We start from the raw sequence: 288,358 nt of genomic DNA, 5'->3' as shown, positions 1-288,358 counted from the left end.
AACCAAGTCCTAAACCAACTGCTCTATCTAGTCTGTGTTTGCTAAATTTGTTTTTCCCAACTTCCTTATGCATTGCACATTGCTAATTTTCTAATAGGTAGTAAAAAATACCATGATGAGAACTGTAACAGAAATTCATAAACAGAATTTATTTCAAATGCACTGAGCAAAAACCATGTCTTGTGCAAAGACTCATAGTCATTGCTGCTGTGTAGAGTTCCTCTGCTGGCAATTTTCTTTTCTGGAAGAGAGTAACTATGGGAGGAATTAATTCAACACACTTGAAAAAGTGAGATTCCATGGAGACTCATTTCAGTGCCTTAAATTAGTCTGCCCATTCCCCTTATCTACTCCCACTGACTTCACTGCCATTTGCTCCCTGCCTAACTTGTGTGTTTTCTATGTGTTTGGAGAAGAGGTACACAACAATTAAGGAGGTGTGCAAATGCAAGCTCATAAAGTAATCTGAATACCTTGTTCTTTGAAAGCTGCTGATGATGATAGTGTCAGCAAACCACAACATGGACATCTGGAAAATAGAGTAAATAGCATTGACAAAAGCCTCCAGATGTCATATAGCCCTGTCTTCTGTAACCTTTGGGCAGTGCCTAATGATAACAAATGGTTAAACATCTCTGAAGAAGATGTTTGTACCAAAGGAAGCTATAGCAGCTCCTTCTTTGGAGATAAAATGATGGAGTGAGTTTGGTTAGGCCAACTTCTCAAGATCCAGATGGTTCTTTCTTGTACAATGGAATGCTCCCTTAGATGTCAGGAAAGCAAAACATCAATGTCTTTTCAGAGTCATTTGTGAGAAGATACATGATCTGGCTTGCACACGAGTTATTTAAGAAGAGAAGAACCAGAGTAAAGGAAAAGTGGGGGAGAGAGGTTTTGCTTGGTCAAGCATTCATTCTCCCATGATGTCAACATTTAAAGACTAGGTGCCCTTGCTTTGTTCAGCTAACTCTATTGGAAGGCACCTGGGTAAAATAAACACAAAAGTTTACCTTTAAGCAGAGAAACTGCATCTGAAAGATGATGAATCACAACCAAAATCTCTTACCTTCTGGCCACACACTGTTAAACCATAAGATGTATGATGAATCAGAACTATCACTGTTCATACTAATAGATTTCATCTACATAAAGTTTTGAGGGTTTAGCCAATATGTAGTCTAAACATTAAAGAGTAAATGTCTAATTTTTAGTAAATGTGGCAATGAGAGTAGCTTCCTCAATGGAAAATAGATCAATATACATATAATTATGTAATAAATTACTATTCATTTTTTACTACAAGGAAGAAAAATATTTATTGCATCATTTATTTTTTCCCTGTACAATTCTATGAGGAAGGTATTATTATCTGTACTTTCATATAAGGGGAAATTACACAATGGCTTAAGGTAACAGAAATAAGAAATATTTCCAGGTTCAAATTCAGGTGTTTCAGAAAAAGCACTTGGTCTTCTTTTTAGGCCACATGGAAAAAAAGCAATATTACCTTCTTATTTCTCATGCAAACAAGAACAGAGTTGTTTTCTACTGAGAAATAAGTCTTACACATTTTGGTTAGTAGAAATTTTCTTTTCAAAAAATGTATCAAATAAAGAAACCAGGGTTTAGATTTACTTACTTTGATAGTGAAGTACATTACCTATTTCTCAAGGATGGAGGCTGCCTTATTCATTCCTTTATGTCTATGCTGCCAGATTAGCTCTGGAAAGGGGATAGGGGTTCCGTGACATGAGGAGAAACCAAGAACATTTTAAATACAGTGTATTTCAAATCTTTACACCAAAATAAAGTATTGACAGTCAGAAATCTTTTCCTGCCAAGATTTTAGTTTGTTGGCAGGTTCATCTTTTTGACCTATGTATAATTAATTAATCTTTGTCAACTCAAAATAAGTTGGCAATCTCCTTGACATCCCTTGAAGCAGCCCAACCAAAGTAGTACAGCATTGTATGCTGTGACATCGTGTGTCAGGGCATTGTGGTTTCGAATTACCTATAAGTTTGTCTTTCCTTTCTACATGTTCAATTCTCTATTTTCTTATTAAAGAAACAGAGGGATATGAATAAAATGAAATTAATGTTAAGTTAATCTGATCTGGAAGGAGAAGTGAATGGAAGCAAAAATTTCCCCACAAGAATTCCAACTGGATGTGAAGTGGGGTGGTTAGTAGCACTTAAAACTCTACCATATATTGATTGTGTTTTAAAACTTCAACTTCTGTGTGAGACCAAAGGAAGAGATATTTATTTGGTGCAAAAATCTATATTTTCTGTAGCATACTATATAATTTAACTTGTATGGTCAGTTTATTCAAACACCATAATTACATGGAAACTTGAATAGGGAGTGAGATCTGGTTGGTTTCTACAGGTTAGTGTGAAGCCCTGACACATCCCAGAGTAATTTTGACAGAAAATGAAAAAGTATTTGCAAAGCCCCCTTGAGGGACTGGGGAAAAATGTGGAAATATTAAACTTCCCCACCTGGGGAATTCCTGATATTCTTGCAACCATTGGAGACTACTGATTTAGAAGGCCAAGCCTTCAATCTTGGGGCTTGCCCTTATGAAGCCTGTTACTGCAAAGGAGAGGAGACACTTGTTACTTATAATTGTGCATAAGAGCCACTCCCAGAGAACCTCTTTTGTTGCTCAGATGTGGCCTCTCTAAGCCCACTCAGCAGGTGGCCTCACTGCCCACCCCCCTTCATGGGACATGACTCCTAAGGACATGATTCCCAGGGATGAGCCTGGACCCAGCATCATAGGATTGAGAAAGCCTTCTTGACCAAAAGGGGGAAGGGGAGAGAAATGAAGCAAAATAAAGTTTCGGTGGCTGAGAGATTCCAAATGGCATCAAGAGGTCATTCTGAAGGTTATTCTTATGCATTATATAGATATCACTTTTTAATTTTTAGTGTATTAGAATAGCTAGAAGGAAATACCTGAAACTGTTGAACTGCAATCCAGTATCCTTGATTCTTGCAGATGATTGTATAACTAAGTAGCTTATATGGTATGACTGTGTGATTGTGAAAACCTTGTGGCTTTATCCAGTACATGGACAGAGGTGTAGAAAAATGGGGACAAAAAGTAGACAAATAATAGGGGGTTAGGGGATAAGGGATGTTTTGGGTGTTCTTTTTTACTTTTATTTTTATTTTTATTCTTTTTTGGGGGGAGTAATATAACTGTTCACAAATTAATTGTGGTGATGAATGTACAACTATATGATGATACTACAAACAACTGATTGTACACTTTGGATGATGGTATGGTATGTGAGTATACCTCAATAAAATTTCATTTAAAAAACTCTATCATATATTATAGTTATTCAGATAAATATCTTATATCTCCTACTCTTCTATATGCCTATTAATAGGCAAGAACCAAATCTTAGTTATTTATGGATTCCCATAGTAGGCATAAATAACTATTTTTTGAATGAATTCATTTTGACAGATATCTCTATAAATATAGGTTGAATATTGAAGGATGGAATTCTTATTTAACCAAATCTGTATTTGTTGAATCTACTCAAATGTATTATTATTCAATACTCCATTATTACAGAACTCCTGGTACCCAGGCATACAGGCATAAAAATATATGTTTTTGGAACCAGCTACTTTAATACCTTCCTGGAACAAGGCATGCAATAACCAAACAGTTGCAGATTTTCAGCAATGAACAAATCCTTAAGGAATCATCAGCTACAGCAGTATATTTTACTAATGAAGAAACCTTTGTCTAAAGAGGTTAAATAATTTGCCTAATGGTGTATAGGACTGTGGCAAGCCAACTGAAACCCAGGCCTCCCATTTAGTAATGAAGTACACTTTCTCTCCTGTGACTTGGAGGATCATCCTTTAATTCATATTTCTGAATGAATAAATAAACGGACAAGTGTTACCAAATACAGGAAGTGATTGGACTAATACCATACTACGGCCTAACCATATCAGAGCCAGCCTTTATGGGACATGATTCTTGCCTTCCCAAAGGATGTAATTTGACATCCATCACATAAATAAACATTTGTAAAAAGTTATAACAATATTTCACTGTATTTCTAAGTTACCTTCTTTTGCCTCAGTTACACCTTGAGGTTCACTGGAGCAGTAACCTTTCTCTTATTTTGAGTTCTGTGCTCTTGCTAATATTTTCAAAAATGCTGTGATGATATGTCAAATAATTTCAGTGAAGTTCTTGAAATGCCTTAGAACCCAAGTCTAAAAATTACAAACCCAAAAATGTGTTTCTCCTGCCTTCTCTCCTTTCCTTCCCCCATCTTGCAGGTTAGTTTACAATAAAGGGGATTCATGAATCATGATTTTGGGTGGAAAACATGCTATCTCAAGACATTCTCAGGATTTTGTGGCCACTAGGGAGAGCATGCAACAAACCCTGGGGGAGTGGAAGACTGAGGAAAAGAGACTCCGCTTATGTGCTTATGGCTCTGTTTATTTCTTAGCAAGAAAAAAGAAGAAAACCACAAAAACCTTAATTTGCAGGTCTCCTTTGCCAGGGACACTCCTGAAGACAGCATATCCCACTACAGTCTTAATCTTGTGACTCCTTACTCAATTCTCTTGAAAGAATGGCTCTTAGAGCACCATTTTGAGTGTCTCTGCTCCACCCAGATCTTCTGCTCTCATCTTTTTCTTTTAACACTTTGTTGCTTCTCTTTTAATGATGACTTTTCCTTTAGCTCTTCTACCTCTTTACTGGTTCCCACCAGATCACGTACAGGGAAAACAAACCTTCACTCCTTCCTGCTTAAGGGCATAATCTCATTTCATAATCCAAGTGAAATAATTGATAAAAAGATTCTTCAATATGCCAGAAACAAAAAGACAAACATTATAATGCCTCACCAATATGGACTAACTACAAAGTATAAACTCAGAATAGAATCTTAGAGCACAGCTTATCAGGGGAATGCTTATTGTAATGGTCCCTAGATTGTAAGCTCTTACAGCAGTCACATCTATTCCTGAATTGTAATAGCTATCTCCAAATTCTGAGATGCTGATCCCATTGTGTATAACCTGGTCAGTCTTTGTAACTTTAGGTATCCCTGTGTGACACCTGAAACTCAGAGCTAGAGCTCGGCAGATATGAATGTCAGTATTAGCGCATACAACACCTGTAAAAAAAAAAAGCCGAAAAAGAGTCCAGACATCAATTAGGCATATGAATGAAGCAGATCTGGTTAGGGCTAAGGCAAATCAGGCCAAAGGGTAAAGGACGATACTGACTGTGTTTTAAAACTTCAACTTCTGTGTGAGACCAAGGGAAGAGAGGTTTATTTGGTGCAGGATATATGTCTTTTAAAGCACACTAAATAATTTAATGCATCTGGTCAGTTTATTAAAACACCATGGAACTTTGAATAGAAAGTGAGATCTGGTAGGGTTGTACAGGTTAGTGTGAAATAGCAATACATCCCAAAGTAATTTGGGCAGAGAATATAAATATATACACAAGGCCACCCTGAGGAACTGGGGGAAAATGCAGAAATGTTGGACATCCCCACCTGGGTTATTACTGATAATTTGGTATGTCAAGCTGTCGATCTCGGGTCTTGCTCTTATCAAGCTTGTTACCGCAAAGGAGAGGCTAAGCCTCCTTATAAATGTGCCTAAAAGTCTCCCCCAGAGAACCTCTTTGCTGCTCAGATGTAGCCCTCCCTCTCTACCTAAGTCAACTTGGCAGGTGAATTCACTGCCCTCCCCTCTACGTGGGACCTGACTCCCAGGGGTGTAAATCTCCCTGGTAAAGCAGGGTATGACTCCCAGGAATGAGCCTGGACCCAGCATCATGGAATTGACCAAAAGGGGGAAGCAAAATGAAACAAAATAGTTTCAGTGGCTGAGAGATTTCAAATAGAGTCAAGGGGTCACTCTGGAGGGCATTCTTATGCACTATATAGATATCCCTTTTTAGATTTCAGTGTATTGTAATAGCCAGAAGTACATACCTGAAACTATCAAGCTGCAACCCAGTAGTCTTGATTCTTGAAGACGAATGCATGACTATGTAGCTTACATGGGGTGACGGTATGATTGTGAAAACCTTGTGGCTCACACTCTCTTTATCCAGTGTATGAGTGATGAGTAGAAAAATGGGGAAGAAAACTAAATGAAGGAAGAAACATTTTCTTTCTGGCTCACACTCTCTTTATCCAGTGTATGAGTGATGAGTAGAAAAATGGGGAAGAAAACTAAATGAAGGAAGAAACATTTTCTTTCTGGCGTAAGGAAAATGTTCAAAAATTGATTGGGATGATGATGGCACTGTGAACAGTTGGTTGTACACCACGGATGATTGTATGGTATGTGAATATATCTCAATAAAACTGAATTTTTTAAAAAAAGATTCTTCAAGAGAAGCAACAGCTGTTAATACAAATTATGGAACAGATGGAAAGAGGATTTATAGAACAAAGTTAGTAAAATAAGAAACAATAGGCCAACTGACAATCTGGAAGAAACAAGGCAATCTTCACAAAGATAGAGAAAATTGTTCTTGTGTATGACACTTCTATTCTAAGGCAAAGAGTACTAATAATGTGTTAAAATCCATGCACTCTTCTTTTTCCTGGGCACAAAACTATATTTTATAGCTTTCCAGATATTTGTGGGGGTGGGGGGATATGAGATTGAGTTCTACCAAATGCAATATGAGTGGAAGTGATGTGAGCCGTTTCCAGCCGTAACTTATATTAACCTGAATATTTTCCTCTATATTCTTTTAGCCTTCTGATCATTAGGGATGGTGATAACCACAATGACCTTGAGAGTCATGTGTTGGAAATTCCAGAGCCTCTGTCAATCCGAGTTCTGGAATGACTGAGTAAAGGAGAGCTAACCTGAAATAAATTATTTTTGAGCTTTGTACATTGTTGGGTCTATTTGTCACAATAGCTACTGTTACCCTAACTAATGTACCTTCCCTTCTAGAGAATTGATTAAAAAAAAAAAAAAAAAAACAGGAATCCAGAGACCTATTTATCACTCCAATTCTGCACTAAATACAAATTTTTGCCTTAGATGAATTCCCTCATTTTTTTCTATCTTCTAATGTTTGTTGGGGATGAAGTCAATAGAGGCTAATCAAAAAGCCATAGAACCTCAGGGTTAAAAGGCCTAGCTGTAACCTAGCCCAGCTCCATTTTTACACACATGAGAAAACTGCCTCCCACAAAAAAGTAGCATGTGTGAGCCATATCTCACAAGCAGTTAGAGGCAAAGTGAGCGATCAGAATCCAGAGCTATTATTTCAAGCCTAGGGTCCTTTTCTCTAAAGGCTTATGGTGGAATGATTCCCCAAAGGGAATATTTTGATTAGCAGGCAAAAAGAATTCACACATACATTAATTGGGATTCTATTTCTAGTTCTAGCATTTAAAAAGTCATTTCATTTTGTCAGACTCTATACCTTGATTATATTGTGTCTATTTCCTTTAACTAGAAGGAAAACCTCTTCTTCCTAGAAAATGAAAACACATTATTAATCACAGGTTAATAATAATGACTCAAAATAAATTTTTAAGTTATGTATAATGGAAAATAGCACAGATGCATCAAATACCAAGGTTTGTTTGTTGTATCAATCTTTGCTAATCAAATACAAAATATTTAAGGACAAATAAACAAGTCTTTGAGCTATCCACAATTTCTTGAAACTAACACTCTGTTTTGCTGATGCTTTATCCCCAAAATCTAGCAAACTGCTTGACACAGAAAAACTTTGATAAATATTCAGTAAATGAGTGAATGAACTCATTATATTTACTGCACAGCATTTTTATGCTGTAGTTCTTTACATCATGATTATTAGTTAAACTATCCATTAGATATCCTTTGATATGTAATACCCTGCATTGCAAGCTTTTTGTAGAAAACCCAACATATTCTTAACCTAGAGGCAGAACAGTGCAGTAACTAAAAGCATGGACTTTAGCCAGACTTCCTGGGTTTTAATCCCAATTCTATCAACTAATTCTTGGGCCCTTTAGTTAACTTCTTCATGCCTTATCAGTCAAATAGGGATAATGATAGTAACAGAATGTACCTTGTGTAGCAGAAAGCAATGGTATATTTAAATGGAGTGTGTGAGTAGACTTTAATGAAGGGACTATTTATAAAGTTATGGGCAGGAGATCAGAACATCCCTGAGCTAGCAACAGCAGAGATACTTTATCACTCCAAAGCTTAATGGGCAAAGAGAGAAAGCTGTTACCAGAACTCGAAAAGAATGACTATTGGAGAAGTCCAAATGAACAGGAGCCGTGGTCTTTGGTAGAGGGTGCACCAAACCATAGTGACCCAAAAGGAAGGAAACTAGGGTAATTAGTACCCTGAACTCAATTTTCTCCTACCTTCTGATCTCATGTTTGGGTCTCCCATTGATCAAACCCAACCAGAAACCATAAAGCAAAATATTCTGTCCCAAAGGTCAGCTGTCACAGAGCAATATATGAAAGGGTGAAGAGTGACTGGCAGGGCAAATAGAAAATGACCACATAGGCTTTCTCTGAAGATTAAAAGAGCTAATTTATGTGAAGTATTTAGACCATTATCTAGCACTATGAAATTGCTTCCTAATAGTAAATTATTTTTGAGTAGCGCGGAATTATAGCAAAATAACCTGGATCCAAACTGCCTAGGTTCAAATTCCAGCTTTTCCCTACTTACTATTTATACGACTTTGAGCTAGATTCTTAATTTCTTTGCCCTTATTTCTTTTTCTGTAAAATGCAGATGAAAATAAACTCTCGTGGGATTTTGTGATAAAGTGAATAATACATGTGAAACACTTGGTGCCCCACACATGTAAGTATGCAAAAAATGTCATTACTGTCTTTACACAAGAAGTTTGTTGCCCTAAATAGGATTTTGGTTCTTCCTGGTGCAACAAGACCTGTAAAGTAACTATTTTCAAACTGGCATAATCCCTATTTAACCCAAAGAAACGTACAGAAGGTTTCTCAAGATACCCAGTGCTGCATTATACATCTGGTCAACTAAGCATATGCTTAGGGCACCTTCAAAACAAGAAAAGAGCAAACAAGAGAGGGAAAGAGATTTAGAGAGAGGAAAAAGTAGTTGAGCTTTGATGGATTTATCAAAAAATCTAGAAAAAGACATTTTAATTTCATCATACCATTAAATTCCAGGAGGATTAGCATTGGTTTACTTTGAATAATCTACTGAGGGTGGGAGAGGTGAGAGAAATTATCTCCCCAGTACTTGGAGCCTTTGAGGTCTTACTCTAACCAGAGAGCACCACCATTTGGCTGTTTTGGGGTGTCAGTCTTAGAAATGATGCACTCTCTACCCAGTATGCAATGAGGAAAAAGGGAAGCCTAGATAGAAAATGGAACATAATTGGACACCTTCTATATAAGAGGCATTGTGTTGGCTCTGTATAATATGCAGGCCTTTTATAACATGCAGAATTTTTCACTTACTGAGGGCTCTAAACAGAGACTTTCAGAGCCCCTCACCTTCAAAAGCAACTTGAAAAATGGCTTCCCAAGAAAAGACTTCAAACACTTCCATCTTTCAGGATTCTCTATAGCCCCACTCCTTTATATTAGACGGAATAATTCTACACAAAATATTTTTGAAACGCTTTGCATATGTGACAACTCAACAAACTAAGCATTTCAAAACTGGAAGTTCTGCAGGTGTTTCTACTGAAAGGGAAAATACACTTAAAAAAGCAATAACTGGGCACTGGCATTCCCAGATGCCACAGAATTTTCTGGTGAGAGTTAGAGAGTACACCTTTTAATAGCACAAATATTCCTCTGTGACCACTCTGCTTAGTTAAGTTCCTGTTGTTGGCTAAGATTGTGAGAAAGACACAGGATTAGGTGGGAGGGAATGAATATTTAGAAAAGGCAACCAACTGAACCAAACCAAGTCCAAGCTGCAGTTTACTTACCCAGTTTGCCTGGATCCCTGCCTTCAGCCTGGTCAAACACAGAACCCCAGAAGATTCCTACTTCTCTTTCTTATTCTTTGATACCCCCAAGGAAGACTCTTAGAACATTTACAACTCAACAGTCACATACCATTTCCAAAGGAGGAAAAGAAAACAGTCAGGTCCACACATCTCCTAGATATGAAAAATTTTTTAATACGTATTTTTAGTTCTTAAAAAAAGTTTAGTTCTCAAAAACACTGTTTATAATAAATCATATGTCTCTGTTTTTAAATTGTAATCAACTATACAGTGAGAGCAGCTCTTTTATAAAAACTCTGAAATTAAAACAACCACTTAACACTCCAACCTAATGCCTGCAATAAATCAAATGTCTTTGTTGTTTAGATTTTAGCTGAACAGGTCCATATTTTTTAAAAAAGAGTTTTAACACTATTTGTAAGAAGAATTGTCTCTCCTAACCCATCCAGCAATTTTTTCATTCTTTAGGTAAAAATTTCAACAGAAATTTAAGTGGGGTATAGGCAGGCAACCAATAACTTTTTCTGCCAGACATTACATAACAAGGTCAAATTTTAATGTACAAACAAATGTACAGCAGCTTAAAACAAGCAGTTCAAAAAAGTATCAAATAAATCATTGCCATGGGGATGGGAGGGCTGGGAGGAATCTGGGTTAAAACTGCCCATCTGTCACTAGCACACTATGTGACCTTGGACATATCACTTAACCCCTCTGCATGTGTGCTCTCTGTACTACTCACCCTATGTTTTTCCAGGTCAAACTCTCTATAGACAGTGCATGTGGCAAAATGTCCCTTTACATTCTTCCTTAAGGCATTTGCCTCATGATCCTTACCACAAATCTGTTCTGAGGAAAGCAAATTTTTTCTCTAGACAAAGCCAGACCTCCCCTGTAACTAGATTTTCCACTCTCTCCAAAGACAATAAAAGAGAAAGATGAAAGCAGCACAGCATAGAAGAAAATGCATTGTGTTCTAAGTCAGGAAAATCAGTTTCCAACCCTGGCTCTGCTACTTCCCAGTTTGGGAAAAGACACTTGACCTTCTGTGTCACTGTTCCTTCATCTGTATAAGCTGGGGTTAAAATATGCTCTTCCAGTAACTAAAACACTATAGTACTGACACATGAATAGACAAACAGATCAACGGAAGAGAAGATAAAGTTCAAAAACAGACACAACCACTTATGGAAATCTAGTATGGGATAGAGGTGGTATCTCAGATGACTGGGACAAAAGGGTCTTTTTAATAAATGGTATTGGGACAACTGCATAGCTATTTGTGATGAATGTGAATTTTGATCCATTCTTCACACATGCCATATGAAGAAAAGACTCCAATTGGATCAAGATTCTAAATATAAAAACTAAAGTCACATAAGAAGAAAACATGAGTGAATTTCTCTATAACCTGGGTTAAGATTATGTTTCTGTGATTCAAAATCTATATGTGATAAAGGAAAGAATAGCAAATTTGAAAGTTTTGAGTGACAAAAAAAATATAATCAAAGACAAGAAACAAACGGCAAATTGCAATGTCGTTCACAAATAAAGGGCTAATTTTTCCTAACACCGTATCAAAAAAAAAGAAACTTTAAAAATTGAGAAAAAAATCCAACAGAAAAAATGGGTGAAAGACATGAACAGAAAATTCAGCAAAAAAGATATTTTAAAGTAGTTCTTAATCATTTGGCAAGGTGTTCAAGTTCACTTACAATAAGAAAAATATAAATTAAAACTACATTGAGATATTATTTTCTCCTTCTTTATTAATTGCTGGAGAACAGCCCAATGATCACTAATTCCATAAACTGTGTGGATGTTGGCAATATAAAGGTAGCTAGTGATACAATGAACAAAGGGAATAATGTCTTTCCCAATTTAGGAGGAAGTGAATAGTGATGGAATTAAGAATGAAACTAGTGGCCACTCAGATAAAAGGTATGGAAAATTAAGTTTCACCCAAATGACTCAGAACACTATTCTCCTCAAAAGCTGAGAGTGGGACAGGACAGCTACCAGAAGTCAGTCTGGCATTACCACAGACTTCAGGTCCTTGGGACAGGAAAATTACTTTGCCCCCCTTAATGACCTGAGTGACCCAGGAGGCTATTCCAAGGCAAGATTCTGTAGCACTCTCGATTTCCATAAGTACTCCATTTACTTAATTTTAGGAATGGAAGAGGGGAGGGAAGGACTTTCTGCTGGCTTATAAAGCAATATGTTTGGAGTATTTATAGGACTAAAGCACTAGATTTTCTTGTTAGGTGGATTTTTCCCAGATGTGTTGTGTGGGGATGTGGCCAATAATGTGTGATTCACCCAACCCCTAGAGTCTACTACTCTGAAGATAAAACTGATTAAGTTAAGAAAGTTTACAAAGCAGAAGTTGCAGATAGAATTCCACATAGCATTGAAATTCCATGAGTGTATATGGCAAAACCACCAATTATATAATTATAGGCTCAAAACAACTAAAGAAATCAATTAATTGAAACTGGACCCCAGAATCTTCAAAAGATCACATCTGGAGATGTCACTCATATTAATGCAGACAGTAGCACCATGATGAAGCAAGCCAAGGGTGATGTGGAATCCAACATGGACATTAAAAAAGTACATTCACTTTCCATATGTCGCTATAAACATCCACTCTTCTAACCCACCCTTACGGTGGACCCAACCCATTAGACAGACTTCCTGGACTGCTCAATCTCAGGAGGAAAACCTTTACCTTTTCTTACTCTATAGTTTCTATCAGTCAGAGATGCCAAATAGAAGAACTGAATATATATATTCAGTTAATGATTTGTTATCTTCTAAATCTTGGCCAGTCATCAGGAGAAGCAAGAGGTCTCTAGCACCAAAGAATTTCCCAATCATGTAGGCTTGAGTTTATATATTTCTATAAAACCATCTCCCCTTCCTTCTTTACTCTCCTTTGACTCAATCGAGATTCTCTCCTTATACTTCCTTTAGGAAGGTTATACAGGGCTACTCACTTTGGACATAATTAGGCATAATTAAGTCAGTTCTTCTAATTACTTCTTTATATTATCATTATAATATAGGGAAAAAATTTCAAGTCCCATATAGTCAGACATATGCATAGACCTTTTTGGTGGCAACCCTTAATAATCTTAACTCCAATTTTTCATGTCCACATATTTTACTTCTTTGATCAAAACTATGTGAGAGTTATATAGTCCTTGCATTATATCTTGAGATGGCAATTGTACTGAAGCTGTTTCTCACTGTCCTGTACTTTTGTTTTAGCTTCTTGACAAAGGTCTCTTAGATTATTCTTTATTACAGTGAACTTGTTCTAATATGCTATGAGTCTTGCTTTTATATTTTATCTTACTCTCTTTCAAATGGGACTTTCCATCTGGTTCTAATTTGTCAAATATTTTCTTATGGTTTTTTGAGGGAAGATCATCACTATGCATGTTTTTCAAGTATATTTTTCTTTTAAAAATGGTTCTGAATGCATTTTTGGTTAAACATACTCCTTTTTTTAATAGGGATCTTTTCTAACCAAGATTTTCACCTTACCTTCCTATTCTACAGGTTCTCCTTATCCTTCTGGAGCTTACTATTCATCTTTCTAAAACCTAAAGTACAGAAACGAATGAACATGAAAAAAATGTGAAAAGCAAAAACTACATTTGTACCTAAGCCATTTCCTGAGATGTAGATCATAGGAACTCCTAGCCTTCTTCATGCCCAAACCTTCCCTAGATGATTCCTTATTTTTAATCAATTGTCTTTGCCAAACATATCTTGTTATACCTAGGATCTTATTTTATCTCTCCATCACTAACTATATAACAGTATAAAGATCCATTCAATGTTGGCCCACAAACTAAAGAAAACAGAAGAAATGTCTGGAACCAGGCAAAACATTACTGTTGAGTAGAACATCATTTGCTGTAGAAAGGAATGAGTAGCTGTCTCTAGAAAACTGTTTTTCATCTCTCAAACTCTATCCCTAAACCATAGATCTCTCTTTATTATTCAAAAAACATACCAGGTGGCAAGGCTTACCAAGGTCCCTCATGATTCACCCCACTTCCCAAATCTCCTTGTTTGAGTTGCACCTTTTTAAGCACGGTTATATCCCACCAATGAAGGATCATGCAAGAGGAAGCAGGAGTTCACCTCAAGGGTAGTCCTGGAGAATCCTTTCTCCCTGGCAAGCATAGGGGTCGATACCAGAAGATGAGCTTTGGGCATGTGTAACAAACCCATTCTTCTCCCAACACCCCCACCTTGCTCAAGCAGCAACTTTTCATGGACAAATTGCAGCAACCCATCCTCTCTATTCCTCTTTTCCCTTGTATAGAAAAAAAAAAGAAATTACTAAAACCATAAGGCCCTAAGACGGGACTTAGTTGAGATCACTTCAATAAATGTTTTAAAAAACAACAATAGGCAGCTTGATCAGAAACCTGTCTTGCTGTCGTTCTTCGTGTCTCTTGTCCCATACCATTCCTCCCTCACAGGACTCGGAGCCTCCGTTGATCGTCCCGCGGGCCGGGACAACTGGCGCCCAACGTGGGGCTCGGAGTTCTGTGAGAGACGGAACGCCGCACTCAAGGAGAGAGGCCTCTCACCCTCACCGCACCCGGGATCGCCGCGAGGAAGCGCGCTCGCGAGACAGATCCGTTCACCAGTCGATCAGTGCCGGCGAAAGGAAGAAACGGAAAGAAGAAAAGAAAGCAACAAAAGTTACTCCTCCAGGAAAGTAGGTAAAAAGCCAGGAACTGCGTGGACTGGACACCACAGAGCAATCTGTCTTTGGGCATACTTCATACAACACTCATGAAAACGTGGAACTGCTGAGATCAGCGAAATCTGTAAGTTTTTGCGGCCAGGGGACCCGCGCCCCTCCCTGCCAGGCTCAGTCCCGGGGGAGGAGGGGCTGTCAGCTCCAGGAAGGAGAAGGGAGAATTGCAGTGGCTGCTCTTATCGGAAACTCATTCTACTGATTCAAACTCCAACCATAGATAGACTGAGACCAGACACCAGAGACTCAGAGCAGCCAGCCCAGCAGAGAGGAGACAGGCATAGAAAAAAAACAACACGAAAAACTCCAAAATAAAAGCAGAGGATTTTTGGAGTTCTGGTGAACACAGAAAGGGGAAGGGCGGAGATCAGGCCTTGAGGCGCATATGCAAATCCCGAAGCAAGGCTGATCTCTCTGCCCTGTGCACCTTTCCTTAATGGCCCTGGTTGCTTTGTCTATTAGCATTTCAATAACCCATTAGATCTCTGAGGAGGGCCTTTTTTTTTTTTTTTTTTTTTTTTTTTAAATCCTTTTTGCTTTTTCTAAAACAATTACTCTAAGAAGCTCAATACAGAAAGCTTCAAAGAATTGAAATTTGGGCACGTCAAGTCAAGAGCAGAACTAAGAGAGCTCTGAGACAAAAGGCAATAATCCAGTGGCTGAGAAAATTCACTAAACAACACAACTTCCCAAGAAAAGGGGGGTGTCCGCTCACAGCCACCATCCTGGTGGACAGGAAACACTCCTGCCCATCGCCAGCCCCATAGCCCAGAGCTGCCCCAGACAACCCAGTGTGACGGAAGTGCTTCAAATAACAGGCACACACCACAAAACTGGGCGTGGACATTAGCCTTCCCTGCAACCTCAGCTGAATGTCCCAGAGCTGGGAAGGGGGAGCAGTATGAATTAACAGAGCACCATTCAGCCATCATTTGAGCAGACTGGGAGCCTCCCAACACAGCCCAGCAGCCCAGAACTGCCCTGGGGGGACGGCACTCACCTGTGACATAGCACAGTCATCCCTCAACAGAGGACCCGGGGTGCACAGCCTGGAAGAGGGGCCCACTTGCAAGTCTCAGGAGCCATACGCCAATACCAAAGACTTGTGGGTCAGTGGCAGAGACAAACTGTGGCAGGACTGAACTGAAGGATTAGACTATTGCAGTAGCTTTAAAACTCTAGGATCATCAGGGAGATTTGATTGTTAGGGCCACCCCCCCTCCCCGACTGCCCAGAAACACGCCCCACATACAGGGCAGGCAACACCAACTACACACGCAAGCTTGGGACACCAATTGGGCCCCACAAGACTCACTCCCCCACTCACCAAAAAGGCTAAGCAGGGGAGATCTGGCTTGTGGAGAACAGGTGGCTCGTGGACGCCACCTGCTGGTTAGTTAGAGAAAGTGTACTCCACGAAGCTGTAGATCTGATAAATTAGAGATAAGGACTTCAACTGGTCTACAAACCCTAAAAGAACCCTATCAAGTTCAGCAAATGCCACGAGGCCAAAAACAACAGAAAATTATAAAGCATATGAAAAAACCAGACGATATGGATAACCCAAGCCCAAGCACCCAAATCAAAAGACCAGAAGAGACACACCTAGAGCAGCTACTCAAAGAACTAAAGATGAACAATGAGACCATAGTACGGGATATGAAGGAAATCAAGAAGACCCTAGAAGAGCATAAAGAAGACATTGCAAGACTAAATAAAAAAATGGATGATCTTATGGAAATTAAAGAAACTGTTGACCAAATTAAAAATATTCTGGACACTCATAGTACAAGACTAGAGGAAGTTGAACAACGAATCAGTGACCTGGAAGATGACAGAATGGAAAATGAAAGCATAAAAGAAAGAATGGGGAAAAAAATTGAAAAACTCGAAATGGACCTCAGGGATATGATAGATAATATGAAACGTCCGAATATAAGACTCATTGGTGTCCCAGAAGGGGAAGAAAAGGGTAAAGGTCTAGGAAGAGTATTCAAAGAAATTGTTGGGGAAAACTTCCCAAATCTTCTAAACAACATAAATACACAAATCATAAATGCTCAGCGAACTCCAAATAGAATAAATCCAAAAAAACCCACTCCGAGACATATACTGATCACACTGTCAAACATAGAAGAGAAGGAGCAAGTTCTGAAAGCAGCAAGAGAAAAGCAATTCACCACATACAAAGGAAACAGCATAAGACTAAGTAGTGACTACTCAGCAGCCACCATGGAGGCAAGAAGGCAGTGGCACGATATATTTAAAATTCTGAGTGAGAGGAATTTCCAGCCAAGAATACTTTATCCAGCAAAGCTCTCCTTCAAATTTGAGGGAGAGCTTAAATTTTTCACAGACAAAGAAATGCTGAGAGAATTTGCTAACAAGAGACCTGCCCTACTGGAGATACTAAAGGGAGCCCTACAGACAGAGAAACAAAGACAGGACAGAGAGACTTGGAGAAAGGTTCAGTACTAAAGAGATTCGGTATGGGTACAATAAAGGATATTAATAGAGAGAGGGAAAAATATGGCAAACATAATCCAAAGGATAAGATGGCCAATTCAAGAAATGCCTTCACGGTTTTAACGTTGAATGTAAATGGATTAAACTCCCCAATTAAAAGATATAGATTCGCAGAATGGATCAAAAAAAATGAACCATCAATATGTTGCATACAAGAGACTCATCTTAGACACAGGGACACAAAGAAACTGAAAGTGAAAGGATGGAAACAAATATTTCATGCAAGCTACAGCCAAAAGAAAGCAGGTGTAGCAATATTAATCTCAGATAAAATAGACTTCAAATGCAGGGATGTTTTGAGAGACAAAGAAGGCCACTACATACTAATAAAAGGGGCAATTCAGCAAGAAGAAATAACAATCGTAAATGTCTATGCACCCAATCAAGGTGCCACAAAATACATGAGAGAAACATTGGCAAAACTAAAGGAAGCAATTGATGTTTCCACAATAATTGTGGGAGACTTCAACACATCACTCTCTCCTATAGATAGATCAACCAGACAGAAGACCAATAAGGAAATTGAAAACCTAAACAATCTGATAAATGAATTAGATTTAACAGACATCTACAGGACATTACATCCCAAATCACCAGGATACACATACTTTTCTAGTGCTCACGGAACTTTCTCCAGAATAGATCATATGCTGGGACATAAAACAAGCCTCAATAAATTTAAAAAGATTGAAATTATTCAAAGCACATTCTCTGACCACAATGGAATACAATTAGAAGTCAATAACCATCAGAGACTTAGAAAATTCACAAATACCTGGAGGTTAAACAACACACTCCTAAACAATCAGTGGGTTAAAGAAGAAATAGCAAGAGAAATTGCTAAATATATAGAGACGAATGAAAATGAGAACACAACATACCAAAACCTATGGGACGCAGCAAAAGCAGTGCTAAGGGGGAAATTTATAGCACTAAACGCATATATTAAAAAGGAAGAAAGAGCCAAAATCAAAGAACTAATGGATCAACTGAAGAAGCTAGAAAATGAACAGCAAACCAATCCTAAACCAAGTACAAGAAAAGAAATAACAAGGATTAAAGCAGAAATAAATGACATAGAGAACAAAAAAACAATAGAAAGGATAAATATCACCAAAAGTTGGTTCTTTGAGAAGATCAACAAGATTGACAAGCCCCTAGCTAGACTGACAAAATCAAAAGAGAGAAGACCCATATAAACAAAATAATGAATGAAAAAGGTGACATAACTGCAGATCCTGAAGAAATTAAAAAAATTATAAGAGGATATTATGAACAACTGTATGGCAACAAACTGGATAATGTAGAAGAAATGGACAATTTCCTGGAAACATATGAACAACCTAGACTGACCAGAGAAGAAATAGAAGACCTCAACCAACCCATCACAAGCAAAGAGATCCAATCAGTCATCAAAATCTTCCCACAAATAAATGCCCAGGGCCAGATGGCTTCACAGGGGAATTCTACCAAACTTTCCAGAAAGAACTGACACCAATCTTACTCAAACTCTTTCAAAACATTGAAAAAAATGGAACACTACCTAACTCATTTTATGAAGCTAACATCAATCTAATACCAAAACCAGGCAAAGATGCTACAAAAAAGGAAAACTACCGGCCAATCTCCCTAATGAATATAGATGCAAAAATCCTCAACAAAATACTTGCAAATCGAATCCAAAGACACATTAAAAAAATCATACACCATGACCAAGTGGGGTCCATTCCAGGCATGCAAGGATGGTTCAACATAAGAAAAACAATCAATGTATTACAACACATTAAAAACTCGAAAGGGAAAAATCAATTGATCATCTCAATAGATGCTGAAAAAGCATTTGACAAAATCCAACATCCCTTTTTGATAAAAACACTTCAAAAGGTAGGAATTGAAGGAAACTTCCTCAACATGATAAAGAGCATATATGAAAAACCCACAGCCAGCATAGTACTCAATGGTGAGAGACTGAAAGCCTTCCCTCTAAGATCAGGAACAAGACAAGGATGCCCGCTGTCACCACTGTTATTCAACATTGTGCTGGAAGTGCTAGCCAGGGCAATCCGGCAAGACAAAGAAATAAAAGGCATCCAAATTGGAAAAGAAGAAGGAAAACTGTCATTGTTTGCAGATGATATGATCTTATATCTAGAAAACCCTGAGAAATCAACGATACACCTACTAGAGCTAATAAACAAATTTAGCAAAGTAGCGGGATACAAGATTAATGCACATAAGTCAGTAATGTTTCTATATGCTAGAAATGAACAAACTGAAGAGACACTCAAGAAAAAGATACCATTTTCAATAGCAACTAAAAAAATCAAGTACCTAGGAATAAACTTAACCAAAGATGTAAAATACCTATACAAAGAAAACTACATAACTCTACTAAAAGAAATAGAAGGGGACCTTAAAAGATGGAAAAATATTCCATGTTCATGGATAGGAAGGCTAAATGTCATTAAGATGTCAATTCTACCCAAACTCATCTACAGATTCAATGCAATCCCAATCAAAATTCCAACAACCTACTTTGCAGAAAAAAAAAAAAAAAAAAAAAAAAAAAAAACAACAATAGAAAGATTGTCCCTGTCCTCAAATTAACCTGATACTGGATGATCCCCTCTCCCCTAAATGTTCCGAGTTTGAAGAAACCGTCCTCATCTCCTGGGTACTCTATTTTTCCTTATGCTTGACTAATGACCAAAGTTACCATCTTTATTCTTTCCTATACCCATTTGCCTCATTAGACCTTTTTACTAAACCTTATCTGGGATCACTGAATACAAGTGTTTCCTCCATTCCACCAGGCTGTCTCAGACAATGAATTACTTACTATTGGTACCCTGTAACCATGGATTCGTGTATAACTTCTGCTCAGTTTGCACCTCAAATATCCACCCCAACGAACTCCCTTGTCAAAAACCAAAATCCAGTTTGGCCTAACTCCTGAGGCTCTAATTAGTCACTCTACCCACAGCCTTGTCTTCTGTGGCCCTCCTCCCTCCTTCTAACATCTGTTGACTGCCTACAACAAAGCCCAGATGTCAGATACAAGGCATCAAGGAACTCTTCAACATACTGAAGAAATGACCAGAGACATAAAAATAGTTTCTATCAATTCCACCATCAAGCAGGGAAAAAGGATCTTAACTTATCATTTCGAATGAGAGTTAAAGTCACTTGAGGAGGAAATTTACTGAAACTACATTTCTTAGTAAACGATTCTATTGTTTATAAAATGGTTGGTTTTTGTTGCTGTTTTTAAATGATTCAAGGAGAGTAGCCCAGTCATATGTGTGGAAATACATTTGTTGGAGTGGTTTTAACAGCTGTGGCATTATGAAGGATAGCTTTCACAAGAAAAAAAAATGTTAATCCTTTTGGGGAATTGGCATTACATGACCATCAGATACTTCACCCTCATAGACATTTTAAGACAGTTTCAAAATCGTGCTACATTCTTTACAAAGGCTTCTTCATTCCAATCTTAACTTCAAAGGTGAAATTCCTGAATGTGTAAGACTTAGGTCTTTACATTAAGTTTTTGTAATACTCCTACACAACATCTCTAAATCATTTCTGCCTCCAGGTTTACCACTGGTCATTTGCCTCGTGTATAGTGAAATATGCAGCGTTTTTGCAAATGGGTCAATATTCCAATAGAAGATACAGCACCCGGGCCTCTCATTCTGTCTGCCTCTGGTTTGTTTCAAGCTGACACTCTGTAGTTCAGTTCACTCATCCTTAAACATTGTTTAAATATCCAGTAAAAGCAATACTCATACAGTGGTATAAATATCATGCCCCAAATTACAATAGCTTTGTTTAAATACTTCCATCTTCTACAGAACTCATGGGGATTTCAGTGTTTCAGCAACTTAAGATTTAAACAGACGAAAAGAAATGCTCTGAGATGGATGATACAAAAAGCAAAATATGACAAGGGACATTGCTTTTTTGTAAGTTTCCTTTTCAAGCATCATTGCTTTGCAACTACTGCAAGAGTACTAGGGAACATATGGATCATTCTAAAGGAAAAAGATCTGCTCTATAAAATACTTCTATTTGTAAGACCCTTTCTCCACCCCCATTGAGAAAGTCAACATGATGAAAAGAATAGATGTTGGTGTCAGCAACATCAGACTACTTTCATCATTAAGGCAACAAGACTAAGAATTACATCTCCCCATGCAGAGTGAAACCCCTGAGATTGTTAATTTCACTGTACTAATTTCACACAGAGGTGAGTTAGTATGACATACAACCTGAGAGTGATCTATATTATTAACCACTCGCTGATAAAAAGAGCTCCCTAACTGTTTTGATTTCCCTATAGTCTGATTTTGCTAGTATCTAAACAGTATACAGTTTACCTTGGGTCTAGAAAGCACTCTGAAAGAGAAAAAAATATTCATTTTCCCTAAGTAAATCCCAAATAATTGTATGATGTAGCCTAGAAATCAGAGAACAATTTAAGACTCTTCTGTTGAATATTTATCAAAACCTGCCCCACCAAATCCAAAAGCACTAAAACATTTCCTTAGGACATGAGAATTTCTAAAGCCAATACTTACAATTCTATTTTTAAAACTGTTAAGACATTTATTATTATACATAAAGAAAGGGTAAATTTCATTTGGAAAGAAATACTTGTTTCAAAATAAATGCTTGTCATCTTAATATTTCATTTAGTTTAGTCATTAGTAGTAAATACATTATCCTCCTTCTTGTGAGGATTCTAATAAAAATGGTAAAATGAATACAAATGAACAAACTTGGGTGAAACAAGGCATGTTAAAATAATTTTTCTTTTGAAATGAATGCATGGCATATCTTAAATAGTTTCAGTAGATGAAGAGATTTGTGACATAAAAGATGGCAACAGATAGATAATAACATAAGGTATCACTGAGTCATAAACCAAAACTTTAGTTGAAAGCTTCAAAGACCCAAAGAATTACTAGTGAATAACATTTAAATCCATTGATATGAGAAGAATTTTAAGCATTTTTCAAATGCAGATGTCTGTGGAATAATGAATTTGGGGAAACCTTGACTTGGATTTTATTGAGAACTCTTAAAGCTAATCCACCTCCTGATGCTGGTTAACAGAAAAACTTATTGAAATCCAATTTTCAAGTGGGGCCCACTCCCTCTGCTTTTCATAATTGTGGCAATCACTAGTCACAATAGTTTCCCAAAGCACAAGCCAAAACCCCAGATGCCTGCCCACGTTCCATCCTTTCCAATTTACTTTGACACGCTTACTTCCTTCTATCGGAAATAAACATTAGCCTCTTGGGCTTCCAGCCTCCTGAGTGTTGTCCCGTCCAAAAGACCATTTAGTCAGAAACCAGCCAGTTCTTACCTGACCCAGATACATAATTGAAATGCAACTCTACAGATGTTTGGCAGATGAACTAAGAGAGAAGCCCTTGCAATTTCCATTTTCAGGCTACAGCCCCATTGCACGGTGCTTAAATCATTTTTCCTTTTCTCTTACTGAATTTAAGTGAATGTTAAAATAGTTAATAAAGTAAGACCACATTGTAATTTCTACCATTCGCTGAAATCTGCTAAATTGGTGTATTGTTTTCATCATTTTCCACCCATTCTACATTCTGGCAAAGGCCTGCTTACAACATGACATAATGAGCTGTGGCATCATTCATGGAAGGGTGATAGAGCTTGCCCAGGAGCCAACTCCCAGCTCCATAAAAGTGGCCATGGCCTCCGCCCATAGGGTTCTGAAAAGCCAGAAGAAAAAAACAGAGTTACATTTCTGTTCCTTATACACAAGTTATCCTTGATACAATTTCCTTATGAGCTTGCTAGTAATTCTAGAAGCAGATGGACTATTTGTTCCTTCATGGGAATTTTCAAAGCCACAGGATAATGGTTTCAAAGAAAGAAAGGGAGAATGATGAAATAACAATGCTATTACCCTTTCAAGGAGAACAATTACCAGTGTATTTCAACTGGGTGGTCCAATTATTACAAATGAATAATAGTTTCTATTTGTTTGTTGGTAGTGTGACTTATTCCGGAGAGGATTTAAGGCAGCTTCAAAAGAAACTTATAATACATCAAGATAAAGTAACTAATACACATAAAGAAAAAAATCAAAGAAAGAAAAACTAAGGAGAAGAAAAATAAGAGGGAGACAGGAATTTAGTAAATAAAATGCATATTATTAAGTCCTTTGCCTTGCTAAAGGTATGCTCCAGATTTACTATTGATTATTAACTATAAATTAATCCATAAAAAAGTCATTATAACAAACACACTGCTTCTAGAATAAGCAAGTAAGATCCAAGGCTTAAATGAAGATTGTAGAATACCTTGTGGGACAGCCATAGGTGTCACTAACAAATGGACTTATTTTATATGGGAGGCAAACATGCATATGCTATGACTGAGGTGGTATGCTGCAGTTTTAGTTCCCAGATTCCTAAACATTAAAGCTATCCTAAAAGAATAGCTTTATTGTGAGTTTGTATTTATTATTTATGGATCAAAGAATGAAAATTTTCCATACATAGAAGCCTTCGTGATCTGCTTCCTGAAAGATGACATTATAGTTTTCCATGCCAATGACAGACAAGATGTAGCATCATCAAATAATGCTTGTAGTCTGGAGCCAGTTCTCTCACTATTGACTGGAGAGCAGTTTTTTGCATTCCTGTGGAAGAAAGTCCACCATAGGATTAGGCCATGGGAAAAAATCATTCCCTTTGCCACAAGAGCAGGCAACATCCCTCTGTGGTTTTTGGATGATTAATTACTGTGCACTATGAAGTTGGCAACTAGGAAACCAACTCACTATTCGTAGAACTATTCTATTCAAGAATACTGTGCTTGAAGTGTTCTGCCATGTCAGGGTGATTTTTCAAAATCACTAGTAGCTGTCTTTTACTTTTTGCAGAAGTGGCAAATATTTGAGAATTGCACTGGCTCCTCCCCTATCACTACATTTTCCTATCAGCAGACTGGACTTGCAGAAAACTGGACATAAAGAGAGGTTCAACTGATTTAAAATGTCTCCTGAGGTTTCTTTATGTTACTCTATCTTTAAATGACAACAATAGAGAAAAAGGATCACAGAGCTTTCTACATGGGCCAAAACACTGGTAACATTTTAAGCCAATGTTAAAAAAATTCCTTTTAAGGTGAAGGTGGTATGAACATCAAACATACTTAGTATTGGCCTTGGAAACATAGTGCTTCATTTCACAGTACAGACTTGAGATTTCCGAAACTTCCTCAAGATTGGTTCCAGTGCAAAATCAGAATATGTCACTAGAAATTCACAAGATGGTCAAACTCTCCCTGCCAGTATTGAAATACCCTGGTCATTGGGAGGTTAAGAAGTTTGGAAGCATACCTCCAGAACCTCTCACTTTCATTTCCAGAGCTCTCCTTGATGTATAAAGGACCAGGATAGCAACCTACATGTGTGCTCTTTCAGATAGACTCACTTGTTCCCTGTATCTATGGAAGTGGAAATAACCAACATCTTCCTAACTGAAGGTAATCATAACATCAATAATAATAGCAGCAGCTCCTATTTTACAGAATGTCTACTTAGTGTCTGGCACTGGATTATATGTTGTGTAATTTCATTTGACCCTTGCAACAGCTTTATGAAACTGATATGATAACCCTCCTTTAACAGAGCAGGAAACAAAAACTCAGAGAAGTGAAGTAATTTGTCCAAGATCACCAATCAGCAAGTGGTTAGGTTTAAAAAGTTAAGTGTGAGGCTCTTGAAAATTTCTTTCAACTCCTTGGAGAAAGACACCATACAAACCATAAATTATTTGAAACTTCTGAAAACTTTTTCCACACCATTTATAGACCAACCATGAAATTTTTAGGGAACATAGTCAATGAACCATAGAAGGCCACATGGAAGACACAAAATCTGCCTCCAATCCAGAAAGGATGGATAGCCTGGCATCATGTTTCAGAATCTGTTCCAAGTTGCTATGTGTCGAGCCTATACAAATTAAATAATTGCCAACTCCATCTCGGTAGCCTTCCAGTCTCCCTAGCAAGGTGGGCATAGTCTTGTCGTTCGTACACTCCTACTTCCCTGGAGATTCAAGTTAGCGCAAGCTTTCTGAAAACAACCTATTTTTTCCAAGGAATCCAGCAAAACTCTATCCAATTCAGGGCTTAGCAAAATGCCTACAACTAATGCACATGCCCTGACATTTTGACCTGTGTGTTCATTGGGAGCTAGTCTGGCAGGTCAATGCTTACACACAAGAGAAAACAAAACGTGTACAAATGTAGTTGAATCTTTCCTCCCAAAGCAATGCTGGAAAACTTATGTAAATATACAAATATGCTGAACTGTACTGTGAAAGGAGCCATTTGTTTCACTAATACAAGTTGGTATGGTGCAAGATTTTTCTTGGCAAATAAACAGAACACAATGGAAAAATTTGTAAACAATGGGTTTTCTGAAAGTTTTTTAAAACCTGAATGAACAGTCTTTCCAAAAGGTGAAAAAAAGAAAAGAAAATTCTTCCTTTTCCTTAATTCCCCATGAAATACTACTGACATACAATCATTTTAAAAGTCAAAGCAGGTTAAGAAATAGAAATCAACGATCAGCTTGTTAAAAGGAACATTTGGTCACTAGTGAGCTACACTGCCAAATGCTCAAGTTGGGGAAATATGTAGGCCAAGCTTTGCTATCCAGAATGAGAAGTCTCTCAACGATGGTAGCATGCTAGAGTTCAGGAGGTTAAGAAACCACTCCTCTTCCCAGAATTCCTTTGAATATAGTCATCATCACAATGACGGAGGTTCAGATTCAGTAACTGCTTTAATTACCAAATGTTACTACAGAGACCAAATGTTTTTGCTTAAACACAGGTTTCACAGGGAAGGAGTTGGTTGGGTATCAAAAATACAGAGGAGAAAAGCTCCCCAAAAAGAAGGTGTATGATGCTAGTTTAAGAAATCTGAGCCTAGCGTGGCCACACCTCTGTCTTGGGCAGACCCCAGACCAAATGGGTGAAGTCTGTCCATAGCAACTTGTACGTCTCTTTTTCTACTTGGTCATTCAAAATGGCTGAAGTTGCACACAAACACATACCAACACGCACACACACACTCACACACCATTCCAGCTGTAGCTTTAAAACACCTGAGTGCCTGATTCATTTCACTCTTTCACATGCTCAGAAGTACATCTGAAACAGTTTTTAAGTAAGAACTTTGTACTATACACCTTAACATATATAATTGTATAAAAGTATATATAAAGAATATATAGCAGGTTTGGTATCCAACTCCAATTCTTCCTTTCTAAGAAAGTAGTAATGCCCTTAAGTATCGAGGCTAAGCACTAATTCTATATCTGCTTCTGTGTCCCACACTAGACTTATTCCACTAGATTTATAATGGGATCTTTTCTCCTTACTCGAGTTCCTCCCATCAAAGTTCACAGATGTTACTTAAGTACTTAAAAGTCTGTCTGATCTCAACCCAAATAAGTAAAAGCAACAATTTGTTAACATATTTTATACCATTCTCCATGCTAATATATCTGCATAAAAACACATATATATGTGTATATACCTAGTTATTTATATATATTAATATAGGAATTAAGAATTTTCTTTGAAAATGAGGCTGTTTTATATATATACTTAAATCTGGCTTTTCTCACTTTGGAGTATATCACAGGAATCTACCCAAGTATTAATTTAACTCATTTCCTTTTCATGGTTGTGTAAGAGCCCAAGGTAAGGATTTTCCAGAATTTAATCAGCCATTCCTCTGTTGATGGGATTCATTTAGTTTCCTATCTTTTGCTACTTAAAAGAATACTATCCTTGTGGATGGATGAGTGGAAAGGTGGGGGAAGGAAACAAACAAACAGACAGACAGACAAGGGCGCCCAGTGTTCTTTTTTACTTTAGTTGCTCCTTTTCACTTTAATTATTATTCTGGTTATTTTTGTGTGTGTGGTAATGAGGGTGTCAGGAATTGATTTTGGTAATGAATGTACAACTACATAATGGTACTGTGAACAATCAAATGTACGATTTGTTTTGTATGACTGCGTGGTATGTGAATATATCTCAATAAAATGAATAATAAAAAAAAAGAATACTATCCAATTAGATGCAAAGCACCAATGAGAATATATGTAAATGCTTGATCTTTAAGATAAGGGTAAATGAGGCTTATTCCAGATAGAACACCAAAGAGAGTTTATATCTACATACTTGCTATACCTTTGTCCCTCTTCTGATCCAATATCATCACACAAACTGTGCAGTAGCCCCCAACTGGTCTCTCTACTTCCACTCTTGTCCTTCTACATTCCATTCTTCACAAAGCAGCCAATGAATGAGCTATTGAAATAATAAGGCACCTTACTTCATTCAGTCTTCAAACTGCTTTCATACACATTGAGGATGAAATCCACCACCAACCAAGACCAACACAATCTAGCCCCTGACCACATTCCCCCCATCCCCTGCCACTGTCCCATCACCTACTCACCCCACTATTCACATTCATTTTTTTGCTGTTCTTCAACTGCACCAAGAACTCTCCACCTATAGAAACTTGCATTTGCTGTTCTGTCTGCCTGAATCATCTTCTCTCTGAAGTCACTTGGCTCACTCCTTCACTTTATTCAGGCCTCCACGTAAGCCTTCCCTTATCATCATATTTAAAATAGACCCTTACCTTTCTATATTTGTCTTCAAATCACTTATCAGTACCTAGCATTATATTATATAATTATTTCTTTCCCCCCATTAAAATGTAAGCACCATGCTTTGTTCTCCATAGTATAATCAAGTCCCTAGAACAAGGCCTGGCACATAGTAGGTGCTAAATAAATATTTGTTGAATAAATGAATGAAAAAATGACTTGAAGAAAAGGATTATAAATAAAAGGACAGTACAATATAGATACAATATATGTAGATTTTGAATCTTTTAGAAGAATTGCTCTTGGAAGTATTTTGCCTGAATTGGTTTGGAGCCAAAACTTCATTTAGCATTAATACTTTATGTTACTAAATCTTCTCTGCCAGCATGGATAGTTAAAATTTTCTACAAAAGTAGATAATTGTTCAGGGGCCCTAAGGATTCATTAGCTGTTTTTTCTATTGCACATCATTGCATGAGTTTCCATTTAATTTTACCCTTTGTTGTTTCCTTGAGCATGAACAGCAGACTTGTTAGTGGCATATGACAACAATGGAGAGAAGGGTATCTTTATATCTGAGGAGTGTGCTGTTTCACTGCAGGGGGTAGTATCAAGAAGAATCCTGGAAAATGATGCTGAGCTGTATTGTCTGATCTTTTCTCATTTTCCTGTGAATCCAATATTATTAGAAAGACAGTCCTCTCATATTCTCCTGTTTAAAAATATGTGTAGGTTGCATATGGATTTGAGCTTCAGTAAATAGAGAAATTTAATTAGCTTGGGACAAGCATTCTATGAAATAAGACATGATTGAGGATTCCATTAAACAGAATATGAGTAGATGGAGCAAACACTAAATATTAATAGAACAGCCTATCTGATGACTTGTCATGATTTTATTATGGTTTCTGATCCCAGTGTTTCCCTTAAGGGGCAGCAAATTGAATTGAGCTGATTGCCTCCACCTCAAGCTTCGTGGGGTCCTATTTCTTATACTGGGCTGACTCAGAGAAACTTCCCAAGGGAAGGAAGGAGGTAGTTTCACCAGAGTAGAGAGACCTGGGATTTGTATGAGAACACTCAGTCGTGAATCCCTCCACCATTACACTAATGGAGTGTAGTGGAGCCATGCCTTTCCTTAGCTGGCTTTTTCCTTGCTTCCTCCCTGCCCTAATCTGATTATGACTTGACTTCATCTGAATCATGGTTCTGATGACATCAATGAAGGGGAGTACATACTCTTTTGTAACTTATCGAACAGCCATATAGCTTACTATTTTTCAGACATTGCTCTAAGCACTACCTCATTTAGTCCTCACATGAGTACTTTAAGATTGGAGCTAAGATTATTATCTGAAGCAAACAGGTTAATTGATTGCCGAAGTCACATAGCTAGAGAGCAGCTGAGGCAAGATCTGAACCCCAGCAATCTGACTCCTGTAACCTGTAACCCTGATTATGCTGCCCTATAACGTCACTTGTGCCTGACGGTGAGAAGAGTGGAAAGCAAAATCCTATCCACAACATTTTCTTTTTAATTAAAAGAGCTATTTACAAAATTTTTCAATTAGAAAATGAAAGAACAACAAAAATTAACCACTGTTTCTTTTAAAGCATATCTGCTGCCTGACCAAAACCCAATTTGAGGATGAAACTTTGCGTTTGAAGAAGAACTGGGTAAAATATTAATACATTTTAATGTCTTGGATTTGGGTTACACCACAAATACTTGCCTACAATAAGTTCACTTGCATTGCTAGTTTTAAAACCTTCTGTTCCAGAAAATGGTCTACTTCAGAGAAGCACCATTTATAAGCCTTCTAATCTGTGGTTAATTCCTATAGGATTTCATTTACCCAAATTTGTCCAAACAAAATTAGGCTAGGTTTGTGTTTTATATGCATTTAATTGCATGTAATTAAGAATACAAGAGCTCAATTTTCCTGCTGGTATCTAATATTATTTTATAGTAATTTCTCAGATGTTCTGTACTGTGGGGAATTTGTTTCATGCAATGTAATATGAGGCAAAAATTGAAAGAGGTTTGTGCTTGGAGAGAGGAAAATGTTAAGGAGAAACTGTTTATAAAATATGTAAACTAAAAATGATGAGTAGAAGACTATCATCCCACTAGCTTGCATTTTATAGTTCCTCCCATCCCACAATCTGAGTTCTCAAACAAGATCTGCTTTCCAAAAGGGAAAATTCAGTCACAGATTAATGGGTGGACAGCCTGGAGAGTGGTGGCCAGTCTGCAATAGAGTAAGGACTGGAACCTAAGATGGTGGCTAGGTGAGACAGGGCAAAAAAACACCTCTGTGAAAAATACTAGATAAAAACCAGAAGGTGACCCAGAATACCAGTTTCAGTGATGCACCAGCTGGACAAGGTCTGCTAGAACCACAGGGGCCATGCACTTAGTGAAACCGGGAGCCTGCATTCTGAAATGAGTGAGTAAGCCAGCTGAAAGTCCCACAGCCGCGCTGCAGTGTGGGGAAGCTGGGGGTTGGTGTTTGGAGATGGACTGGTTCTTTTAAAAAAAAAAGGGGGGGCGCTGCAGTTGCGACTGTGGGAACTGCGCAGTGAAGCATGGCAGGAGCGGGCTGAGCCAACCTCTCAGTGTCTGGCGTGAAGGATAGCCCGCTGCAGATTCCCTCAGGGCCAGGGGAGCAGAGGGGAGAGCCAAAAGGAGAAAGAAACACCACTGCTTGCAGCTGGCTCCCTGGTGGGCTGGAGACACTCCTGCCCAGGGCCGTGCCCACAGCCCAGAGCCACGCCAGTTGTCCCAGAGCTGGGAAGGAGGAACTGTGCAAAAGGGGGGGGGGGGTTGAGATGCCCCATTCAGCCATCTTTGCATCAGGCTGAGAGTGCCCCTGCACAGCCCGGTGGCCTGGGGCTTCCCTTGAGGGACGGTGCACAATTATGACGTAGCACAGCCTTCCCTCAGCAGAGGTCCTGGAAGATCACAGCTGAGAAGGGGGGCCCGCTCGGAAAACCCGGGACACTACATCAATGCCGGTGGTTTGTGGGACAGTGAGAGAGAGGGTCTGGGATTGACATGAAATGAAGGCTTAGACTCTTGTGGCAGCCTTGAATCTCCGGGAACCCGGGGGATTTGAATATTAAAGCGGCCCTGCCTTCCTAACCACCCAGACACACACCCCACATTCAGGGCAGACAGCTCCAACAACACACTCAAACTGAGTTCACCAACTGAACCCCACAAGAATCATTTCCCCACACACCAAAAAGACAAAGTTGAAGAGAACTGATTTGAGGGGTATAGGTGACTCACAGATGCCATCTGCTGGTTAGTTAGAGAAATTGTATGCCACCAACTTGTATTTCTGAAAAATTAGAGTGGTATTTTTTTTACAACCTGAAAGAACCCTATAAAGCAAAGCAAATGCCAAGAGGCCAAAAACAACAGAAAATCTTAATGCATATGATAAAACCAGACAATATGGAGAAACCAATCCCAAACACCCAAATCAAAATATCGGAAGAGACACAGTACTTGCCATAATTAATCAAAGAACTACAATCAAGGAATGAAAACATGGCACAGGATATAAAGGACATGAAGAAGAGCATGGCATAGGATATAAGGGACATAAAGAAGACCCTAGAAGAGCATAAAGAAGAAATTGCAAGAGTAAATAAAAAAAATAGAAGATCTTATGGAAATAAAAGAAAATGTTGGACAAATTAAAAAGTCTCTGGATACTCATAATACAAGATTAGAGGAAGTTGAACAATGCCTCAGTGTCCTAGAGGTCCACAGAACAGAAAATGAAAGAACAAAAGGAAGAATGGAGAAAAAAATCAAAAAAATCGAAATGGATCTCAGGGATACAATGGATAAAATAAAACGTCCAAATTTAAGACTCATTGGTGTCCCAGAAGGGGAAGAGAAGGGTAGAGGTCTAGAAAGAGTATTCAAAGAAATTGTTGGGGAATACTTCCCAAACCTTCTACACAATATAAATACACAAAGCATAAATGCCCAGCGAACTCCAAATAGAATAAATCCAAATAAACACACTCCAAGACATATTCTGATCAGACTCTCAAATATTGAAGAGAAGGAGCAAGTTCTGAAAGCAGCAAGAGAAAAGCAATTCACCACATACAAAGGAAACAACATAAGACTAAGTTGTGACTAACTTGTGACTAATCAGTGGCCACCATGGAGGCGAGAAGGCAGTGGTATGACATATTTAAATTTCTAAGAAAGAAAAATTTCCAACCAAGAATACTTTATGCAGCAAAACTCTCCTTTAAATTTGAGGGAGAGCTTAAATTTTTCACAGACAAACAAATGCTGAGAGAGTTTGCTAATAGAAGACCTGCCCTACTTCAGATACTAAAGGGAACCCTACCAACAGAGAAACAAAGAAAGGAGAAAGAGATATAGAGACTTTTAACAGACGTATATAGAACCTTACATCCCAATCACCAGGACACTCATGGGGGAAAGGGCAATGGGGAGTTAAGAAATGAGTGTAGGGTTGCTGTTTGAGGTGAAGGGAAATTTCTAGTAATGGATGTTGTGAAGGTGAAGGTGATAGCATTACAACATTCTAAATGTGATTAATCCCACTAATGGAATGCTAGGGAGGAGGTGGAATGGGAAGATTTAGGCCATATATATGTTTCCACAATTGAGGAAAAAAAAGTCAAAATAGATGACAATGGAATGCCAAGGATGATCCTGGATGGGATCTGAGGATGGAGGACAGCAGGCTCAAAGGGACACAGTTGAGACATAAGGGGGAAAAAAAAAAGAAATACAGAATGTAAGCTTTGTATCAGTGTTGAATCTCTTGTACTTCTTAGCTGCTCTTAATGGGGTTGCATAAAAGAATGTTCTTGTTCATGGGAATTGTATATGTGAATTACAGTGTTTGCTCAAGGATGTGTGCAGCTAGCTCTCATATGTTCAGAAGACAGAGTAATAGATGATGGATGATAGGGAGGGAGGGAGGGAAAGAAATAGCCGTGTGACAGCATGTTAAAGTTGGTGGATTGGAGAATTGGGGGAGGGGGTTCAGGGTATGCTGGAGTTCTGTGTATGGGGTTTGTATTGTTTTTGCAACTGTTCCTATAATTTTGAACTTATTTCAAAATAAAATTTTAAAAAATAGAGTAAGGGCTCAGATTTTCCACAATTAAAACAAAAACAAAAACAAAAAATAAGAAATAATTCCTGCCTATTCAAAACAGCAATAACCCAAAGCATAATTTTAAAATAGGTTGGAATAAATGCCCAAAACTCATGATAAAAAATATTAAATTACCTGAAACTCAAGAAATAGAACAAATGGAAAGACATATGTTCTTGAAGAAGACCCAACATCATACAGGTGTCATTTCTCCCTAAATTTATTTATAAATTTAAGAAAATCCAAATAAAAATACTCTCAGATTTTTTTCAGAAGCAAGACAAGTTGCTTGTAAAGTCTGGAAGAAGAGACAAACAATAACAGTCATAAAATATCTAAAAATAAGAGCAATGAGAAGGGGTAGCCCTACCATATACTAAATATACTTTAAAGCCTCCATAATTAAAATAGTGTGCTATTAGCTTATGAATAAACAAACAGACCAATGAAATAGAAAAATCCAGAAATAGACAAAAGTGCCTGTAGAAATTTAATATATAACAAACAGCATCACAAATAATTGAGGTAAATGAGTTTTAAATAAATGGTTTTGAAACAACTGAAGAATCTTATGGAAAAAAAAATTTCCAAGATAAATATGACCATACACCAAGATAAATTCCAAGTGAATTAGGGATCTAAATATAAACAAGTAAATCATAAAAGTACTAGAAAAAGACATGACTGATCTCTGAATAATCCGGGAGTAGAAGAAACTTTCCTAACCATAACTCAAAACCCAGAAGCATTAAAAGAAAAGACCAATATATTTAGCTACCAGTAATAATAACAATAGCAACATGCAAAGGAGAGGCTAGGCCTCCCTATAATTGTGCCTAAGAGCCTCCTCCCGAATGCCTCTTTGTTTCTCAGATGTAGCCCTCTCTCTCTCTAGCTAAGCCAACTTGAAAGGTGAAATCACTGCCCTCCCCACTATGTGGGATCAGGCACCCAGGGGAGTAAATGTCCCTGGCAACGTGAAATATGACTCCCGGGGAGGAATGTAGACCAGGCATCGTGGGATGGAGAACATCTTGACAAAAAGGGGGATGTGAAAGGAAATGAAATAAGCCTCAGTGGCAGAGAGATTCCAAAAGGAGCCGAGAGGTCACTCTGGTGGGCACTCTTATACACAATTTAGACAACCCTTTTTAAGTTCTAAAGAATTGGGGTAGCTGGTGGTGGATACCTGAAACTATCAAACTACAACCCAGAACCCATGAATCTCGAAGACAATTGTATAAAAATGTAGCTTATGAGGGGTGACAATGGGATTGGGAAAGCCATAAGGACCATGCTCCCCTTTGTCTAGTTTATGGATGGATGAGTAGAAAAATAGGGGAAGGAAACAAACAACAAACAGACAAAGGCACCCAGTGTTCTTTTTTACTTTAATTGCTCTTTTTCACTTTAATTATTATTCTTGTTATTTTTGTGTGTGTGCTAATGAAGGTGTCAGGGATTGGTTCAGGTGATGAATGTACAACTATGTAATGGTACTATGAACAATCAAATGTACGATTTGTTTTGTATGACTGCGTGGTATGTGAATATATCTCAATAAAATGAAGATTTAAAAAAAAAACATTCGCCAGTCAAAAAAATAAAATAAAATGCTCTAATATTGTAAAATGCTTCTTATTCAGAATATAAAAAGCAAGCTCCCCTAAAGAATTAGCATATAAATAAAAACAAGCAAATGGAATTTTCACTTATTTTAAAGGCCAAGCACTAAACATTTGAAATCTCGAAAAAAAATAAAATAAAATAACAATAGCAACAATAAAACAATAATAAAAACTTTTGCAGGGGTAAAAAACTCCATAAGCAAAGAAAAAAAAACAAATGACAAACTGGAAAAAAATATTTGGACTTTATATCACAGACAAAGAGTTAATATCCTTAACATTAAAAGACCAAATCCATCAAAATAGGTTTGCTTTTGCTCTGGTAACACACAACCTGAAAAATCTCAGCAGCTTAAAACATTTTTTTCTCACTCACACTACATGTCCACGACTGGTCAGCAGGGAACTTTATAATTGTAATCTCTCAGGGGCTCAGGCTGATGGAGGCTCCAGCACATGCTTCCACAATGTCAGAAGCAGGGAAAAGAGAGCATAGCGAACCATGAGCTGGTTCTTAAAGCATCTGCTGAGAGGTGAAGCATGTCACTGCAGTTCCCATTTTATTAGCCAAAGCAAGTTGCATGGATATGCTGAGTTCTACAGTTAGAAGTATGTAACTTTGTGAACAGTATTAACAAACTCCACAGAGTTTCTAGCAATGAAAAAAAAAAAAAAAAACATAAATAAAACCCTACTCGAGAGATGATCAAAGGATATGTTTAAGAGCAGAGTTTTTCAACCTTGACAATACACTTTGGGCCAAATAAATCACTGCTGTGGGAGGCGGGGGGAGCTGTCATTATAAAATGTGTATCAGGATATCGGCCGTCTATTTTCAAAACCCCTCAGTTTTGTCTCCAAAAATGTCTCCATATATTGCCAAATGTCCCCCAGAAGACAAAAAAACCACTTGCTGTTGAGAATTGCTGGTTTATAGAAAATGAAATTGAGATGACCCTTAAATTTATGGATATATGCTCAACTTCACTTACAATAAGAGAAATGCAAATCAAAACTATGAGATACTGTTTATCACCTATTAGATGAGATAAAATCTAAAAGTTGCAAGGCTATGGGGAAACAGGCACTTTCATGTGTTGCTAGTAGAAATGCAAAATGGTAAATACTCATGGAGGGAAATTTGACAATATCTAGAAAAACTGCATATGCATTTACCCTTTGACCAGCAATTCTACTTCTAGGAATCTCTCCCAAAGAAATACTGACAAAAATAATAAATAACATATGCATAAGGCTTTTCATGGCAGTATTATTTGTAATAAAAAGATTGGAGACAAAGCCAAATGTCCATCAATAGTACTGGTTGAATAAATGATGGTACATCCACACAACAGAGTCCTGTGCAGCCTGGAAAAGGAGTAAGGAAGATCTCTCTACACTCCTACATGTGATCTCCAAAATATAACAAGTGGAAAAAGCAAGGTACAGAAAAGTTTTCAGAGTATGCTACCTTTTATTCAGAAAAGGAGAGAATAGAATTATGCATTTGTATGTGTCCAGTCTGCTATGACAAATACCACAAACTGATTTGGCTTAAACAATAGGAATCTGTTGACTCACAGTTTTGAGGCTAGAAAATGTCCCAAATTGGGACGTCAACAGGGTGATGTCTTCTCCCCCCAAAGTCTGTGGCATTCTGATACTGACTGTTTTCTCTCCTTGGGTTCTTTGGCTTTCCCATCACATGGCAGTCTTCTGTCCTTTCTCTTCCAGGTTCCCACTGACTTCCAGCTTCTGGTTCTTCCCTGTGACTTTCTCTTCTGCCTGTAAAGGACCCCAGTAATCCAGCGTAAGGCCCACCCTCACTCAGCTGGGCCATAACTCAACTAAAATAACATCTTCAAGAGATCCTATTTACAGTGGGTTCACACCCACAGGAATGCAGTTCAAGACCAAGAGCATGTCTAAATCGGGGTACATAATTCAATCCACCAAGGTATTAACTTCTATTTTTTAACAGAAACAATAGAGACACAAACTAAAAACTAAAGAAATTATTACCTATAGATGGAGGAAAGAAACAGAGGAAAAATACAAGGATGGAAGTCAGACTTATCTAAATGTTTGTTTGGAGGTTTTGATTTTGAAATCATGTATATGTTTAACATAATTAAGAAAAATAGTTTTTTAAGAAATCCCCCAAATTTAAAAACAAGTAAACCTAACTGAATATCAGCTTGATTGTGTGACCACAGAGAGAAGAATTATTTCAAATAATCTTAAAATACAATGTTTTATTACAAATCAGTAGTGGAATATATCCTAAGGACAAAAAGAACCACAATATAATTTAAACTGCATTCAAATGTCTTATTATTAGTAGCAAATCTGCAGTTTTGTTTTGAAATTTATATATATATATATATATATATATATATATATATATTTGGGTAAAGTAAATAAAAATATATTAATATCATTAGGAATCAAGATTTAGTGTAAGAGAAAAGAGGTACATATATAAAGTCAAGGTAATTAAGTAAAAGCCCCATAGTCTTACATTTGAATTGTCAACCTCACAATGAATCCATGATTTACTTTTTTCTTTCTACTAAACAAATATTTATTAAGAAGCTCTGACCACTGAAAAGGCCTAGAAGCAAATGACAGGTAAGTAATAAAGAGCACACCTGAAACCCAGATCTCTAAACACCATTTCTCAGTTGGGTAAGTAATGTACAAGATGAACCTGGGAGCTTGCCATGCCAGAAATAAAGAAAGCTGTCAGACACTGGCAGAGTCATACTGTAAGAACACACAAACCAATTCAAATGAGCTCAGTGAAGAGGGCTCTCACAGGACAAAGAAAGTTTGTGCATCAGAAAAATAATAACACATCAAATATACAAAAATCCCTGAGCTTATACACATTTTTTTTTTTTAACTGACAACAATCACCTCTTTGGTCACCATTGAATTTCTAGGGCACCGTGCCAGTTTGAATGTATTATGTCCCCCAGAATGCCATTATCTTTGATGCAATTTTGTGGGGGTAGACGTATTAGTGTTGATTAGACCAGAATCTTTGATTGAGTGTTTCCATGGAGATGTTACTCAATCAACTGTGGGTGAGACATTCATTGGATTATTTCTATGGAGGTGTTGCCCCACCCTTTCAAGGTGGGTCTTTATTGGATCACTGGAGTACTTTAAAAAGAGCCACACGGGCCCAGACGCAGAGCAGCTGTGAGTGACATTTTGAAGAGGAGCTGCAACTGAGAGACACATTTTGAAGACGGCCATTGGAAGCTCACCCTGACATTTTAGAGAATGCCATTTTGAAACGCATCCTGGGAGCAAGCAGATGCCAGCCACGTGCCTTCCCGGCTAATAAAGTTTTTTGGATGCCATCGGCCATCCTTCAGCAAAGGTACCCTGTTATTGATGCCTTACCTCGGACACTTTATAGCCTTCAGACTATAACTTTGTAACCAAATAAACCCCCTTTATAAAAACTTATCTATTTCTGGTGTTTTGCAAAATGGCAGCATTAGCAAACTGGAACAGGCACCAATGCATAATTCTGAAATAATAAACTGATAATAAAGGGAGATAATTATTTATCCTGTCTTCCCAGTACAAAGTTTACTTAGGGTAACCAAATTGTTGATAGGGGAGAATTCTTTATAGCAGTATTCCAATGCTAAAAGCAGAAGGAATAATAAGTTCTATTATTCCTAGTTCAGGCAGTGATTATTGATGGCCGCTAAAACCATTAGGTGAAAGGTTTAGGAGAAACTTTTAAAAGGGGGTAACACTAACAACACTTGAATCCACTAATCAATTTTAACAACGTAAGAGTGGGACAATCTGACATTATATATGCATCCTGATGTGATACTGTAAGTCCACAACACCTCCTATGAAGTAGGCACACACACACACACACACACACACACACACACACACAAAAGCTTGAAAATAATTAAGTCTCTAGATCTAACAACCAGTTTTCAGGAAGTTTGTCAGATAAAGGAACAAATTCAATGACACCATGATGATGCAATCAGCCAAATCCAGAGTAACAGACATTGAAGAGCCCATGACCTCTTCTCTAGACTTATCAACTAAATATAAATGTAGGCCTTATTTAAATTCTGATTGTAATAAACTAACAAAAAAAGACATTTGGGGGAAATTTTTTAATGGGCTTGGATTTTAGATGATATTAAGAAAATTGTGTTGGTTTTGTCAGTAGTATTTTTATTATATTTTAAGTCCTTATCTGTTAGCAATACCCACTGAAGTAATTACAGACAAAATGATATAAAGTCTATGATTTTCCCCTAGTTTTAGTAGAGGAAGAGGGGAAGGAAGCAAATCAAGGGAAGGGGGAAGAGATAAAATAGGCAAATTGTGAATAACTGTTGAAGCTGAGTGATGGATTTATTGGAGTTTGGTACACTGATTCTATCTACTTTTATGGTGTTTCAAAAGTTCCGTAATTCAAAGATTTTTAAAACATCCTGTTGGATTAAGTGGTGGCATTATCAATCATCAACTCTACCCAAAACCTGTCCTAATTGATCTTCCCTGTTTAAGAAGAATAATATCTCATATACTGGACACACTCGCCTGAAGCTCTGTTCTTCTTCTGTCCTCCTAACTCACTGAGTATCCCAATTCTAGACTGCCCCCAGAACAAGGAAATAAGAGATTGAACACAGTCCTAAAAATTAATAGACAATGTGCATCAGCTGGTTCCAAAAACTAGTGACATCACAAAAGCATTTGATATGAGAGTCAGCCCAGTTTAAGGTAATATGATTCGGTTTATTTATGTCAGCAAGGAAGTGTGTCAGAGCCCTTAAAAAAGGATGTTCCAGAACAATGGCAATATTTAGATATCAAAGTGAATGAAAAATGAGACATTTCCAAGATTCATAAACTATGTTTACAACCCTTTTCTGGCACCACCACTTTTTCTATGGACCACATCACAGAAGGATCTCATTAAAAGCGTAAGACACAGGCATGATATGTGAGGATTGTACAATCTTCTGATGCCTCAGGGCTAGTGGCTGGATACGCAAATACCAATACTATTGAATGATCCCCCAACAACATCTTAGCCCCTTTAAGAAACATTTGGTGCTATGGAAAAAAGAAAATTGTCACACAAAAAACAGTTATAAGAATACTGTCATGCCGTTTTTAAATGACAAAAATTAAACTTCTGAAAAACTATTGTTGGAATCATAGAAAGCATGCAGATTTTGGAGTCAAACACCCTGCACAATTCCCAGTTGTGTATCCCTTGGGCAGGCTGTTTAACTTCTCTGAGCCTCACTTTCTTCTTCTATCAAGTGAATATGAAAATACCTATTTCACAAAGCTTATGAAAGGATTAAAGAACATTTTACACACATATACACATGTAAGTGCTTAGTAAAACACTTAATGGATACTAAATAGTGCTATAACAGTTATCTGAGTTGGACTGGCAAAATGTTCTAGCCAATTAAGATGGGGGCCTCCAAAACTACTTTGCTACAATACTGGATAAAAGGAATTCAATAACTCATTTGAAAGACTATCACAGATGCCTAACAAAACTTGAACATGTTATGGGTCATTTATCAATGCTGAATACTCATCTCTTAAGTGGTGGAACCACTATCTAACTCGACAAGCAAAAACCAAAGTTACATTAATGAAAAACCCTTGGGTGAAGAGAGAAATTGTTTGGTCAGTGAATTTTTCAGTTCTCTATTTCCTACTACAACTTAATGAAATTTCCCTTGGTCCACAGGCTATGTCACTTTGATTATTCTTGTCAACTCCTGCACAGCCCAGTGTACAATTCCCATGGTGATGCCTGCCTTGCATGCTCATCCTTTATCTCACCTATAAAATATATTTACCTTTTTCTTTGTGCCATGAAAACACTTTATTGTCCATTTTTCTTGTATAGTATAATTTCATAAATTATTCATATGATAATTCCTAATGTGTGATAATTTAAGTAGACTGACTCTTTCCTATTGCTTTGAAAACTTACCATTTATGGAACAAACTAATACCATAGACAACGCCTTCTTAAGTTAATTGCTCTGCCTTTGGCATTCCCAAAACACTTTGTATACACTTGTATTTAGAATGACAATAATAACTAACATTTAGTGAGCACTCATCATGTGCCATTCACTCTATTAAATGTTTAATATGTATTAAACAGGATGATTCTAATAACCCTACAAAGGAAATACTATTAATATCTCTATTGTATAGATATGGAAATTGAGGCTTAGAAAAGTTCATTACTGTCTGGAGTTCACATAGCTCGTGCATGGAAGAAGGGGAATAAGAGTCTAATCAGTCAAATTCCAGAGCCCTTCCTTTTTTAAAAATTATTCTCTTTCACCAATTAGTCTTTAGGATTTTGTATTATAATTTCTGTATAAGCTCTGAATATTATTTAGCAAATAATAAAAACACAAACTCCAAATTAGCAAAGATCATCCCTCATTCATTTGTGTGTCTTCAATGCTTATCTTAGAGCCTGGCACATACTTAGATAATCAATCTTTGATGAATTAATAAATTAATTGCTATCATATAGGGCATGTAAAATCTTCAGTAATATTTTATTTTATTTTGCTGTGTTTGTTAATCAAATATGAAGAACTTGATATTACCCATATACCAACAGAATAATAGATTAATTTTAAAACATTGTGACCTATTAACTTAATGCAAAATCCTTGAGAATCTTTCATGAGCAATATATTAGCAACCCAGGTTAGTAGCCTAATACCCCAGTATTTTTTTATTTACTTTGAAGTCACAAAACCAAATTATATTTTTCTAAAATATTCTGTGTTTTTTTTCTACTAGGGAAGCTGTGTGTTTACAAAGAAACCATGCATAAAATACAGGATTCCCATATACTACCCCATCACCAACACTTTGCATTTGTGTGGAACATTTGTTACAATTGGTGACAGCACATTTTTATAATTGTACTATAAACTACTGCCCATGGTTTAACTTAGGTTCACTGTTTGTGTAATGTAGTTCCATGGGTTTTTTAAATTTTTATTGTTACCATATATACAATCTAACATTTCCTTTTTTAATCATATTCAGATATATATTTCAGTGCTGTTAACTGTGTTCACATGTTGTGCTACCATCACCACTATCCATTACCAAAATATTTCCATCATTCTAAATAGAAGTCCTTTACAATTTAAGCCTTAACTTCCCACGACCATCCCCACCTCATCTCCTCATAACCTATATTCTAGATTCTGACTCTATGAGTGTTTTTATTCTAATTGTTTCAAATCAGTGAAATCACACAATATTTGTTCTTCTCCATCTGGATTATTTCATTCAGCATGATGTCTTCAAAGTCCATACATGCTGTCACATCTATCAAGATGTCATTCCTTTTTATAGCTGAATAATATTTCATTATATGCACATCAGCGTGCAAATATCTGTTTGAGACCCTGCTTTCAATTCTTTGGGGTATAAATGAAGTAGTGAGATTGCCAGGACATATAGTGGTTCTACAGTTAGATTGCTGAAGAACAGCCACAGGGGAAAAACCATTTTACATTGCCACCAGCTATGAATGAGTGTTCCTATTTCTCTTGTTATTTTCCATTTTTTTTTTTAAATAGCAATCATCCTAATGGTTGAGAAATAGTATCTCATCATGGTTTCAATGACTAATGATGTTGAGCATCTTTTCCTGTACTGTCTGTTCAAGTCTTTTGCCCATTTTTTAATTGGGTTGTTTGTCTTTTTGTTGTTAAGTTGAAAGATTTTTTTATATATTGAGGATATTAATCCTTTATCAGATATGTGGTTTCCAAATATTTTCTCCAACTGGGTAGGTTGTCATTTTACTTTCATGATAAGTCCTTTGATACACAAAAAGTTTTTAATTTTGATAAGGTCCTATTTATCTGCTTTTTCTTTTATTGTCTGTGCTTTGGGTATAAAGTCCAAAAAACCATTGCCTAACACAAGGTTCTGAAGGTTCCTTATGTTTTCTTCTAGGAGTTTGATAGTTCTAGCTCTTACATCAAGGTCTTTGATCCACATTGAGTTGACTTTTGTATATGGTGTGAGGTAGGAGTCCTCCTACTTTTTTTTGCAAATGGAGAGCCAGTTTTCCCAGCATCATTTATTGAAGAGACTATTCTTTCCCAATTGAGTGGCTTTGCCACTCTTTCAAAAATCAATTGGCCATAAATGTGATGGTTGATTTCTGAGCTTTCAATTCTATTCCATATGTCTATCCTTGTGCTAGTACATACTGTTTGATTATTGTGGCTTTGTAATAAGTTTTAAGATCAGAAAGTGTGACTCCTCCAACTTCATCCTTCCATTACAAGATGGCTTTAGCTATTCAGGGCCCCTTATCCTTCCATATAAATTTGATGATTGGCTTTTCCATTTCTGTTAAAATGAGTATTAGAATTTAAATTGGGATTGCATTGAATCTATAGATTGCTTTGCCCAGGGAAAATGCTGGGTTTCATGTCTTAGCTTAGCATCTCCAAATGTCTTTCTGTCTGCATGTCCAAGTGTCTGGGTCTGTGTTGGCTCTTAGCTTCTCCTGGGGGCAAACTCTGGATTACACATCTTAGCTTCTCTCCAAAATGTCTCTCTCAGCTTCTCTGAACTCCTTCTCTCCATGAGCTCTCATAAAGGACTCCAGTAAACTAACCAAGATCCATCCTGAATGGGCAGGTTCACACCTCCATGGAAACAATATAATCAGAGTTCCCACAACTGGATGGGTCTCATCTTCATGGAAACAATCTAATAAAAAGGTCCACCCAAAAAGACTGAATTAAAAGATCATGGGTCTTTTGGGGTCCCTAACAGCTTCAAAATGGCAAAATGGGGTTAAAATTTAACATCCCAAATAATATATAACTATAATATTTGGTTTGAGATTAACTTAACTTCAATAGCATGCATGTATACTTTTCCTATATTTCTTTATCACCCCACTATTTTTTGTACTTGTTACCACTTATACCTTTGTATACTGTACATTCAAAACCCTAGACTTTGTCATTACTTTTTATGTATTTGCATTTTAGTACCTGTAAGAAGTAAGAAGTGGAGTTACATACCAAACAATACACTACAATAATACTGGCATTTATCATTACCCAAATGGTTACCTTTACCAAAGTTATTTATGCTGCTTTTTCCAGTGTCCTTTCCTTTCAGTCTGAAGAATGCCCTTTAGAGTTGCTTGAAGGGCAAGAGTAGTGCTGATGAACTCCCTCAGCTTTGGTTTATCTGAGAATGTATTAGTTTCTCCCTCATTTTTGAAAAAGAGTCTCACTGGATATAAAATTCTTGACTGGCAGTTGTTTTACTTCAGCTCTTTAAATATTTCAACATACTGCCTTATCTCCATGATTTCTGATGAGAAATCAGCACTCAATCTAATTGATACTCTGTACATAACACATTGCTTTTCTCTTGCAGCTTTCAGAACTCTCTCCTTGTCCTTTCCATATGATACTGTAATCAATATATGATAGGGTGTATTTTTCTTTATGTTTATTCTCTTTGATGTTCTCTGAGCTTCTTGGATGTGTATATTCATGTCTTGTGCTACGTTTGGGACATTCTCTGTCACTATTTCTTTGACTATTCCTTCTGTCATTTTCTCTCTTTCTTCTCCTTCTGGGACTCCCATAACGCATATGTTGGTGTATGTGATGGTGTCCCAGAGGTGTCTTAGGCTATTTTTGCTTTTAATATTTCTTTTTTCTTTCTGCTTCTCTGCCTGATTCACTTCAAGTTCACTTATTCTTTCTTCTGTCAGCTCCAATCTGCTCTTGAGACCCTCTTGAGCTTTTGTCATTTCAGTAATTGTGGTCTTCAACTCCAGTAGTTCTGTTTGGTTCCTTTTTAAAATTTCTGTCTCTTTGCTTAGACTCGCATATTGCATAGTCATTGTTTTCCTTCTGTCCTTTAGTTCTTTCTCTTTATTGTCCTCCATCTCCTTGAGTATGTTTAAGATCATTTTTAAAAAAATTTTGTTTTGTATGTCTACTTTCTCACCTTTTTTTGTTGGTGTTTTCTATATTTTTATCCTCTTCCTTTGGATGGGCCAACATTTCCCATTTCTTTGCCTTGTACTCTGTTGCACACTATACATTTTAATATTTTCAAATGCTAAGTCTGGTATTTACTCCCTGGGAGGTCTGTTTCTTGGTTTTGTAACCAGCTGATGATAAGACAGAGATTTTCTTGAACTTCAGCCCTCTTCTCAGAAAGGTCTGCCCAAGGTGAGTGCAGTGTGCAGGGTTTTCCCTGTCTTTCTGGACCTCTGTATCTTCCTGGGCTTTTGCTTGTTAGTTGTTTTGGAGTTCCCCTGTTTACAGGAGTTTGGTTTCCCCTCTGTTTCTCAGGAGAAATACCTCCCTCTCCTAGGTATCTGAAGTCAGCAGAACTTTGTCCCAGACCGTCTGGTTCTACAGTTTTTTACACTCCTTTTGTTGTCTCATGCTGCTTTTGCCTGGAGGGTAAATTCAGGGAGGAGTAGAGAGGACTTTCCCAAGTCAGTTTTTCCCAGCCAAAAGGGCTTAGGACCCAAAATGGGGTGCAAACAAACTCCAAAGTACCCTGGGAAGAGGATCAGGAAGGGTACCAAAAGCTTCTCTGATGGCTCCCCAAAGCTAAGCTTTCCTGGCCTGCCCAGCAAATACAGCCCTTCAGCTAACTGCCCCCTGCAGCTCTGAGGAAGTACTGCATCTTTAAATCTCCACTGTCTCCACTCCTATCTGGGGAATGTTGAAACAATGGCTGCCACTGCCTTTGTCCAGGGTGGGTTGACACAATAGCTGCCCTCACAGCTGGGATTCAGCAATACAAACTCACTAAACAAAAGCCATGATCAGTGATCAGCCATGCCCACACCTGTTCTTGGGGAAAAGGATTTTTGTGTTCCTTTCTGTCACCAACAGCTAACCCAGGACTGGGCCTCACAGCAGCCTGTTGGGGAGTGGGGGTGGGCACTGGTAGCTGCAGCACAGAGAGCGCAATTTACAGTTTTTGTCATAATTTATCAGTGTCTTCCCACCACTCTTGCCTGGATGCTGTAGTGTTCTTCTGGCTTCTGGAGTTTTAAAATACTTGTTTCAGACTGTTCCTGCCTGTTTAATAGTTGTTTTGGTGGAAGGACTGAGTCCTGGAACTCCGTACACTGCCATCTTCCCTGTGTGAGTTTCTGGTTGTGTTTTTATAAATCCAAACAGAACTTCCTCTTCCTATATGAATTAGTCCAAATTAATGAGCTTTTTGTGTGTTAAGTTTGCATTTTGATTCTACTGTTTACAGTATATTATAGGCCCTATAATTCTACATGTGTGTGTGTGTGTGTATGTATATATATATATATATATGAATAGCTGTATACACTCTATGTTTCATTCAATAAAATTAATATTGTCAAGAATTTGGAAAGAACATCTGTATTTAGGCAACCAGCAAATTCTTTTTTCGTAATAATGATGATCACAGACTCACTGAAAAACAGTAATCACCAAATAACTCAAAACTGTAATTCCTTCTATTTGGGTTTTCATCATCATTAAACATCGCCATCAAAAATTAAAATTTATTGAGCACCTCCTCCGTGTAAGGCACTGCACTAGCAGCCAAAAAAAGCGGAGTGTAGTCACAACAGAATGCAAACCCTTGTTCAGTATCCTTGGGTTGGTAACACTTTGTGAAGTTGTCTCTTCATCTCTCAATGGAGATGGCCATTTCTGACTCTTCCTATTTCATACACATGCAAGATCTAGAAAAATCATAAGTGAAAAGTCTGTTAAAATGCTCTATGTAAATTCAAGATGTCTTTATCTCTAGGCTTACTATTAAACTCACATGGAGCAAGCAAGACTGAATAGCATAATGAGAGAGGTATGGGATTCAAAATCAAGAAGCCCAGATCATTGATGCTACCTGGCAATTCTACCCTGTTTCCCTAAACCATTCACTATCGTGCCCTCCTTAAAAATCAATTTCACACTAGTCTCTTCAAATTGCAAACACTGCCTCTGCCTCCTCCATCTCAGCTCTGGGCTTACATCCAATTTCATTGAAAAAATAGAAGCCATCAAAAGAGTAAATTCCACATGTCCCTCTCTTCACATCTTCCTCCCTTTATGTCCTGCTTTCCCTCCTATTAAAGAAGCTGAACCTCCCATGGTCATCCACTTGTACATGGATCACATCTTCTCACTTACTCAAAGACCTGTCTCCTTTAGTTGCCCCTACTCTCTTTTGCATGACCAAATTTTCCTCTCTACTGAGTCTGCAGCATTATTTCCTTCTTCTTGAAATGCTTCCTTCTCTGGGGTTATGAGACACCACTCTCTCTTGGTTCTTCTTCTACTTCAAGGGCTGCTCTTATTCAGGGTCCTTTACAAATTGTTCCTTTATCTTCCCAAACTTCAAATGTTGTAGTACCAAGATATCTTCTATTCTCTCTATATATTCACTCCCAAGTAAGCTCATGTCTTTAAATTCCATCTATACCTTCATGACCCCAAAACCCAATTTCTCTCCTGAACACTTGTCTCTTATTTACAAAATTTTCACTTGGATGTTTAATGGCATCTCAAATTTAATATGCCCTACTTGACTCTTTAATTCCAACCCCCAAACCTATACCTCTCCTATTTGTCACCATTCCAATAAATGACAACTCCATCTTTCTTCTTTCTCAGGCCAAAAACCTTGGAGTCATCTTTAAATCCTTTCTTTTCACTCCACACCCAGTCTATTAGAAAATTCTGTTGTCATTATCTTAAAAATAAGTATATAATATAACCACTTCTCACCTCCACTGCTACCATATTATACACATTTTTACCAGAAACCATTAACTATAGCCTTCTAAATGATGTATCCCTGCTTCTGCCCTTGATCACTTTTGGTGTGTTCCCAGTGGAACAGCCAGAGTGATCTTTTAAAACTATAAGTCTGCTCTTCCTCTTCTCTTTCCCTTTCCTTCCCTGATTTTTCTTCCTTCCTTAATAATTGGGTTCTAAAGCCATTAGGTGAGTCTTTAGCTTCAAGGTGTATATCCTTGCCTGGTTGGAGAATTGTGGTGACTCAGAGTAGGGTATCAGGACCCTGAGTGGATTAAATAGAGTATCCACATAGGAGAGCTTCCTGACCTAGCAGTCAGGGCTCTATTGAGGAGAGGAGGATTATGGTAAGGAGGATATCCATTCATAGGGGTGGCCTGGGATAGGAATCATGGCCTAGGCAGGGTAAAGAAAGCATCAACATTGGAGAGCCATCTGGTATGGGGTGTCAGAGCCCAAGCAAGGTAAGGAGGGCATCCATGCTATAGGGTGGTCTAACAGGAGGTGTCTGAGCACAAGCAGGGTGAAGGGGTTATCCAACAAAGTGGTGTTCAGAAGGAAGAAGTCCACACAGAATGTGGGGATGGTTAGAGATCAAATAGGGAGAGGCAGACCTTCACAAGGAGGCATGGCCAGGCATAGGGCATCAGAGCCCGAATGAGATAGGAAGGTGTCCATACAGGTGAGAGAACAGGTGCAGGGGTCAAGCCCTAAGTGAGATGAGGAGGGTGTCCATGCTTGGGGGCAACCTAGCATGAAGAAATAAGAATCTGAGTAGAGTAATATCCATGCAGTCAGGCAGCCAAGTGTAGGTGTTAATCCCCAAGCAAGGAGAGGAGAGAGTATCCATGTAAGAGAGGCAGATGGGCATGGTGTATTGAAGACCCAGGGCAGTAACAAGGGCATCTCTCAGGGGGAGGAACAGCAGCAGTGATAGGAATTGTATATCTACAGGGAGACTGAGCAATAAGTAGCCATATCAAGGATAACGGGGACCAGATTTCTTACTGTTGGAGAAAAGAATTACAAATATTAAAAGGAAGAAAACTAGAATCTCACTAGAATGGGGTTGTCTATTAGTCAGAGTTCTCTATGAAACAGAACCAACAGTATCCATCCATGAATATGAGATTTATAGAAGTGTCTCATGCAACTGCAGAGATACACAAGTCCAAATTCTGTGTGACAGGATGAATGAGTCCAAATTCCATAGGGCAGGCCATGAGCTGACAACTCTGATGAAGGTCTTTGATGAACTCCCCAGGAGAGGCTGGCTGGCTGGCTGAGGAAGAAAATTCTCTCTTCTCCCTTAAAAATCTTCAACAATTGGACTAAATCCAACTGATTATATTCTCTCATTGTGCAACATACTCCCTTAGTGCATCGTAGATGTAATTGGCCATAGATGCAACCAACTGACTGATGAATTAATAAACCAACCTTCCAGTTTATTAACCAACAACGAAATGTCCTTGCAGTAACAGTTAGGCCAATGTTTGCTTGACCAGACAACATGGCACCATCACCTGGCCAGCTTGACACATGACCCTAACAATCACAGGTTGGAATTGGAAATATTTGATAAGAACTCATAGTTTTCAATGTATATAGATATAGGAATAATATAATTGTAATATGTGTACATTTATACATGTATATAAATGTGCATGTGGTTGCATTTGTACTTGTGTGTGTGTGACTGGATTTTTTAAAAAATTAAACCAAACAGCCGTTTACAAGAAACATATCAAAAATATAGGGACATAGAAAGATTGAAAGTAAAATTATTGAAAAAGATATACTGTGCAAATACTAAACTGAAAAGGAAGTCAGGAACCAAATCTTGAAGAACTTTGACATGCTGTGGACCCTGGATGTAACCAGGGTGGTGTTTTGGATGGTAGAGGTGAAATCCAGTTCACAAGCAGGATAAGTTCAAGGGCAAGAAGTCCAGTCACTGGGGAACTGATGAATGAAAGAGTGCTAGGCTGGGGTATTTATTTATTTATTTATTTATTTATTTATTTATTTATTTATTGTCTTGAGGAAGGCCAGTTGACTGCTCATGCAATCTAGCACAAGGTGGCATTTACTTTGGTAAACTCACCAAATCCAGAATCTTTTTCATCTCAGAAACACTACCTCAATGGTATCCCAGAGTGTATCAGACTCAGAGAAAATTACTCTGGCAAGACTCACAAATACCTGGTTTATAAAACCAACATGCTGATTAATTAATATTTATATTTAATAAGAATAAAAATGCTAAGGCAATTTAGAGGTTTGGGTCAGGCTTACCAATCTATTCTCTCCCTTAGCTACAGTAAATGCCATACTAGGAGATTATTTACTATGCTTGAAATGTATCTCTACTCCCCACCCTCACCCCAGATCCATTCTCCATCCTTCCTTCCCTTCCACCATGTCCAGAGGCTGACTCCAACAGCTTGTACACTATTAGAGGGTGGGAGAAGAGAAAAGTTGGGTTGTCTCTTTCTTGCTCCTTCCTCACTTCTCTGCCAGGAACTGCATCCCTCAGGACTCCAGCTCCAGCTCTCACTGGGCTCTGGATTTGGTAAAACCATTTTCTCCCTGCTTGCCTCTTCAGCTCCAAGGTGGCTAATAGTTTCCTACAGTTGCTAGTCTCTGCAGACTATCTCAGTGTCCCTCAACCTGCCCACACCACTATGAATCTCTTGATTAGAATTATCTGGGTTGAATTATGTCTCCAGTGATTTGAATGTGTAATACCATGTTTCTGAAACACCAAGCATTTTCCTACCCTACTTAGGGAGGGAGTTCCTAGGATGCAGGAACGAGGATGACTTGGTCATGCTAACCGTACATGACTTCAATATACATATTTACCATGCTTATATTGTTAGTTACTTAATATTTTTCTTAAAATCAATTTGTTACTTATTACTTTTAAAGGAAACTTTTAATCACTACCTTAAATGGAAAACCAATATAACATGCCTTTGATCAATTCATAAAGTATACTATAGAAATAAAAATAAAGAAAACTCAGCAATAAAATTAAATTTAGCTAGATATTGTTATTCCCAAGGAACCTGAGCCTGGGCCTGCTTTCTCTTTGTGTAAAGGGGAAATTAATGAGTGTTAGGCATTAAAGACATACTAACACCAAAAAGAAACTTTCTGCTTGATGTATCAGAAGGTCTGGAAGAAAATCATAAATGGTTAATGTGCTCAACATGTAAATCCACATTACTTGATGAGGTGCATGCATCACCTACATCATCTTATTTATGGCCCTTGTTATGTGTTCCATCCTTTGGGAAACAATGGTTTGATGGAATAGGGCTCTACTAACCTGATGCCCAATCTCTGCAGCGGGGACATAACCTGCAGGCTAGCTGGATGCTTGCATTGGCCTGGCAGGACCCTCTTCACCCCTGGACAGCGTTGAGGTGGACATCATCAACAGTGGTTTCTGACTCTACACTCTATTCTAAAGGACTCATTTTTTGTTTGAATACAGTAATCCTTTTCTCAAGAAGTAGTCAAATCTTTCAAACCAAATCCTTCCAACTACTCAGTCTCTTTAAAGTAATTTTGTAAATCTCCAGTATGATATAGTGCATATTTATTAGAATTTTAACTCAGAGTACAACCTTATTTCTTTCGATTTCATGCTTTTAGAACATTATGTATATATCTATGTCCTACCAGTAAGTCTGAAATACTATGGCAGCTTGTTGGGATGGGAGTGGGTAGGTAAACAAGCAGTGACGAGGTCTAGTGTCATAGCAGATGTGACATCAAAGCTCAGGCCATAAGGATTCACTTGCTCTAGAGAGACAGAAGGAACAGCATGTGCAAAGGCATAGAATCATGAAAGAATACAATATATTCAGGGATTGAAAGTGATTAAATAAGGTCTGGAAGGAGATTATTTCAATTTATACATGAATGATCAGAACACATGCTTCCTGGATAAATCAGAGAACCCAAAATTCATCTTGTAGTAGTGAGCATGGCATAATGGGTAAGAAATCAGGATCTGGAGTCAGATTTGTGCTATAATGTCAGCTTGAGAAATTACTCTGTGTATGACTCTGGGAAAATTACTTAACATTGCTAAGCCTCTATTTCCTCACCTGTAAAATGGGAAATAATTTTACCTTTTTCATAAGGTGATTATAAAGTTTAAATTAGATATTATGCTTGGACCGCTTGTTCTCAACCAAGGTCAATTTTGCCACTCTCAGCCCCACCATCACCCTGCCAAGGGACACTGAGTAATGTCCGGAGAATTTTAGTTGTCATGAATGGGGAAAGAATGCTACTGGCATCTAGTGGGTAAAGACCAGGGATGATACTCAACATCATACAATGCAGAGGATAGCCTCTCACATCAAAGACTTATTTGAATAAAAATGTCAAAAGTGCTGGAGTTGAAAACCCTGAATTAGACTGTGGTCATTTGAAGCTGAACGGACCCCAGAGTATCAAGTTCTTAAAGCTAATCCACTCCCGTGGGTGTGAACCCATTGTAAGCAGGATCTTTTGGGGAGTAAGATCTTGATGTGACCCACCTCATTCAGGGTAGGACTTAAACCTCTTACTGGAGTCCTTCATAAGAAGATGAAATTCAGAGAGAAAGACACAGAAGCTAAAAGAGAAAGACACAGAAGCATAGAGAGAAAGTCACAGAAACTGAAAGAAAAAGCCATAGAAGCCAGAAGCTGAAAGCACAAAACCCAGAGGAGAAGGGAGAGACCAGCACACTGCCATGTGCCTTGCCGTGTGACTGAGGAGTCCAGGATTGCCACAGCCTGTCTTCAGGAAGAAGGTATCATCTTGACAATGCTTTGATTTGGACAATTTCACAGCCTTAGAACTGTAAGCTTGTAAACGAATAAATTCCCACTGTTAAAAGCCAGCCCATTTCTGGTATATTGCATTTTGACAGCCTCGCAGAATAAAACATAGACTAATGCCTAGCTTATTGCATGAAGTCAATAAATGTTATCCAGAAAGAGCCAGAGGAAAAGGAAGGAGAGGAGAAGGAAAAAAGTGGGGGAGGAGCAAGAGGAGGACTGAAAATGTACAAAGATAAGTTCACTGAAGCTGCTTTCTGTTATGGTGGATACCAAGACATCATGACCTGCTGTCATCAAGCTGCCAACTGCCTTTCCATGTGTACAACTGGTCATGGGTGACTGGATAAGAATTACAAACTGTTGGGCCGTGGAAAAGTAGTCAAGTACCTAGCATCTAACCAAAATGAAGTTTTATGAAACAGGGAAAGTAGCCAAAGCCCCTATAACCCTAATGTTTAACCACCATCTTCAGTCCATGAACAATTACCTCAGGCCCGAAAACAATAAATGACAAGACCCGATATCCAACCATGAAGGCCGGCAGTTCATTTGGTCCACTAGCCTAGAAATAGCAAATCATCATAACTGAGGTCTAGTGGGCCAGGCATCTATTTAAAATGGACCAGAGCACACTATGTAAACAGGTTTTGCATATGCCAAAAGACCTCTGATGATCATTCAATCTAAAGGACAGTGTCTCGGCTAGAAGTGGCTGGAGACAAGGACAGAGGAGGCTATAATGACTGTACAGCATGAGTGATAATGTAGCCTTCTTCAAACTAAGCTTCAGCTAACCACATTTTTGCAGAAAAAAAAAAAAAGAATTGAGTCTCTGCCAAAAGAGGCTTGAGCCACAAACCGAAAAGCAATCTGCAACTATATATGATGTGGAAAGAACTGCTTGTCAGATGTTGGTTTTTCTCAGCCACAGCCTCATATACACTGGTATCATCTTCAAATTATGAAGGACAGTTTGATTCTTTAACTACCCAGGCATGCAAGGAACTAATGAAGGATAATACCCTATGATGACAACTTAATGTCTCAGCAGGGAAGACCAATTCGGAAATGTGTCATTTAGGGTGCTGCCTATACTTTGAGAAACAACTCAAACAATGCCTTTGTTTGAACTGACATCTCAGGATAATGGTTAAACGCTGAAGCTCTGAAGAATTGGTTTGAATGTTAGCTCTACCATTTACAGACTGTAATCTAGGAAAAGTTATTTAACTTCTCCAAACCCCAATTTCCTCATCTCTAGAATGGGGGGGATAATAACAGTTACTCTGTGGAGTTGTCATGAGGATTAAAAGTGATAAGTCAGGTAGATTCTTAGCAAATACCCGTTGCTGTGTGGTCATTGGTGACCAAAGAAATCACTTGTTTTGTTTTCAAATATCATCTCCCATTTTCGAGAGCAAAGGACACAGGTCCAGTCAATCATACCAAGTTGATAACTATGAATTGGGGCACAGGAGTCCACTGCACTAAAAACAGAAGTGTAAACAAAATCTGTGACTCATCTATTTGTTCATGATTCTTTCCAGATGTGGATATAGCTTCTCTTGAGTTTTGATACATCTATATCTACTCAAATGTTTGTCCTTCTTCTATGTTCTTTTTCACATCCATATTGCCGCCATTTTGAGAAGAAAAAAATTAAAATAAAAATATTTTTTCTGAATCATTTCCCTCTCATACACTTTTCATTCTCTGCTATGAAACTACCAACCACTGTGTAACCTTCAGAAGTCTGTCAGCAACAGAAGTTCCACTGGGAGAAGTTTGCTATTAGTCACTGCAGTAGCTCAGTCTCGGAAACTGTAATAGGAAAACAAAACCATCTCTTCCTGGATTTGTGAAGAAGCTGAGTTATCTCAAACACCAGACATTAGATCATAACTCCTCTATTGAACTTTAAGGGACAGTTTGCTCCCTGAAGAAATACTTAGTAAAACATAAAATCAGTTTCATAGATAGAGAGCAAATATGTTAGAATCCTGGGATGAGAGAAAGGAAGGAAAGAAGCACAAACTAGATTAAATTGGTTATTTCCCCAATTGTTTTGTGGCTTGGATGAATCAGCCTTCATTAGTAAGTGAAACATGATGAGAAACATCATGATAGCTAAATTTTTTTGGCACTTACTAGGTGTCAGGCACTTTTCTAAGTCTTTTACAGCTATTAATTCACAACACTCTTCTCAGGTAGGTACTACAATACCCTGATTTTGCAAGATGAGGAAAAGGAGGATTACAGAGGTAAAGTACCAAGCTTACACTGTTAGTAAGCAGCAGATATGCGGTTTAAACTCAGGAAGTTTGGCTCCAAAGCCTTCCCTTTCAACCTCTACACTTTAAAGCCCCTGAATGAAAGTAAAGGAAATCCGGACCACAAACCATTTCACAAAATAACGTTATGAAATGAAGCTATGCTCTCACCACAGTAACAATTTAAATGATTTTACTTCTAGCCAAAGATTAATGTTGTACTTTAACAAGAGTAAAGAGTAAAAAGAATTTTTTTAATTCACTGCTCTTGGAGAGTTTAACCCATAAAACATTAAGATTTGATGGTTGCAATGGTCTTAATGGGTATTTTTTTTCCTCCAAGAGTTTAACATTATTACCAGAAAGGAAGATGAGGTTTTTCTCCAAGTAGTTTAACTATAAATGGCTGTCTTAAATTATTCTAATTTTTCATTGCCTTATTCTGTTTAATTCACAAATTTCCGTTGTTTCCACTAAAGTGAATAAACCATAAACTTGATCTTTCTTCTCATTGGCTCAGAAGCACCATCTAGTGAGGAAAAAAAATAATTACAGAATGGTTCCTGACGATGGATCATGATTTAATCTGTACTAATAAAGCCTGATATAACACAAGTTTGTGATTGTTTTAAAACAGAATGGAATTTGATAAATGTAAAAGTTACGGCTAAGGTTAAAAATTATGTATTTCAAATTCCATTGTTTTGAGTTTGAGGAATTTGGGAATTAGCTTGCATTCTACTTTGAACCCCCAGTTGGCCCTTCTACTACCAAAAATCCTGGCTTCTCAGACAGTATTTTAAGTGGCATATTCCACTGTACCAATATCCCAGGATGGAATTTTGAAATTTCGTGTTCCATATCAGCCCATGCTCTGTTCTTTCCTCCTCTTTTTCATATATCACACTATGTTGGTTTGGGTGTTGTTGTTTTTTCTTTTTTTAATATTCACCTAACATTTATTGAGCACAATCCCTGCCTTTAAGAAGCTCAGAGTCCAATAGATTTAGACTTTAGGGAAATACAATATTAGATGCATTATGATGGCATATAGGATAGAGTAGAACTAATCAGTTCTAGTCAGAAGTATTAGATGGAATTGGCTATTTTGCCATTTCCTCAGAGGGCAATGAGCACATCTTATTCTACAGTAGAAGCTCCCTTACCCAATCTTCATTTAACCAACTCACCACATTAATCAAAATTCTCCACTGCTTCTGTAAAACATATTGGCCCTTGCTCACTGCACACTAAATGCTTAGGGCTCAAAGGCTACTCTAAAACACTCATGCCTTCTGTTCTTACCAGCTGAGTTGCATTCTTACCGAGAGACTACTGGGTTTGTTCCCAAACATGCTTATGCCAGTTTTACTTGTAGTTACATAACATTAATTACACAATTTAATTAAATATCACATCAATCAGGCAAATATAAATTCAAAACTTGGTGTCAAGTTAGGTGGGCATGAAACAGCTGTAGGAGATGGAGGAAATCACAAAAATCTAGGATTCTGCAAATTGCTTTAAAAATGTTTTTAAGTTCTTGCTCTAATTAACAACAAAAACACCTTTAAATCTTTCCTGATGATTACAGGTATGGTTTGTGCAAGAAAGATAATGCATGGCTTTCATTGATTCTCAGACTTTAAAGGAAGTGGAGAAAGTATAATAAAATATGGACAACGTAAAGTGGCACAGAAATCTAAGAATAGTGTCAAAGAAAGCAAAAGCACAAAATGAGCTCAGAACTATGGGAAAATAAGGAAAATGAATTAGGCTCTGTGAGTTGTATTTACAGAAAAATGAGGGACTATGGAATATGGTGTAATAACAAGAGGCTGAGAGAAAGTTGATTTCATCAAATCTGATTTTCCTTTCTTCTTTTTAAAGTAGAATAAATTTTAGACAAAAAGGTAGAAGACAGGACTTTATAAAGAACCACCTAACTCTTCTAAAATGTATCCAAATGAGTTTTGTATATGCTGTGTTCAAAGGTAACTTGAGAATACACCTTGAGATTGCCTAATCTGTTGTCAGCCATCTTGGAGAAATTAAGACAAACAGAAGAATGCTGTAAACTTGGTGGTGGGCAAATAGATTCCTGACCTTCCAAAAATAGCAAGATGTAGATACTGCAAACAATGGACTGGAAATTTGCTAATAATTCTCAGTTACATTCTAAAACAAATTATTAAAATCTTAGACTATGAGCACTTAAAAGGGGAACAGTTTTGAATGTGAGTCAGAGTTGGTGTATAAAGAACAAGTCCCACCAGAATTAGCACATTACTGTTTTTGATATATTTATTAGGTTAGTCAATTACCTATTTTGTGTGTGTGTGTGTGTGTGTGTGTTTAGAAGATATCTGACAAAGTTGATAAAGATATCTGTATTAGTCAGGGTTCTCTAGGGAAAAAGAACCAACAGGAGATATCTGTAAATAGTATGAAATTTTATGAAGGTGTCTAACGCAACTATGGGGATGTACAAGTCCAAATTCTGTAGGGCAGGTTGCAAGTTGGCACTCCAATGAAGGTCTTGGATGAATTCCCCAGGAAAGGCTAGCCAGCCGAAGTAGACGCGAAGGTTCTCTCTTCTGTCTGCTGAAGCTATCACCTACCCCTTAAAAGTCTTCCATTGATTAGATTAAATGTCTCTCACTCCGGAAGACACTCCCCTTGGCTGACTACAGACATAACTAGCCACAGACGCAAAAAACTGACTGATGATTTAAGTCCACGTAATATCCTCGGAGCAACAGATAGGCCAGTGTTTGCTTGACCAGACCATCACCTGGCCAAGGTGACACACGAACCTAACCATCACAGTATCTTTCTGGACAAAAAGTGAAGAAATGTGAATCTAATAGATTTATTGCTGTCCTGATTAACAGATCTAAGTCAGTCTGGAGTAGAGTCTATAGTACATGTTTTCCAGTTTCATCCTAAGCCCTAAGAAATTTGGAAATCTTTTTCTCCTCCACGAATTTAATTAGAAAATGTATGCCATGCTGGTGAGATTGGAAGGTGACACAAAGTTAGAAGACACAATCAACTCATTGGATAGAAATGGGCACAAATGGGTTTTAAAAAAAAGCCCTACAGAAGGATACAATGGGAGAGAAATGAATTATAAGCAACATGTGTGGGAAAGAGTTAATGAATTAAGTTGTTCAATTTAAGAAAAAACTGTCAAAAGAGTTAATATGATCTTAGACTACATTAATTAAAGTAGTACTACTCAAGAAATGAGACATTTTCCATAGTGGCTGGTCAACATTTGAGTTCTGAGATTTACATTTGATAATGACAAGGTCGTTGTTGACTTCTTCAAGAGTGATTTTGGCCAAATAATTAGGGTAGAAACCCACGACAAAGGTTTTGGAGGAGTGAAGAAAATAGGAGTAAAAGTAAAATGACTATTTGAAAGCTTTGATTGGTAAAGGAAAGAAAATAACTTTTAAGAAAAGAAGAGCAATTAATACTGTATTAATGTTAAATTCTTCTGTTTTTAAGAAAACTTTTATAATTTTATTCAAAATAGAGCAAAAAATGTGTAATTAAAACTCAAGAGCTATATGTTCAATGTCCCTAGATTATTGGCCATTTAGCTGTTCTCTGCCTCTAATAATCGGTCATTTATTTTGTATTTTATTTTAACTGCATATTTATTTTAAAAATAAGCTTATCAGAAAGAGTAGCTCTGGGGTAATACAGAAGAACTAGAATATGGTTTAGCAGAATTTTTGTGTCAGTAAAAAGAAGAGTCTAAACTATAAGCAACTGTAGAGAGAAAGACAATTTTCTACAAAAACTCTATTGTCTCTAATGTAAAGAAGTAAGCTCTTTAGTGGACATTGACCAGGATGGGGCAAAGAAGAGGGGCAGAATATGAGAAAGAAAAACAGATAACAACAAAGAGGGACCAGGTCAGATCACAGGTATCTTAATTTTCTAATGAGGAAGGAATGCTAGTTAACACCAGAACCACAAAGTGGCTTTGTAATTGAAATACCTGTAGCTTGTTGTGTGGATATTTATGCTTATGTACATAATAAGCTCTCAGCTACCCCAGGAAACAAAGAGCAGAGCGAGGGAGTGCGAAGGAGAGGCAATAGAAAGAATGAAAGAGGGAAAGAGAGCAAGAGAGAAAGAGAAAGAAGAAAGGAAGGGAAGCAGGGTAAGGGGAAAGGAAGGGGAGGGGGAGGGGAGGGAAAAGGAGGGAAAACTCAAGAGCAGCCTACACTTAAAAAATCAGTAGTTCAGATCCTATGAGTGAAGCATATGACCTTCTCATGATGCCACACAAAAATGCCAAAATAATAGATTTTCAGTTTCTAAAAGGTGAAGAAATCTTTTGGAAAAAATTGACTCTGCCAAACACATGCATGAAGTTAAACAAATGTCAAATTGGTACATTAAACTGCATTTCTTTGCTTCTTTGCTTAGTATCCCAAAGAGTTCACAAATTACAAGTAGTTCCCAACTTACCAAGAAGTTATTTTCTAAGTTAGTTGGCAAATCAGCTCCATGACAGCATAGTATTGTGGTTCAGAGAGTGGAGCCGGACCACCCAGGTTCAAATCCTCACTCTGCCCCTACCTAGCTTCCCCATCTATAAAATGGGATGCCTACTTAAAGGGTTGTTGTGTTGCGATTAAATGAGATATTACATCATAAGTTTTTAGAACCTTACCTGGTATTAGGGAGTATTCAGCAAATGTTAGCTATTATTATAATTAGCAGTTGAAACAGGAACACAGCAAATGATTCCTAGAATAGGAGGATCATACGTTGTGGGCACAGGCAGGGACAGGATAGAAATACCCCGTCACTGGGGATTTGGGAAAAATCTATACCTCTCCATATGCATAAGAGGAGGCTTCTCTTCAGGTTCCATCTCCCGAAGTGTTTAGAAGAGCACATTTAAAGTCCAAAGATACACTAAGAAAAATAATTAATTAATTAAATTTAAAAATTCAGTGAGAAAAAAATAATTAATTAAATTTAAAAATTCAGTGATGAGATGACAATGGAAAACGCTGTGTTTCTTCCCTCTTAGAAATTTGCCATGCATATCATTAACAGTCCTGTCTTTAAAAAAAAGAAAAACACTATGTAGTTTTGTTTAATCCAGGATTTCCCAATCTTCTGTGATCACAGAACCCATTTTTTGCTTACCTATTAGCATCACACTTTGGGAAATACTTCTCCAGATCAATTACTTCCCAGCTATTCTGAATTGAGGAATAAATAACAGTTATCCCTAGGAAAATAAAAGTGGAGGCTTTTGACTCACAACCCTCTAAGAACTATGAAAACACTATTCATAAGTTGAATATTGGTTAAACCAGGATTGCTGTTCTTGCACAACCAATTCAAAGGCAGAACGGCAATGTTAAAATAAAACCTAAAGCTCTACCACTTTCTTCTTCTGTTCATATTAGAAAACCCACTACAAATAATTCTAAGTTAATAATTAAAGACTTTAATGAAGATAAATCTGAGAACTGCAAAATGTATTAAAACATTATAGCTCTTCATTAACAAACCTGCAATTGTGTAATTATAAAAGAAAGGGAGTCTTTTAACTATTATTACACAGAAAAACAGGAATAATATTTGTGGCAGTCCAGTGATGTTTTTACAATGCATGCTAGTGCCCATGTTTGCTCTTATTAGTTTCTTGTTTCTGGGAATATTTTTATTCATGGGCTAGAATTTAAATGGATCAAGCATTATAAGGGAGCCCACATTGCTCTAATGATTCTTAGTTTCAGCATAGCATTCTTAGCTTTAATTTCCTTCTTGAAACATCTCACAGAGCTTTCAGAATGCCAAGTCCCTGCTTCCTTACCCACAACAGTAAAAAAACACCAAGCCCAGGCACAACAAATTCTAAAGTAAGAAGGAAAGAGAGAATTTAATTGTTCAGAATCTCAGCTTATTCATTCATTCATTCATTCAACAAATATTTATTGAGTACATTCCATGTGTCAGTGTATGCTAAGTACTGAGAATACTATAGTGGGCAAAAAATAGACATAATCTCTATCTGCTTGGGGCTTATAGTCCTGGGGTTTAGATATAATATAATTAGATATTAAGTAGGTTGAATTGCAATAAGTGCTCTGAAGAAGAGTGGTTTCGTTTGTGAACCTATAATGGGAGAATTGACTTAATTAGTGAGGTCAAGGAATGTTTCCCTAAGAAAGTACTAATGGCGAAGAACTGAAGGAAGAGCAGGAGGTAAGTGGATGAAGAAATACGACAAGAGTCTCACAAGCAGAAGTAAATGTGTGGGCAAGCAAAGTCCTTCTCAACCAGATGTTTCCAAGGAAAGCAAACCAACAAACGAATCCTAGCTCAACAGTGAATGACAGAATAGTGTTATGTGTCCAGGGATAGTTGCTTGTTAAATCTTCAAGATGGAAAGTCTTAGCCTAGAGAAAAAACTCATTATTTGCATAAGGCTGACATTTGAAGTACCTAGACAGGCTGATAAGGAAGTTATTCTGGAGTAAACAGAACCTCCCAGTGTCTTCCAACTCACACCGCCTGGAGGATCAACCATCTATAATTCTATGGGAAAAGGGAAAGTGGGCATAATGGGAAGATATAAGGAGAAAATTAAAGAAGGAGTAAGAAAGGGGAATACTCAGAACTGTTAATGGATAGTTTAAAAAAAGAAAGGAAAAGAAACAGTTTGTTATTAACGCTCTGTCGAAGCTGGTTTCAGTAATGTATTGCTGTATAACAAACTATCCCCAAACAACAAATTATTATCTCTCAGAATTCTATTAGGAATTCTGGAATAGTTCAGCTACATGTGATATTGGCTGGGATCACTTATAGCTGCCTTTAGCTGGTAAATCCAAGGTGGCCCCTAACCCCCCAGGGTTCTCTTCACATTGCCTCTCATCATTCAGCTCAAGCTTCTTTACAGCATGGCAGCTGGCTCCCAAGAGAGATCTTTCCAAGAAGCCAAGCCCCAGTCACAAGTACTTATCAAGGTTCTGTTTACATGTCACTTTTTAATGTCCCATTGGCCAAAAAGCTCAGATTGATCCATATATGTAGGGACATATGCTCTGGGAATTTCTGAAAATGGGGTCACATTTTCTTTATATATGTGCGTATATTACCTTCAAAACTTCACTAAAAACATTTACCTCCTTTTCTTCTACCTGCAAACATTCTCCACACTCCACCTCATAAGGAAGATAGATTTTACAAGTTTTTAAGTCCCCCATAGTATTAAGTTGGACCTTGGAAAATATCAGAGAGATTTATATCAGAGAGATTTATATCAGAGAGAACTACTAACAGAATTCATCATTCAATCCATTTGTAAAACGTGGTGAAATGTGAATTACCTAATTTGGTATTTGTTAGGAGAGTGTTTGTGCTGGTTTGAATCTATTATGCACCCCATAAAAAACTATGTTCTTTTAATCCACTCTTGTGGGGGCAGACCTATTGTGGGTGGGATCTTTGATTGGGTTGTTTCCATGGAGTTGTGACCCACCCAATTGTAGGTGGGACATTTTGATTAGCTTATTTCCACGGAGATATGGCCCCACCCATTCAAGGTGGGTCTTAATTAGTTTACTGACGTTCTTAAGAGAGCTCAGGGGGACAGAGAGCTCAGAGCCCACACAGACCCAGATGCTTGGAGAAGCTGAGAGAGAGAGTTTGGAGAAAAGCTAAGATATGTAATCCAGAGATTGCCCCAGGAGAAGCAAGCAAGGAGCCACAGGAGCTGAAACAGAAGCCAGGAACATTTTGGAGAAAACCACTGAAACCAGAAGCTAAACGTAGAAGACAAGGATCAGCAGAGCCAGCCATATGCCTTCCCACGTGACAGAGGAACCTTGGATGCCATTGACCTTTCCTCGGAGAAGGTACCTACCTCTTGATGCCTTAATCTGGACATTTCCATGGCCTTAAAACTGTAAATTTGTGAACTAATAAACTCCCATTGTAAAAGCCAATCCATTCCTGGTATATTGCATTTTGGCCACTTTAGCAAACTGGAACAGTATTGAAATTATTAAATGAGATGTTTTGATCATCTGCAATGACTACTGCCATCCCAGCACCTTCAATAACCACAAATTGGCTACACTCACCTCACAGTATGTTTTAAGGGACCTGTACCAGTTAGGTACGATCAGGGAAGCAGAACCTTTATGAATGTTAGGAAAAAAAGGAATTTACTAAGAATTAGATACACAATTGTGGATGCCGGTGAAATCTATGAAAGGCTTTGGGCTCTGTTTCTGGTGTTAGGCCTACAGTGACTATAGGTGAGTAGGGCTGACCATTGGGACGAAAAGCTGGTCATGAAGTGGGGGAGAGCAAGTACAAAGTGGAGCCCTGAAGACAAACTGGAACCCTTGCCTCACTGTCACCAACACAGGTGACCTGCAGAAGCTGGTGCTCTTTGCCACAGAGGTGTACATGTGCCTTGCCCAGGATACAGGGAAATTGAAGAACAAGAGCCAGGAAGAGCTATGGGAGCTGTGGTCCCAGTTGCTGCCCCAGGCCAACAAGTGAACCAGGAGATCAGCAGTAAAGTGCATGCAGCGGCAACTATGCCTGGCCTCTGCACAAACATTGAGAGCAAGTGGCTGCTGCTTTACTTGTCTTCTGGAGTTCATGCTGTTTCTCTTGGGACTACTCTTTGGGGTTAACCTAGTATCAAAAGGGGGAAGAAATTCTGGGAAAAGTGCTTCCAGCTTAGTTAAGTGGACACAAAAGCACAACAGTAACTATGCCTATCACCCTTCAGGAACAAGGCTGCTTCTTGCCTGGTAAACGTGTCTTCTGAGATGGACCTAGAAGGCAAATGACTCAAGACTGCACAAAAAGGTAAAGAACTGGTACCATTGAAATGTCAATGCCTGGTTTCAATTGACTAAATATTTTCTTGGTAACTTAAGCCATCTGTAATTCAAAGAACAGCGAGTTCTTCCTTCACTCAAACTCTAAAAGATTGGGTAAGGAAGAAATTTTGAAAAATGCTGGGAATGTTCTTTTTTTAATTTAATTTTTGCTTGAGAACTATATAGGGAAAGGGAGATTAGTCAGTATCAAAATTGTCAAGTGACTGAAAGGCAGGGAAAACAAATCAGTGACTATTCCAAGAGTCAAGATTCCAAGCCTCCTCCTCACAAAAATTTGAAAAATGATTAATTTTATTTAAAACATTAATAACTTTTAACTTAAAATCTATATTGTATTACCTATTTGAAAAGAATTACTTCCTTCCAAATTCCTTGATTCAGCAATTTTTCATGTGCTTTCTCCTCCCTTTAAAATGCCTGCTGCTTCCTTGTCTTCCTAATCACCTCTTATTCATCTTCCAAAACCTTTCCTCTACAAAGCCTCTCCAGCATCTCCTACTCAGATTCCACTTCCTACCGCAGGCAAAGTAATCAATTCCTTCTGAGCTAACTCCATAACTTGTAAATCACTTAATTTTTGCACTTACACCAAATTATAATATGTGTTGTCTTTATATGCATCCCATATTACACTGCAAGCTTTCCGAGAGCAAAGACCATGTCATAGATATCTGATACTTGGCATGGCAAATGGCACACAATAAGTAACAATGGTAGGACTTGTCACTGCCACTTGATCATATATAGATGGGAGACCAAATCAAATCTATAGTGAAGGGAACAGAATTCAAACATCACCTTAAAATCTAGAAAATGTCAATTACTGCTACCATTTTATGACCTCTTCTACTTTAAATTACAACTCCTTATTCCACATTCCTTCCAAAAATCTCATGTCATAAATGCCAATGATCTCTCTAATTCTTTTCCCCTTTGACATCTCCTGCTTCCATTCTGAATATCAAAGAACTATCCTAGCTTGGGTTTCACCTCATCTCATCAGTGTCCCATGTTCTCCTTGCAGTCTATTCTAGTTTCATGGTCAGGTGGTGGCATGAAAATATTAAGCCATTTTTATAAACTTCCTTTTTACTCTGGGGGAAAAAAAAACATTATTCCAGAGGAACAAAATGCTTATGAATAAAACAGGAACCACGACATTTACTGAAATGTCCAAGCACTTGTAATTTAAAAGAAAAATGTAGTTATTGGCAGAAGATATGACTCTGCCACAGGGTAATTATGGGAAGGCTATGATGTTTATGCTCCAATTTCTCCAGTGAAAATTACAATTAATAACATACAAAGAAATCACTATTTAAAAAAAATATTTCATGAGTAATACATCAGACAAAAAATTAGATGTGCTAGAAAGGCTAACTTGTATTCTTAAAAAGATTATAATAATTATCAAAGAGCTGTGCTTTAACCTTTCTGGCTTGGTTTCACATGTACTCCAACTTTGAATTAATGGTTCTTTTCAACTGTTAGTTATAGATTTAATACCAAAGCACTGCTGATAAATAGAAACTAGATGCTAGGGTACTTGATGTTCATCATGTTGCAGGGAAGAAAAAAATCTTCCCCAAAATAGCCCAACATCTCACTAAACACCTCACTAAATTTTTAAAACTACAGATTTCTGAAGCAATTTAGTTAACCTCAGGAGATGAATTAAATGACTCTTCCTTAAAATTTCTTTGAAGTATTTGGTCTAATTCCATTTCAATTACTTAAATAATATGGCACCTACTATATTCTTTGCAGAAATAACACTAATTATTTCTTTCTCATACAGAGGCTTTGAAAGTGTGATCCCAAATATAATTTGTAATAACAGAAATTTACCAGAATATGTTGAGATTATCATACCCTTCACTTTGTTATTTCTTCCTCTTCATTCCATATTGCTTAAACATCTTGTAACTCTTTTCTTTCATTTGGACCAAAGAAGAACCAAAGAATGCCAGCGTGAAAGGACATTAGTGACCATGGCTAGATAGGATGATACACGTCTCAGTGGCAGCCAGACTAGACAGATGAAGAATGTAGTGGATTGAATTATGTACCCAGCATAGATGTGTTTTTCATTTTAATTCACATTCCTTTGAGTGTGAGCCCATTGTCAAGTGGACCTCTTGAAGACGTTCTTAGTTAATGTGTGACCCAACTGAATGAGGGTGGTCTTAATCCATATACTAGGGGCTTTATTAAAGAGAAGAAACCAGAAGTTAGAGGTAGGAGAAAGCCACGGGAAGGAGTCAGAAATCGGAAGTCGGTGGAAACTGGAAGAGCAGACACAGGAGAGAGAGATCACCCTGTGATGGGAGGCAGAGATGCAAGCCTAAGAATCACAAGGATTGCAGCAAGCCAGCACCAGGACCTACAGGTTTTAGGGAGAAAGACTGGTCTTGCCAGTGCCTCCAAAACCGTGAGACAATAAGTGCTTACTGTTTAAGCCAACCCATTGTGTGGTATGTCATAGCAGCCTGGCAAACTAACACAAAGACACACACTTTCACTTCATGCAAGTCACCATACTCCCCCCTCCACTTTGCCTTTGAAGTTGGATCCTTAGGAGTTGGAGAAAGAGGAACATCCTGAATTACGTTTCCATCGCCAGAGGAAATGGAGGTTCAAGAGTTATTAAGTTCAGTTAAATAAAAACAAATTCATATTTTTGCACAACTGAGCTTGTGTCCTGTGAGATGTAAATTCACAACAAAAAGCTTTTGCCTGACTGGCTGAGAGGGGGGAAGGTGTTGGAGGTTTCAGCAAGCAAGGGGCTTCAGCAAGCATGGCCTTGGAAAGCAAAACCCAGAAAAGTCAAGTAGCTGCTCCAAAGCCTCCTTTATTCTGCTTCTTAAATAGGAAGCGTTCTCAGGATTTAGGCTTTTTGTATGAGGCAAAAATGGCAGTGGCTGCTTAATGAGAGAATGGGTAGAAGTGCAAATCAGTTGGCAGTGTAATAGACTACACTCATAGCATTACGTACATACAGCAAGCAATTGTTTTCCCCAGGAAATTGTTAACATTTCTTCCTGCCATTTTGTAAATGGTTGGCATCTTCTTACTGAAAATTTAGCTGGGTTTTTAAAAAATAAATATTTTTAAAGTTTAACACAAAAGAAAAAAATACTTTTAAGTTTAATATGATATGGTTCTTCCCTTTCATGAGTGCTATCTTTTCCTCTAGTTTTTTTTTGTTTATTTGTTTAACAGAAGGCAACAGACATGTTAAGATTATGGATCTTGCTAACCGCCAGATCTAGCTTCAAGTCCCACTCTGCCATTTTCTATCGTAGGACACACTGCAAAACCATAGGATGTTACCAGGCACAAAATGAGTAGCTCTCTATTGTAGCTCTCTATTACTATTACCCTTCCTTTGAGCCACTAAAATGAATGAGGGCACAGAGTCTTTCCATCTAGAATTTAAAAAAAAAATAAAATAGAACTCATACACTCTAAGGAGCATCCATATAACCATGGGGAGTTTGGAAAAAGTAGAGATAAACTTCCAGACAATGAGTTCTTAACACAGGTCAATGTGGAATGTGTGTAACACTATACTCCTAGTGACTTAAGTCCTTGGTGCCTTTAGGATAGGTGAGCTCTCTGCTTATACGGTCCCTCATGATCTCTTAAAAAGTCACCAAGTAGCAGTGATTCTGCACACCCAATGCTGCTTTAATATATAAAAGCATTCAGTGCCATGCAGAAGCAGGCTTGTCATTGCCCAGCTCTTCCCGGTGTGTGTGGACAGACCTGCCTACTGCTGTGGTTTGGTTAGGCATCTCTTTGTTTCCACATACCAAGACCATGTCAGCCAACATCTCTGACAATAAAAATTCTGATATCCATTAAAAAAAAAAACTTTACCCTTATCTCTGACACACACCCCCACATAGTGATATATTTATTAAAATGTCTTTGTGCTTATTAAGAGGCAAGACACTCTAAAAAGGTAAGCATGGCCAAAAATGAATCATTATATGAAAAGCAGTAACTTCTTTGGTACTTATGCAACTATCCAACTACTCATCCTGAGTTTATTACGAAAATCCATCCTTTGGTATTGCTTGTACAGACAGAATTCTAGATAAGATAAACTACAAGGAGGACCAAAGCCTGTATAGGTACTCTGAAACTCTTAGGTGTACAATATCCCCTAAGAGTTTCCGTTCTCGTCGTTGAATGTACTATTGGTCTCAGACCATGTTTCCAAGTTACTATAATTATTCCCAATACTAATGAAGCAGCTATTTCCAATCAGACAAAAGGGTGTGGATCTGAAGTATGTCTAAGCTTCCATACCCATAAATATCCCAATAAGACAAAACCACAGAGCTAGCTATAATTTGCAAACACTCAGGCTAGACAAAGCTCATGGAAAAAAAATTTCCATAAATCGGTGGTGGTTTGAAAGCCTTACAAGGCCCTTTCTAAAGCATGAGTTCTGAAAAACAGCATTTCCAGTAAACTTGGCAAGTAGTGACAAAACATTCTAAAGATAAAGCCATGACATTCTGCTTCAGCCCTGTGCAGAAATCATCTTTCTCCTAACATAAAATACAAAGGGGTTATTTATCACACTTTTGCCCAATACTCTGTAAAGTCTTGGATGTGACCTTTCAGTTCTAACCCACTGATGTTGTTGCTTCTATGTGTATAGATGAGACTAGAATCACAAGGTCTGAAGAAAATTAACAAAGCACAGGACCCTACTGTATTAGTATGAAGCAAGACATTCTTGTGAAAAGTGCACTCCCTAACTGGAAGAAAGGTTAAAAATAATAGTAATAATAAAATAAAAATAAAAACAAAAAAAGACTAGACTGATAGCACCTTTGGGGACAATCAGCTCCAGAAACGGACTAGCCTAAATAGAAGTTCACTGATTGAATCTAGTTCTATACCTTAGTGTAGATATTTCCAAGTTCTGCTTTTCCTACGAAAGCCAAAAAAGAAGTACGTATTTTTTTTAAATGGCCTTATTTCAATTTCTAAGTGGTTTATTTTCATGTGTTTTACTATTCCCTATATCATAACACATTATTGCTTCCCATTTTTCACCTTCCCCAAATGCAATAGGATGGAGGACAAGAAAAAATTCATTACATCTTCATATTCCACCTTTACAATAGGGGAAATCTGAGTTCCCCTGATTTCCTACTCTGGGTTCTCACTTCCCTTTTCACTTGTCTCCATTGTGAGGGACCAGAACTAGCCATCATCATCCATGTGTCACTTGCAGACCCCAAATCCACACCCCCTCCTCAATTCTTCTCAAAGTCATGACAACCACTTTTACTCCCTACCACACTACTGTTGCCATGTGTAGTTCCCCTCTGAACCCATAGTCACCTTAGGTGACCAGGATCACTTTTCCTCTCCATCTCTCCATTCCAAGGCCATCATATCTTTGTAATTCACAAGGATGCAAACAATGCAGCCCAAGAATCCAGCTCTCTGAAAGCCTGGTTTGGTATGGGTAAAATCTGAGATATGTAGGGCAAACTAGACTCCACATCCTTCAGGCAATCTTTCAATCAGTAGTAGTATTCCTCACAAATAAGCTTTTAGTAATAACTGGAAGGCAGAGTTCAGGGTTGTAATCTTTGGCATGAATATAAAGTGTAAATATTTTATACAGAATGAGGCAGTCGTATGTTTTGACAATCAATATTTCAGAGATGTAATATCTACCCCCTGCTTAGTGTTCAAACTTTTAAGATTCTCCATAAACATAAATTGACCTTTTCTCCAATAAATTTCTCCAGTAAATTATCTACTATGATCTAGCCATTTTTTCTACCACTATTTTAATCATATTTATGAGTTGAAAATATTGGTCACTGTAATCACTGTCCTAACATTTACATCACTATTTTACCAATATCCCAAAGATTCCATTCAGCATTACAATATGCACCATGCTAGATTTCCAGAATCATTTAAATAGTGAAAACAGTTCAATTCCTTAGCCCAATCCGTAACTTTCCTTCATAAAATGGTTAATCATTCCGTTACTTAAAGGAGAAGTGTTTAAGACTGGCAATCCTGAGTGCTTTGAAATTCAAATGCGACCATTTCTGTTGCTTAACTAAATCAATACTTCAAAAGTTTTACTTTCTCTCCTTGTTAATTAACCTAATTCTTCATTCCTCTAAAAATCTAAAGGGCAGATGGATCATGAAAATTGCTGCCACAGAAGTGGAGGGTTTTTTTGTTTTGTTTGGTTTGGTTTACCATTCTGACCCAATGGTATCTGTTGGCAAAGACTCGCAAAACCTGGCAAGTGCTACAAATTAGATAGTTGAACCATTCTCCCCAGCTATGCAAAAGAGCTGTCCAACTTTCCAGCACTAAAATGCTTTAATGCATAGGATTTTTGCCTTAGGGGACCAGATAATTTGCCTCTAAATTAGGTGAACATATGGGTTGTGAGTTATTAATTATACAGAATAAAGCTTTGGGATCATACAAATTGAGCTAAAACTTAATGCTGACTGATATATAATATATCCCATATTTGTGCTGGATGAAAGAACATAGCAAAATCTTAAAGTTAGGGTCATGACTTGGATGGGATCAGAAAGGCCAAGACCGTTTTTCCAGATTCATTACCAAGATACACAGCTGATATTCCCTGACCCATTTTTCTCTTCTGCTGCCTGCTCTCTATTCTAATCTCTAGGGAAAAAGTACATAGAATAATAAGATAAAGATATTCTATGTACTAGAAATTTGTCACACACACACACACACACACACATACACACATGTATACTTATATTGGGGTCATTCTTAGCTTAAATGAGTAATTTAAACACAAACTCCCAATTTAAGATAAACATTAGAAAATAAAGGATGGTTAATAAGACCTAAAAGATAAATCATCATTACATTAGCATTTCATTACCTATGCATAATTTTTTGGTACCAGATTGTAGGGTACAATGGATTAAAAAATGATCTATAACTGCATAGCAAAAAGATATAGTGTGCTTTCTCATGAAGATGGCACTGAAAGGGAAGGAAGCCCCTTCCCTTCCTGTGCCAGTTTGGATGTATTATGTCCCCCAAGAAAAAGCCATGACCTTTTAATCCAATCTTGTGGGATACTGGGATAAGGTTGTTTCCATGGAGATGTGACCCACCCAACTGTGAGTGACACCTTTGGTTAAGGTGTGACCTCTGATTTAATGTTTCCATGGAGGTGTGGCCCCGCCCATTCAGCCCTGGGTCTTGTTTAGTTCACTGGAGCCTTATAAAAGCTCACCAACAGAAGAACCTCAGAGTAGCTGCAGCTAAGAGAGGACAAAACTCCCCAAGAGCAACATTTAGGAGAATGCCATTTTGAAACCAACCTGTGAGCAAGTGGATGCCAGCCACATGCCTTCCCAGCTAACAGAGGTTTTCTGGATGCCAATGGCCATCTTTCAGTGAAGGTATCCTGTTTTTGATGCCTTACTTTGGACACTTTATGACCTTAAGACTGTAAATTTGTGACCAAATAAACTCCCTTTATAAAAGTCAATCCATCTCTGGTATTTTGCTTAAATGGCAGTATTAGCAAACTGGTACACCTCCCAAAACTGAAATCAAAGCAAAGGCTTTGAAAGCCAAGAAGGCAGTATTGAAAGGCATCCACAGCCACAAAAAAAAAGATCTGCACTTCACCCACATTCTGGCTGCCCAAGACGCTGTGTCTCAGAAGACAGCCCAAAATATCCTTGGAAGAGTGCCCCCAGGAGAAACAAGCTTGACCACTATGCCATCATCAAGTTCCCCTGACCCCTGAGTCAGCCATGACGAAGACTGAAGACAACAACACACTTGTGTTCATTGTGGATGTCAAGGCCAACAAGCAGCAGATCAAACAGGATGTGAAGAAGCTCTATGACATTGACGTGGCAAAGGTCAACACCCTGATCAGGCCTGATGGAGAGAAGAAGGCATGTGTTCAACTGGCTCCTGACTATGATGCTTTGGATGTTGCCAACAAAATTTGGATCATCTTAACTGAGTCCAGCTGGCATATTCTAAATACAAATTTTTTTACCATAAAAAAAAAGATAGTGTACAATACAAGAATAAAAATAAGTCCTATCTACCAGTTATATGAGTTATCAGAAAAGGAGGAATAATAAAATAGGATGGAGGAAAATGATTTTTGCTGTTTTTAAAGTGGCATAATTAATAATCCAAGACCATCAACTTTTTGAAGACTTAATTTAAGAAACTATGTATCCTCAGGGACTGACGGGATTGTATCGGTCCTCTCTCCCAACTAGAAAGCCACTGCTGCCTCCGGACAACCTCAAGACAGTGACCTCTCTGGGTTCCAATACCTGTAGCAGGCAGAACTGGGAGAACATGGACTTCCCCAAACTGGGCCAGACCTGTCTTGGAGAAAACCCATATATCCAAATGACCAAAGAAAAGTATGAGAAGGAATTCAAAATCTGTGCCAAGCCATTCACAGTGTTTCACTGGTGCCCCGGGGTTCACATGCATCTCAAGGAGACCAAAATATGCCAAACCTGCAGCAAATTGAAGAATGTCTGCCAGACCCACCTCTTGGACCTAGAATATGGCCTGCCCATCAGGATGCAGGATTGTCTTTTAAGGATGACATGCCAAAGTCAGATGTCAACAAAGAGTACTACATGCAGAATATGGAGAGAGAGATTTCTAACTCTGATGGAACACAGCCAGTTGGTGTGGTGGGGAAAGCCACAACTACCAATGACTTGCTGCTCAAACTGGCTCAGACCACACCCTACTATAAACGGAATTGAATTCACATTTGCTCCTTCTGGGTGAAAGGAGAATGTAAGAGAGGAAGAGGAGTGTCCATACAGACATGAGAAGCCTACAGATCCAGATGATCCCCTTGCTGATCAGATTATCAATGACCAATATTATGGAATCAATAACCCTGTAGCAGATAAGCTTCTGAAGCGGGCTTCAACAATGCCTTGTGTGGACCCTCCAAAGGACAAGACTATCACCACTCTGTATGTCAGTGGTCTAGGAGATACCATAACAGAGACAGATCTACGAAACCATTTCTACCAGTTTGGAACAATTCGGACAATAACTTGTGCAGAGACAGCAGTATGCTTTCATCCAGTTTGCCACAAGGCAAGCTGCAGAAGTGGCTGCCGAAAAATCCTTTAATAAGTTGATTGTCAATGGCCGCAGGCTCAAAGTGAAATGGGAAAGATCCCAAGCAGCCAGAGGAAAAGAAAAAGAGAAGGATGGAAGCACAGGCTCCGAAATCAAGATAGAGCCTGTTCCAGGGCTATCAGGAGCTCTTCCTCCTCCTTCTGCAGCAGCAGAAGCCTCTGCTAACTACCTTAACCAACCTCCAAGTGTGGTCCTCCAGCCACGGTGAACATCGCCCTGCCACCACCGCCTGGTACGGCTCCACTCCTACTCCCAGGTTTTGGGCCACACATGTTCCACTCAATGAGACCACCCCCTCCTTTCAAGAGGGCTCCAGGACCAGTCCACTATCCTTCTCAGGACCTTCAGAGGATGGGAGCTCATGCTGGGAAACACAGCACCCCCAGCACATTATCACCATGCTTGGGCTGTATGGAAGAAAGGGCCCTTAAAAATCCCAGTAAATGAATCTTGGAATAAATGTATTTTTTCTTCCTTTTTAGTTTTCACAGTAGCTGAATGTGTTCTCTGATGTGGGCGGTCAGAGAACTATGGCCAAGCTTTCCTACATGTATTCAAAGGACTAATGGACCTCAAATAAGCTGCCATTAACACATCTGGTTACTATTATAACATTACTAATAAAACCTAATGCCTGTTCCCCTTTCTTATATGGGGGACAAGTTACTGGATGAATTGGAATGTCCAACAGAGTTACCATCCCAGTTATATGTTCAATTTGTATCTTTATTTTGGAAAAAAAAAAATTGATCTGCCATATAAAACAAAAACAAAAACAAAAACCTTTGACCATATTTATGCCCATTGAGTATTTTCCTTTTTATCATCTAAAAAAAAAAAGATTACTAATTTGAAACATTGTAGTAGCTTGAGTGTGACTGAACTCTTCTGAAGTCACACCCTTAGAAAGACAAATAGAAACCAGCATCCAGCACAGCCCAGACCTTTTTTTTATCCTCTTCTTTTCCACATTTCTTACTAAAGGAATCTAGCTGATAGTTTTACTTCTCTATGCCACCAAAAAGACAAAAATAAAAATTACTTTTTATTCCTGTCAATCAGACGGAAAACAAAAATTTTATAGAGCTGTATATCATCGTAGAAGCCTGGTATCTGGAATGAAATTATTTTAAAGAACTTCCTGTAAAACACTTTAACAACCTGAAACAAAAAGCACTGGAGAGTATTTGAATAGAAGCGTGTGACTTACAGCAGGAACTTTCATCTCCAGCATTCACTTTCCTGTGTCTTCAGTGTCTCATTTTAATTCCTTGCTCCTGGGTAGGGGGGTTATTTGTTGGTCTTAGAATGTCTGGATATAACTGAATTACAGATGGTAAAGGAAATGTGGTGTTGTATTGTGTTGTGTTTTTAAATTATTAAAAATGGGTCAATTTAAAAAAAGAAACTAAGTATCAAAAAATCCTTTAAATAAAATCCTTTAAATACCCTAACTAATAAAACCAATTTGAGCAGAATTCTCAATTCAGTTACTGTGGCAACCCATGGCCTGAGCAACACAGGCCTGCAGATCTTTGGTGCACAGCAGTCTGCATGACCTAGGCAGCTAAATGTTTAACCTATTGTCTTTCTAAGCCAGTAAAGAGAAAAAGGGTAAATTGACCTTAAAATGTAACTTTATGCAAGCAGGCAGGAAGTGAGAGGCTCTTAGTCTCACAAAAAGAGCAAAATGTAATTGCTCAAGTGTTATTCTAGTCCTTCCTGCACCACCCCCCAGGTCAGAGTGACCTGTTCCTGCATCTATGCTCCCCCTACCCTTAGGAGGGCCTTTGTCATTAAACCCATATAAAAGGCTTTCTGCCCTTTTTGCATCCCTCGGACTTTCTTGTGAACACCATTGGTGCCCGGCCTGAGAGAGCCGTCATAATCTCTCCACAACTTCTCACCCTGTAAGTAAGCCCTGAATAAAAGTTCATGTATCAGAAAATGCTCGTCGTCCTCTTTGGCCTCTGGACTGGCACGGCCCTCTTGGGCTGCGACAGTTACCAAAATTGGATGACAAAGGATTGGCAAGTGTCAAAGAATGAGACCATCCTAAATAGAGAAATCCAGAGAAAAAATATTTACTATAAGTGATAAAAACAAACTATTAATTCCAAGGTTTAGTTCAATTTGAATGCAGCAGCTATCAAAAAACAACAAAATTCAAATTGCTGCCTTCCAGCTATACTTACAACTACTTTGAGAGAATGTGAATAAAAACACTTATTTTGTTCCAATAGAATGTACATGAAAAAACTCAAGACCTGAAGTTACTAGTGACCTGAGATCCATTAGCAAATTGCATTTACCATTTAAAAATGAGGAGTCTTTCCTACCTTAAAACACATACACACATACACACTGATGTTAATCTCAGGCATAGTAAAATAAAAAGTGACTACCAAACCAGTGGATACTGTGAGCTGAAAACTCAGCATACATGAGCATAACAGTAAAAAATGCTGCAACAGTTATTTCTTTTTCTGGTTTAGCGATAGTTGGTATCTGTTATTGTTCAATTCTTTTGAGAAAATTAGTACCAAATTAATTATACAGAGAGACAGATACTCTAAGTATTCATTACACAGTCGACCACTATAGAGCTTTTGGCACAGTAGCAAAATCACAAAGAAAATCTAGACCACTACTGAAAAAAACACTTGATCTTTACAAAGAGGTATCTATCAAAGTGCTGACATTTCTCTCAAATGTCATCAATTACACTAGACCTCAAGATGTACTCTCATTTTAAAAATCCATTCTTATATACAGTTAAGACCGATCAATTCATCTATTTCTTAATAGCAGGTTTTCCCCAATATTAATAACAGGCAGAGCTATTTGATTTCAGCTTTTTGTCACCAGACACAATTGCTACATCACTGTGTGAACATGATGAAGTCATTTTATTAAATATTTTAATTCCATTTAAGTGCAATTAATGAAACAGCACATCACAAATTGATTGAAATTAAAAAGATCTCCTAATGGAAATGGAGTTTTCTAAAATATAACTAACACTGATTGCCAATTATATATTTCATTGGTATGGCAATGTAACATACAAAGAGAGTGATTTGTTTCCAGCATCTCTGAAAGATTATTTAGCCTTTTAATGTATTAAAATAGAAATGATAAAATTTATCCCAAAATCTAGAATCTGAAGTACAGTTTGAAAAATTGAAACCAATTTGATATGGTTAATTCAAACTATGGTGAAATTGCAAAGGGACAGGCCAGGAGTTGATAAAATTAGTCACATTTGGTGATAAAACATAAACAAATGCAGGTGCACGTAATGTTTAATTGTGTCCGATTTTTCAGACTCAAGTTGCAAGCCCTGAAATTCTAAAAACTTAATTTCTTTAAAAGTAGCTGGATGCTGAGGAAGAATTAAAAAACCCAAATGGATTACATCTAAAATAAGACTGTTCTTTTCTCCTTTTATAAAATATTTTTGATTCCTGGCATAAAAAATTATGCTCAAAAAGATATTCAGAATTTTCGATCCTTTCTTAAAATTGGGGGATCACTTCTATTGAAAAATCTCCCTGTATTTGTTTGGCTTTCTTCAAAGTCTTCCTTTTCTTCCAAGAGCTTTAGTACAAATGTATACAGCATGGATATTGAATAGTTTGCCTGTTCACACAACTGAAGAGGAGGCATTGTTAGATAACAGCTTGCTCTTTAATATTTACTTCTGATAGGATTCTCTAACTTTCGCCTGCAGCGCGTCACATGTCTTCTTGGCATCGCCTAGAAGCATGGCAGTGTTGGGTTTGTAGAAGATGGGATTGTCCACTGCAGCATAGCCAACACCCAAAGTCCTCTTCATAACAATGACCTAAGAACCAAAGATTAATTAAGAGACTTTTAGAATACACAGGAGTATTTAAAAATACATGTTAATACTGTTTTAAATTTAATTTTCTATTGTATCCATATCCTCATATCCATTAGAGAAAAAGACATGTTTAAAAATAGTTTATCTCTGAGTGATTTGATTACAAGTGATTACATTCATCATACTGCTTTTGTCTATAAATTTTGTCTAACATTTTCTAATCAGAAAATAAGTACCTTTCTATGAATGGGCTAAGGAGAGCAAACTGGGTTTATATGCATCCACTAAAAATCCTAAGATAACTGAGTGGGAAAACAGGTCATGATTTCTACTCCGTTGCTTTTGACAGAGTATGAGAAAGTTCTGGGACAAAAGCCCACTGGGGACAAAGAGCAATTCAGCTTCTCACAAGGGTGGAGCTAATAACTAATAGTATGCTCCTACAAATTAAATGGAAGGGGAAAGTTAATCTATAATATTGATGTGACATAGATATTTAGTTATACACATTACAAATGTTGCTGTCATGTTGAATATCAATGACGTCAGTCTTCAATGAAAATGAAATGAAAAACCTTTCTATGGTCTTTTAGGGCATTTAATCTAGTCAAAAGTGGGGGCAGTATAAATTTACTCAAGCTTCACGTAGCATTAGTAGAGTAATGTTCTTTGTAAACTTTCAAGTACTGGCTAAAGATGCAACTTTTTTTTTCATTTATACATGAATAACAAGTATATTTCATATCTACTCACTGTCTAAGTTTTAAGCCTACCATATTAATAATAAAGAGAAACAAAATTAAAGACAAAGTGTACACTGTGATGTTAGGACTCTAAAAATGCAGCTATAACTCAGGAGCAGTAAAGAGCTGTGCCCACCACTGGGGCAGAGGAAAATTTAGAAGCCTTTGAGCTCTCTGAAATCTAATAATTAGCTTATTTCAGAAGTAATGTGCATGAGCAAAGCTTGCTTCCCTATCTCACAAGTTATTATTTGGATTTCTAAACCACCTTTCTGCTAGACACCCCATAACAGCATACAAATTCCCTTTCAAAAAAATCAAATGAAAAAATTGTGCTCATCTTCGTACATGAAGGTGATGTTAGTGACTCACTGTCCCAGAAGGAAGCCATCTGCTTTACAGGACTGGACCTAGAATTCAACCAGACTCATTCCAAAAGCTCACAGTTTGCTTTTTTTTTTCCCAGCTGTGGTTTCAGATTTTGTTAATTTACCCACATAATCTCATTTGGTTCTACTCATGATCGGGGTATTTACTACATTCACTCCGATGGCCGTGGAACAGAGGAGCTGGACATAGGGACATGGGGAACTGGACATAGGGAACATGCTTTAACTCCCTGAGCCTCCTAAAAGGCATAGTCATCTCTCATCACGTAATCAGGGGAAGTTCCATGTGCATATTTAAGTGACATTTGACTATCAGAATGAAATTCAAGACTGAAACCTCTTACCTGCTTTGATTTCCAGACCTCAAGGACTGGCATGCCTGCAATAATAGAGTTGGGGTCTTCTTGAGCTGCTGAATTAACAGTATCATTAGCTCCAATTACAAGGACCAAATCAGTGTCTGCATAATAAAAGAAAAAAGAAACTGTAAAACTTGAAGGGGTCACTTTGGCTTCTTTCAGGCAAATTATAGTGATCTGACTTTAATTTTAAACAACAACAACAACAAAACTTTATATATAGGACTCTCACTTGTGCCGGGCACTGTATGAAAAGCTTTATCAGAGAGGTTAGGCAACTTAGCCAATGTCACACAGCGAACTTGGGCATCCTGACTGGAGTTTGCATTACTATGCTTTCCCCCTGCCAACACTCTGCCTAATCCAAAATTCTTTTATTATTCCAAAATGATCTTGCCTGTCACATTACTTTCTAAGATTCACATTCCACTTTCAAGTTTTAAAACGGTTACTTAAGATGCAATTGGATGTCTAAAAGACAATGGTCTAAGAGTCTGTACTGTATTAAAGCTGTGTCTGTAATTCCTGGAACTGGCTGGTTTCACACATAATTTAGCAACAGAGAAATCTGAAAAGAGGCATAAAATTAAAATGTTCTAAATTCTCTCCTTCGGGACTTTAATATGAACTACCTGAGAACTTTGCCAAAAATGCCATGTGAATCTAGACATATACACGATTTCATTATTTTTCTGTAATAAACAGTATTTTTTAAGTTTACAGTGGATACATGCCAGAGGGAACTCATTTAATTTTAACAAACATGATCTTGGGCCAAATGTCATTAGCATTCAACCTCTACCCAATGATGGTCACAAATTATAGCACCTTATCTAGTGAAGCCCTAGCACTTAAAAAAGAAAAAAAAACTACCTCACTGAACATGAACTGATATAACTGGAAACCAGTAAAAATTTAGACCCTGGCAAGAATCAGATACTAAATTACCAATAGAAGCAATTTTATAAATAGAAAACAGAGGTTGAGTACCTAGCTCAAGGCCACAGGCTAGTAAGAGTCAGGACTGGGTTTCAAAAGCCAGGACTGTTCAGAGCCGGAGTCCTCACACTACACTATACTGTATAGCCTCCCACGTACAGCCTCCCAGGATTTTCCCCCATCCTTCAGAACTTCTTATAGAAATAAAATTTAGCCAGTTTGTCCACAAGTCTTTGGCACCTTATTTAATACTGTCTTTTTCACTTATTTAATTGCAACTGCATATTTACTACATGCAGGTTATCTTCATGTGACTATGTCTTCACTGATCCCACAGTTTAGCATTGCTTTGCTCACACTAATAATATTTAAACTTCACTATTGCCCCCATCACTTACCTGGGAAATCATGATTGATCTCATCCATTTCCAACACAATATCATATGGCACCCCAGCCTCAGCCAGCAGCACATTAAGCTGACCAGGCATCCGGCCGGCAACTGGGTGAATTCCAAACCTAGACATGAAACAAATGAACAGCTGGCCTTACTTGACTGGCCAAAATGTGCAGAGACCCCAATATCACCTCCAAATCTGTACACACTGTTCTTGGAAACTGCTTCTCCTGGTAGTATCTGATCTCTAGACAGAAACAGAATTAATCCAGATATACCGTCAATCTACAAATACTGAGGTTGGAGACTCAATACCTAAGTATACACAAACTATAACTTCCCTCAGAAAAATAAAAGTGTAACTTTAGAAGCTGATTCTTCCATATACATTTTAAGTGCAGTGAATTTCCAATAACATAAATAAATAATATCAACTTACATTTAATAAACGTGTTCTTTCATGATACTTTCTGATAAATCTTGAATCTTTCAAAATGTATGTAAGTCAATCTGGAATTAAACACTTCCCATGAAAAATCAACATTATTCTATCAAAAGCTGACTCCATATTCAACTTTGACCTCTATGTTCAAAGGTAAGGAAATAAAATATTGCATACACATGATGTCAAAGGCCTGCAATCTTTCAGAGTGATATGAAGTATTATTTCACTTCATAGAAGAAATGTGATAGTAACACACTGGAGATTTTAAAAGGCAAAACTATTAATACAAAGATCAGGGCACCACACTTTTATTAAGGCAAGTTCCAAGCCTTAATGAAGTTTCAAGCAATTTCTTTCAACCATAGACATCTTGATCTCTGTCTCCTCAGAACTGGGCACAGTGCCTGGCACATATAAAGGATTCAACAAAAACTGAATGAATGAATGAATTTAATGAGAAAATGTACTTTGTAGTATCTCTTGGCAATGATCCATCTAATCTTAGCTTACTTTCAGTGACCAGGAACTCCTTTCCCTGAGGCCTATTCCCTTAATAGACAATCTCAAAAATTAAACACACACACACACACACACACACACACACACACACACACACATTTGTTATATTATGTTGAAGAGAAACCCCACCGCATTGCTTTCCAAAGTCTGTAGTTTCATCATCTGGAGCCATGTCTTAGTTTCTAGGACTGCTGTAACAAAGTAGCCCAAACTGGGTGCCTTAAAATAACTAAAATTTACTATCTCACAGTTCTGAAGGCTAGAAGTCCAAAAACAAGGTGTTGGCAGATTTTGTGAAAAACTCTTTATTTTCAGGAAAAAATGAATTAACAAGTTTCATTTAGCAAAATATACCCAAAAGGCAATCATAGTACAAAGAAAGGTTTAACGCCTCACCAATTCCTACAGTATTAGTGTAATATCTCAATTTTCAAACATTAACTTTTTCTAAAAGCTTAAACTTCACCCAAAAGATTTTAAATGAAAATAAACTAAAATGAACAAACATGAGAAATGTTTCTTTTTGAATTAGAGATCTAGCACCTTTGAGTTTTCAAACAAAGCATGTCTCCCGAATCTGTTCACTGTAACATGGCATAAAAGACCCACATTTAATAAATTTGAAACTACTTTAACTCAGATAACAACACTCTGAAGCATACCACCAAAATACTAATTGAAAAAAGCTGAAAATAGTTTTAAGTTATTGTTTATTCAATAAGACATGGCTCTCTCCTGGACGCTGGTGATGGCCTGCCAGCAATCCATGGCATTTCCCCCCTTATCTGTAGCCAATTCTCCCCTTTTTATAAGGATACCAGTCACACTGGATTAGGGCCCACCCTAATCCAGTTTGGCCTCATTTTAACTAATAGTATCTTTAAAGACCCTATTTCCAAATAAGGTCACATTCACAGAATCAGGAGTTAGGACCTGAACATGTCTTTGGGGGACACAAGCCAATCCATAGCAGGCCATAATGAGTCTGCTCCCTCTTTCATAATTAACTCCTTTCAGCTGTCTTTAGAATGCCTGCTATATCCTACCTACTAAGCAAAATACTCTGAATCCTCTCAACTGTTCATCATATGACAGGACTTCCAGACCCACTACTATTCCAGTCTCCTGTTCCTTAGTTGTCAGTTCCCAAAGCAAATACAACATGCCAGATGGGATCTAGATGTATAATCACAGCAAGACATCAATCTTTCATTGATGAAGCCTAAGTCTGCATTAGCACTTAGGTGGCCACAACACACTGCCGGATCACACAAAACTTTTGGTAATTTAAGATGCCCCATTACTTTTCACATGAACTGCTGCCAAGCCAGACCTTCCCTACTCTTAACACAGGCCCTGTCAGAAGTGGACTAAAACGCATGGCAACTGATCCCTTCCCAGAAAAAGCAGACCTGAAAACTATAAAATGGCCACTTATATTACCCATTTAACTGAGAAATGGTTTTCAACATTTTTAAAACTGTTAATGAAGAGTCTGAATCATTAGGGGGATTGTATTTGGGGGAAAAAAGGCATCAAGTGACAGATTCTCTTTATCAAACTCCCTTTATATCATCTTTCACCTGGGATCATTGAATGTTTTTAAATAATCAATTTATATTAAAAAATGGAAAGAAATTCTAGGTCTATAGGAAACAAAACAGTTATCTCTAGGTAGTGGTCTAATAGATAATCATTTTATTTCTTCTCTTTTTTAATATATTTTCCAAATTTCTGTGACAACTTACAGTTGTTATGGTAGAAAAATTCAACTTTTTATTTGAAGAAAATTAACACTTTATGCTTTTATAGTGTAATATAGCATACCAAGTGATTTCTCATACATCTGATCTCTAATAATCTTTAACATTCTCCATCTGGAATTAGAAGTTAGGGCAGCTGATTCACAACCAGTGTTTAAATAATATGAGCTTTAGAGCTGCATTCCCATGTCAGGAAAAAAAAAAAAAAGTTAAAATTTTAAAATGTATATAAGAAGGGCTGCTGGCATATGCTTCGGCATTAACAGCTGATACTAAGTCTTTAAGCTGTGCTATGCAATTTGCACAACTATTTTAGTAAACAGTAAGCCTAGGATTCAAACTCTGATCTTTCTTGAGTTTAAACATTGTTTAACTATTAACCAATATAGTCAGTATAATCTAGTTATTTAAGAGATTTTTTTTTTTTTTTTTTTTTTTAGTTAACACCTGAGTTCAACTGGTTTTGTGCTATTGGGCAAGCTTCTTAATGATTCTCTCTGGCTTAATTTCCTCATAGAATAGTTGTGCATTTCCTCATAGAGCAGTTGTGATATTAAACAAGTTATCACTTTAAGGTACTTAGAATAGTGCATGGCACATGATAAGTATTCAATAAACACTAGCCGATATTATTCACGCACATCATGCCAAGGGCTATATAACTCTGTGTAGAAAACGTTTGAGAAATGCCTACTTATCTCTGATGAACAAGTTAAATAAAACAAATTAAATAACAAAAAAGGATGTTCTATTTCAAGAATCCAGTTTACAGTGTTATCATAACTGAGAGCCCCAGAAAATGTGAATGGTACAAACTGTAAAATCAGAAAAATATTATAACTTGTTCTTAGTATAACATAGGAAATAGACAATGGAAAAACAGACATAGAGTAAAATGCCTTAGTATATACTCTAGCTGCAAGAAAGCAAAATACAAGAACCTCTTAAATGCAAAGTAAGTAGATTCTGAAAAATTATTACGGATGGTAAATGAAAATGAATAGTATAGAATGAATTTTTAATAAACTAAGATTCTTTCAAAAAGAATTCATAATCTCTTCCCTCAGTGGGCTGTCTGCATTTTTATTTTAGTGAGAATAAATAGTAAGGGTTTACTCCAGACAGCAGTCATCCAACCTCACCATCTCATAAGGTTGTTAAGTTCTTCAACCACAAATTCTATCATTTCGGGGAATGTAACAGATAGTTCAACACTTAAGTAAAAATTTTAAAACCCATTCTCTAGTTACAAGATTTTTATTTTAATGAAGCATTGCTGTCCTAATGTAAAAGTCTGTACCAAAACAAAGTTTTCAATCACTTTTAATACAAAAGAAATGAGGCAAAATACTGACAAATTATTTTCACACTCTTCAAATAGTAATATAAGTTACATTCAACAGCTGTTTTTAAACTGCCCCAAAGAAAGCATTTCCAAAATGGACTCTCTGATTGAAGTGACTATTTAAGCATCATGAATATTTTTACAGTGGGGGTAAGATAAAAGAGTTAGAAAAATTTTTCTGTACCAAAATACATGCTCATTAAATGGGAGTTATTACTAAACATCAAATCTGAAAATAAGTATCTTTTTAAGATTCATTTTAAGCATGAATACTAAAACAGAAAGCAAACGTATTATATTGAAATAACCAAAATATACTCTTAATCCTGCTGATTGTGATGAATTTAGGAAAATAAAAAATATGACAAGTGGAAGTTTCAAAGGTGCTTGATTTTGTGAACAAGCATCACAGTCTTCAGTTCAGGACTTTTAAACTTTTCTTCTGTGACCAGGATAACAGAATAATCCTTTAAGCTCATGGATAAAACAAAGTAAATAAGAAAAAGATAGTAACAGACCAGCCAGCTAAAACGTAATGAAAAATTCAAATATAAAAGCAGAAAGGACTGAATTTGTGTAATCCTTGCATAAAGTGAAAAGGAGGGCAGAGGGCAAGCAAAATACACAGAGAGAGCAACACGGGCATGTGCCTTTAAAGACAAGCAGGACACTTCAGTGTGTTAAAACAAGAAAGTGATTTGAACATCAAAATAAGTAAGGAATAGTAATAGATGATAACCCACTGGGAAAAATGGGACTCAATGAGTCGATACTGATAATAGGTTCATAAGTAAATAAATAAGCAAATAAAGGAGAATGAAGTTCTCTTTCTTACAGTGGACCATATCTGATAATATGGATGGGTTAGAAAAGCGCCATTTTGCTACCATCATAATAAAATTGGTTCTGATATAAATCATCAGCAGATGTTCAATCTAGGGTAAAGTCTGATAAGGAATGGGATATTTGCATGGTCTTGAAGAGTACTCAAAGTAGTTTGCCTTTGTTCCCTCTGATCTCAACAGAGAAAGAAAACAAAAATTAAGTCCTTTAGTGCTTTCTCTGACTGCTACTTCAATGAATATTAATCAATAATCAGAGAGCAGCTGTTGGAAATAGTAACCACCTATATACTTTGCTTAATGGGCATTTGATTCAATGTATGGAGTCCATATTTCTCTGCCTCCATCTAATAATTTCTTGTAAATAGCTAAAGAAATAGATACCTGATGCTGACATGCCAAGAAGAACTTAAACTGAAACTTATTTATTATGTATTTTAATACACTTGAGTATACACAAGTATTGACAAAACATTATAACTCAGTGTGCTTCTAACTACTGTGTGGGAGAACTAAAGGTACAAAGTTTGTGCCCCAACAAAGGCAGAGATCCTATATTTAAACTTTTGGGCCCTGATGTATGGATTATTTTTTAAATAATGAGAACAAAATAATTTCTAAGAGAACATATCTTACAGTCTAAAATTTTAGTTTCAAAAGATCATTTCACTTTACACAGGTTCTTAATATATCTAAGGTAACAAATTGCATTATTAATTAGCTAATGTTCTTCCATAGTTAATGCCAATTTTTATTTCAACCATATCAATTTCAAATCAACATTCCAAATTAATGCAGGGCTTTTTTTCCCCATTCACCCAAAGGTGCTTTTACTCCCATCACCGACTAGACCCAATGATAAAACTAATTAACTAGATTTAATTCAGGAAGCAATATCTTAAAAGTATCAGAGGGTACTTGGATGTGCTTCAAGAGAAACACAAGATACCTAAAGTCTCAGCAAATACTAAGTAAAAAAATATAGATATGGATATAGATAGATAGAAGAATAAACACTAGAAAGAAAGCAGAACAGTGATTTTCAGACAGAGCAAAAAAAAAAAAAAAAAAAAAAGGAAGCTGTCTAGATACTCCTCATTTTCACAGAAGAAAAGAAAGTGGTCTTCAAAGGCAAAAGTAAGAATTGGAATTTTTAAGACTTTTTTTTCCATTAACACTTGAAAACAAATGCCCTAACTAGGGCAAGTTTCAGATGTCTTTCCTGTGGGTCAAGGAGAGAGAGGCTTATTAATCTGAGCTGATATAATAACCACCAGTTCAGTCCAAAATGGTTTCAACAGTATTTTACAGGCCTTGCAGACGCTGCCACCCACTGCCATGGTCAGTCCCACCATGTTCTTCAAAATCGCCATCAGACCTTGGGCCACATCTCCTTTGAGCTGTTTGCAGACAAAGTTCCAAAGACAGCAGAAAACTTTCATGCTCTCAGCACTAGGGAGAAAGGATTTGGTTATAAGGGTTCCTGATTTCACAGAATTATTCCCGGGTTTATTTGCCAGGGTGGCAACTTCACATGCCGTAACGGCACTGGTGGCTAGTCCATCTGTGGGGAGAAGTTTGATGATGAGAACTTCATCCTGAAGCATACAGGTCCTGGCATCTTGTCCATGGCCAATGCCAGACCCAACACAAATGGTTCCCAGTTTTTCATCTGCACTGCTAAGACTGAGTGGTTGGATGGCAAGCACGTGGTCTACGGTAAGGTGAAAGAGGGCATGAAGATCGTGGAAGCCATGGAGCGCTTTGGGTCCAGGAATGGCAAGACCAGCAAGAATATCACCATTGCTGACTGTGGACAAATTTGGTTTGTGTTTTGTCTTAACCACCAGACCATTCCTTCTGTAGCTCACGAAAGCATCCTACCTCCCTGGTCTGCTCTCAGTATCCTATCATTGTGCCCTCACTGCAGTTCTTTGGGTTCTACAGTATCCTCCCCCTTCCAAGTCTAGCCTGATTGCAGAGTTTTAAGTTTATGATTATGAAAGAAAAAGTTAAACAACCAAGGAAAAAAAAGTATTTTACATTTAACTGCAAAGGATGGCTGGCAGTGGACATGATCAAGAAGGTTGCAGCCTCTGAGACAGACATTTATTAACTGAAGGTGAAGTGGTCTTACCCACTAGTACAAGGGACAAGCAGCTCAGGTGGAACCCAGAATTACCAGAACAAGTACAAAGCATTCTCCACCTCAATACTATAGTACTAACTGCCATGAATTACTCATAAGTGCTTTTTGAGATTTTAACAGTAGTGTTAGACAATGTCTTAGTTTTCCAAGACTGCTATAACAAATAGCACAAACTGGTTGGCTTACACAACAGGAGCTTCTCATCTCATCATCTTGGAGGTTAGAAGTCCAAAATCAAGGTCCTGGCAGACCATGCTTTCTCTGAACTCTGTAGTGTTCTGGTGGTGGCCTGCTGGCACTCATTCCCAGCCTGTCACATGGCAATCTGTCTCCTCAGTCTCCTCCTGTGGCTTCTACTTCCATGTCCAAATTTCCTTTGCTTATAAGAACTCCAGACACATTGGATTAAGGCCCACCCTGTCTGTTTGGCCTCATCTTAACGGGATCTTCAAAGATCCCATTTACAAGTGAGTTTACACCCACAGGACTAGGGGTTAGGACTTGAACGTGTCTTTTGGAATACATGATTCTATCCCCAACAGACATTAAAAAAATCTCTCCTCAACTCCCACCATTAAGTGTTTCCTGCTTTCCCCCAGACGCCTTCCTCTTCCCAAAACCCAAGTGGAGAGACTCAAGAAAGACTGAAGTTACTGCATTACATGATACTTAAGGTCTGTATTAGTTTTCTTTTGCTGCTATAACAAATAACCACAAACTTAGTGGCTTAGAACAACAATTTACTATCTTACAGTTTTAGAATCAGAAATTCAAAATTGGTTTCACTGGGCTAAAATCAAGGTGTCAGCAGGGCTGCATTCTTTCTGGAGGCTCTATGGGGAATCTGTTCCTTCCTTTTCGAGCTCCTAGAGTCTGCCCACATCCCTTAGCTTAGGACTTCATCACTCTGACCACTGTTTCCATCACAGCTCCTTCTCTTACTAGAATGAACCCCAACACATATCTTTTATAAAAACCCCTGTTCTTACACTGGGCCCAATCCAGTATAATCTACCCATCTCAAAATTCTTAACTTAATCATATGTGCAAAGTCCCCTTTGCCATGTAAAGTAACATATTCACAGGTTACAGAGATTAGATAAACATCTTTGGGGAGGGGGTCATTATTCAGCCTATCATACACTCCCTTTCCACTTCTAAAATTCCAGAAACTAGAATATTCCAGAGGGCTCTATTTTAGTTAAATAACAAAATATATACTTTGTGATTTATTTTGGATTTCAATTTTTGAATCACTCCTTGATTCCAGTATTTTTTTGTTCAATTTTAATTTATTTATTTGTTTTTAATACTGCCTTTATCTATGTTTAAATTAATCCATCTGGCTATCATTTTATGCTTTAATTGAAGTGTCTTGGACCAAATCAGAAATCACAGATCTCTAAATGCATTAGTTATTATTGTAAATATCTTGATTAATTACAGACCACATAAAAACAATATTTCTGTTGGGCTAGTTGCGAGGGATAATCAATCACCAAGCTAACCAACATATTATGCCAAATATCCCAGAGGACAGATTGCTTTATGCCTGTTTGCATAATAATTCATTAAACTGATCTTAAGACTCTAAAGTTGGAGAAAAACACATGCAAGACAATTACAAGAGAATGCCAATGCTTTGAGAGAAATAACAGAACACACTCATATTTGTAGAGATATATATGTGCATGATGAGTCAGTATGAGTTCATAATAATTCTGGCCTGTGTAACTGGCTAATCTCCAAAGTAGGTATTAAAATTAATTATATCAGACATTGGTTGACCATGACTGGCAATTTCCAGTAACTGACAGTCAAAGCTCATCAATGTTCCATCATCACATGAAGAATATCCAGGATATTCCCTTTGAACCACAAAAATTATCTTTATTATGAACATGCTTAACAAAACAAAGTCAACTGTCCCTGACCATGACAAGACTCTATATACATGAAGAAAATAACTGCTAAAATGCAATCGTGGTTTTCACACTATAAAAAGCACGTTCACCAGTTGCAGAAAAGGGTGGGGCCTTGATACCACTTTGAAAAGAAAAGTGAAAAGAAAGAGAAGACATGAGGGGAAATGAAATGTTTAGGACCTGTGGATGATGGGGGGAAGAAAATGAGATCATGGAAAGATGTTCCATCCTCCCAGAACCCTTAGTTTACACATCTCCTCCTTACCATACTGCACAGTGATAACTGATTATCATGACTATGCTCCCCAACCTGGGAACTCCTTGAGTTCAGGAACCATGTCTTATTTATCAGTTCCCACAGTTCCAAGCATGTGATTACAGGGACTCAGTTAAAGGCAGGAAGGGAGGGGAGGAGTTTTAAACAACATAGTGTGCCCCTGAAGTACACTGCCTCAAAAACTTTCTATGCCTCTTTTTTAGAGAAAGAATTTAGGAAAGTAGTATAGCAGTTAAAAGCTCTAGAGTGACACCACCTGGTTCAAAATATTTAAATAATTTACTTCTGTGTGCTCCCATTTCCTCACAGGTACAATGAGGTTAATAATAAAACCTCTTCAGAGAGTTACTGTGAGATATAAGTGAGATGCTTCATGTAAAAGGCTTTTTAAAATAAAGGGCTTTAGACCAGCACCAGGCCCAAAAAAGTCCTTAATAAAAGTAAACTACAAGTATAATATTATTTTCAAATATATTTTTGTAATATAGATGCTAGATTGTAGTTTTCAAATAAATGCACATTTTTAAATGATCATTTATATACAAAGGAACATACATTTTCATATCAAAACAAATGTTGATTTAAAGTCATTGTTTTCTATGTTGATTTCCTAATTTTTACCTTGAAGTCCCAGTAAATACCAATACCACCCAGAAATTCTTTGTACTTGCAACTACACGAAAAGGCTAGATAAGTTATACAGTCAATGTACACTGAGGCCAATAATTATGAACACTGGACTCATTGGGAACTAATATTCAAATACACATTTACTTCAAAAGAATCAAATTTCAAAAGGCAATCAATACTTTTAACCCATCAACAGATACCACTAGGCAAAAAGTATTGTTTCCTCCATTGAAAGATACAGAAAATGTCATAATCCAGTCAGGATAATGTCTTCAATACCTTGAAGCAAGAAAATTTAACCTTTTTGCTATTTTCCTCTCTTGAAAATGAAAATGATCAAGTCTTACATGGAACAATATGAAAATAAAAATGCTAAGGCCTTGGTCACTAGTTAAAAATAGACTCAAGCACAGTTCAAGAAAAGTGAAATAATCTACTCAAATGTAACAACCTGATCTTGAGAGCTTTATAAATTAACCGGGAAAGAATAAAAATAAGTAAGAGTATATACAAGAACTATTCGTGAATATCAAGTGAACTGGGTAAAATTTGAGAAAGGAGCAATTCAAAAAAACCTCTTTTACAATATATGATGATATACCCTATTCTTACAGTTTTTTACAACCTCACATTAGATTTCAGATACCAAATGTTTTAGAAGAGAACATAACAATACGAATTCCCATCATCATGGACCATGGAGACAATATATCCTGACCAGGGTTCATCACCAAAGTTATTCTTGGACATGCAGGGCCATTAAGGAGTACAAAACATTCAGCCATGAATACTACCACAACTGTTCAAATAAACTACATTTTCCTTCTTACATTATGGAAATACCCAGATTTAGTTCAGTAATATCATAAGAAAGAGCCATGCATCCCAATTCAGCAATAACACAAAGAAACTACAAGTACTGGATTACTTTCTAAAGCAGACTATTTTACCATTCTGTAGCCTCTTCCTACTATTAATTGTGAAAAGGAAATCAGATTTGTTTTAAAAGAAGCCCTTGGGAGAACCCAAGATGGCGGCTAGGTGAGACAGGGCAAAAAAACACCTCCGTGAAAAATACGACATAAAAACCAGAAAATGACCCAGAACACCACTTTCAGAGTAGCACCAGCCAGACAAAGTCTGATAAATCCACAGGGAACATGCATTTGGTGAAACCAGGAGTCCACATTCTGAAATGAGTGAGTCAGCTGAGAGTCCCTCGGCCACACTGAGGTGTGGGAAAACGGTGGGTTGGCGTTTAGAGACAGACTAGTTCTTTAAAAAAAAAAAAGAAGCCCGGGAGTAGCAGCAGATATGACAGGAGCGGGCTGGGCTAACACCTCGGTGTCTGGCATGGAGGATACCCCTTCCTACACCCACTGCTGATTGTCTCGGGTCCAGGGGAGCGAAGGGGAGCCAAAAGGAGAAAAAAAAAAAGCACTACTTGCAGCCATCTCCCTGGCGGGCGGGGGCACTCCTGCCAGAGGCCGAACCCACAGCACAGAGCCATGCCAAAAACCCAGCGTGACAGGGAGTCTTTCCCGCAGCACCGCTCACATGCCACAAGATCAGCCGTGGACAGTGGCCTTTAATACACCCACGGCTGATTGTCCCGGAGCTGGGAGGGGGGAGCTGTGTGGAAAGGGAGAAGTTAATGCGCTCCATTCAACCATCTCTGAAGCGGGCTGGGAACGCCCCTGCACAGCCTGGCATCCCAGGGCTTCCCTGGAGACCGGCATGCACTTGTGATGTGGCACAGCCCTCCCTCCCTCAGCAGAGGTCCTGGAAGAGCACAGCTGGGAAGGGGGAACCACTCGGAAATCCCAGGGAACCTACGCCAATACCAAGGACTTTGGGTGAGCGGCAGAGAACAGCCTTAAATCTCCAGGAACACGTGTAATGATAAATCAGTGGTTTTAGACTCAATGTAAGACATGTAATTTTTGATAAGAACTACATAAAGGTGGGGGAATGAGGGAGTATAAGAACATAGTTTATGTGTCACATGGAAGTTAAGTTGGTATCAAAGAAAAACGAGATTGTTATAGATTTAAGATGTTAAATTTAAGCCCCACGATAAACACAAAGAAATTATCAAAGAATATTGCGGGACACTGTTATCGAGTTCTGACTTGGCGGGCCTGGGCCAGGGGAACTGATCAGCCCCTAGGAAAGGTAGTGGGGCACGGGTGGTTGCGCCCTCCACGGCCCCCCAGGCCTGAGAAAGTGGAGCCGAATGCAGGCCCCATTTCCTCACCCCAAAGTAAAAACCATTGGGGAGGGCTTGCCGGAGAAAACCGCCCCCTTTGCCTTGCCCGCCCACTCCCCGTTGCCAGAGCGGCTCCCCCACCGCCAGTGCGCATGCACCGTTGCCAGAGCAACTCCTGCCCGTGACAAACAGCTTCCGCGTCCTCTCAGAACCAATCCAAGCCTTTAACCCTTACAGCTACCCCGCCCTCTAAACCGCCCGATATAAACTTGTACTCTCCCCTAATAAAACTCTCTCTCTCTTGGTTTTCATCATCCTAAAAGAAACGTGTCCTGCCTGTTCCTTTCTCGCCGCCCTCCATACTTGCACGCCTCCCGCCGGGGACCTGGCCAAGTCCCCCGCCTCGCCCTCGCCTCCGGGAAAGAGCCCCCGCCGCCGGTACCCTCGGAGCAATCCTGGGAGCCTAGGATTTAGCAACCGGCCGCCACCCTCCCCCAGACGAATCAACTGCGACCGCAACTGGCGCCCAACGTGGGGCCCCTGGAATTAAAAGTCCTCTCCACGCAGCGGTCCAGTGAAACCACCCGCTCGCCCGGACGCCTCTCCAGCTCCCCTTCTCCTCGCCTGCAAAGTAAGGGCCGCCTCTCCCTCGCCGCCCCGCGGAGCCGCCCCTCCCACGCCGCTCCGCGCCCGGGCCGCTCTTCCTTTCCCGCGTTAACCTAACTCTTACCCCCGACTACCTTTCGTCTTCTCTTCCTATATCCCCACATTCCTCCTAACACTCTTCCTCCAGTAGCTTTCCCTCTTCCCCTCCATTACTTTGCTGTGGTCCTCTGTGTCTTTGTTTCTTTGTTTCGCGCGGTGTGCCTCTTTGCAACCGCCCCCCCCCCCCCAAACTGCTCTCGCTACTAGAGGCTCCTGCCTTCCATTCTCACCATCTCCTTCGGCCTCGCTGCCACAGTTTACCTCATTTTCTTTACTCAATAATCAACCCCCCTTTTTTCTCTTTTCTCACTCCGCTATGGGTAATCGTCTATCTGCACGCCAAGCACCCCAAGTTCGCGCTCTGGCGGGTCTCCTAGACACACATCGCTGTAAAGTGTCTGTCCGGCAGCTGCAGGTATACTGGGACCTCCTGCTGCCCTTTAACCCATGGCTCACCACTTGCCATCTTTGGGACCCTGTTACTTATGATCGCCTTATTGATCGGGTCACCAACGCCATGGAACATGAGAGCAAGCGCTTCCCTCCCGGCTTGCTCCCCACCTTAATAACCGTCCGCTCCTGCCTTCAAGGCTCCCTTCCCCCTGATCGAGGCCCCATTAAATCCAAGGAGGCCCTATCAACCCAGCCTACAGATTCAGACAGCGATACTAATGTAGACCATGATTCGGACACAGAATCCTTAGTCGAGCAAATTAACAACGCGCTCGAAGTCGCCCCCCAAAAACAAAGCAATACTAAGCCTCGCCAAGATGGCGAACTTCCTCCTTCTTCTTCCATCGAGGGGAGGAAGTGCTCCGGCGATGACGTCAGCCCTAAGCTGGGCCGGAAACCGCATGCGCTTTACCCCGCCCTTTCACAGGGCGGAGTTAGTCCGCCATCTTATGCCTTGGGCCCCACCCTTTCACAGGGCGGAGCTAGTCCACCATCCTATGCCTTAGCCACTCCCACCGCGCCGCCGTCTTGCGACGCTTGGGGCCTCCCACTTCCGCCTCCCCCTCCGGCGAGCTCCCCCTCGGAGCCGCTACCGGCAGCTGCCGCCGCTCCTCCCACCCTGCCGACTAACAACCCCTGGCTGCCTTCTACACCTCAAGGCAACCCTTGGGGCAACGCTCCCCCTACCCCCACTCCCGCGCCAAGCCCTCTGCAAGCGCGTCCTCCTTTCTCTCGTGCCTTTCACTGCTTTCCTCTTAACCTTACCCCCACACCACAGAAACCGTATGACTGGTATCCCATTGACTCTAATACTATTAAGCAGCTTCGCAGGGCCGTCAAGGAGGACGGGTTGGGTAGCCCATACGCTTCCCAAATACTGCAGGATCTCGGCATGGACTTTTGCATCCCCCAAGACTGGGCCTCGCTTGCCCGTTCCATTCTTAACCCCGGCCAGTTTACTGATTGGCGTGCTCACTTCCAGGCGGAAGCAGCTAAGCAAAGTGAGCAAGACGCAGCCACTGGAGTCTATCATCCCCCCGAAGCCTATCTAGGCACGGGAGCGTTTCTAAATGCGTCTGCTTATATTAATGCACCTGCCACCTTTTGGCCTATCCTTCGGGGAATCGCCTTGCGAGCTTTTGCCAACTGTTCCGCCTGTCGGCCTACTAAATTCACCAAGCTCCTCCAGAAGCCAAATGAGCCTTTTGCCACCTTTGTCTCCAGAGTCGAAGAAACCTGCGCTCGAAAGCTCTCACCCTAGGGCCCTGCATTATCCGCAAAATTGTTCAGCTTGCTAAGAACCAAGCCAATGCTGTCTTTTCATCATTTGTGCAAGTCCAGTATCAACAACTTGCCTCCACTGAAGAAGCTGACCCTCCGCAGCGTCGCCACCCTCGTCCATCCCGCAAGCAGCGAGGCCCCTCTCGAACGCCCGGGCGCCACACCAACGTCGAGCTCCAGCCTCTCTAACTACCATCTACCCCTATCCCTTCCCCCACCTCCCCTTTCCCTCATCCCTTGGCGGATCTCTCCGGTAAGCTTCTTCCTCTAATTAGAAAAGAAGGGGGAAATGCGGGACACTGTTATCGAGTTCTGACTTGGCGGGCCTGGGCCAGGGGAACTGATCAGCCCCTAGGAAAGGTAGTGGGGCACGGGTGGTTGCGCCCTCCACGGCCCCCCGGGCCTGAGAAAGTGGAGCCGAATGCAGGCCCCATTTCCTCACCCCAAAGTAAAAACCATTGGGGAGGGCTTGCCGGAGAAAACCGCCCCCTTTGCCTTGCCCGCCCACTCCCCGTTGCCAGAGCGGCTCCCCCACCGCCAGTGCGCATGCACCGTTGCCAGAGCAACTCCTGCCCGTGACAAACAGCTTCCGCGTCCTCTCAGAACCAATCCAAGCCTTTAACCCTTACAGCTACCCCGCCCTCTAAACCGCCCGATATAAACTTGTACTCTCCCCTAATAAAACTCTCTCTCTCTTGGTTTTCATCATCCTAAAAGAAACGTGTCCTGCCTGTTCCTTTCTCGCCGCCCTCCATACTTGCACGCCTCCCGCCGGGGACCTGGCCAAGTCCCCCGCCTCGCCCTCGCCTCCGGGAAAGAGCCCCCGCCGCCGGTACCCTCGGAGCAATCCTGGGAGCCTAGGATTTAGCAACCGGCCGCCACCCTCCCCCAGACGAATCAACTGCGACCGCAGAATATGACCACAGAGATGAAAAGTAGAGTAGGGGTTCCGAGGGGTGGAAGAAGGGGCAATGGGGAGTTAAGAAATGAAAGTAGGGTTTCTGTTTGGGGTGAAGGGAAACTTCTAGAAATGGGATGGTGGGAAGGTAATAGCATTGCAACATTCTAAATGTGATTTATCCCACTAATGGAATGCTAGGGAGGGGGTGGAATGGGAAGATTTAGGCTATATATATGTTTCCACAATTGAAAAAAAAAAAAAGTCTAAATAGATGACAATTAAATGCCAAGGATGATCCTGGATGGGATCTGAGGATGGAGGAGAGGAGGCCCAAAGGGACACAGATGGGACACAAGAAAAAAAAAAGGAAATATAGAATGTAAGCTTTATATCAATGTTGAATTTCTTGAACTTCTTAGCTGCGCTTAATGAGACTGCATAAAAGAATGTTCTTGTCCATGGGAAAGGTATATGTGAATTATATTGTTTGTTCAAAGATATGTGCAGCTTGCTCTCATATGTTCAGAGGACAGAGCAATAGATGATGGATGATAGATAGGGAGGGAGGAAAAGAAAGAGACAGTGGTGTTGACAGGATCTTAAAGGTGATGGATCGGGGTATCGGGGGAGAGGGGTCGGGGTATGATGGAGTTCTATGTATGGGGTTTGTAATGTTTTTGCAACTGTTCCTGTAAGACTGAATTTATTTCAAAATAAAATTTATTAAAATAAATAAAAAAATTAATAAATAGATCAGCCCTTTATAACCTCCAACTATTTTGTTATATGTTTTGGGAGTCACTGTGCAAAATGTATTTCTATACCCAAGAGAGTCAAAAGGCTAATCTCCCTTCTTGTACTGTATTTTGAATTTTAAAATGAAACGGTATACAAGACAATGCACATAGTATGCTGGAATTCTGCCTTCCTTATACCAACATTCCACAATTAGAATATGTCCTTCTAAGCTCCTAGGAAGTTGACAAATTAACTAGGAAAAAAACATAACACAAAATTAAAATAGATCTCAGTTGTTAAAAGCTCATTTATTCTTCCTCTTTTGAAATCACAAATATTTATAAATCAATAGAACCTAAGGATTAAAATGGAGTTTAAAGATCCTCCAGTAAAATTTGCTTCCCTAAACAGGAATCCCTTATTTAGAATTATACCAAATACGTGTGTACAGTATTCACAAAACAGGATGAGGATTCCACTGTATATGTGATAGAGTGTGTGGTGCAGGCCATCCCTCAAGGACATCTGTATTCCATATATGCTTATGAGAATGCTTCAGTGTGAGCAGGGTCCATGGAGGCAAAGAATTATTTGTTACAATACTTAATATTTATAAAAATTTAATTGAACATTTACCCGTGAAAAATACGACAGGATAACTGAAAAGGCAGGTTTCTTTGGTTTATCACATACTGAGAAGTTGTTCTGATTGACAGTTTCAGGTCACTTATTAGAAGCACAAGGAAACTTTCTTTTAAAAAAAGGTAACAATTTTAATAAGCGCCGTTTAGAATAAAACCTTTGAAAGCATGGGGCCAGCAGGGCTAATCTTAAATAACTTATCTTTGATGGTGAAAAGGCTGCAGATCAGCTAGGTGGAGCTAGCATATCCATCTGTAGAGAAACATGGAGATGATGTGGGGAAAAAATTTTGATAAGACAGTTCCTGTCCATAGAACCTGATTAATGAGAAAGGCTGTGGCATGAATTTCTCTGGCCAGGCTTGTTAGGCAAAAGGATAGACACCAGCTTTCTAAAACTGTGGAAGTCCTTCATAGAAGCATCAGTTTAGACAAACTTACACAATTCTGAATGAAAAAAAAATAAAAAAGTTCATATAATTTTTTAGAATTTTCCAACAGCCAGAATTGGAGAATATCATTATGCACCTTTTTTCTTTCTTTCTTTCTTTCTTTCTTTCTTTCTTTCTTTCTTTCTTTTTTTCCTAAGGCAAATAAGGGCTGTTTGAACTGCCACTCTGATTCTGAAATCTGGTGTTTATCCTTGACCTTCCCTTCTTCAGAAAAAGATTTTATGAAAGTTAAAGAGCTTACCAAAATGTCTCAGGGGCACAATTTTTTGAATACAGAATAATAGAACCTGTTCTATGAATGTGAATGAGGAAATGTTTGACAGAATACTACTGCCACATTTTCCATCTGTTTGCATGGCCCGTAACATTGGGTCCACCCAAAGAGAAGAGAAGTCATCTAAAAAGGATCAAGCCAGATTATCTTGACCAAACATCAATTAAATTCTTTAGAAAACCCATCATAGGCTTCCACCACAGCTTCATGGTGGCTGCCACGTGCTGTGCAGCTGCCTTGGTCACCCGTGGTTCGTGTCCATTCAGCAGCAGCGGACCAAGGTCCACACCGCGAGGTTACCAAAAACTGCTAAAAACACACCAACAAAACTGTACGACTTCTGGGAAGATGGCAGAAGAGGAGAGGCAGAGCAATCTTCCCCTGAATGAAAAAAAAAACTAGAAAAAGGGCAGAAGGCACCTAGAAGAGCAGTTCCAGAATGCAACTGGCTGGAAAGGGACCTCTATAACCATAGTGAGGACTTGAATAAAAAGGCTGAGAAATTGCATCTGAAAGGACAGGGTGAGTTTATTCAACCAGGACTGACACTGTGGGCTGGCAGCTGGAGTTGGATGCCAAGCTGGGGAGAGACCAGCTATCTACTCCCCGTTCACCCATCTCAGCAGTTGGCTGGAGTGATAACCTTCACAGTCCCATGACCAGGAGCTCCCGTGATGGAACTCGGGATTCAGCAGACTTATGGTGACTGCATTTAGTCTTCCTCCATGGAAGCATTTAGTCTTCCTCCACTTGTTTGGTATACAAAATCAAGGGCACAGTACAGAAGTGATAGGAGCCCCTCCCCAACCTCAGAGCCTCATAGGCTCTGGTGGACAGGGACTGCAGCACGTTTGAAATGGAGAGTGAGACGCACAGCCCCACAGCCAAAGATGGTCTACGCAGAGGCCTGGGAACCACTGGACCTACTGCGCCCTTGAGCGGACTTCATGCCAAATTGCACAGGGCCTACCCTTACCTACAGGGCTGGCAGTCCCCAGTGCACATGGATAACTGGTGCACTGACTGGATTTCCACCTGGTTTGGAGCTCGTACAGTGCACAGGTGTAGTTGGGGAAAAACTGGCATGGAGGGTAAAAGGTGGCTCAAGAGTACTATCTACTCGGAAGGCAGGGGAAGTGCACTCCAGCTATCTATAGCTCTGCCAAATTATAGATAAAGGTCAAATAATTCTACATATCCTAAAATAACCTTATCAAGATAAGCAAATGCCCCAAAGCCAAAAGAAAAATCACAAAGCACACGAAGAGCCAAGAAGATATGAATAAGCCAAACAACCAAGTTAAAAAGCCAGAAGAGACACAGAATCTGGAGCAATTAATCACAGCAGTACATACAAATCTCCAAAACAACTTCAGTGGGTTGCCTAAGGACATAAAAGACATCAAGAAAACTTCAGAAGAGCAAAAAGAATTTGAGAAAGTAAATGAAAAAACATCAGATCTTATGGAAATAAAAGATACTGTAGATCAAATTAAAAATATACTAGAGACACACAACAGCAGATTTGAAAGGGCAAAAGAATGAATAAGTGAGTCAGTGGACACAGCAATTGAATACGAACACATAAAAGAACAAATGGAAAAATTTGAAACCGATCTCACGGAAATGAAGGACAACATGAAATACACAAATATAAAAATCATTGGTGTCCCAGAAGGAAAAGAGAGGAGGGTAAAGGGCTACGAAGAGTATTTGAGGACATAGTTAGGGAAAACTTCCCAACCCTTCTAAATGACATAAATATGCAAATCAAAGAAGCCCAAGGAACAGCAAACAGAATAAATCCAAATAGACACACTCCAAGATATATACTAATCAGATTGTCAAATGCTGAAGAGAAGGAGAAAGTCCTGAGGGCAACAAGTGAGAACTGATTCACCACATACAAGGGAAACCACATAAGACTTAACTACTGACGACTCAGTGGGCGCTATGGAGGTGAGAAGACAGTGGTATGACATTTGAGATTCTGAAAGAGAAAAATGCCAGCCTAAAATTCCTTATCCAGCAAAGCTCTCCATCAAAATTGAGGGAGGGTTTAAAATTTTCAGAGACAAACAACTGCTGGGAGAACTTGTTAACAAGAGACCTGCCTGGCAAGAAATACTAAAGGGAGCTCTACCAACTGAGAAAAAAAAAGAAAGAAAGAAAGGAGAGAGAGGTCTGGAGAAGGGCACAGAACTGAAGAGTATTAGTAAGGGTAACTTAAAGGAAAAATAGAAAGAGGGAAAAAATAGATATGACAACTGAAAACCAATGGATAAGATGGCTGGCTCTAACTTCCTAGACTTTACACCCAAAGCACAAGCAACAAAAGAGAAAATAGATAAATGGGAACTCCTCAAGCTTAGAAGTTTCTGCACCTCAAAGGAATTTCTCAAAAAGGTAAAGAGGCAGCCAACTCAATGGGAAAAAATTTTTGGAAACCATGTATCTGACAAAAGACTGATATCTTGCATATATAAAGAAATCCTACAACTCAATGACAATAGTACAGACAGCCCAATTATAAAATGGGCAAAAGATATGAAAAGACAGTTCTCTGAAGAGGAAATACAAATGGCCAAGAAACACATGAAAAAATGTTCAGCTTCACTAGCTATTAGAGAGATGCAAATTAAGCAAACAATGAGATACCATCTAACACCGGTTAGAATGGCTGCCATTAAACAAACAGGAAACTACAAATGCTGGAGGGGATGTGGAGAAATTGGAACTCTTATTCATTGTTGGTGGGACTGTATAATGGTTCAGCCACTCTGGAAGTCAGTCTGGCAGTTCCTTAGAAAACTAGATATAGAGTTACCATTCGATCCAGCGATTGCACTTCTCGGTATATACCCGGAAGATCGGAAAGCAGTGACACGAACAGATATCTGCACGCCAATGTTCATAGCAGCATTATTCACAATTGCCAAGAGATGGAAACAACCCAAATGTCCTTCAACAGATGAGTGGATAAATAAAATGTGGTATATACACACTATGGAATACTATGCGGCAGTAAGAAGGAACGATCTGGTGAAACATATGACAACATGGATGAACCTTGAAGACATAATGCTGAGTGAAATAAGCCAGGCACAAAAAGAGAAATATTATATGCTACCACTAATGTGAACTTTGAAAAATGTAAAACAAATGGTTTATAATGTAGAATGTAGGGGAACTAGCAGTAGAGAGCAATTAAGGAAGGGGGAACAATAATCCAAGAAGAACAGATAAGCTATTTAACGTTCTGGGGATGCCCAGAAATGACTATGGTCTGTTAATTTCTGATGGATATAGTAGGAACAAGTCCACAGAAATGTTGCTATATTATGTAACTTTCTTGGGGTAAAGTAGGAACATGTTGGAAGTTAAGCAGTTATCTTAGGTTAGTTGTCTTTTTCTTACTCCCTTGTTATGGTCTCTTTGAAATGTTCTTTTATTGTATGTTTGTTTTCTTTTTAACTTTTTTTTTTCATACAGTTGATTTAAAAAAGAAGGGAAAGTTAAAAAAAAAAAAAAAAAATAAACAAAAAAGAAAAACAAGGAAAAAAAAAATGATGTAGTGCCCCCTTGAGGAGCCTGTGGAGAATGCAGGGGTATTTGCCTACCCCACCTCCATGGTTGCTAACATGACCACAGACATAGGGGACTGGTGGTTTGATGGGTTGAGCCCTCTACCATAAGTTTTACCCTTGGGAAGACGGTTGCTGCAAAGGAGAGGCTAGGCCTCCCTATATTTGTGCCTAAGAGTCTCCTCCTGAATGCCTCTTTGTTGCTCAGATGTGGCCCTCTCTCTCTGGCTAAGCCAACTTGAAAGGAGAAATCACTGCCCTCCCCACTACGTGGGATCAGACACCCAGGGGAGTGAATCTCCCTGGCAACGTGGAATATGACTCCCGTAGAGGAATGTAGACCCGGCATCGTGGGACGGAGAACATCTTCTTGACCAAAAGGGGGATGTGAAAGGAAATGAAATAAGCTTCAGTGGCAGAGAGATTCCAAAACGAGCCGAGAGATCACTCTGGTGGGCACTCTTACGCACACTTTAGACAACCCTTTTTAGGTTCTAAAGAATTGGGGTAGCTGGTGGTGGATACCTGAAACTATCAAACTACAACCCAGAACCCATGAATCTCAAAGACAGTTGTATAAAAATGTAGCTTATGAGGGGTGACAATGGGATTGGGAATGCCATAAGGACCAAACTCCACTTTGTCTAGTTTATGGATGGATGTGTAGAAAAGTAGGGGAAGGTAACAAACAGACAAAGGTACCCAGTGTTCTTTTTTACTTCAATTGCTCTTTTTCACTCTAATTATTATTCTTGTTATTTTTGTGTGTGTGCTAATGAAGGTGTCAGGGATTGATTTAGGTGATGAATGTACAACTATGTAATGGTACTGTAAACAATCGAAAGTACAATTTGTTTTGTATGACTGCGTGGTATGTGAATATATCTCAATAAAATGATGATTAAAAAAAATAAATAAATAAAAGATGGCTGGCTCTAGAACTGTCTTTGCAGTAATAACTGAATGGGAATGGGTTAAATTCCCAAATTAAAAGACAAAGACTGGCAGAATGGATTAAAAAGTATGTCCCTTTGATATGCTGTTTACAAGACACTCATCTAAGACCCAGAAACACAAACAGATTGAAAGTGATAGGATGGAAAAAAAATGTTCTATGCAAGCTGCAACCAAAAGTAAGCAGGGGTAGCTATACAAATATCAGACAAATAGACTTTAAATGCAAAGACGTCATAAGAGACAAAGAAGGACACTATATAGTAATAAAAGAGACAATTCACCAAGAAGAAATAACAATCATAAATGTTTACACACTCAATCAAGGAGCTCCAGAGTACGAGACAAACATTGGCAAAACCCAAGGGAGCAATAGAAATTTCTACAATAATATAGGAGACTTCAATCGCCATTCTCTTCTATAGATAGAAAAAGTAGGCAGAGGACCAATAACAAAACTAAGAGCCTAAACAATGTGATAAATGAATTAGACTTAACAGACATATATATATAGATCATTACATCCCAAATTACCAGTATATACATTCTTCTCTAGTGCTCGTGGAACATTCTCCAGGATAGAGCATACACTGGGGCACAAAACAAGTCTTAATAAATTAAAAAATATTGAAATTATTCAAAGCACATTCCCTGACCATAATGGAATGCAACTAGAAATCAAAAACCACAAAAGAAACAGATCTTTCACAAATATACAGAGGTTAAACAACACACTTCTAAACAACCAGTGGGTCAAAGAAGAAATTGCAAGGGAAATCAGTAAACATTTAGAAACAAATGAAAATGAGAACACAACATATCAAAACCTATGGGATGTAGTGAGAGCGGTGTTGAGAGAGAAATTTATAGCTCTAATGCATATTTCAAAAAGCAAGAGCAAGCTAAAACTAAAGACCTAACTGAACAACTGAAGAGGTTAGAGAATGATCAGCAAACTAACCCTAAACAAGTAAAAGAAAAGAAATAACAAAGATTAAAGCAGAAATAAATGACCTGGAGAACAAAAAAAAATACACAATAAAATAAAACTAAAAGCTGGTTCTTTGAGAAGATCAACAAGATTGACAAATCCTTAGCTAGACTGACAAAGTCAAAAAGAGAGAAGACTCAACTAAATCAGAAATGAGAGCAGAGTCATTACTATGGATCTTGAAGAAATTTAAAAAATCATTAAAAGGATACTATGAACAACTGTACGCCAACAAACTAGGCAACTCAGAGGAAATAGACCATTTCCTGGAAACACGTGAACAACCTAGACTGACCCAAGAAGAACAGAAAACCCCAACAAACCAAGCACAAGTAAAGAGATCCAATCAGTCATCAAAAATCTTCCTACAAATAAAAGCCTAGGGCCAGATGGCTTCACAGGGGAATTCTGTCAAATTTTCCAAAAAGAACTTACACCCTTCCTGCTCAAACTCTTTCAAAAAACTGGAAAAAAAGGAACACTGCCTAATTAATTTTAAGCAGTTAATGTCACTCTAATACCAAAACCAGATAAAGACACTAGAAGAAAAGAAAACTGTAGGCCAATCTCCCTAATGAATATAGATGCAAAATTCTCAACAAAATACTTGCAAATCAAATCCAAAGGTATAATGGTACAGCCGCTGTGGAAGACAATTTGGGGGTTCCTCAGAAAATGAGATACGAGTTACCCTATCAACAGGTAATTCCACTTCTCAGCATACACACAGAAGATCTGAAAGCAGTGACACAGCCTAGATCCCCAAAGATCGAGAAAGTTATTAAATGAGAGGAAGGGGTAGCAAAAGACAAGATAGGCTGTAACAAAGGATTATGAATATTGAATCTTTATGTAAATGTGCCTTTTTTTTTTTACTCTTTTAGCTGCTAGGGTATTAGAATAGCTAGAAGGAAATAACTGAAATGGTGGAAGTGTAACCCACAAAATTCTTTGAAATTTCCTATGTAACTACCTGCTAAATCATACTTTGAAAGTTATCACTTTTCTGTGTATCTGTATATTTCACAATAAAAAAATGTAAAAAAAAAGAAACACTACTGATTCTTTTAAAATACAATAGTTTAGAAAACATCTTTGGACTGTCCAAGGTAAAACAGATTCTTTAAAATATTAAACACACACACACACACACATATCACAACACTATCTTTTCCACTCCAAAGAGATCATAGATTGTGTCCAAATTCAGCTACCTTCAGAATAGAAACTGTATGACTACTGACCCTACTTTTATTTCAAAATAAACAATAAAACTATGAAGAATGATATCAGAGAAAACACTCAAATTCTATTTGCCACTAATGTTCTAGAACATTGTATTTGGCATATTGCAGAGACTTAGTAAAACTTAAAACTAATTTCATCTTTCAGTTCAAATAACTTCAATGACAGTGTCAAACGGCTCTTAAAATGCAAACGCTAGTGGATGCCATAAAATGAAAATTACTATAACCGAGATACTGAAGAATTTGAACATGAATTGGAAAGAGGGCTTTTATTTATTAAGCAGCCATGTTTACACAAACCTCGCTGAAGAAACTCAGATAAAAGAGTTTATTGTAACTAGCACTAGAACTAGAAACCAAAAATCACTCCGATGATAAGAGGCACCTGTTTCATCAACATCAAGTTCCCTCAGACCACTGGAATGCCTGTGACAGGAGTTTTCCAAATCTTAGAAATATATGGCTGGAAGAGACTTTACAAAGAACCTAATATACTGGCTTTTGGCATAGCCCTGTGTTCTTTCCACCACAATTTGCTGCCCAAAGTGGACAGTATAAAGCAAAAGGTATTCTGGTCAACAGTCAGAATCTGGGATGAGGGTAGCTGCTTTCTAGACGCATAACAGGTATCTTTGATTTGGGGGGTTACTGGCAATTCAATACAATAGGTTGAATGTAAAGGTACATAATGCACATCCTTTCTTCATTTCTTCTCTCTTCCACTAAAAGTTTCATTCATCTGACCAACCACACAAATAACCCCCATCACACTCACCCACTTGCCACCATGTTTTTCAAGAAACTATGCTCAGTGTAAAGGGCAGAGAAAAACACCATATTCTTTCAGAAAACCGGAAATACTGGCTAATTCACTGCCAAATAGTACCGGTTGTAACTCTGAAATTCTGCTACAATAACCTATGCTATAGTTCTTCTTCAACAAGCATTTGAATTGGAGACACAACTGGATTATATGTATCTCCAGTTAAGAAGATTCTGAAGGAGATTAATAATCTCAGTGAATATAGGCTGCCCAGGGTCAGATATGTTTCATCTGTTATATTTGTTGATGTATCCCCAGGACCTAGAACAGTGCCTGGCACAAATAAGGCATTATATAAATTTTCGTTCAATGAATGAACAGGAATGTCTAAAGAGCAACTATTACAAAGCTGACATGACACCACTAAATAATATCTATTTGTTTACTCAAATAGTATACTAGATGTTTTATCTGACCTAATTTCTATTCTCCTTAGAAGCATGTGCCTTTATTTCTTTGTATATCTGCATACCTTGGCTTTTCTTCAAGAACATAACAAACCCTAGAAGGATGAACTCTTTGTTTACTGGAATTACATTTAATATTGGAAAAACAGGAAAATCTGAGTTAGATAAACAAAATACGTCATCTTCAAGTATCTCCAACGAGTGGCGTTCTCAGCAAAAATAACATATATTTAAACTCATAGCCATATTGCACAAGATTTTAAAATAGTACTAAGCTGCAAATATCATAAGTAACTAGATGGGTTTAGCCAGAGGAGATATACATATATATATATATACATATGTATATATATGCACACACATATATATGTATGTGTGTGTGTATATATATATATATACACACACACACACACACATATACACATACACATTGTTTTAAAATCTGTGAAAAAATACTCATGTTATGGGTAGTATAAAAAGTTTAAAATGTTTCCTGGCAGTTAACTATTCCTTTGTATTCCTATACTTCTTCAACTCTACTTGTCATACCATACCATCACATTAAGTGGAATTCATTCACACATTCATTCATTCATTTACAGATTTCTCTTCTTCATAACTATAAATTCTTGAGAGTAGGAAGTAGGCTTACGCATCCTTGTTATTCTCAGTACCTAGTAATACATTTCTATTAATAAACTACTAATAAAAGTTATAGTTGAACATTAACATGAAAGCAATCCATAACAACAGTCAATCAAAGTTGAAAGTGGTTTCATTAATTCAAAAATCCTTTCTGAGAATCCAAGTAGTAATGCTTTATAGGAAGAAAATCAAGCAGTGATTAATTGCAAAAAGAAAAAAAAATACATTCCTTCCAAAGAATTACTCATTGGGAGCCCCATTTCTGCTTTACAATGAAAAGCCTATAATATAATCAATCCAAAAATTGAAAAGTAAAGAGAAACAATGTCTCTGCTCTTATATTAGAAAAACTTTGTAATGAAATGCTTTCAGACACTTAGCATTAAGTTAGCTAAGTTGCACAGGCATTCTGGGCAACTGGGAAGCAATGCTACTTTGGCCACTAAAGAAAATCTAAGTCAGGAACTTTCATGACATTCTAAAAGGAGCTCTTGTCATGAAATATCATGTGCTTCATTATATAATCTCAGCTCTTTGCAAACATGTTATGACTATGGCCAAAGTAAAGGAAAACAGGAGTGTCTCTAAATCAATCACGGGCCATGAAGCTAGACAGACTGTATGACAGATGTAATTTTTCTTGGCACCACATGGGCATAACTAATTGACGACAATCGTATGTCCACACTGGCACATTTCCAAGGAGGATGTGTGCAAATATGTCACCACATCTGGATGCTAGGCATGCTGGGGTCCTGAGGCGCAAAGACCTACTAGAAACAGAGGGCCAGCAGCTGCACTCAATGAACACCGTGGGCGTGCCACAGAGTGATGAAAGGACTAAATTACCACCAACTGTAAATACAGATTTATTTCATTAAAATACGAGGTAGCCACTACAGCCATCTCTTGTTCGAAGAGAAATTCGCCTCTGAAAATAAAGTGCTAGCAACTACGTATACAAGTATTCCTAACTTCATAAAGAAAATTTGCATTTCTCCCATGAAAAGATGATGCACACATAAAGCAAAATCAATGAAGTTTCTATGATTCCCTTTAAATAAAAACAAAAATCCCACACAGAAGCTAGAAAGAAAATAGGAACAAAATGATATCTACTGTCATCATGTTAGCAAGAAAAGTCTTCTATTTAATTCAACTGTGAGATTTACATAACTCTGTTACAAAGCCTTTACTGAAAATTCAACATACTACAGGAAAAAATTTACAATATATTTAATATGCTATTTCTCCTTCAATATGAAATAAACAGATATAAATGGCTAACTTTTCCTAACTCACAAATAAAAAAACCAGACTGAACAATAATTGCATTCTGATCCTACCTAATAAAATATTTTGAACAAACTATGTCAGCAATTATATGAAATGATGAAAAGCTCTCAGGAGAAACCCTGATGTTCTATTCCCAAAACTGCCTCAATAAAAAACAAGTCATAATTGAGAAACTATTCACATATGTACAATTAAATAGCCCCTATAAACCTTAAGTCAAATAATTACTTTCTTCATGCAGTATGACAGAAACCATCCTACCACAGCAGTTTATATTATGTCCTCATGTACAAAACTCAAATTTTAATCAGGTCAGAAGCTAAAGATTCATTTGTCTTAACACTTTTCTTTTCAGAACATGTTTCTTCATCCCTCTTAAACCTTTCTTCTCATTATATAGTTGTAGAACGTGCTCCAATTTTGCATTCACCCATCTAATACTGCACTTTCTGCCTTCACCTTGTCTGATCAATGGGATATAAGCGAGGTATGTCAAATTAATCATTCCCTCCCCTAAGGATAACTAAGACATGAAAGCCACCTTTCTCTATTTTATTTTGTTTGCCACTCATCTCCTAAACATTTATACGGTAATGGAAGGCATTACTAATACATTAGACTTTTTCACATCTGGATTGAATAAAGAAATACAATTTCTTTTCAGAAAAATCAAAAAAAGTTTCTTTAACACATCCTTTCCTATAGGTCTGTGAATGCTCTACATGGCAAGCTATAACTAAAAGGGAAGCCCAGTTTAATACACTATATGAAAATAGGAATAAACAACTAATTTATTTTAAAAATAAATTTAATGACTTTTCTCATCTTCTATCTTTAATTCATCTAAGAATATCTAACCTGCCTACCAAGAACAGAGTTCAGTGCCCAAATGACAAGGGACAGGAACAGTTGCTTCTCTAATTTGTATATCAAAACGTGTATAGCTTTAGAATATGGAAAATTTCAGCTGTCTTTTCCCGTATGAGAGCTAAATCAGCAAAAAAAAGTAACCATACCACAGGTTTATTGATATCTCACTCTTAAAAGACCTCTCATTTGAGATCTTTGTTTTTTTCTTCAGTCAGTGTTAACAACAGAAACCAAGAAGACACAATTTGATATCATTCAAATACTCTGCTTGACCCCCTTCTTCCCCAAATCAAACCATAGAGAAGAAAACTTCTATTTTATTGCCCCTTTAATAAATATCCTGGAATTTGGTATATAAAATTTCCCTTCATAAAATAAGCCTATATTTAGAATTGATTTTATTAGAAAAAGACATGGAAAACTAGGTACTAAGAATAAGACTACAGTTTTTGGAAACAATTTGGTTTCTCTTTCTAGGATTACATATGTAAAATTGTACTTAAAAATAGTCATCTAAAAAAAGGTTATCTATTTTCCTTTTCAATCACACACACATCTTTACACATATTCCAAGCCTCTCTCTGCAAGCACTTACCTGACTTTTTTGCCTTGTTCATTGAGCATCTTAACCAAATCAGCAATGGGGTACTGAGCTTTGGCTGCACAGAGACCATAGCCTACAAGAAACATTAAAAACACAAAAGAAAACATTTTCTTATTTTGAAATTTTATACAACCTTTCTCCTGATCAGAACATATTTTTATGCTAACATGGGCGATCAGTCAGCAGATTAGAAATGAAAGCAAGCTTAGGGCCTGGACTTTTTCAAGTAGTGGCCTAAATTGCAAATTCACAATCCAATGATCCTTCCTTAGTCTTTCGTACTGTCTCTTACTGCACACCCACTCCCCAACACATACACACACACAATCCCTCACATTCATGTATGTCTTTAAACTATCTTCATACTTGGCTTCGATGATACTGCCGGTCCCTCATTCCCCTCCTAACGGTTCCCCTCCTAACTCTTCTTCCATTTCCTGGAAGAGCTGTTCTTCAGTCTTCAGAATTCCCAGGACTTTAACTTTGCCCATCATGCTCTCCGTTGAAAATTTCAGTGAGTTCAGTGGCTTCAACAACTATCTTGTAAGTCCCAATCTGCTTCTAGCCCTGACCTGTCATTTGAACTCAGGTACAGCATGCCCACTTTCTCACCTCTTATCTCAAACTTAACGTTTCCAAAACAGAACTTAAAAATTTCCTCCTCCACCAAAAAATGTTCTTCTGATATTCCTGATCTCATTATGACCAAATGCTTTAGTTGTCTTCCTTCTGTAATTCCTACCTTCTGTCCCTTCTACCTGAACAAGGCACAGCTGTCCCCACTTTTCTTCTCCCATTTTTTTTTGCAAATGCCACATCTCTGCTCATGCTATTCCTTCTGCCTTCCCTTACCACCATCCATCCTCCAAGGCTCAAAACAAATCCTTGCTTCCCTACAAACCTTCTTAAGTTCTGCACAGTTAAAAGTAGTCCTATCACAAAACACCTTGTATTACTTATCAATCTATCTGACTTCTTTTCAAGATGGACAACTCCTGGAGGGAACAGATCACGTCCCTACTTCTTTCCACCTTTACACTCCGCATAGTGTTTCTTAACAGGTCGTATCGATGCCACTTAGGGAGGGACAATTCATTCTGCAGAGTGTCCCATGTATCACAATATATTTAGTTTACTTGCTCCCACCTACTCAGTAGCAGCCCCTTCTTTCTGACAGCCAAAATCTCAAACCCACACATTTCAGATTCCCTCAGAAACTGATATTACCCAAAGTTGAAAAGGCTTGTGCCTTAACATTCAATTCTGCCAACGTTTGTTATTTATATTGCAGTACACAGTCAACTAGCAAACTATACATGTAACACATCAGTAGAAAATCTTTATAAAAACCTCATATGATAGCATAATCATTAAAAATATTAATCTGAAAGCAATGTCTGCAATGCCACAGCTTTCTATGGTAAGTGGAAAAGAGCTGGACTCATACTCAGAAAATTAGGAAATTGAGGACTAGGGAGATTAAATGATTTCACCAAGGCCATGGAGATTGTTAGAGGCCAAGTTAAGGACAAAAGTAAAGTGTTAAAAAAAGAAAAAAAAAAAAAAAAAAAAAGGCAATATTAACCTCACCTTGCAGGAAACCATGTGATTTTGGATGTTTTTTAAAATATTTATTTTTGAACAAAAAGAGAAGTTAACATTTACTGAGTGCCTAATAAGTAAGCTAAACAATTTCATATATTACAGATTCAAAATTTTTGAAAATAGGCTCAAAAATTACTGAAGAGAAACATGTCTAGAATTACAGAAAGACATGGCCAGAAACTATTACATCAATTTGTGGAATCTCTATGTGATCCCCAACACCAAGAATTCTCAATATTTTCATTTAATAATCATATTTTAAATCTCCACTATGTTTTAAAAAATGAACTAAGTTGTTCCTATTCTATTTTAAAAAATTACTTTTAATATAATCAATTACAACAGCTATTATAAGTTGTTTTTTACCTGGAGTAATAATAATATTATTAGCTTCTCGAATCATGTCAATTGCATTGTCAAGGTTGATTTCTGTATGTGTGCCAGAAATTTCCATGGGTTTCCCACCAGCTGTTGAAGTGGTGCCATAGCCTCCAAGAATCACATTAGCCAGGGAACGATTCATTGCCTAGAGAGCAAAGTTATCAGCTGTGAGAGTTTAATCTATATAATTTTTGAGAATGGTATTATCTTGCATACACGACATTCAAATCATTTAAATAGGTTTATTTGATTTCTTAAAATATTTCAACCAGATAAGTTTGGGCTAGCTTCTGAAAATTTCAAAAATTTAAATTTTAGAAGATGTCTAGGAAGCCACATATTTTTTTTCTATCAAATCAACTGCACACTGGTATATTTTCAGTAAGAGTAAATACAAAAATAATTTAACAGAAAACTATCAATAAAATTAAGAAAGTAATGAAAAATTCAGATCTACTTATCTGAATACTTATTGAGCCAGTTCTGTGTCCACATTTATATATATTGCACCAGAGTAAAAGAGTACCAGAGGAAATGACAGAAATAAGAAACTTTACAGATGCTCAGGTGAATTCCGCTACCAGCCACAAAGCTATCAAAAGGCAAATGGAAGTTATAAAAATGACAGGGGTCTATTTCGTTAGTACTCTGCTGCCCTCTGTCGTCAAGAATACAAAAGTGGGGAGTGATTATTGTCATGTCTTTCAAATCAATTACAAGCTACATGCATAACCTGTAATAGAGGTAGCTGGATTCATCATTAGGCTCCTAAAGTATTTCACTTCCAAAGAGGTAGACGAATAAGTTTTACTGTTTCTTTAAAATCTATACCTACCCCTTTAACTCGAAAAATAACCTTGGGAGAAAAATAAGAGGAAGACATTTCTCATTGAATGCTCATTTTTTTTTTATTTTTATTTATTTATTTATTTATTTATTTTAATCATCATTTTATTGAGATATATTCACATACCACGCAGTCATACAAAACAAATTGTACTTTCGATTGTTTACAGTACCATTACATAGTTGTACATTCATCACCTAAATCAATCCCTGACACCTTCATTAGCACACACACAAAAATAACAAGAATAATAATTAGAGTGAAAAAGAGCAATTGAAGTAAAAAAGAACACTGGGTACCTTTGTCTGTTTGTTACCTTCCCCTACTTTTCTACACATCCATCCATAAACTAGACAAAGTGGAGTGTGGTCCTTATGGCTTTCCCAATCCCATTGTCACCCCTCATAAGCTACATTTTTATACAACTGTCTTCGAGATTCATGGGTTCTGGGTTGTAGTTTGATAGTTTCAGGTATCCACCACCAGCTACCCCAATTCTTTAGAACCTAAAAAGGGTTGTCTAAAGTGTGCGTAAGAGTGCCCACCAGAGTGATCTCTCGGCTCGTTTTGGAATCTCTCTGCCACTGAAGCTTATTTCATTTCCTTTCACATCCCCCTTTTGGTCAAGAAGATGTTCTCCGTCCCACGATGCCGGGTCTACATTCCTCCACGGGAGTCATATTCCGCGTTGCCCGGGAGATTCACTCCCCTGGGTGTCTGATCCCACGTAGGGGGGAGGGCAGTGATTTCACCTTTCAAGTTGGCTTAGCCAGAGAGAGAGGGCCACATCTGAGCAACAAAGAGGCATTCAGGAGGAGACTCTTAGGCACAAATATAGGGAGGCCTAGCCTCTCCTTTGCAGCAACCGTCTTCCCAAGGGTAAAACTTATGGTAGAGGGCTCAACCCATCAAACCACCAGTCCCCTATGTCTGTGGTCATGTTAGCAACCATGGAGGTGGGGTAGGCGAATACCCCTGCTGAATGCTCATTTACAATCATCCAACAATGTACCAAATAAATGCCAAAACTGAAATACATAACAATAAATGATCTGGCTTTGAAAACAGTGCATTTGTAGAACTAAGGGATGGGCTGGTAGAAGAAACGGATGTTCTGAGTAATCAAAGACATAGTGAGAATTAAAATCACTGACCTATGTGATTAGAGAAGTCATTCTATGGGGTCATAGCTGAATTTATCACTTCAGAAAGAATTCCAAAAATTATTAAGCCCTATATTCAGGACCAACTGAAAGCCACATGTCGATCTGTTATTACAAAAAAATTAACAGAAGACCAAAAAGCACTTGGTGATCTTCAATGATAAGCACCACATCAGGAAAAGAAACACAGTCACCCATAGAAGATGGCCCAGAATGTTATCTCCTTGGGGGAGACACATTTACTGCTAAAGTGGGAGAAAGGTAATGGCAGAGAGGAAAAGAAGCACAGAAGATGAACAAAAAGCAACACTTTACTAAAGGCAGCATACAGATAACATAAGTTTCAAAGACAATGGACCAAAATGTTGTCAGAATTATTTGTAATTGTTTCTTCTGCCTAACCTACATTTATCAGATAACAACATTCACAGTTTATAGAACCCAAAGTCTGATAAATTTGTCCAAGATTGTTACATATAGAGTAAAGCTAGAATATCTTTACATATATATACACATACATACATATAGATATACATAATGTTAACAGATAAGAAGGTCATAAAAAAAAATAAAGTAGTGCTTTTAAATAAATAGACCCTGTGCTGGTTTGTATATATTCTGTCCTCCAGAAAAAAAGCCATATTCTTTAATGCAATCTTGTGGGGGCAAACTGATTAATCGTTTTGATTAGGGTGTGACATTTTGATTGAATGTTTCCACAGAGATTTGACCCCACCCATTCAGGTTAGGTCTTGATTAGTTGAGTCCTTTAAAAAGAGGTGACACAGGCCCAGGCACTGAGGATGCTTAGAGATGCTTAGAGTTGCTGACAGAAGGATGTTTGGAGATGCTAAGCTAAGGACACACAGGAGCTAAGAGAGGACAAAACACCCCCAAGAGCAGGTGAGAGAGACTTCTGGAGAGATGCCTGGGGGGGTGATGCTTAGAGATGCTCGGAGACATTTGGAGATGCAAGACCAGAGTTTGCTCCAGAGAAACTAAGACAGACAAGCCCAGGGACATTTTGGAGAACACCATTTTGAAACACAACCTGGGAGCAAAGTAACAGCAGACACCAACCACGTGCCATCCCAGCTGACAGAGGTGTTCTGGACACCCTCGGTCATTCTTCAGTGAAGGCATCCTTTTGTTGATGTCTTAATCTGGACACTTTAATGGTCTTAGGACTGTAAATTTGTAACTTAATAAATCCCCTTTATAAAAACCAATCCATTTCTGGTATTTTGCATAATGGCAGCATTAACAAACCAGAACAGTCCCTATCTGACACGGAGTTTTAAATTCTTGACTCATCCTCCATACTTAAATCCAAAGTTTAATGAAAATTCAAACATTCATACCTGAGGCCTCTCAAGCACTCAACATTTGTTGATTTTGGTAAACCCCTTCTAGTTTTTGAATTACAGGATTCTGAAATTAAGTTACCAAAAATATGTCCCACCTAATTTTTGCACTTGAAAATTAATGCACAACACTGTTTTGGCTAATGACGTATTTCCGTACAGACAATTTACAAAAAAAAAGAAAAAAGTCAACCATCCAAAGAGGATCCATCACTTGCATCACACAATACTCTACAGGGATATAGTCACTCTATTCCAACTTGGATTAAAAGGAATCATTCTTTTCTTGCTCTAAAACTGAATGGAGAGAAGAAAGAATTTCTGAGGATCTTAATTAACATGTACCACTTCTGATGGCATCTTAGGGAGAAAAGAAGGGAACCACACAGTAGTTTAACAAAGTTAAACCATTAAACACCTATCCACAATTATATCACCATTAAGCACATTTCTATGTGGTCTGTTAAAATTATTTTTCATCTCTGAATTTACCATTACATCATCATATTTTCAACTGAAGTTTAAGGTTTTGTTCTCTCTCTCTCTCTCTCTCTCTCTCTCTCCCCCCACACCCTCTTTTTCTTTCTTAAGTGATGACACTATGACACTACCCTGTGACTGCTGATCATTGGCATTGAAGTTGCCAGCTTCCAAGACAAAGTATTTGCAAAACTTTCAGACGGTTCCTTTTGAGCTATTATGCCCTATTATGAAAATTGCAGGCAACAGAGAGATTCCTTACTTCACATAATTCCAGAAACACTTGTAAGAAATAAATCTAAAAACAAAAGAAAGGTCATACAACAGACAAAGCTAAAGCAATAACATATACACCATTTACTAGCATACCTCATTTCAATCTTTGTAGGTGCTAATTAATCACAAAGCAGAAAAAAATATATTTGGTCTGGCTTTTGAGCCAGTTCATTGTGTTCTATTTTCAGTTGGGAACAAACTGCAAAGTACAAAAATTAGAAAATCTAGTCTGAAAACACTGCTCCATTTTTACAAGCCCTCTGTTTCCTAGACAGTCCAAACACTGTCTCAAGTACAAGAATTGTAAAATTTTAAAGAGGTTAATGTCTATATGATATCTGGATATAAGCAAATCATTCAATTGAGCTGACTGGACGCTGCTGATATTTCCCTGTGTTATAATATTAAGAGTTGCATAACCACAGCATTAGGCTCAGAGGACACCCAAAGGAATTCTTCATCAGAACAAAAAATCCAATTTTAAGGATTACCAGTTAGCCACTTGGGGTGCATTCCATTCCCGCTCAAGCAATAAAATCATTCTGTCCTGGTTTGGAGTTGCAAGTATCCTTCAATAAATAAAAAAATAATAACAGTCGACACAGTAGTACCATACTAACTCTAGTTTATCTGCTACCGTAACCTAGCCAGAGAATATTCCAAACTATGGAATGAGCTAACAAATTAAAGGCACAGCCAATATTAATTTAATGAATATTATATCATTTGAATGTACCAGCTGCTGGGTCAGGATCCATAAAAACAAAGGTGAATAGTAGATGCCTTAAATACCTTCTCTGTAAAATGAGAATAAGATTTCCTATCTCTAGAATTAACAAGAGGATTAAATGAAAAGCACCCAGCAAAACACCTTTGTAAAGAACCCATTATTATACTATGCCCAACTGTGGGCAATTATTTCATTTTTATTATTATTATGAACCATCTTGAGTTGCTAAGCACCAGTATTGAAGAGACAATTTCTCATAATAAAGAAGCACAAGCTAAGTACGAATGAAGGTTAATATGGAAAATCAGAAATCAAGAAAATTTAGAAGGAAATAAAATTTCTATCTGCAAAATCTAAAAATATGGCGAGAATCTTTTGTGGGTTTATTGTTATTAGTTTCATAAGAACACCGAGGATAGAGTGTGTGCAGGGAGACAAGCACTCCCATGCATCACCAGTGGGAGCTTCAACCGGTGCCTACTGTGTGGAGATCAATTTATCAACATCAAAAGCCAACAAAAAGATCTTACCCCCTTTGACCAAGTAATTTTACTTGGAAAAACCTGACCTAAGGAAATAATCAAAGACTGGGAGAAAAATGATACAATGACAGAAGCACACACAGAGAAAGAGTAGTTCAATAGGTGCTTCTTATCACCTTAATATAGTTATTATTACTAGAACTACTACTACAACAGCTACTGTAGTTATTGTAGCTTCCCCTGCTAATAACAAAAATAAAAGAAACTAAATAAAGAGAGAAAAGGAGATAGAGACAAACAGATAAAAATTGGGGGAATACTGCTGATAAATTTAAAAACCTGAAGAAAACCATTTAAGAAAAAAGGCTAAATAAGAAGGTACCCATAATGATATTCCAAGAACTAGATAAAAGCACCCCCAATACCAGTATGCCACTAGCTCTGTAAAAAGTCAAATCCTCCAACTTAATTTAAAAACCAGTTTTCTGAAAAACCACAAGTTTCTTAAGTAATAATGAAAATCTGCTTCCCTCTGCTGGTCACTCAGGTTCACCAAATAAAGCAAAGTCAAACTATGAGTTATAAGTTCATTTTTATAGAAAACTATATATCTAATACAATTGAATCAACTTTTTTCTTCATAAATGTTAAGTTTTTAAAATTCCAAAGTATGACAATTTTCAAACAGCAGACAAACCTCTACTTTTCCAAATGGCCCTGAACAATTTGGGTAATTTAATTTAAAAATCCGTTTGCCTGTTTTGAATTTAAGCTATCAAATCCTTTGTTTGTTTTGCAGCATGGCCAAAGTAACAAAAATATTTTTTTTTATCATAAAAAGCTAACATCAACATGCCAAATTACAGTGACATTTTCCACTAATATGTAAGGAAAAAACTGAGTTGTAAAATAAGTTGTTTTTTCATATTATAACTAAAAGAATAAAGAGAACTAAGTACCCTTTTCCTGCCTGAATTATTTATCAGTATAAAGTCACATACTGATTCTATTCAGTTACATGCTTGTACTTTAAAAGTAATTCAAAACTATTTTTAAGAGAATAATATCAACAATTTGAAAATATCTTCTAGCCAACCTCTAATTATTTGTAGGATATCTTCTTGCCATTAAGAGGAGAATTAGAAACAAAAAGGAAGTTAGGAAATATTTGAACTGTTACTTTTTTCTAAGGAAATATTTGAACTGTTACTTTTTTCTTTTCTTTTTTTAAAACAATCATGTTGACCATATAACTTCAAGATAGGCACTCTCAGAGATGACAAGTGGGAGAGTAAATTGGAATGAGCTTTCTGGAAACAATATGGCAATAAGTATAAAAAGCCCAAAAAAATAATCACATCCTTTCACTTTTAAAGACATCCTAGGACAAAAATCAGAAATACCAAAGATTGATTATGTACAGAGAGAAAAATAAATCAACCTTTAAAATGTACATTAGGGAAAAATTAAATAAACCTTGTACATATTAAATAAACTTATCCATATGATGGATAAGTATATAGTCCCTTAAAATAATATTTAGAAAGCATTGTCAATGATAGGAAGTTATAAACAATATAATACGTAGGATTTAAAAAATGGAAGGTAAAACAATATATGATATGATGAGACTTTTAAATATACACGAATTCACACAGAAAAAAAATATCGCAGGAAATAAAACAAAATCTTTAAGTGCTTATCTCCCAAGAAAGAGAGGCATTAGTTTTTTACTTTTACACTTAAATTTCCAATTATCTACCATGGGTATTTGAAAAAGCTGTTTTAGAGATTTATTCATAAGACTCACTCTTAATATTTATGCTGAAGAGAATAAAAATTAGCATACTTACTTTTACTGCAAATGAAAGATGACAAAAACATCTTTATTTTCAGAACATCATTACAGCTTTCTCTCAAATACACGTGTGGTGGTTAGAAAGTGTATATGCTCCAGAGAAACATGTTTTCAAAGTTAATTCATTCCTGTGGGTATGGACTCCCTAGAAGTAGGATTTTTTGATGAGGCTATTTTGGTTAAGGTGCAATCACCTAATTCAGGATGGTCTTAAACCTCTTACTGGAGTCCCTTATAAACGGAACGAACGCAGAAAGAAAGAGAAAGCAACAGAAGAAGTTGAAATCAACAGAACCCAGAAGAGAAGGGAGAGACCAGCAGATGCCACCATGTGCCTTGCCAAGCGGCAGAGACAGCTAAGGGTTGCCAGCAGAAGATGGTCTTCGGAAAGAAAGCATCACCTTGATGATGCCTTGATCTAGACAATTTCTTAGCCTCAACCATGAGTGAATAAATTCCCATTGTTTAAGCCAACACATTTCATGGTATTTGCTTCAAACAGCCTAGGAAACTAAAACAACGTAGTTCTTACCACACACATGATGTAGGACAGGATAGCACCAGAGGAGCCAATGAGCGCGCCGACGATGGTCAGCAGGTTGTTATTGAGCAGGAAGCCCTCTGCACATAACGCCCAGCCGGAGTAGCTGTTCAGCACTGTGATCACCACGGGCATGTCAGCACCCCCAATAGCAGCCGTTAAAGTCACACCCTAGGTAAAAACCAAAGCAGAACTCAAAATTAATAACATAAAAATAAAGCCCCTGACATTTAACATCTTGAATCTTCCAGTTTTCCAAATAATGTATTTACATATACATTCTACTTCACGTGAGGTAATGGCCAAGTGACACCTAATGACCTACTCTCCCACAGATACAGCAACTGTAAACACTGGACCAAAAAAAAAAAAAAAATCCCTAAATAATGGCAGTAACTAAAAGCAGGCAGAAACCAGAGAGGTCTTTATACTTGGAAAAAGGAGCAGCCCTGAGTGAATTTCCTGGTTTTATGGCTTCCAGCCTGAGGGCAGACCACTGTCAGTGCCAAGTGGTGCAGTTAAAACTAGGATATAAAATGACAATCTTACTAGCTTGAAGATTCCAAGGACGGAGTTGGGGTGACTACAGCAGCTGGAAGTAAGGAGGAAAATCCCGCAAAGAAGTAAGCCTAAGAGAGAGTACAAACTTCTATATAGAAACTCTGCCCAAGTATGTGGCTGATTCCTGAAGTATTCAAACATGGAGCAGACTCCAAACAACACTGTTAAAGGTAAAATAACAATAAGTTGCAGCTGACTCCCACGACAGGCCAGTGAGAACTCTGAGTAAGATCAAGTTAAGTGCTCACAGAAACAAAAACAAAAAATGCTTTTTGGAGGAAAATAACAGAATCCAAAGTCTCTATGACATCTTTCACAATATTCAGGATGTAATCCAAAATTACTAAACAGAGGAAAAAAGAGAAAAGCTAAAAGGGCCCAAATGTTGAATTTAGTATTAGGAGATAAAGATTTTAAAGATGTTATTTTAACCTCTGCTCAAGAAGAGAAAGGAAAATATGCCTGTAACTAATAAACAAATAGGAAATCTCAGCAGAAAAGTAGAAAATATACAAAAGAACCAAACAGAAATTCTAGAACTGAAAAAATGCAATATCTGAAATGCAGAAACTCACTGAATTGGTTTAAGAGCAGTTTGGAGAGGGCAGGGGGGAGAACTATTGATCCTAGAGATAGGTCAATAGAAATTATCCAGTATGAAAAACACAAGAGAAAAAAAATGGAAAAGAAATAAACAGACAAAATCAAAAAGTCTAACATACGTGATTACAATCTTGGAAGGAAAGAAGAGAGAGAATAGGGCAGAAAGAATATTTAAAGAAAAAAGGGCCCAAAATTGTCCCAAATTTGGAGAAAGCAAAAAATTTACAAATTCATGCCAAGCAGGATAAATACAACGGACCTATATGGTTACATGGTTTTTCAATTTTATGTGAAGTACATGATTAACTATAAATAGACTATGAAAAGTTTAGGATGTATACCCTAACCATAGATCACTAGAATAACAATGCAGAGAGACATAGCTAAAAAAAAATGCATAAACTAAAATGGAATTCTAAAAAGTATTCAATTAACCCAAAACAAGAGGAAGAGGGGAACAAAGTATTTACACTTTCCAACACGATCAGATTGTATTTTAAGAGACATTTAAGAACAGACTGGATTCCCAATTCCTTAAAATTAAAGTGAGCTATTCCATTTCAGTGTTTTACGCCTTAACTAGTCATATCTAATGGGTAGATAGAGAAAAGTGGGAACAGAGGCAACTTTCTTTTGGCACGGGTTCCTTGTACTTATGTGAATGTAAGACTTTCATTTGTGCCCTAAGAGTTAACAAATGAACTTATGAAAACATGGTGTGGTTGGGCAACAGAAGCCGTGAACAAATAGTCCTAGAACAAAGCAGCACATATTAAGTTACCAAACATTTGAGAAATCATGATGGGGAGGACTACAATTTTAGGATTATTTTCTGTATTCAATTAGGATTATAAGTGATCAGGAGTTTGGATTTATATACTGTGGACTTAACATCAACAAATATGTGAAAACAGTTTGTCTATCTATCTATCTATCTACGGGGATACATATTATGGGAGGAGTAGTTAAATTCAATGAATACATATGAAAAAAATTGTAGGGAACCCAAGATATGCAAAGATGTAATACATCTCCATGCCAACACATTTGATTCGCTGCATGATCCTTTTATTTTAAAATGCCTCTCAGCCAAAGCCATTCTTTACTCCTCTCCTTGGGGAAATATGCAAAGACAGGCAGTTCCACATAGGGCTGCCCCAATGGAAGGTTTTTATTTCAGTGTTATCAACTTCTATTCTCTCCAATCATTTTTTTTAATTCTCAGTAACCATTGTTCCAGTAATTCACTTGAGCAATCTGAGCACCTCTGAGAACAACTGTGAGAAATCTTTCTCTGCTTGCCAACTGTTGAGAATAGTTTTTAGTAAGTTAGGTTTTTCTGAATCTATGGACAATTAATAAATAAATGGACTAAAATTAAATTATCATTATCAAACAAAATCACATTGATAAGAAAATACACTTTTATATTTTGCTGTGCAGAAATGACCTTAAATCATATCTGGTAATCCTGATTACCATTATTAAGTGTGATGGCAGTGTTTACTATTTTCTGATACGTGAAGGAGCAGAGAAGGCATCAGGGCAAACTCTTATTCCCCCTTTGTATACCCCAGCTTTTTCTTGGTCAGCTATCCTGTGATGACCTTATTTTTCCTTCTTTCTTTCCAGAGGCTGTTCTACTGTGTGAGGTAGTGCATTCAATACAATGTGTGAATAAGTTCATAGGAAAAAAAAAGCAGAAAATGGAATATTATTTTAATTGTATAAGCTATTTATATTTCAAATGTATTGATGAAATTTCCAGTATTGTTACTGTCATGATTATCATTGGTGATAACATTTAATTTTTTAAGGCTATAACTATATGATATCACAGCTGTAGGGTTACTTAATCCTAGTAAGACATCCTAATAAGCCACATCCATTATTTAAATTGAATAAAGATGACCAAATCAGTTAGATTGTCCATAACAAGACAATTATGCTTTGCCATTCTTATTCTGATTATAATACTGTACTATTTCTTTCAGTTGACCAACCCTCAAAATAATTGTGAAACTTTCCATCTAACATCTTTTTTTATATCAGGTATGTGAGTATATGGTTTTAGAACAAATAAGAGTCTTGCTTGAATTTGGAAACGATTCTGTATTCAACCATGTCTATCACTTAATAGTTTTAGAGAGGATGACTTTGTCTCATGGAAGTTGCTAGTGTACCTACTGGGCTATGATTGATTATTTTGCTGTTCAGCTATTGAGGGATCATCCCCTGGGTCAAAAATGTGCACTTTGGGGCCTTATATCTCAACAAATTAAAAGTCAATTCTTGAAAAATAAATAAATAAATAAATAAAGTGAGCTATTCCAAACTCTTACACGTTTCAGGAATCCCTTCTATACACTAAAGGGAAGAAGCATAATTTCCCGTTAAAAAAAATTAGTGACAAAGAGCTCACTCCCTTGTGTAACAATTCATACCATTTTTAAAGAATTTGGGCTGTTCATTCATTAAACAAATATTCCCTGAGTGCTTTCTGTGTGCCAGGTCCCATGCTAAACACAGGGGTCACAATGATGAGCCGATCAGGCAATATCCCTAGAACTGTGATGGGGAATCTAATAAAGCAGCAGATTAGTCATAAAAAAGTATAAAATTCCAACGGGTATAAGAGCTACAACAAAAGCATTCATTTACTTTCTTATACACTTTCAAAGTCAACTTCCTTTATATTCACATAAGTTGAAACTCCTCAATATTAATCTACTCCCTTTTCTCTCCTAATCTTGTTGAAAGCACTAACAGAAGCAAAAGAATTACACATAACTCATCAAAAACTTCAGTAATGGCTGTTACTCTTCTTTATAGCTCAGGTACCATTACAGATACCATAGTATCAACTTTATTTAAAGGCACCATAAAAAAAGCATAATTTTTAAATGTCCAGCAGTCCTACTTACACATATACAAGAAAAACACATACAAGATTGTTCACAGTAACATTGTTTTTTTATGACCAGAAGAAAAAACAAGAAATAATCAAATGTCTGGATACGGGGACTGATTAAACAAACTATAGCACACCCATACTATTAACACTATGTAGCAGTTTAAAAAATAAATACAAAGAAGTATATCTATGCGCACTGGCATTTAAAAAAAAAAACCTAAGACATCAAGTAAAAACTGCAAATTGCAAAACAATTGATATATCACAATTCCATTTATGTAAAAGAAATTATTTTTCTATGTACACATACATGAATATAGATGCATTAAAAAAGGTCTGAAGGTTCATACCGATGGGTTAGCTGCAGTTACCTCCAGGAAAGGAAAAAGAACACTTGGGAGAAAACTTTTGCTTTTTATCTCATATATGCCTACTGTTTTCAAGTTTGTTATGAAGTGATTACACTCATGCATTAATTAAGCTAAAAGCAATTAAAATTAGCCCCCAAAAATATCTTCAAACATTGTAAGTATCTTTTAAATATAAAATCATCTCCTCTCAAAAATAACAACTCTAAGTTTCACATTTCTATGTTCTAGGTTTGATTTTGAGAAATTTTATCTCTTTATTAGATAAAAAAAAAAATCAAAACTATTTTTCTTTTATTTAAAAATAAAACAAAATAATAAGCCAGAATAAGATTAGATCATCAGTGGTCAGATAAAGATAGACTTTTTAAGTTATTTTTCAATGTTCTAAATTTTCAGTGCTAAAATCATGGCCTAACTCTTAAGATCACACAAAAATAAGTATCATTTTATAAATACTGTAAATCTGTGCTTCTGAATTACGCACCAGTAAGTGTCTGCTAAGCCATATGTCTAACTTTGTGCTAGGCACTGTAGATGATAAAGAAAACTTAAAAACATGAACCTTGTCAGCAGGTATACACTAGACTGGACAAACATGAAGCAATCACTGAATAACAGAGCTGTATATAACAGCATCATACACTGAGATAATAAAATACTAAAATGTAACAAATAGATAACAAAAGAATACTGTCTGGACCAACACACCAAAAGCAAGAGTTAGGGAAGAAGAGAGGGATCAAATCTACCACTAAAGGCTCTACTGAACTCTCTCACTGAACACAGAGGGTATATTAGCAGCATTTCATTTTATATAATTATTTTACCTGTTATCATATCTTCCAATGAAAGTGAGAGCTACTAATGGACAAGCACTATCTTATACTTAACTGTGTAAGCCCCAGACAGCACCGTCTTGCAGGGCTTGCCACACAGAAGGCACCTAATCAATGGAATTGAAACTCGTGGATTTTCAATTCTTATTTACCAACAGAATGATCCAGTAAAAAGACCCCAAAGCAGCAAAGGCATCACAGAGCAGGAACCATGTGACACAACTTTGAAAGGGACCAGATTCTAAAAAATAAACATGTGACATCATTTTAACACTTTTTTCCTATCAATGGCCTTGAAGAGATAAAATATGGTTAAAATGTAATCTCAACGAAATACTCTCAGTTCCTCACTACATATGTGCTTTCAATCTCTTCTTACCATGACAGCAGAGAGAGCTGACACAGACCCCAGACAGGTAATGCCTGTGGTAAAGCTTGGGTCCATCATGAATGGGATTATTCCGCCCACACTACCAGCCAGCAAGCCTGCATTGAGGAAATGCCTTCCAGGGAGCAGGAGAGGAGCGGATTTCAGAATACCTAGAACCAAGCACACAGTATTCAGAATCGAGGTGTTAGGAATCACTCCCCACAAACACCACACATTCTCAAATGTACGTCATTTAATCCTAAACTAACAAAACTTAGTATTAGAAAAACAGCATAGTATTTAAAATACCACTTTCTATTACTGGATACTGAAACATAAAAGCAAATTAAGAGTACTTACATGTAACCACATTAATGGAAATAGGAAAAGAATACTTCAACTTAACTGTTCTTTTCCCTACTTTGATCACGTAACAATTTCTTTATCCTTTGTCACAGAATCTTAAAAAGTGATTTTTTCCTCATATGACTCACCCAGAAATTGTTACATGTGGTTTTATTTGCTTAAAACTTCAATACAGAGTCCTAGCACATTAGCATTTCTGGTTATATCTAATGAGCCCAAAGTAGGAGAACCCTGTTTATTCATTGTTTCTAAAGACAAAACATGAAGTAAGAGTGTTTTGGGCTTGTGTTTTTTTAGTGACTTTTAACTTCATGGATGTTCCCCCACCTAATTTTAATGACTTATTTGCTGAAAGCCAAGACCAGATTTTTAAATCATGAACTAGTTTCTCTAATTACTCACTTTTCCATGAAAACCCTGAAAATTGCCTATGTGGATTTTTAACTCCAGTTCCATTTTCATGATTGACTTTAGCAATAGTGAAAGTTGCCATGATAGAGCACTAAAATGTATACTTGTTTTCAAAATAAGCACTGTTTACTAATCACACAAACTTATTCAATAAGCTGCTCTGTATTCTGGAAAATGTATAAAGTTCATTTTCGCAAACTCTACACAGGTGTTGCTAACCAAGGACTATGACAGTATTATTTTGCTGAAATGTATTATCAAACATCAATTAGTCGCTGTAGGCAAATTTCTGGACACTAGTTTCTTCCACTAGCTGTCTGCAGAAGAAACAGTTTCAAAGCTTAATGAGATTTTTAAGGGTCAATAAATGGAAGTCATATCAATGAGGAAAAAAACCTTTATATATTTGAGTGTTATGCAAATACTCTTCACTGAACAGGTTCTATTATAAAGTTATCCTCTGTAATTGAAATGGATTCCCAAACACCCTAAACAATAGCTATTTACCTCTACGTTTTGTTGAATCACTTACCCTGCAATTTTCCATAGGCAACAAGAGACCCACTAAAGGTAACACCACCGATGTAAGTACCGAGATAAGCCACGATCTTGGTGAGATTTGCTGCTGCATCCATAGCAAAATGTGGATATTCTACAATGTACTCAGCTATGCAAGTAAGCACAGCTGCCAAACCCACCAAACTATGGAAAGCAGCAACTAACTGAGGTAAATCAGAAATCTGGATGCGCTTGGCAATTGTCAAGCCTGTTGGGAAATGAAGGTCAAAGACAAATTGAAACTTGCAAGTCTTTGAGAAATAACCACAATAAAGATCACACTTAAGGATTTCCATCACTGCCGCCAATAAATATTTAACTGCTTCCTAGCATGGACTAAATATCCTCTGCAGGGGCTCTAAAGAAGGTAAGGAAATTGAGGATATATATAGATAAGACTATATATACATGACCTTTCAAAATAACAGGTTTTCTCAACACACCTAACCACAGCCAAATTCCAAAGAATCCAAATGCATCCAATCAATGCATGCCTCTTACCCCTTCCTCTCTAAACCTCCAAACACTTTGCCTAGGCTAGCTCTTCAGATTACTTAAAGCTCCAGTTAAAGCCACTTAAGTTCCCCCTACTGCAGGAACAACCCAGCCCCTCCTCTTTTTCCTGATCAAACAAGAAACAGCTGGAATATGAAGAAGACCTAGGTTTTAAGCTGGGTGGGTGGGAGCCAAGTCCATTGGTAAAGAAATGCAAACATCTGGGTAGGAAAGGCTCAAATTAGGAGACTCTGAAAGGAGTTGCATGATTACAGGTAGGTGACAGAGAGTGGGACTCAGTATATTTGCTGGGATTGGGTCTCATGGTTCTCCTACCACGAACCTGGGGCACAAGCCTTTTCCTTTAAGTGTTTTTCTAAAGGCTAGCAAGAAAGGACTCAAAGGCTATCCTGGGCGGGTATAAAAGGAGGCCTAAGACCAAGAGTGTGATGGTAAATGTTTAAAAACTAGCTCCCTGGGTGGGGATGGGGGTGGGAGTAGTTGTATATAAATTAATACATGAGTTTTAACTGAAATAAGGTGTGTAGCACACAGTTTGCAAATAAAAAAATACATAATACTCTTCATTGTAAATTCCATATAGCCAACTGATTTTCACAGAATGCTTTTGTTCATTTTTGCCAAACTCTTGTATCCATAGCCAACCTATATTTGCACCTGATGAATGAGTACAGTTTTGACAGGAACATTAGTTGGTATTTTTGTTTACATTAACAAGTAAGACAAAGTGAAACGGCAAAGATGTATGTAAGAACTTCACCCATTTGTCAATGATTCAAGAGACTTTCTGCTGAACCTGAAAATAGTTTTCAAATTCTGCAAGAATACTAGCTGATTTTTTTGTTATTCACAGTGTACCATCTACAGACACAACACACATTTAAATTTAAGTTGCATCATTAACACTTTCTCCATCACTTTCTTAGGTCTAAATACTCTTTTATCTTGGCCAACTTCAAGCTACCAACATGACGTCACTGAATGTGGAGTTGAGATGTGCAGTAGTCCACAATTACATAGTATTTCTCCCATACAGATACAATAGTAGTAATTAACCTCAAAGAGCATAGGAAAAAACCTAGCAAATTAATTTGAAATGAGTTTTTAGTGTTATCTTTGTTTTTAATATAATTTATTTGATTTTACATTTATATAATTTAATTTTTATAACGGCTATGTTTAACAACCAGCTTGCAAAATTCCTGAAAATTTAACAATCATCCCCAGCACATCAATGAATAAGATTAAAACAATAGTTATTCTGCTGGCACCTGTGTTTTTTAAGTTTTGGACAGGTCTATGAAGCAGAATCTTTATGCCTAGCAAAACAAAAGATGAGCCTATATACAGCATATACATGAGTATTCCAATCCCCCATTCTATAATCAGCAAACTGGACAGAGCAGTAAAGGAAAAAAAAAGAACCAAGCACAGGGTTTTTGCCCACTCTTTTGACTAAGTTGATACACTTACTCAGTATTTTAAAATGTTTGTAATTGAAAGAGAATTACACCAACCATGACGAATTATTGCTAAAATAATATTCACTGGAGCAACTTCCATTAAGGCAATTTAATTCCCAAATCAATATGGGCCTCGAACAGAAATATATATTCAGAAATTGAAGTTCTATTAAAAGGTCTTATTCCTAACAAAGTACTCTTAAATCTCTGAGCCTAATTGCCTTCAATTGCTCTAAGGGCAAGGGGTCAAATGAAGGCAGAACCTCACTTGTGCTTACCAATCGTGCCACCCAAAGCCATTGCTCCAGACATTTGAGCTAACAATTCTGGGCTGGGTTTTAGACCTCCAAGGGTAGCTGCCAGGCCTCCAGCAACCCCAATCATGCCCAACGCATTGCCAAGACGGGCTGTTCCCTGGGTGGAGAGGCCGGCCAGCGCACCAACGCAACACAAACCTGAGGCCAGGTACATGATCTTTTCAAAGGAAAGGGGAGAGAGAGAGAAATTATCAAAAGCTTGAATCGATTAACATTTCTTGAGGAAACATGATTCTCTAAGGACAATTTTAAATTCACACCATGGAGAGGCCAATCTGAAATCTTTCCTATACATTATTTCATACACATTAGGAATATTAACATACTGAATACTTGAAATTGTTCTTGCGATGCTCCCAATTCATAAACCAGCTTCTTCTGCTTTTGATGTCATGCATGAATGCATATAAGTGTCTAAATTTAAATGGAGCCATTATGTACATATGAACAGATAGACTTAAAGAGCCAACTTTCAGAAAGGATATGAAAATTAAGACCTGGCCAAAAGCTGTAACGGAGCCAACCTCTGATGTCGTAAGTACCAGGACTATGCCACGTACTTTACTTATGTTGTAAATCAGTATCACAAGAACAATAGGAGGAAAGAATCATCATCCTCATTTTATAAAGATGAAGATGAAGCTTAAAGAGATTATGAAATTTTTCTAAAGATAAATGATTAGTAAATGGCAAATCTCAGATTCAAACATAGGTCTGGCTGACTCACCACTCCAACTCTTCTCAAAAAAAATTTTATTCATTCAACAAATGAACACATGTTGGGAACACAGCAGAGAAAACAAGACATGATTTCTGCTGTCATGAAGGTTACAATCTAGTGACAGTCATTGAACAAAAATGGATACTGAGTTGAAGCTCTATTATAATTGTATTTAGACTTGGTAGTTTCAAAAAAAATGGATACTGAGTTGAAGCTCTATTATAATTGTATTTAGACTTGGTAGTTTCAAAGCTTAACTTGATTACTTCTGCTTTTCTGTATAGCATTAACTTTTAAACCATCTTTTTAAAAAATTAATTGGTATAAAAGGAACTCTCCACCAATAGTTGTGGAAACAGGGAACAAGAAACGAGGCACTACATTTATAGAGGAAGAAAATGAATAGGAAAAGGACTAAGAGTATTTAATAACAAAATATTTCCAATTTTTTTAACTGATTATTTCATTATATCCCTATAATAATCCAGCCAGGTACATAAAGAGGATACTATAACCTTCTCAACTATTTTTACATATGGAAAAACGTAGGGACAAATAGATAAACCCATGTTAGCACATTCAGTTTGTAGACAAAGCCATCTCTAGAATCCAGGGTCCTGATGCTTGGATCAGAACTGTAGTTGACCGAAATGTTTTTATGGCTATTGTTGTATTTGCTTGAATTTTGATAAATATAATCTCAAGTCTAATTAGGAAGAAAACACAGTAGTAAAAATAAAAACTTTCAAAAGAGGTTCTTACTTGTTCAATGTTATAACCACTATAAAGGGCAGCTAAATATCCTCCAACAAAGGTGCCAGCAGGGAGCAGATACAGGTAATTGTATTCTGGGGGATCAGTAGGACGCTTGAACATGTCCAGCATTCTCTGAGTCACTAGAAAGCCACCTAATCAAAGTAAAGGAAATATAAAACAGAGGTATCTCACTGAGAAACATGATTATATTTAAAAGTGCTACAATTTTTCTATTTTAAGCACATCTTTATCATGTAGGGCTAAATATAATTTTAAGTAACATTTCAGAACCTTAAAATTATAGGTGATTCTATTACTCAAGCCAGATCTATTGGAAGGGGGAAAAAAACCTCAGATATCTTCAGAAAGAAAACTTGCTATGAGAGTGCAGAGCCGACTATTTCTGCATGACTAAAAGTAAACAGCCACTCAGCTTAGGAATGCAAAAGATCAAATGACATTAACTTTCTTTTAGTATGTTATTCTGTTTGTTAAATTTTATAATAATTGATAAAAGAAAAAAAAATACCATATCAACAGACGTCAGGTTTCTTGGACACATTAAACCATTTTTAACAAGGTAGCATCAAATAAGTTTCATACAAAAATGATGTGCTAGGCTTTTCATATAGGAACAAACACTGGCTAGGGGATAAGGCAAGAGGCTAAAATTTTATCTGAAATTATACTTATTTATAGATGTTACAGTGATAGCTCCAATTCAACTTAATTCAAACTATGCATTCAATAAATTTCTAGTTAACCTGATGCAAGACATCATTTTGTTTGTTTTGGGGCATTGGAGGGGGGTGTTCTATTATCAAGAGTTTTTAAAAACTACAGGTGGACAAAATAGTTTGCCTTCACAAAAAGCATTATGGTCTGAGTGAAATATTTTTAAAAGGCACAATTAAATTCTTGAAATCAGAATGTCCTATTTTATACTGCTGTATCCCCATTAGGTAGATGGGGCACTCCAGATTTGTTTATTGTTGTCATACCTGCAATGTTGACTGAAGATATGAATGCAGCAAGAGCAGCAAGGCCCTGAGAAGTTGTGGAAGGATAGAAATGTCCTCCCATCAGTACCAACCCACCAACTGCAGTCAACCCTAGGAAGAGAGCATCAATATGGTGAATGACTACAGTGATGCTACCATATCAAATGTCATAGCAGAAGGACTTCATGTACATAGATTCATACAAAGGGAAGGTTCTCAATACCAAAAGGCAAGGCAGCCAAAACTGATCAACAACCTAAATATGAGAGCCAAAACTATAAAACTCTTAGAAGAAAACAGGGAAACATCTTCAGGAACTTCTGGGCAATGGATTCTTAGATTTTACTAAGAATCCATTGCCTAACAGAAGTTCCAAAAGTACAAGCAACAAAAGAAAAAACAGATAAACTGGACTTCATCAAAATTAAAACTTTTTGTACATGAAAGGCCACTATCAAGAAAGTGAAGACAACCAATATAATGGGAGAAAATATTTCGAAACTATGTATCTGATAAGAATTTAATGCCCAGACTATATAAAGAACTCCTACAACTTAACAACAAAAAGACAAAAGAATAAGATCCTGCAACCTCATTAGGGGGCATATACTTGGAGGATCTGAGAGGAGGGATATGAATAGACATTTGCACACTGGTGTTTATGGAGACACTATGCAAGATTGGCAATGAGTAGAGGTGGCCTAAGGTTAAGGAACAGAATGGTGAACTGTTGTGTGTACATACTATGGAATACTGAGCAACTGCGAGAAGTAGTGAAGCTATGAGACACACAACAGGTGAATGGATCCTGTAGACAGCATTTTGAGTGAACTATGCCAGAAACAAAGGCAAACACTATAATGTCTCACCTATATGGACTAACTACAATGTATAAATTCGGAATTGAATCTTAGAGCATAGCTTATCAGGGGAACAGTTATTATAACGGTCCCTAGATTGTAAGCTCTTACAGCAGTCACATCTATTCCTAAACGGTAATGGCTATCTCCAGATTCTGAGATGCTGATCTCTTTGTGTATAACCTGATCGATCCCTGGAACTTAGGGTATCTGTGTGACATCTGAAACTCAGAGCCAGAACTCGGCAGATATGAATGTCAGTATTAGCGCATACAGCAACTGTTAAAAAAGCTGAAAAAGAGTCCAGACTTCAATTAGAGATATGAATGAAGTAGATCTGGTTAGGACTAGGGCAAATCGGGTCAAAGGGTAAAGGACAATACTGACAGTATTTTGAGACTTCAACTTCCATGTGACACCAAGGGAAGGGATGTTTAGTTGGTGCAGGATCTATATTTCCTAAACAATTTAACTCGTACAGTTTGTTCAAATGCCGTAATTACATGCAACTTTGGGAAGTGAGACTCAGTAGGTTAGTATAGGTTAGCGTGAAATAGCAACACATTCCAAAGTAATTTGAGCAGAGAATAAAAATATATATATGCAGGGCCCCTCTGAGGAGCTGGGGGAAATGCGGAGGTGTTGGGCTTCCTCACCTGGAATCTGTTGTTCTCACAAACACTGAGGACTGGCAGTTTTCTGTGCGGAGCTCTCTTATCTTGGGACTTGCCCTTATGAAGCTCATTACTGCAAAGGAGAGGCTAAACCTGCTTGTAGTTGTGCCTGAGAATCTCCCCGAGTGCCACTTCGTTGCTCAGATGTGGCCCTTTCTCTAGTTAAGCCAACTCGGCAGGTGAACTCACTGCCCCCCGCCCCCACATGGGATCTGACTCCCAGGGGTATAAATCTCTTGGCAACACAGGACATGACTCCTGAGGATGAATATGGACCTGACATCGTGGGATTGAGAACATCTTCTTGACCAAAAGGGGGATGTGAAATGAAACAAAGTTTCAGCAACTGAGAGGTTACAAATGGAGTCATGAGGTCATTCTGGTGGGCATTCTTACACACTATGTAGATAACCCTTTTTAGGTTTTAATGCATTGAATAGCTAGAAGTAAATACCTGAAACTATCAAACTGCAACCCAGTAGCTTTGACTCTTGAAGATGATTGTATGGCAATGTACTTACAAGGGGTGACTGTGTGATTGTGAAAGCCTTGTGGATCACACTCCTTAACCACTGTATGGATGGATGAGTAGAAAAATGGGGACAAAAACTGGTGAAAAATAGGGTGGGAAGGGGGAATGGTTTGGGTATTCTTTTTTACTTTTATTTTTTATTCTTATTCTTGCTTTTTCTGGTATAAGGAAAATGTTCAAAAAATAGATTGGGATAATGAAAGCACAACTATATGATGGTACTGTTAACAGTTGATTGTACATCATGGATGACTGTCTCAATAAAACTGAATTTAAAAAAAAAATGGCTAAAGAACTTGAACAGACATGTCTCCAAGGAAGATATACTAATAACTAATAAACGTGTGCAAAGATATTCAACATCTTTAGCCATTAGGGAATTGCAAATCAAAACCACAATGAGATACCATCTCATACCCACTAGACTAGCCATTATTAAAATCAAATTTAGGAAAAAAACAGAAAATAACAAGTTCTGATGAAGATGAAGAGAAATGGAATCTTAGTATATTGTTGGTGGGAATGTAAAATGGTGCAGCACTGTGGAAACTGCTTGGTGGTTCCTCAAAAAGCTAAACATAGAACCACCATATGAAAACAGTGCAGCCACTGTGGAAAACAGTTTGGTGGTTCCTTAAAATGGTAAACATAAAATCAACACATGACCCTGCAATCCCACTTATAAGTACATAATTGAAAGCAGGGATTCTAACAGATACTTGTACACCAATATTCATAAGCAATGTTATTAGCAATAGGCAACAGATGGAAACAATCCAAGTGCCCTATAACAGATGAGTAAATAAGCAAAATGTGGTATATACATACAATGGAATATTATTCAGCCTTAAAAACAAATGAAGTTCTAATACATGCAACAACATGGATGAACTCTGAAGACATCATGTTGAGTAAAATAAGTCAAACACAAAGGGACAGAGATTGTATGATTACACTTACATGGAATAGCTAAGATACGCAAATTCATAGAAAGAGAAAGTACATAGAAAGAGAAAATTCATAGAAAGAGAAAGCTACCAGGGAGAAGGAGAAGTTAATAAACAATGGGTGCAAAGTTGCTATTTGAGGTCTGGGACAGTTCTGGTAATGGATAGTGGTGAGGGTAGCCCCACATGGTGAATGTGATTAATTCCACAGCATGACTGCATGGGAATGGTATACTTGGGCATGGTTGAGATGGGAAAGTTTGCTGTATATATGTTTACACAATTAAATAAAAAGGGGGGGGGACAAAGGAAGCTCTCTTGAATCTTCATTAAAATGATATAAACAAATTTCAGGAGCTAACAAAGCCTTTTCCCTTCTGCATAAGAATTTAACCTCTCTTTAACTCTCCAACTCTGTTTCCCTGGAAAATGATAAAGATATAAATCGATTATGTTACTAGACAACATTGCTTACAGTAAAAATCTGGATGACAGATTGCATGTGAACTGGAAGGAACCATTCATGAATTATAAATATCTGATGCCATAGCTTTGGACTTTCCTGAATACAGCGACTCTTGAAACTGGATGTGTTCACTGCAGAGACCTTGGAAGCTATGCCTGTGAAAATGTTGTAAGAGATGACTCCTGGGGCCATGCAGCTTCCAAGACAGAGCAGCTTCCATGTCTCTCCATCGTGGGTCTTATTGCCTCAAACCCCCTGCCATACAGAATAGCTCTCAGGTGGTTGCATGCACTGCTGCATAAACTGCTGGGAAGACTGACACCAAAGAGAAATGCCTGATGGTGCCCCACTTCCAAGTTGTGCTTCCTGTCCCATAATTTTCAGGGTGAATCTCATGTCAAGCATGGCCCACTGTAGCCTTGCAATCTAAGAAATGTCCTAGAGGACACTGCAACTATGATTCTGTGAAACACTGGTTTTCAAAAAATTTATCAGTAGAATCCTTTACTTAAAGGAAATCATAACTGAATGAAATAACAGCGAATCTGCAATGTTAAAAATGGAAGCAGCCCAAAAGGCCTGTCACACTCCCACAGCCTCTTCCCCTTAACAATCCCATGCCCCATACCCTCTGGGCGCCCCTGAGTCACCACCACCAGAACACCAGACTCCAAGTGATACAATTTGAAAACACAAGACTTTATAAGCCCTCACTGAAAGCACTCCTTGAGTTGAACAAGCCTTTGAAAACCTAAGATGAAGAAAAACTAGAACAAACCTGAGATTGCATTAGTCACAGACATCAGTGGTGAGTGGAGAGCTGGGGTCACTCCCCAAACGGTATGGTAACCCACAATGCCGGCCAAGCCAAACGTGGTCACCATCTGAGAAAAGGCTGAATTGGGAGACACGAGGCCCAATCCCAGCATACTAGTGAGACCTAGAGAGAGAAAGAGTGTGAGCTGACATCCAATTATCTCAGAAAGATCAAAAGCATACACATACACCCACACACAAACATGTGGAACAGTCAATGCTTTCAAATTCTAATCCTTAGCCAATAATAATGAGCAGATATTTAAAGACATTTCATGATTAGAAAGCAAAGGAGGGGTATCAGAGTATTGGGTATTTTGGACAAAACCTAACTTCCTTACCACTACCACCCTCCAAAACTGTAAAGATCTGGTAGTATTTATGAGTCACTTTAATAACAATTTGCGAATTTTCCTCTGTGTAGCATGTCTTCTTCCTTGTTTTAACTTTCACTGACAATACCACATGTGTTTATACAAGTGTATTTACTCCAGAATTGTAGGCCTATAGAGGATCTACCAAAGCATTTTCTACTTGGGCAAGATACAACCTTTATAAGACAGGAGTTTTATGAAGCCAATTTTATGTCACTCTCAGATTTGGCTGAGGAAGAGAAAGAGTAGGAAGGATTTCATTCACTCCAGCACCTCCCCAAAACATATGGCTTCCACCCACCCGGGACAGAAGTTTTGCAATTGCTTCTGAATCTGGACTGGACTGCTGGCAAGGGCAGTCAGCTCCAGCCTCAACACCAAGTTAGCAAATGAGATTTTACGAAGAAGAGGGAAAAAATACAAATTAAATTAAGAATGTGCAGAATACAAACAGTCAGTTCTGAACATACATCTTTAATTATTGCCTTCCTTAATGGCAAACATGTGGACAGCTGTTCTGCAACAGAAGAAAGGGTTACCTAGTGGTCAGCAAAAAACATGATAGCCGGTGACCAGAGAGCTGGGACTTAACTTTCCCGTTAAGGTACCTTTCCTCCTTGGTATGAACTATCACTTTATAAGTGGCAGAGCTAGGGCATCTCAGAACTGACACTAGTTTTGCTTTAAAACATTCAATAAGCCTGCAGTTTTAATTTAGATTTCCCATCCATATACAATATTTCCAGGGTTTCAATGCATGATGTATTAACCATCTGGAGGGAGAGCTACAAAGAATATTGTTTTGTCTTCCAGTTCAATATTATAGCAACAGTGTAGGGCTGTGGTTAAGAATACATTTTCTTAAGTCAGACCACCTGATTCAAATCCTGGATCTGCAGCTTGCTAACTGTATGATCTCAGGTAAGCTACTTAACCTCTCCATGCTTCAGTGTTCTCATGCATAAAATTATCACACCTCTTGATCCTCATCTGTAAAAGGAAAATAATAATATACCTGGTTTATTGAGTTCTTGTAAGGAATAAATGAGCTGATGTATGTGAAGTACCTGGCACAGTGCCTACCAATAAATGTTAGCTATTATTATCACCACATTAGTCAAGAATAACTACATTATCATAATCTGCAGTCCACTGTGTTGGGCCTGTAGGATAGAAATCTCACATCTGAACGTTTTCTTATCAACTATTTAATAATCCAATGTCTTTTCTATAATACATTTAACAATGTCAAATGTGCTATTTCTATAGTCAGTATAATAGAGGAAAAGAAGAAAAAGCAAAAGAGAGAAAAAAGCAAATCACATTCTTTGAAGAATGCTATTCAAACAGATTCCTAACACATATACAAGAAAAAAAAAACTTGTTTTTAATATAAAGGAGGAAGTTCAAGGTAAAGAAAAACAAATATAAGGCCATCCTTTTACTCACTGGAATATGCAACTGTCAAATGTATTATAATGCAATAAACCATGACTCAACCAATATGAGAGAAACCCAGAAAAATAAGTTATCATATATGCCTTGCTCTATTTTGTTAGGAAGTTCAAAGAAACAGAAATTTGCAATATTAATGAAAATATTCCTCCCATACAATACAATATCTAGCTCTTTTTTTCTTTTTCTTTTTTAACAAGTGCAAATAGGGACACTGTCCCGTCTATTCACAACATTCACAACTGGAGGCTTTTTCAGTCCTTTTGCTAAGACTTGCACTTTATTCAAGGAGAGTTACATATTTAGTTTTAAAACATCTGGGCTCACATGGGAATTTGGAGAAAGCTGAGGCTACAAGAATTCTGTGTGCCTCATGCTGCTGCTTAATTCTTTATAGTATTTTGTTTTGTTTTGTTTTGGCTTTAATCAGATCTAAACATGTTTTAATTAATTCTATGGGAGAGAAACCAAATCAAATATCCATATTTCAGACTCCAACAATTCATAGCCAGAATGAATATTTATCACTATTTTATAATAACATTTTAGTCTCTTCATAAAGATGAATAAAAAAAAATTTTCTGTTAAATTGTAAAAAGAGAGGTAGAAATTAAAATATTGAAATTTTTACTAGAATAGTGTGCCAGTTTGATGTATTATATGTCCCCCAAAACGCCATTATCTTTGATGCAATCTTGTGTGGGCAGATATATTAGTGTTGATTAGATTTTGGAATCCTTTGGGTGTTTCCATGGAATGTGATTCAATCAACTGTGGACAAGACCTTTGGTTGGATAATTTCCATGGAGGTGTTGCCCCACCCATTCTGGGTGGAGCACTATATAAGCTCAGACAGAAGGAGCGAGCTTGCTACAGCCCAGAGGGACACTTTAAAGAATGCACAGAAGCTGAGAGAGTAGCTGCAGATGAGAGGCAGTTTGAAGACGGCTGTTGAAAGCAAACTCTTGCTCCGGAGAAGCTAAGAGAGGAAAAACACCCCAACAGCAACTAACAGTGACATTTCTGAGGAACTGCAGCCTAGACAGGAACGTCCTGGGAGAAAGCCGTTTTGAAACCAGAACTTTGGAGCAGACGCCAGCCAGGTGCCTTCCCAGCTAACAGAGATTTTCCAGATACCACTGGCCATCCTCCAGTGAAGGTACCCTTTGTTGATGGACACTTTATGGCCTTAAGACTGTAACTGTGCAATCAAATAAACCCCAATTTATAAAAGCCAATCCATTTCTGGTGATTTGCATTCTGGCAGCATTAGCAAACTAGAACAAATAGTAAAAATAGAATGTTAGTCAAACATTCAAATGGTATATACTCGTTTTTTAGTGTTTATTCTTCAAGGCAAACATTTGATTCCCCAGTGTTACTGAACTATGCAATAATTACAACTGATGCTTTACACACCACAAAAAAACCATAGCCACATTGAAATGCATATATACCAGAAAATTCTGGTGTATATCACTCAATATATTTGATGCAGATAAAATAATAATGACTTTTTAACATTCCTAACATTATTATTATGTGAGAAACAAGGTTAAGATCTAAATCAATGGTTTTCAAATGGCAGAGCCCAAGGATTCCAAGGTGGATGGAGTGGGGCTGGGGGCAGGACTGCAGCCCTAACCGCTTCCATTTCAGAGCAGCTCTGTCCTTCTTTTTCATGCACTGTGCTTTTGTGTAAGACTTTGCTTAAAAAACACAAAATTTAAGTCTACTGTTTAAAATAGTCTGAAAGAATAGCAACAACAGTTTAAATGAACAGAAAAATAGGAAATCAAGTTATCACAATCTATCTTTTCACATTTTATCTATCACCTCTCTTGCCATATTATATCCTGATAACCTGTAGTTTCTCTTCTCCATCCCTGTTCCAAGAGCTTCATAGAGGTTTAACTTAGAAACAAAAGTTGGTCTAAGCAGAGGAGGAAGTGCTATTAAAAACCAGGAAAAAGCCATATTGGTAGATGTCTCTGAAGAGCTAAAACCATATATGCAACACTTGTAAGATAAAAGGAATTTCAATAATAAAGATTTTCCTGAAGCTTTGTCAAAAAAATTAACAAAACAAACAAAAAATAATAATAATGACTATTTTTTAAATGTCTTCTATCAAAGGAAAGTATTAATACCCTGAAATTTGTTTCATGTACATTTATCCCAGCTTTTAGTACCGTGTCTGTCTCTTGGGGTAAGTTATCAGTATAGTCTCCAATTCCACAGAAGTGGAGCTAGTAGCATGTTTATGCAAAATCGATCCTGTCAGGCCAAATCACTAAGGAAATCCAAAAAAGGGGAATAGCATTTCATTTGCTAATTTTGACAATTATCACACAATTTTAAAAATTCAAATAATCAGGAGTAAATCCTAATAAACGGGATCCATACCTGCTGTGTATGCAGAAGCTGTTGTCATTGTTTTCCTGTAGGGTGTAATAGTAGCAGCTTTTTCAGCTTCCAGCTCAGCCACTGTCTTCTGTTTTACAGGGGCACCTTGAGGAATATTTTTCGGTGTAGGAGCTGGGAAAATCACTTCACCATCCTAACAGAGATTAGAAAACAGCATTTTCTAAAAGTCAATCCAGAATTTCAGAAACACTTATAAATCACTATACCCGCTGCTGAAAAGTGATCATTTAAAAATTTTATATAAATATATAAATTTATATAATTCCACATTCATCATTTTATATATTTATTGTATGCATATATAAATATGTGTTATACAGCTGTACATAGATACATAATTTTTATGTGTATAGAACATATATGGAAGAATACAGATCAAACCCTTACAAGTGGGAAAGGTGGTGCATCTTTTAATTTTTAATTTATTCAATTCTGTTTTTGTTTATTTTGTTTTGTTCTATTTTTCAAAAAGCAGCACTTATTCTGAATTAGTTGCACAGGTACATAAATCTTTCTAATACTTTTCTTTATACTTTTTTCTCTTTTATAAACAATTTTATGGCATAAACCATCAATGCTTAATTAGAATATATCTCAATTCCAAAAGAGAATTTTGCTATGAACAAAAATCCTGAAATAAATTTACAGTGAAAACATAGGAAGGAACAGAGCTTATTACTTACCTTCATCACCACAGTTCCTCTAATGACATGTCCCATTGTACCGAAGTCAAAGTCATCTTTCACTTCAAAATAGAAATGATCTTTGTCAGGGCTGATGGCCTTGAGGAGTTTGGTGATGTTGTTGGAATACAGAGTGCTGGCCTGGGTGGCCATTCGGCTGGGAAGGTCTGTGTAGCCTATGTGAGTAATTCCCTAAAGGAACAAAAATATAGTCAGAAAGGCCTATTCACTTATTAATAAAGATTTGAAATTACACATCTTGATACGTACACACACACAAAATAAATACATACTTATTTTGAATAAATACATGTTTCAAAAGGAATTTTAATTGTGTTTTAAAAGCCCCAGGACCCAGTTTCTCCAAATATTTAAACTGTTTCACAGATAGAAGAAGCTTTCTGGCATACCTTATGAACATAAAGTTCGCCTGGCTTAGTGGTTTCAAAGTTTCCGCCAGCCTCAGCAGCTAAATCCACAACAACTGAACCTTCCTTCATTGACTCAATCATTTGTTTACTAAATAAAACTGGAGCTTTTTTACCTAATAAAATCAAAGAACACAGTACAAATTATTTTATAATTTTTAAAACCCCTATATTCTTCCAATTATTACAGTAGTCTCTGGGTATTCAGGAATTTAACCTCTAAATTTTAACAATTTCTGAGAGACCCCTAAAATCTACAATGTAAATGAGATTGCCCATTTTCCTAAGGGATGAATTTGACAAGTACAATCTCCATAGCTGGTATTCAGGAGGCAGCCACTTAGCTGGCGAGCAAGCCTCACTACCTGCTCAGCCTGGGAATCTCAGTCAGCACTGCTCTTTCCAAACGGTCACATATCCAATACCACTCATGAAGAAGAAAGCATTTTGCTTCCTTGTTTAAAAAAAAAAAAAGAAAAAAAGAAAAAAGTACATAAGATATTAAAGAAGCAATGTTATTCCACTTTGACAATTCATAAAGGTCACAAATGTCAAGGGTATGTATATTCAAAAGTAATTTATGAATTACAAAACACAGTATTTCCAATCATCTTGACAAAAGTCACCAAATTTTCCAACATTTTATATTAATCTGCCTTAATTTAACACAAGATGACTTCAAGTAGAGATAGCAAAGTGCCATACAGTTTTTTTTCCCCACTCAACAACTATTTATTCTTTACATCTGGTAAGCCAGGCTTTATGCCTGGTATGGAGGATAGAGTGACAAAGTCCCTGTTCCTGTGGTGCACATTCTCTTCAAGAGATGATTCACATTTTAATTTCACACATTTTAAGAAGTTCTCCAATTCTTACATATGATAAAGCCCCAAACACCAGGATTTTTTTAAGCTAAAATACATCAATGTGTTAAATAAGGGTTCACACTGTCAGTACATTACTGTGCTCAAATTCCATAAAACCATTCAAATACCTAAATCAAAAGAAAACAAACTGAATAGTATAAAAATAGGGAAATATTAGCCTCATTATCTTCTTTTGAGTTTTCAACTCTGTGTTTATAAAACTTCAGTAAAAACTTTGCCAATGTTATAAATGGAAATCAATGAAAAATTGAATTTGCATTGTACGAATCCACTTGACTGGAATACATATGATCCATGAAAAAAATAAATAAATAACCTATGTGTAACACATATGGAAAAAAAAAGTTATAAAGGCAAATTGGATGTTTATATAGTACTTACTTCTTTCTTGCTAAAAACTATACTTCCAGGATAGAGTCCAAATCCTAAGCCTCCTATTACTAAAGGCCCTCCTCCATGGGATGGAGTGCTCTTTCTAATATTTCCTCTTTCTACTGCCCCACTGTACACTCTGCCTCAGCAGTGCTAGGCTAGCTCCCACATGATTTGTTAGATGATCTCTGGGTCTCTCTTCTGGGTCTCCACCAAAGAGCAAGCATCAAGAGACATTTTTCCCAAAGACAACATACCAAGTTCTGGTAGCTTCACCACTTTTCAAAATTCTCTGTAAGTATTCCTCTCCTCAACCCTGTCCACTGTTATGCAACAAAGGCACCTTGAATACTTAACTAAACTTTACTCAGGCATGAGAATTTTGGATGCAAACCATGTACAACTGAGATCTCTGTATATACTGTGTGTGTGTGTGTGTGTGTGTACTAAATAAAGTGTATAATTTATAGTAAATTCTAAATGGTACTGTATTTAACCACACTAAGGTATCTTTAAGTGGTAAAACTAAGAATATTTTTGTTTTGGTGTTTTTTCTTTTCTCTCAAATTTTCTAGGCTTGTTTTAATTTTATAATTAAATAATTTTAACAAGGACTATAGGGAATACAATGATGAATATAACAGTGCAACTGTCTTCAAGCACTCATGTTGATCAATTTTTTAAAAATTATCCAAAGTGCAGAAATGAAAATTGAAAACAGAAGGGAAAAAAATAAAGCCAGGAGAGAAGCTGGGTGGTAAATAAAAGTTCTGAATGAGCAAATTCTCAAAAGAACAGGTCAAGAGAGGCAAAGACTAAGAAGGCAGTTTCAAAATACTATCTCACCCTGACAGCCTAATAGGATAAAAATTTGTGATAAATGCAGCATCACAAAATGGAAGGAAGAAAAGGAATAGAATGAGTAGGTAAATATTAGGGGAAAAATACGACCCAAGCCTAGTGTACTTCAAACGAAACTCTAGCTAGATCCAAATTATTTATAAAAGAAGAGAAACAAGGGATAAAGAAAATGAAAAAAGAAAAAAGCAAACTTTGGTAAATATCTTTCTAGTCTTTGGATGAAAAAGCAATTCTTAAACTTAAAAGTAATGGAACAAATTACAAAGGAAAACATCAAAAGATTTAAATATGAAATGTGAATATATCTTAAATCCTCAGAAAACATAGAAAATTAAAAGGTAAAAGAATGACAAAAATTACTATAATAAAAAGCTCACAGAAATTTAAATGTAAACAAAACACTACGATCCTATTAAATAAATAAACAATAAATACAAATGGTCAATTAATGAGGAAAAGTAACAATCAAATGAAAACAATGTTCACCCTCAATAAGAATCAAAAAAACATTTAAGTACAAAAAATGAGATACTTTTCTTGTTTCTCAAACTGTCAGAGCAAAAAATCACAATAGTTAAGTGTTGCAAATGAAACAATTAGCTGGAAAATCTATTGATGGGAATATGAACTGCACAATCTTTCAGGGAAACACAATTTATGAAGAATGTATTGGCTGGGCAAAAATGTTGACATACACTGATCCAGTAATTCTGCCTCTAAGAGTTGATGAATCCTTGGAAATCAATGAAAATGCAGACATGAGAATTATGTAGAAAAGAAATGTTGAGCATTGTTTTTAATTTACAAATCTAGCAATAAACTAAAAATCCAACTTTGGAGGAAAAGGTAAAAAAAGTAATGTACATTCAAATAAAACTCTACAAAAAAATATATTTACAAAGAACTCTTAATGACTCATTATATTATGGGGAAAGTAGAGAAAAAATGATATTGTATCTTGATATCAACATTATAAAAATGCACTGAAAAAAGACTGAAAGGAAATGGTAAATGTTAATAGTAATTTTCACTAAGTAGAGGGATCATAGGTCATGCTATTTTCTACTTTATACTTTACTGCATTTCTAACAAAAGTTGCATACTATTTCTATAATCAGAAAAAAAGTATAGTTAAAAAAATAAAATACTCCTGCACAATCATAGCCAGTTCTCCCAGTACAACAGCCAGATACTGGGGAATTAGAATAACTTAGAAAAGGCATTAGATCAACCTATTTACTTACCAATTTAAAAAGCTTCACTCAAAGTCATCTGTCCTCCCTAATACAGCAAATGAAGCTATGCAGTTAGAATAGTCTTTCAAAGAGTGCCCAAAACACTTATAAAGGAAGATAGAGACACAGTTCAAGATGAATAACAAACAAGCAAGATGTATGAGGAATTTTCACAATATATAAACAAAAAAGAAATATTCAATATTTACTACAAATCCTTCAAATATAGGGAGTATCCCATATACCCTAGAGACAGCCTAGTGAAGGTCCTAGATACAAGAATCAAAGACAAAATAAGTGTATCAGGTATTTCAAGACATAACTACAGAAAAATAAGTAGAAGAGTTAATAAAAGGAGGCATATAAAAAGTATTTTTTAAAAAGATACAACTGGGCTTGCCCCTTTCGACTGCTCATTTCCTGTTAACTCTATCATTTATCTTCAAATGGTGGCATATATGAAAACACTAGGACCATTACATCTCCACAAACCAACCCTCTAAAAAAAAACAATCACTATAATAGAAAAAATCAACAAGAATAGAAAACAAACAAAAATTCCTGGCACAATATAAAACTGCTGGTAAAAGATTTGGCAATATATCCATCTTCATGAAATATCTACTGGTCCTTTCTGGTTCATGGACATTAATTTCCTCTGGTAAGGTTAGTCACTTGCCTTCAAGTTGGGTGTTTATTTCCATACTTTTGCCAAAAGAATGATAGGATATGGAGCACTCACAGTCATCATTTAAATAGTCATTCATTCATTTACTCGCCTAATACTTATAGTGCCTACAATGTACAGGCCAGATGGGGAAGGAAAAATTTACTTATATCCTTGGGGTTCAATATTCTAGAACTGAAAGAAGCTGCATTCAAAGAGTAGTCAACAGTTTTATCACTAGAATAACTCAGATATTTAAAATACTCATCTAAAATTTTAATTATAGAGTTTCCCAATTGATGGGTTATTATTTGGGATGAGTAAGTATGCCAGAGTTATTATCAGGTATCCTTGAATCTCTACGTGCACCAAGAACTGACTGTAGACTGAATAAATGCCTCATACGTGTTCCCTGTTTCTAGATGTATATGTGTATGGCTGTTGAGTCATACAAATTCATTTTTAAATGTTACTGATTTCATAGTATCGTTCCATAATTATGTATCTTCTCAATAAATGGATACTAAAATGTAATTTAAAAGCATTAATATTAGAAGCTGCTAGAAAAATTACTAATTTCCAAAAATAGCAATGACATTGCTATGCAGCAAAGGAATATATCATTAGCTTCTCTGTAACACTAAATTCAAAACAAGTCATTTAACTTAAACAAAATACCAAAAGCTAAAAGATTTACCAGAAAATTTTGCAAAATATTATATAGCTCTCTAAATGAATCTGGGCCTAACACAATCATCTGAAATTAATAAATTCTCAGATTCTATCTTACTGGGAAAAGAACCAAGCCCTCACAGACAAGTTCAACCACTATCCACCCCTTAAAAAAAAGAAAGAAATTAAGAGGAAACCACTAAAAATATTAAGAACAACAAAACAGCAAGATGAAATCGGTTTACCACAAAATTTTATAATGATTCTTAGGAGCACTTAGCATTATTTACTGGAATTATTCAATGGCATTTAATCAGATGGGGAAATTCCTGACTCAAATTAGAGGCTCAAGAAAAACTTTCTGCTTTAACAAGAACACGATAAAATTAACTAGATTATGGATGGATGAGTAGAAAAATAGGGGAAGGAAACAAACAAACAAACAGACAAAGGTACCCAGTGTTCTTTTTTACTTCATTTGCTCTTTTTCACTTTAATTATTATTCTTGTTATTTTTGGGTGTGTGCTAATGAAGGTGTCAGGGATTGATTTAGGTGATGAATGTACAACTAATGTAAGGGCACTGTGAACAATCGAATGTACGATTTGTTTTGTATGACTGCATGGTATGTGAATATATCTCAATAAAATGAAGATGAAAAAATTAACTAGAGAGTAGCAAAGAGATTAGTAATATAAAGTATAGAATATATTTATCTAAAGCAAAATGGATTTTAGTAAACAAGGATAATTTTTAATGTAATGCAGGCTATACATTGACTAAGTCTAAAACAAAGCAAGTAAAGATATCTTGAATTTCAATACAATTTTGTACCGAGCACTGTTGGCTATGTACCCAATACCCATTTGCTTACGACTCTGATTTCTATTTTCTCCACACAGTCCATGAGTATCAGGAGACATGGCCTCAGCTCCCGCCTCAGAAGGGGTCTGTCCAGTCTACCAACTGGTTCAACACTGAGCACATAAGTTGATGAGGTTCTTAAGACTGAGGGAAAGTTCCCCAAGGCCTCCCAAAAAAAGAAGTTTCCTTGCTCTTCAAGAGGAAACTACCTGAAAACTGGCCTGTCTCTTCCCCTGCATGTTGTGGTGTACAAACTGGAGGCCTGAAACTGCTGCGGAGGATACCACTGAGGACGAAGCAGACTCCGAGAAGAGGCCAAAGCTGAGAGCATACAGAGGAGTACAGCCCGAGTTCTGACCCACACCTGCCTGCAGCAATCCATTAAAACTGGACTTCTTTTTCCATTATATAACCCAATAAATCTCCTTTCTTGTTTAAGGCATACCGACAGAACTTTTATTTCTGGAAGCCAAAAGCATCTTAACTCATGCTAACAAAACATCCTAATGCACCAAAGCTCTTTGGAAATTTGAAAGTCCCATAGATGGGATTAATTGCCTACAAAGTACGGGGTCTTAAACTACAAAAATGTAACAGGTGAGTATAAAATGTTTATTATACATATATGTGTACATATTAATAAAAGAGATAATTGATTATGTAATAGATGGGAAGTGGCAAGAAACTGCCAAACATGTGATCCACTGATCCGTTATCTAACCAATCTCTGATTTAGCCAGCCCTGTTTACACAAAGCAATGTACAGAGCAACTCCTTTATCCCTGTATGTTACTAGAGAAGCTACAGAGGGCTATGTCCTTGAATATGAAGAGATTCTGGCCCAAACTTAATTTATATGTGAGTTCTATCACTGAAACGAGAGGAAAACTTTTTGCACAAAACTAATTATATGTATAAAGAACCAGAGAGCAACTCAGGACAACAAATACTTGACTTTTACAAATCTGAAGCCTTACTTTATTTCTAAATGCAATACTTACAAAATATGATTAGTCAGCATATTTTAGCAGATTGGAGAAATCCCTAAAGGTCTCTTTAAAGAAGAAATCTAAAAACAAGCATCTGCCTAATAAAGAACACATTTATAAAAATTTTAAAAGGATTATTTCAATAATTTATCTCTAATAGCTATAAAATTTTGTACAGATAAAAAACAAAATTAATCAAGATTTAACCATGGCCTCGTAAGCTAAAAAAGGAAAAACAATCTATCAAACTTACAAATAAGGAAGTATATAACATACTTATTCTTTCTGTCCTTCCCCCTACTCATGTTTAGATGTACATTAGCTACTAAAATCCCTAAATAATTGAAGCAATGAATATTTACTGTAAATTCTGATGTTATTATGGTAATATAAAATTAAAAGGTAATTTCTGAAAAATAAAAATAATTCTGTTTATTTTCTTTCCCACGTCCTCCAACTTAGGTCAGATTGAGCTTAAATAAATGGCAAATGAAATGGATATCTTCAGAAAATTCAGATAAAGATAAATTAAGTCATGTTTCTCTCCAGGGAAACCCATGTCAGATTAACCATCTCATGGATACTGCTTTTATAACTTCACAAGTGGGTCCATGAGCTGAGGATCTCAGGGACATCTTCTTTGTTCCACGTAATCCTTGAAAAGGTATGGACTTTCTATAGAAAAAGTAAGGTTTTTAGTCTTGAATACCATTCACAGGACCAGGCACCATCAGTGGAAGAAAGAGGAGTTACATTAACGTTCTATATGCCAGGCCCTACACGGGTTTTTTTCCTTCATCTATTCCTCAAAACAACTCTGCAAGGTAGAAATTTTGATCACCACCTCAGAGAAGAGGAATTTGAGGTTCAGGAAGACAAATCTGCTTTGAGGCAGGGTAACTAGAAGCTGACTCTACTCCAGCTCTAAATTCATGATCTTTTCTTTGACTTCAAGTGAATGGATTAAACATAAGCAGATAAAATAACAAGTGGAGAAGAGCTAGCTGCTCACCAATATCCATATCTAATAATCCATATCTATCTTATCTTATTCCTAGACACAAAGAGAGGCAACATTTCCCAGGTTGCCTTGTAGTTAGAATTGACCGTGTGATGAAATTTTAACCAAAGAAATGTGAGCAGAGTGATGTGTGCCTCTTCTAAGCCTCCCAGGCACATTCCTCCGTACTCATTTCCCTTCTGGCCGGCTGGAAGAATCCCCAGAGTGCCACAAACTGATGACAGCAACACTGTTCTAACCTGAATCTCCAGATGAACGTGTGGAGGAGAACTGTCCTGACAAACTGCTAACCTGAACATTACTGTTAAATGATGTTTAACATCATTTGGGCCATTATACACTTTGGAGTTCATTTTTATAGTGGCTAGCCATCCTAATACTGAGTCACAAGAAAGTATAGGGAAAGTGGAAAGAAGGAGGTAGAGAAATGCATATGGTGGGAAGTACCAGTATATTACCAGCAACTCCATGGGGTGCTGCAGCACCAGAGGCAATCTCAGCCTCCCAATACTTTTCAACTCAGGGACTGCCAAGGAGGAGAGCATAGTGCTTCCCAATCTTGCAATATGCTTTTTGAAGAATACAACACTGTGCCATAAATTTTCCTAACAGAACATTTGTTAAATTTGGCCCAGTCATTCACTGTGTGTGTGCTCAAACATATTTTAAGAAGTTAAGACTGATAAATGCCAATGGAACACTTGCATTTGGGGCATCATCCTCTTGATGACAAGTTGCCCTGGGTTGAAAGCTACGAACGGGTATGTAGACAGCCTGTAGTTACCAATCCTTGAGGTCACAAGTTTTAAGCATTTTTCTCTGTCCTTCAAAAACCTCAAAAAAAAAAAAAAAAACCTGAAACTTTGTGAAAATAATATTAAAAACTCTATACAATAAATTTCAGAAAAGAGCGGATGGTAGATGAATCAAATAGCCAGTAAAAGAGTTTTGTAATTCCAGTAAAGTTGGGAGTCACTGATCTATAGCATACAGTTCTGTCCTATAATAAGATCATAATGCTCACAGAAGAACCAAAGATCAATTTGAGAAATAAACCCTTTCTTTTGGGAAAAACTTTTCATAGAATCATCGAAACAATATCATCTTTGTGGAATTTCACAAAATGGAGAATATACTTCTATTAATTATTCTCTTGTCTGAACTTACAAGTATGAAAATTACTATGAAAGTCATTGTTTTGTAATATATTTCTACCTCCCATGAAAGACGGATTCAAAAAGACAGGGAGTATCAGATGGAGAACCAAAGTTGATTTTTCAGGAGACTGCTAACTCTCTCAGGTTCAGTCTCATAGGCATAATGTTCTCACATATGAAGGGAAAGCACACCCTCTCCAAATTCTCTGAAGTCATGGAAAATCATTTTGCAAGTCATTTTAGGGGTGTATTTTACAGACCCTAACTATTATAGATAAAAATAAAAAGTATGCTAATTTGGGTTGTGCCTAAAAGAGATCCAAATATATAAGCTGTGGGAACCTCGGGCATAGGGCATTCCCCCAGGACCTTGAAGACTGCACACAGCAGTTGCATGCCCAAGGTCAGTTAAGGTTTGACCTACTCACCTTGTAAAATCAGGTGCTAAATGCAATCTATACCCAAAACTACCTCATCCCTGAGACACTGTTATCTACAAAATAATCTATAATCCTCCCCACCTCCCTGCTGATTACAATCAGTCCCTCCCTATGTTGCCAGACCGCCCCCCCACCATGCTCTAATACCCACTGGAATGTCATGTCCAGCCATTATAACAAGCTTATTCAGCCGCCCCCAAAGGGCAGAGTAGCTTCACGTTGAGCTCTGAATCCGCCGCCATTCAGAGCATCTCCTGAATCCAGGCAATGTGACCAACTTCCATTTTTCCTTGCACGTAAGCCCTGAATAAAAAGCTCATGCCTCTGAACATGCCTGGCTTCTTCTTTGGCCTCTTGACAGCAAGGGCCCACTTGGGCCATGACAATGGCCTAAGGGATTATAATTTATAATCAATCAATGAATACCTTCCTTTCTAACTGATAGGATACTCTTCTTTCTGAACAGACATTGTGCTACTCCCTAAATCTGTCTCCTGGGAAGTCTCACTAAGCACCTCAAATTGCAGACTGGGCATGTGTTCTAATTTTGAATAATTTAAGAAAGCTAGGCTCCCAGTCTTAAATTAGCCTCCACAGTGTTCAAAGTGAGCCAACACAGTGTTTTATCTCTTTCCTAAGACAGGACTAGAAAAAAGTAGAGAGATTATACCAACTGAGACCTAAGGAAGGCACCAAGAATTATTAGTTCAGCAAACAACTGAGCCACTACTGGGTATGAAGCACTGGCCAAGACAGAGAAAACTAAAAAAGACTCCTGCTGCATTTATGGGGAGAGAGGACAACTAATGGGAGATGGGCCTAAGCACTACTGAAATGTGAAGCACAGGCAAAGTGCTATGGGTGCAGAAAAAAAAGAGCATTTACAATGAATAGGACAAGGTAGAAACTGTGGAGGAAGTGGTGATAGAGTTGAGTAGGATTTCAAAAGGCAGAAAAGGTCAGGGACAGCATTCCAAACAGAAGGAACAATAGGTACAAAGGCACGAAAGTCCTTGGACTGTTGGAAGAGACAATAGCAACCAGCACGACTGAAACCAGGCTCAGAGAGTAAGAAATTAGCTTAACATGAGGCCCAAAACCTAAATCAGGACTAGACTATGGAAAGTAATGAATACCTTACAAAGGAATGCAAACTTTATAGCACAGCAATGGGAGTGATATGATCCAACCCTGATCAATTTAGACACCTTTATCTAACAATGCTGGGAACCCAAGTGGTGAAAGATACAATCAACATTACTAAACAAAGCTTCAGGCTTTACAGTAGCTGCAGTTTAAATTAATACAGGGCAAGACCAGAGATAGGGAAGAGAAGAGCAGGGAAGCTGTATGACCATATCATGCATATGATTTTTTAGGTAGGTGGTAATCAGGAAGGATTTTAAATGGAAAAGGTTGTATCTGCTAGGGCAGACCTTGTATGACCTCCACAGTATTCCTGATTCTCTTTGGAACTTAGGGTGTCGTGTGCCTAGCACATGGTCAGTGCTCAATCACTATTATCCCCCCTTCTCCCACACCAGCATTCCCCTAATTTACCTAATAGATCTTCAACCTCATTCACTGTCTTCCCAGTTACATATTCTAAGACAATGAAAAATCTCTCTAAAAAGGGTTCTAGATCAATAGGGATGATGGGGGGGGGGGGGGCCTTATGTCAAAAGGTTTAGCAGAAAAGATTATGGGTACAGCCCGAACACTATCAGTCAGCAAGGCTGCCTTAATATTTTTAATGATAGCCCCAGAGGTCAAAAAGCCGGACAGGAAGATTAGAAACTTATCCTGGTATGCACAGCACAACAAAATGGGAATGCAAGCTGCATTAAGTGGAATTCTAGTCTTTAACTCATCAACCAACCCTACAGGGCATCTACTTAATGACACAAGTATATGGTAAAAAATATGAGGCAGCAGATTACTAGCTAGCTACAGAAATTTTTCATTCCATGTACAACCTACGTAAGTTCCAAGATTCTTGTTTTTTAGCCCACTGACTTCTGTGTACCAAGGAGGGGTAAAAATTTACTATTTCTATAAAGCTGCTACGCGAAACTAGCTAATCGGCTGTGTCTGTCTCTCAGCATTCTTATCCAGGCCAGGTCTTCAGTCCAGCCTGCCACGGATCCGTCTAAGGAATTGTACCTTGGAGAATTTATGACATTTGACTTAATCCCTTTTGGATCCACTAAAGGCAAACTCTTACAACAGAACAACTTCTGCTCCAAGAGTCACGCAGGAGCACATCATCAGGTGACCCACGCAAAGGCTCAGGACAAACCAGTAAAGGTAAAATGTCAAGGACACCATTTTTCAAAGGACTTTGGTACCTTTTCTTTATAGAATGAGGTAAGCTTGTGTGTAGATCCTTATCCTTGGAGAACATTTTTTTTAAAAAGGTTCATGCTTTCAGTTTCCAATCCCCCAGTGTTATAAAGGATATTTATAAAGATCATCTTCTTCTTCATAATATTGTAATTAACTTTTCTTGTTTTTTTGGTTTTTAAAAAAGGTAAGAAGGTCCTTTTCAGAGACTAACCTTCCGAGGGGGAGCTCTGGGCTCTCTTATTAGTCAAGACCTTATGCTCTCAGGCAGTTCACAGCTTCATTAAAGGCTAGAAACAGGAAAGGTTCTGTGGAACAGATTACAGAACTGTATTAAAACTGTTTTACTCGTTGAGCTTTTACCTAAGGACACTTACTATAAACTACCTATAAAAAAATGAGACATCATCAAGGATAGGCCCTAAAAGTCAATACATAAGGAATTTTGAGTTCTATCGCTCACTTATGGCTTTATAATCAATAATGATTCAATATATTATCCCAAAATTATCCCCAATTCTTTATTAAGAGTATGAATTGTTGAAAATTAATTTCATGTTCCCATCATTTACTCCATGAATAAATGCTTTAGCACCCTCTACTGGCCACTTGGTACATCTGTCCAGCCTCCGGAGATAAATCACTCCAGCTACAAAACAAAGAGATGGGGTAGTTCTGCAGGATAACTGGGGGAAGGAGAAGACCAGCTCAAACTCCTCCTCTCCCTAGCATGCAGCTGCCTCTCAGAGGTCAGACAGAGGCTACAGCACAAGTTACCCCATCCCTCCTTCAAAGCCACCTGTATAACAGCTGATCTGGGAGCATGAACCATAAAAAGAAAGGGTGAATGCTCAAATACTCAAATACTTGCCACTGCTTGTGCACGAGCAGTTAGGGATTTCACAAACACCGCCTCCTGAGCTCCTGGCTTACCTGATCTGCATCCATCTCCAGTGACCAAGCACTGGCCTTATTTCTATACTCACAAATTCTTTCCTGGGTTGAGCCCTCATGTCTGTCCCCATCCCACCAGCTAGCTTGGGTGGGATGGGGGCATCTGGTGAGACCAGCTCACCTATCATCAGGATAAACAGGGGAATAAAGAAGAGCTTGGAAGGCACTTCATTGCTCCACAAGCTCACAGTCATGATGCCAATCAACTCCTTGCCCTTGAGTCTCTATTAGCCAGATTTGTGTGTGTGTGTGTGTGTGTGTGTGTGTGTGTGTGTGTCTCCTCCCCCATGAAATTACAAAGCAACTTCTCATAATTCTCCATAATCCTCTAGACAAAGTGAAACCCCTTTAGCAGGATCTAACACAAGCATCCATGAACTGTTTAAGTTCTGAGTATGTGGACCACATCCTTAGAAAGAAAAAAAAAAAAATCACAGTGTGGTACTCATTAACAGAAGGAAAGGACAGGAGAAGATAGAATATATGACGGGTGGGGAGTTTTTTCACTCCCCAAATCTTGCCTAGATCAAGCTACTGACTAATAAATGTTTATTGGTTGGATATCAATCATCCATCAAATGCAATATATTCTTTAGAAAAAGATGTTATAAAGGGACTAGGAAGTAATTCTTGCCATCGAAGAGATTACAACTTGGTTGAAAATACCAAACTTGTGAAAGGAAATAGTTAGAAAGCAATAAAGCATCACAACCATAAATTTAAAATATACACTACAAACTCCAAGAATACATACACACACACACACACACACACACACACACACACACACACACACTCTCTCTCTCTCTCTCTCTCTCTCTCGCTCTTTCTCGCTCTCTCTCTCATGTCTGGAAAACTGATCATCAAAATTTAATGATGACCATCTATGGTGGAACTTCAGATGATTTGTACTTTTTTCTTCATATTTTTCAGGACTGCCTGAATTTCCTACAATGAGAATGCAGTATCTTAGCAAGGAGAATAGAAATAAACGTTAAAATCAATTTATCAAGGGTTTAAACAGAGGGAAATGCTTATGAATATAATACTCTATGCAGAGCATGATCTATGAACACAGCCATATAAAAATATGCAGAAAAAAGACTAGAAAAATATAATTATTAGTGACTGTTATCTCTAGGGGCAGCAGCACTTCTTATCTTTTTTGCCTTTCACATGCTTTCTCATTTTTCAGCACTTTTATAATAATCAATCTTTACTTGAAAAATAGTAATATGAAACAATTATTCACCCCTCATCTAAAAAAAAAGGATGAATACAAGACAACCTTCCTAACGACATACCTGGAATGAGTGCTGTGCTGATAAGGATGTCTACGTCCTTGCACTGTTGAGCAAAGAGTTTCATTTCTGCTTCAATGAACTCTTTGGACATCTCTTTTGCATATCCTCCTTGTCCCTCACCAGATTCTTTCAAGTCCACCTCCAAAGGTTCAGCCCCAAGGGACTTGAACTGCTCCAAAGCTGCAGCTCTAAGGTGATTGTTGAACAGAAACCAGTGGTCAAAATGTGTTTTGCATTTTAGTCTCTAATACAGGTATCAAGATCATTTACATATATATTTTTAAAGAGAACAAAGAGTATATATTCAAAAGTGCAGGCTTTCTTTTGACATCTCTGTTTAATTTTATTCTACAGACAGGTAACACTTTTACAACAATATTTTCTTCACTAAAACAAAAAAATAACTATAGGGAATTCCAACTTCTTGGGTAAGTTGAAAAAGGAATTTCACTATTACCAAGTCCAATAATCATTCATGTTTCTTGTGGTCCAATGTGGATGATAATGTGATATCTGACCTACACTGAAATTTGATTTTCACTTAAATCACTAAAGCTGAGGTTCTTCATTTGTCAGTGTTCTGAATCTGTCCTTATTAGTGAGTTTCCATTTAAATGACTTAGAAATATTTTAATGAGTTACTTTTGCCTCCTGTCCTCATTAAATTGTGTTTATAAAAAGCAATATATGAATGACAAAATGTGAAAAGCCAACACATTTAAATTATGTAAAGATAAATGCAATTAAAAAACGAAAACGCTAGCCAAGCATTATATACTGGCTGGAAAACCAAAGCCAAGAAATATCTTAGCTCCAGGGTAGACAGTGTGGTTAACTCACCAACATACATTCCACTCCAGTGAATCCCAAACTTACCTAAAGATAACAATTGTTCAAGGTACTTGTTAAAAATTCAAATTCCCAGACCCCCTTCCAGACCCACTGAATTACAATCTTTAGCAGAGAGGTCATTTTTAGCAAGAGCTGCATGTAATCCTTGCCACCAGGAACTTTGGGAAACCATGGTCCAAGCCAATTACTACCAAGCAATCCCCAGCAACTATCATGGCTGAGGAGAGGGACATACAGTCCATGGCTGAAGGACAGGTTCTCCTTCTTCCCACTGACTTGAACAAGGAAGCTTATTGCCCAGCTTGCCCTTGGAAGTCAACCTGCGACCATGAAGGGAATGAGCCTTATGAGGAAACCAAAGCTAAGCAGAGAGTTAAGACACACACACACACCCCTGGTCTTTGATACCACTAGTGAGCTGCTGACTATAATTGAAAAGAGAATTCTTCCCATGGATTTTCAGTTAGGAGAGAGAAATAATTTTGTTATGGTTTAAGCCAGTTTGAGTTGGTTATCCCTTGCAGGCAAAGAGATCTAAACAGATAGAGTTCTTTAAATTTTTTCAGAAATGTCTACTATTTTTAATGAAATAAGATAAATTCAAGATGGTACATACACTCAAGACACACACACACAAATATAAAACGATTCCAATTTTGTCCAAAAAGTTTATACATAAAATCTGCAAGGAATTACACCCAAAAAATCTTTAGCAATTTGGGTGGCAAAAATTATAAAAGGTATTTTTATTTTCTTCCTTATATTTCTCTATGTTTTAAATAATGAGCATGTATAATTAGAAGACATAAATGCTATTTTGGAATCTTTACTGTTACACATTTGCCCTTAAAATGATCTTATCATTTAAAAATATTATATCAATTTCAAATGTGTACATTCTTTGACCCAGAAATTCCATTTCTAGGAATTTATCATAAGGAAATAATGAGATGTCTCCAAAAATATATGGTCTTGATACATATACAATATTGTTTATTTGGAGCAAAAATAGCCATTTATAGAGGACTGGTTAAATGAATCATGGTACTTTTCTATATAAGGGAATCCTGTACAGCCATTAAAAATGTTTATTAATAAAGAAAGATCTTCATGATCTACTGTTAAATGAAAAAAGCAAATTAAATAGCATTAATAGTAAAATTACATTTTTAATTAATGTGTATAAAAGGGAATATATATACTAAAATGTTAATAGTTCTCTCTAAGCAGTGAGACTTTAAGTCAGTTTATTTTCACTTTTTATACTTTTTTATAAAATGTTTCCAAATTGGGGGGATAAGTGTGTATTATTGTTACACACTTACAACTTATATTTATAAACTTTGAAATGTAGGTGTATGTCAAGATAACCACTATTATTAAGAGAAGACCTCCTAGTTATTGTTTGAAATAATTCAAAAGTCACACTCTTATATCACTGGGCAATGAGTTGACGTTAGGTTTTAAGATGCTTCATTTAAGATATTTTAAGATGTTTGTGATATTCAGTCTTCCAATGAGAATTTGTAATCATGGGTGTTTTCCCAATATATTTGCATTTAATACTTATAATATGATACCAACCCCCAGTATCAAAATAGTCACTAGATTAGCTAATGAGTTATCATTCTTAGAAAAGTATTGTATTACTTCTGCCACATCTTTTTTCATTGTACACATCAGTTATCTTAATAAACTGTAAATAAAAACTGAATTAAGCAACAGATATGTTCTAGCTATCCACTCTGTGCACAACCTAAACCAATGTCATCAATGTAACTTACTAAATTCTCAGGAATTCACCCAATAGCAAGTTTCAAACCATCTCTGAGTCAAATACATGCACTTTCACTTTAAAACTCTTGTCCACTGCAATGAAATCTTGAACAATCTGTTCTATTTAGGCTTGGAGGTCTTGAAAAAAATTCACATCAGCAAACAATAAAAATGAAAAGACAGGACTAATGGCATGCTTCACCATGGCTATCCTTGTTTGTGTCCTGGTTACTTTGGAAAGATCTTATTTGTCCATTTCAGCAGAACTTTTTATCAGTACATCACTTCCCTAAATTCCAGGTAAGTGCTATAAATCATATTCTACAGAACATTCTTGGCTCGGAAAAGTCACATTCCTTCCAACTCTGAATGGTTTGCTGTTGAGTTTTTTTTGTTGTTTTTGCTTTTGTTTTTGATCATTCTAAATTCAAGGAAAGTAGTGGCATTTTTCCTCTATCACCCTTAGCCACTAAGAAGTAACTAACAGTTGAAACCTCAAAAAAATATATTTGAAAGGTAACTATATAGGCAAATACAAAATCCTGTAATATTATACTTTCAGTATGTAAAAACTTTTGGTGCCCACCCCACCCCCATTCAACTTAACAGGAAAATCTGTAAAATAACATTTAAAACCTATGTTAATAGGCATAAAATGTGTAAAGATGTAATCTGAGATAACAAAAATATAAAGAAGGAAGGAAGGAAATATACAGCAGTAGAGAGTTTGTATACTACAAAAACTAGGTTGGTACTAGTCAAATCAGGTAGTAGTTATTTTAAGACGTTAATTGTAATTACAAAGGTAACCACTAAGAAAAAGAAAACTAAAAAATATAGAGAAAAGGCAAGAAGGGAATCAAAAGGGCATACTATGAAAAAGCAACTAAATACAAAAAAAAGGTAGCAATGGAGTCGTTGCAATGGATTTTTAGATTTTACACCAAAAGCACAGGTGACAAAGGAAAAAAATCATAAACTGGACTTCATCAACATTAAAAACTTTTGTGCATCAAAGAACATTATCAAAAAAGTGAAAAGACAACCTATAGAACAAGAGAAAATATTTCAAAACCATATATCTGACAAGGGTTTAATATCCAAGATACATGAAGAACTCCTACAACTCAACAACAAAAAGACAAACAACCCAATTTAAAAATGAGCCAAAGATTTAAACAGACATTTCTCCAAAGAAGATATTCAAATGGGCAATAAGTATATGAAAAGAAGTTCAATGTCTTTAGCCAATAAGGAAATGCAAATTAAAACCACAATGAGATACCACCTCAGACCCACTAGACTGGCCATTATTAAAAAACTGAAAATAACAAGTGTTGGCGAGGATGCAAAACTGAAAATAACAAGTGTTGGCAGGGATGCAGAAAAATAGGAACCTTCATACATTGTTCGTTGGAATGTAACATGATGCACCCACTGTGGAAACAGTTTGGCGGTTCCTCAAAAAAGTTAAACGTAGAATTACCATATGACCCAGCAACTCCATCCCTATGTATATAACCAAAAGAATTGGAGGCAGGGACTAGAACAGATATTTGTACACCAGTATTCATCACAGCATTATTCACAATAACCAAAAGATGGAAACAATACAAGTACTCATCAACAGATGAGTGCATAAACAAAATTCTATTATATATAGTAGAATTATATATAATAGAATATTATTCAGCCTTAAAAGCAAATGAAGTTCTGATACATGCTACTACATGGATGAACCCTGAAGACATCACATCATGTCGAATGAAATAACCCAGCATCTATAAAAGAACAATTATTGTGTGATTTATCTTATATGAAATATTTAGAATAAGCAAATTTAGAGACAGAAAGCAGTTTTCAATGTGCTACTTCAATTTTTAAATCTTTGCATGAAATTTTTTTAATTTTATTTTTAAAAAACATGCCCCCCCCCCCCAAAAAAAATGCAGAATGTTTTTTACCTTAACAGAAACCACAAGTAAAGCACTCACCTTGTATCAAATCCTCGAACAATTGCACCCATTGACTTTGCTGCACCTGCAGAAGCAAGCCCAGCAACTCCACCACCAACTATCAGAACCTAGGGAAGGAGACAGATATAAAAATGTGCTTTCATCAACTGTACCACACCAATGCAAGATGTTAATAGTCGGGTGGCATATGGGAATCCTGTATTTTATGCATGATTGTTCTGTAAACCCACAACTTCTCCAACAGGAGAAAAAATTATCAAAAGAACAACTGCTGGTACAGGTCAACAACCTTCATCAAAAGATAGCCTGAAAATCAGTATCTGAGTATAAAGGCTACTAAATCAGTGTTACATTTGTCAAAGAGAAATAGTTTCTTTTCAATGTATGAAAGCTAGTTCTAAAATTCCCAAGGTGGCATTCTAACCACTTCTCACTCTCAAATTCTAAGGTTTTCCTGTGTACATAAAATACCAAAATCAGTTTTAAAGATAAATACAACACTGCTTAAATATCTATTCCAACCCCTATTTTCAGCTCAAATTCTTCTGAAAGGAATAGATGGTGACCAATCAAATAATTTTGAACCATTTTGAACCAAATGTACCTACAATTCAAAGCAATGTAACTAATCTCCATTACCATGGAAGGATCAGGGCCAAGAGAACTAAATAATTCCTCAGAATAAAAGAGGCTCCCCTGTCTTCTGAGAAACAAAATACAGTGTTGCCCATACTCTGGAACAGACCTTCCAGAGAAAAGTAAGTAGAAGGCAACTCATTGTTTCTGTAGAGAAAAATGCCACCCACAGAAACAGAGAAGCTTATAAATTCCCACCCACCCATCATGCCTACACGTCCTCTGCCTCTTTAAGACTAAACTGTGCTCTAGTGACCCCTAGACAGTTTCTCAGAGATTGTATGAAGTTTCTGCTGCTGCTGATGGTTTGTCTGGGAAAGGGGAGAAAGTTACAGGAAAGGGAACAAAGAGAAATGGGAGGGAGCAAGCAGGCTCTGGGCTCCAAGGCACAAACTCTTTAAAACAGACCAAAGCTCCACCATTGCTTAAAAAAGAAAAATTAAAAATCACAGCATTAGGCCAAGTTATCCTGAATCAACAAATAACACAGGACTTCATAATTTAAAAGACAGAATCCCACAATACTAAAGCAATGTAGACTGACAACAGAACTTCAGTCTTTCCCTGTAGCATGGGGTGACTAACAATCAGAGAGCTTGGGTTCAAACCCTTACTGTTAGCAACTACTTCTGTGTGACCTTGGGCAAGCTGCTTCGCATCTGCAATGAAGGAATCAAATTGCCTTCCCTGGAATGTGGTTATATTAAATGACAGAATCTACTAAGGCACTGACCACTGCATGGCACACCACAGACATATACTCAAGAAACAGTAGGGAAAGGGTAAGGGAAAGGAACCAACTTTATCTTCTTGATTTCCAGTTGTGTAACCTACACCTCCTCCCAGTTTCCCCATCTCAGTCCAGGGCACTAACTGTGGCCTCAAATATTCAAGCTAAGATGGAGAAGTTGTCTTGAGTCCTTCCTCTGTCACATGACTCCACCTCCAACACATCAGCAAGTACTGTAGGCTTCAATCCCAAAGGTCTCACAATACAACCTGTTTCTCTACACTTCTGTTGCCACCACCCTCCCAAGGCACTATTTCTGCCACAGATTCCTAAGGGATCTTGCCTTCGTTCTTTCCCCAACTATGTATTCATTCTCCCACTGAACTGCAAGGATGAATTTTTTAAATCCCAAATAAGACAACATTTCTCCCCCTGCAAGAGAATCCAAACTCTGTTACATGATCTGTAAGAAACGGCCCACATGATTCACCTCTTTCCCAATATCATCTCAGATCACTCTCCACCTTGCTTACCACACTCTTAACTTTTCTTGAACATACCAAACTCTTTACCACCTCAGGACATTTAAATATACTGTTTCCTCTGCCTGGAATCTTAAACCCCTGCTCATGACAAGGGTGGATTTTTTTCTTCCCATCTTTCAGGTCTCAATTCAAATGTGAGAGGAGATTTGCCCATCACCCGAACTAAAGTAGCTTTCTCCCATTACTCACTGTCCTATCATCCTATTAATTTCCTTTATAACTGAAATTACCTTGCATACTTACTTGAATAATTATTTGTTATCTCACTCTGACCCTTCTAGAATGTTAAGTTCCAAGGGCAGGGATCTTGTTTGTCTTATCCATGCCATTCCCAGCTCCTAGAACAGAGTCTGGTATATCACAAGCCTTCAACTGATTGCTTTTAGTTCATTCTAGACAAGAAAGAACTCCTCATGTTAAGGAAATAAAAAAAAAAATAAAAAAAATAAAAAAAAAAAAGCTATTCAGTCTACCTTAATAAGCCCAACTGGTGTCTAATTCTTCAGCATTAGATAAGTGTTTTTGACATCTAACCAAAGTCCCCTAAGCTGCCATTTAAACTCTTTCAGTAAAGAAGGTCACTTTTCCACCTTTTAAAGGTTGATTGATTCTCCTTCTAAGCCTCTTATCTTTTCAATCCTTTATATTTGCAGCTTTCAACTTCCACATACTTCCAGAAAGATTCTAACCAAAGCTGAGTAATGTATTTGTGCATCAAAGCACTCAGCCAGTTTGAGAGTAGTACAAACTTCTGGTCACTGTGAGTGCCAGACATTTTCTTGGGATACTGAGAAAGTCAAAATGTAATCATTTCACATAGCTGGCCTCTACCTAAACAGGGAACTTTACAATCTTCATTTATACTACTTCTCCTAGATACTCTAATTTTTCTGAATTTTAATTCTATTCTTCATCAAACTAGCCACACTCCAAGAAACCTTCATCACACTTCAAGGTGATAAACAGAAAACATTTTAAAAATAAAAATTGCTGAATAGTCCCAGATCTATCCATTATATTTTGACTATCCATTATGTTTTGCCCAGTCCAACAGTAACCCTATAACAACATATTACAATATATCAGTTGTAGATCTGATTTTACTGATTGAACACTACTTTTAAAACCTTAAATCCCTTATAGTATTACATTTTAGAGTAACCATGCCAAAACCCATGTGCTCTCAATGCAAAAGAAATCCAAAAATGGCCCAGAAAGCAATGTTATGCTTTTTAATTCCTTATAAACATATTCTTGATTTCCTTCTCCTCCCTCTTTCTTCTTTCCTTCCCTTCTCTCCCCATTTATACCTTTTGTCATTTTTCTTCACCTGGCCTGTTTTTCAAAGCAATATACAAACATATTTCTTAAAACCAAGATTACCTTCTATTTTTTTCATAAGATTAATTTTGTGCATCAACTCTGGATTTATTTTACCAAGTAACTAAGAGTAGGAAGCACCGGGGAAACTTGTACCCTAGAGACACAGAGGGCAGTAGGCAGGTAGATGACAACATTTACAGTCTTGTTTCCTGTACCCAGCTTAACTGTTTATATACTTATTTATTGCATTTAGTTTTGAGATGTCACAACAGAATACTCCTGTTCTTTCACCTAACCATCCCCACCTCTGACCATTAACTAACTGCTCCTCTCTGTTCTCAAACTAGATTAAAGAAATGGCACCCTTTCTCTCTGCCAGATGCCGATTACACCATCTCTCATTTTTTGTTCTCTTGATCCAAAATTTTGCAAAAAGTGTGGAAACCAAGAAAGTCTTTTCTATAAACCAAAATGTTGCAATGACTAGGAAACCCAGAATTCGCTGAACGGTATCTTGAAGCCTTAAAAAAATAAGAGTAATAAACAAGCTACACAGGACAAATTAACCAAAATCAGAGTTTTTAAGAATTCAAGTTAGTTAGGCAAAAACAGGAAAAAACCGTAACTTTCAGAAATGTCAAAATTCATTTTTTTCAAACAATCTTAAATGTTCAGCTTTCAGGCTCCAAACATACTTGTATAAGCCACAAAAATCATCAGTGTGAAGTTAACACAAAAAATTTTAAATAACTGTATGTCAAGCCTCTGCATATACTTGCCTTTAATTACTTAATATTATAAAGAAACATTAAACATTTTACCTACCTTAGCTGGAGGTACTTTTCCAGCAGCTGTGATCTGACCAGTGAAAAACCGTCCAAAATGATTTGCTGCTAGTACAACAGCCTTATAACTTTAGAAAAAATAAAGGGATAAATAATTCCATAAAATTAAAGTTACTGGATGCATATATCATCATAAGTTATCACTTAAGTTTTAAATTATCAAAGAATAAAAACAACAGCTAACATTTAAAGTGCTTTTATATATGCCAAGAACAGTTCTAAGTGCTATATATGTATTTCACTCCTTTAATCTTCACAACAACCCTATGGGTAGATACAATTATTATTTTTGTCTTATAGATGAGGAAACAGAGACACAGAGAGATGAAGACATTTGCCTAAGGTCACCCAGCTAATCAATGGCAGAACCAGAAGCCTAATCAGGTAGCCTGCCTACAGAGGGGCATGCTAACCCATGACACCATCCGGCCTCTTCATAACAAATATTGCAGAAGATCAGTTGAGATAGCAAATAGAAATGAAAGAAAGACAGGAAAATGCTAACAATGGTTTTCTTTGGATACTGGAACTACAGATATTTCAAACTTTTTGTTTTACTTTACTATGTTGTCCAAATTTTCTTTGATAAATACATAGTTCATATATAATGGGAAAATAATTTTAAAGTTTAAAAAATTAGATTACCTAAATGTTTGTACACAATAAAATTCCAACCTCAAAGAACATAAACACTTCCCTTACTTCTAATGGTTAAAAGCATGGGATTTTGAGGCAGACTGACCTCAGTTCAAGCCCTAGTTCTATCACTGATTGGCTTCATGTCCTTGGTCAAATTTTCTTAACTTCTTAAACCTTGGTTTCCTCATGTATACAATAGGGACAAAAAGAGCATCTTTCTCTTAGAGTTGTGAACACTAAATGAGATAATATAGGTAAAGCACTTAGCATAAAACCTGTCACACAGTAAGCGCTCGGTAAATAGTGTTTAGCTACAGAAACAAACTATACAATAAAACTAGTAAAATATACCATTTTTGCTTTAAGAAGATATTATTGATATACTATACTGATTTCACTTAAACACCAACTTATACTAAAAGGTACTTTTGCACATTCGTCCTTGATAATACATACTCTGCCTTAACATTATAATGCAACTATTTTAATATTAAGACCCATCTACTTACAGCCAACGAAACCTTTACCTGATCATATTTTTATAAATAATGTTTAACATAACAATTAATGCAAAAACATACAATAGTCACCACTGTTACTTTAAATCAAATTATACTGCAGAAGGAAAACAGTATCTTAGAGATTACATTACTTGTTAACTTACTTCTGATACCAATGACAGAAAATTTCAAAACAGCAAATACAATAAAGATTCAAAGGCCATTATAAGAAATTAATTTTGGAGTCAATGTTTTTAAAGATTCAGTTGTTATTCTGAAGAAAATAACAAAAACAAAATTAATTACACAGGAAATATACCAGAAAGCTTAGATAGTGAAAAAAAGTGATAAAGTGTACTCATTTTTTATGAGGGGGGGAAAGCTCAGAATGAATATTAAGGAATTGGAAACAGCATGCCTTCACTGTATTATGGCTGTGTATTTGAGTAAGACAGATAATGATTTACCACACACAGTGAGGGGATGTATAATTGATATTCCATTTCACATAGAACAGATCAGGACACAAGGCAGTGATTCTTTGAATTGTTTCCCATAGGTTCAAAGTTCAGCGAACTCTAGGACCAAAGTTTATGGGATGTAGAGTAAGCATGTTTCTGGATACCTCTCACCTCAATTCAACCAAAGCCAAGAGGAGACTGGCTAAAATCTCCAACAATCATCAAGTAAAATCACTGCAAAAGAGAAGAGCTATAGCAAGAATGTTTCTGTAACACACCACTGAACTTTCATTCAAACTGAAATGGAAAAGAATCAACCTACCCAGCAATGTTGGCCATGGAGCTTAGGGCATCATATCCCTGAGCAATTGTGACTCTTGGAACCTGGTCCATTGCCAAAACTGTAGTTTTTCTTTTAGAAAGTTTATTTAACAAGTCTGGATTTTGGGCTGGGTATATAAAACTAATCAGTGTTCCCGATGCCTTTAAAAGGTCAGCTTCATGAACACCTAATGTTGGATTAACCATGGGAGCCCGCACCTGAGAAAAAAGTCAAGTCACAGATTAAAAATATAAATAAATTAAAATATGTTTAAGTAAATTGGGAAATACAGGTAACATGCTACAATTGGAATAATACTCCAGAAATAAATCTTTCATCAGTAAATTTCTGACTAAATTCTTAAGCAAGGTTAGGTACACAAAGATCTATACCATCTATACTCTGACTGATGGACTGGTTTGGGAAAAGAGCACACACTCCTGGGAAATACACAGTAATGGAGCAGGTTTGCTCTATAGAACAGTGAAAAAAATTATATATAGGTTCTACAATAAACCTGTCTTCCTAAAACCTATTACTCTGCTAAAAATTAAGAGACATCAGAACAAAGGACAGGAAATTTTTGCTGTGGGTTCAAAGATTCAGTTCTTCCTAATTTTGACAGGCATAAACTTTTGGAGTGGTGAAAGTTAAGAATGTTATAAACTATATGATTATAACATGAACCACTGATTGTACACTTTAGATGATTATCTGTTATGTGAATATATCTCAGTAAAATTGCATGAAAAAAAAGAATGCTGGAAACTAAAATCTCCATGGTAGTGTATAAATGTATGTCACCTTAAAGTCCAGATAAATATTTATGATGAACACAGTTCAAACTAGTAGCCTTGCTGAATTGGATTCAGAAAGAAGGCTACAATACTACAATATATTCAAGTATGTCAGGTATGAAATAAGCCAATGAATACACTCCAAATGCTTGAAAGTTCCAAATTTCCACTTTTTAAAGCCAAATTTAAAATCTGTGTTTTAAAATACGTTTTATATCCAAGTTTAAAATCAATCCTCAATTAAAGTATAACACTTCTTTAGCTCCTAGTCTGGAGGAGTGCTTTCAGGCAAGTAATCCCAGAAAACACAGCATCTGGCATTTACATTTTTAAAGGAAATAGACACACAAACACTGTGTCAATATTTTCATATGAAGCGTTTCACCTTTTACCTATGAAACACCTTTGTCTGTTATTCGCAATTCAGTTGTTGATTGAGTGATACATGTGGTTTTAGGTTCTGGACTTGAAGACTCTTTCACATGTTCTATTTTTCCTCAATGAAAATCCGTAACACAGATTTGGTAAAAATTAGAGAACAACTTTGAATTGACCTACTGGCCCCTGTCAAATGCTTAGCTGAGACTACTGGCATCTGAATGAGTGAGCCAAGCTAAGAGAATGTTTCCCTAGTTCTGTGGATCACTAGATCCTTCAGATATTAACTGGCATGACTCAAAGAGAGACTCCAAAATCAAGTAGTTTACCATGCTAGTATAAACAAGTTTATATTATCAGATTTCTTAGCATCTTTAACATGTGTAAATCTCTAAAAGGAATACAGAGCATTTCCAAAAATTGTTTGCCCTCTACCAATCTGTTTTTGTAGACTGTCCCAAAAGGTTTTGATCTTTAGAACCTACTTTGGAATGGATTTTATTTATTCTTCTATTTTATATCACCAAGTTATCTGTAAACATAAAAACCTTAAAAGAATTAGCTGAATTGCAATTTATCTCTATACCATAAATTTTACTAATTTTTCAACACTGTAGAAAAAATATTTTTACATCTTTTACAAAAATCACTATTAATGACCTGTTAAGTCATTCAGTGAACATAATGTAAAAAACTATGCGACTGATCCCTCTTAAAACATGAATGCTGGAAAAGGTTTATCTTTCCTGAAAAACTGAAAAGCTTATTTTAATCTGATGATCGCACAAATAGAATCCATACTTCCCTTTTTGCCTTGGTTGCAGAAGGCTCAGAATTTAATATAATGCTCAACTTTAGTAACAATCTTCTGCTAGATTATTGATACAGTTCACTCTTCCTTCTATATGATTCTTTACTTCAGACTTTAAAGTTCATCATCATATAGATTTCTATTGTATATCACCTTAAAGTCTTTTATTAAAATAGGTGAGGGGGGGGGAGAGAAGACGGCGGCTAGCTGAGACAGGGCGAAAAAAACGCCTCCGTGAAAGTGACCTAGAATACCGGTTACAGCGATGCACCAACTGGATGACGGCTCCTAGCTCCAGAAGGGCCATATACTTGGTTGGGAGTCGGCATTCTGAAACGAGTGAGTAAGCTGGCTGGAAGACCCACAGCCGCGCGGCAGGCTGGGGAAGCCAGGGTTCAGCGTATGGAGACCAGCTGGCTGTTTAAAAAAAAAAAAAAAAGGAGCTGCTCCAGTAGCAACTGTGGGAACCACGCAGTAAAACACAGCAAGAGGGGGCTGGGCTGGCCTCTTGCTGTCTGGCTGGGAAGACAGCCCGCAGCAGATTCCTTTGGGTTTGGGGGAACGGAGGGGAGAGCCGGAAGCAGAAAGAAACCCTGCGGCTAGCAGCTAGCCCCCGGAGGGCTGGATAAACTCCTGCCCGGGGCCGTGCCCACAGCCCAAAGCCCCGCCAGTTGTTCCGGAGCTGGGAAGAAGGAACGGTGTGAGGAGGAGGGAGCTGAGACGCCCCGCTCGGCCATTTTTGCTTCGGGCTGGGAGTGCGCCACCGCACGGCCCGGCGGCCCGGGGCTTCCCTTGTGGGACGGCACGCACTGATGATGTACCACAGCCTTCCCTTGGCTGAGCTACTGGAGGAGCGCAGCTGGGAGGGGGAATCCGCTTGGAGAACCCAGGACGCTATGCCAAGTCTGATGGTTTATGGATCAGTGAGAGAGAGGCTGGGGCTGAACTGAAATGAAGGCTTAGACTTTTGCGGCAGTCGTTAATCTCTGGGATCCTAGGGGATTTGAACATTAGAACTGCCCTTCCTCCCTGTCTACCCGTACACACGCCCCACATTCAGGGCGGACAGCTCCAGCAACACACCCAAACTGAGTTCTCCAACTGAACCCACAAGAATCATTTCCCCACACAAAGCGGAAAAAAGGTTGAGAACTGACTCAAGGGATATAGGTGACTCACAGACGCCATCTGCTGGTTAGTTAGAGAAAGTGTACGTCACCAAACTGTGTTCCTGAAAAATTAGATCGATATCCCTTTTCCTTTACAACTTGAAAGAACCCTATCAAGCAAAACAAATGCCAAGAGGCCAAAAACAACAGAAATCTTAATGCATATGATATAACCAGAAGATATGGAGAATCCAACTCCAAACACACAAACCAAAATATCGGAAGATACAGTATACCTCGCAAAGTTAATCAAAGATCTACAATCGAGGAACGAAAACATGGCAAAGGATTTAAAAAGACATCAAGAAGACCATGGCCCAGGATATAAGCTACATAAAGAAGACCCTAGAAGAGCATAAAGAAGACATAGCAAGAGTAAATAAAAAATAGAAGATCTTATGGAAATAAAAGAAACTATTGGCCAAATTAAAAAGACTCTGGATATTCACAATACAAGACTAGAGGAAGATTGAGAGGCAGGGCAAGATGGCAGACTGGTGAGCTGTATGGTTTAGTTACTCCTCCAGGAAAGGAGGTAGAAAGCCAGGAACTGCGTGGACTGGACACCACAGAGCAGTCTGACTTTGGGCATACTTCATACAACACTCATGAAAACGTGGAACTGCTGAGATCAGCGAAATCTGTAAGTTTTTGGGGCCAGGGGACCCGCGCCCCTCCCTGCCAGGCTCAGTCCCGTGGGAGGAGGGGCTGTCAGCCCCGGGAAGGAGAAGGGAGAACTGCAGTGGCAGCCCTTATCGGAAACTCATTCTACTGATCCAAACTCCAACCATAGACAGACTGAGACCAGACACCAGAGACTCTGAGAGCAGCCAGCCCAGCAGAGAGGAGACAGGCATAGAAAAAAAACAACACGAAAAACTCCAAAATAAAGCGGAGGATTTTTGGAGTTCTGGTAAACATAGAAAGGGGAAGGGCCCTGAGGCGCATATGCAAATCCCGAAGAAAAGCTGATCTCTCTGCCCTGTGGACCTTTCCTTAATGGCCGTGGTTGCTTTGTCTCTTAGCATTTCAATAACCCATTAGATCTCTGAGGAGGACCCATTTTTTTTTTTTTTTTAATCCTTTTTTCTTTTTCTAAAACAATTACTCTAAGAAGCCCAATACAGAAAGCTTCAAAGACTTGCAATTTGGGCACGTCAAGTCAAGAGCAGAACTAGGAGAGCTCTGAGACAAAACACAATAATCCAGTGGCTGAGAAAATTCACTAAACACCACAACTTCCCAAGAAAAGGGGGGTGTCCGCTCACAGCCATCATCCTGGTGGACAGGAAACACTCCTGCCCATCGCCAGCCCCATAGCCCAGAACTGCCCCAGACAACCCAGTGTGACGGAAGTGCTTCAAATAACAGGCACACACCACAAAACTGGGCGTGGACATTAGCCTTCCCTGCAACCTCAGCTGATTGTCCCAGAGTTGGGAAGGTAGAGCAGTGTGAATTAACAAAGCTCCATTCAGCCATCATTTCAGCAGACTGGGAGCCTACCTACACAGCCCAGCAGCCCAGAACTGCCCTGGGGGGACGGCACTCACCTGTGACATAGCACAGTCATCCATCAACAGAGGACCCGGGGTGCACGGCCTGGAAGAGGGGCCCACTTGCAAGTCTCAGGAGCCATATGCCAATACCAAGGACTTGTGGGTCAGTGGCAGAGACAAACTGTGGCAGGACTGAACTGAAGGATTAGACTATTGCAGCAGCTTTAAAACTCTAGGATCACCAGGGAGATTTGATTGTTAGAGCCACCCCCCCCTCCCTGACTGCCCAGAAACACGCCCCATATACAGGGCAGGCAACACCAACTACACACGTAAGCTTGGTACACCAATTGGACCCACAAGACTCACTCCCCCACTCACCAAAAAGGCTAAGCAAGGGAGAACTGGCTTGTGGAGAACAGGTGGCTCGTGGACGCCACCTGCTGGTTAGTTAGAGAAAGTGTACTCCACGAAGCTGTAGATCTGATAAATTAGAGATAAGGACTTCAATTGGTCTACAAATCCTAAAAGAACCCTATAAAGTTCAGCAAATGCCACAAGGCCAAAAACAACAGAAAATTATAAACCATATGAAAAACCAGACGATATGGATAACCCAAGCCCAAGCACCCAAATCAAAAGACCAGAAGAGACACAGCACCTAGAGCAGCTACTCAAAGAACTAAAGATGAACAATGAGACCATAGTACGGGAGACAAAGGAAATCAAGAAGACCCTAGAAGAGCATAAAGAAGACATTGCAAGACTAAATAAAAAAATGGATGATCTTATGGAAATTAAAGAAACTGTTGACCAAATTAAAAAGATTCTGGACACTCATAGTACAAGACTAGAGGAAGTTGAACAACGAATCAGTGACCTCGAAGATGACAAAATGGAAAATGAAAGCATAAAAGAAAGAATGGGGAAAAAAATTGAAAAACTCGAAATGGACCTCAGGGATATGATAGATAATATGAAACGTCCAAATATAAGACTCATTGGTGTCCCAGAAGGGGAAGAAAAGGGTAAAGGTCTAGGAAGAGTATTCAAAGAAATTGTTGGGGAAAACTTCCCAAATCTTCTAAACAACATAAATACACAAATCATAAATGCTCAGCGAACTCCAAATAGAATAAATCCAAATAAACCCACTCCGAGACATATTCTGATCACACTGTCAAACACAGAAGAGAAGGAGCAAGTTCTGAAAGCAGCAAGAGAAAAGCAATTCACCACATACAAAGGAAACAGCATAAGACTAAGTAGTGACTACTCAGCAGCCAGCATGGAGGCAAGAAGGCAGTGGCACGATATATTTAAAATTCTGAGTGAGAAAAATTTCCAGCCAAGAATACTTTATCCAGCAAAGCTCTCCTTCAAATTTGAGGGAGAGCTTAAATTTTTCACAGACAAAGAAATGCTGAGAGAATTTGCTAACAAGAGACCTGCCCTACTGGAGATACTAAAGGGAGCCCTACAGACAGAGAAACAAAGACAGGACAGAGAGACTTGGAGAAAGGTTCAGTACTAAAGAGATTCGGTATGGGTACAATAAAGGATATTAATAGAGAGAGGGAAAAATATGGCAAACATAAACCAAAGGATAAGATGGCTGATTCAAGAAATGCCTTCACGGTTATAACGTTGAATGTAAATGGATTAAACTCCCCAATTAAAAGATATAGATTCGCAGAATGGATCAAAAAAAATGAACCATCAATATGTTGCATACAAGAGACTCATCTTAGACACAGGGACACAAAGAAACTGAAAGTGAAAGGATGGAAAAAAATATTTCATGCAAGCTACAGCCAAAAGAAAGCAGGTGTAGCAATATTAATCTCAGATAAAATAGACTTCAAATGCAGGGATGTTTTGAGAGACAAAGAAGGCCACTACGTACTAATAAAAGGGGCAATTCAGCAAGAAGAAATAACAATCGAAAATGTCTATGCACCCAACCAAGGTGCCACAAAATACATGAGAGAAACACTGGCAAAACTAAAGGAAGCAATTGATGTTTCCACAATAATTGTGGGAGACTTCAACACATCACTCTCTCCTATAGATAGATCAACCAGACAGAAGACCAATAAGGAAATTGAAAACCTAAACAATCTGATAAATGAATTAGATTTAACAGACATATACAGGACATTACATCCCAAATCACCAGGATACACATACTTTTCTAGTGCTCATGGAACTTCCTCTAGAATAGATCATATGCTGGGACATAAAACAAGCCTCAATAAATTTAAAAAGAGTGAAATTATTCAAAGCACATTCTCTGACCACAATGGAATACAATTAGAAGTCAATAACCATCAGAGACTTAGAAAATTCACAAATACCTGGAGGTTAAACAACACACTCCTAAACAATCAGTGGGTTAAAGAAGAAATAGCAAGAGAAATTGCTAAATATATAGAGACGAATGAAAATGAGAACACAACATACCAAAACCGATGGGATGCAGCAAAAGCAGTGCTAAGGGGGAAATTTATAGCACTAAACGCATATATTAAAAAGGAAGAAAGAGCCAAAATCAAATTACTAATGGATCAACTGAAAAAGCTAGAAAATGAACAGCAAACCAATCCTAAACCAAGTACAAGAAAAGAAATAACAAGGATTAAAGCAGAAATAAATGACATAGAGAATAAAAAAACAATAGAGAGGATAAATATCACCAAAAGTTGGTTCTTTGAGAAGATCAACAAGATAGACACGCCCCTAGCTAGACTGACAAAATCAAAAAGAGAGAAGACCCATATAAACAAAATAATGAATGAAAAAGGTGACATAACTGCAGATCCTGAAGAAATTAAAAAAATTGTAAGAGGATACTATGAACAACTGTATGGCAACAAACTGGATAATGTAGAGGAAATGGACAATTTCCTGGAAACATATGATCAACCTAGACTGACCAGAGAAGAAACAGAAGACCTCAACCAACCCATCACAAGCAAAGACATCCAATCACTCATCAAAAATCTTCCCACAAATAAATGCCCAGGGCCAGATGGCTTCACAGGGGAATTCTACCAAACTTTCCAGAAAGAACTGACACCAATCTTACTCAAACTCTTTCAAAACATTGAAGAAAATGGAACACTACCTAACTCATTTTATGAAGCTAACATCAATCTAATACCAAAACCAGGCAAAGATGCTACAAAAAAGGAAAACTACCAGCCAATCTCCCTAATGAATATAGATGCAAAAATCCTCAACAAAATACTTGCAAATCGAATCCAAAGACACATTAAAAAAATCATACACCATGACCAAGTGGGGTTTATTCCAGGCATGCAAGGATGGTTCAACATAAGAAAATCAATCAATGTATTACAACACATTAACAAGTCAAAAGGGAAAAATCAATTGATCATCTCAATAGATGCTGAAAAAGCATTTGACAAAATCCAACATCCCTTTTTGATAAAAACACTTCAAAAGGTAGGAATTGAAGGAAACTTCCTCAACATCATAAAGAGCATATATGAAAAACCCACAGCCAGCATAGTACTCAATGGTGAGAGACTGAAAGCCTTCCCTTTAAGATCAGGAACAAGACAAGGATGCCCGCTGTCACCACTGTTATTCAACATTGTGCTGGAAGTGCCAGCCAGGGCAATCCGGCAAGACAAAGAAATAAAAGGCATCCAAATTGGAAAAGAAGAAGTAAAACTGTCATTGTTTGCAGATGATATGATCTTATATCTAGAAAACCCTGAGAAATCGACGATACAGCTACTAGAGCTAATAAACAAATTTAGCAAAGTAGCGGGATACAAGGTTAATGCACATAAGTCAGTAATGTTTCTATATGCTAGAAATGAACAAACTGAAGAGACACTCAAGAAAAAGATACCATTTTCAATAGCAACTAAAAAAATCAAGTACCTAGGAATAAACTTAACCAAAGATGTAAAAGACCTATACAAAGAAAACTACATAACTCTACTAAAAGAAATAGAAGGGGACCTTAAAAGATGGAAAAATATTCCATGTTCATGGATAGGAAGGCTAAATGTCATTAAGATGTCAATTCTACCCAAACTCATCTACAGATTCAATGCAATCCCAATCAAAATTCCAACACCTACTTTGCAGACTTGGAAAAGCTAGTTATCAAATTTATTTGGAAAGGGAAGATGCCTCGAATTGCTAAAGACACTCTAAAAAAGAAAAACGAAGTGGGAGGACTTACACTCCCTGACCTTGAAGCTTATTATAAAGCCACAGTTGCCAAAACAGCATGGTACTGGCACAAAGATAGACATATAGATCAATGGAATCGAATTGAGAATTCGGAGATAGACCCTCAGATCTATGGCCGACTGATCTTTGATAAGGCCCCCAAAGTCACTGAACTGAGTCATAATGGTCTTTTCAACAAATGGGGCTGGGAGAGTTGGATATCCATATCCAAAAGAATGAAAGAGGACCCCTACCTCACCCCCTACACAAAAATTAACTCAAAATGGACCAAAGATCTCAATATAAAAGAAAGTACCATAAAACTCTTAGAAGATAATGTAGGAAAACATCTTCAAGACCTTGTATTAGGCGGCCACTTCCTAGACTTTACACCCAAAGCACAAGCAACAAAAGAGAAAATAGATAAATGGGAACTCCTCAAGCTTAGAAGTTTCTGCACCTCAAAGGAATTTCTCAAAAAGGTAAAGAGGCAGCCAACTCAATGGGAAAAAATTTTTGGAAACCATGTATCTGACAAAAGACTGATATCTTGCATATATAAAGAAATCCTACAACTCAATGACAATAGTACAGTCGGCCCAATTATAAAATGGGCAAAAGATATGAAAAGACAGTTCTCTGAAGAGGAAATACAAATGGCCAAGAAACACATGAAAAAATGTTCAGCTTCACTAGCTATTAGAGAGATGCAAATTAAGACCACAATGAGATACCATCTAACACCGGTTAGAATGGCTGCCATTAAACAAACAGGAAACTACAAATGCTGGAGGGGATGTGGAGAAATTGGAACTCTTATTCACTGTTGGTGGGACTGTATAATGGTTCAGCCACTCTGGAATTCAGTCTGGCAGTTCCTTAGAAAACTAGATATAGAGTTACCATACGATCCAGCGATTGCACTTCTCGGTATATACCCGGAAGGTCGGAAAGCAGTGACACGAACAGATATCTGCACGCCAATGTTCATAGCAGCATTATTCACAATTGCCAAGAGATGGAAACAACCCAAATGTCCTTCAACAGATGAGTGGATAAATAAAATGTGGTATATACACACGATGGAATACTACACAGCAGTAAGAAGGAACGATCTCGTGCAACATATGACAACATGGATGAACCTTGAAGACATAATGCTGAGCGAAATAAGCCAGGCACAAAAAGAGAAATATTATATGCTACCACTAATGTGAACTTTGAAAAATGTAAAACAAATGGCTTATAATGTAGAATGTAGGGGAACTAGCAATAGGGAGCAATTAAGGAAGGGGGAACAACAATCCAAGAAGAACAGATAAGCTATTTAACGTTCTGAGGATGCCCAGGAATGACTATGGTCTGTTAATTTCTGATGGATAGAGTAGGAGCAAGTTCACAGAAATGTTGCTATATTAGGTAACTTCCTTGGGGTAAAGTAGGAACATGTTGGAAGTTAAGCAGTTATCTTAGGTTAGTTGTCTTTTTCTTACTCCCTTGTTATGGTCTCTTTGAAATGTTCTTTTATTGTATGTTTGTTTTCTTTTTAACTTTTTTTTCATACAGTTGATTTAAAAAAAGAAGGGAAAGTTAAAAAAAAAAAAAAAAAGAAAGAAAAACATGGAAAAAAAAAAGATGCAGTGCCCCCTTGAGGAGCCTGTGGAGAATGCAGGGGTATTCGCCTACCCCACCTCCATGGTTGCTAACATGACCACAGACATAGGGGACTGGTGGTTTGATGGGTTGAGCCCTCTACCACAGGTTTTACCCTTGGGAAGACGGTTGCTGCAAAGGAGAGGCTAGGCCTCCCTATGGTTGTGCCTAAGAGCCTCCTCCCGAATTCCTCTTTGTTGCTCAGATGTGGCCCTGTCTCTCTAGCTAAGCCAACTTGAAAGGTGAAATCACTGCCCTCCCCTCTACGTGGGATCAGACACCCAGGGGAGTGAATCTCCCTGGCAACATGGAATACGACTCCCGGGGAGGAAAGTAGACCTGGCATCGTGGGACGGAGAACATCTTCTTGACCAAAAGGGGGATGTGAAAGAAAATGAAATAAGCTTCAGTGGCAGAGAGATTCCAAAAGCAGCCGAGAGGTCACTCTGGTGGGCACTCTTACGCACACTTTAGACAACCCTTTTTAGGTTCTAAAGAATTGGGGTAGCTGGTGGTGGATACCTGAAACTATCAAACTACAACCCAGAACCCATGAATCTCGAAGACAGTTGTATAAAAATGTAGCTTATGAGGGGTGACAATGGGATTGGGAAAGCCATAAGGACCACACTCCACTTTGTCTAGTTTATGGATGGATGAGTAGAAAAATAGGGGAAGGAAACAAACAGACAAAGGTACCCAGTGTTCTTTTTTACTTCAATTGCTCTTTTTCACTCTAATTATTATTCTTGTTATTTTTGTGTGTGTGCTAATGAAGGTGTCAGGGATTGATTTGGGTGATGAATGTACAACTATGTAATGGTACTGTGAACAATCGAAAGTACGATTTGATTTGTATGACTGCGTGGTATATGAATATATCTCAATAAAATGAAGATTAAAAAAAAAAAAAAAAAAAGACATAATGCTGAGCAAAATAAGCCAGGCACAAAAAGAGAGATATTGTATGTTACCACTAATGTGAATTCTGTGAAAAATGTACAATGTTTTATATTGTAGAATGTAGGGGACCTAGAGATACCAATTAGTGGAGGGGGAATGATAATCTAATAAGAACAGATAAACTATGGAGGGTAATCTCAATGTTATGAGAATGCTCAGGAATGATTATGGTTTGTAAACTTTTTTGGATATAGTAAGATCATGTTGGAAGCAATAGAGTTATTTTAGGTTTTTTTTTTTTCTCTTATTCCTTTGTTTTCTTAGGGGTAGTTAATTTTCTTGGGGTATGGTAGGAACATGTTGGAAGCAATGTAGTTATTTTAGATTATTTGTTTTTCTTACTCCTCTGTTTGGACATGGTTTATTAATTTTCTTGGGGTATGGTAGGAACATATTGGAAGTAAAGTAGTTATTTTAGGTTATTTGTTTTCCTTAATCCATTGCTTTGTTTGAAATGTTGTGGGGTTTTTTTGGTTGTTGTTTGCTTGTTTTTAATTTTTTGATAAACAAAGTTAAAAAATTGAAAAAAAATCAGTAGAAAAATGGGAGTAAAAACTAAATGACAAATAGCGTGGGATGGGGGGATGGTTTGGGTATTCTCTTTTCACTTTTATTTTTTATTCTTATTCTAATTCTTTCTGATGTAAGGAAAATGTTCAGAAATAGATTGTGGTGATGAACGCATAACTATATGATCATACTGTGAACAGTTGATTGTATACCATGGATGACTGTATGGTTTGTGAATATATTTCAATAAAACCGAATTAAAGAAAAAAAAAAAAAAAAAAAAGACTAGAGGAAGCCGAACATCTGTGTCCTAGAAGTCCACAGAACAGAAAATGAAAGAGAACAAAAGAAAGAATGGAGAAAAAAAATCAAAAAAATCAAAATGGATCTCAGGGATACGACAGATAAAATAAAACGTCCAAACTTAAGACTCATTGGTGTTCCAGAAGGAGAAGAGAAGGGTAAAGGTCTAGAAAGAGTATTCAAAGAAATTGTTGGGGAAAACTTCCCCAAACTTCTACACAATATAAATACAAAAAGCATAAATGCCCAGCGAACTCCAAATAGAATAAATTCAAATAAACACACTCCAAGACATATTCTGATCAGATTGTCAAATACTGAAAAGGAGCAAGTTCTGAAAGCAGCAAGAGAAAAGCAATTCACCACATACAAAGGAAACAGCATAAGATTAAGTAGTGACTACTCAGCAGCAACCATGGAGGCGAGAAGGCAGTGGCATGACATATTTAAAACTCTGAGAGAGAAAAATTCCCAACCAAGAATACTTTATCCAGCAAAACTCTCCTTCAAATTTGAGGGACAGCTTAAATTTTTCACAGACAAACAAATGCTGAGAGACTTTGCCGATGAAAGACCTGCCCTACTTCAGATTCTGAGGGGAGCCCTGCTGGAGGAGAGACAGGGAAAGGAGAAAGAGATATAGAGAATTTTAACAGATATATATAGTACCTTTCATCCCAAATCACCATGACACTCACTTTTCTCTAATGATCACAGATCTTTTTCGAGAAGGGACCATAAGCTGGGACATAAAACAAGCCTCAAGAAATTAAAAAAAAAAACATTGAATATACTCAATGCACATTCTCCAACCACAATGGAATACAAATAGAAGTCAATAATTTTTGAACTGTAATTCCACTAGTTACTTCCTACATGATATAAAATACACAAACTCTAAGGACAAATCAGTGGTTTTGAACTCAATGTAAAATACGTAATTTTAGACAACTATATAAGGGTGGGGGAATGAAGGAGTATAGGAACATAGTTTATGTGTCCTATTGAAGTGAAGGTGGCATCAAAGAAAAACAAGATTGATAGGGATTTAAGAGGTTAATTTTCAGCCCCACAGTAAACACAAAGAAATTATCAGAGAATATAACCATAGAGATGAAAAGTAGAGTTTGGGTTAAGAGAAATGGGGGAAGGGGCAATGGGGAGTTAAGAAATGAGTGTAGGGTTGCTGTTTGAGGTGAAGAGAAATGTCTAGTAATGGATGGTGGGAAAGAGCATTACAACATTCTAAACATGATTAATCCCACTAATGAAAGGCTAGGGAGGGAGTGGAATGGGAAGATTTAGGCTGTATATATGTTTCCACAACTGGAAAAAAAAAAAGTCAGTCTAACTAGATGACAACTGAATACTAAGGATGAACTTGGATGGTACAGGATAGAGGACAGGTGGCTCAAAGGGACACAGTTGAGACATAAGGAAAAGGAAATATAGAATGCAAGCTTTTTATCATTGTTGAATCTATTGTACCTCTTAGCTGCGCTTAATGGGATTGCATGAAAGAATGTTCTTGTTCATGGGAAGTGTATACGTGAATTATAGTGAATGCTCAAGGATGTGTGCAGCTAACGCTCATACGTTCAGACAGAGCAACAGATGATGGATGATAGGGAGGGAGGGAGGGAAAGAAATAGCAATGTGACAGCAAGTTAAAGTTGGTAGATTGAGCTACCGGGGGAGGGGGGGTCAGGGTATGATGGAATTCTGTGTATGGGGCTAGTATTGTTTTTGCAACTGTTCATATTACTTTGAATTTATTTCAAAAAAAAAAAAAAATAGGTGAGGCTATTTGCCACTCAACCCAATGCTCCTTTTCCAGAATAGTCATGCCCTCTCTAGAAATAGCACTTGTGTCAGTGTAAATCATTGACCCTTCTAGTTATCAGAAGATCACTGTACATTCAGTCCTAGTCTGAGTTCCCTACCTTCTTTCCATCCTAGCAGTAATTTATTCACCTGTAGACATTTTAAATATATAGGATGCCCCATAGTGCAAATTTTCCTAGCCATTTAAAAGAGAATTTCCACATAGCAAATGCAAAAAATGTCTGAAGATCATTTTTCCTGTTCTCATAACTAAACATAGATCACATTGCCTGATAAAAGTCATACTGGAATATGAAATACATTCACAACCTGCAACTGTTTCATTGAGAAAAAGGCTCTGAAAAGGCTATAGCACCACAAGAAAGTAATTTAATTTTCAGTGAAAAGATTTTGAAAAGTCAAGCATGCTGTAAATGGGAGAGGAAAAGGAATAATTACCTTGACCACCAAATCAGAAGCCAGCACTTCCTTCGTCCCTTGGATTTGAGCACCTGCTGCTCTATAGTGATCATCTGAGAACTTGGAAGCTTCACCAGCACCTGACTCCACGATAACATTAAAACCCTGCTTGACCAAGGACTGAACTCCAGCCGGAGACAATGCCACTCGCTTCTCATTTTGGAAAATCTCCTTGGGGACTCCAACAGTCAATTGCTTATACGGAGTTCCTACAAGAAGGAAAAGGTCAAAAAAAAAAAAAAAAAAAAAAAAAACACATTTGGTAAAAAGCAAAACCAAAAAAATCAATGTTTAATAGCAGATTTCAGAAAATGGAAATAGGCTGTTCTTCAAAATATACTGCAATACAAGTCGCTCTTCAAAACAATGTTACGTGCAAAATAATATTACTATATAGCTTTTATCATGTGACCATGTAATTGTGAAAATTTAGGATGGACACTCCCTGGATCCAGCATATGGGCAGATAGGTAAAAAAAATAAAAACAAAAAAATAAATAAATAATGGAGGGGGGTGTGGGATGTTTTTGGGGTGTTCTTTTTTATTTTTTTTATTTATTTTTTTTTTGGAGTAATGAAAATGTTCTAAAATTGATTGTGGTGATGAATTCAAAACTATATGATGATACTGTGAGCCACTTATTGTATATTTTGGATGGATTATATGGTGTGTGAACATATCTCAATAAAACTGCATTTAAAAAAATGATATTATTGATTTATAAACATAATTCTTTGAATTTTATTGATGAATGATGAGAAAATTTTTATGCCCACTCTCCTGAAATTCTAAATATTTTATCTGCCCAAATGGGTTTCCTCAAAATACGTAATTAGCTTACTTTATTCTCAGGAAAAACTGGGTTGAGAGACCACTCAGCATGCTAACTTCATTCTTCAAACTAATCCTCTCCAGTTATAGTCTCCCTGTCCTTATCTTTGACAACAACAGAAATAATTGGCCATTTAAAGAATAATCCTGTACTAGACACTTGTATGGTCTGCCACACCCAAACTCCCCTTCCTGGAAATGTGGCCACAGGCAAAGCCTCATAGATTTCCAAGGGTAGTACCTTGAGACACTGCAAGCCTAGCTGCACCTGTTTAGAACTGGGATTAACAGTTGGGTCAAGGATAATCATCTACAAGCCAGATGTGAGGAAAATCAGCAGCCTATGAGATGACCATATACAAGAACTCTGCTTCTTCTATCTTGGCCACTATCTATCTTTCTTGGTCAGTGACCACCCTACCCAATCAGGTTCCTTCTTGGAGGATTCGAACAGGAGACCCAAAGAAAGGGAAAGAGTCAAGTGGTGCAGAAAAAATTTGTAAGCACAGCCATGAGGCAATCAAAGAGAGGTCAGCATCAACAGTAGCAAAATATCAGTAGTGGATACACAAAAGGAGATGAATCACAAGAATGGTGGCCTGTTAGCATAGCCATGAAATCCAGAATAACATTCCACTTCTCCAAAGTAGGTGATGGGTTTCCTATGCTTCCATACTTCCCAATAGTTCATACAACAAACCCTAATCACAAAATATAATCTAGCATATCTATGTTCTTTGCAACCCAAAAGAGTCTGCATGACACAGACTCAAAATATTCATTTGTGGTTTAGGTCAGCTTTAGCTAAAGGATACTAATTATTTCTATCTCAATCAACATGTGATCATAAACAAAAAATTTTTTTAAAAAGTACCTACTTCTATTTAAGGCTTACTAAGGTGTAGGAAATCTACTAATACAACATAAACTCTGGATTATACCTAATAAAAAATGAATCAAATTATCCCTGAAGATAACATTAAATGAGACCTTAGAGAAATTAAATCAACCTGAAAACATTTGCATTTGAACATAGTCTTAGATCCTACACTACTTAAGCAGTAATAATTTATAGTAAGCCAAAGGCAAAACAAAATGCAGAATCTTACTCCCTTATGACAGAGAAGGAAAAGAATAGGAAGCTGGCAGACATTCTGTATTGCTGGGCAAAGTTAAGCTACATGTGGTGATACTCCTCTCTGGAGGCAAACTTCAAATTGTCTAGGTCCTATATACCAGAAATCAGGGAAGCTACCAAAAATGACTGAAGTCACATCAAAAGGATTTAAGAATCAGCCTAAAGGAACTTCCACTGGCCAAAGCTGGGACAACTTGAACATCAAAAATAACAATTAATTGCAATGAAGTAAAACACATCCAAATTATGTTTAAACCCATGAATTCCTCTCGATACTCCAAAAATAAGTAAATAAAATATATTTTAAAACCTTCATTGATCGACTTTGGAGGGCAGAATAATGGCCTTCCAAAGATGCTACATCCTAATCTCCTGAATGTTAGGTTACACGGCAAACGGGAATTAAGGTAGTAGGTGAAATTAAGAATGTTTAAAACAGGGATATTATCCTGGATTATCTGGGTGGCTCCAATGTAATCACAAGTGTCCTGAAATGTGGAAAAGGGAGGCAGAAGAGTCAGGGTCAAAGAGCTATTTAAAGACGCTACATTACTGGCTTTGAAGATGGAGGAGAGGAACATGAGCCAAGAAATACAAGAGGCCTCGAGACACTGGAAAAGACAAGGAAACAGATTCTCTTTTCAGCTTCCAGAAGGAACACGGCCCTGCTTACACCTTAATTTTAGCCCATGGAGTCCCATTTCGAACTCCTGACCTCCAGAAGTATAAAACAATAAATTTGTGTGGTTTTAAACCACTAAGTTTGTGGTAATTTATTATAGCAGCAATAGAAAACTAATACACAAAGGAACCAACTCATTATTCCAAAAACTGGTAAATAATGGTAAATAATCAGACATTTATCCCACCTTTCCAGTATTAGCTCAGGGTAACTAAATAAAAGAAGGACAGTTTTTCTTTATGGAAAAATTCTAGCTGATAATAGAATAACAGAATATCACCATTTTTGAAACCCCTAATAATCAATCACGGATTTAGTCAATGATCATCAAATAGTTACTACCTCTTTTGAATGAAAAACTGAAAGCAACTTCATAACAGAAAGATCACACTGAAATGCCTAAACTCACCATTCAATCTTCTTGATTGAACACAATAGAAACTGCACACCCATGATCTTTTCAAAAAAGGCAAACCTGAATCTGATCAAGTCTTCAGCTCTAACTAAATAGTAAGAAGATGCAACAGAGAAACTAGTTAAACAACATCAAGGGGATTCGCTCACACTCAGAGTAGGGGAAGTTCCACAGGGCAAGAACTAATTTCCTCAACAAGTAAATTAAAAGGAAAAAAGAGGAGGAGAACCAATAAATCAAAAGAGAGCTAAGAGACATAACAACCAAATGCAATGCGCAGACTCTGTTTGGAGCATTAATTTAACAAGAGACTGTTTAAAAAAAAAAAAGGAAAAAAACAATTGGGGCAATTTGAATATTGCTTAACTGGAATTACTTTTCATTATTTTCAATGTGGTAATAAAAACATGCTTATATTAAGGGGATAATAATCCTTACAATTTAGAAATACAAAAATAATTATCTAGGAAATTATCAAGAAACAGAAACTAAACAAAAAAAAAAGGTCTCATACGTATTCAATACACAGATCCTGATGTCCATGCATTTACTCACAAGAACACTTCTCACGTCCTCAATGCAGTTATTTACTTTTATTTTACACACAATTTTATCACACTTGATAATCTGGTTTACCAGAGCAGTTTAAGAAAAAAAAATCTGAAGATAAAGCTAGGGGCTCTTAGGAACAGGTACCCTGCCAATAGTAACTTACTATCTGAGAACAAGAAAAGAGGCTGTAGATTCTAGTCAAGGCAGACATAATTCAAAAAGTCTAGCAGTTTAGGAGTCCTTAATGTATAGACAAATAGTCCTACAAACTGAAGTAACAAAACTGCAAAAACTGCTGGTTGTCCCTCAAATACCTATTCTCTTCCTCCATCTTAGTACCAGAATCCCCTGGGTATGTTGCCTTCTGGAATAAAAAACTAAATGTCCAAGTCTCCCCTACAGCTAGGTATGGCCACAAGTCTGAGTTCTGGCCAATGATGTGTACACAGAAGTACAGGAAGAGTCTTTGGGCAAGAATGCTTAAAAGGAGCTGACTCAGCTAACAAAGGTCCCCTTTAGCCACTCCTCCTTATGGCCCGCAACTCCAGAACAGAAGCAAGTAGAGTTCAGCGCATGGAAGAACTTGTAGCCACTGGAAGACTTTGGCTTTTACTCTTTATGGCCTGGGAAGCCATCATTGGATTTTGAGTAGAAGAGTGACATAATATTACATTTTAAATGATTAGTCCTACTCTTGTGTGCAGAACAGACTATAGGGGGAAGACGTGGAAAACACGGAGACCACTGAGGAGACTAGTACAACAATTCAGGTAACAAAGGATGGAAGCTTGGACCAGGATGATAAAAACGGTGATTCAAGAAAAGGACAGATTCTAGATCCAAGTTAGAGCTGACTTATACCTACCACGAAGATCTAGGATAACTCCAGGATTTCTGACCATAGCAACTAGGATGAAGTTGCCATTTATTGAATTGGGGAAGACTACTGCAGATCAACTAATATACTTAATTCCTAATTCCTGAGCACAGATGACTCATATACAGTATAATTCCTCCAATACTGACTAGGAAAGAGGAAAGGCTGCTGAGAAATATGATGACTGTAAGCAATGGACTTCCCAGAACAACTCAACCGGCTTATCATTTCTCTTTTCCTATTATCTTTTCCTCTCTGTAAGCACCGACAATCAGGAAAACATAAGGAAATATACATGGAAAATACAAGAAAGCACTCGGTTTTTTTGTTTTTTTTGTTTTTTTTTAATTTAAAACGACCACTCAAAACCTCCAGAGTATAAAATTGCATGGCTTTCCCTTTAATCTAACATAAGTAGATCTATTAACTCATATGACTCGAAGGTTTGAATGACATACACTGAAGTAAGACTTTACCTGGTTTTACAGGGGCTTTACACCACAGTGCCTGATGAGTGTGAAATGTCCGTAAAAAATCCTTCTTCCCAGGTAGAACCTTACAGGACCCCAAATTGCTAAATAAAGGGCATGAACAGCCAGTCAACACTGTTTTCAGTAGATTTGCCATGTTGATAAGAGCTCCTACTTTCTGAATCACCTCCAAAGTTCTTCAAGGTAAATCACTAAGGGAAAACAAAATAAAATGTTTATGTGCCAAGAAACACACTTTGCCTATACATGCCAAAAACATTAAAAAAATCTAATCTAAAGAGCTTGGAATATAAGAGTTATATGTGAACATCTACAAAGAATTTATTTACCAAGTCCTTTACTTATGGAAGATGCATCAAAAGTTTGTTTCCAATTCAGGTATTTAAAACTTGGAATCCATTTTCCCACATAAACTGGAGTCACGAAATTATTGTTCAATGCTAGCTCACATAAGCCTACTTAGTCCTTAATGTAACTGGAAAATAAAATAAAAAAAGCACATTGTAACAGAGTAGAGTCTCAACTTACATGAACATCATCCTTTAGTCGGCATGCTCAGTAAAAATTACATATAATCAAAGTTACCCTTTAATTCCCCTTAAATTGTCTAAAATACTATACAGTACAGTAATGACTTGCATTTAGCCAGCATGTGAACAGAAAACACTAGCATTCTAGTAGCGCAGCAGTGTGCAGATCCTGTGAGACCCTCTGAACTGAGGCTGAGTGAGCAAAAACAAGACCCATGTTTGCAAAGTGCACATCTCAAGAAAATTAAACATGGATAGGATATGACTCTGATACAAAAACAAAAACAAAAAGGAAAATTCCACGGTCTCTTTAACACATGGGCTTGTGCTTACAGATGTAGGCATAACTAGGACCTCTTCTGTCAGCGGCTCTTACAAGTCAGTCTTTTTGCCAACTCTAACTAGATGGGGTGAAGTATCACTGGTCTTTGCTGTTGAGACTTCAGTGGCTACCTCCATTTCCATGTTTTGCAACAACCCAGGGATGCAAAGAGGCACTCCCCCCCACCCCCACAATTCCCAATGTTCCTCCATCCTTCTCTTCTTTCCTTCAAAGGTAGGAGGAAGAAGAGGACCTGGAACTCTTATCAGTGAAGCTCAGTTAACTACACCAATGACACCAGTAAGTTCTGCCTCATCATGAGGGCCCTTGCAGGGCCCAGCATGTGTTCCCGGAAGATTTCATAAACACTCTTCCAGCTTCAGAGGAAGAGGGGACTAGCTCATTTTTAATTTCAGACTTGCTGCCACCCTCTCCCTGAAGCAAACTCTTGCAAACAGCAGAAAGCAGCACAGATAATGGAAATTCTCAATCCAGGTGGTCCTTGTTAGTAAAATGCCCTTATTTCAATAAATATGTACCAAAGGCCGAATCCCTGAGGCACGACCATTAGCAGCAGCTGTAAAATCAAACTGGCATCATAACGATACTTGAAGATAAGAAAAGTCAACAAATAATAAAGCCACAAAGCAGAGTAACACAAGTTCAGAGTTCTTCAAGGAATCAAAAAGATTGTGTTCTCTTGGAGGGCTCATAAAAGGACGGAAAGGCATTTGAGGAGAGAATAATATGAGAAAAGCTAGAGAAGAAAGAGCATGCAACTAAAAATTTGTCTAACACTTTGCATTTGAATAGGAGGTTTTACATTGTCAACATGTTTCCACATGTTATTTCATTTCAGTCCTAAAGTATTCCTGAGCCCTGTAAACATCCTCATTCATTTGCAGAAACAGAGAGCAAATGAGTTCAAACTTCAGCCACATTCAACACATTCACTGAATCTATGACGAGAATGAAGGGAGGTACAAAGATATATACAAGGCAACTCCCATCTTGAAGGCGATTTTTTTCCTACCATTAATGAATGACCTAACCCTATTACAACCTACCCACTTACCCTGGTTTCTCTTCTGGGAGCATCCGAGCTCCCCAACAACCACCACCCTCGTAGCACTGAAAAGGCTTACTCAGACCTCTTCAGGAAAAGAATGAAGATAGCTGTAAGAGAGCTCCTGTTTTGTCTAAATCTGCCACTCACAGACCATTTGACCTGAACCTCTCTGAGTCTCAGTCTGCTTATCTGTAAAAGGAGGAAAAGAAAGTAGGTCTCTAAGGTTCCTATGAGCACTAAAATTTTATAATTTTTTAATGAAAATTTTATGAGATTTTGCAATGCTTCTGAGTGAAGTCTTATTTCATGGCCTGGAGTCTGAAACATCTGCCCTGCCTACTTGGAAAATGGCAGTTTGATGCTGAGCAGAGAGCATCAGACATCAACAGAGCCAAAGGCTTTCAAAGGTTGATTTCTCCTAAAAATTCCACTTGATTCAAGCTTCAGTATCAGGGTAGTGATCAAGAACAATCTGCATCATTAAGCCTAAATCAAATACAAATGACACTGAAGTTATTCAGAGAATATCTGAACCATCTTATCACTGACCAGTAAATGTTTACACCAAAGGTAGCACTGCCTCTCAATTGTCACCTTTTTCCCTGTCTTCACTTTAAAGGTCTCTGCTGTTTTATATCCACCGGCTTCCATAACTTGGAAGCAATAGGGGAAAACTTCATAACTCAAAATTGAATAAACAAGAAATAACTCATTTTTTGTTTTAGAATAGTGTTCATAGGGCCAGTTTAATGTAAGTTGTTTGGGTAACTATCTCCGCTACTAAATATTAAAATCCTTGAGGGCAAGCACCCAACCTAGAGAGTATGGAGAGCATAGAGGCTGAGGGACTGAACCCTGGAGCCAGCTGGGATTGGAAGCCCCTACTCTGCAACCTGGCTGTGTGACCTTAGCAAGTCACTTAGCTTCCCTGCACCTGATTTCCGTTTTTAAAATTGGGACAGTAATAGCACCTACCTCACAGGAGGTTGTGAGGATTAAATCCTCACCACATATAAATTCTTATAGCAATGCAAGGAAACAATATCCTTGTTATTCTTTTTCACTTTGGTGTTACCTCTGGCCTCTGCTTTGCACAAAACAGAAGAAATCAAATATTTGTTGAATGAATGAATAAATAACTAGGGCGAGGCAACCTGAAAAGAGGGTACCTATTGAACACATTCTCCAAGGAGCTTCAGGAAATTTTCTTTGAAAACGAAATGCTTTTGTAGCCTTGTGGAAAGCTGATTCCATCAGCAAAGGTGAGTGAGCAGCCTCAGTGCACCTTTTTATAAAAAAGTGCTCCTAAACTGCCTGGTCTATAAATGTTTAAATTAAAAAAAAAAAAAAAAAAAATGCCGATGTTGGGAAAAAGAAGGGGGGCTGCAAAGGGGAAGAGGGGAGCATTTTAAATAAACGTACATAGGCACACTTGCCCCTGAATAGTGTCTGTCCCCCAAGACTTCTGACAAACAGACCCCTAAAGGACAGGGCGAATAAAGGACATTTGCAACAGTAAACACGTCACGCTTTCAAAGCACGACATATCAAGGACACAAAACCCTACAGAAGCTTAGCCTGCCAGGAGGCGTGACCTCGCCCAAAGCCACCGGTGCTCCGGCCACAGCCACCGACGCCACCCGCCCCCCTTGGCAGCTAAACTGCCACCCCGCTAGCAGCTGCAAGGGACCGCTATTTATAACCTTTCCCTGAAGCCGATTGGCCAAGGCTGTGTAATAGTCATTCCGCCTCTCCAGTTTGAATCGGCTCAGCCCAGGCCGTCCCCTCCTCCGTCTCCTTGTCTCCCATCCCCCTTGCCTGCCTCGGCTCCACTCTTGCCCCGGCAGAAGCCTGCACCGACCACCACCACCCCGTCCCCCATACACACAAATTTTGCTGGCCACCTCATAAGTCTCTAGCCGAGCACCCACTCCTAACTCCCTCAAGGTTCAAGCACAGTTTTGGGTCGTCCAGCTGTCCGCTCCCTGGGAGAAACCCCCACTGAGAGTCCTCTATGACCTCCTTCCCTCCCATACTGCGGGCTAAAATGACCTCGTACCACCCTGGCCGTTCCCCGAGGCGCCAAGATACCTGCACAACTGCAGACTCGTTCCCTGCCCCTGCGAGGTCCCAGTTCCGGAATCCACTTCTCACTCCCTTCCGCTAGGTCCCTATGGAAGACAAAAAGGGGGGCCTTAAGAGAAACAGCTCTCCTTCCCGGGTCTGCGGGAGACCCAGACATCACGCCTCGGACTCTCCTTGCTTGCTGGCCCTCGGACCGGCGCTCCGACCTCGCCCCCTTCTGATCTTTGACAGGTCTCCTTGCAGGCAGGGACCGGGATCCTCGGCACCAGCCCCGCGCCCTGTCTGCCCGCGCCACCAGCGCCGCGAGGCTCACCTGAGCCCAGAGGCCGGGCAGCCGCGGGCGGCGCGCCGCGGGCCACGAGAGGACGCTGCGCCGGCAGACCCGGCCTCGGGGCCCGCAGCTGTGAGCCTCCAACCCGGAAGAACAGCCCCAACTCAGCGGCTGCAGCCACGTGACTGCGGCGCAGCCCCCTCCCGGGCCCCGCGACCCTCCCCGTTCGGGCCCTCTTCCCGGTGGGCCCCCTCAGCCGGCCTTCCTGCTCTCCGGACGAGAAAGTGACCTCCCGAATGTCCCCCTTGAGCGCAAAGGCACTTACCCGAAGAAGCCTTTCCACTCTCCTCGGTGGCAGAAAAACCTCTTTGTTTCTGGCTCGGCCCGCGGCCCTCCGCCCCGCCTGCGCGCTCTCCTTTGCTCCGTCCTTGTCAATCAAACCCCGTGCCAAACTCCGCGATGAAGTGTTCAGGTATACATTTGTCTTCTCCCTATAAAAGCCGGTTACAAAGTGCAATTTCCTTTATAGTGTTCCACTAGAACATATAAGCGGATAAGATAACGCTACTTTTGGTGCTTGACTTTCCTCTTTAGGAGAAAGCAGAACTTCTGTAACAGGAGCGACCCAAAAGGAAAGGGGGAGGAGACGAGGGGTTGGTGAAGGGCGGGAATGGGGGAGTTGTTTTTCTATTCTGGCGGGAGAGGTGGAGTTAAATTCCTTGGACACGATGTCAAGGCCCCAAAAATTAACTCACTTCTGCGTACTTGTCTTCCAATATCAAAGCTGGCCTAGAGGTAGCAGTGTGCTTCTGTGTTACTATCCACTGGCTGGAAAGCACCCTTGGTGGACGTTAAGTTTCCGGACCAGGTTTAGGCTGATGGCAGCAAAACTGTTAAAAGACTCCAAAACATACTGACTAGCTGTTGTCTTCACAGGTATGTTACTTAGTTGCAGTTGCATTCTGATTTACAATGGGAGGAGGAAAATAAAGAGTATGAAACGGTTCATTTACACAAATCTGAATCATGGTGAAGGGTCAGTAAGGTCACTTCCTTTTACTGTAATTTAAATATTAAAGACAAGTAAAAGAATTGTCTTTATCAGTCTAAAAGGCATAAGGCAAAACAGGTACTGGATATCCTTAAAAAAGAAATGAGTTGCAAAGAAACCCTTAATTTGAAAACATCTGTTCAACTAGGACAAAGTCATTAATTAGCTCCCACTGGGATCCAGACTAAGACACTTCAAAAACAGGAAAGGACACAGTCCCCTGTTGTAAATCACAATGAACCATGGTAAGTGCAACCAAACAGGTTTAAGATACTGTAGGTACAATGAGGTAGGAGTGATGAATAAGGATTTAAAACAGTTCTTATTTTTAAACAGTTAGGTTTTCTGTTGTTGCTTTTTTTCTCTTTCAGTGCTTAAAAAACCGATGGTTCCCATCTGGGAGCAGTTTTGCACCCCAGGAGACATTTGGCAGTCTGGAGACATTTTGATAGTCACAACTGGGTGACATCATGTGGGTAGCCTCCAGAAATGCCTTCAACATCCTATACCCCACCACAAAGAATTATGCAGCCCAAAACTTCAATAATGCTGAGGTTTAAAAACATTGTCTTAAATAAATGTTCAATATGTTATTTAATTTGACTTGCTTATTATTATTACGTATAAAACAAATCCAAAGATGACATACCACTTTTTCTGTTAAATAGTAAGCATGTGATAATTTGTTTAATTTATTCTGCTTATTTTTTCAACAGAATCTGGATAGCATTGCTTCAGATGAAAACATTTCATTTGGAAGGTTTTGTTTCAGGCCTTAAGCTCCTACAGAATTATTACGATGTATTCATAGAGGGAGTCCTAAGAAAAATGGATTAAGTTCCAAAAGTTTGTTTGTTAGTTTCTTCCGAATTTTATGCACTGTCTTGTATAAAATTTCTGCAAAGATTTATCTTCCCTATTAAGTTGTAAGGGCTTTGTCCATGTTGACATCTGCTCCTTCATTCCTGGCTTTTTTGACTTCCAAATCCCATCTTACATATATGCGTGTTTTAATTACAGATTGCTCTATTGAATAGTTTTAAATTCATTTAAAATTAGGGTACACATTAAAATTTAAACCCTCTGAAATTTAGAAGACTTTATAATCACAAATGCCTAAAATAATAGTTAATATTTAAAATCCTAATCTATCAGAAGTAAAAAGGATAAAATCTTTAGACTTTGAAGTCTAAAAACCAGAGAGGAACCTAATAATCAAAAATCAAAAAATCAGGCCTGAGCCTGAGAAGAACTGTGATCAAAACTTGAACTGCAAAGATAATTTCTTACCAAAACCCAGTATATAGTTAAAATCAGGCCAGAAAACAGAAAATTTTAATGCTTTTTTCATTGTGGTTATGTTAAAAGTTATCAGTAGTTTATTGTTTCAAACTTCCCTTCTATAAGTATTAGCAAAGTGAATGACTCAAAGAGATGGGATTCTTAGCCTCTTGTAATTTCAACAAACTCTTAACAGGTGTTAAGGGAACCATCACTAACCTCAAACCCAGCCCTCTTCTCTCAGACAGACCAATCAGCAGTATGTTTTATTTTAAGAAATCAATATTAAGGGACTAAATAAACTGATGCTAATTGATGTAAATTGGAAGAGGATCAAGGAGAATATTAGATAGCACAAAGTTAAATAATTGTCTAAGCTGTTTAATCTGTTTAAGCAAGATGGATTTGTATTTGGGAATTATTATAAGAATCTAAAAAACTAGTTCTTACCATACCTTTCTGGATATTATGTTCTCCATATAGTAAGTGCCAATGATAGAACTGTATTACATTTTTTTTTTAATGAAGATAAAAAATTATTCCTGTAATGATACCTTGGAGGGCCTGGGAAAGCAGTAAGGGATAGGGGCATTATGTGTGCTCAAATGTACTATAGAGAGCGAACTGTTTTTTGGGTTTCTTTTTTGTTTTGGAAGATGGGTGGCTTTACAGTTCTCCCCCCTGCTCCCTTTCACCCTTATTTATTGTATAGGAATTTTTTTTCTGGCATATACATATATTTTTAATACAGTTTTATTGAGATATATTCACATACCCTACAATCATCCACAGTATACTATCATAGAGTTGTGCATGCATAACCACAATAAGTTTTTGAACATTTTCCTTACTCCAAAAAAATAAAAATATAAGTAAAAAAGAACACCTAAAACATTCCACCACCACCCCCATCCCATCCTATTTTTCATTTAATTTTTGTTCCCATTATTCTACTTGTGGGGGCCCAGGACCCGGGCCCCTTTCCCTCCTTAGTGACCAGGACAAACTTAAAAGTCATCAGACTTCCCCAGGGGAGAAAAAAATATATTAATAGAGCATTGAAACTCCCCTCTCCTGATCACTGTTGATAACAGAGCTCCACACTCTTGCATCACAAGACCCTGCCAAAACTCTGTTCTCATATCCCCCTTGTCCTAACCGTTACAAAGCACTCCCTGGCACTCCCTGCTTTTGCAGAGCACTAATTTCCATCTTTTCCAGCCCACCGCTGCCATGTAACCATAACTCCTGTAAGTTTTATTAAACTCATATCTGATTCCATGCCTGACCTGTTGGTCATAGGGCTAAGCTGGGTTGTGACAATTGGTGAGCACAGCCCCGGCGATCGAAGGGCCACCGGCTGTAGTGGGCATGGGTTCTGTAGGAAGGGAGAATCCATTGGGGGGGATCCCAAATTGTCCCATACCGTCCGTGTGGAGAGGGGTTGCCCTTCTGGGCAACTGAGGACCTCCGCAAGAGTGTGGGATGCCTTGAAAACTCTGGCAGAGTTGCATTTTGCAACAGATAGCATGCCATTTAGAAGAGACAGTAAAACTAGAGAGAGATATGCACCTTGCCCAAGCTGAAATGAAGGACCCGCTGACTGATGGCTGGCTCCAAGTGGACAATCAACTAGAGACTCTAGCATGTAGGTATGCCCGAGTCAAAGGCCATAAGTTGCCTGGGGTTCAATTCCAGAGAATTTTAGCTACGCCGGGATAGGACCCCACAGTGTGAGACTCCATAGACTTTCTCAGAAGAGGAAGGAGAAGAAGAATAGGAAACTTTTGACTGAATTAAAAAAATATATATTGGAAAGATTTTAATTATGAGCCTATGAGAGCAATGTTTATTTCTACAACACAATCTGGCCTTGATATGGTTTAAAATCAGGAGAAAAATGGCTCTGTGGAAGGACACGGTATTATAATTAGAATTGTTCTGAAAAAGGATAGGAATGGGATAAAATGATGTATATTCAATCCTGTATTTGCCCGTCTCAAAAGTATTTCTGTGTTTCTGTTTCTTGTGACTAACTTTCTATTGTGTCTTGTCTGCCTGTTCAATGTATTGTTGTCTTGGTATGCCTGTTTAATATATATTCTTGTACCTCCGGATGGTAATAACAAATTAACAAAAATTCTTAAAGAATTCTATTTGAATTGCTTAAAAATAAATAAGTGCTTTTATATATGTATTAGTACGCCTGGAGTCCCAAAAGAAAATAGGAAGAAAAAAACAAAAAACAAACAAACAAAAAAACCTCTTTGCAGCAGGGTTCAAAGCTTTACTTCTGTAATTACTATAAACAAACCTGGACATGGAAAAGAAACTGCCCCTGGAATTTCCCTAAGGCAGCAGAAGGCTGCCAGAGAGTTTCTCCTAGAAAAGGCAAAGACATTTCCAGTTGTCCAAATCACAGCTTTAAGTGAAATAGATCTAATAATTGGAAATAATTAAAAGTAGAGTGTAGAAACACCCAAATCCCACTGCCCTGATTTAAAACTTTCAAATTCAAGTTCAACAAGATAAGCTACGTTCTTTCGGTCTCACCTATACCTGCCCCTGAGGCCTAACTACCTAAGGCAGCTATGGGGGAAGGGCTGGATGCGAAAAGATGGTGGGAGATGTAGTTGAAAATCCTTTTTTTTATCAGGCCTGGAAATTGAAAATGGTGGGCATAGAAAAAAGAGGACTCCGTAATAGGCCATATTTGTTCAATATCATCTTGTATTGGATCTTGCTAATTTTTTTTTCTTTTTTTTAGTATCTCCCTAGGAAAATCATGCCAGCCTGCATTTGTCTTCTGGGAGCCAACAGTGGACTTTTACTGTGCTTCTCCAAGGCTATGGATCTTGGAGATATCTACCATGGTTTCGTGGCAAAGGACCTGGCTAAGTGGAAAAGTCCCACAAATGTAACTCTATTTCACTAACCAGTAACTCTCTTTAAGTTGCAATGTTTCCCCCGTGCTGTAAACTCCAAAACAGCTACTGCCTTTCTTGGGGTGGTTGGGGTATTGCAGACCTTTGTTCCTCACTTAGCCCAAATGTTAAAACCTTTGTATGTCTTGACTCGGAAAGGCTATCCCTGAGAATAGAACACCCCCCGATAGGCTGTGTTCAAAAAGGTAAAAAGGGCAATAGCACAGGCACAAGCACTAGGGGGCAGAGATCCAGACCTGCCCTGCGAATTGGATGCGGCCAGCACTAATACTGGCTTTGGGTGGGTCTGTCGCAGAAGCAGTATTCTAAATGAATGGCCCTTGGCTTTGGTCACCATTATGGAAGGGGACAGAACTGAGATACAGCCCCCTGAATAAAAAAAGCAGTTGTGTGCTGCATTTAATTTCTTATTGCAAGTGGAGAGACTGATGCAAAGATGTCCAGTCACCTTAAAAATGGCCATGCCTATTCAGGAGTGGATTACTGACTGTGGGAGTCCCAGTTGTTATGGGAAGAAAACCCTGTCCTAGGTAGTGAGGCCCACCTGATCCCTCATCAAACAGAGAAACAAGTTTCCTTCTCTGGTGAGACGGTGAGTTTATTGAAGATGCATCAACAAGGAACTGAAGGAAAGGAAAACGTTTTAAGCCCAGTTCAAAGTGAGAAGAATTGGTTGGGGTTTTATAACCCCAAACAAAGAAATGGCCAGAAACCAGAAGAAAGCAGAAAGGGGGAAAAAAAAAAGAGAAGAGAGAAAGCTGTTCTGTCAGCATCTCCTTGTTATCTTGAAGTCCTGAAGTCCTCGCCTCATTCAGGTTTGTTTTTCAAAAAGCCAGTTCTTTATCAAACCATATGGTGGTTTCCTCCTGTGGGCAATGCTGGGGAAGTTCCTGGGAGTAGAGAACAAGTTTTTTGTTGTTGAGATTAGAACAACAGCAAGTTATTTTAACAAAGGCTTTTCATGGTCAGAATAACTGAAGGCTGCTTGAATGAAGTGAACTTTTAAACAGTTTTTTTCTCCTATTGACTATTGAAGACTATACTAAGCATTTTCCATCCAAAGAATTATATTGAGTATTTTTTACTTGTCCAGCTATCACAGGCCCAGGGCCGCCCCCAAGTGCCTTGAAGACTGCACACAGCAGTTTCCTTGACTTAAGGTTTGACCTACCCTCCTTATAAAATCAGGCTTCCAGCACTAAATGTAACCTATTGATTGCCTCCCTCCTGAAACCTCCTCCTTCCTGAAGCTCCCTAAGTACTATTATCTATAAGATAATCTATAATCCTCCCCTCTTCCCTGTTGACTACAATCGATCCTTCCCTATGTCACAAGACTCCCACTCCTCTCATACCCATTTGAATGTCTTTGTCCTAACACTTATAAACCACTCCCTGGCACCCCCTACTTTTGCAGAGTATCTTCACATTGAGCTCTGAACCCGCTGCCATTCAGAGCAGCTCCTGAATCCATTCAGAGAAGCTCCTGAGTTCAGGGCAACATGACCAATTTCCCACCCTGTAGGTAAGCGCCAAAATAAAAGGTCATGTCTCAGAACATGTCCAGTGCTGTCTTTAGTCCTTTAACTACAAAAGCCCTCTTGGGCCGTGACACTGACACAGCCTCTAAGCCATGCTCTGGCAGTGCCCAGCTGAGCAAAGTGGCCAGGTGGCAAGCCTACCTGCTACAGTGCAGCATTTGCAATACCAGCCTTCTGAATGCAGAAATGCGGGAGATTCTTGGACCAGTGTCCTGTATAGAGGATTCAACAGCTAAAGTTGCTGCACTCAAGGTAGCTGTTGAAATAACAAGAATTGTGGAAAGACATCTGGGATGCCCATCAATGAGGAAAGGTAGCCATTGCCAGCACTAGAGAGTAACCTTTGTGCTACCTTGATTGACCACATAGGCTGCTACACCAGATGGGACACATGAGCTACACAGGTACCCTTCTGTTCTTGAGGTATTCTTTTACTGCTGTGGACATGGATACAGAACTTTCATTAGCTTTCCCTTTGGGGAAGGCAAACTGGCAGCCATCAGCTGTTTGGAAAGGGTGTGCACTCTGTATGGCATACCTATGCAAATAGACAGTTATTGGGGGACCCCCCCCCATCTTCACCAAACAAATGACCCAAGCAGGGACTATGGACTATAAAATCTCTACAACAAAAGGTTTTTTCAGGCCCTAACCCATCTGAACACCACACCCAGAGCTGCAGCCCCAGCACCTATTGAAGTGCTAAGGGGAGGAGCAATGCAAGCATTGTGAATCCAAGTTAAAGGGCCAGGCACTTTACAGCCTAAGTGCCTCAGACCATACAAAATGAGAAAAATGAGGTCAATTGGCCTTGGTGCTGGTCTGTTATTGAAAAGAATGCTGTAATAAATGCTCACACAATTGTGGAGGAGAAAAGAATTTATTCATGATCTTGCAAGAGCGTGCGCACCACCAAAGAAACGTGGCAGGAGCACCAAACAATAGAGCATAGCAATATTTATACCTTAAGTCTAACATGCAAGTCCCTTTCCTGTTTCTCCATTGGCAGATACTCCAGAGGGTACAGCCAGTCCGAGAGAGCTAATTAGTCCACCTTTGGGATTTTAAATTGTACAGCCTATACGAGAGAGTTCATCAAGTTTAAATTTCCCACCAAGAGTTCCTGCCTTTGATTACAGGTAGCACCAACTCTGGGCTTTCATCAGGGGCCATCGTCTTCCCTTTAACCATGGAGCCCATTTGAGCCACTCTTGTCTAGTTTCCATTTTCCCTACTCCATGTTGCCTTAGCTAAACTTAAGCCTTTCTTACACTATGCAGCCACAATGGTTAGGAATCCTAAGTCTCTGGGGATAGGAGTCACCCAAAATGTTGTAGTAAGAGTTAAATGCCTGTTAAAATCTTTATCACCAATCCAGGGCCTCCCATTCTCATGGGAACCTTAGCCTGACTATGTGGACCCTTTTTAGACCTAGATTAAAAATTGATGTAACAGTAGAGGACTCTCAAAATTTGCAAGGGGACACTTTGGTATTTAAAACCTTCCCACAGTGTTCCTCTGCCTGGTATCTTGTTGTCAACTAATGAAACTCTAACATGTATATTGTTACTCCTTATTGTTTCCCCATAAACATTTTTCTTTTTGCCTAGCCAACACCTTCCTGCAGTGGGTCTCAGCAGTAAACTCATGCCCACAATTGAACCCACTGTTCGGTTTGCATGGACTTGCCACCTTTAAGTGCTACTGGCCTTCCTTGGATGTGACCCCTGTGAACTGGACTGCATGGAATATCCTACTGGCCTGGTGTAGTTCAGCAATTATCAGTGAACCCCTTGTCTAAATGGTTTAATTCCTTTTCTTGGCCATGGCAGCATCTCTTTGCGAAATTGTTACTTCTGTCAGGGGGAACTCTAGTGTTCTTTGTCTACGGATGCAATGTCAGTCCTATGGTCAACATAGACCACCATGTGGGGGTGGATTATGGGGCCCAGAGCCCGGGTCCCTCCCCTCCATAGTTTTTTCACATAGCTACTTGACCAGGACGAACTTTAAAAGTCATCATCCCTCCCCAGGGGAGGAAAAAAATGTATTGTTAACAAAGTATTGAAACTCCCCTCCCCTGATCACTGTTGATAACAGAGCTCCACACCCTTGTGTCACAAGACCCTGCCAAAACTCTATTCTCACACCCCCCTTGTCCTAACCCTTATAAACCACCCCCTGCTTTTGCTGAGCACTAGGTTCCATCTTTCCCAGCCTGCTGCTGCCATGTAACCATAACTCCTGTAAGTCTTATTAAACTCATGTCCGACTCTGTGCCTGGTGTGTTGCTGGTCCTAAGACTAAGCTGGGTTGTGATACTACTCATCTGTCTATACACTGGATAAAGGGAGTGTGACCACAAGGTTTTCACAATCACACAGTCACACTGTATAAGCTACATAGTTATAAAATCATCTTCAAGAATCAAGGCTACTGGGTTGCAGTTTGACAGCTTCAAGTAATTCCCTCTAGCCATTCCAACACACTAAAAACTATAAAGGGATATCTATATAGCACATAAGAATACCCTCCAGAGTGACCTCTCAACTCCATTTGAAATCTCTCAGCCATCAAAACTTTATTTTGTTTCTTTTCCCCTTTTTGGTCAAGAAGATGTTCTCAATCCCATGTTGCCAGGTCCAGTCTCATCCCCAGGAGTCATGTCCCACATTGCCAGGGGGATTTACACCCCTGGTCATTAAGTCCCATGTAGAGGGGATGTTTACCAGTTCGTGAGTTTAAAAGTGAAAATCCAAATTGGTTTGGGGAATACAGGTGAAAGTCATTTTGTATTAATAATGGACTATCCTTAATTGTATGCTTGTTTTTGCTTTCTTAATAAACACTCAAATGAATTGAATTTTTCCTTTTATTTTTGAATAGATTGTATGGTTATCACCATTATCAGATGACTTGCTTATAAAAGCCCTTAATAGTAAGTAACAGTTTTTATAATATTTAACTTTTTAAATATTGCATTTGATAAAATGAAACCCTAGTTCAAATATTCTTTTTAAACAATCTAATGAAACATCATTTCTGTATAGATCTTTTTTATGCTAAATGTTACCCATGAGAGAAAACAAAATCCAGAATTTCTCACTTTATGGGTTTTTGCCATACCACTTTCCTGTCTCCTATTTCTTTGACTATTCATTCTCTGTTCTACTACCACTAACTCCTTCAATGTTCAGATGATCCAAATACTACCTTGGCTTTCTTTCCTCCTAACTCTAATACTTTCTCCTTGGCAGTCCAGTGTTACCTGTACTATGATAATTCTGAAAGCTCCTGTGCAGCCCAGACCTGTCTTCTGAACTCCAGACTCATCCAGCCAACTGCCTCCTGGACAGTTCCATTGAGATGTCCACTGATGTCTCAAACTCAACATGAGTTGCTCCCCACCTTTTTTTAGCAGTACCAAAATGTGTACTGTTTTCTGAATATATGAAGCTGTTTCAGACCACCTAGCTTTTTTACATGCTTTTCCTTAGGTTTGGAATGCTTTCCGTGTTCTACCTCTTCTTTACTGATTTGTGTTCATCCTTCCCTTCAAGGTCTAGCTTTTGTATCTTCCTTTGTGAAGCATTTCAGGAAGTTTGTTCACCTCTTATTTCCCTGAACTTAGTGCAGTGCTTGGCATGTAACAAGTGTTAAATAAATGTTGGGCTGATGAGAAGCAGCTGTTACAGAAGAAAGACGGAAAGATAAGACTGAATCCTAGCTCTAGCTGAGTACCAAAGTTATTCAATGGCAACAATAACTTTATTGCAGATTGTTGTGAAGAGGATATACAAATGTGTAAAGAATGGAGCCCAAGGTCTGGCACATCATAGGTTATCAAACATGTTAATTATTGCTGTGATTATACTGTGGAGAGTAAAATTAAAACTACGATACCATTTAAATTGCTTTTTTTTATTTTAATTTTTTTTTATTTTTTTAATTGCTTTAAAAAAAAGAAAGAAAATAAATACTTAGGTATAAGTCTAACAAAATATGTACAGGATACCCATGCTGAAACTACACAACGCTGATGAAAGAAATCAAAGTTCTGAAACATGGAGAGACATACTGTGTTCATGGATTAGAAGAATCAACATAGTAAAGATGTCAATTCTCTCTAAATTTATATTCAATAATTTTTATCAAAATCCCAGGAAGATATTTTTGTTGCTGTAGACAAGATTATTCTAAAATTTATCTGGAAAGGAACTAGAATAGCAAAATAGTTTTGGAAAAGAATAATAAAGGGAGACGAATCAGTCTGATTCAAGACTTATTATATAGCTACAGTGTCAAGACTGAGTGGTATTAGTGAAGGAATAGACACATAGGTCAATCAAAAATAATAGAAAACCCAGAACTAGACAACCCACACAAATAAATCCAACTGATTTTTTTTCTCCTTTTTTATTAAATAAGTTGTAGGTTTACAGAAAAATCATGCAGAAACTACAAAGTTCCCATATACCTACACACAGACATAGTTTTCCCTTTTATTAGCATTTTGTGTTACTGCTAGTAACATTGTTACAATTGATGAAATAATATTATAATTATACTGTTAACTATAGTCCATAGCTTGCATTAGGGTCCACTCTTTGTTACATTTTTATGTTTGTTTGTTTGTTTTAAATTTTCATTCTGGTAACATATACAGAACCTAAAATATCCCATTTTTACCATTTTCAAATACATAATTCAGTGATGTTAATTACTTTCACAATGTTGTGCCACCATCACCCCCAACCATTACAAAAAGTTTTCCATCACCTCAAACAAAATCTCTGTATCAATTATCATTAACTCCCCATTTCCCATCCCCAACACTGCCCCTGGTTACCTGTATTTTAGTTTCAGATTCTATGAATTTGGATATACTAATTATTTCATATAAGTGAGCTCATATAATATTTGTCTGGCTTATTTCACTAAACATGATTTCTGCAAGGTTCACCCATTTTGTTTCATGTATCAGAACTTCATTCCCTTTTATGCCTGAATAATATTCTATTATTTGCATATACCACATTTTGCTTATCCATTCATGTTTTGATGGACACTTGTATTGCTTCCATCTTTTGGCAATTGTGAATAATGCTGCTTATGAACAAGAATGTGCAAATATCTGTTCACATCCCTGCTCTTAATTCTTTAGACCCAATTGATTTTTTAATTTAATTTTATTAAGATTGTTCACTGTTCTGGTTTGCTAATGCTGTGATAAGCAAAATACCAGAAATGGATTAGCTTTTATAAGGGGTTTATTTGGCTACAAAGTTACAGTCTTAAGGCCATAAAGTGTCCAAGGTGAGGGGGTACCTTCACTGAAGGATGACCAATGGCATCCAAAAAACCTCTGTTAGCTGGGAAGGCACAAGGCTGGCATCTGCTCCAGAGTTCTGGTTTCAAAATGGCTTTCTCCCAGGACGTTCCTTTCTAGGCTGCAGCTCCTCAAAAATGTCACTCTTAGTTGCTCTTGGAGCATTTGTCCTCTCTTAGCTTCTCCACAGCAAAACTCTGCTTTCAAAGGCCATCTCCAAAATGTCTCTGTAACCTGCAGCTCCTCTCTCAGCTCCTGTGCATTCTTCCAAGTGTCCCTCTTGGCTGTAGCAAGCTTGCTCCATCTGTCTGAGCTTATATAGTGCTCTAGTAAACTAATCAAAGCCCACACTGAATGGGCAGGGCCATACCTCCATGGAAATTATCTAAATAGAGCTATCACCTATAGTTGGATAGGTCGCATCTCTATGGAAACACTCAAAGAATTACAGACTAATCAACAATAATACATCTGCCCACACAAGATTCCATTAAAGAATATGGCTTTTTCTGGAGGACATAATATATACAAACTAGCACATTCACATACCATACAATTATCCAAAGATCCAAGGTGCACAATCAATTGCCTATGGTACCATCATACAGCTGTGCAGCCATCACCACAATTTTTTTCAATTTTCAGAACATTTTCATTACTTAAGAAAAGAAATAAAGACCAAAAAAGAAAACTCAAATCCACTCATACCCCTAAACACCACCCTCCTCCATTATTGACTCATAGTATTGGTATAGTACATTTGTTACTATTGATGATAGAATGTTAAAATACTACTAACTATAGTACATAGTTTGCAATAGGTATATTTTTCCCTATATACCCCTCTATTATTAACTTCTAGTTAGAGTGTCATTCATTTGTTCTAGTTCATGAAAGAGCTTTCTAATATTTGAACAGTTAATCATGGACATTGTCCACAACAAGATTCACTGTTTTATCCATACCCATCTTTTAACCTCCAACTTTCCTTCTGGTGACATACATGACTCTAAGCTTCCCCTTTCTACCACATTCACACACCATTCAGCACTGTTAGTTATTCTCACAATAGTATGCTTCCATCACCTGTGTCCATTTCCAAATAATTAAGTTCAACCTAGTTGAACATTCTGCTCATAAGAAGCAACCACTCCCCATTCTTTAGCCTCATTCTTTATCCTGGTAATATACATTTCATGTCTATGAGTTTACATATTATAATTAGTTCATATCAGTGAGACCATGCAATATGTGTCCTTATGTGTCTGACATTTCTCTCAATATAGTGCCCTCAAGGTTTCTTCAACCCATTTTTTTAAGATGGTTTTGTTCATACACCATACTTTCCATTGTAAGTAAACAATCAATGTTTCCTTGTATAGTCACATATTTCTGTATTCACCACCATCACCACTATCTATATAAGACATCTCCATTTCTTCCACAAAAAAGGAAGAAGAGTCAAAGAAGGTAGAGAGGCAAAAGAAAAAGAAAGAAAAAAGCATGACAGCTAGAAAGCAACAAAAGGAAAGACAGAATTAAACTAAAGTAGAATAAAAGTCAGACAACATCACCAATGCCAGAAGTCCCATACCACTCCATTATGTCCCCTCTTATAGGCATTTAGCTTTTGTATATTGCCTTTGTTACATTAAAGGAAGTTTAATACAATGTTTCTGTTAACTATGGTCTCTAGTTTGCATTGATTGCATTTTTTCCCCAATATCACCCTATTTTTAACACCTTGCAAGTTTAACATTCATTTGTTCTCCCTCTTGTAAAAATGTAATTTGTACATTTTATCACAATTCTTGAGCACTTCTTGGTTTCACTGAGTTATACAGTCCCAATCTTTATCTTTCCTCTTTCCTTCTGGTGACCCACATGCTCCTAACCTTCCTCTGTCAACCATATTCACAGTCATCTTTGTTCAGTGTACTTACATTGCTGTGCTACCATCACCCAAAATTGTGTTCCAAACTTCTCACTCCTATCTTTTCCTATCTGTTTGTAGTGCTCCCTTAAGTATTTCTTGTAGTGTTGGGGACACTTAAGGTAGCATATATAATATTCATCTTCAGCGATACCGGTAACATGCAACATGGCCGCCAGGGCTGATGCAAGAACAGCCTAAGCTATAATTAGCCTTCTTCAAGGAAGTAACAGTAGTTCCCGCCTAAGCAGTAGCTAGTTCGCGCCTAAACAGTAGCCGCCCATTGGCCATCCACCCCAGCAACAGTTACCACCAATCCCAGATCCCCAGCAACAGCAACCGCCAATCCCCCTACATCTGCCTTCCACCCTAGCAACAGCAGCAGCCAATCCTAGATCGCCACCCGTCCTTACTAGCCACTCCCTCCACCCTTAGAGCATATATACCCTGCCTCTTCAATAAAATTTTGCAGCTTGATCAGAAACCTGTCTTGCTGTCGTTCTTCGCGTCTCTTGTCCCATACCATTCCTCCCTCACAGGATTTGGAGCCTCCGTTGATCGTCCCGCGGGCCGGGACATTGTAGTGTAGGTATCTTGTTCATAAACTCTCTCATTGTCTGTTTGTCAGAGAATATCTTAAACTCTCCCTCATATTTGAAGGACAGTTTTGCCAGATACCAGATTCTTAGTTGGCAATTTTTCTCTTTCTGTATCTTAAATACATCACACCACTTCCTTCTTGCCTCCATGGTTTCTGCTGAGAAATCTACACATAGTCTTATCAAGCTTCCTTCGAATGTGATGGATCACTTTTCTCTTGCTGCTTTCAGGATTCTTTGTCTTTAACATTTGATAATCTGATTATTAAGTGTCTTGGAGTAGATCTATTCAGATCTATGCTGTTCGGGGTACACTGTGCTTCTTGGATCTTTAATTTTATGTCTTTCATAAAAGATGGGAAATTTTCATTGATTATTTCCTCTATTATTGCTTTTGCCTCCTTTCCCTTCTCTTCTCCTTCTGGGACACCCATGACATCTACATTCATGCATTTCATGTTGTCATTCAGTTCCCTGGGACTTTGCTCGTATTTTTCCATTCTTTTCCCTATTTGTTTTTTTGTGTGTAGGATTTCAGGTGTGTTGTTCTCCAGTTCCTGAGTATTTCCTTCTGCCTCTTGAGATATGCTGTTGTATGTCTCCACTGTATTTTTTATCTCTTGTGTTGTGCATTTCATTTCCATAGAGTCTGCCAGTTTTTTTTCAAACTTTCAATTTCTACCTTATGTTCACCCAGTGTTTTCTTTAAAGCTTTCATCTCTTTTGCTATATCTTCCCTGAACTCATTGATTTGGTTTTTTATTTGATTTAGCATATTTCTTTGAAAATCTTTAGTAGATTGTTTCATTAAAGTGAAACAATATCTCAACTGTATTTGATAGAGCTGTAAGTTTGTTCCTTTGACTGGGCCATATCTTCATTTTTTCTAGAGTAGATAGTAGTTTTCTGTTGTCTAGGCATCTGGTTTCCTTGGTTGCCCCAATCAGATTTTCCTAGACCAGAACAGGTACAGATCTCAGACTGCGGTTATGTTCAGTTTCAAGTCTCCCTGCGGGTGTGTCTTGGAGATTGACAGACTTTCCTGTGAGGTCTCTAGCCCCTGTGCTTTTCCTAGTCTGCCCAGCAGGTGGCAACTGTCAGCCTGTTGCTCCTGAATGGTGTAAGGAAGTGTGTCCCCTTTAGTTTCTGTTTTGGCTATTTTCCCCCAGGCTCTGGGGTCTGGTTCTGAAGGGAAGACCAGTAGTAGAGCTGAGCTCCACCTCTTTCCTCTTAGGGAAGATACACCCCCAAGGGACTTATCATCTGCATTTGAATTGTTGTCTCTCTGACTCTGTTATTTCCACCCCTGTCTGGGTCAGAGTGCTGTGAACTGAAACCATCTGAGGCTCCTCTCCACTGAAAATGGCTGAGGTTCTCTCCACTGAACCCCTCAGGTTGAGAGAGAGAAAAAGGGACAGAAAGCCCCCTTTTAGAGCTAGTACACAGTGCCCCAGTTTCACTCATCAGCCAGTGGTAACATCTAGTCTTTTCCCCCTCACCCCCCCGGCACAGATGAGTCTCCTCATGGACTGACCTTAAAGGTCAGTTGTCACTAAAAGCCTCTGTCTGCTTGTAGCGGGTTTATAGCTTGTATTCAGCAGTCCACATTTGTTAATTAAAATCCCAGTTGGAGGTGGGCTGAGCTATATTCACTTGTTCCGAGAGTGCTGCTTTCTATCACAGCAAGGTTTTGCAGCTCAGCCTGCCATGGGGGAGGGGGCTCCTGGCATGTTTCCACAGTTTTTATTTACAGATTTTATGCTCCAGCTCAGCCAATCCTCCCAATACAGGTTGGTGTATGATGTGTTGACAGTCACATTTGTCCCCCAGCAGTTATTCCAAATTATTTACTAGTCATTCCTGGCTGTTTATTAGTTGTTCAAGGGGACTAACTAAATTCCACTCCTCTCTATGCCACCATCTTGCCCTCTTTCCTAGATCCAACTGATTTTTACAAAGGTGCAAAAGCAATTCAATGGAATGAAGATAGCCTTTTCAACAAATGGTGCCATAACAATTAGATACCTAAAAGGAGGGGAAATGAACCTAAATCTAAGTTTCACAGTGTATATAAAAATTAACTCAAATGGAACATGGACTTAAATGTAAAACTATAAAACTTAAAGGAAAAAAAATGGGACAAAAATCTTCTGGACCTACTGCTAGATAGAGTTCTTAGACCTGACACCAAAAGCAGGATTTATAAAGGAAAAAAAACTGATATATTAGAGTTCATCAAAATTTAAAACTTTGGCACTGCAAAAGGCCTGATTAAGAGAATGCAAAGACAAGTTACAAACTGGAAGAAAATATATGCAATCCACATATCTGACAAAAGACTCATTACTAGAATCTAAAATGAATTCTCAAAACTCAACAGTTAAAATAAATCCAAATAGAAAATGGGCAAAAGTCATGAAGAGACATTTCACCAAACAGGAATATAAACACATGAAAAGATGTTCAGCATCATTAACCATTAAAGAAATGAAAGTTAAAACCAAAATATGGTTTCACTTCATACCTATTAGAATGCCTAAAATAAAAAATAGTGACAACATAAAATGCCTTCAAGGTTGCAGAGAAACTGGATCACTCATACATTGCTGGTGGGTATGTAAAATGGTACCCTGGAAAATAGTTCAGCAGTTTCTAAAAATCTAAACATTCAACTACATATGATCCAGCAATTATACTCCTGACCACTTATCCAGAAAAATGAAAACTTATATTTACACAAAAACCTGCACACAAGTGTTCATAGCAGCTTTATCCATAATCAAAAACTAGGAAAAAAAAACCCAGATGTCCTTCAACAGGGCAACAGCTAAACAGATTTTTGTACCTCCTAAACAGGAAACGCTTCTCAAAAATGAAACAAATTATTGATACACACAACTTGGGTGCATCTCCAGAGAATTATGCTGAGAGAAAAAAAGCCAATCTTAAAAGGTGACATACTGTATGATTCCATTCATATAACACTCGTGAAATAATAAAATTATAGAAACAGAGAAAGATTAGTGGTTTCCAGGGTTTGAGGAGGGAGTGAGAGAGGAAGAAAAGTAGGTGTGGCTTTTAAAAGGCAACATGAGGGAAACTTGTGGTGATGGAAATGTTCTGTATCTTGATGATATCAATATCAATATCCTTGTCTGATATTGTACTCTAGTTTTGAAAGATGTTACCACTGGGGAAAACCAGATAAAAGGTATAGGGGATATCTTCATTATTTCTTACAACTGCATGTGAACCTACAATTATCTCAAAATAAAATGTTTAGGGAGAAACTAAGATGGTGGCTAGGAGAGACAGGGCAAAAAAACACCTTCGTGAAAAATACTAGATAGAGGCCAGAAGGTGACCCAGAACACCAGTTCCAGCAATGCACCAGCTGGACAAGGTCTGCTGAATCCACAGGGACCGTGCACTTGCTGAAACCGGAAGTCTGCTTTCTGAGACGAGTGAGTGAGCCTGCTGAATGTCTGGCAGCCATGCTGTGGAGTGGGGAAACCATGGGTTGGTGTTTGGAGGCAGACTAGTTCTTTTTTAAAAAAAACCCAAAAGTGGCTGCAGATAACGGCAGCGAGAACCATGCAGTGAAGTGCAGCAGGAAAGGGCTATGCGAACGCCTCAATATCTGGCATGGAAGTTAGCCTTTCATGCACCCACTGCTCATTATCTCGGAGCAAGGAGACAAAAGGGGAAAAAAAACCATGCCCCTTGCAGCCATCTTCCTGACAGGCTGGGAATGCTCCTGCCTGGCGCCAGACCCACAGCCCAGAGCCGTGCCAAGGGACCCAGTGTGACAGGAAGTATTTCTGGCAACACCATGCACAGGCCACAATATCAGGCATGAACAATAGCCTTTCGTGCAGCCACAGCTAATTGTCCCGGAGCTGGGAAGGTGGAGCTGTGTGAAAAGGGGGAAATTAATACACCCCACTCAACCATTTTTACAGCAGGCTGGGAACGCCCCTGCAAGCCTGGCAGCCCAGAACTTCCCTTGAGGGACAGCGCACACTTGTGACATAGCAGAGCCTTCCCTCAGCAAAGACCCTAGAAGGGCATGGCTGGGAAGAGGAACCCACCCAGAAAACCCAGGGACTCTACACCAATACCAAGGACTTGTGGGTCAGCAGCAGAGACAGTCCGTGGCGAGACTGAGATGAAGGTTTAGACTCTTGCAATGGCCTTAAATCTCCTGGAACACCTGGGAGGTTTGATTATTAAAGCTGCCCTGCCTCCCTAACCACTGAGACACATGCCCCACATTCAGGGCAGACAGCACCAACAACACACTCAAACTTGGTGCATCAATTGGACCCCACAAGAACCAGACCCCCACACACCACAAAGACAAAGTTGGGGAGAACTGACTTGAGGGCAACAGGTGACTCACAGATGCCATCTGCTGGTTAGTTAGAGAAAGTGTACGCCACCAAGCTGTAGATCTGACAAATTAGAGATTGGGGTCTGAATAATCTTTCATGTCCTGAAGGAACCCTGTCAAGTGAAGCTAATGCCAAGAGCCCAAAAACAACAGAAAATTTTAAAGCATATGAAGAAACCAGATGATATGGATGGCCCAATCCCGAACACCCAAATCAGGAGATCAGAGGAGACACAGTGCTTGGAGCAATTGATCAAGGAACTAAAGACAAACAATGATAGCATGGCACAGGGTGTGGGGGACATGGAGAGGAGCATGGCAGGATGTGAGGGACGTGTAGGGGACACTGGAGGAGCGTGGAGGGCAAATTGCAGGAGTAAATGAAGGAGTGGATGATCTTATGGAGATAGAGGAAACTGTTGACCGAATTGGGGAGATCCTGGATGCTCATGGTGCAGGACTGGAGGAAGCTGAACGGTGACTCAGTGACCTCAAGGGCCACAGAACAGAGAATGAGGGAATGGAAGAGGGAATGGGGGAGAGAATCAAAGAAATCGAGATGGATCTCAGGGATGTGACAGATAAAATAAAATGTCCATATATGGGACTCATTGGTGAGGGGGAGGAGAAAAGCAGAGGTCTGGAAAGAGTGTTTGAAGAAATTTTGGGGGAAGACTTCCTGAACCTTCTGCACAATATAGATATACAAGGCATGGATGCCCAGTGAACTCTTGATAGAATAAATCCAGATGGACCCACTCCAGGACATATTCTGATAAGACTGTTGAATGCTGAGGAGAGGGAGTGGGTTCTGGGGGCAGAGGGAGAGGAGCAGTTCACCTCATACAAAGGAGACAACATGGGACTGAGTAGTGACTGCTCAACTGCCACCATGGAGGCGAGGGGGCAGTGACATGACACATTTAAAATTCTGAGAGAGAAAGGTTTTCGGCCAAGAATATTTTATCCAGCAAAACTCTCCTTCAAATTTGAGGGAGAGCTTAAATTTTTCACAAACAAATGCTGAGAGATTTTGCTAATAAAGGACCTGCCCTGCTTCAGATGCTAAAGGGAGCCCTACTGACAGAGAAACAAAGAAAGGAGAGAGAGAGATAGAGAAATTTAACAGACATATATAGAGCATTGCATCCCAAATCACCGAGATATAATTCTTCTCTGGTGATCACGGAACTTTCTCCAGAGTAGACCATGCTGGGACACAGAACAAGTCTCAATAAATTTGGGGAAGTTGGGATTATTCAAAGCACGTTCTCTGACCACAGTGGAATACAAATAGTAGTCAATAATCATCAGAGACTTAGAAAATTCACAAACACCTGGAGGGTAAAAATGAGGGGGAGATGAAAACATTCCCAGATAATCAAAAGCTGAGGGACTTCATCACCAATAGATCAGTCCTATAAGAAATGCTAAAGGGAATTGTGCAGGCTGAAAGGAAGGGACACTAAACAATTGACTGAAACCACATGAAGAAATAAAGATTTCCAGTAAAGATCACATGGTAAATATAAATACCAATACTACTGTCTTTTTGATTTGTAACTCCACTATTTACTTCCTACAGGATCTAAAATACATAAACTGTAATGATAAATCAGTGGTTTTGGACTCAATGTAAAATATGTACTTTTTGACAAGAACTACATAAAGGTGGGGGAATGGAGGACATAGGAACATAGTTTATGTGTCCTATTGAAGTTAAGTTGGTATCAAAGAAAACAAAGTTGTTATAGACTTAAGATGTTAAATTTAAACCTCATGGTAAACACAAAGAAACTATCAGAGAATACGACCATAGAGATGAAAAGTAGAGTATGGGTTACAAGAAGTGGGGGCAGGGGCAATGGGGAGTTAATAAGAAATTAGTGTAGGGTTTCTGTTTGTGGTGAAGGGAAATTTCTAGTAATGGATGGTGGGAAGGTGATGGCATTGCAACATTGTGAATGTGATTAATCCCACTAAATGGAATGCTTGGGAGGGGTTGGAATGGGAAGATGTATACTGTATATATGTTTCCAAAATTGAAAAAAAAAGACAGTCTAAATAGATAATGACAATTAAATGCCATAGATGATCCTGAATGAGATCTAAAAGTAGAGGAGAAAAGGCTCAAAAGGACACAATTGGGACATAAGAAAAAAATGAGATATAGAATGTAAGCTTTATATCAATGTTTAATTTCTTGAACTTCTTAACTACACTTAATGTGATTACATAAATGAATATTCTTGTTCATAGGAAATGTATATGTGAATTATATTATTTGTTCAAGGATGTGTGCAACTTGCTCTCATATGTTCAGAAGACAGAGCAATAGATGATGGATGATAGACAGGGAGGGAGGGAAAGAAAGAAATAGTAAAGTGACAAAATATTAAATTTGGTAGATTGGGGTATCGGTGGAGGGGGTTGGGGTATGCTGGAGTTCTGTGTATGGGGTTTGTATTATTTTTGCAACTGTTACTGTAAGTTTGAATTTATTTCAAAATAAAAATTAAAAAAAATAAAATGAAATGTTTATTTAAAAAATAAGTCTGATAGGTATAGTAAAATATTAACGGTAGAATCTAGTGGTGATGGGTATGTAGGTGAGTATATAAAATTCTTTCAAATTAACTGCATTTAAAAATTTTTCTTAATAAAATTAGAAAAAAAAAACTTTAATTATTGTAATTATACGCAAAGTCCCCCATACTCCCACAATCTAAAGGATAAAATAACAAAGATTCAACTCATTAGAAGTATTCCTTAGTACCTCTTCCCCTGTGGCATATGTATTTCAAATGAGATTGCCCAAAGAACAAGAAGGTAATTCCATGAAATGATTTCTCATCAGTGAGGTTTATCTGCAATAGAGGAAACAAATATTTATGGTTCAAGTCTGAGAGCTTTTTCATCTCCTCCCTCCTAACCTCACCTTTATTCAGTGTCTCAAATATTTATTTGACCTTCTAGTTAGCAAATTCCCTTTCTGCTGATCTTTTTATTCAAAAAGTGGCTATGCCACATCCCTTCTATGGTGCCTTTTGATTAGAGGACAGATTTCAGCAATTTATGACATTAACTCAGTGTTCTAAGTTACTTCAGGGAACAATAATCTTACTGCTTAAACTTGGCAGACCTGAAAAGTACCTATAAATCCATAGTGATGATTAAGGATTCTTTATTTCTTAATATCTATTATGGTCTCAAAAGTACAAAAGCATAAGGTATGTAAGAATAGCTAACATCTGTATAATATTTTATAATTAACACTGCATTTTCACATGTATTATTCCTTTGACCATTTCATTAACTTTGAAGTGAGTATTATAACTGTTTTACAATGAATAAACTGTGACTTAAGGTTAACTGACACATCTAAGGTCTCACTAACAAAAGACAGAGCTGAGACTTAAATGTAGATCTTCTGGGTCAAAGTTCAGTGATTTCTGTTAGGGAAGAGTAGCCTCTAGGAAGAGAGAACCGTTCTGTGGGAATGGAGATAACAAGGAAAAAGCAAGGCAAACAGAAGCACTTCAGACAGAGAGAGATGCCTCTGTGAACATGAAGAGCCCCCCACTCCATTCATTTGCCTGGAAAATACCTACTAATACTTTATTTCAGCTAAGAGGAGACTTCCTCACAGAAGCCTTCCCTGACCACTCAGTATTTATCACTCATTATTATTATTATTATTATTATTATTATTATAGCCTATTAGTATGACTCTTACACTTAAGTATAAGTGCCTTGAGGGCAGGTATTTTGTCATTGATATGTCATCGACACCTGACAGAAGGCCTGACTTTATTAGGCTGTCAAAAATATTTGTTAAAAGTAAGAAAAACATTATGAGTGTCCTGAAGGACTTGAAATGCAAAGAAAGATACTGGCTTTTGACCAAGTGCCGACAAAAAGGGCAGTGAACAAACTGAGCCAGCAAGATAGGGAAACAAAATGACAATAGCAAAAGACCACTTACTTGACATTTATACATTAAACATTGACACAACTAGTTGTCTTTTGTATCCCAAATTTGGACTCCGTGCATGATCCAATTAATGAAAATTGACAGCAATGACACTCTGTCACTGCTGGCCAGCAAGCACTTCAGTTCAATTAGTAGAATTGCGCAATTAGTAGAATTTTGCATGTTGTAATTATTCACCCAGAGCTACCTCTAAAATCTTCAACTCCTGTATCTCATGCTCTGACTACCATTTTCTATCCTTCCAACTCACTCCCTTATTTCTATCTTTTAATCCCCTTTTTCCTTCCAATCTATCAACCAACTTCTGTCTTCAACCCTTTCTTTATCTATCCTGGATGAGATTCTCAGTCCCTTCTGTCTTTATCCTTCTACCTTAACTGCATAATCAAAATACAATCCCACTAAGGGACTTCTCAATTCCTACTTCAGGTTGTCAAGAGTTGTTACAGAGAAGTCATGGAACTGTCCAGAATGTTGCCCCTACAAATAAACTCCTGGTCTCCAACCTCAGGTGGACCTTCTGTACCACCCAGGAGTTTTCTATGAACCACCCCACTCCCGATTAGCTTCCTGTCTCAGAGCAGCTTTTGCAACTTTTGCCACTTTCCTCAAGCTCCCTCTTTTACATCCCCCACCCTCATTCACAGTAAAGACATTTCCTCCTTATTTACAGAGAACATGGAGACAGTGTTATGTTTCCAATCCCAACCCCCTCCCCCTTGTGGGACTTACGTGCATCCACTTCTAGTTCTTAGTAAATTAGCTCTTCTTCCTTACAAAGTTATTCCTGCCACCTATAGTCTGAATCTAGGACCTGCCCCCTCCTCTGGCACTTTACTTCATTTTTCTTTCCTCTGATACATGTTCCTTTGCCACATTGTCTTTAGCTGACATACTCATGTTTCTCTCATCTTTAAATGAAAAATATTATCAAAAACTTCTTTAATATGTTTGCCTTGCAAACTAGTCTCATATCTTTCTCATTCATTTCATACTCAAACTTAGACAGAGCTGTCTACACTCACTAACTAGACTTCCTAATTATCCTTATTCCTTAAGCAATTGTTCTCTGTCCTAAGGTATCACCACCCTAACACTGACAAATGCTTGCACCAGAATCATCCGCAAATCTACGTTCTTCCAATTGCTAATATCATTGGCATGCCTGTTTATTAATTTATAGTGAGAAATGTAACTCAAGGAATGTTTGCATCAGCATGATCCACTTATTCTTGAGACAAAGTGCAGCATATTGGTTAAACTTGTGGACTCTGGACTTAACAAAACTGGGTTTTCTCATGGACTATGTATGGGCTCTTAGGCAAGTTAACCTGAACCTTAGTACTTTATTTATAAAATGGGATAAATTATAGTACTTACTTCATAGGGTTGTTTTGATGATTAAATAAGATAAGTAAATTAGATAAACCCTTAAAGTATTTACTTGGGACATAGTAAGTGCTAAATATTAGCTATTTTTATTGTTGTTATTGTTCCTTTCAATATGAAAATTTAGATAGATAGATTGTAAATAAGATTACTTAGTGAACCTGGTCTTGGTTCCAAGAGGTAGTTGTTTTTTCAGTTGTTTAATGATCTCAGGCAGGATAAATGTACAGCAGTGACTGGAGAGCTCAAGCCCATGGGCAAGGCACCCCTTCATGGACTATAATGAATTCTAATTTTATTTGACATCTCAGCAATATTTGACACTTTTGGACTTGCCTTCTTTAACCTTCTCTTTGCACAGGCTTCTCTCAGTTTTCCTTCCATCTTTTCACCATCTCTGTCTTCTTCACAGATTCCTCTTCTTCAATACAGCCATTAAATTTGGTATTCCTCTTTCCTCTTCTGCCTCTGTATATTTTTCCTAATATTTCTTCCTGTGGCCTCAGCTATCAAATCTCTGTCTCCAGTCAACATCAGTCTGAGCTCCAACCCCATGAACTAACTGTCCACTGAATAACTCCACTTGCATGCTTCATTTGCCAGCTGAAATATCCAAAATGAAATAATCTCCCTCTTTTCCTGAATCTGCCCCTGCTGGTATACCCACTCTTGAGGACTCTGGTGTCTAAGCCAGAATCTTGGAAGCCACCTTTATCTGCAGCCTCTCATTAATTCCTCACACATAATCTGTCAACTTCTTCCTAAACATGTCTTGAATTTGGCTCTTCTCTCCATCCCCATTACCACCACCCTTAGCCATCATCATTTCTCACTGGAATTTCTGCAACAGACACCAAATAGGTCTTCCTGCTTCTAGTCTCATATATCTCAACACCTACTAATATCATACTCCCACATATCCTAAGCACATAGAAGAGTATCTGGCACATAGTAGCACTCAGGAAATATTTGCTGAATGAATGAATGAACAAATCCCTACCCTCACAGAGTTCACAGTCCACATTAAACAATTAAGTGCACTAAATGTTGGGTAGGACATATAAGATTCCAAGCAGCATCCCTGGCTATCCCTGACTAAAATGGTTTAGAGCCATGATGCAGATGGAAATCTCAAGTGCTGACTGTTTTGGAGCTACAATTCATAGTAGGCCCAAGAGACCAGGAGAGGAAGACAATTTTACACAGATGAGACCCATGAGAACAAATACATAAGTTATTTTTTTCTTCTCTCTCTTATTGATTCCCCACTAATCTATAATGATATGTAAGTGCTCATAATGATTTGAGCAGGAAGCAGTGAACCAAACTAGGTAGGGAAAACCTGGGAGTGATGGAATATGGAATAAGATTTATTTCTATATTTTGGTTTTTTTTTAGTGTATCAACAATTTATTCAGTAATATAGATGGCATATGAACCTATACAGGGAATGATCTGATAACTATTTGCCATTTAATTCTGCTCATTAGTAATACTTAAGCCAAGAATTTGATATATGTTCCTGTCAGTTGCAGTATAGGTTTCTGTATGATTTGATCAACTAAAAATATGTGCACAATGTCAAGCTTATTTCCTCTTTCTTGCTTTTTTTTGTTTTTAGAACAGTTGAATGATTTGGGGGTTGATTAGGACAATACAGAGAGCCTAAGGGGATAAGTACAAAAAACTACTTAACATCAATGCCAATATTCTAAGGCTATTATTATTTGTGTTTCTTTTTTATTTTTTTTAGAATGTAAATCAAAGCCATTAGCTTGAACTTGGGGTATATGCACAATACATACACAACCTTATGCAAAAATAGTTTTCCTAAGTAACACTGCACTTTAAAATATTAGAAACTGAATATCTGTGCTGATTTGTATTTTGACAATAGAACGAAAAGAGAACATTCAACTACGGAGGTTTATACTGATAATAAAGCTCTTAAAGTTAACAATGTCTTCCTCTTCCTTTATACTCACCACAGGCCACACAATGTCCTGACAGGGTTCATTATGAGAAAAATGTCAGTCACAGTTTTAAGACCTTACTTTGGCAGGAACAAGGGGAAAGCAAATTGGAAGATGGGACTTCATCTTTGTTTTCAAATAAGTGGTCTTAATATTTCTCCTTATATAAAATGTTTAAATAAGTTTATTATAAATATATCTAAACCATTAATTTTTGCAGCTTTCAGGGAAAGTTCAGCACCTTGTTTATACAAAGTCTGTGAGAAGAGGTCAATAGAGACATCATCCATTCAAGTCCTTGACACGATCCCTCGCCTGTAAGAGCACAGCATGCCTGGATATGCCACTGGTGATCTTTAATAGAAGTTGGTTTTAAAAACTGGGAGATTTCTGCTAGTCATACATTCTTCAACATCTTGCTTATTAGCAAAAATCAGCAGTCCAGCTTTTCTTAGGTACTCATATGCTAACATTTTATACAGTTCTTCTTTAGTTACAGAAATCCTTTCTCTGCACTGTCCACAACTATTACAAACTCTGTGTTAGTATAGTAAGTGTCCCAGGAAGAAAGAAAAGATTGTTGGCTACCAATATCCCACATTAGTGTATATTAACCACTCTCTCTTCTACATTACTTCCTATGGGAGGGGATGTATGCACAACTTCATTCTTAGAAATTGGTAAAGGATGGTAGTTTTCCCTGCATTATCCAGCCCAACGATTACTTGGTGTTCCTGGTGATGAAACGGTCTTCATATCCTGGTGAAAACAATTCCCATTCTCGGGCAGTGGACCCCTCTCCAGTCACCCCAACGGCCTGGGCAGTGGCTGCTCCTGCGCTTGCTGCGATCCCACCTCCCAGGAACTGAAAGGAGGTGGACGCCCTAGCCGCCCTGTCCCGCGAGGCCCTGCCACTGCAGCCACTGCACTCACAAGGCTTGTGCACATTGCTGCTGCATTATCTGCTACATATTTTGGTTTTTAAAAAACATTTTATTTTAAAGGTAATTATAGGTTCACATGTGGTTCTAAAAAATAATACAGAGAAATGGTGTATACCCTTCACCTAGTTTCCCCCAACATCTTGCATAACTGGAATACCATATCACAACCAGGAAACTGACACACGTAGAATCTACCAACACAAAACACATTTATTTGTGTGGGTGTATGTGTATATTACTTCTATGAAATTTTATCTTACTTTATTCATGAGACCGCCACTACAGTCACAATACAGAAGAGTTGCATAACAAGGATTCCTCATACTACACTTTTATAGCCATACCTACTTCCCTCGCAGTCCCACCCTCTCCTTAACCCTTGGCAAGCAATAATCTGTTTGCCATCTTTATAATTTTGTCATTTCAAGAATGTTACATAAATAGAATAAGTACGTAATCTTTTGAGGGTTTTTTTTCTTTTCCTCCACTTAGCTTAATTTCCTTGAGATGCATCCAAGCTGTTGTATCAATAATGTTCCTTTTTATTGTTGGATAGTGTTCTATGGTATGGATGTACCACAGTTCAATTATTTACCTGTTGAAGGACATCTGGGTTGTTTCCAATTTGGGGTTATTGCACACAAAGCTACTATAAACATTCATGTACAGGTTTTTGTGTGAACACAACTTTTCATTTCTCTGGATGAGCACTCAGGAGGGCAATTGCTGGGTCATATGGTAGCTACTGCTGAGTTTTTAAAGAAATTGTCAAACTGTTTTCCAGAGTGACAAAGTACCATTTTCCATCCCCACTAGCAATGTATCAGTGATCCAATTTCTCTGCATCCTTGAGAGTATTTGGTATTGTCACTATTTTTTATTTAAATTATTTAAATATTTTTTATTTAAGACATTCTAACAGGTCTGTAGTGCAACCTCATTGTGATTTGAATTTTAATTTTCCTAATGGCTAAAAATGCTGAACATTTTTTCATGGGCCTAAATGCCATCTGTCTATTCTCTTCAGTAAAATGTCCGTTCATGTGTTTTGTCCATTTTCTAATTGGATTGCTTGAATTTTACCATTGAGTTTTAAGATTTCTTTATATATTCTAAATACAATTCCTTTGTCAGATACGTGGTTTGCAAATATTTTCTCTTCCATATTTACTTTATGAAAACTTTCTCCCATTAGCTAGACTTATAAAGATGCACAGTCTACTACCATAAGGTTCATGATGCTCTTGAAGCCAGTAAGTTCTCTTAGTTTTCTGAAAACTAGTCTTCTTTCTACCTCCACTATACTGGTGATCCAAGGAAAGTCAGGATTATTGCAGGTGACTGATATTGATGTTAAAAGCCTATTGTGTACCAAGTACTGATCTAGGATCTAAAAGTATAGAGATCAAAAGGCATCCTCTGTGAGCCAGTTTGTATATATTATGTGCCCCCAGAAAAAACCATATTCTTCAATGCAGTCTCATAGGGGCAGGCATATTGGTGTTGATTAAGTTGGAACCTTTGGATTAGGTTGTTTCCATGGAGATGTGACCCACCCAGCTGTAGGTGATGCTTCTGATTAGATAGTTTCCATGGGGGTATGGCCTTGCCCATTCAGTGTGGGCCTTGATTAGTTCACTGGAGCCGTATAAAAGCTCAGACAGAAGGAGCTCACAGCTAGCTGCAACTAAGAGACACATTTTGAAGATGGCTTTTGGAAGCTGACAAACATTTTGGAGAACGCCATTTTGAAACACAACCTGGGAGCAAGTGGACTCCAGCCACGTGCCTTCTGAGCTAACGGAGGTTCCAGACGGCAATAGCCTTTCTCCAATGAAGATACCCAATTGTTGATGTCTTACCTTGGGCACTTTATGGCCTTAAGACTGTAACTGTGTAACCAAATAAACCCCCTTTATAAAAGCCAATCTATTTCTGGTGTTTTGCAAAATGGCAGCATTAGCAAACCAGAACAGATTTTGGTACCAAGAGTGGGTGCTACTGAGTTTGCAAATACCAAACATGTTGAAAAGCCTTTTTAAATAGATAAGGGGAAGAGTCTGGAAGAATTGTGAGGAGCCTGAGAGAAAAGGCCTAGACTGCTTTGAAGAGACTGTTGGTAGAAATATGGACTCTAAAGATACTTCTGATGAGGACTTAAACAGCATTAGCAAACTGGATCACTCTGCCTTTAGAAGGTGAGTTTAATGGAGGTGGTATCTTAACAAACCAACTATTAACAATCTAGTACGTTTGTTAGGTGCTAAGACAGTGTTTGCCCAAGGTACTAATATCACAAATGAGGAAATCTAAGATTAGGTAGCTTGGGGAAATTTCCCAGGAGCCTTACAGGTTAAGAGGCATTAACAGGAAGTAAATGAATGCAGAGATGATTTTGTAAAATCATGAAGGCATGAAGTAGCTTGGGACATTAGGATAAATTAGCAAGTATTGCTAAAAGGGGGCATGGAAGTGGGGTAGAGATAGAACATGTGCAGGAGCAACATAAAATGAAATTAGAGAGGGAAACAAAAAGGCTTGTTCTGAGCTAAGGGGTTTGATTTCATTGTGAAAGCTATGAGGAAGATTTCTGGCAGTAAGTGACATGATCAGACATGGTTTTTAGAAAGATTATCTAGCAGCTAAATGGAGGACAGGCTGGAGGCAAAGGAGATGAGTTAAGGTATGGTTACTCTAACAGTTCTCCTCTTAAAAGCCAAGCCCTCCAGGCAAGGTGGTAAGGGTAGAGATAAGACTGCCTTGGGGAACTTAAACTTCATGTACGTCCTCACAGGAGTAGGCAGGGCAAACTTTAAGTCTAACATAAAGAAAAATTCTTCCCCATAGTTCACAGCAGGTCCTTTTCTCATATTTCCCAACCTCTACAAATTTGTTCTTATCTTCTCCTTTCCCCATAAATAAGAAAGGCATGAAGTTGGGGCAGATCTTTTGATGATTCTCTTCACCTTCCCTTTATGGTGCTCATGTTTTTGTATGTGTCTTTGTGTGTGCTCTCTTGGCATTATGCAATTCGTAGCACCTGCCAGCTGCCCTTTAAGTCTCCAGATGAATCAGCCTTGTGATGATATCTTGCCTTCAAGTTACTTTTCTGTAAAATGAGGATAATGTGAACATCTACTTGACAATGTGAGGATTAAATGAAATAATACAAGCAAAGATCTTGGAACAGTGGTTGACATATAATAAACACATAATAAATATTAGCTATTGTTATTATCCTAAAGCCACTCATGTTATCCCCTAGTCCAACATTCATACATCATAAGAAGAGTTGGGCTAAAGTTACATAACAAGAGATAGAGGGAAGGAGGATAACATCTCAGTCATCTAATTTGTGATTACATCCTAATCACAAATGGAAGATGTACGAGGATGCCCTGATGTCACTATGGATGCAGAATGGCCTTATTCTCCATTAAGAAAGTGATAGATGTTAGAAAAGGTGCTATACAACTAAAAGTTCTAAGAGGAACAAAAGGGTGGAAAGTGCAAACAAAAGCCTGGGAAAGGAATAGGGCATCTAATACCTCTTCAGTGGGGAATCCAGCATGGCTCACCATCACTCTTAGCCCAGGCAAGAAGTGACTGACTACATAAAAGAATAGATTTTAAAGAGCTTTGTGCATCACCTCATGTAAATTTTAAATTATAATCTTGTCTCTCTAGCATTTATTTGTAATATTTGTTCAGTGCTACAAGATAGTCATTTAATAGATGAGGAAACTGAGCCTCTGAACAGGTAAATCCCTCTCACCCACTATCACACAGCCAGTAATGTTCAAGGTCAGGATACAAACCAGACTTTGAATCCTGCATCCTTTCCCTACACCAAGGAACTATACTTCCTGCTGGCTTCCTTCTCTGACTTCATTATTTTTGCCTAGTATCAACAGCATAAATAATTTATTCATGGTTGTCCTCATTAAAGCCATTTTCTCATTTAGGTGAAGACTTAAATGTTTTCATTATTAGCAAAAAGAGAAAGCGGTTAATAAGTGGTTTTTTTTCCTAATTGAAATGACTCTCAAGATGAAAAAAGTGAAAGACATTATTTCCAGTCTTTCTGTTTCACTTCTTTATCAATTCCTCCCTCCTGTAAAGTGTGCTACAGTTGATGGTTGACATATAAGAATTCAAATCAGATTTTGTGGAGTTGTTTTATTCCAACAGTAAAGAAAAGGAATGTGTTTTCCTTTTATTTTTTACTTATATTAATCCATTTGGCTTTAGCACCATCAAGCCTGACATAAACAATATTTTACACACATAAATGTCTAGAATGGCATTATTAAATGTGATAGCCACTAGCCACATGCAGCTGCTACTGAGCTCTTGAAACACGGCTAGTCTGAATGAAGACGTGCTGCTAGTGTAAAAAACACATTGGATTTCGACCAGTACAACAAAAATAAAAGTAAAGTATCTCACTAATATTCTTATATTAATTACATGTTGAAATAATATTTTGGATACATTGGGTTAAATCAAATACTATTAAAATTAATTTCATCTGTTTCTTTTTAGTTGTTTAATGTGGCTTCTTGAAAATTTAAAACAAGGTAAGTGGCTTTCATTTGTGGCTCATATTATGTTTCTATTGGGCAGCACTGGCAGAAGATGAAAAAGAGGGGAAAATATCATTGATAGGTAGTACATTTTCTTAACATTTTTGGAGGGAAGAGATTCAAGTTTGGCCACAGAAGGTCTGACCTACACTGATAAATACCTACTTGTAAATTGAAGAAAGGGGCGTATTTTGGATCTATTTCTACTCCTCTCCGGCTAACGCAGCACAAGGCAGAACTTTCAAAGCCCCATTCTCTTCCAGTCCTCGCTTCTAGGCGGGAGCCGGGTCATTGAACACACCTGCGCGCCCACGGAGGTGCGCGTCCGCGAACCTCGGCGCTGGGTCCACGCCCCCTCCCCCCGTATTTTTATTTTCTTGGCATCAACCGTTAGTCTCGCATTTCTCTCTAGAGAACCATCGAGCAGGTCGGGCCTGGCAGGGGTAAGTAGCCCCTCTACTACCAGCCCGGATCCGAGAGCCGAGATGCCTTCGCCTGGTACCCGCTGCCCACAGGGCCATCCCGCGGCCGAGACGCCGCTCGCCTGCCGGCCTAGCGAGCCGCAGCCGCCAGCCGGCCCCTAACGGGAGGAGTCCTGGCTAGCGCGCCCGGGGCCTCCGGGCCGCGGGGGGCCGCTGTGACCTGCCTTCAACCCTGCCGCGTCGAAGGGGGCGGGGGGTGCCGGTTTTGGGGGGAGAATCGGAAAGTGCTGGGTAGCCGTGGGGGGGTGGGGGCTCTGGATCGGCGGGTTTGGCGGGTGCTCAGGCTGCCGTCCGCTCCGCCTGAAGCGCGGAAGAGCCGAGCCGGGGCCCGCCGCCTTCTTCCTCCATGAGGCCCGTGTGAGGCACAGCGACAAGAGCCGGCCCGCGGCGCTTCGCCCCCACCGCGCCCTCTCTCGAGCGCAGCGGTAGCGGCTCCCGGAGGAGGAGCATGTCGGACGGTTTCGATCGGGCCCCAGGTGCTGGTCGGGGCCGGAGCCGGGGCCTGGGCCGCGGAGGGGGCGGGCCTGAGGGCGGCAGTTTCCCGAACGGAGCGGGGCCTGCTGAGCGGCCGCGGCACCAGCCGCCGCCTCAGCCCAAAGCCCCGGGCTACCTGCAGCCGCCGCCGCTGCGCCAGCCCAGAACGGCCCCGCCGCCCGGGGCCCAGTGCGAGGTCCCCACCGGCCCCCAGCGGCCTCCCCGGCCCGGGGCTTTCCCAGGTACTGAGCAGCTCTTGGGGACCCTTCTGGGTCAGCGCCTCCCCAAGGCCCGGGCGCGCTCTCTCCTCCCTCTTCACGGTTCCCCGAAAGCATTCCCCGAGGGGCCCGTCTGTTCCGGGTGGGGACCGATGCAGAACCGGGTTTGGAAGGTGGCTGCAGGAATCCTTTGTGCACCCCGGCTGGGGGAGGGGCTGGCTGTGCGGTCTTGGAGTTCTGCCCGGGGGGGGGAGTAAAAATCGCCTCCTCTTCCCCAGCACTCTAAAGGGATACGCTAGTCGGAGCAACCACCTCTTTTTAACTGACTCCTTAGAAAAACTGGACGAAGAACAAAGCAAAAACAAAAAAAGCTCATAATCACCCATTTGGGAGGCAGGTATTTTTGTAAATGAGCTAAAGCAAATCTGTTGTTCCTTTTTGCAGGCATTTTGTACATTTCCTGACGATGACTTTAAATTTCGTGATGGTTCTTGTTTTAACCAAGCCTTACTCGGATAGCTTTTCAATATATAGTAAATTATTACACAAAGGAATGAACGAACCTAACACCCCTTTTTTTCTTAGAACAAACGAGGTCCTTGAGAGCTCCACCTAGTTCACAGGATAAAGTCCCACAGCAGAACTCGGATTCAGCAATGGCTAAACCCCAGGTGGTTGTAGCTCCTGTATTAATATCTAAGCTGTCTGTGAACGCCCCGGAATTTTACCCATCAGGTTATTCTTCTAATTATACAGTAAGTACACCCTCTTACTGCAACTCTGGTTGATATTACTGGAATAATGTGATTATGACTTATTAACCATAGTATGCTGATGTTTTCTTTACTATGCACGAAGGCATTTTATTATGAACTTATTGAACTCATGAGGAAATAAATGATTCAAGAATATATTTTGTGGTTATTATTTTCATGGTATGAGAATGTCAACCTGAAAGTAGGAATTTTTGTGTTTAGTTTGCTGCTGTACTTCCAACATCTATAGAGTATCAATAGACAAACTAGATGTTGTCAAGGACATCTTCAATCTATAAAACTAAAATCTTTTTCCAGATTTTATGGACAACCTATGGAATAGTAGCCTGGCAAAATTGATTTTTAGTTTGGTTTTAGCAAGGTAACTGAATATTCACTGATGGCTTAAGGATAAATTAAACAAGGGGGTTTTCCTGTAGACTAATTATGAAGTAGTTGAATACTGAGAAGTACAGATCTGTACTTATGTTTCTAGTGGTCTTTATTCCATTGTGTTAAAATAGAAGTGTTTCTAGACCTAGATACCTGCTTTTTGTAGAAATGTCATAGGGGGTTTTGATAAAGTGTTTAAATAGAGGTAAAGAATTTTTGAACTTTTGGATTCATCATCTTTCTCAGTAATATGAGAATTTTAAAAATTGGTCAAACTTTTTAAATAGCAAGAGAAAGCACAAAACACAGTTGGGATAAGTAGAAAGGAATTTATCATCCTAGGTAAACCAAGATGAGTAAATGCACAGGAATTGAAGAGAGATGGAACAGGAACCATGCTACTAGATTAAAGAAATGATTGATAATATTTGCCATTAGCCCTATCTTTCATATTTTCTTAATTTTATTGACGTATATAAAAGAGTGTAAATATAACTTAAAGTTTTACAGTGAACCCTCAGGTAACCAGCATCTAAATCAACAGATAGGACATTAACAGCACCCGAAAACTCCCATTCTGTCAACTTCTATTAACTACCAATCACCAAGGGTAACCACTATTTTGATTTAATAGATAACATTAGTTTTGTTTTTCACTTTCATTCAGCAATGATCCATGGAATTGGAGGTAGTTTATTCTCATAATACAGTATTCCATAGTGGTACCATAGAAAGAGTATAGTTTATTCTCATGGTATTCCATTGGGGAAATATTCCACAATCTGTTTATCCATTGATATGTTGATATACATGTTGATGAATATTTGGATAGTTTTCACCTTGGGGCTTTATGAATACTGCTAAGCCTGTCCATGTCTGGTGGATATATGTCCTTCTTTTCATTTGGCATATACCTAGGAGTGCAATTGCAAAAATATGGGGTAGCCATATGTTTAGCTTTGGTAGAGACTGCCAAGTAGTTTTCCAAAGAGATTGTTCCAGTGGACACTCTGGGTAGTGTGTGATTTGTAGTTGGTTTGCTTCCTTTTCAGCACTTGGTATTTTCTGTTTTTATGTTTAGCTATTCTGGTTGGTATCTAATATCTATTTCTGATTTTAATTTATATTTCCTTCATGACTGTGTTGGCCCAAGTCATTTTTGTTAAATTCATTGACTCTCCTTCCACGTTTGATAGAAAAACGATGGTAAGGCTGTATTCTATGTTTTAGAAATTCAATGTGTTTTAGACTGCATAGGAAGAAGCTCTGGGGTTGGGAAAGGAAAAGTATAGACATAGCAGGAGGAGCAGTTGATTTGGGGTGGAAGGAGTCATCTATCATGTAAAATAGGAATGAGAATACCTTGGACTTTTGCCAGAAACATATGGCTCAGAGAGGAAAAGAAACCACTGGAGAGTTGTGAGTAGTTGAATAAACTCTTAAGGATGCTTGGCCTTCTAATATCTGCAAGCAGTTTCCCCTTTGTTTCTCTCCCTGTTGACAGGCTTTTTAGGATGGAAAGCATGCAGTTTTTTTTCACAGTCCTGTACCAGCAATCTTTCAAGTGACTCCTGGATTATAGAGCAGTGTACTGAGTTATGTTAGTCCGCTTATTTTCAGACACATTATTTTAAGACACAGTCATCGTACATTCTCTGCTCTTCCCTAGTAGATCAATTCCTAGGCTTAATTTGCTGTAACATTGCAAAATTGAAGCCATGGCTCACATATGACCTGCAGGTGTGTTTTGTGTTTGGCCCTCAAATTATTATTTTTTTAAAAGGTTTTAAAATATTTACCAGCGTTTAAATTAGATATTACAAATCTAAATTGTCTTATTTCTCTTGAAATCATAAGATTTGGCCCCCACTGACTGACATTTTGTAGATCACAGATTGGATGGAGCTGAACAGAAGTTTTAGATGAAATATGTGAGCTCTGAATTTGCTCCCTGGCTTACTTCATTCATTACCCACATGGATTCTACAGGCATTCAGGCTTGTAAACTCTGCTCTGTTAAATTCTGTAGCCTTATTAAGTTACCCTAATTTTTACCCTCGGTCAAGGCTGAGTTTTTCTCAATCACTTAGTCACAGAACCGAATTTTTGTTTTCCCCACTGACTCTTTTTGTCGTCCCCCCCCCCCCCCCCCCCCCCCCCCCCCCCCCCGCCCTGACTTAAGATAAAATCTTCTGAGGGAAACTTTTTCTTATGGTAACCATGATTCACGTCAGGTCAGCTACACTCATTCAGTCAACAGTAGTTGAATACCAAGCACTGGGGATACAGCAACAAACAAAATGAACAAAAATTCCTGCCTTTAAGGAGCCTATATTCTGATGGTCTCCTGGGCTTGGTTTCCAGCAATTCTTTGAGTCTGCTTTTGTTCTACATGTTAAAATTTATTGTTTAATGTCCCTGAGCTAGGTCTGCCCTCAGGAATGTGTTCTTTTTCCAACAGCCTTTATTGATAGTCTTTTGCTTTGCTTTCTTAAGCTTTTCAAAGCTCCCAAGCCCTTCTATCTTCAGTCCTTCCTCTAACCCCAATACTAGAATTTGCTACTTCCCATGCCTTCTTGCCAGTGAGTTGCTATATCCATTTACTCCTGGCCGTTGCTTCTTCTCAGACAAACCATTACATCTTGAATATTTAATCACAGTTCAATTACCAGAACCAAAAATTCCACATAGGAATTTATAAAGCATTTATTAAGAGACAAAAGTTCCCCATCCCCCCAAAAAACAAACCTTGTTTTTTCTAAGAGCATTCCCCTTCAACTTACTGCCCAGTTTTTCTGCTGCCTTTCAGTAGTGACATTCTCCAAAATATAAAATTATTCACTTTTGGTATTACTTTACCTCCCATTGACTACTCAGCCTCTGCAACCGGATTCCCTCAATTGGGTTGATACTGTTTTTGCAACAGCACTGATGTTCTTCTGATTTTTAAATTTGTTGTTCTCTTAACTCTCATCTTAGTAGACGTTGTTGACCGCAGTATGATTTGTTCAGTTTAGCAAGTATAAGTCTGAGTACCAATATGCCATGAACTGTACTAGGTGCCAGGGGTGCCTTCTTGGTCTTTCAAAAGCTTCTCTTATTTTTATAAGGATTAAATATTTAAGATACTAGTTTTGTTTTAATTTTTTTTCCTCTCTCTGCATAGTCTCCTTCACTCCCCAAACTCTGCAACCATCATTCTTTCAAATTTTAACCTAATGAAATTTTTCTGTAGCATTTGATGCCTCTTCTTACTTACCCTTTCCTTTGTTAGTACTCGTTCTTCATCTTCCCAATTTGCTGGTCATTTTTTCACCCTTCACATCACAGTTCCTGAGATTCTATCTTCTTTACATTTTATTACTTCCTTTGGTGATCCTACCTCTCCCCTAGAATTTGGCCATAACCTATATGCTAATAACTCAAATATCTACTTCTTCCTCTCAATTTCAGGCTTAGGTTTCCTTTTGTTTGACCTCTTCATGAGGATCTCTCATTTAAACTCAAGTGTGAAACAGAATTTAAACTCTGCATATCTCTTACGTTCTTTCTAATTAGCTACACAGGCTAAAAACTTGGTGGTATATTGACTCATCTCTCACACTATTGCTCCAGTTCTATCCATTTAACTAAAAGAGTCTTGACTATTTACTATGGATTAGATTCTCATCTCTTGACAATATATACAAAGTAGCTAATATAAAAAGTTCATTTTCTGATGTGTGTCCCTCCTGATCTGTCACAGATTTCTTTCTAAGAAAATAAACTTGAAAATATTCCTCAGCTTGAAAGACATTTGACACCACATTGAAGATGAAGAAATTTGTGCTTTATGAAACGAGTTACTAGAAAACCAGCTAACACAATCTTTGATTCAAAGATATTAGAGTGCTTATGCATTCAGAATTACTTTTTTTGCTTAAAATGGCAGGCTTTTAACCCTTTTTGCTGTTCTGCTGTATTCAGAGCAGGCTTGCTTTCCTCTTTTTCTTACCAGACTTCATATTTCCTTAAACAAGAGTTCTACTGATTTTTAAGGAAAGAAAAAGAAAAAAGACTGGAAGTAAGTGTATGAATCTGCATTTTTGCCACCATGAAAATGACGCTTGATAGAAACAAGAAAATCATGCCCTTAGCTGGGACCTGTAGACTTCTTATATTTCATTAATAGTAGTAAGAAACTACAAGTCTGTAAAACTCTGAACTGTATTTTTTTAAACTCAGTTTCATTGAGATATATTCACATACCATACAATCATCCAAAGTGTACAATCAGTTGTTCAGAATACCGTCATATTGTTGTGTGCATTCATCACCCCTGTTTATTTTTTGAACAATTTTCCTTGTACCAGAAAAAGTGAAAATAAGAATAAAAAATAAAAGTAAAAAAGAACACCCAAATCATACCCCCACCACCCTATTTTTCATTTAGTTTTTTGTTCCCATTTTTCTACTCATCCATCCATACACTGGATAAAGGGAGTGTGATCCACAAAGCTTTCACAATCACACTCTCACCCCTTGTAAGCTACATTGCTGTACAATCGTCTTCAAGAGTCAAGGCTCCTGGGTTGTGGTTTGAGTTTCAGGTATTTACTTCTAGCTATTCCAGTGCATTAAAACCTAAAAAGGGTTATCCGTATTGTGCATAGGAATGCCCACCAGAGTGACCTCTCGACTCCATTTGGAATCTCTCAGCCACTGAAACTTTATTTTGTTTCATTTCACATCCCCCTTTTGGTCAAGAAGATGTTCTCAGTGCCACAATGTCAGGTCCAGATTCATCCCTGGGAGTCAGATTCCATGTAGTGGGGAGGACAGTGAGATCACCTGCCTAGTTGGCTTAGCTAGAGAGAGAAGGCCACATCTGAGCAACAAAGAGGTACTCAGGGGGAGACTCTTAGGCTCAATTATAAGCAGGTTTAGCCTCTCTTTTGCAGTAACAAGCTTCATAAAGGCAAGTCCCGTGATAGAGGGCTCAGCACATCAAACCGCCAGTCCTCAAAATTTGTAAGAACTTTAGCAACAATCCAGGTTCGGAAGCCCAACACCTCTGCATTTTTCCCCAGCTCCTCAGAGTGGAGGCCTGCATGTATATTTTTATTCTCTGTCCAGATTACTTTGTCTGAACTGTGTTTTAAAAACTTAACCTAGTGTTTTAATTGTAAAGTTCAGACTTAGATGTGGTTAACATTTATTATGCTTAACTGCTTTCACAATTTCCATTAGTGGGTCAGTGTTTATAATATAAACTTTTCTTCGCTCTCCTAAGGATAACCACTATTGTCTCTTGTCTATCTTTTCAGAAACTATCTCTGCCTGTACAAGTAAATTTGTTTTTTAAAAAAATCAGGTTGTACTAAAATATGGTTCTGTACTTTCTCATTTTTACTTAACACATTGTCTTGGAGAGAGATATATATATATGTATATATATATATCTTTTTTTCTTAAATGGGTACATGATATTCCATTATATGGATATACTATAGTGTATTTAAGCAATTCCTTGTTAATGGATTGTTACATAGATTTTTTGGCAATGAACATCCTTACACATATGTCCAAGTTGGGTTTTAACCTTTTTTCAGTTATTAGGAGTATAGCATAGAGGTTAAAAGCACAAGTTTTGTCCTGTACTGAATTCTTGTGTTCTAACTAGCTCTGTGACCATAGGCAAGTTGGTACATTGTCCTTCCTAGCCAAACCCCACCACCACCACCACCACCACACCACCACCTCACTGGCTTTTCTTTTCCCCTTAAAGCCAGTCTGCTCCTTCTGCCTTATTGACCTCCTTAGCTACTGTCCCATTCTCAGTTTCCATGTTCTGGCTATACCAGGTCTTTTCTCTCTTTGTCAGAGAATGAGGCCAACAGCCTGTCTCCTTGAGGCCGATATACTTCTTGTGTCCACTACGCAGAATGTTCTTTCTTCAGATATTTTTATGGCTGGATCTTTTTTTTTTTCTCTCTGTTTCAGTTTAGATATTAACTCCTCAGAATCCTTCCCTTACTGTTTTGTTTCCCTTTTTTTTTTTTTTTTTTTTTTTTTTTGGTAGTAGTATATTTCAGCATCTCAGTATCTTTCTAAGCTCTGTAAGAGAAGGACTTTGTCTGCTTTATTCATGGCAGACATTCCTGGAACAATTGTACCTCCAGCACCTAGAACAGTTTTTGGCACCTAGCAGGCCCTCAGTGCTCAAATAGTTTTGAATGTATAACTGAAGTGACTTAACTACAACTACCTGTTTCTTCTGTGCAAGGTGGATAATAAGAATACTTAACTCAGAGTTTTTTTTTTTAGGATTAAATGAGATAATGTATGCAAAGCCCTCACAGTATCTATCACATATTATACATGCAGTTGGTGGCTATTGGCTTATCAGTTAATTAATTGGAGTGTTATCCTAGGTGCTTTGAAGCATAGTTTTATCATTTTACCTTTTGGATGCATTTTACATTTTAGCCTCTTTGTATGTACATGGCTGTTTCATTTAGAATATGTTTCAGTATTTTCCTAGAAATTTAAAGATGAAATTTGTTAAACACTTAGTGCTTTACCTTGTGCCAGTCACAGCTCCAGGGACTTTATAAACATTTACTTGTTTAATCCTTGAAACAATCCACTGAGGTAGGTACTATTATCCCCATGTTACAAGTGAGGAAACTGAAGCACAGGGGTTACTCATTCAGAATAATGCAGCTGGTAATGTTTATGATTAATGAATGTGACTTTCATCAACATCATTATTTTAATACCTTCTCTACTTTACAGCAGTCAGTTAACTTGGATTCAACTGTGTAACCAGACAAATACTTAATGTGCGAGAGTTTACCTGCTATTCTGCTTTAAGCACACCATATAAGCATGATATGGGCCCATGAATCTGCTATTTCTATACCTGGTCTTATTTCCCTACATGCCTCTCATAGTACATGCAACTTGTCATGTTAAATTTCACTTTGTGTCTAAAAATATATAAAAACTATGCAGCATGGCATCCATTTCAGCAAAAGAAATAGCACTCAGCACCAACAGTGGAGCAATAACTGGCCATATCAGTCTTTCTAAAGATTTCATGTCTAGTTCCCACCTGGAGTTTTTCTAAGGATATTTTTGACAATGTGCAATTTTTCTTTTTCCTTTGTGTACTCACTGACTTTAGAACTCACCCCCTTCATCAAATGCTTCTATGCTGTAGTGATAATTTATTTGGTTTCCCATTTGACTCCTTTTGAAGAAGGGTAAATTTCATCAAGCATTATAGTTATTATTAGGTAATACCTGTTAAGTAAGCTTTAAAATGCTTTAGATGGTATTCCAAGCATTGAGAGTATAAGAAGTTGCTATTCTTGTCTCATCCCTTTGCACAACTTGCCCTGCTCAGCCTCCTGCCATTAATTAAAAGGGTGGGAATTACCAAAGGTGACAGTAGTGGAAACAGGAGCTTGAAATTACTGCTACTAGGAAGGATGACTAGAAACCTGGATATAGCAGCCAAAAAGTTTCCTACCACTGTATCCATGAAGAAAATATGAAAATTTGATCAGCTGCATGTTTTAATGTCTTTGAGGAATAACAGAAAGATGACAGACCTTACTAGGTTTGCTTTTCTGACCTTATTGATCAAACATCTGTAAGAATATAGAGAATGGTATAATGAATCCTTATGGCCTTAAGTTAGCAACATGTGGCCATTCTTGTTTTCTGTATCCTTGGTCCTGACTCTCCCTTCCCATTTTGAAGCAAATCCTAGATCTTATTTAATCCATAAATAGATCAGACACTTGAATTTTGATATTGGTATTGTAGTGAAATACAGGTTTAAACTTGATTTCTCAGCCATCTTATAAATCTTTCGGGGATGAGAAGACTCTTTCCTACCCAACTAGATAGAGCCCTAAAGCTTCAGCTCTTAGGCAAGAAGGAAGGGTCTCTCAGAGTGAGCTTAATTTAAAATTGGTTATTTTCTTTAATAAAATTATGTGAAGGATCCTTTAAAAATATAATCATCTGCATTGGAGACATCCCAATGTAGAGTCACCTTATGTTACTTTTAGCCAGTTGGATGTATTATAATCCTTTTTTTTAAATTTTAATTTTCACTCTTCAGGAATCCTATGAGGATGGTTGTGAGGATTATCCTACTCTATCAGAATATGTTCAAGACTTTTTGAATCATCTTACAGAGCAACCTGGCAGTTTTGAAACTGAAATTGAACAATTTGCAGAGACCCTGAATGGCTGGGTTACAACAGATGATGCTTTGCAAGAACTTGTGGAACTCATCTATCAGCAGGTTGGTTGGCTGATAGTACTTGAAAATCTTTGAATAATTTTCTTGAATCCCAAGGATGGTGAATTCTCCTGCTCCTTGGGAGAGGGCAGATTCATGCTTTCCTGCTTCCACTCTTGTTAACTCTGTTTTGTGGGAACTTGGTTATGTAAAATTCCTATGTTAGAAAGCCAGGCTGGTCTGCAAATTCACTATGTAGCCAAGGTTCTATGCAGGGTATTAGAAGGAGCTTTGGACATTCATGAAGAAGGCTATGTAAGCACTATACATTTTTTTCTTTTTTGGCTTTGTTCTGTAGGTTCTGAAATTAACAAGAAATTAAAAAGACTATGCAATTATTTTCTCCTAGATGTTGAATTATGTAGTGTTATTGGAATAAGGGAGAAAAGAATCGTTGGAGAACTTTCTTGACTTATAGTCTTTTTAAAATAAGCCAGACCACAAAACACCCTGTCTTGAGTCTTAACATTTGTACTTGCCTTTACTTTCCTTTAAGAATTTCAAGGATTTACATCTTAATTTTTTGATAGCCTAAATGCCTCATGCCAGTCCAGACTGTGTTTTTGCACAGTTAAAAGTTGTGTTTTGATTTCAGTTGTTGATACATTAATGTTATTTTAAGGGAAAAAAGTACAGAAGACAATACTAGATTTTTTTATTTTAAATTCAGTTTTATTGAGATATATTCACATACCATAAAATCATCCATGGTGTACAATCAGCTGTTCACAGTACCATCATATAGTTGTGCATTCATCACCCAGTCTATTTTTGAACATTTTCCTTAAACCAGAAAGAATCAGAATCAGAATAAAAAATAAAAAAGAACACCCAAATTATCCCCCCATCCCACCCTGTTTTTCATTTAGTTTTTGTCCTCACTTACCTACTCATCCATCCATACACTAGATAAAGGGAGTGCAATCCACAAGGTTTTCACAATCACACAGTCACCCCTTGTGATCTACATTGTTATACAGTCCTCTTCAAGAGTCAAGTCCACTGGTTGGAGTTTGGTAGTTTCAGGTATTTGCTTCTACCTATTCCAATACATTAAAACCCAAAAAGTGTTATCTATATAGAACATAAGAATGTCCACCAGAGTGACCTCTTGATTCCATTTTAAATCTCTCAGCCACTGACGCTTTAGTTCGTTTCATTTCACATCCCCCTTTTGGTCAAGATGTTCTCAATCCAATGATGCCGGGTCCAGATTCATCCCCAGGAGTCATATCCTGTGTTGCCTCTGGGAGTCAGGTCCCACGTAGCGGGGAGGGCAGTGAGATCATCTGCCAAGGTGTCTTAACTAGAGAGAAAGGGCCACATCTGAGCAACAAAGAGGCACTCGGGGAGACTCTTAGGCATAATTATAAGCAAGTTTAGCCTCTCCTAACACTAGATTTTAAGATAAAATGGTCTAATGGTAAACTGTTTGCAAGACTGGCCAAAAATAGAGTAGGAGATAAGTAGAAATATAAACTGGATGTTCTTTAAGTCATTGCTAAAACAGTACCTCAAGTTTGGAATACGTGGAAGGGTGATTGTGGTAATAAGTTGTTTTTATCCTACTCATTGCTTCATTTGGCTCCTTTTCCAAGTTTTTCTGGATTGTTACTAGACTCCAAGATTACCTAGTCAACTCTCAGGTTTCAGGAAATACTTAGATTTTAGGATGATATGACTGCTTTATTTGTTCTGATTCCTGCTTTCTGCCTTCCAGTGGACTGAAAAGGAATATGAGATAAGAAAATGGAAGAATTGTACTTATTTCTTGCTTTTCTGGTTCCTCCTTTATTTAGTCTCGGTTCTTCAATAGGCTGCATTATTATACCTCTTTAGGGCTAGGTGGAAGAGTGGAATCTGACAAACTGCAACTATTTCTGTGATTGTCTCAAAGCCAATTCTATATTATATATTCAGTACTACTTAAAGCTTTAACATTCTGTGGTCAGACTTACCAGTAGCCTTTAAATTTTGTTGAGGGAATTTATAGAAACCAACTCAGCCACTAACAAAAGAGGACCTGTGGTAAAAGATGGTAGATTAAACATACATACTCAACTTTGATCCCTCCCCCAAACCTCACTAAAATGACAGTATGGGGATTTTTAAAAGGCAGAGACTGTGAAGGACAGAGAAGAGGAAAGGAGATATGTGCACCAGGTTTGGGGACTACGAAGCAGGTGTGTGAGTGGCAACTAACTAGGCAGATTTAAAAAACAGAGATTGAATTCCAAGCTTGCAGTGGGGAAAGAAGAGAATCGCCCAGATTTACAATGCAGAATCTTCAAAAGGCTCTAGAATAAGGATGGCATGAGGCTAAAAAGATTGCTTGAAGTTTTAAAAAATTTCTTGATTGTTTACACTGAGTAGCCAGTTTGAAGTTTTATTTAACTCAGAATATAGAGTTCCTCTGGATTAGGCCCATTTGAGGGTGGTAGTTGTATAGTGAAAAGAGAATTTCAGTGAAAGTTTACATAGTAAATGTGCAGATCCTTGGCCTTCTTACCCCGTGTGGCTTTCGATTCTGACAGCTAGGAGATCAGAGAATTTTCTCTGGAGTATCAGAGAGAAGACTTAAAGTTATTGACATCACGGGCTTCTCAATGAAATGGCCTAGTCAGACCACTCTCTAATAATGCCTCATAGTTAACAATCCCCACTCGGTGGATCCACACCTCCAATAGGCTTTTTAATGTCCTACTCTTAAGTAAAAGTGAAGAATCATTGGATAATTAAGGGAAGTGTCAAATGGAAGACAAAGCCAGAGTAGAGCAATTTGGAGACAAATACTACTAAGTAGGTGGCAGGGGAATTATTAATAACCCAATATTCTAGTTTGCTAATGCTGCCGGAATGCAAAACACCAGAGATGGGTAGGCTTTGATAAAAGGGGGTTTATTTGGTTACACAGATACAGTCTTAGGGCCATAAAGTATCCAAGGTAACACATCAGCAATCGGGTACCTTCACTGGAGGATGGCCAGTGGTGTCCGGAAAACCTCTGTTAGCTGGGAAGGCATGTGGCTGGTGTCTGTTCCAAAGTTCTGGTTTCAAAATGGCTATCTCCCAGGACATTCCTCTCTAGGCTGCAGCTCCTCAAAAATGTCACTTTTTGTTGCACTTGGGGTATTTGTCCTCTCTTAGCTTCTCTGGAGCAAGAGTCTGCTTTCAGTGGCCCTCTTCAAAATGTCTCTCATCTGCAGCTCCTGTGCTTTCTTCAAAGTGTCCCTTTTGGCTGTAGCTCCTCTTCAAAATGTCACTCTCAGCTGCACTGAGTTCCTTCTGTCTGTCAGCTCATTTATATGGCTCCACTGATCAAGGCCCACCCTGAATGGGTAGGGCCATGCCTCCATGGAGATATCTCATCAGAGTTATCACCTACAGTTGGGTGGGATACATTTCCATGCAAACAACCTAATCCAAACTTTCCAACTTAATACCCACTAATATGTTTGCCCCCACAAGATTGCATCAAAGAACATGGCTTTTTCTGGGGAACGTAATATATACAAACTGGGACACCCAATAACCATCTCCATGAAACCAGAATTGAATATCTTTTTTTTTTTTAAAGTACACACAACAAAACATTTTTGGAAACCAGAAATGATAGCAGAATTGAAACAAGAGAGATTGGTTGAGGGATTCTTTCAGAAGGTAGAAATGGCAAAACACAGAAATGTGAAACAAGAAAAAAGGCAAGTTAGAGGACTAGCTCAACATATACATAGTTCTGAGAGGGAGAATATAAAATAGGAAGAGAAGAAATCAAATAACTCAAGAACCAAAGGACATGAGTTTCTGGATGAGAAACTTTCTTCATGATAGGAGAAAAGAGACCCAGACCAAGAATACCAGGAATCCTGTAAGCATCTGGAAAGTAAAAAATAGAATTTGTAGGATGGGTCAAGAATTGGAAAGGCATTGACCTTCTCAACAAACACTGACAGCTAGGACTAACAGTGGAAGAATGCCTTCAGTACCTTAACAGAAAATGATTTATGACCAAGAACTCTATATCCAGTCAAGCTATTAACCAAGCATGCAGATGAAATAAAAATATTTAGACATTGTAACCCTTCTCAAGGACTTATTAGAGTAGGTACTCCACCAAAAAAAGGGATTAAACGAAGGGTGAAGGCATGTGAACCAATAAATCAGGAATTCTTAAGGAGAGGCTAAGTGAATCATCCAGATGACAGTGATAGTCATCATAGCAGTCCCAGAGCAACCAGGCTTGATAGAAATAGGGTACAAAGCTCCAGAGGAGAGTTCCCTGTTAAGGTGAGCACACTTGCTATGTTTGAAGGCATTGAGAAGAAATTTACAAGCTAGTGATAAATAAATCAGTGAGAAGTAAATAAAAAACAAAAAAATAAATGTACAAAAAACAAAGTTGTGTCAGAAAGAAAACAGAACTATATTACATGGGCCGTTTCTAGATGGAAACACAAAATGAAGTAAACTTGGGAGAAAGTGGGAAATATATAGAATTGGATGGGTTGAAGCATGGTGAAAGCTAAATTGTTCATCTTGCATTGTGAGGAATGAATAAGAAATTCTGTCCAAACTGAAAAATCATGTAGCATGGATATACCAAGGTTAAAAACCTTTTTAGCTGAGAGAATTGAATGTAGTTGCCTATGAGTAAAATGGAGTAGGGTGGGGTGAGTAGGGAAGTAAGAAACTGTTTAATAAGCCTTATAGAACTTCTTAATTCTTTTGAACCATGTGTGTGATAATTTTTAAAGTAAACTGAAAGAAAAGAGGCAACACCAGTAATGAGAAGTATACTTTTTAAATTTCGAGCTTTGTGCTGCCAGCTAAACATACATGATGTCAGGAAAAACTGGTGTTTCTCCCTCGATGAGAAACAAGATCCCATTTGAGCAAGGAAATAATTGGAAATTAAAAGTTCTTACAACATGCCAGGCTCTGCTAAGCACTTGACATGTATAACTCATTTAATTCTCAATGATTGTGAAATATTACTGTTATCCCCATTTTTATATACAAGGAAATTACAGCACAGAATGATTGGTTAAGTAAGTTGTGTAAGATCACCACAGCTAATAAGTGGAACCAAACTGAGATAGGAGGGGCAGCAGGCTATTTGTTAAACCTAGACTCTTTGGGACCTTGGCCATGTCCTTTAACCTTTTAATACATGTTTTCTTACTTACCATTCATTAGGTGATGAGTCATTTCCCTACAGTTTTTCTTTAAAAAAATCAATGAAAGCTGAACTTTCTGAGTACTGCTTTGGGTATATCAAACGGTCTTTGATACGTAGTATCTTCTGTCTTATTTTTTTAAAATACTTACCTGTTTTGATTTCGTCTTTACTCCAAAAATTTAAGTGTTAATTTCTCATGCGAGGTACCATTAATCATCTCTTAGGTATCAAGAATATGAGGATCAGTGAGGATTAGCAAGCCCAAGTCACAAAGCAGGGGGCCTGGGAATCTTGCTCTGGACTGCTAGATGCCAAAGTCTGTACGCCCTGCCCCTGAGAAACACCACTGGTCAATAGTTTGGCAAATATTCTTCTCATTCATAATTACCATTATGCCGATGGCTGCATGTACCTATTTGGTACAGAAATGGGTAGCATAAAGAGGCATCATTTGCATTCTGATAATCTCAGGTAAATGAGGAAAGAATTTGCCTTAAATGTTTTTCTTTGTACTTACGGTTCTTGGTGTAAGGTTGGGAGGGAGATTAAATTTATTTTCCTTATGCCTAACAAGCATACTTTTTCTGTTCAGTATCATCAGTTTGGGGAGCAGAAATGTTCTCCTCTTAAGAGAATTTTGCTGTTGAGTGTTTGCATTAATGATTTGGTATAGCTGTGTCATACAAAACTTCTTTCTTTTTGAAAGGCCACATCTATCCCCAATTTTTCTTACATGGGAGCTCGCCTGTGTAATTACCTGTCTCATCATCTGACAATTAGCCCACAGAGTGGCAACTTCCGCCAATTGCTACTTCAAAGGTCAGTGTGTGTATATGAAATATAAGAAAATTACTTCTAAACATGCTAGAATTTGACTATTCCTCTTTTCTGAAGACAGTACATAATCGAAATTGGTGGGAGCTGGGGTGCATCATTATTATCTGTAAAATATTAAAAATGTATATGATATGTTTACCAGTCTTTTTTTTTTTTATTTTGTAATGGGCTCTGCCTTTGGCTTTGGGCTTGGAAAGGCCTTTCTTTTCCCAAGATTTAAGAAATTATCACTTAGGTATTTCCTAGTACTTTTATACTTTTGATTTAAGTCAGTATCTAATTTATTTTTTATTTCTGAGTTGCAAATTTTATTCCCTCTCCCATGGTTTTTAGAATTTCTTCTGTTCCCCTAATCAGTCTTGGCTGCCACAATCAGACAGAAAGCTCCAGGACCTTTATTTCTTGCGTTTGTATGTTAACTGCTCCAGGTCTGTCAGAGATGCATAGTAGCTAATTTTATTTCTTGCCACACATTTAACCAATTTTTCCTCATTCTACTTTTTTGAATAATCCATTCTCTTCCTATTGATTTGAACTGCCAACTTTATTACACTGCATCTTGTATTTCGGTTTGATTCTAGACTTTCATTATGTTCTACTGATCACTTGTTTCATTACTATACTATAGAATTATTTTAGCTCTGATTTTTTATATCTAGTCTGGTTACCCATTCTTTTTTTGTGAAATCTTCTTTGCTGTTCTTGCTTGCTTGTTTTATTTAGTAACAGGTTGTGTTCAAGTTTATTTTATTTGGCCATTAGTTTTTTGAAGTTATTTTTAATGGTTGCAAAGTGTTACATTGTGTGGTTAAGCTGTGGTTGAACAGAATAAAGAATCCAAAAGTAGACCCCAGGGATCCTTGAAAATTAAGCTTTTGATGATTGATAGTACTTCAAATGCATATGTAAAAGATAAATTGTGTTTGTGGTACAACTGGTTAGCCATTTGAGAAAAAACAAAGATGAATGGATTCCTGTCTCACGCCTAACAACAGTAAATACTAGGGAGAAAATTGGCAAACAAAAATCTTCAGTTGGTAAAGCAAGGCATAATACCCACAGGCCCTGAACTAAGGCAAGAGATAAATAAACTTAATTGTGTGTAGATCAAAGTATACTATTTTTGAGTGGTGAGCATAAATTTATATGAAGTAAAGTAAAATTAGAGAAATTTCTAACACACGATAATGAGCCTATTTAATGTGAAAAAAGGAGTCTCTAGAGACTGAGTAAAAAAAAGACCAGTATTTCAAGAGAAATATTTGGTATGGCTCTGAATAGGTGTACAGTTCAGAAAAGTATAAATGAGAAACTTATAAAAACGTATGTTTACTCAACTGTAAGTAAAGAAATGCAAATTATAACTTCTGGAAAGATATGGTAGGATGGCAGAAAGTCGCTTATATTCCCCAGCACTTCTCACTCCTGTCTTAAAATCACCTAGAGACTTAAAATTGGGCTGAGACCCCACCCCCACTCTTGGAAATTCTTATGTAACTGGACTGAGGTGGAGCCTGGGTATGTTTGTTTAAAGCTTACCAAGTGATTCTGCTGTGCAGCTGTGGTTGAGAACCACCCTTCTGATTCTCTTTGACTCTTTACCCCTGCATGTGTTTCCAAGGTGCTATAATACTGCTAAAGATATTGAGGTAGAGAAGCGTTAACAATGTAACAAGTGACAAGCAGCACTTAATTCTAGTTGCTTATTTAAAAATATATACATGCTTTAAAAAACAACAAAGAAGTTAACTTCACAGCAGTTATCTCTGGGTTGCAGTGCTATTACAGGTGATTTTTCTTTATATTTTTCTGTGTTTTAATCTTTCTTAAATAAATAATATTGCTTTTGTAACTAAAAATCTTTAACTTAAGCTTAGGATCTTCTCTTTTCCCTAAACAACCAACCATGTATATGGGTAGGGATTTACTTTTGCATATACATTAATATCATAGTGTACAATTAATAGCCATAGCATTTATAAAACAAAAAAAGAGGTCATTTTATCAAAGCACTTTGTGCAAAGTCATAAGAGAAAGGACAGAGGAAAAAAAACAGTCAACTTGGATAACTGAGTTGGCATTAATTAACTGATTCTTTCCATTATCTCAACTTTTTTTTTCTGATGAATTAATTTAATATGTACAAGAAGTTAAGAAATCTTAATATATCTGATTTGAAAAGAAGGGTTTGCTCATTTAATATAGCTTTGTAAGTATTGAAATTGGCCACCTGGGTATAATAAGCTATGTGGGTTTGTGGTTGGTTCACAGATTACTCCAAGGTAAATTCTTGGGCAAGAAGTGATTTCTTTTTCTTTTTTTCTTTTTCTTTCTTTGCTTTGCTTTACTTTTCTTTTCTTAATTTTTTTACAAAGCCAACTTAAACTGGGTCCCTGATACATGGAAAACATTAGTTTCCATAAGCGTCTCTTGTCTTTAAAAGAAAATCCATCAAAATCAGTTCTCTAAAACAAATGAGTTTCCCAGTGTTTTCTCACCAACTTATCAATAAAGATAAGAAAAAATGCTTAACACTAAAATGATAAACTTATCTTTTTATTTTTTTTATTAGAGAAGTTGTGGGTTTACAGAACAATCATGCATAAAATACAGGATTCCTATACACCACCCCACCACCTACACTGTGCTTTAGTGTGGAACTTTTGTTACAACTGATAACACATTTTATAATTCTACTGTGATTAAAGTCCATGGTTTAACCTAGGGTTTACTGTGTAGGGCAGTTCATGGACTTCTAAAAAATTTTTATTTTGTTACAAAATGTACATTCTAACATTTTCCCTTTTAATCTTATACAGATATATGTCTTATACAGATATATATGTTCTTAATTATGTTTACAGTGTTCTACCAACACCATCATCCATTACCAGAACATTTCCATTATCCAAATAGAAATAGTTTACTTTTTAAGCCTTAACTTCCCATTCCCTATTCTCACCCTGCCCCCTAATAACCTAGATTCTGGATTCTGACTCTGTGATAAAACATTTAAAGTTCATTTTGAAAATCCATTTCAGTACCGATAGCTGACACCATAATTTACTGTTGTAGACGGTGACAAGTTTATTGTGATTTTTTAAGATACTCTGTAGGAACTATGTCCGTAAGCTTTGAGAAGAGAATTTCTTTTTATTATCTATGTGAGGCAAATGGGCCAAATCATTGAAAACAAAGCAAGGGAAAATTTAGTTATTTGAAACCTTCCATCTCCATGGGAAATAGAAACCAAATTAATTGCTTTCTATATTCTCACTTGGAGAATTTTTCCTTACTATAATACTCCTCTAATGTATATAATAGAAATTTTAAGGATAGTGAACTTGACTTAAAAAGAATTCATTTTTTAAGCTTAGTTGGAGACCATCTATATATATTTTTAGATATCTTTTTGGAAATTTTATATTCAGAAACAATAGAAAATTTCACTGATAATTTGAGTTAAAAACAGTGCTTTCTTAACGAAAAGCCTATAAAAAAATAAATAAGGTGAGGCTTTTTTTTTTTCCATTTTGTTTTGGTGCCAGTGTGCTGTAACCATATTATAAACTTGATCTGATAGTTTTACTTTCAACTAACTATTCCTATCACTTTACTAAAACTGGGAATCTTAGTAGTAAAAGATGATATATATAGTCTGTTCTCTACAATGACAAGAACACTTTTTCTTTATTATAGAAAATCAGGGTATTGGGGCAGTTGTGCTTGCCCTGTATTCCTTGCAAACAACCAGACTGATAAGTGGTCATCTTGTTTGCTTATTTAAAAAATAAATCAGTGTGAATTTATGCAAGTTATGTCTTTATTAGATGTCGGACTGAATATGAAGTTAAAGATCAAGCTGCAAAAGGGGATGAAGCGACCCGAAAACGATTTCATGCATTTGTCCTCTTTCTAGGAGAACTTTATCTTAACCTGGAGGTGAGTAGAAATTTTTTTTTAAGTCCTGACAAAACCTGAGAACATAAATTGATTTAAATAAGGAGTTTGTGTTCATATGATACTTATGCCACGTTAAGTGTGGAATAATAGGAGGAATGAGAAAGAAACTCATGTCTCAGTACCTACCGGTGGTAGTGTTCAAAGGGAACATGTGGAGCATTTGTTCCTCCCGCTAATGGGCAGAATGTTAGGAAGTAGTTACTGAGCTTTTTAGAGTCTTTATTTTCAGGAAATTGGTTTACCTGCAAGTTTAAGCTCTTGGAATACAGCCAATGACTCTTTCTGAGTCTTTGCATCATAAATATTTAGTATATTTAGTATGCTGACTTTCAAATGATGGCCTGAAACAACTTCCCCTGTAGAACACACTTTTGAATGAAGAGGAGCGAGACTAGAGTTTCTGGCTTTTCACCCTAATTCACCCAGTCATTTCTTCTTTGTCTTATTTTATATATTAATCGCCCACATAAATCTTCAGTTGAACATGTTTGCATACTGGTGGTATACTTGGGTATATGTTTGTTAGTAGGCAGCATAAGAGCTAGCAAATCCCAGATAAAGGTTTATACCTCCTATTAACTCTGAAGACTTAATGTCGTAAACACCACTGAAAAGACACACGAATCCATCATCAAGTGTGCATTTCAGTCAGTTCATGAAAAAAGTCTTTGTCTAAACCACAGGTATCCTTTTTACCACAGGTAAACTGAATTTAAAAAAAAACAAACTCATGGCTTATCTTTTTTCAGTCTAATTTTTATAAAAGCCAAAATAAGACACCAATCCAAGTTAAAATGTGTGTTAAATGAGTTCTTTTCAGAATGCTGTTGAGCATTTCATATGGGGAAGTGACAACATTAGTCTTTGGGGAGTGTAAAGATTATGACTCCCAAACCTAAAATTCCTTTTGCAGGAGAGATATGGACACCATATCTAATGCAAAATGGAGTATTTTAAAATACTGTAAAAAGTATAAATAAAATGCTCTGAGTTCAAAGGTTGTAGTAACTTTTAATAGACTAGAAAATGGTTTATGAAGCAGTAACTTTAAAGTGGGCTTAAATTATCCAGACCATGTTATGTATGATAAATGAAATAAATTTTACCTATCGTGTAGTAGATTTCTTAGAAGTCTTAGTTACATATAAAGTAATTCTAAGTAATCTGTCATAACAGAGTATGTTCCTATGATTTATGTATTTTTTAACTAAAGCTTATTTTGCCTACATCTTGTTAGACCATTTAATATCTGTATTATATTTTGGCATAGTTATTTTTCATTTTCTTTTGTCCCCAAAGATCAAGGGAACAAATGGACAGGTTACAAGAGCAGATATTCTTCAGGTTGGTCTTCGGGAGTTGCTAAATGCCCTCTTTACTAATCCTGTGGATGATAACTTAATTTGTGCAGTAAAATTACTGAAGGTAGGTTTTACTTTTTTTTTTTTTTACTTTGACTGTTTTTCCCCTTAAATGTATAATTTAGAAGAAGAAAAGTATTTATAATGCACAAATGAATTCCAGATTATTACTTTACGTTAAATATTGACATTTTACTTTTATTTATATGTTGGAAGAGTAATATATACCTATTATTTAATATAAATAGCAAAATTCAGAAGTACAGAATAGAAGTCCTTCACCCTACCCTCATCCGTAAATTCCTGTTTTCTTCCCTTTCTATGTACATATGTGTACTCTTGTAAATGTAATCTTATTCTCTTCTGTTTTTTTTTCCTACTTCAAGAGAGATCTTAGATCTTTGCATAGCAACGTACACACAGTTCTACCTCTCTCGTAGTTTCTTAGTTTTCCATTGTATGCTTGTGCATTATTTATCCATTCTATCAGTTAACATTTGGGTTATTTTCACTTTAGCCAACTGCAGCACTGTTAGTAATCTTTCATCTTTGTATGTGCATATATTTCTGTAGGCCAAATTCACGTACACAGATTTGGTCAGTCAACAAGCATGTGTACTTTAAATTGATAAGTAATGTCAGATTTCCCTCTCAAAGGCTGAACCAGAGTATATTCCCACCAATAGTGAAAGAATATACCTCTTTCCCCACTTCTTTTATCAGTGATGGTTGTAATCATCTTGGTTTTTGCAGTGGGTAATAGGTAAATCAAAAACTCATTTTAATTTTCATTTTCCTGAATACTAATGAATTTAAGCATTTCTTCATGTTTATTAGTTTTAATGAATTACCTATTTATATCCTTAACTCATTTTTCCCCCTAATGGAGTAGCAGTAGCGGTGTTTTAATTCAGAGTTTCTATATTGGCTGCATATTGCATAATCTTTCTTCCAGTCTATTGTTTAACCCTTTAACTTTAGCTAAGAAACTTTTTACCCTAGAGCTTTCTTACATTTTTATGTAGTCAAATCTCCGTTTTTAAAATTTTCATGCTGGTACCCATGATTTTTCTAAGGATAGAGGTTCTCAAACTTTTTGGTTTCAGTATCCCTTTACCCTCTTAAATGAGAACACCAAATATCTTTTGTTTATGCGAGTTTTATCTATCAATAAATGTTTACTATATTTGACATTAAAACTGAGATATTAAAATAATTCATTTAAAAATCTCATTACATTGTAAAATATAACTTTATAAAATAATTTAGTGGGAAGAATAGCATTATTTTACAAATCTCTAATTTCTGGCTTAATAGACAGCTTCAGTTCTCATATGCTTCTGCATGGGTGCAGTTATGTTATTTTGGTTGAAGGATGTCATTTTGATTGAATGATGTAAAGAAAATCTGGCCTCAAGCAGATTTTGTAGTTGGAAAAGAGAAGATTATTTTAAAATCCTCTTCAGATACTTACAGATATTCTTTCTTGATATCACACCAAAACTCAAATAGCTCTTTCCTTAAAGGTCAGTTGCAGTTTGAAATCTAAAATTATATCATAGAACTTTTCATACTCTGTTACATTAAAATCCATTGGCCTATCTTGCACTTTAAATGGATCTTTTGGTTATGCATGATTTCACATTATCCTGCACTGGTCATTTGGAAAATATTTGTCCACTGGGTTAGGTAGATCTTCCAAATGTTGACACATTGTTATACAATAACCAGAAAATGACATTCATTACTATCTGCAATCTCATCAAAAAGTCTAAGTATTGAGAAAACTGTCAAGTTCACAGTAGTAGATAGAAGTTTTCCAAAATTTTAATTTTTGCTTGAAGTTATCACTGGCAGCAAGCAAATACTTTCCTTTGCTATTCTTACAGTAACAGACTAATTTCTTTTTGTTTGTTTGTTTGAGAAATGTCTGGTGATTATCCAAGTCTGAATAAGCATAGTTTACCTTTCAGTCATTTTTTTCAGGTAGAAATAGTGTTCCATGACAAAACAGCCAATTAAACTTACAACTCGAACAATAGCACAAATGCTTTTTCTTGAGGTAACAATCATACTTTGCAGCAGAAGTGCTTTATGCATGCTTCCTTTCCTTACAACAAATATTAGAAAGGCATGTTAAAAAGGGTTGAGGTTTAATACTAGGAATTTTTACTGCAAATACATGGATATGAGGAATACAATGATACTAGTGTAGTTTGGTGCTAATGCTTTGTTTTATTCTAAGGTGCCAGCGGTTATACCCACTATTGCTTTTGCATCATCAGTGCAATGTAAATACTGTGAAAAAAGGCAATTAACATCTTAATATCGTGAAAATAATTTTTATCTGCCTGACAAGGTCTCAGGGCTCCTAGGGTGCACAAACTACACTTCCTAAAGTCTTCCCTACTTCCAAATTATAAAATTAATAGGAAATATAGAAAAATGATTTTGTAATTTGGGTTTTGACATTCAGTTCTTAGTCATCTGGAACTAATTTTTCTTACATAAGCAATATAATATCACCTGTCTTGCCTCCCCCCAGTAGTTAACTGGTTGTTCCAACAGCATTTGTTATGTAGTCTCTGTTTCTTAATTTATTTGAAGTCCTTTGGTAGTATGGTACTGTACTGAAGAATATGGACTCCAGAAACAAAACTGCTTGGGTTTGAATACTGTTTCTATCATTTACTGACGATACACAACAAGTAAATTACTTAACTTTTCCGTATCTCTGTTTCCTAATTCCTGAAAATGGGGAAGGAATTGTTTGGAGGATTAAATGAGTTAATATACCTTTAGAACAGTCCCTGTCTAAGTGGTAGATGTTTTTATTTTAAGTCTCATTGGAATATACAAACCTTGTATTGCCACTTTTTCCTATAACTAAGCATCAGAATCTTTGGGTATTTTGAAGTCAGATACATTTAAACTTTCCATACCCATATTTTAAGGAAGTTTGTCTGAGGACATTGAGTGTTTAACCTGGAATAGTTTAAGAAGTGGCTTAGTGTTACATTCTTTTCATCATAGTTATGATTTCTCCTGAATGCAGTAAAACTTAGGTTTCTTTTAATCTTTCACGAATATGAAAATATGAAATTATATTCTTTAATTCCACATGTAAGAAGCTGCGGTACATAATTTCTTATTTGTCAAGCACCTACAAGTGTATCTATGTAAAGAAAAATGCCTTTAGCCCAAAGAGAAAGTGAGATTTTGTTAAATGTTGAAATTTATGCACATATATAGACATTCTTGCCATGAAATTCTCACCCCATGCACATTCCACAGTCAACTACTCCTCAGCTGATTCTTGAGGACTGTGAACAACCACCAAACTTTCTCAGCAAGCAGCAACCTATCACTCTTACCACCATCGTTCCCTCATTCCCCTTCCTCCAATCAAAGATCACTAGCACATCATGGAAACCCCATTTCTTCCTTCAGAGCACTGTCTAGCCTTTTATCTTTTTATCAATACAGTTTCTGAACATTTGAGTATAGATATATACATCATACTTCTTGAACTTTTATACTTCATTGTATGTTTCCTAAGAACAAGGATATTCACCTAGGTAATTTCCTTAAGTGCCATTATCAAGTTCGATAAATGTGACATTGATAATAAAGCTTACAGTCTATATTCCAGTTTTTGCATATGTCCCGGTAATGCTCTTTTTTTTTTATTTTTTATTTTTTATTTGTTTAAAATTCAGTTTTATTGAGATATATTCACATACCATACTATCATCCATGGTGTACAATCAACTGTTCACAGTACCATCTTACAGTTGTGCATTCATCACCCTAATCTAATTTTGAACATTTTCCTTAAACCAGGAAGAATCAGAATAAAAAATAAAAAGAAAAAAGAACACCCAAGTCACCCGCCCCCATCCCACCCTATTTTTTCATTTAGGTTTTGTCCCCGTTTTTCTACTTATCCATCCATACACTGGATAAAGGGAGTGCGATCCACAGGGTTTTCACAATCACACTGTTACTCCTTGTAAGCTACATTGCTATACAGTCGTCTTCAAGAGTCAAGGCTACTGGGTGGAGTCTGGTAGTTTCAGGTATTTACTTCTAGCTATTCCAATATATTAAGACCTAAAAAGTATTATCTATATAGTGCATAAGAATGTCCACCAGAGTGACCTCTCGATTCCATTTGAAATCTCTTAGTCACTGAAGCTTTATTTCATTTCATTTCGCATCCCCCTTTTGGTCAAGAAGATGTTCTCAATCCCACGATGCCAGATCCAGACTCATCCCCAGGAGTCATATCCTGCGTTGCCAGGGAGATTTACACCCCTGGGAGTCAGGTCCCACGTAAGGGGGGAAGGCAGCGAGATCACCCGCCAAGTTGGCTTATTTAGAGAGAGAGGGCCACATCTGAGCAACAAAGAGGCCTGGTAATGCTGTTTTGCACCTTTTCTCCACCCTTGTTAGATCCCGTCCAAGATCACCTATTGCATTTAATTGTTATTGTCTATTAAGTTCTTTGTGTTTTCTCTTTTTTTCTTTAAATTGTGGGAACATATGTACAATATAAACTTTCCCATCTCAACCACTCCCAAGTGTACCATTGAATGGGGTTAATTACTTTCGCAATTTTATGGTACCGTTATCCCCTTAACATTGCTTAAACTTTCCCATCACTTTTTAGAATTCCTATACTCTGTTGAATTCCTTATTTTACTAACACCTGCTTTCTTAGTTGACAGGGTCAGTTTTGGAAGATGCCTGGAAGGAAAAAGGAAAGACTGATATGGAAGAAATTATTCAGAGAATTGAAAATGTTGTCCTAGACGCAAATTGCAGCAGGTGGGAAAAGAAGTAATATAGACAGCTACTGGATTTAAGTATTTTGGTTTAGGAGTTCTTTTTGATTCTGTTGCACTTCATCAAAATAATCAAAATCTTATAGATCAACTGAAATATTTTCTTTAAAGATGTAATATTTTACCTATGGCTTCTGCTCATTGTTCATTTCTGTTCAATTATGTTAATGTATAGAAGCAGTTAAGACTTTTCTATACTAAGATAAAACATCAGTCCATGGAAAAATAAAATGGTCCAGACTTCAACTTGTTCAACAAATATTTGGGTCAAGTACTATCCTAAGTACAGTGGAAGATATAAAAATATTTGAAGAATAGCCACTGCCTTTAAGGACCATATAGACTGCAATTATGCAAAACAAATTCAAGACTTAAGAAAAAAAAAGTAAATGTATGTCATCATGGAAGATTTCTGGAAAATCAAAATATTGGATATACATGTTAAAGTCAGAAAGTAAAGTTTTAGGTCTGTGTGGTATTTTGTAGTCTAACAACATTTATAGTGGATACACTTGAACTCCTTTCAACTTTTGCTTGCAGAGATGTAAAACAGATGCTCTTGAAGCTTGTAGAACTCCGGTCAAGTAACTGGGGTAGAGTCCATGCAACCTCACCATACAGAGAAGCAACACCTGAAAATGATCCAAACTATTTTATGGTATGCCAGTATTCACACTTTAAGTTATCTTTGTTGCTTGAATTTAATTTGGAAATCTATAGGTGAGTTATATAAAGCTATTCTCAGAATTAATGCCTGATAACTCTTTTCACTGGCTTAGGGTCACATGGCAACCAGCAGATCAGGTAAATTAAGAGGAAGAGAGACCTGGAACCCTCCAATGAAAGTGGGAACTAGAGAAAGATCCATCCTATGGCAAGGGAGATAAGGCTTGGACCCGGGTGAGCGTAGAGGTGCCAGGAAGCAGAATTTCCAGAGAATTCGTAATCAAGGGCCTGCATCTCAAGCATTTTCTTTGCATGTTACAGGAAAATAAATTTAAGAAAATAAAAATGCCTACCTGGCCAGTGATGCTCTGAATCACCTGACATAACCAAACATAAAACAACTACTGAGGAATGCTCCTACAACCTGGGTCACAGTAATTCTTCCCAAAAAGTGGGGGTGGGAAACATGGCTGAAAATGAGCTGACACTAAATCACAATGTTCACCATGAATGTGACAGACAATAGACAGATTAGAACCACAATCTCTTGAGAGAAGAGAATGAAATGAAAATGGTTGCTGGGAATTTAGATTTTTGTTTGTTCGTGCATTATCTCATGCAGGCAAGTGACATCAGCCATACTTCATTAGGTAATGTGCTTTAAAAATTCAATTCTGGAATGATTGTATATTTTTATCACTTTGATTCATCCTAGAATGAACCAACGTTTTATACATCTGATGGTGTTCCTTTCACTGCAGCTGATCCAGGTATGTCACCAGCACAAAACTGGCTTTTTGAAGTGTTCACAGCATTCTAAAATGTTCAAGTTTTGTCTCCTATAGAATATTCTTTACAATGACCATTTGAACCATATATGGAAGGTCTGAGCTAGTGTACAGTATCTTGTCACACTAACAATTATGGGTTGGGAGAATCCCTCAAAATCAGCCACTCATTTTATATTTCTTCCAATATTTTGTTTTTATTCTCTAAACTTCCAGATGGTTAGCATGGAGTGGGAAAGATGGTTATAATTTACTGTATTGATAGCAACTTTCATTAATTTGCTAATAGCTAATAGTTGTAGATACTAAGAGTTACAGACTTCATTAATATCTGGTGGGTCAGAGTTAATTTAAATCTTATATCTCTGCACAGTTCTCTTTACAGAAAAGGAGCATTTATAGAAAGAACATTTTAATTTTGATAGGTGGGACTGCATTATGACCAAGAGAGAAAATTTTTCTGTTAATAGTAAAGTGGTATAGGATTTATTTTTCATCAAGTTTTTTTTTAATTTAATTTTTATTGAGATTGTTCACATACCATACAATCATCCAAAGTGAACAATTAATTGCCCTCAGTACCATCACAGAGCTGTGCATCTATCACCACAATTAATTTTTTTTTTTTTTTAATTTTGAGAACATTTTCGTTACTCCAGAAAAGAAATAAAAACAAAAAAGAAAACTCAAATCCTCCCATACCCCTAACCACCGCCCTCCATTATTGAATCATAATATTGGTATAGTATATTTGTTACTGTTGATGAAAGAATGTTAAAATACTATTAACTGTAATACATAGTTTGCAATAGATATATTTTTTTCCTATATGCCCCTCTACTATTAACTTTTAGTTAAAGTGTCATACATTTCTTCTAGTTCATGAAAGTGATTTCTCATATTTGTACAGTTAATCACGGACATTGTCCACCACAATATTCATAGTTTTATACATTCCCATCTTTTAACCTCCAGCTTTCCTTCTGGTGACATCCATGACTTTAAGCTTACCCTGTCCACCACATTCACACTCCATTCAGCACTGTTAGTTATTCTTACTATAATGTGCTACTGTAACCTCTGTCCATTTCCAAACACATAAGTTCAACCTATTTAAACATTCTGCTCATAATAAGCAACCACTCCCCATTCTTGAGTCTTGTTCTAAATCCTGGTAACCTATATTTCATATCTATGAGTTTACATATTTTAATTAATTCATATCACTGAAACCATACAATATTTGTCCTTTTGTGTCTGACTTATTTCACTGAATATAGTGCCCTCAAGGTTTCTTCATCAACAGATTTAGTTTTTTTTTTTAAGACGATTTTGTTCACACACCATACATTCCGTCCTAAGTAAACAATTGATCGTTGCCTGTATAGTCATGTATTTATGCATTCACCACCATCACCACTATCTGTAATAAGGACATATCCATTTCTTCTTCAGAGAAGGGGAAGAGTCAAAGAAGGTAGAGTGACAAAAGAAAAAGAAAAAGAAAGAAAGAAAAAAAAACGACAGCTAAAAAGCAACAAAAGGAAAGAGAATTAAACTAAAGTATAATAAAAGTCAGACAACATCACCAATGCCAATTGTCCCATACCCCCCTTCCTTATATCCCTCTCTTACATGCATTTTGCTTTGTTATATTGCCTTTGTTACATTAAAGGAAGCCTAATACAATGTTTCTATTAATTATAGTCTCTAGTTTGCACTGATTGTATTTTTTCCCTAATACTACCCCATTTTTAACACCTTGTATGCTGGTTTGTGTATATTATGTCTTCCAGAAAAAGCCGTATTCTTTAATGCAGTATCGTGGGGGCAGACATAGTAGTGTTGATTAGGTTGGAACCTTCTGATTGAGTGTTTCCCTGGAAATGTGGCCCCACCCATTCAGGGTGGATCTTGATATAATTACTGGAGCCCTATAAAAGCAGAGAAACACAAGCACTTGAAAGAGCAGCTGAGAGTGACATTTTGAAGAGGGGTGGCAGCCACGAGGGAGACTTTGAAGAACTTGTGGGAGCTGAGAGAGGAGCTGAAACACAACCTAGGAGCAAGCAGACTCCAGGCACATGCCTTTCCAGCTGATAGAGGTTTTCTGGATGCCAATTGCCTTTCTCCAGTGTAGGTACCCGATTGCTGATGCCTTACCTCAGACACTTTATGGCCTTACGACTGTACCTTTGTAACCAAATAAACCCCCTTTATAAAAGCCAGTCCATTTCTTGTAGTTTGCATTCTGGCAGCATTTGCAAACTGGAACACCTTGCAAGATTGACATTCATTTGTTCTCCCTCATGTAAAAACATATTTGTACATTTTATCACAATTGTTGATCACTCTAGATATAACTAAGTTATACAGTCCCTGTCTTTATCTTTCCTCTTTCCTTCTGATGTCCCACATGGTCCTAACCTTCCTCTTTCACCCATACTCACAGTCATATTTGGTCTCTGTACTTACATTCTTGTGCTACCATCACCCAAAATTGTGTTCCAAACCTCTCACTCCGGTCTTTTCCTATCTGTCTGTAGTGCTTCCTTTAGTATTTCCTGTAGTGCAGGTATCTTGTTCACAGACTCTGTCATTGTCTGTTTGTCAGAGAATATCTTAAACTTTCCCTCGTATTTGAAGGACAGTTTTGCCAGATACAGGATTCTTGGTTGGCAGTTTTTCTCTTTCAGTATCTTAAATATATCACACCACTTTTTTCTTGCCTCTATGGTTTCTGCTGAGAAATCTGCACATAGTTTTATCAAGCTTCCTTTGTATGTGATGGATCACTTTACTCTTGCTGCTTTCAGGATTCTCTCTTTGTCTTTGACGTTTGATAATCTGATTATTGGGTGTCTTGGCATAGGTCTATTCACATCTATTCTGTTTGGGATATGCTGTGCTTCTTGGATCTGTAATTTGATGTCCTTCATAATAGATGGGAAATTTTCATTGATTATTTATTCTATTGTTGCTTCTGCCCCTTTTCCCTTCTCTTTTCCTTCTGGGACACCAATGACACATACATTCATGTGCTTCATGTTGTCATTCAGTTCTCTGAGATGTTCTCATATTTTTCCATTCTTTTTCCTATCTGTTCTTTGTGTGTAGTATGCCAGGTGTCTCGTTCTCCAGTTCCTGAATATTTTCTTCTACTTCTTGAGAGCTGCTGTTGTATGTCTCCATTGTATTTTTTATCTCTTTTTTTGTGCCTTTCATTTCCATAGATTCTGCCAATTATTTTTTCAACCTTTCAATTTATACCTTATGTTTGTCCAGTGCTTTCTTTATACCCTTCATCTCTTTTGGCATATCTTCCCTGTACTCGTTGACTTGGTTTTTGAAATGATTTAGCATATTTATTTGAAAATCTTTAATCGTTTCATTAAAGTGAAACAACATCTGAACTGCATCTCAGTTGAGGTGTAGATTTGTTCCTTTGACTGGGCCATAGCTTCGCTTTTCCTAGTGTGATTTGTAGTTTTCTGTTGTCTAGGCATCTGGTTTTCTTGGTTACCCCAGTCAGATTTTCCCAGACCAGAATGGGTTCAGGTCTCAGAATGGGGCTATATTCAGTGTGAAATTTCCCTGAAGGTTAGACGATTGACAGACTTTCCCGTGAGGCCTCTAGCTGCTGTGCTTTTCCTACCCTGCCCAGCAGGTAGTGCCTGTCAGCCAGTCACTCTCCACTGTGTAAAGAGGTGTGGTCCCTTTAATTCTCAGCTTAGTTTGTTTCTGTTTTGACTCTTATCTCCCAGGCCCTGGGGTCTGAGTTCTGAAATGAGGGCAGTCCTTAGAGTTGGGCCACACCTCCTTCCTCTTAGGGAAGATATACCACCTAGGCAGTTATCTTCTGTATTTGAATTATTCCTTTTGCTCTATGATTCTGTTAACTTCACAGAGTGCTGTGAACTGTAAATGGCTGAGACTTTCTCCACTGAGCCACTCAGGTTGAGAGAGAGAGAAAGGGAAAGAAAGCCTCTTCTTGGAGCCAGTCCACAGTGCCCCAGTTTTGCCCATTGGCAAGAGATAGCACCTGGTCTTCTGGGCTCCCTTTCCTGGGGCACAGGCGTTTTCTGTCTCTCTAAGGTCAGTTGTCTCTAAAAGCCTCTGTATATATATTTTTTTGTCAGCCCTTTCTCTCCACTGGGAGAGACCTCAGGGTACTTTGCTGCTTGTTAGGGGTTTGTCTATGTTTGTAGCTTGTATTCAGCAGTACATATTTATTAATTGAAACCCCAGTTAGAGCTAGGTTGAGTTATATGCACTTGCTCCAGGAATCCTGCTTTTTCCCACAGCAAGGTCTTGCAGCTCAGCCTGCCATAGGGGGAGGGGGCTTCTGGCACAGTTCTGCTGTTTTTACTTAGAGTTTTTATGCTGAGATCTCAGCCATTCCACCCAGTCCAGGTTGGTGTACAATGTGTGGACAGCCACGGTTATCCCCCCAGAAGTTGTTCCAGATTATTTACTAGTTGTTCCTGGTTGTTTATTAGTTGTTGCAGGGGACTAACTAAATTCCACACATCTCTATGCGCCATCTTGCCCCTCTCCTTATTTTTCTGTAAGTTTTAAATGCCATTGGTGCAATGTAAAACTATCTTATCATTGTAATTTTCCCATTTGCTTCCTCAGGGCATTGGGCACTACCTATCCAGTGTCCCTAATCTAAAGGAAGTAGAAGGACTGCTTACCTTTCCGTTTTAAATTATGGAACATCAAAAACATATAAAATACACTAAATAACTGACCCTATATACACTGTAAAGATTAAACCAAGTCATTTTGTCATGTTAATATATATTTCAGATCTTTTTTAGAGAAATAAAAGCCTCATAGATTCTGCGAAATCTCTCTGTTCCCTAATTGTGCTCTCCCTCCCCAGTCCTTCCATCATTTTCCTCCCAGAAATAATTCTTGGTTTTTATCGTTGCAATGTGTCTTTTTACTTCATGTATGTATCTATGAATAACAGGTATTATCACACACAGTGGCATTCATATTACTAAATGGTATGATATTGTGCATATTTTTCTCTGTATGCATATTCTTTTGCAACTTTTCATTTACTATTAGTTTCTGTTATTTATCTATATTGAGATATGCACGTGTCTGTGTACATATATATATATATATATATATATATATATATATATGGCTTGAGTTCATTCATTTTAATTACCAGATAATTTTCTACTCTGAGTAAACCATAGTTAATACATCCCCTATTTATGGATAGTCATGCCGTTTAGATTTGTTTGTTGTTATAAACAGTGCTGTGGTGAACATCCTGTGCATACAGCAGAGTTCCGTAGGATGAAGTAGTAGAATTTTTGAGTTACAGTCTATTTACATGTTCAGATTTACTAAATGATTCTAAATTGCTTTCCAGTGTGCTTGTACTACTTAATACTTCATCAGGAGCATATGAGGGTTCCTATTCCACATGCTTAGCAGCATTTATTATCTGACTTAATTTCTGTCATTTTGATTGTACGAAATTTTATCTTGCTGTTATTTTAATTTTTATTTCCTTGATGGGTGATATTGTTCATACTTCTATGGCCTTTTGATTTCTTTCTTTGAGAATTGTCTATCTGTTCTCTTTGCCTGTTTTTCTACTGGGTCTTTTGTCTGTCTTAATGATTTGTAATCCCTTATATATTCTAGAACTGTTCCCTAATCAGCTGAGTGTTTGACACTTCTCCCAGAATGTAGCTATCTTTTATTTTGCTTATAATTTCTTATCATATAGAAGCTTTGAGATTTTAATTTTTAATTCAGATTTTATTGATGGGGTAAACTTGGGTCTAGAGAGATTATTTGACCTGCCTAAGGATACAGCTAGTCAGTGATGGTGCCAGAATTTGTTCTCTGATCTCTTTGACTCTAAGGACTAAACTTAGATGGAATACAATTTGCAGGCTTCTGGAGCACTTTCTCCAAAGTATATCTTGCTCTTGCCTTAAATCCCACCATCGGTAAATCGTTATTTTGAGTTGTTGCTATAGGAAGGGTTATTGTGATTCAGTTCATCAAGACCCTTTTCTCTGGCAATCCCAGGGTGGCCTAAGAGCACGAGGTGTCTAAGTTTGGAGTATAGAGGATGCTCTCTGAAAGAAGGTGTAAAAAGAATTGCTAAGTCGGAGGACAGTCTGCCAGCTTCTCTAGGGCTCTGTAAGTCTCTCCATGGAGCTGCAGGGGTGGGAGGGAAGGCATGACACCTCCTTTAAATCCTTGTTGCCCTGGAGTCCAGACATCATTCACTCCCAAGGTTACACTTTGAGTAGCTGTGATGAAGGGAAAAACTGCAATGACTTTGCGCCTAGAAGGTCTTATTCTTAGTTCAATTTCTGGTGCCTAGAAGGGTTCATCCTGGTACGGACTACTTTCTTCCCAACTTCTGTTTTGCCTTTCTTTGCCTTGCTTTCAAGGATAGAGTCCTTTAATGTTAATCTTAGAGATATCTCCAGACTGATGAATATATTCTTCTCTTGCCCTTTCCAATTATCTTGCCAGTTTTTGTCTTCCTGCATATTCATGAGTTAGTTTGAAGCTGTGAGAATGTCCAAATCAAGGCGTCATGAAGACCATGCTTTCTTCCTGAAGACCAGCTCCTGGCGATCCTTGGTTCCTCAGCCACATGGCAAGACACATGGCAGCATCTTCTTGTCTCTCTCTTCTCTTCTGGGTTTCTTTGTTTTCAGCTGCTTGCTTCTATGGCTTTTCTCACCTTTGAGTTTTAATATGAACAAATCAGTCTTGTTTGTGTTTTCTGTGATTTAAAAAAATCTTCCTTACCAATGTAAGATTCCTTTTTCTTCTAAAAATTTGCTTTGTTGCTTTTCATATTTAGAAAAGCCTTTAATCCATCTGGCTGATTTTGTTTATGGGATATAGAAGAGATCGAATATTTTTTCCTTAGCCCATTGTCTCAGTAACAGGTAAAAGTCATTTTTCCTTTCTTAGTTATAAAGCCCCTTCTTTGTATACCAAAATCCTGTATAAACTTATGTGTGTTATTCCCTGTGTTTATGATTATGGATCTTCTGTTAGTCTGTCTCTACACCAGCACCACTCTTTTAATTACTGTTACTCTAAATCTTACTATATCTGGTAAGGCAAATTTCTCCTTATTCTTAAAAGTTACCTTGATTCTTTCTGGTTCTTTCTTGATTCTTCATCATGTCTAGTCTGCTATTCTGTCTATCTAATTTTTTATTTCTAGTTACTCTTGTATATAGAAAATCAGTTTGACTTTTAAAGTCTGCTTTTTGTTCAAAATATTGTATTTTTTTCTCATTCAAATCCTTTTGTCTCATCATTCTAAATGATTATTTTTGTTTAATATTTTAATTCTAACCCTGCTATTATTTCTGATAATTACACTAGAAAATTATTTCCTTAATTTTTTTTTTTTTTTTTTAATGTTGTGAGCGTATCTGTAATTGTCTTTAACTGAGGTAAAAGTCCTATAACATAAAATTAACCATTTTAAAGTGAACAGTTCAGGTTCATTTAGTATATTCACAATGTTGTACAACCCCAGCCTCTGTCTGGTTCCAAAAAATTTTCACCCCTCAAAAAAACTCCATAGTCACTAAGCTGTTTCTCCCATTCTCCTCTCCCTCCAGTCCCTGGCAGCTGCCAATCTGCTTTCTGTCTTTATGGATTTACCTATTCTGAATATTTCATATAAACAGAATCATAATACATGACTTTGCCTGACTTCTTTCACTTAGCATAATGTTTTTGAGGTTCTTAGGTTGTAGCATATATCAGTACTTCATTCTTTTTTATGGCTAACATTCCATTGTGTAGATACACCACAGTTTTGTTTATCCAGTTATCTATTGATGGGCATTTGGGTGGTTTCCACATTTTTGCTATGTGAATAGTGCTGCTTTGAACATTTATGTACAAGTGTTTGTTTGAGTCTCTGTTTTCTTTTGGGTGTACACCTAGGAGTAGAATTACTGGTTTACTGAGTCATATGGTAATTCTATGTTTACCTTTTTGGAGAGCCACCAAACTGTTTTCCATAGCAGCTGTACCATTCATTCCCACCAGCAATGTACAAGCATTCCAATTTCTCTACCTCCTCTCCAACATTTATCCCCTGACCCCCCTTTTTTTATTATAGCCATTGTAGTGGGTGTGAAGTAGTATCTCATGATTTTTAATTGCATTTCCCTATTTTGTGTGTAGGTGTGTTTTTTTTTGTTTCATTTGGACATGATTTCAAAGTTACAAAAATAAAAATAGCACCGTAAACATTCATATGCCCTTTACCTGGATTTGCCTTTTGTTAACAGTTTACTCCCTTTACTTCATCATTTATGCTGTCTCTACAGTTGGTTTTTGTTTTCGTTTTTTTTTCTAAACCATTTAAGGGTAAGTTACATTAGTAGGCCCCTGTTTTAACTCTTTTTCATGAAAACCCTTTGTAGCTTGGATTATAGGAACATTTATCCAAAGTGGGTTTTATATTTGCTCCTGCCAGGACAAGCTGGGACAAGTTTTTTTTGTTTTTGTTTTTGTTTTTTTTGTGTGTGTGTGTTGAAGGTAGTTTATAAATGAAACATTACACATCTTATATTTATGCATACAACTTATAAAATAGAAAAAAAATGTTGCTATGGTTCCAATAGTTTAGCATCACACAAACACTATATAGTTAAGGTTGAAAGCTTCTGTACACAATGTTCACTATAACTCCAAAGCAACATGTGCCTTAGACATCTTCATCTGTTATGTAACATTCGCCTACTATGGTTTCACAAATTTGTACTAATTTGAAAAGGCTAAAACAATCATTCTGCTGTATACTTTTTTTTAACTATAAGGCAAAGTTAACCAGTCTTAGAGAAGGAAAGTTTCATAATCAGTAAAGAAACATTTATATTAACCACCTACAGCAAGGAAAACTTCTAAGGACATGATTTAATCCTAACAGAGGGTTGACTATGTCCCTAGATATAGCATATGTAGTTATACTAGGAGAAATACATTAAGATAGGGATCTAAATGATCACCAAATCAGTAATAACTACTAGAAACTCAAAGATGAACTATTGATTATGTTTTTCTATGGTAACAACGGTCAGCTTATTGCTTACAGACCACTCAAAGCTATTCTGTCACTACCTGTTTGCTATTAGTGTAAATTAATACCCAATCAGTATGGGATGGTCTGAATCATATGTAATTTTAAAAAATTAGAATGATTATATAGCTGATCTTACTTTGTATTCTGAAAATGATGCTATAAAACTCAATTATTTTCCTAGCTCCTCAGATTTTCTACCACCTTGGACAATTCTAACTAAACATGGTTGCCTGCAGGTTTTTTTAGAGAAAGTAAAAGCAAAGTGCATTTTGGTTGTTTTGTTGCTGGTCTCCTCACATATATGCTTTATCAATGATAGCAATATTCTAGGCATTTATTGTGCTACTTTAACATAATTAAGAATGAGAAAAACCAGTAGTCCAAATTTTGACAAGTGCAATTTTTTTTTTTCTGGTGGCAGACTTATCTTTAAAAGGAAAAAGAAACCCCACAGAATCCAAAAGATAGACAATTTGAACTAAGAACTTAAGTCTGTAAAGAAACTTAGACATGGAACGTTGTTCTGAAAATATAAAATCAAACCTTTTTCATATTCACTTTGGCTTTTTATTAAAATGATTTATGGTAAAATGACTCAAAGATAACTCCCTCTAAGTCACATAGGGCATTATTTATCAGTGCATTGTAATAGAAATATATTTTATAAATATTTTTAATTTGGATATTTTCAAAGAAGTAAAGATTTTTAAAAAGCTCTATTCCACATTTTTAGCTGTTTACATTTTATTTTTTTTATTTTTATTTTTTTATCTTCATTTTATTGAGATATATTCACATACCACGCAGTCATACAAAACAAATCATACTTTCGATTGTTTACAGTACTATTACATAGTGGTACATTCATCACCCAAATCAATCCCTGACACCTTCATTAGCACACACACAAAAATAACAAGAATAATAATTAGAGTGAAAAAGAGCAATTGAAGTAAAAAAGAACACTGGGTACCTTTGTCTGTTTGTTTCCTTCCCCTATTTTTCTACTCATCCATCCATAAACTAGACAAAGTGGAGTGTGGTCCTTATGGCTTTCCCAATCCCATTGTCCCCCCTCATAAGCTACATTTTTATACAACTGTCTTCGAGATTCATGGGTTCTGGGTTGTAGTTTGATAGTTTCAGGTGGGTTTTATATTATATTTATATTTATAGTTTCAAGTGGGTTTTATATTTGCTCCTGCCAGGACAAGTTGGGACAAGTTTTTTATTTTCTCGTCATATGGGATCTTAATGTGAGTAGTAGAAATTTGAGGTGCAGGCCCATCATTACGAGTTATCTGGAGAAAGTATTTTTCCAGAGTACTTCTGTCCCCACTCCAAACCCAGGCAGAGACAACAATGCTCCCTTGCCACCTACCTTTACCACTGAATTACCTCCCCCAGCCTATCTCTCCCACCCTCCACTGTCCACCCCTTGCCTTAGATAGCAGCTGTTTGAGGGTCCCAGGTTAGTGTAGGATGAGATGGGAGTAGGGTCTGAATTCCATCTCCCTGTTTTACATGGGCCCAAGGACTTGGTTTATGACCTTCCCTGGGTTTTAAAATCTAAGCCCTTTGGTGAAACACCATGTATCAGCTTCCCAGCTGCAGCAGTTATGTATGGCTTTCAGTTTCCTCTTTGTTTCTGTCATCTGGTGACTGATTTTCTTTTTTGTGAGCTCAGCCATATATTTGAATCAGAGAATCATTTTGTCTTATCTAGTATCTCCTAAGTATTTTAGCAGACAAGTTTCATATTTAAATAGTTCTCCAAATTGTCAGAATTGGAAGTTAAAATATCACCAACTGTTTAAGCTGGAGTTAAATTTTATAGAGACTGACAGTTTCGGAAAACATGGTCTTTACCCAGTATAAAATAAATAAATATATTATCCTTTCAAAATTTGAGATGGCCGCTGTTCATTAGAAACTGATTTTCAGGTGTTAGTTTTAATATGCATTGATCCATTTTATTATTCAGAAGCAATGATTCCATACAGACATGCTGTGCGGTTCAATAAATAACACCCTTCTTCTCTGCCTAAGATAGTTGGTAGTTGGGAGCTTTAATATCACCCATAGTATTTCAGAATAGCCCAACCCAGGGAAAATCTGGGTCTGGCAGAGCTGAAACATTTACCAGTTGGCTACTTGTCAGCTGACTAGACCACAAGAAAAAGGAAATCCTCTGCTCAGAACTTTTGATAAGATTGGCCTTTTCTGATTGACAAACATACACTCAGTGCTCTCTAGCCAGATAGCTTATCTACCTCCTTAAGGAAGAGTGATAGGAGAACTGGAAACCAGAGGTATTTGATTAAAATCCTTCCTTGTGGAATATGGAAAAAAATGTGTGCTTCCCTAACAAGTCATATAGCTAATTTTTTGTCTAATGGAAAAACGTAGGACAGAATGTAATCAGCTACACATTGGCTATGAAGTGTACTCTGGTATCTTCCCAGTGGTTTTTCTAACAACTTACATTTAGAGGAATATTATGTATAATTATTTTAAGGCTCATGAGCATACGGAGGCAAGAGCAAGCCAACTAGAATTTAAATTTTGTAACATTTAAACATTGGATCTGCTTGAATGAAAAGTCTTAAGATTAAAAATGAGAATTTTTAGGGGTAACTGGCCGTTTCATGTAATGGTTTTTTTCAGAATTGTAATTTTTCCTACATTGTCCTTTAGATTACCAAGAGAAATATCAAGAGTTACTTGAAAGAGAAGACTTTTTTCCAGATTATGAAGAAAATGGAACAGATTTATCTGGGGCTGGTGATCCGTAAGTTATCTTTAGCTACTAACTTTCTTTGTGAAATTTCTATGACCACAGTTTGTAGATTGAGTTTAGAGTAGGAAAAAAGTAGATGAGGAAAGAATGTTCATTTTGATGCTGTGCATTTATGGCGGTATACATAGTAGTACTTATTTGCCAAAAATTTTCAAAAACTCACGTCAGAAAACTCGCAGGAACTACGATTCTGAAATTGTATGTATAGTTGAGGGGGAAAAAACCATGTTAAAATGCAGTATACTTAAGCATAATTAAAAAAAAAAAGATCCTATTGTCATTATACCTAAGATTTAAAAATAAATATCCTTAAAACTTTCTGTTAGATCTTGTGTAAGTTCTGTGCCTGTTTCTAATCTATAAAATGAGAATAATAGTACCCCTCCTTGAGTTTTTACGAGAATAAATAAAAAATACTTGGAACAGCCTTCTAGCACATAGTAAAATGCTCAAATCTTACTGTTAAAGGATAAATTACGATTAAAGAAAACACAGATGACTTTAAAAATATTTGGACTGATAGAAAAATTTGAATTATAAACTTGTTTTGTGTCTCAATTCTTTACCTGCCATTTTTGGTAATAAAAGAAACTTAATGTTACTCATTTAGCATCAGATTACACTATGATTCGCTGTAGATTTGCATCAGCAATTTATGAGGTCTAGTCCTAGCTCTGTTAACAAATTGCATGAATTTGGACAAGTTACTTAGGTTCTCTTCTTTAGTAGAGGGGGCAGAATAAATTAAATCTGTAGCTTGAATTTTTCTTATATCCCTTCTCTCCTGTATGTTGTAGGTTAAAAAAAAAAAAAAAGGCCACCCTTATTTCCTCTTCTTATTTCCTTTCCTATCTAGTGATATTTTAATTAGGGGTCATTTAAGGATCCGGTAAGATAATGTTGCTGTACTTTTATATGTTAGTTCCATAGAAAAAAATACAGGGAAATAAGGATACAGGCCGAGCTTGGTGTGAACTTCAGTTATCCTCTGAATAAGCATCATATGCTCTTGCCCTAATGAACTCATGTTCATTTCAGCACATGGCCTCATACTAGAACTGGGGGAGGAACAAAAGAAAAAGATCCATCAGCAATTGTTAGGATTGCCAAGATAGTTTTTTCACTCTTATATGTCAAAGGGAATATTGGAGGGAATTTAGAACAGCATAATGTTGTGGAGAAAAGTGTAAAAAAGGTGAAAGGTCTGGAGTCTAAATCTGAGTCTGCCACATAGTTTATCCAAGATTTTATATTACTTGTTTAACATCCTGAAATTTCATTTTTTTCAGCTCTAAAATGATGATAGTAGTACCTAGCTTTTTAAGATGGTTATGGGATTCAGTAAGAATGTGTGTATATGAAATCCTTAATTGGCACTTTAAATGTACCTTTTTCTCCACCTGGAAAGCCTGGCATTCCATCATTTTAAACTGCCTAGTAGTGGGAAAATATCTGGAATAGATGATCTTGAATTGAATATAGCTTCCTGTTACGAATGTGTGAATCTAGATAAATGGGGATGTGACTTAATTGTCATTGCAGGAATAAACTGGTTTAATTTCTGATTTATGTAGGTAAACTATTAATACATCACTAGAATAAATTGCACATCTAAAATTATGTTCTAATTATAGTGTGATTAGTGATGAATTTATGAATCTAATGTCAATCTTGAACCCCCAACTTTTATGTCAAACTTCAAACACGAGAGACTCAGAATCTAGTTTAAATTTTAACTCTTCAAATTAAGCACTTGGTTTTCTGAGGACTAAACCAATACTTACGTGTTTCTATAAACAGTTAGTACTTGGGTTCTGTTATAACTCAGTATAGGAAAGTTATGTCACATTCATTAGTTTTTTGTGATTTAGCATCAGACATTCTATCAATTGAAAAATATTAAGCTTATGAATTATCTTTGCTTCTTTTACAGATACTTGGATGATATTGATGATGAGATGGACCCAGAGATAGAAGAAGCTTATGAAAAGTTTTGTTTAGAATCAGAGCGTAAGCGAAAACAGTAAAGTTAAATTTTGACATATTAGTTTTATAAAGGAGTTTAGGTATGGTGATTTAGCAGAACATGGGAAAGCAAGAAAATATTTCACACTTATACCAAATTAAGGATCTTGACTTATGTTACTAATGTATGCAACTTTAATTTTGTTTAACATTATCTGCCAAAATAAACTTTATTCCCTATAACTTAAAATGTGTATATATATATAATAGTTTATTATGTACAGTTAATTCTGTTTGGGCTGCAATAAAATCAATTTTGAAATAAATGAAATGTTGAAAGTAAATTTTGCTAGCCGGTTAGAAGCTTATCCTTTAAATTCTACTTTTCTTGGGGGAAAAGTCTTAGTTTGGAAATACGTATTACTGCAAAACGTAGCATCCTTTTTTTTTGGATACATATACTTTAGGTTTCATTTTAGTTTACTTAGTGTCTTGGTGAATTGGCTTTCAAATATGAATCACAATCATGAAAATCTTTAGAACTAAAGTCTTGGAATATATCATTAACAACTGACATTACATATGCAGATGCTATTTGATAACAAGGGCTTTTAAAATGTCATTAAAAGGAAGAAAGACTTAACTCCCAAATAAACAATCAAGACTCTATTCCAATTCTAAAATTGTGCTTTCGGCTACTTTAACATGTTTAAAATTTTTTTCACCTGACTAACTTCATTACCCTAAGGCCTAGAACATTATTGTGCTTTATATGGCTTCTTAATTTTTGTTTTGTAGCATGAGTTGCATTGACTTTTTTACTAGAGAATTTTACTAGATCTTTGTCATTCAAGTTTTCATCTGCTTTATGATTTATACACCTTGAGGATCACTTTTCTAATACTTTTACTACAATGTGGTACCACCTCGGCCCTATTTAGTTAATATTTTTACCTATTGTCAAAAATCTTTTCCAACTAACTAAAACTTATGTACAAAAGGATTGCTTGTAAATATGCATGTAAATAGTTCTGTTAATAATCCACTGTTTTACATTTCGTACATTTGTCTGCTAATACAGTTAGCTTTCTCACTTTTCTGTTCAGTCTGAAATTAAAATTAGACTTTGAAAATAAAATTTAAATAGTTTTGTTTCTTCTGTTTTTGGAATGGTCTGGTACTTTCAAGAATTTGCTGTTGAACTTTTTTTACATAGCACATAATAAAATTACTTTAAGATATGAAACATTAGAAAAAACATAGGATTTAAGACATTTTTAATCAATATCTATTGAATAATAATTCAATAACAAGTCTATATGGAAAAAATAAGCAAATACAAAACATTAAAATTCCTAAATTCCTCATTGTAATAGGGAAGTATATTTGTAATAGGAGTTTTTGGAAATTGCATTTGTCAGAATTTTTTCATAATGGTTCCTGTAACATGGTGGCTGTTACCATAACCTGCAGTTCTCTCAAGATAGAGTGATGAGTGTAAATCTTGGAGGAGCGAAGATTGTTGTAAGAAAGGGGCAATACATCATTAGACCAGGGACCAAGGAATGCTAACTGCACATACTTACAACTGTTGCTCTGTGAATAACCATTTTGCATCCACTAGCTCATTGTCATCAGCCACTGCTGTAGCCACAAATAGGATCAATGTATGTTCCAGTTACCAGTGCTGCTTTAAAAACCACCCAAACTTAGTGTTTTAAAACAATAGCCATTTTATTATGTCCATGAATTCGGTAGTTCAGAAATTTGAATAGGGCATGGTAGAAGATGGCTTGTCTCTCAATGTCATAGGCTTCAGCTGGGAAAATTAATACCTGGTTGAGAGGCTGTAATCATCTGGAGTTTTCTTCACTCATGTCTAGTGACTGCTATGACTTGAAGCCAGTTCTTAATTGGGGCTGCTGAGCAGAACCACCAAGCTTCTCCACATGGCTTGGCCTCAGCATGGCATTGGGTTCTGAGAAGGAACATTCGAAAAGAACTAGGAGGAAGCTCCATTTGGAAGTCAAGCATCATTCTTCATTCTGATAGTTGTAAGCAAGTCACTAAAGCCATATGAGATTCGAGGAGAGGGGACATATACTCCAAGTCTTTATGGGAAGCTGTCTGGGAATGTGCAAACGTTTTAAAATTGCCACAGTGCATGATGAGAGGAAGGATTGGTTCTGTGCCACAATCATCCTTTAAGATTCCCTTATCTTCAACAAAAACATGGGTGAATAAGGCTTTTGTAAGAATTAGTACAAATCTCCAATAAGCAAGGACACAAAGCTGCCAAAATATGTTGGTCTTATGTTTCAGCAATAAAGTGCAAATGCTGATCTTAACCTGACCATCTTGTCACCAGCTTAGATCCTCTTCCTTTATGTAGTCTACATCCTCCAGCCAAAGGGTACCAGGAACACACCTGTGACTGAACACTCAATTTATTACTCTGCAGCAAGGGAAAACACTTTCCATAGGGAACCATGGATGTATCAGGAAGAGGGCTTTGGAAAGAAACCATTATAAATGGATTTGAGCTTTTGGTTGGATAATTTGGGGTAGGGTCTAAAACTGGCGGTTCACTCTAGATTGAATGTCGTCAGAAAGCAGAGGCAAATTTTTATGGGTATCAATAAATCTTACCTACAGGAAGGACAGATGAGAAAAGATAAAGCTGTAATTGGCTAAAGAAAATGCTCTCAAAACCCTCTGAATTTCTTCTTAGGGACACTTGCCACAACTGTGATCAAGTGATTGTTTAGTCCTTTCCAGTTAGTCTCTAGCCCCCAAGTAACAGGGCTTTGTTCCCTCCTTTTTCCCCAGAAGGGCTCGCACGTACTAGGCTCTCAACAAATACATGTTAAATGGCAATAAACATAATAAGTGGCAATAAATATTGTAGACATGTCGACTTGCTATTTCAGAAAAAAGTGCAAAAATATAGTCAGAAGACATTTTCTTTCGGCCAAGGAGTTTTTTAAAAGACAAGTTTTAATTCAGTATTGTTACTTAGATTTTTAAATATCACTCCACTAAAATGGACTCTTGTATTTAGTTCTTGTTCGGAGGCTGAAGCGCCAGAAGGCTGGTCCTCACTAGCTTTATCTCAACCAGGGAGAACCGCTTCCAAACGGGGTACAATAAGTAAAGACCATAAAAGAGCAAATCACACACCCAACTGGAAATTCAACGCCACTTCCCGGATCTCAAACCCAGGACCCACCTCCGCTTCCGGCCACGCCCCTATGTGGGCGGCGGGGCGTAGCCTCTGGCCCTCGACCTGAGGGCGAGGGAGGGGGCGGGACTTCCGGTTTTTCTTTTTCCGGAGAAGTGAAGTCGCTTCCTGAGGGCGCGGGAAAGATTGAGCTGTCTGCCGCTTTGTGTCCTGTTTTGTACGCTTGGGTCCTAACTGTCTGTGTCTCGCTCTCCCGCTGCTCGGATTTGGAGGACGCCTTGGGCAAAACACTCTCCCTGTGACCTTATTTCTCTGCGGTTGTGATTGTTTTCTCGTTGTTGGTAATTTGTCAAATTCATTAAGAAACATCATTTGACAACCAGTCGTGGGCAGGCGCAGACTCTGCGACCTCGGGCATTTTAGCAAATTAAAGCATAGGTGCGGTGAATTGGCCTCATTTCCACAACTTGTCAGATCAGAACTGCTGTGTGACTTTGGTTGCTGTTTTGATGAGGCTTTTTTTCTGTAACTTGATACCGCGTTTTGAAAAAAAAGGAGGTTCTCCTTGTTATCGAGAACAGCTTGTGATACTGGATGGTACTGGATGGTGAGGATGCAAACGACAGTAGAAAGGAGGCTGGGAATGTAGGTGGGAGTTGGATTAAGGTTTTTTAATGTCAGGAACTTTAGACATTACATTGTATGCAGTGACGTAAAACGGTTGGTATTGTAAAACTGTTGGTATTGTCTAGGTTTTGGAAAGTTAGCTATAATAGCTATACTAGAGTTGGATTAGAGAGGGAAGAAACTGTAAAAAGGTCCTAGACAGTTGCAGGAGTCGAGGGGAGAACTGAATGCCTGAAACAGAAAAGGAGGAAAAGAGAGCCAGGTTCAAGAGAGAGACTTACCAGATAAAATAAACAGGACTTATTACAGGCCTGTGGAGGGAGGCAGAGTGAGAAGTGAAATATTACTAACATTGGCTACTAGTAGTGCACTGCCATTAACTGAAATTGCAACTGCAGGAGGAGCAGGAATTTAAAAATTCACTTATTATTTCATCATTCAATGACTATCTATTGTGCCTTTATTATTTGCAGAATTTTAGATGCCAGAGATACAACTGTGAATAAGACACATTAAAGTCCCTGAGCTGAGTTTATGGCCTAGAGGGGAAGACAGTAAGCAAGTAAATAAAACAGAATCAGTTTTGATAGTGATAAGAGGCTTTGAAGAAAAAAGGGAAAATGGGATAAAAAGCGATTAGGAGAGGATTGGGGAGCAACTTTAATTGAGTTGGGCAAGTCAGGCCTTTGAGGAAATGACATTTGTACTGAGACCTTTATGATGACAAAGAGTCAGCTGTGTGATGAGACAAGGGAAAAAACATGCTAGGTAGAATGAACACTGCGAGGGTCCTGAGGTGGGAAAGAGCTTGTTTAAAGATCCATTAAAAGACCAATTTGGCCAAAGGGTCCTGAACAAGGGGGAGAGAATTAGGAGATCACATTTGGAGAGCTAGATGGAGCCAGATTATGTTGGCTTTGTAGGCCATGGTTAGGAGTTTGAGTTTTATTCTAAGTGCAAACAGAAGCTATTGGTGGGTTTAACGTCAGAGAGTGATAGATCTGATTTTATTTTAGAAAAGATCCCTCTGGCTTCTGTATGGAAACTGGACTTGGAGGAAGTAAGAGTGAAAGAGTAGTTTATGAGATATTACAGAAGTCTGTTCTGGATGGAAGTGGTTAAGTTCCGTGTTAGTTGTGTCTGGTTTAATGTATCTGTGGGACAGGCACATGGAGCAAGGTCTAGAGAGAGGAAGCTCTGGAGAAAAGTCAGGTAGATTTGGAAGTCATCTATAGAAAATAAAGTTGTATGAATAGATGAAATCTCCTAAGGAGCAACCATATGGTTTAATGTTTATATTCTGACATATTTCACAAAAGATTATGGGCTATATCAAATGCAGCTAGATTACATACACCAAAAGAGGGTAAGATAGGAAAAAAACAAGGGTAGGGTATAAAAGTGGCATAAGGATAAGTGGCATAAGATATGGAGCTAAAGTTAGGTCTTGAAGAATCCTTGCTTTAAGAGAATGAAGAAGAGGAATGATTAAAATAAAAAAAGTAGAAATATGGAGGAAAAAAAGAGAAAGGCAGAGGAAGAGAGTTTGGTGCAGAGTACGGTAGACAATACTATTACAGATTGACCAGATTTGGTAGGATGAAGACTGAAGTCATTTGGTTTCGGAAGATATTGGTGACCATTGTAAAATAATTTCAGTAGAGAGGTGAGGAGGAAACCAGATGCAGCAGATTGAGGACTGATGGGAGAGAAAGTAGGCAATGAGGGGATACACACTTGACAAGTTTATTGGTAGGAAATAGGGGTAAGTTGGGGAAAGTGGTATCTGTGAAGTTATTTTTTTTCTGATAGGTGAAACTTGGTCACATTAGCAGCGGAAGGGGAGTACTATCCTGGAAGGGGATTGGGTTAGCCTTAGAAAGGAGTAGAAACATTTCATAAGATATGTATGAGCTCCTCCAGTGCTAGGCACTTTCATATGTGTTGTCTCATTTAATTCTCAGGACAACCCAATTATTATCCCCATTTTACAAATGAGGAAAAAGAAAAGACTTAAAGCTAGTAAATGGTGAAGAGTAATTGGAACCTGGCACTAATTCCCCTTCATTCACAACTCTGGAAAGCAGAGTCATTTTAGAGGTAAAGAAGAGGAAATTGAATTTAGTGAAATGAGGAAACCTAAGACACTAAGAGATTAATTACCTTGCTCAGTAGTGGCAAGGACCTGCTTCCCTAATGCTGGACTAGGGACTAGAATCTGGGTATTTGGACTTCTTTTTCAGTGTTCTTTTCTGTTGGGCCCAGTGGTTACTTTTGGCCTGTCTTTTGCATGTATTACAAATGATATGCTGCATACTTGTTGCAAAGGTGCAATTTGCTTGTTATTTAAAATGAAATACTGAACATAACAATTTACAGAAATGATATTTAAGGAGAAGTAAAACTACTAAAATTATAAAGGCAGAAATAATGTGGTGAGCTATCTTCTTCCACTAGGTGATGTTCCCACATTGGAGTAAAGCCCCTGGGGTTAATCAAGGCATTCTGTTAAGGATGTTAATTTCAGATCTTTTATGTATGGTAAAATATCACTTTTCTCCAACAAAAGTAACTGTAATCCTATCGTGTTTTAGGTATGTCATTAGAAAATGCATTTTATTTTGAAAGAACTTTTGTACATTAAGAGAACTATTTGTGCTACTGTTTTTCCTATTTCATCCAGTCTTCACCTTGGAAGGACATCTTATCCATAATCATAATGACGGCTGAAGTTCAAATGGTTCTTTATGAAGATGATTCAGTGCAAGTACAATATGTTGATGGTTCCAAATTGCAACTTTCTCCATGTGGCTCTGAATTTTTATTTGAAAAGACACCTCCTATTACAGCACATCCTTTAGAACAACCGGAAAGAATTCGTCAAAGGACACAGTTTGTGATTAGCACTTACCGAGTAAGTAAAGATGACACAAAAACTACTTTTTTAAAACCAAAATATTGTCAAGGTAGATCAGAATATGAAAAGTAATTAGTATTCTGGTTTACTGTCATTCTAAAGTGATTTTCAAGTAATTTTTCATTTTATAAGATTACATTTTATAATTCTTTTTGGAGGAGCAACTACAGCGAGCCCTACGTTTTCGAAATGCTTCTGCCAAATGCCCTTTTTTATCTGAAAGCATCATCCCTTCTGAAAAAAAAAAGGTAAGTTTTTTTTTTTGTGAACCTCATTTTCATAAGTAATATTTGAGGACAGGTAATTAGAAACAGGTTATATGAGGACAAGTAATTAGAAACAGGTTATGCAACAGTTAAGCAATGCCCACTATTTTTATCTTATGTGAAAAGATAACAGCAGATATGGGCATTGTCTGTTTCTGGTCTGTCTGTTAGTGATCAGGATCAGTTTACTTCTGAATATTTTAATTTTTCAAAATGTTACTCTTTAAGCCATCTGGAATTTACTTTGCTGTATAGTATGACAGGTACTATCTACAACAAGTACTTTATACCTGTTATCTTATTTAGTCCATCTGATAACCCTCTGAGATAGCATTTCCCAAATACTATTCAACAATTCCAGGACCATTTATTAAATAATTTTCCCTTATCCACCATAATTTTGAAAGCTTACCTTATTACTTGTAACATTTTAAGTTGTGATTGAGTCTGTTTCCATATTCTCTGATTTGTTTTATTGATGATTTTTATGCTAGTTACTTACCATCTAAGTTGTGTTTGTTTTGAATATAGTACATTATAGTACTAGTCCTCCCTCATTTCTGGTTGGTTGGTTTGTTTTTTTTTCCAGAATAGACATTTTTGGGAGAGGGATAGATCAAATCTCATTTATTTCTGACTTATTGAACATTTTAAAATAAAATATATTTAATCCAATACTAAAGATAATCAAGATGAGTTTTTCTTTTTCTTCCTTTCATGTTTTTGTCAGTATGTGTGTGTGTGTTTTACTTCTCTAATAGAGATAATCTTAACATATATTCTGTGGAAAGACCATATGTATTCTGACCGCTGGGTCTCCATTTTTCTTTCTCCATAGGTAGTAAAATATAAACAGAATTTTAGCAGCTTTCTTACATAATAGTTAAATATCAAGTATATTTAAAAATAGGACTGTTAATGGAAAATACTTATCTTTTTTTCCCACCTCAATTCAGCGTATCTTCACTGACATCTCAGAAGTTAGATGGCCCAGTCTTGATACCAGTGATGCCATGATATGTATGGAAGGTGGCACCGTGAAGATATCATCTTTAGATGGTCATGCATACCTTTGCCTGCCCAAATCTCAGCATGAATTTACAGTACATTTTTTGTGTAAAGTTAGCAAGAAGTTGGACTCATCTTTAGTATTGTTAGAAAGAAAAAATCAAACCAAAAGGGACAAACGAGTTGAAAAAGCAGATAAAGACTATACTTTTGGAAGTTTATCAGGGCAGAGACTGAAGAATAAAGAAAATGAACTTTATTGCCATATCGTGAAATGCAAAGGACCCTCAGAGCAGAAGAGTTGTATAAATGGAACTGAAAGTAGGGAGGAGCTACCTTTGCCTAGTACAAAACACACATGTATTTACACATGGGTAGAGCAGTGCTGGTCTGTGGCCTCCTGTCCAGAGGAATGGAAATATCCTTTGTCTTTAGCACGTAATTTTCACGATAAAATTAGCAATAGGTCTAAAATTGATACAGATATCACCCAGAACAGAGTTTTAATTTCTGATGTTTCAGCGGAAAGTGGAAAAGAGGTTTCTGTTCTTCCCAAGGCCCTGTTACTCAGCTGTCCTGTCCCACACCTGCACAGGTATGGTAGACTGACTTATTTTTCTTAACTTTTGTTAGAACCAGTCTTTACCTGAGGATAATTTTTTTTAAATCATCTGATGCCATTCATAAGAAAAGTTCATTCACAGTTGATCCAAAACTTTGCTTGTAACTAATGGTAAATAATTTCCTTAGCTAATGTGTTGGTTATGTTTGTTACTTTACATCCATGTACTGAATGCTTACAGAATGCTGACTATACACTAGATACAGTCAATCCTCATTATTTGCAGATTCCATATTTGCAAATTTGCCTACTTGTAAAAATTTGCTTGTAAACCCAAAATCAATATTTGTGGTGCTTTGGCAGTCATTCATGGACATGCCCAGAGTGGTGAAACATTTGAGTTGTCTGATATCCATCTTCCCAGCTGAGGTCAAGCAATGTGACATGTGGCCTTCTTGTTACAGCTCTCCTACTGAAAACAAGTGTCCTCTTTTTGCAGTATATTTAGTGCCATGTTTTTACATTTTTGTGCTCTTTGTTGGTGGTTTTGCTATTTAGAATATCCCCCAAGCATAATGCTGAAGAGTTCTCTTGTACTAGTGTAAGAACTCTGTGATGTGCCTTACAGAGAAAATATGTTAGATAAGCTTCATTCAGTCCTGAATTATAGTCCTGTTGGCCTTGAGTTTAGTGTTAATGAGCTCCAATTACCTGCCCCCATTGTGATTTATGATGAGATTTACTTAAATTTATGTTTAGAAGCTTTGTTCTTAAGGCAATGATACTGTTCTAGATGGGATTAAATGGGGGCGTTCTCTAGAAGACTGGTGAGACAAAGAATCTCTTAGGGAATTGTATGCAAATTTAAGGAGGAAACAAAATATATACGGCGTCTTTAAATAGAAATACAGTACACATAAAATTATATATTGATTGGTTGATGAAATATCCTGAGATTTGCAGGAACCAAACCCTGTATTTCCCCTGGGCAACTGTGTTTGGTCAACTTTATAGCACATAAACTACCATAAAGAACGTAACTACCATGAATAATGAGAATCTTTTATAGAATTTTATAGAGTTCTATATTTCTTATAGGGGAACTTTATAGAACATAAACTAGTATGCAGAACATAACTATCATGAATAACAGGAATCAACTATACTTTGTTAGGCACAGAAACTATAGAGATGATTAAGACACAATCCCTGCTTTCTAGGAGCTTAGAGTCTAATGTGGGCCACTATCTGAATAGATCAGTGAAGTGTAGTAAGTGATGGCATAGACATGCACACCGGACTATGGGAGTGAGCACAGAGGAGCACCTGCTGCAGCTCATTAGAACCCGTTTCCTTGTTTGCTAGAGCATGGATCCAACAAGTTTATGATCGTGGGTTATTTCTTCCATACCTAGCCTCAGAGGCTACCTCTGTCTTTTGGTTAACTGACTGTAAATATATCCATTTGCAAAAGGGGTAAACATGGAGAGGTTTCTGGATGGCTGGGTATTAACCTTTTACCACCACGAGATGAATAACCTAATAGTTGTAGATTTGTAACATTAACTTTTGGATGAGCCGTGCAATAATAATAGCTAACACTTAACAGAACAGTGCCAAGCAACTGTTGTGAGTACTTTACCTCATAGGAACCCCATCTATTATCATCCCAATTTTGTGGAGGAACTCAAGACACAGATGTTAAGTAACTTGAACAAGATCACAAAGCTAGTACATGTAGAACTGGAATTTGATCCCAGGTTGTCTCTGAGTACACATTTGTTACTTAAAAAAAATATATGGGAAAGATTTCAGCGGTGATGATCTAGTTAATATTTGATATTCTAGTATTATGAATACTCATCAAAAGATATTTATGACTAATTAATCAATTTTCAAATTACTTTCTACTGGCCTTAGTTTGAAATTCATTATCCTTAACACAGCTTAACAGGCCTTCTGTGATCTGTCTGTTCCTATATCTGTAGACTTCCACTCAGTCACTGCTCTTGCCATTGCTTTCTTGATACTTGTTAAACTGGATTTCTGGCAATTCCATGAATGCTCAAGCTCCCTTTCACCATTGCAGCTGCTTTTTCCTCTGCCAGGAGCATTCTCTCCCTTTGCCTCTCTCAACTGGCTTACTTAGGTACATTTTCAGGTCTCAGCGTAAGCCTCACTTCCTAGTTTTTCTGAAGTCCCTGCACAGGGTTATGTCCTTGTACAGTCCCCTAGGATCAAGTACATCTCCTTTCTTTACACTCATTATTTAATATTTAATTTCCCTACCAAATAGGAATCTCCATTGAGGGCAGGGACCATGTCTACTTTGTTGGGTGTTATATTCCCAGTGTATATAGCACAGTGCCTAACCTATCATGGGTATTTCAGTAAATATTTGTTATTTGAATCCAGACTGAATTTTAATGGTCAGTAAAACTGCTAATTTATGCAATTGTATTTAGATTCAATAATGAGATTATTGGCAATACTGAGAAAAATGCGTGGAAAACTAAAGCTTATTTTAAAATTTCATTAATATAACTTCATATAAATTTTTATCTTTCTTTGATCTAACTAGTTAAGCAAGAAATATATTTTGTTACAGTAGCATTGTTTTGACGACTTTTAAAGGCCAACCAAAATTAATGGCTTGTGTTTTATTCTTCGCAGGTGGGATTTTTGTGATTCACCTTTACAGAGACAGTCTGAGGAAGAGGAGTATTCCTATCCTGAACTAGTAAAAGTGGCTTGGTACAAGGGTATTACATACAGGTAAGATCACTTTGTTGTAGTTCGAGCTATGTAGCAGTGTCACAGAGGGAATGAGGCTCATTTTATAGACAGACTCTGACAAAAGGACACAGTTTTGTTGGGGCCACCATGCTCTCCTGTGTTTCATCCTGAGTTTCACAGGTCTCAAAAGTTCATTTTATTAGTGCACACAGGGCTCTTGTAACTAATTCACATTTACCATATTCACAAGACTTATTTGAAAACTAGAAAGCCAGTGAGGGATCAGTTTTGTTTTTTTGCTGTTTTTTTTTTTTCCTTAAAAATTGATTGATAGTTATACAGTCATTATCAAAGATAAAGACTACTGGATTACAGTTCAACAATTTCAGGTATTTCATTCTACCTATCCTAATACACTAGATTCTAGAAAGAAATATCTATATAATGAGTCGGTAGTCTTAATAATTTGTTAAATCCCAACTTCTCAGTTACAACTCCTCCTTCTCATTTGATCATTCTCTCAATCTTCAGGGATATCTGGGCAATGGCCTTTCTAACTTCTTCATGCTGAAAAGAGGTGTCGACATTATGGGATAAAGGAATGAAACTGGTTGATGTTCTTGGAGAGACTAGTATCTCTGGGTTTTCGGGCCTATCTGGCATAGGAGCCATCTGGAGACTTTAAGTTTCTGAAAAAATAAATAGGTAAAACTTCTGTAGAGTCTTAGGTAGAGTATTTTTTAGGGTTTTCAGGAATACTGTTGGTTGGGGTGGGGGTCAGTTTTGCTAATGAATAAAATATTCATATCTATTTAGGATATCCTTTCCAAGCATCAGGGGATCTAGTTGAATGAATTAGTCATGAGGGTTGCCTAGTGAGCATGAAATTGGAGAAGTACAATAGGCTTAAGGGAGACTTCAGCTTTCATTCATGCAGCAAATATTCACTAAGTGTTTTCTCCATGCCAGGCACTATTCTATTGAATTATCCCCACTTTACAATAAAGTACACCTCTCCAGTGAATAGAATACTAGTGTTAGTCAGATTCAGAGTTTCACTTCTGTAAATAATGCTAGAAGAACACTGCTAAATTTTTGTTCTTTGGGTTCTCCTTTCCCTGCATGAAGAATCATCCTCTTCTGACAACTTATTCTTCATATATGGTCCTATAAAATTACTTTGGCTTAACTTTTATTGTACTGTATACCTGATATCTTGATTGTACCTGGCTGTGCTAGGTACAATCATTCACCTTTTCTTATGGATGGTTCCTTCTATAGATGCCGAATCTCATCCATCAGATATTTGTTCTATTAGTTTCATTCTCAAAGAACAATCTTAATTTCAGGTTCTGGAAGTGTCTTATTTAACCTCTATGTAATAGACATTCCTTTGGTGACTATATTATGTGTCAGCCACTGCGATTGTCAGTGGGAATGCCAAGATAAGACAAAATGCTTGACTTATGAAAACTCAGAGCTTAGTTGCTGAAATTGAAATATAACCAAATTCTTTGTGTTCTGTTTATATTTTGCCAAATAGGTTAACTTTGATGGTTGGCGTGCAGAGTATGAGATTATCTGCTTCTCTGATAAGCAAAAGACCATACCTCTTTGCTTGTTTTTTTTGTTTTTGTTTTTTCTTTTTTTATATTTGATGACTCCTTGATGTATGCTTTAATCTCAAGTAGAAAAAAAAAATGCTAATGATTATTTCTCTTACTTAGACTTACACATAAGCATGTAAACTCAATAGAGATTTATCCTGGAGATGGATCTATCTTCAAATCAGAAGGAGCTTATTTTGGGAACTATTTTACTTATTATTCCATTCAAGAAGGATCAGAAGAGGTGAGCCTATAATGAAATCTCAACTCAAGAAGATTTTTGGCATACAGCTGTTTCTAGATAATTCTAAATATATATGGGGAAATTTAGTCTTTGTATAATATTGCTTTCTATACCCCAGTTTGTTGTCATCCATTTTCCTGAGCAATTTGTGTTTAAATCAGAAACAAGATTTCTTCAGTTATGGAATTTATCAATAGAAATGTTGAAACCAGCAGCTGTAGTATACTATTTTGAATGACTGTTTCTCATATTTGCATAAGAAAAAGCACATTATTTTTCCCTACCATGTAATTGTCTGTATATTTTAAACACCTGTTAACATTTAAATCTTTATATACAATTAGAAGGTTGAACATATTGTTTCCTGTTGTTAAAAAAATAGTGAAACATAAAAAGGTTTTAAGAAAAAACAGTGACACATAACATAATGTATTTATCAGGCCATAATGTAATAATGTGGATAATTTGTTAATGAGTCTTAATTTGCTTGTTCCAGTCTGACATTTGACATCCACCCTTTTATAGGGGTCACCATAATATGCCACTACTTTGCTTTGCAAGATGGAACATAATAATAATGGTTTCTCCCTCCCATTACAGATTGGATTACTTGAGTGATAAGATTATCAGAGCTGCTAGGAAGAAGAATTAAAAATGTAGCAGATTTTTTTTATGGGAAATTTTAAACATATACATATATAAAAGTAGAGAGAGACTAATATAATAGACTGCCATATACTCATCACCCAGCTTGTTCCATTTATACTTCCCACTGCCCTCTTCATCCCCAATTTATTTTTACATAAATCTCAAATGTCATATATATATATCATGACAATCGAGTAAATAGGCAAATGGAGTGGGTATGCATATTCACACTGCTGTATGTCAGAGGGTTGACAAAACTACGAGATAAATATAACATCTTCCTGGAACATTAGTTTTACTCAAAAGGTGTCAGAAGGAGGAATGATAATTATTATTCTGACCCAATTTTGAAGGTTCCAGAAAAGCCTCCTGGAGGGAGAGACGGCTAAGCTAGGATCTATAATGCAAAAGGAGTAAAGTGAAAGAGGAATGGAGGTAGGAAGAGCAAATGGCAAATGGAACAATGTACTTGCTCAACTCTGCTTGGGTAGCTTCTTGTCATACAAATTTCTATTTAAATGTCACTTCCTCAGGGAGGCTTTCCCTGACTGTCCAAATTGAAGAAGCTACCCAGGACACTCCCTATCACAATGCCCTCTTCCTTTTTCTTCATACCACTTAATATTACATGACAATTTCTTACTGATCGGTTTGTTTCCTAATTGTCACCCCCACTAGAAGTAAGCTCTGTTTTGTTCAACACACTATTATTACTATTATTGCTAGTGCTTAGAATAGTGAATAATGGCACTTACTGGCTCTGGAGACATGAACCTTCTACATGTGTGGAGTGTTTAAAGTACTGAAAATGCTGTAGTTCAGTAGAGTAGTGCATAGATAGAATGTTGGTTGGGAGAATGTCCAGAGATGAGGCTAAATCACTAAGTTAGGCCAGCTCATAAATGGGGCATGAGAAACCCTGTTTCATTTGGATAGTCACTTAAGAATTTTAGGTAGGAAATTGACATAATCAGAATTTTATTAAATCATTTCACAGGAAGATGAGCTAGATGAGGACAAGGTAAAACTTCAAGGCAGTGGAATTGAGAATGGAAAGATAGTGTTTTGGCTTGATAAAGCTGTCAGAGTGCAATATATGAGAAATGGGTTGTCTTTTACAACAGGGATTTATTAGTTTACAGATTTAAAGTTCTAAGGCCATGAAATTGTCCAAATTACGGCATCAACAGGACGATACCTTCTCTGAAGAAAGGCCACTGGCATCTGGGGTTCCTGTCACATAGCAAGGCACATGGATGGCATCTGCAGGTCCTTCTCTCCTGGGTTTCATTGCTTTCAGCTTCTGGCTTCAGTGGCTCTCTCAGCTCCTCCATGGCTTTCCTCTAAGCTTCTCGGGGTGCTTCTCTCTGCACTCTCTCAGGTTTTTTCAGTCTTTTATCTTCATAAAGCATTCCAGTAAAGGATTAAGACCCACCTTGAATTGGGTGGGTTACATCTCAATTGAAACAACCTAATCAAAAGGTCCCACCCACAGCAGGCCTGCACCCACAGAAATAGATTAAAACAACATGGCCTTTTCTGGGGTACAAAACAGGTTCAAACCAGCACAGGTGGGAATGGATGCAAGAAATAAGGAGACAGATGGACAATTGATTGGATATTGGGGATGAGGAAGAAGGTGTTAAAGATAATGGCAAATTGTTGAATAAACCAATGAATGATGGTGTTACACCAAAATTTTTTTGACCCTAAGTATTTTGATGATGGTTGCTTTTTTATCTTATTAGGAAGTGTCATCAGAAGATTTAAATTCCGCTGTGTCTAAATCCTTCCTACCTGAGTTGTAAGACACTCTTCCAGGTTTCAGAGAGGTTAAATTTTGAGACATAAGCATTTTAGAATTGATGAAATAGGGTGATAAAAAAGACAAGAATCCTCAGGGAACTCAGTATGCAGTAGAGAAAGACATATTTAAAAAATGCATTATACAGCAGATAGTTTGAGTGCCTACTATGTGCCAAACACTATGCTAATAAATGTTGGGGATACAGAATAAGCAAAACATATAGAGACCCTGCCTTCAGGAAGCTCTATTCTAGCAGAAAAGAAAGACATTAAGTAAAACACTATCTGAAATTGCGATGAAAACCACGAAGCCGGAGCAGAGGATAGTGTGCTTATGGATATAACTAGGAGACTTCCTGAAAGTAAAGGAAGAATAGGAGTTAGCCAGAGAAAGGGAGGTGTTAGAGGGGGTCCTAAGTTGCTGATAGTGAGAATACCATGTGATCAATGTCATACCAGAGATAGAGAAGCAGAAAAGGAGAATACAGATTTTGAAATGAAGATGATTCCATTTTTGACATGTTGAAGTTGAGATGCCATTGTTTTATCCAGGGAGAAGTCCTGTAGGGGTTTAAATATTGAAGTCTTCAGCCCAAGGTAGAAGAGGAGAGACTATTGAGCACCTGTATACAAATTTCTGTTCCAAGTGTTTTATTCATAAATTGTATCATTTAGTCCTCAGGTTTACAAAAGGTTATATAATCTGCCTGGCATTATCATTAGTAAGAGGCAAACCTGTGATGTGAATCCAGACTTGTCTGGTTTTGAAGTCCATCTTCTTTCACTGATGGTTAAGAGTATGGTCTAGAGCATCACTCTTGTGATGCAAATCAGATCTCCGCTATTTAGCACTCAGCCTCAGTTTCCTTATCTAAAAAATAGAGTTAATAGTTCTTATCTCTTAGAATTATTTGAGGGGTAAATGAAATAACCCATGTAACATGGATAGCAGAATGCCCAACACATAGCATCTGTTCAATAAATGTTAGCTGTTGCTATTGTGGTATTTGTTATGAACACAGCTTTGGACCCTGTTGGAATTACCGAAGAAGAAATTAGACAGAAGAGAAGAAAGCCAGACAGAGCCCTGGGAAATACTAGCATTAAAGAGTGAGGTAGAGGAAATTCAGAAGGAATAACCAAATAATCACATTTTTTTAAATTCAAGAATGTGAGCCTGTAAATAATATTATCTTCCACAAACTGTAGCAATAGTTCCTCTATTAATGAAATTTAACAAATGGATATATTCATTCAAATAAAATATAATTTTTTTTAACTTACAAAGCTAATTCTTTTGTCTAAACAGAAAAAAGGGGCTTATTTGATGGATATGCTTGCTAATATGTAGGAAAATTAGTATGGTTATCATGCCAATTTAAGCATATTTGAGATTTAAATTGGGCACTAATTTATAGGCTATCAGAATGTAACTTTTGAATATGTAAGAGGACTCCCACACTTGAAAAAAAATATGGGAAAATGGAAAAACATCAAAAATGCTTTTAAAAATATACAGGTTTTATGGGCTTTAGATTAAGTTAAAATGACATCTTGTCTTGTCACTATACAAATGTAGTTTTCAAGAAAAAATAGCTAAGTTTTAGTGACCAAAATTAATTACTAATGAGATTTTTTTTCATTTTAAACTAATTTTCAGAGAGAAGAGAAAACTTATTCAGTAAATAACCTTCCTCCAGATAAACCAGGAAGTCCATTCTCTGTGTGTTCTCTAATTAAACAGGCAACCAGGTAAATTTTTTGCATTCAGCTGAGTCAAGTGTTAACACGTGTAAACCTTGACACATTTTCTCATGATTACAGATAAGATTAAGAATTGGTTAGTACAAATGGAAATGTATGTCCATGGTAAAATGTCAACTTTTCTGGGTCTCAAATTCCATTATTTATAGAATGAGGTAATCTCTATATCATCTATAAGAATACTTCTGGCTTTGAAATTTAAAGTTAAATATGGAGAAACACTCATATATGGAGAGCAAGTGCTGGTAGTAAATATTTGCCTTTTCTCTGTGTAAGTGTGGCATCATTACTGGCCTTTGCAATCAAGTTGGAGCTTTGATGGTACATTTGAAATTTTCATACTTCTATCCTAAGAGTAATACAGATTTCTGAAAGTATACAGAAGTGTAGTTTTGTTCTTTGGTTCATATGTTTTTATTCCTCTTAATTATTTGGTGACACCCAGAGAAATGAAAGTGGACTGTAGATTTAAATTATTCATTTTAATAATTTATTTCCAAGTAACGTTATAGATTTGAAGGAGCAGAATTCATAAATTGATTGGGAAAGTTGATTCCTATCCCAACCACTTTTAGGCCATGCTATACCTTTCAGGCTCTGAATCTATCATCTATTGAAAGGAAGTACCAGAACATTCTGTCCATTTGAAGTCATTTCATTGCTAAAAATCAGAAGAATAATCTTAACTAGATAAGATTAACACAAAAGTAAGCAATAGTAGTTCCCTTCTAGAGGTTTAGGAATTTCTGAAAGGAAAGAAAACAGGATACATTCTAGTAGAAATGAGTTACTTGCCATCTAAAATGTTGTATGGCATTGAGAATGGGTTCCTAGAAGTGGAAATTGCATTATTTGCAAATGTTTAAGTAGTGTTTTTCATGTTCACAGAATTCTTCAACATTGTGCCAAGATAAAACTTTCATTAAGCCATAACTATCGTATATGCTGCTGGAAAATGGTATGTTAAAATTATTTCAAACACAAGATACTTTTAAAATTGTATACATCTGAATTCAATCTGTTTTCATCTAAGTCGTGTAGGAAGCTCTTAGTAACATTAATTTTGTATTATTCAGAAAAATACCTAATAGATGAACATTGCAAAATCAGACTTCTATGTCATACTTTATTATACATAGTTTGTTTTTGTTTCATTTTTTTTTAATGGGAGGGGAAGGACAGGGAAATTGGATTTGTAGCAAATAAAATATATATGCATTATAAACTATGATATTACAGTATTCTACATATTTTTATAACTGTAAAAGTAAATTCTTTAATGCTGACCTTGAGGAAGTGATTCTCTGACTTTGATTTTTGTATCTATACTAATTTGATTACAAACCTATATGTTACTGTAATTACTAATTTTTATCTGTTATATATAAAGTTCATAGCAAGAACAGTGATTTTGCAAACATATTAGAAGTTACTCTGCTTCTAAATAGGCTGTTTTGGGTATCTACTTCTGGAAAAGTTAAAATATACATAAGGATTCTACAAATATTAAACTTCAGAATATGAATCTAAAGTTGCCTCAGAGCTCATTTATATTCATTTAAATCTGTTAGTAGATAACTGTATTTCCTGCTATTTTTATTTACTTGGATTTAGGTACCTGGGATAAATGATAACAGTATCTTGCCTTTGCTTTTGAAAGAATTGTTCATTCCCAGTGTGGGAAGATTTCTTGTATACTCCGATGATAAAGTTCATGCTATCTTTTTAGATGGCATTACTCTAACTCTAAATTGGACTTTCAGTTCTTTCACTGAAAAGAGACAGGTAAGTATACTTTAGACTGGAATCTGTTTGTATTATTATCTGTGGAAAATAGAACAAAGAAAATAAAGTGCCACACTATTTCAATTTATTTTTTGAAGTGTAAAGTCTGCAAAGAGGCTTTAGTGATCTCATTACATTTCTTAGCAAAAATCAGTATTGTGTAACAAATAGTCTTTCTTATAAATAGACCTCATAAAGAGAGGGCTAGTATTTTTATCCTCTTTCATAATTATATGAATGATGGTTATAAAAATACCCATATCCCATGTAAAATATGATAAATTAACCTAATAAATGTCTGTTTCTATAATTTTTTTATTAGCGCAGTTGTAAGTTTGCGGAAGAATCATGCTGAAAGTACAAAGTTGCTGTATACTCACCCTCACAGTTTTCCTTAATATTAACATTTTGCATTAGTGTGGTACCTTTGTTACAATCGATGAAACAGTATTATTAAAATTATATTATTAATATTAGTCCATAGTTTATATCAGGGTTTATCAGGGTTCACTCTTGGTGTTGTACAGTTATATGGTTTTTAAAAAATTTTTATTCTGGTAACATGGATACAACCTAAAAATTCCCATTCTAACAACTTTCAAACAGAATTCAGTGGTATTAATTATATTCACAATGTTGTACTACCATAACCATCATCCATCACCAAAGCTTTTCCATCACTCAAAATAAATTTTTAATGATTCATTTACTTCTTACCTTTTAAAGTTGATAATTAAGTTAGAAGATTTTCTTTCACTTTTAGAATATAACTTACCTTCCCTCCTTGCTGCTTAAGGTAAATCAAGGTCTCAACTTAGGTTGGTGTAAATTAACTTTTCCTGATGGGCAAGATAAGTTAATTCAGATTAAACACCCTGGACCATTTGAAAGGTACTGAAAAGAAATTTCTAAAATAATTTTCATGTTGGTAAACATCTTTTACTTTTAATTAACAGAAAGGAAGCATATTATCCATACTATCTAAATGTTTTATTTTTGTTTTTTCCTTGTGGATAATGTGAATGTAATTATTTCAGTAGGTTTCAGAGTTTACGGTTGGCATGTAGCATAACTAAATAGATCAGATCTCCTTTAATAATTTTATTTGTATTCAAGTGATTTTTCAAAATGAAATGTGTTATAAACATAACTGACTTGCTGTGGAGGTTGAACTGTGGTCAACTGTGTTAACCAATTAACTAATTCCCAAACCAATTTGAACTGAGGTTTGCAACCACAAATAACTAAACTTGTGTAAAGTGAGAAAATAAAATGAGCTGATTATTTTTAAAATGGAGATGATGATTATTAATATGCTTTTTCTCTTTTGGCCTGTGTAATTTGTTATTAGTTATAGTAATTCCACCTGTGATGTTCTAGAGATTTTTAGCAGTTTTACTTGAGAATATTCACATGAGAATTGCTGTTCTACCTCTGAATTAATTTTTTTTGTTGGACCTTTATCACCTTTTTTTATCTAAATGCTTCAACATGCATTGCTATTTTGAATAATTTGCCTCAGAAATAGCGTCTTTAGTAAATGTTACTATTTATTTCAGCCAATCACTTCAGATCATTCATTTTATTAAACTTGATATTTGTTTGGTATATTCAGTGAGTTGTATATTATGATACACACACACACACCTCTAAATATGCAATAATGAGTGTCTTCTGGTTTAAATTTTAGTAAACAAATGCTCAGTCTTATAACCTTTGTTTTGATTCTTAAATGTCATCTTTATTAATCATGTATATGAGTATATAATTTTAATTTTGATGAATAATGGGAAAACATGCCTTTTCTATGCTCATGAAAAAGATTGGGAAAGTTCCCTGCTAAATGTGTTGTTAAAATTTTTCCTTCATCTTTTTTCCCCAAAATTGTTAATGCTTCCATTTTTTAATCCTTTTATAAATTAATTCATTTTTTCAAATATTTATTTTAATGTATTCAATCTAGATATGTGACAACAGTAATATCATGGTGCAGAAAACTGACCCAGACTAGTCTGAGAGAGATGCCCACACATCCTTCATCTTCTGTTCTTGAAGAAAATTGGTATTTATATTTCTTTAAACTTAGTCTGTGTAGCAGAGACAACGAATGCTTAAAAATTAAAGTGTCAATGGGTCAACACTGAGATTCTTTTCTCAAGAAAACTTTCTTTTCATTTTAATTAAACATATGTAACTCCTGTGTTTTTGATCACTTAAGCTTGAAAATACTTTATTTTTAGTCAGACATTTAATTTATTATATTTCATCTTGAAGGTCAGAAAACTTTGCATTGAAAACTTCACATCAAAATGGTTGTGACTTTTCGGGTGATAAATTCAACCTGAAAACTTTATGGAAAAATTTAAAGGGGACTTTTAAACTTTTAGTAATATTAAAGGAAATGAAATGATTACTAACATTGTTATCTTTATGTTTTCATAAAAGAGTTGATTTTTAAAAATTTCTATCATTCTACGTCTTCCCAAGTTACTGGCAAATCAACAAATAAAACACGTTATTTTTAGTCCCTCTTATGTGCCTTTCCATGTGCAAGGGACTAGTTCTGATCTTTAAAGGAATATTTAGGGCAAATAAATTTTAGGCCGGAAGTAAGAGCAGAAGTAAAAAATTTATTTTGGCCTGGGAAGATAATGAGGAGATAAGCCTTACGAAACCAACACTGTCTGTTAGGCTGTAGTGTGTCTTGATGGATAGGAATGGATATTGTAATCAATAGAAGAGGTTAGACTTAATGGAATTACAGGTTCCTGAGTGAAAACATGACAGGAAGAAAGGTTATTAGGAAGGTTATTATCACTGACAGTGTAATCTCAATATATTGGAAAAGAAGAATACCAGGAACAATTTCAGCTTTAATTAAGTTGTGAGGTAACCTATACATAGCATGGTGAAAAAAATTGTAAACATTAAGCTGATTCTAGTCACCTTTTCTTTAGCTACTTCTTAGAGAAAGAGGTACAAATCATATTAGTAGGTGTTAATTGATTATGTCAGGTATCTAAATATCCTGCTCTCCAGATTCCTTATTCTTCAGCAACAGCTTGTTTGGGAACACAGAAGTTGCCTAAGCACCAAGCAACATAGTTGTGAAGACACAGCAGTTGTACATGGCTTTAAAACTAGTTATTTCACCATTACTTAGCTGGCAACATTTGTAAAATGCCTGCCTTTTCATATGAAAGCTGAGAAGAGGATAACTGTCTAGACATACTAAAAATGGAGTTTGTGCAGATTGTTGATAGCAGCTATGGGCAGAATCAAGAGGAGCATTAGAGAGATAAGCTAAAGGAACTGAGGATGGGAACAGGGAGGAGATAACAGCTACTTGTAATAGCTCCATGGCCCTTACAAAACATAAGACGTCTCCAACATGACTTGTTTTTTTGTCAAAGAAGGTAGGCTGAAGGAAAAGATTGCACAATAAATAGCTACCTAAATCATATTTCAGTATTTTTTCCCACCTCACCCTCCATTATTAGCTTACTGATTCAACTTTTTAATAGGGGTGTTAGTAAAAAAATAATAAGAGATTTCATGAGCAATTGATCCAACATATGAGCAATGTCATCAAAGTTTGTATTGTTGTGTAACCCTAGAAAAAAATGTATCTTGGGTAAAAAAGCTGTTTTGCAATAATGAAGAATCAGCAAGCTTTGGATTAAGTCATATCCAGATTCTTCACTATCAATACCTAAAATGGTGAAAGATCTCTTTCCTTCTCCATCCATCCAAGGAGAAAGAGTGCAAGCCGACAAGGAGGTGCATGTGGTCCACTGTAGTAAAACAGATAAAGCAGAGGAGTCACATACCTTTCATGAACAGTGACAACTTTTCTAGTGACTTGAATAAAGAGATGTTTTAGACATTAATCTAATTAATTTTGCAGAGTGTTAGTCAAGTGACACTATTTGTAATTGGGTACCACTAATCATATTTCATTCTAGCTTGAAGAGGAAAAAGACAACACATATAAGGGGTGGGGGAGAGTTGTATACATTCAGCCCTCTACTGAATACCAGTTACCCCAATATCTATTTCTGTGGGACATGATAAGAACTTAATGTCATGATGTTAAACCTGGGTCAAGGAGAGAATGTTCTCCTGGATACTGTGCGTAAGGAAACAATGAAATGAGTAGATAGTGTATTCCAGAAGGAATTTTAATAAAAAAAAATAGTTGTTTTGACACTTAACTCAATTATGTAAAAACGTGGCTCTCCAAAACCATTCACTCCCCAAGAGTTCCATTAAAATGAGTTTTTACTATATGTGTAGAATACAGAATAAGAAAAGATCCTTTCTTCTGAGAAAGACAATCTAGGTAGAAATATCAGAAATATCAGAAATATCTTCAATATCAGAAATATCTTCAAGAGAAGACAATTCTGGTGGTGATAGTAGCACAACATTTTGAATGTAATTAACACCACTGAATTATATACTTAAAAGTGGTTAAAATGGGAAGTATTACGTTTATATGTTACCACAATAAAAAATTTAAAAAAAACAACAAAAGAAGAAATTTCAAGTAAGTATATGACTGATTAACAGATGAATCATGCAGTAGGAATTCAAGGAAGGAGAGATCACTTCTTTCATAAAAGTGATGGGATTTTAGTAGGTTTCCAAAGTTTGCAAACTTTGGGGAGGAAAGTAGAGGATATACTAGGTTAGTACTAAGAAGTTGTAGCAGGAAGGCCCGTTACTTTCAAACATCAATACTTGCTTACAGAGTCTTTGAAGATGGGACTTTTATTCACTTGCTTTATTTAAAAGAGCTCAATAATTATATCAACTGCAGCAAAGTGATTTGTTGCTAAATAAAGCTAATGTAAAGAGAGCTCTTAATTTTAAGGTTTTGTTTAAAATTCTATCCTTTATGAAAAACAATCAAGTATGCTTATTTGAAATTTTGTGGATACAAAAGAATCAGACAGCTAGTAGGAACTTAAACTTATTTTTTCTTGCACAGGTCTGTTGCTTCTGAACTTGAAAAGATACAGAAGTTTAACTGTATCCTTTAAACAATCTGTTGTGCTGTATGACCACTCCCTTTTCATTCTAGGCTGAATTCATGACACTGTGCTTTATGAACATGAATCCATACTTATATCTTGCTGAGTTTTATTGAATAAGCACAGCTATTTTAAGATTGTAATTTAAGATGCATTCTGTCTGCAGAAGGTTCATTATGTTAACATTTATATCTTTGTGTTTAAATTGGGCAAAGAACAGTAAACTAGGGTTAAGATCTTCTTTGGAAACTTTTTCACTTATATAAAAATTATATTCTGAATTAGAATTATTTGAGACCTACTCCTGACTTCTTTTTCCTATGAAACACTTTGTTCTGTAGATTCCCATCCCCTTCATCTAAATTAATTTTATCTTCTGATTTTTCTATAATTGTCTTCAAATGATAAAATAGCTCTCCCACAGAGGACAGGTTTCTTGTCACACTAGATCTTTTTTAAGTTAAAAAGTAAAAACACTACACAAATTGTTTACAATTTTATCATTCCTACTTTTTTCCCCTTTTATTCCCATATCACTTCTTCACTTAAAGAAATGTTACTGAGATTTTAATTCTTCTATTTACTCCCCACCACCAAACCTCCATCCCAACACACACACACTCCCTCCCCCCACCCTCCCTCCCTCTCTCTCTCTCTCTCTCTTTCATCCACCCTTACACTCTTTCCTCTTCTATAAGGATGGACTTGAGTGCCAAAGTCCTAACTCTAAAATATTACAATTCCAAGAGATCTTCCTACCAATTGAGAAATAATGTTTTAATAAAAGGTCAGGCTTTCTGAAAATAAAAATTGCATAACAAAAAATGTGGGTTAAAGCTCCTTAACTAAGCAATTTAGTGTTACTGGAGAATAGTGGTATCCTAAACCAGTTTTCTAACAAGAAAAATAAACAGTCCTCTGATCATTGCAAACCAAGGTTTTCAGAAATCTTGGTAGACCAAGTTAATGAAAAGACAGTATCAGTAGCATTGAAAAAAACCTCTGAAATCCTTCAGGATATTGACTGTCTTCTGTCAAACTCAAAGAAGTAAAAAATGGAATTATTATTTTATTAAACCTGAAAGATTTTGCTTCAAGTGGCTGGAATAAAAAGACCTAGTAAGCTAAGAATTGTATATATTACTTCTATACAATGATCGTATGAGAATTAACATTTAATTTTGGAGGTATTTTACCTAATTTGTAAACTTTAAAATATATATTGTAATACATTTTATTAATAAATAACTTTTGAAAATTTGGAACTATTTCATGTAATTCTTTCAGATTTATAAGAAAAAAATTGTAAAGTAATAAAGTTGTTTCTTTCATCTTGTGGAACATTCACTATTTTTTTTTTTTTCCATACATTATTTACTTACAACTAGACTTTATACTTAATGTTGTTTTGTGATCCTTTTATCTGGTCAGGATATACATATATATATATATAAAACTATCTAATACTTTTATTCCATTATATGGGTATGTGAGCATATTATAATTTAAAATTAAAACATTTATTAGAGAGAACATTCACTACTAATCTGCAAGTTTGGGTTTTTTTAAAAAATATGTGTAATTGTGCATTTGGTCATTTGCTATTTAGACTCTATGCCAAGTATTTTTTGATAGAACTGCATAAAGAGAAATAGATATTTTTAAAAAGAAAAAAAATCCCCTCAGGACAATATTGCATCAAACAACTGCGCACTCAGCAAAGACTTAATTTTATCTGAACTGTGTCATGAACCAGATATTTTCCTTTTTTTTTTTGATGTTGTGGGTTTTCTGCTTGGAGGTTTGTGCTTTTGACATTGGAGTTGCCTTGCTGCACGTATTATTTTTTATAATCTTGTGTGTTTTCGGATCCATTCATAGCTGTATGCCGACTTGGTGATTCTAGTTGATCAGTCACAATGTTGGCATGCGTTTTTTGTGTGTGGTTTCCTCCTTTGCCCTTGGGGGTGTAAAGCTATGGCTGTTGCTTCACTTCTGCCTTGCAGGTTGTGTTTTGGTTTGTCTTCTTTATGGCAGCCTTTTGGGCCTATCGTTGTCTCTTCATTTTGTTTTGCGTTGTTCTCCTTGGTCCCCTTCCGTTGTCTGTATTCATCAGTGGTCTCTTTGTTTCGGTG

The 288,358-nt window shown here is 37.4% G+C and overlaps 3 protein-coding genes, 1 long non-coding RNA gene and 2 pseudogenes across 19 annotated transcripts; 5 read left to right on the top strand and 1 right to left on the bottom strand.

Annotated features, from left to right (window-relative positions):
• The first annotated feature begins 71,961 nt into the window (after positions 1-71,961).
• On the top strand, positions 71,962-73,356 carry LOC119506051 (annotated as a pseudogene).
• Positions 73,357-74,977: 1,621 nt separating this feature from the next.
• On the bottom strand, positions 74,978-188,542 carry NNT (nicotinamide nucleotide transhydrogenase). Of its 5 annotated transcripts, none has more exons than XM_037798855.1 (24): positions 188,265-188,542; positions 187,675-187,754; positions 183,992-184,137; positions 183,648-183,853; positions 178,655-178,884; positions 164,077-164,294; positions 162,135-162,222; positions 158,094-158,182; positions 153,472-153,659; positions 139,687-139,820; positions 139,277-139,468; positions 138,573-138,726; positions 134,300-134,461; positions 130,043-130,153; positions 129,048-129,193; positions 127,526-127,721; positions 125,243-125,476; positions 123,943-124,103; positions 118,270-118,449; positions 110,523-110,682; positions 108,543-108,624; positions 79,585-79,703; positions 78,233-78,348; positions 76,607-76,756 (listed from the first exon to the last, which is right to left on the bottom strand). In XM_037798855.1, the coding sequence occupies exons 4-24, from the start codon at positions 183,796-183,798 to the stop codon at positions 76,607-76,609; spliced, it is 3,261 nt and encodes a 1,086-aa protein (XP_037654783.1). In that variant the 5' UTR covers positions 183,799-183,853; positions 183,992-184,137; positions 187,675-187,754; positions 188,265-188,542. The 5 variants fall into 5 exon arrangements, with proteins under 5 accessions (XP_037654787.1, XP_037654783.1, XP_037654782.1 ...); XM_037798854.1 differs by lacking the exon at positions 188,265-188,542 and adding an exon at positions 187,982-188,079; XM_037798857.1 differs by lacking the exon at positions 183,992-184,137.
• Positions 85,834-97,519, top strand: LOC119506520 (annotated as a pseudogene).
• LOC119505932 lies at positions 187,793-194,612 on the top strand. Its single transcript, XR_005210905.1, has 3 exons — positions 187,793-188,411; positions 188,724-188,875; positions 193,039-194,612. It is a non-coding gene; the product is annotated as an uncharacterized LOC119505932 (long non-coding RNA).
• Positions 194,613-220,603: 25,991 nt separating this feature from the next.
• Positions 220,604-263,195, top strand: PAIP1 (poly(A) binding protein interacting protein 1). Of its 2 annotated transcripts, none has more exons than XM_037799220.1 (11): positions 220,604-221,095; positions 221,657-221,826; positions 230,336-230,521; positions 236,404-236,516; positions 240,365-240,476; positions 241,797-241,922; positions 246,582-246,688; positions 247,246-247,363; positions 248,087-248,141; positions 259,969-260,062; positions 262,005-263,195. In XM_037799220.1, exons 1-11 carry the CDS (start codon positions 220,828-220,830, stop codon positions 262,096-262,098), a joined length of 1,443 nt encoding a protein of 480 aa, XP_037655148.1. In that variant the 5' UTR covers positions 220,604-220,827; the 3' UTR covers positions 262,099-263,195. The 2 variants fall into 2 exon arrangements, with proteins under 2 accessions (XP_037655148.1, XP_037655149.1); XM_037799221.1 differs by having other exon boundaries at positions 220,605-220,855.
• A 2,182-nt stretch (positions 263,196-265,377) lies between these two features.
• On the top strand, positions 265,378-287,429 carry C11H5orf34 (chromosome 11 C5orf34 homolog). Of its 11 annotated transcripts, XM_037799320.1 has the most exons (14): positions 265,678-266,406; positions 267,809-267,944; positions 268,528-268,758; positions 268,917-269,009; positions 269,984-270,630; positions 273,271-273,372; positions 275,061-275,184; positions 279,299-279,390; positions 280,291-280,360; positions 281,017-281,187; positions 281,984-282,078; positions 283,151-283,249; positions 286,181-286,221; positions 287,082-287,429. In XM_037799320.1, the coding sequence occupies exons 3-14, from the start codon at positions 268,564-268,566 to the stop codon at positions 287,273-287,275; spliced, it is 1,923 nt and encodes a 640-aa protein (XP_037655248.1). In that variant the 5' UTR covers positions 265,678-266,406; positions 267,809-267,944; positions 268,528-268,563; the 3' UTR covers positions 287,276-287,429. The 11 variants fall into 11 exon arrangements, with proteins under 11 accessions (XP_037655247.1, XP_037655250.1, XP_037655243.1 ...); XM_037799319.1 differs by lacking the exons at positions 265,678-266,406; positions 267,809-267,944 and adding an exon at positions 265,378-265,534; XM_037799322.1 differs by lacking the exons at positions 265,678-266,406; positions 267,809-267,944 and adding an exon at positions 265,378-265,558 and having other exon boundaries at positions 268,920-269,009.
• The last annotated feature ends 929 nt before the right edge of the window (positions 287,430-288,358 follow it).

This window comes from Choloepus didactylus, chromosome 11 (assembly GCF_015220235.1).
Source record: "Choloepus didactylus isolate mChoDid1 chromosome 11, mChoDid1.pri, whole genome shotgun sequence".
NCBI lineage: Eukaryota > Metazoa > Chordata > Mammalia > Pilosa > Megalonychidae > Choloepus > Choloepus didactylus.
Note: the sequence above shows the minus strand (reverse complement) of the source record. Positions and strands in the feature narration are given on the sequence as shown.

Excerpts from the sequence above, each read along its gene's own strand:
- C11H5orf34 (XM_037799319.1), top strand. The coding sequence starts at position 268,564 with ATGACGGCTGAAGTTCAAATGGTTCTTTATGAAGATGATTCAGTGCAA. Across the intron at positions 273,373-275,060 it reads TACAAGGGTATTACATACAG|ACTTACACATAAGCATGTAA; the intron begins GTAAGATCACTT and ends TCTCTTACTTAG. Across the intron at positions 282,079-283,150 it reads CACCCTGGACCATTTGAAAG|ATATGTGACAACAGTAATAT; the intron begins GTACTGAAAAGA and ends TATTCAATCTAG.
- PAIP1 (XM_037799220.1), top strand. The coding sequence starts at position 220,828 with ATGTCGGACGGTTTCGATCGGGCCCCAGGTGCTGGTCGGGGCCGGAGC. Across the intron at positions 221,096-221,656 it reads CCGGCCCGGGGCTTTCCCAG|AACAAACGAGGTCCTTGAGA; the intron begins GTACTGAGCAGC and ends TTTTTTTCTTAG. Across the intron at positions 240,477-241,796 it reads AACTTTATCTTAACCTGGAG|ATCAAGGGAACAAATGGACA; the intron begins GTGAGTAGAAAT and ends TTGTCCCCAAAG.
- NNT (XM_037798855.1), bottom strand. The coding sequence starts at position 183,798 with ATGGCAAATCTACTGAAAACAGTGTTGACTGGCTGTTCATGCCCTTTA. Across the intron at positions 124,104-125,242 it reads TGCCTATGGAAAATTGCAGG|GTATTCTGAAATCCGCTCCT; the intron begins GTAAGTGATTCA and ends GCTTGGTTCTAG. Across the intron at positions 78,349-79,584 it reads GATCAATCATGATTTCCCAG|ACACTGATTTGGTCCTTGTA; the intron begins GTAAGTGATGGG and ends TTTATTATGCAG.